The following is a 288,358-nucleotide window of genomic DNA, read 5'->3' as shown; positions in this document are numbered from 1 at the left end:
GGAAGGATTAATTCCTTGGATAGTTATGACATTAACATGGTTATATGTGAGCTCAATGCAACCTACTAAAGAGTCAAAGTCGGTTATGTGATTAGTATAGTCATAACTTATTGCATTAGATGATGAGCTTTTTTCTTTATCATTCTTTGGGAAGGGTTCCTGGTACATCTTAAGTTTGTCATTGTTATTACCAGGTTTTGCATTTGCTTCTTCAATCTCACCCCTATCAATGAGATCTTGTATGTAGATTTTAAGCTTCATGCATTTTCATGTATCATGCCCCTTGATACGATGATACTCACAATATTCGCTCATTGTACCACATAGGTTTGGGTTGATTGGGGTCAAATAGGTGAGTGATCAGAAAAACCACTGTGCCTGCTTGGACAAGTTTTTGAAACACCATTTCAATAGGCTCAACAAGAGGAGTGAAGTCTCTTGGAATCCTGTTATTTGATCGGGGTGGTCGTCCCTGGACTGAGACATTGTTGTGAGGATTTTGGGATTGATTTTGATTGTTGAATTGATGATTATTGGTGGTGGATTTTGGGGGAGCAGCCATGGTTTGGACCCGCTTTGCATCAGTTACACCATCGTTGACTACGTTTTTGTTTTTAGACCAGAACTTTGGTTTGTCATTATGGTAAGAGGAAGAAATTTGTGTCGATTTTTGGTAATGTTTCAAGGTTCCTTCCTCCAATAAGACACGTTTGAGGGAGAGGCCCTTATCAGTCAATTTTTGGAAGGATTTTATACATTGAGACGTCAGAGGTCTTGAAAGTTTGGGTACCAAGTTCTTTTGAAATAATTCAATTTGATGTCGTTCTGGCATGTCCCAATGGAATTTATTGATAAGATGTCACCACCTTTGCAAGAAGTTGGCAAAAGTCTCTCTGGGCCTTTGCTTTGTGTTGCACAGGTCCATCATCGAAACGTCATTAGCCATGTTGTAGGCATAGTGAGCTACAAATTTCTCTGCCAAATCTGGAAAGGAGACAATGGAGCCTCATGGTAGAGATGAGAACCATGCCAGGGAATCTCTTGTGAGACTCTTGGAAAAGAGTCTGCGAAGGTGTATGTCACTATAGGAGACTTCTTGACATAAGATGTGAAATTCTTGGACATGGTCGTGGGGGTCTCCTTTGCCTTCATACTTGGTGAATTTAGGGATCTCAAATCCTAGGGGGTAGGGTGCAATTGATATAAAAGGGTCGTAAGGACAAGGACAAATATACTCAAATGAGTAAGTTTTCCTCTTATCAGTCCCTTCTTTCATGTCCTTGATGATATTTTTCATGTCTTGAATTTCCTTGATGAGGTCTTGTTGTGAATTTTGATAATGATGAATTGTATTTTCCCCAAGAATTGGATGAGTCAAGGAAGGTGCACCACCACCAATGTATTGATATGATGAGGAGGTGGGAACATGAGATGTGATGACCAATGTTGCAGGGATTTGAGTGATGGTTGGTTGCAGTCTGCAAACTGTTGTGACGGGATTGAGTACGACCTGGATAAAATTTACGACATTGTTGACAGGAAGCGAAGATTGTGGAATAGAAATATGCTGGAGAAGATGAGATCGGATTTGATAGTGTTATAGATGGTAAGGAGGAAGGAGGTGGGATGGAGACCACGGGGGAGGTGTTGTAGGTGGCATTGATTGAGTTTGGATGTTTGATTCAGCTTCAATTGATTGAGTTTGAATAACAGGTGCAATAATCTGCGTGGGACCGAGGTCTCCTTGTGGTTTTTAGCCGAGCATGAATTTATCAAATTCAGGTGGAAGTTGAGCTCAATTTTCAAGGAGGATATTTAGAAGTGCAATGGGATTGTATTGGATGAACTTTTCAATCATCTCTTGGTTATAAGAGTCCACTAGGAAAGTTTGTACTTCCAGAGAAAGTTCATCTTGGCTAACCATATTAAGATTTTGGATTTGATCTTGGTTGGTAGGTTGCCCGCTTTGTGTAGGATCTTGTGTGGGATCTTCATATAAGACACTAATGTCTGGTATGCCATATTGTTGTTCAGCCATCTTTTTCTTTTGAGATTGAGTCGTGACCATACATGAATGACCTTAGAAAATCTTGGAGGGAGAATTTTTTTGATGAAAGGACTTAGCAAGATTTTTGTGGAATCTTAGGATTTTGTCTTTGATGACAAGGGATTTTTTTGATTGGTGAGGTTCTTGGATTAGAAACTAGATTTGATTAGGATTTGACATCTTAGTCCTTGGATGAGGATTTTAGGTGGTTGATGAAACCACAAGCAAGGTAATGACCAAGTTGGGTAGGATTTAGACCTTAGAATGATGATTAAAAAGCCTCTTTTCCACCAAGGGTTGACTAATGACCCTAAGAAAAGCAAAGGTGTAAGTTAAGAGTCTTGATCAACTCAAAAGGATGAGGCAAAAGATACTTGGAGAGGATTCTTCTTCAAGAACAAAAAGCCAATTTATTAATGATGAGGTCTAAATAGAACTTCACAAGGCATGCAACCTTAATGTGAGGTTAAATTGGATTAAAGGATGATTGGATTTGGATTTTAAGAATTGATTTGATAGTGGAGGGAGATTGATTTGATGTGTTAAGTCCTTAGGAAATTGAGGATGATTGATTGAGGAGGTATGATAATGATGACTAGAAGAAGTTTGATGACTAGGCTATTCTTGGCATGAACATGACTCAATAGATGATTGGTTCGGATGGCAAGTTGTATGAAGGGACACGACCACCCTGATTTTGACGATAGTTGGTGTTAAGGGACAAACCTGAACCTTGATGGAGAGCACAAACTCTTAGTTCATCACTAGCATCAAACTCATTGCTATGATCATATATGTAATCATGGTAATGATGCAAGAATGTCCTATGTTTGAGCAAGAGTTTACGGTTGCTATACCAAAATTTTCGACGCCTAAGGAGTTGTGCTTGTGTGAGCTTCTTCTTCTTGATAGGTCAGTAAATTGACTTCTTAGGATTTTTATACAACTTGGGGTTATGAAACATGAGACAGATGAATTTTTGACGCAATTTTGGACTTTGTGTGGGTAATGACTTGGATAATTGTTTGTGTTTGGACAAGTGTTTTTTGCAAACTGTTTGAGGATAATGATGTGTCTTTAGTCTACTCTTGGCAAGTATGTATCAAACAAAGAAAACACAATGATCAAATGCATTTTAACTCAAAGACACTCATGCTCATACAACACTCTTAAGGCTATCAAGGACAATAGTCATTGGATCCTAATTGGTTTCCCAGCTACACTTACCCAAATCAGACACTTAGATGCTTGACCCCACTGGCTCCCCTCCATGACACTCACTTCTCTGAGGTAGCCAAGCATCAATTCCCATGAAAAATCCTCATGGTGAACTTTGTGTCTCTACTAAGGGCCATAAAAATATGGGCGGCTTCAGAGCTCCGACCTCCTGCACCAATGACTAGAAGGTTTTTGGCCACTATGCACAAGGTGTTTAGTATGGCTTCCCATTAGGAGCTACCCTTTGTAGTTGCACAAAAGCAATAGCCCAATGAAGTACCAAGAACTTAGTAGTCACACAAGCATGATTGAGATCTCTAGGATCCTACTAAGCACCCAATGTGAGAGTGAACTCTCATATAGCCCCAACCATTGACCCTTTCGTAGTCAATGGCCTATTTATTATAGTGAGTTGGGAACTCCAAGTTTGGGTGTACTCACTTGGGTCATTCCCCTCTTACCTTCTCAAAGAGAAAGTTGGGAGGGAAAGCCCACTAAGGGTAAGCATGTAATCAAACAAGAAAAGGTTGGAGGGTCTGGATTTCTGATCGTCTAGCTAGAAGAAAGCATACTCTCCTACCTTTACGCTTTTATCAAAACACATAAAAAAATGATTCATTCACCCTTTAATGATTCATTGTATTGGACCATCCTTGAAAATAAGATCTTGACCCTAGACAACCTCAAGGGAAGAGGTTTTGCCTTCCCTAATAGATGTGCATTGTGTCTTCAGGAGGAAGAGTCTTTGGACCACCTGGCCATCCACTGTTCCTATTCTACCTCAGTCTGGGAAAGATTTCTTAAAAATTTTAGCATTGATTGGGTGTTTCCTAACACTATTAGTGAACTGCTCTCCTCTTGGAATTTTCATTGGACTAACTCCTTTTTGAGATCTTTGTGGCAGCTATCACTTCCTCGCATCCTGTGGGGATTATGGAAAGAAAGAAATAATCGTATCTTTAGGGACATATCCCTCAATCAGGATATTGTGTTCAAGAAAATACAATGGGCGATTGTGGAGAATATTGGGATCATTGAGGGTCCCTGTTTCTCGACCAACCCCCTGGAATCCAACATTTTAAGCTCCTGGAATTTTAAGATTACTGGTAGTCCTAACCCCAATCAAAATAAAAGACTTAAAGCTAGGTGGAAAACCCCCCCTCATGGCTGGTTCAAAGTCAATTTTGATGGTGCTGCAAAAGGTAACCCGAGCCCTGCAGGTTGTAGAGCTATTCTTAGAGATGATAAAGGTATTTGCAAGGAAATGGTTGTTGTCTCAATAGGGAGCCAAACAAACCATAAAGCAGAAGCAATGGCATCTCTCCAAGGTATTCTCCTTGCTAAAAAATGGAATTGCCCCTACATATGGATTGAAGGAGATTCAAACAACATCATCAAATGTCTCAAGGGGACCTCTAAGCCCTCATGGTCTATCAATAATATCATAAAAGCTGCTAGAGAACTTATCAACACTTTTCAAAAAAGTTACATATCCCATATCTACCATGAAGCCAATGGGTCTGCTGACTGGGCAGCCAATGCTACAGTTAATAAAGATGAAATGATTATGTGGACGAGAGAACAAGGAATCCTTGAGGATGTCAGACTAATCATTTTTAAGGACCGATATAGTAGCATTCCAAAGATTTTTTATGGATAGAATAATAATGAAAAGGATGAAATGGAGTACTTTGAGTTATTATAATAATGTTAGCCTCATTTATTATAATACTTATTTGATCACTTCCCATGCTTTCTGGGTTAAATTGATAGTTTTGATAAGCTTTCTGGCTAAAACTCTCTGCAAGTTTCAAAATTTAGCTCTGAATAGTGAAAATATGGGCAAAAATAGACGATGATACGAACCTAGCAGCTGCAAGGAATGGAAACAGAAGGAGGCGGTCTGGAGCATTTTGCAGAAGGGTGGATTTTTGAAATTCATGGAGAGACTCCACGAATGGGATGGCACGGTTACCAGTTTTTTTTGGAAAACTGGGAGAAAGGGTATTTTGAAAATGGGAGACCAGTCTGTTGTAATTGATGAAGACCTTATTGCCCAAGCCATGGGCCTCAGAAGGGAAGGTTGCAACTTCTATAGAGATAGAAAAGTCAGTAAGGAGGTCATTGACAGATATCCTAAAACCAAAAAGGAGAAAAAATGCCTGGTGAAGTTAAGTAAAACTTACTATCCCCCTAGGGCTTTTGTTAAACCATGGCGAGAGGTCCTCTTTGTTTTAATGCGCTACATTACATTGGATGGTAGGTTTACTAAAGTATACGGCTACCATTTTGTTTTGCTGAATCATTTGAGGCATGATGAGAAGGTTAATTTTCCTTATTTTCTATTATGCTCGATGAATGCCACTATTAAGGCCTACAAAAAGAACCCTATGGGGGCCACTACCATGCATCAAGGCTTAATGGTCCTTATTTATGACTATCTCAAGGCCAATCAAATAGCCCACCCATAACCCTCTATAGAGTCTGAGGATGATGGGTCTAACTCTATCTTTTCAGTGGATGAGGATTCTGACAGTGACCCATCGAGTGATTCTGAGGAGAACTTGGATGTTTCGGATTTTGAAATTGGTAAGAAGAGGAAATATATGAAAACAAGACCTTCTTCCTCAAAGGGTAAAAAAACTAAAGGTAGAATCCTCCAGATTAGCTCTTCCTCGAAGGAGGAGGTCTCTGAAGACTCAGAGAAGGAGAAACCTTAGGGTTCTCTGAAAAAGAAAACTAAAGTCCACACTCAGACTAGAAACAAGCATAAGAGGAAGGAGGAGAATGTGAAGGAGCTGGAGGCTTATAAGCAGGAAAGGACTTCAGAAGCTGAACAGAACCTGGAGTAGGTGACCACTAGCGAGGCTCTTAGGGTTGAAGACACATCTACTATTCATGACACTCCAAAAAAGGAACAAGATATCCCCGGTAAGATTGATCCTCCCCCTAACCCTCCTCTAGAGGGTATGCAAGGTTTTATGGACATTATGGAGTGGCTAATAACTGGTTACAAGAAAGTTGTGGATGACAACAAAAAGCTTAGCCACAGAAATCAGATTCTGAAAACTATCAACACTGGAGAAGGGAAGACTATGGCTGATTACATTGAGGACCTGAAAAATACCATTGCAAAAGCTGAAAACATAAGAGACTCCTTCAACCCCAAATTTGAGAAAATAGAGAAAGACCTGCTGGAAAGGAAAACTCTTGCTGACGCTATGGATCAAACTATTTTGGGCACTACCAGTAAAGTCAACAAAATTGAGGATTGCCTCAAGAGTATTGCAGAACAAAGTTTAAGCATCTTGAAGATTTCTTCTAGCAACACTAATACTCTCATCAACAAATTGGACGAGGAGAAGGAGACCCTGGATATTGACCCTGACACTGAAGGCACAAGAGATGCTCAAGGACCCAGAACTAGAACCAGAGACAAAAAGAAAGAAAAGAAACCTAACAAGGATCTGGACGATCTCAAAGCTGTTGGGGCCACCTATGACCAGTTGGTGAAAAAGGCGGAGGACCTTCTGAAGACTATAGTTGTGTAGTGCTTTCCTAGTTTCTTTGTTGTTTTTATCTTTTGCTGTCTTTTTGGTTTGCTAGCTTTTTTGCCAATCATTTTGTAAGTAGTTTATAAGCTCTAAAATTTTAGATGTCTTATCCTAATCTCCTATGTTAAAGGTTTCGGGTCTCGAAAACCTGTTTTTCTTAATTAATCAGAACATCTAGGTGCCTAGTTAAAAAAAAGCACAATGTTTGGTTGGGTCTCCTAGGCAACCTGCAAAAAAGTGGATTAGTAGTTTTTTTTTTTTTTTCTGTTTTTTTAAGGTCTTGGACGATTGACTAAAACTACAAAACTAAAAAAAAGAAATTAGTACCCACTGCACTGCACATACAACACACACGTTGAAGTGCAGTCAACTGCGTTGAAGTGCCTGCACAAGCGCTGAAAGGCCTGCATACATGCCACAGTAAATAAAAACAATTAAAAAAAGATAAAATCAACACAGAGTGCACATGAGTTTTATACCTATATGTCGCGCCGATCTAAACCATTTGCACTAAAACGCCGAAACGCCTGCGCTCGCGCCGAAATCCTAAAAAACAGAGACCGAACAAGTTAGCGGGTAAAATTTCAAAATTCAAATTTAAAAATTGAAATGGGGTTAAGAGAGGGAATTTTGTAAAAATGGTCACGCTGATTAGAAACCGCTCGCGCCGAAAAGACTGCGCTCGCGCTAATGCGCCTGCGTAGGCATCAAAAAGACAGACAGAAAGCAAAAAAAAAAAAATTAAACAAGGCGGGAAAAGATTTTGAATGTTTTAAAGCAGTCGCGCTAATGCGTTTGCGCTCACGCTGATGTGCTTACGAATGCTTCAAAACAGTTTTTCTCTCACGCTGAACTTGAGTCGCTCACGTTGATTTGTAGTCTCTCGTGCCATTCCGGAATCTGCATCTCACAACTCACAAAAACTCACAAAAAATGTTAGTTTTTAGGGACGTGGGTCCCACTGGGCGTGCCAAAATGAAGATGGTGAAAAGGAGAGTGAGGTGGATTAGATAGTAAACATGCAAATCAAACATGAAAACACATGAAATCAAAAGACATAACTCAAACCACATAAAAAAATGAATAAGATGCATATACCTCACAATCTTTTTACCTTCTCCTTCGAATGGAGCTTAGATGGAGTTGAAGTGCGTCCAATGTGCCTCCAACTTGATGTTGATTTTCTCCTTGCTTGCTTGATGTGGATGGCTCTTCAATATTGTGCACAAATGGATAAAATGGATCTTGAGGAATGATATAGATGAGATTACTAAGTGTGGATGAGGGATGATTTTGGCATGGTAAGGATGCAATGGTGATTTTTTAGGCTCAAACTAATAGCATAAGCTTACTAAACTTAGAGACTATGAATGAAGGGATGGAGTCCTCAATTTATAGGAAGAGGAGAGGAAAAATGGATGGCTAGGATGGACCCAAGATGGAGGGCTAGGATTTCTTGTGAGCTCACACAATGCCCAAGGGAGGGTGCGAAGACCAAGAGATATGCCTTAAAGGCATTTCTTGTCTCCACACTCCTCAAGGTACAATGTGCCTTGAGAAGAGAAAGGGATGGGACATTCCTTGAAGAACAGGGAGGAATAATTTAAAATTCTTCAAAAAGGGATGATCATGGGGATTGGAGGAATAAGAAGGAATTAAAAATTCCTTGGGAGATGAGATGCCTAGAGGAATGTGAGATTTCACCTAGGAAAAGAGCATTTAAGGATAGTAGTTGGATGGAAGGGACAAGGAGTTGACTTTGTGGCTAATCATGATGATTAGCCACTAGCAACTCATTAACAGGGGGATTAGAGGAAAGGTTAGGTGGGATAAGATTTGTAGGAGGATTTGACTAGGAGAGAGAATGAGTGGAGGGAATTAAAAATTAGAAGAATAAGGTTAAGTGAGTTTAGGGAGTTTCTAGAAGAATTTATTAGGTTAATGATGGATTAGGAAGTAGATTTGTAGGAATCATGTAGGTTAACTAATTAATTGAAATTAATTATCTAAGAGGAGGATTTGAGAAGATCTAATTTTTAGAAGAATAAAAAGAGGGTTTGATTTATTAAATAAATCAATCACATACTATAGTGACAATATTAATTATAATTAATTAATATTGAGGAGAATTAGAATTTGCATAATTAATTAATAAATTAATTATGTGAGGAATTAAAAATAATTAAAATAATTATTTTTAAGTGTCTACAGATGCACGTGTTGATGTGTTGGCACTTCACTTGGGCTTGCAAAGCCATGATGAAGTACAACAGGTTTGGAAATGTGTTGGCTGCCGCTGATTTATGTTGGTGCTTAATGCCTCGTTTCCAGCAAATCATTACTAAAAGTGACTTCTTGTTTTCCCATGCGCCCAACTGTATATCTTATTTTTTGAATCTGGGCTCGCTCATTCCCGATTTATTGAAGTTGGGCTCGTACATTCACCATTTTATCTATTGGGTTAGCTTCTCGAAGAATCCCTGCATTTTCCTTTGTTTCATGACTAAGGAAGCTTTGTTGGCGGACAAAATGGGGGGTGACAGAGTGAGATATGAACCAGATAATCCAGATGATTTTAAAAACAACCCTCTTGTTTGGAACTTCTATGTTGAAGGTGGAATTGTTGATTTTCTTGATTGCCTGAAGGGCCATGATGAGCAGCTCTCGGCTGCTTTCGCCTCCTCCTGGTCTGGAAGGTGGGTCTCGGTTGGTAGCATTACCTTTGATGTTTGTGAGGAGACTATTTCCCAAGCTACCAAGCTAACCTTGGATGGCCGCCGCTGGAAGTACACTAGTCACGTGGCTAACAGTGAGGGTTTGAAACGGTTCTTCTGTAACCGTGAGGAATCTGTCAAGTTGCAAGGTGGGTTTGTGCGGGAGGAGCTCACGCACCCATGGAACATGATCTGTCTCATGATCATGAAATACTTTACCATCAAAGGAAAGTTTAAGGTATTCTACTACTACCATTTGCCTCTCCTCAATCACTTCCACAATAATGATTTGCTTTGCTTGCCATTTTATTTACTGTACTCCTTGGAGAGCTTTGTTAAGGACACTATGGACCCCAAGCATGGGGATAAACCTCCTTTCCTCCTCCACCAGGGTCTTATATACAGGTTGTACAAATTCCATGAGGCCCTCTGCCCCCCTAGGAATCTCTCGCTCTCTAAGCCCCCAATATCGATTTCCCAGCAGCTCACAACCCTGTCTTTGGCTTTCCCTAGATTCTTCCAATTTCCCCAGGAGGGATTTGCAACAAGAAGCATGTCCCTGCCTCCCTACACCTCAACTATTTCTCTATCGACCTCCCCTAGTTTAACTTTCCCTGCCTCCCCCATTGTTTCTCGCTCCCTGGCCAAGGGCAAGAGTAAAACCCCTGCTAAATGCAAACGCATTGTCTATGATGACAATTCTTCCTCTGAAGATGCTAACAATGATAACCCCTCCCCAGATTCGGAGGTTAAGAGGAGATCCTCTAGACTTGCTTTCAAAGGTCGTGGGAAGAAGACCCCGATTATTGAAAATCTGGACTCCGAGGAGGACCCCATTGGGGACAATAAGGAGGAAGGCCCAAAACAATTGGGGGCCCCTGATGGGGGTGCTGACAATGTTAATATGACTAGGGACCCCATTGTCCTTGTTGGCATTATAGTAAGAAAGATTGTTGATATTCAATAAGGATATTGAGAAGGTTGTTGAAGATTATTGATATAAATCAAGAAGGATGATAACTATCTTTATAACATTATTTTGTCATTGATGTCAAGAAATTGATTATTTGATTCAGCATGATGTTGCCATATCTTGAGAATATTGATTAGAAGAGAATTAAGATGTCAGTAAAAGACACAGAAAGAATGTGATGAATAAAGGGAGGAATAAGTTATTCAATGGGCAACTATTACCGAGTTAGACAATGATGAGATCATGATGTTTAGATTGTTTTGATATCCTACATATGTTGTTGATTGTAAGGTTAATACTATACTATGCAACCGAGCAATGAACCTAGTCGGTAAACCCTAAGGAACCTAGTTGGTAAACCCTAAGGTTATCGATATCGGTTAATGAAGGTGAAATGTCTACTGAGTAAAGTTTAATATTTACCAAGTTGCAACCGAGTTATGACTGTGCGCATGGGATGGATAAAAGCATTATTTAATGAAGGACAATGATTAGATGGAGATGTACAAATGATTGGTATGTCATGTATGAAGTTTGTTAAGGATCTGTGGCAAAGGAAAATCGGCAGGAAGATCTACAACGCAGATTGAACCGCAATAACCTTATGCAAGTTCCAAGATAGGAATGCAAGTCCCGAGGTAAGGTAAAATGTTTTCAGATCGGAAGGATACATTAAACCTAGTCAAGTTTGAAGATCTGATGGCTAAGATTGATCATGGGAAATGTGATCAAGGAGATTTAGCGGTTAGCAATTGTTTATAAATAAGGAATTGTTAATAAACAAGGTATGCGGGCAAGTGTATGCATAGGGATGCTATATAGTGATTACCGAGCACAGAAGCTTGAAGACCTGTTTGAATAAAAGAGTAGAGAGCCCAGTAGAGGGACAAGATAAGTCCTATGACTAGATTGTTTTGAGAAAATAAGAATTTGCTTTAGCATTTTAGATGTGAAGTTGCAAATAGATTTTATTACTATTATTTTGTAAGTGACAGAAAATCTCTTAACTGAGTGGACTTAACAGTCTTATATGTAAACCCTCTAGCAAGGTAACATTCTAAGTGAGTGTTTGAAATCCTTTAATAAGGTCACTTCTAACAAAGTGAAGATCCTAACAAATCTGAGGGAAATCCCTTAACCGGTTCACATCTAGCAATGTGTTTGTAATCTTTAACAGGATTTTCTTTTAACCAAGCATACTCTAGAAGAGTATATTTCTTAGTGGGTCCGAAATCCCACAATGGGTTTTCCCTCTTTGGGTTTCCACGTTAAATTTGGTGTTATGAGTTTTATTATAATTTTGTGTTCATAAGTTTGCATGTTTAACAATTTTTTGTTAAGTTGCTGAAGTATAAGTTACCGAGGTTGAATCTGTTGATTTTATGGAAGTTTAAGTTTGTATGATTCACCCCCCCCCTCTCATCTTGTTAGCTATTGGCATCTGTACTTTACATTAAGTATCAGAACTAACAATTGGTATCAGAGCCAAGGACTTCGGAAGAAAAAGTTTAAAGGTACTTGAGGCAAAGATCCAAAGATGTATAAAAGGGATGCATCGAAGCTGAACAAGTGAAGTTTCTTCACATGGCAGAAAAGGATGAAGCTACATTTATTAGGAATTGGAGAATATGCAACATATTATTTGGAGAATGATTGCATTACACTGAGCACCAACCCTGTGACCTTGGAAGAGATTAAAGCAAAGCAAGAACATATTCAAGCTATGATTGAAATAACATCAACATTGACCAACTCAGAGTTTAATGATCTAGAAGGTTGCAATGATGCAAAAGCAATGTGGACTAAGCTCACATCTATATATGGAGGTGATGAACATGTTCAAAGAGCAAAAGTAGATAGTCTAAGAGGACAACTTGAATCCATGAGGATGAATGAAGGTGAGAACATAACCCAATACAGTACAAGACTAAAGGATATTTTGAATCAAATTAAAGGAGCAGGTGGAACTATTGAAGAAAATGATATAACAAGTAAGTTGTTGAGAACCCTTCTACTAGCTTATGATATTCGAGTCTCTACAATCAATGAATTGAGATCTGTACCTAACATGCCAGTTTCTTTGGATGCTACTATTGGTAAGCTACATGCATTTGAGTTAAGTAATTTTGATAACAGTGGGTCTTCGGTAAATAAAGAAGAATCTACATTCAGTTCTTTTCATATTGGTGAATCTGATGATTACAATGATAGAATGAGTAAGTACTCTAAAGGGGGTCACAATGGAGCAAGTGAAAGATTTCGCAAGAACATGGAAAAAGTGCACAAACTGTATGAGAAAATCAAGAAGCAAAAAGAATTTGAAGCATTATTAGCTAAAAGGTTACCGAGAGGAAAAGGTAAGTATAAAGGAAAGCTACCTTTAAAATGTTTCAATTGTGATAAAATAGGACATATGGCTTATAATTGCCCTGACAAAGAATCTAGTGAAAAGAGAGAATAGCGAGATAACAAGCAGAAAGATAACCAATATAGAGGACACCGAGACTTCAGAAAGAGAGATAGAAAGACATAAATAATAATAATTCTTGGATCATAGATAGTGGATGCTCACATCATATGACAGGTGATCAACACAAGTTTGTTAAATTAGAAGACTATGATCGAGGATATGTAAGATTTGGTAATGATGCACCATGTCCGGTAAAAGGTAAAGGATCTATAACACTTCTTGACAATGCTAAATGTGATGATGTATATTGGGTTGAAGGTTTGAAATACAATTTGTTGAGTGTAGCACAACTAAAAAATATAGGATACCGAATAGAATTTTAGAAAGGAATTGTCAAAGTTCATGACAAACATGGAAAGTTAGCTGCTACCGAGACACAAACAAAAGGTAATACATTTCATCTTGACTCAACTCGGAACAAGTGTCTTTATGCAAAGATAGATGATACCTAGTTATGGCATAAAAGGTTTTGTCATGTAAATTTTGATAATCTGATCAAAATAAGTAAGAAGTACTGAGTACGAGGTCTACCGAGTCTTGAAAAACCTGAGAATGCTATGTGTCGAGGATGCCAGATGGGTAAGATGGCAAGATCAAGCTTTACAAGTAAGTCCTACACTTCTAAAGGAATTTTAGATCTAGTACACACTAATCTTTGTGGTTCTATGAAAATTCAAAGTTATTACGGTGATAAATATTTCATATTATTTGTGGATGATTACTCAAGGATGATGTCAGTTATGTTTTTAAAAGAAAAATCAAAAGCTTTTCAAATGTTCAAACGGTACAAGACAAGAGTTGAAAATGAAACAGGAAGACAACTGAAATGTCTTAGATCTGATAGAGGAGGAGAATTCACTTCTGATGAATTTAACTTATACTGCAATGATCATGGTATAAAGAGGCAAGTATCTGCACCGAGAACACCTCAGCAAAATGGGATAGCCGAGAGAAGGAACAGATCAATTGTGGATTGTGCAAGAACCCTGATGATAGAAAAGAGGGTACCTCAAACATTTTGGATAGAAGCAATCAGCACTGCAGTTTACACCCTGAACCGAGTTCAACTGAAGAAAGGAACTATGAAGAAACCATATGAGATCTAGTATGACAAGAAACCTAATGTAAGTTACTTTAAAATCTTTGGAAGTAGATGCTATGTTCACAAAGATGACAGAAATGGAAAGTTTGATTAGAAAAGTGAAGAAGGAACATTTCTTGGTTATTCTTCTAGAAGTAAAGCATTTAAATGTCTGATCAAATAATCTAACAAAATAGTGGAAAGTGCAAATGTGACAATTGATGAATTTGCAGAAAGAAATGATGAAGGAAATTCCAAAGAACCAGAAGATTATGAAGAATTTGTTTATGTTCAACCGAGAAGTCCTACCAAGAAAGTTGCTGAAGAAAATGAAGATAATGTCCAGTTACCAAGTGATGAAGAAGATCATACAGAACCTACCGAGCCTATATTAGACAAGTATGTCAGAAGACACCATGCATCAAGTCAGATTATAGGAGATAAAGATGATCCAGTGATGACAAGAAAAAAACTGAGACAGAACACATGTCTAATTTCTGAATTTGAACTGAGAATAGTGAAAGAGGCATTTAACAGTGAAGATTGGGTAAATGCTATGACAGAAGAAATTGATCAAATCAAGAAGAATGACACATGGACACTAATCCCAAGACCAAAGGACAAAAATGTAATCGGTACTAAGTGGATTTTCAGAAACAAGCTAAATGAAAAAGGTGAGGTCATTTGCAACAAAGCAAGACTAGTTTACAAAGGTTATGCCCAAGAAGAAGGAATAGATTATGGTGAGACTTTTGCACCTGTGGCTAGACTTGAGGGAGTAAGAACATTGTTGGCATATGCTGCTTTCAAAAATTTCAAGGTATATCAAATGGATGTTAAATCTGCATTTTTGAATGGTATACTAGAAGAAGAAGTTTTCATTGAACAACCTCAAGGATTTGTTGAAGACAAGAGTAAAGATCAAGTATGTAAACTGAACAAAGCCTTATATGGTCTGAAACAAGCACCTAGAGCATGGTATGAAAGATTGCACTCTTATTTAATCAAGATTGGTTTTATAAGGACAAGTGAAAACAACAATATGTACATGAAGAAAGATGAGGACAATGGAATACTGATCTCAGCCATATTTGTTGATGACATTATATTTTGTGGAAATGACTCCTTATGCAAGAACTTTGGAAATGAAATGTGCAAAGAATTTGAGATGTCACTAATTGGTGAGATAAAGTATTTTATAGGTTTACAGATATTGCAAATGAAAGATGATATTTCAATTACTCAATCCAAGTATATAAAGGAAATCTTGAAGAAATTTGGAATGGAGAATTCTAAACCAGTAAGTACTTCTATGACTACTAACTGTAAATTATCAAAGAATGATGAATCTGCATATGTTGATGAGACACTTTACCGATCTATGATTGGAAAATTGCAATATGTTGTGCATAGTAGACTGGATATAGCACATGCAGTAGGTATTGTAGCAAGATTCTCTGTAGATCCCAAGGAAACTCATATGATAGCAATCAAGAGAATTTTCAGATACCTGAGAGGCACTGAAGATTATGGCTTAGTATATGAAAAGAGAAATAATTTTGATTTAAAAGTTTATACTGATGATGAGTGGGTAGGCAACATAGATGACAGGAAAAGCACAAGTGGTGGAGCTTTCTTTTTGGGAGAAAGACTAGTAAGTTGGCTTAATAAGAAACAAGGATGTATTTCTCAATCTACAGCAGAAGCTGAATATGTTGCTACAGCATTGAATTGTACCAATATAGCATGGATCAAACAACTGTTGGAAGGTATAAATGAGAAAGTTACCGAGCCAGTAACTATATTCTGTGATAATACTAGTGCCATTAACATTTCAAAGAATCCAGTGATGCACTCTAAGACAAAGCATATATCTATAAAGTATCATTATCTCAGAGAAGAAGTTCAAGAGAAGAAAGTTGTGCTGGAATATATCAATTCAAAGGAGCAATTAGCAGACATCTTCACAAAGCCACTGCCAAGGGACATTTTTGAGTATCTCACAAGCAAGTTAGGGGTCCTACCCCTATCTTCTACTCACTGACCGAGCTCGGTGAAAGCATCAATTCGATGAATCTACAGAATATTATGTGTGGATTGATGCTGATTTACGCACTTTAGGAGGTCACCTAAAGGTGTGTAGAAAAAAAATGAATAGAGACAAGTTGATCTGACCAAGACTGAGATGTTACACAGCAAGGCAAATCACTTCACAGAGGAAGAAATCATGATTTAGCTCTTTTACCTTTTGGCATTATTGTCAAAGGGGGAGAAGACTAAATGGTTGAAAGACTAAATGGTTGACTGCATGATAAAACCCTGAATGATGGGAATAACAGAAGACTAATGACAAGGGGAGTAGATTGCAAAAATGGAGAAGACTAAATGCAAGTCAACAGCTCAGGAGCCTAATGAAAAATGGAGAAGACTTTAGACTACAACAGATCAAGGATAATAGGAGAAGTCTAACAACAATCTGAATCTGAATCAATTTGAATATCTTGTTGCTTTTGCCATCAATGCCAAAGGGGGAGATTGTTGGCATTATAGTAAGAAAGATTGTTGATATTCAATAAGGATATTGAGAAGGTTGTTGAAGATTATTGATATAACTAAAGAAGGATGATAACTATCTTTATACCATTATTTTGTCATTGATGTCAAGAAATTGATTATCTGATTCAGTATGATGTTGCCATATCTTGAGAAGATTGATTAGAAGAGAATTAAGATGTCGGTAAAAGACACAGAAAGAATGTGATGAATAAAGGGAGGAATAAGTTATTCAATGGGCAACTATTACCAAGTTAGAAAATGATGAGATCATGATGTTTAGATTGTTTTGATATCCTACATATGTTGTTGATTGTAAGGTTAATACTATACTATGCAACTGAGCAATGAACCTAGTCAGTAAACCCTAAGGAACCTAGTCGGTAAACCCTAAGGTTATCGATATCGGTTAATGAAGGTGAAATATCTATCGAGTAAAGTTTAGTATTTACCGAGTTGCAACTGAGTTATGACAGTGTGCATGGGATGGATAAAAGCATTATTTAATGAAGGAAAATGATTAGCTGGAGATGTATAAATGATTGGTATGTCGTGTATGAAGTTTGTTAAGGATCTATGGCAAAGGAAAATCGACAGGAAGATCTACAGCGCAGATTGAACCCCAATAACCTTATGCAAGTTCCAGGATAGGAATGCAAGTCCCAAGGTAAGGTAAAACATTTTTAGATCGGAAGGATACATTGAACCTAGTCAAGTTTGAAGATCTGATGACTAAGATTGATCATGGAAAATGTGATCAAGGAGATTTAGAGGTTAGCAATTGTTTATAAATAAGGAATTGTTAATAAACAAGGTATGCGGGCAAGTGTATGCACAGGGATGCTACATAGTGATTACCAAGCACATAAGCTTGAAGACCTGTTTGAATAAAAGAGTAGAGAGCCCAGTAGAGGGACAAGATAAGTCCTATGACTAGATTGTTTTGAGAAAATAAGAATCTGCTTTAGCATTTTTGATGTAAAGTTGCAGATAGATTTTATTACTGTTATTTTGTAAGTGACAGAAAATCTCTTAACCGAGTGGACTTAACAGTCTTATATGTAAACCCTCTAGCAAGGTAACATTCTAAGTGAGTGTTTGAAATCCTTTAACAAGGTCACTTCTAACAAAGTGAAGATCCTAACAAATCTGAGGGAAATCCCTTAACTGGGTCACATCTAGCAATGTGTTTGTAATCTTTAACAAGATTTTCTTTTAACCGAGCATACTCTAGAAGAGTATATTTCTTAGTGGGTCCGAAATCCCACAGTGGTTTTTTCCTATTTGGGTTTCCACGTTAAATCTGGTGTTATGAGTGTTATTATGATTTTGTGTTCATAAGTTTGCATGTTTAACAATTTTTGGTTAAGTTGCTGAAGTATAAGTTACCGAGGTTGAATCTGTTGATTTTATGGAAGTTTAAGTTTGTATGATTCACCCCGCCCCCTCTCATCTTGTTAGCTATTGGCATCTGTACTTTACATTAAGTATCAGAACTAACAGTCTCAACCACTTTTGTTGTTGTTGACATTACTACTTCAGAAAGGAAAACCCAGGAACTCATTGATGATAAAGATATGGCCCCTGACACTCTAGGCCTTATGGATGTGGAAAACCCTGACAACAACGCTCTGGATCCCAGAAATTTAGAAGCGGATTTAACCTTGGCTGAGTAGGTGATGTATTCTATACCGTTGATGGACCTGATTAAAGACATTAATAACCCCATTGCTAGTGGCGAGTAGAAAGAGACTACTGAAACTGATCAGACTGTTGAGGTCCCCAAGGAGGCCCCCATGATACAACAAATGGAAAAGCTGAGCACAGAGGTTTCAGATATTACACAGAGAATTAAAAATCTAGGCCCTATCCTAGATCTGCAGTCTATCAAGTAGGAGATTAATCAGCTAAAGGACAAAATGGCGGCTTGGGAAGCCCAAATGGTGGGCCTGAACAAATTTTATATGCAGGTTCTCGCAGCTCTTCACTCACCCTCTCTCTGTTGAGGGAACACCATGCTAACACCGAGGAGGACAAGCTGGAGGCTGGGAGCTTCTACAAATTTCTGTCTAATGAATGGAGCAGTACTATGGAGGCCTCAAGGGTGCACATGGCACCTTTGTAGTTTGTTTTCCTTTCCTATTGTTGTTTTTGATTGCAAAAAAGACTTGGTTCCTTTTTTATAGTTGTTGTTATTTGTTGTTATAGTGTTGTCTCAGTGCTATTATTTTCGATAGTTCAGCTATGTAAAGGGTCAGTGCCCTTGTTCTCACTTATTTTTTAATCAAAAACATTTTTCTATTGAATTTTTCATTGAGAACAATGTTAAGAGTCCAATGTGAATAATATACAGGTCATATTAACCCAATTAGTAGCTTTTGAATCTCTTATTAGACTAGTAAAGATATTTAGAATGTGTTTTTATAATATTTTGTTTAACCAATATAATATATTGTGCATAAGAATACCATGAGAAATATCTGCCATGTCCTCATAACACCACTCAAATAACTCATTAAAATCATATAGAATTGAGGTATAACTTTGGTACTTTGTATGGGATAAACACTAACCAATTTTCAATATTTTACAATCACCTCACTCGTGGTAAAATCAATCTTATCTTTCATAAATAAACACATTGGCCAACAATTTAGAAATTCTTATCTTAATTTTGGTTCATTAGATGAAGATATGGTCTCTACAAAATAAAAAATAATCATTCAATGCACAAGCAATTTTCAATAATGGTGAAATAATTATACATTAATATAAACACCTAAAATATTTATCTAAAGGTTTAGAATTAGAAAAGTGATCAAGTTGAAGGGAATACACTATAGATTTAAATCAATCTATTTAGAACCAAAAAAAAAAAGAAATTGATTTTTTTTTCTCAAATAAACTAAGTGGTCCTTTACATTATGTTGTTTTACACCTCTACCAAATATGAGGAAAACTCTCTTAAAATTTATAATGTCAAATTATTTTAATATTACATATTATTAGTCTAAAAACAAAAGAATAATATCAAAACTATACACATTTATTTCATCTTTAATATCAAATGTAAAACACTGTAATATAATAATATGAAGGTAAGGTCCACCTTGAAGTTCAATTGATTGACATCAACACAATAATGTTTAAGTGCATATGCATATTTAAACGTAGGAGGAAACCAAGTACGTATGTGGTCTGCTGTATCATCCTCCATCTTCCATCAAACTTTTTTAACCATGCTTACAATTCCATCGATAGTTACTCAAGAAACTCTAATTTATTATAAGGAAACCCTTTTCAAAGATTAAAATGAATACTTTATTTAAACATAGTCAAACAGCAATAATAGTTTATACTTTATCTATACTAAAAATAAATAAATATTTATAGCACAATTCCAATTTGAGAATGTAAACAACGTGTTATGTGTGAAGTTTAATAGAAGAGGAAGCCAAGTTTTCATAGAATTGCGGAAATTTTCTGGAATGGACAAAGCCAACCGCAACAAAAATTGAAATAAATGAAAGGTGGAAAGATATTGTGGAGCATTTGCAATTAAAATAGGCCAACACAAGAATCAAATTCTAAATTAAATTCTTCTCAAGAAAAAGATTTGCAAGTCTAATATATGAGATTGAGATGGGCAGGGTATAATATTAATTTAAAGTTTTTTTAAGTAGTCTTTTTTTAAATTATTGGGTTCATTAAATGAAGTTAAATCAATTAATGTGCATTCAGTTTAAATCTAGTTGATTTTTTGGTTCATTGAATGAAGTTAAAGCAATTAATGTGCACTCAGTTTAGATATAGTTGTTGGATTTATAAAAAAATCTAAAAATAATATGTATATATAAATTGATAGAGATTGATAAAGGTATTTAATTCAAATTTTGACAAGAAGATATAGACATCTAAACATTTTTCTATTGTATTTAGTCTTAATCTACCAAACACATCACCTAGGCAAGTCTCCTTCATCTAAAGTCACTCATAATTGAATAATCTTATTAATTAAATATTTAATCCCCTTTTTCAATCTCACATCATAAAAATAAATAATAATTACCATTTTATACCTACTTGTCCACCTCACACATGACTAAATTAATTGAATATTATTATTTGATTATACCTATTTCCCTCAACCTATTCTAAGAATAAATGATGCCTAAGAACACTTCCCCTTATGGTTCCAATATTCTCGTTGCCAACCTCAAGAATAAAGGTGTCTTAGGTGTGCATGACCCTTAAATCCCTCATGATTACAACCTCTTATCAAATTCAATAAGTGTATCCTAATACTTTATATTGCAATAACATCCATCACAACCCTCCAATCTTAGGGAAGCCCTCTCAATCATTCTTCACCATTAGATCTCAACTGCCTATTGTCTTTTTCAAATTCTATAAATTTAAGCATATTCTCACTTCTTTTCAATGAGCTAAGTATATACTATTGAAATTGGTTTCTTGAAAAATGTTTGTTGTTATCTATTCTTTGTAAATTTTATCACAACTTGAAGAATTTTTATTTCTTCTTAATCTATTCTTGAATTCTTTTATTGAAAAATTTATCTCTAAATTTAGAATAGTTTAAACTACTTGCATTTAGTATATACATATATAGATATATATGCATATATACTTCTATAAACACACATATATAGATATATACATATACATGTATGTATGTATTTATAGGTATGTATATATGTATACATATATTCATACATACATGTGTGTGTGTGTGTAGGTGGTTCAAATCGTACAATGATTTTTCTTATAATAAAAGCATAGTATTTGAGGTTGTGGTGGTTTTCAATGGGGAAACCTCAACCCATTTATTAATATAATTAATTGTAGTTATGTTAAATTTATGTCCTTGTGCATGAAAGAGAATATCTCATATAAATTTTTAGAATAAAATTGATTAAATCTATATTTAATTAATCATATTATCCTATTATTGTCCCTAAATTAATTAAATCATATTTAATTAATAATATTTAATTAATAACCTCCTTCTCATTCTCTCCTAAAGTTTGATTTATTTTAATAAATCAAACTTAGCCTTAGAAAATATTCCAATTTTATTCCCAATCCTTAATTAGCTCAATTAATTCATGATTAATTAGGCTAATTATGTGATTCCTACAAACCACCTTCTAATCCCCTCATTAAGATAATTAAGCCAAATCCCAAACCATGTTAGTATTTATGCTATGTAGTGCCCCTCCCTGACTCATCCTTTGTGAGAGGATGTGATAGACACTTTTAGATTTACGCTTTGATAGTCTCTTTGACATTGGTCTCTCCTAGACTTGCATTTTGATTTATGCATCGATAGACATATATAGACTCTTATGTGATTCCTTGATTTCTATCTCAGATGATATTGATGATGCTAGATACTTTATATGGACATATTCTATTTGATGACTTATGAGGATGATTGATACATCTTGGACTATATTGATGATGAACCTATATTTGATGATTTACATGTGTTTGTTTGTAGTGCCCCTCCCTAATTCATCTTTCCTTTTTGAGCATTGATAGATTATACTAGCGAAGCTTAGACTATTTTGTGATGCTTTGACTAGGTGTTTATAGATTTATCTATGTTTTAGATGCTTCTCTATGGATATTAGACATATTATATTGTGTTTGACATCATGATTACATATGGATGATGACATTTCTACTATTGTGATGATGGATTACTCTTTGATGATTGTTATGTGTGCTCATCTCTATGTGTGTTTCATATTTTCTCTATGTTAAATTGATGAGATTGTACATGTACTAACCCTATCTTATGATGATGATGACTATGATAGTGCTTGTTGATTATGAGTGTCTTCTACTGCGTTCATGATAAGGGACGATGCCATATCACTCATTCGTGAGCATGATATGACGTTGCAATTTCCTTTCACTTCTCTATTTATTTCATGATATATTATCGTATAAGTTGTTGTATATGTTGGAATCCAAGAACACTAAGAGGGGGGTTGAATCAGTGTTCTACCAGAATGATCAATTTTAACCTTATTAAAACATGCATACACCAACCGGTATACCGGTACATATAGAATTGAAAGAAGTAAAGCAACCAATAAGACAATCACATAAATGAATACCATAACACACATAATTATATGTGGAAAACCTCTCAAAGAGGAAAAACCACGGTGGGATTTGTGACCCACAATATCAATCCACTAGCCATATGAAGAGATATTACCTGCACTTGCAGGAAGGCTTACAACCTAGAGAACACTACTCAATCACAAAAGGGGCCTCATTGACTACATACAAATCCAAACTACAATTTGGAGAAATGATTGAACTGCAAAGATAACATCTTCTATGCCTGAATACAGTTTCGGTTAAGCTCTATCTGTTCCGGTCTGAAACCTTTAACCCTATACCGAAATAACCCTTTACAAAAATATCCTCGCATACATAATCTCTCTCATATATTTCGCATCTCCCTCATTATTTCTTTCCTTATACATATTCTCATCTATCTCATATTTCAAAATGAACTAACCAACTGGCCTATATACCCTTTACAATTTATCATGCCTTATATCGACTTACAAAGATAATTACTATATGAATATACATGTCGGCTAGATAACATAAATATATGAATGTCAAAAACAATTTTCGATGTTGGATCCAAAAGATGTTGTCCTCCAATACCGATAACCTGATTCTAAACCATGTCATCTTGCATTTCTAGTAATCAAAGAATTCCTTCCAACCTGTCAGTGTCGGTGTTGGTGTAGTGTCTGTAAAGTGTCTATCGGTACACAACTAACCCAAAATATGAAGCCGGAATAAACTACCATGTTGCCATCAATGACAACATATTGAAACCAACCAATTGAGTGTCAATTGCCAAAAATCTCCCCCTTTGGCATTGATGGCAACACTCATGTGAAAAATGGTCATGGTTTCCAACTGTTGGTTTCATCCTGAACCTACTCCCCTTGACCTGAATATCCATCAATACAAAATACTCCATACTTTCATAATTTTCCACCTATACTCCCCCTAATGTATACAAATCCCTTTTCATTTTTACATCTATATCACACCCCCTTTGACATCAATGCCATAAAAAAAAACCAAAAAGCCAAAAATCGGGATGAAGAATGAAAGATTGTACAATGAATATGTCCCAAAATACTTTACCGGAGCTAAATGTATTTGAAAATATTTGGATAGGCCTTCTCCAATAGCTCTAGATAGGTATCCCAACCTGATTTGAAAGTGTCGGATATAGATACAAGTCCATTTAGCATATGGGCAAATGACACTTTCTCATAAGCTCTGGGGGTGTGTGCTTACCAACCAGATCTATACACTCCTTATTTACACTAAGTGAATCCAACCAGGGACTCACCAATCCTCTAAGACTTTTGGCTCTCCTTATGATTTTATCTTTTTCCTTCTCAAGAGCAAAAAATTGGGCTTCCAAAACCAAAATTTGACCATCTATAGATGTAGTTAATAAATTCATTCCATCAAAAGAATTGGCTATACCTGCAACCTCCTCCCAAATATCCTTAATCTTTTTATCTATCTCAATTGTGAGAAAACTTGTATTATAGCATACTCGGTAGATATTAGTACATTGCCTCAATGCATTATCTGTCAATTTCAACTTATCATTAATCTTCTTCCACTCAGACTCAATCACTTGATCAAATGTAGCTCTTTTACCCGTGTGAACCTCTCTAGTGCTTTCCGGTTTGATATCTGCTACAAGGATTGAAAATCCTTTGAAATGTTCTCAGTGATTGTCTTAAGGTTGTCGGATGGGCTTGTTTCTATGTCAAACTTACACTCTGGGACTAGTCTATGAAAAATAGTGATAGACTAATCAATAACCCCTTTATCTATAGATCCTTCCTTCAACATTTTTTTGTGCAACCATCATCATGAGTTTAGTAGAACTCATCTCGGTTATGCTTTTCTTTTCAACCTGCGAGGTGTCAATTGACAACAATGATGGACTCACTATCGGCTCCCTATTGGATTCTCTTTTCTTCTCCTCTGATGTTTTAACCTTTATATCTTCCTCACTTGCACCGATGGCTTTGCCACTTGGTGCAGTCACAGTAATTATCGGTTCCTCCCTCAGAATTGTAACCTCATCTTGTACATTTGTATCAGGAGGAGGATTATCCTCAACATTAGAAACCTGTACATTATCAACCTTTACACTCTCTGTAACTACCGGTATCTCAATATTTATCTATACATTTGTATCTACTGGGGGCTCAATATCCACTATCTTAATGTTTTTCAAAATTGAGGGTGAAGTACCCATGGTACCCTTTCCTTTTCCTTCAACCGGGATGTCTGTAGTATCTTTCTTTGGTTCTGGTGAAATATAAAAAACCACGGTTCTCTTCAAAGAACTTAACCCATGCCTTGTGGGTCTCCTTGATTATATCATTTACTCTACCCAACATAAGATTGATCATTCTATGCTTGTTGTTAAAGATTTTCCTATCTGCAACCTCAAGTGTCTTATCCATCTCCTCAGGAGAAATAGAAACCCAAATAGATAACAACTCTTGTATCTTTATATGCCTGTCTTCTTACATTATTCATAGTCTTCTAGCATCTAATATATCATACAACTGTGTCGGTATTTGGTTTTCAATTTCTATCAAGGCTTTCTTATAGATATCCAAATACAACAAAACTGATTCCTCTACCTCTCTTTGTTCATCGTTATCTAAATGTTCATAATAAAAATGTACATTCTTTAACATACCATCTTTAGTAATCTCATCAACTAACTCTGCACAAGTCTTTGGTGGAATGATAGTTACATTACTAGATTCAAGTGCAAGACCAATGCCATCCTTCTTCTTTCACCATCTAGTTTTGGATGGGGCTAAAGGTGTTTCTTTAGGTGTTCTTTTCTGTGTCGGTACCGTGAAAGTAACTTTCCTAACCAGTTGCTTCTTATCCTCTACCTTAGTTTCTTCAGTTTTCTTCCTTAATACCCTTTTGAATGCCAAGGGTGTGTCATCCTTAGATGGAGATTCAGCCGCAATAGGTTCAATGAACATTTATGGTTCTTTTCTCTTCCCGGCTTTCTCTGAGACAACATGAATCAATGCTTTGATGTCCTGTGAAACCTTTTCAACAAACTTCCTTGCCTTCCTTCCTGCTTCAACGTCTTGCATCTTCTGCTTAGCAGTGCCAAAGGTTTTTATAGTTTCATCTATCGATGTATCAATTATCATTTGTGCATAAACATCAAGAATTTGTGCATCAACTTCATAACCCATTTCCTCAATCCAAATCTTTCGAGGTGTAATAACTTCCATCAAAGTTTCATCTTTCTTGACCATGAAGCATATGTCAGTTGAATACTTCTCAACAATGTTCTTGGGAACCCTCATCCTAGAATTCATAGCCTTTTGAAATGCTTTAAAATAACCCCACACTTTTCCATCTCTTTGACTACCTAATGTAGCAATTGACTATTTTAGCTGCCTCCCTATCGGGATATCAAATGCCCATTTTCTCTTCCCAAAACCAGGAGTCTCATTGATGAAAAATAGCATTAAATAGACAATTAGGCTACCATACTGGAATGTTCTTTTCTTTTCTCCTTTAATCTTTCCTAGGTTTATCAATATTTCATCCAACATCCAACCACATAGATCCAACTTCTCATTCTCCCTCATCATTTTATGAGTTGCATAAATGCAGGAGATAGAAACAATTTAGTCGGTTTGATTGTGTTACCTTGTAACCAATGACCATGCTTTCGAATCTGATATCCATGTCGGTGATAATACTGATCCTCATTGACCACTTGTCTGCTGTTGGGCTGGTAATCTTGTTGACCTGATCATTTGAAACTTTCTTCTCCGAACGTTGTCCAACCTGCAGTAAACCAATGAAAAATCCTAAAGACCTCTTCCAATCACCAGTGAAATCTCTCAAGATGATATCAATCGCTCTGATTTGCCTTAGACTTCCTCTGAATTTCTTTGAATGCAAAGTGATCAGAAATGAATTGAATTCAACCTTTTATCCTCCAAGAAACCCTAATCTTTCATTGACATCGATGACTTATATATCAATCAAAAATCTCCATGCTGGATAAGCATCTCCAATGTCTGGAACATCTTCTAGAATCTCTTCTAGGGGCATATGCAACATCTTCATAAATTTTGCCTACCCCTAAGGCATCTGCCTTAGTAACTGGATGATCTTCTTGTCGGTGCAGGAGCAACCTCCTCTACCGGTTGAGAAACCAGTGCATTACCATCTACTGATTGTTCTTCAGTCTTCCTGATCCATCTCTGGGTATGATCTTGCCAGATTTCATTAACCTTCTCTTTTCCTTTCTCATTTGATCCTCTATTACCAACTGGTGGATTTCTTCTTCTACACAACTTAGCAATATGTCCAACCTCATTACATGCATAACATGTAACATTGTTCTTTTGAATTGCTTTGCTAAAATCGGTGTAATTGCTTGACCTGCACTGATTAGCCATATGTCCAAATTTTCCACATGCATAACACTTAACATTCATTCTGTAATCTTTTGTCTTATGACCATACTTATTACATTTAGAACATTGACCGGGAGCAAACCCAGGGTTCCGATTTGCTGTGTTTCTACATTGCCTAGCCATGTGACCAAATTTATTACAAATAAAGAATCTACCATTAAATTTATAAGCATTAAACTGCCTTGCCGGTGCCTTAAGGTTTTGATCTTCATTTTTCAGTACCGAAACTCTGTCCTTGTTCAAATCTAAGTCCACTGGAATCTCCATTCTGCCTTTGTCTCTTCAACAACTCATCTAGTTGTGCTGAACTAATCTTGAATTTTTATTTATACTCACTTGCAATAGTCAGATCATCTCTCAGAATTATCATTTGTCTTTCAATCTCTTGTTCATTACTCTGGGATTGTATTAGATCAGTTCTTAACATATCATTCTCATGAACCAACCTTACACATTCTTCAAATTTGTTCTTTAGAGATACAACAAAATTTTCTTCCTTTTTCTTCCAGTCCTCGATCTCTTTAGACATCCTCATAGTTATAGCTTGCATTTCATTCCTCATAACCATGTTCTCTTGACTCAGGTTCAGACATCTCTCATTAAGTGCATCTTTCTCATCATTATCCTTATTCTGCAAAAGTTCCTTCCTCCTAGCTTGAACAAATGACAGTCTCTCCTATAGGACAAGAATGAATTCCTGAGAATAATTTAATTCATCTTGTAGCTTCAATTTATTCATCCTTTCAACATCATAATCTTCAGGTACCACCTCAAGTTGCTTCTCCAAACTCATATCCATGGATTCTGGATTTGGGATCTTCCTCAAGCTGTTAAACTTCCTCTGAGGCACACGGCTCTGATACCAATTGTGGGGGGGGGGGGTGAATCAGTGTTCTACAGGAATGATCAATTTTAACCTTATTAAAACATGCATACACCAACCAGTATACCGGTACATATAGAATTGAAAGAAGTAAAGCAACCAATAGGCTAATCACATAAATGACTACCATAACATACAAAATTATACATGGAAAATCTCAAAGAGGAAAAACCATGGTGGGATTTGTTACCCACAATATCAATACACTGGCCATATGAAGAGATATTACAAAATATAGGGGCCTGCACTTGCAGGAAGGATTACAGCCTAGAGCACACTGCTCAATCACAAAAGGAGCCTCACTGACTACATACAAATCCAGACTACAATTCAGAGAAATGATTGAACTGCAAAGATAGAATCTTTTATGCCTGAATACAGTTTCAGTTAAACTCTGTCTGTTCTAGTCTGAAACCCTTAACCCTATACCAGAATAACCCTTTACAAAAATAACCTCACATACATAATCGCTCTCATATATTTTGCATCTCCCTTATTATTTCCTTCCTTATACATATTCTCATCTATCTCATATTTAAAAGTGATCTAACCAACTGACCTATATACCCTTTACAATTTATCATGCCTTATGTTGGCTTACAAAGATAATTACAATATAAATATACATGTCGGCTAGATAACATAAATACATGAATATAAAAAAAAATTACTGATGCCGGATCCAAAAGATGTCAGCCTCCAATACCGATAACCTAATTCTAAACCATGTCGGCCTGCATTGCTGGTAATCAAAGAATTCCTTTCAACTTGCCGGTGTTGGTGTAGTGTCTGTAAAGTGCCTACCGATACACAACTAACCCAAAATATGAAGCCGGAATAAATTACCATGTTGCCATCAATGACAACATATGGAAACCAACCAATAGAGTGTCAATTGCCAACAATATATGTGTTGGTATTGATAGGTTTGTAGGTACCAAACATTGACTCCACCTGGCTTCACAAGTATGAGCATGTCTTATCTTAATGACAAGTTGATCAGAGATGACATGAAAACCCATTCTATACTCTATGTTTAAGTTGATCACCCTTGTCAGTTTAGTGTCTTGGCATGAGTCGTTGTTTAGCGTCTATTGATTCCTTGGGTTATCCTATGTTGCATTTCTTTGTGCAGCGTTGTGATTATTGATTAGCTTAATTATTAATTAGTTGATTAAATTAATTTATATAATCTAATAATGTTAAATTAGATTAATGGATTAATATAGTTTATAATAATAAATTAAATAAATAGCTGATATAAATATCTAAGTGTTATAGCGTGATTATTATTTATTTGATTATTTGTGGGTATTTATTTATATACCTTTGATTATTTATTTATTGGAGCCTTTATTTAATTTGTGGATTTTGATTTATTATTAGCCATTGATTTATTTTATTGGGCTTGGTCTATTATTATTTCATTTGGTTTTAAATTAATTGCTTATGTTTCTTGTTACATGGGTAAATAGAAATAATATCTATTACTTACCTACCCTTTTATTACTATTGCTTATATTGTTTGGGGGGAAATAAAAATATAATATATGGTATGGTAAGTAGATTATATTGTATTTGGGGATATTTTGATTGGCCGATATTTGCTATGATTTTGAGTTTGATCTTATATTTAATTAGTTTCCCGTGTGTTCACCTAGGTTGGCTTTTGGGAAGGATTTCTGGGGTAGTCGGCTTTAGCTTCAGATTTCGTTTACTTCAAGATTGTTGAACCGCTCTTCATCAGATTGCTTGCCATAACTTTTTCATTTCAGGTTGGAGGAATTTCTCCCTATACATTCTATTTTCAAAGAAAGATTGTTTGTTCTGCGGATGCTCAGAAAGACTGTTCTCCGGTAGATTGGGGAAAATATTTTTTTTGTATAGTTTGTGGTTTAATTTATATCGTATATTTCATATTCTAAAGTTAAACCATATAATTTTGGGAAAAATATTATGGGTATTGGTCGTGCACAACTGTGAATGCAATACTGTCTGTTTACTCTTGATTTTAATCCTCTATGTGATCTTTGTTTTAAATCTGAGTTTTGGTTACCTTGAATTGTTTTTTGTATCTTGGAAGAGTCAGGAATGTTCTTGGTTGTCTTGATGAAATATCATGTGTCTCTATCTGAGACTAGCTTTTTCGGAACTGTGTTGTTGCTTTGAGGAATTCCTTCCTTATGATTTATGATTTGGAGTTTTGTTTTGGTATTTTACTTCCTTATGTCTGGGCGTTTCTATTGAGACCATTTCTTGGAGTTTCCATAGCCTAATCAATTTTATTTTCTTGCCATAAGTTTATCTGTTTCATGTCTAAGTTTTAGCAAATGCGTTATTTGAATACTATAACTATTAAAATATGCGAGATTACTTTTATTGTATGCCTGATTCTGAGTCTCAAATGCATTGCCAGGTTTGGTATATGCGCTATTAGTTTGTGAATGTGTTGTAACTTATGTCATATGTGTTGTAGAACTTAATAAAAGAGCTACATGGTTATCTATTTGCACTACAAGATTATGTATATGTGCTATTTTGCATACCAGATGCACTGTTATGTCTGTTTGTCATATTTTAGGTAATTTCTGAGATTTTGATTGTTTTATGGATACCGGAGGCTATTTTCAATACCTAAGATGTCCCAAGTTTGTTTATTGTTTGATTATTTGTTATTTTGACTATTTGTCTTACATATGAGTTTATCTCTTAGCTTTGGTTGTATTCCTTTATGTTGGATTTCTTGCTTTACCTAAGAGGCTTCCATGTTGTATGTGAAGATTGTTGGATTGGTTGATACCTTGGATTGACAGGTCTTGTATTATTGTGAGCCCATGGTCATGTGGATATATTTTATCTTATGGATTTCTTTTTTGTAACCCTAAGGTCTAGGTGCATGCTAGGGGGGAAGTGGGTTTCCAAGTGAGAGACTATGATTGCAAGGGGGTAGACATCCAGGTTACCCGAGTCTAGATCACTAGATACCTCATTGGAAGTTTGATTGTAATCAAGTGATAACTTAATATAATAAATATTTGGTTGGGTAGCATAGTTCATCTTAATAAGATAAGAAATGGATGGTGGCCCCTCTGCCTTTCCCAGTGGTGGTGAACGGGGATACGATTGGGAAGGCCTTGGTAAACCATGTAAGCTAATCTCCCTTACCCCATTAAGGTTGAGATGGCTCCACATGTACATTTAGGATGGTCGGGACATGTGCTTAGGTTCCCATTTGTCGCATGTAATGACACTCTTTTCCCTACATGTAGGTCCTAGTGCCTTGAGTCATGTTTTTATGCATTGCCTCTGGAGGTTTTATGATTTGGGATTTTATGCTTGCATCCTTATGTTATTATTGTGTTATCCTTTGGTTGTTAGGTGTCAGCCTAGATCTAGAGTGTGAATGGGATTTTGTGTCATCTCCTAGCACAGGGGGTGGTTCCTTATGGTTCCACATGGTCGGGTGGTTTGATGCCTTCTTCCATTGGGATATTCTTCGTTGGATGCTTTTGTGTGGTTGTAGATCTCTTTTCTTCTCAACTATGGATGGATACCAATAGAAGATTGATGTACACGATTTATCTGGCATATGTATATAATGGATTCTTGATGTAATTGTATTTTTAATTGAGAGCAATGATCATGGATGTAATCAAATATTGTGTAGTAGATGGTTTAGAAGTGGACATAATGATATATCATATGTACTATGGAAATTGATTCATTAATGGAAATAATGGTTTAGGATTTATTGTTATGCATTTGGTTTCTTGTATGGACTAGGAATATTTAGTGTTGGTATTTTAAAATGAACTTAAAAGGGGTTGGTTAATGCATACATAGTAAATGGATGTGTTCATGATAAGGATAGTAAATGATCATATGTGCATGGGAAGGATAAATAATGTTAGGCATTAGTATGCATTAGATCATGATGGTAAATGTGTTATCATGCTTATGTTGTTATGTTATTTCTTATGGTTAGGATTAGGTAATGATATTGAGATACCCTAGGAAATGATAATGATGTTTGTCTTTATTTCTGCTTGTGATATATGGTCTTGTGATTATGTTCATGAAGGTTAAATGTTAACTTGTTAATGATTGTATTATGCATATGAGTAGTTAGTTATATGTGTTGCATCAATAGGTGTAGATGATAAAAAAACTTATTATTATCTCTTTTGCATGTTATTTAGTGTATTTCTCTAGGGCATTTTTGGTAGGTATTAGATCTGGTATCATATCTCATGTTCATACGCTGGATACTCTGGTTTCATATGAGCCCATTGTACGTATTATCACTTCAGTGTGGGATTAGACACATGATTATCCTAGTGGTTATTTTATTGCATTTAGTTGCCCTAGATTTCATCTTATAGTACTTTGTGTCTTGGTTAGACAAGATGCTTGCTAGAGATAGAGGTCGTGGTTGTATTGGTACTTGATGAAACACACGTCCAGAGATTTCTAAAGGGTCACATCGTGAGCAGTAGCAACAGGATCAATGGAGTGGCGATGTTATTCTACAATTGGTTAATGTGCTTCAAGAGCTTCTTGAACATTTAGCACCGAGACATGAGGTGAATCAACAAGAGGGATCTCATCATGCTAGTCATCAAAATAGAGAGGAGTTTTAGGAGCGAGTGAGGGAACATTTGCATTCATCTCGAAGGAGAGTTGATACAACACCCAATTTGGGTGTGATTGTAGCAGGTCACATGAGGGATCTTCTTAGGACTCGTCCTCCTGCTTTTGATGGTTTTGGCAATGGCATGGAAGCAGAGAATTGGCTCTTGGATATGGGTAGGTGTTTTTCTATGCATCCATATAGCATTAACACCAAGGTGAGGTGTGTGATCATGCATCTTCATGATTTTGCATCAATATGGTGGCATATGGAGGAGAAAAAGTTGGATTTGGATATTGTGACAGTTTCATGGGAGTTATTTTTGGAGCGGTTTCATGCTCGGTTCCCGTCATACCACTAAAAATAGAGGAAGGATTATGAGTTTCATGATTTGAGGCAGTAGGATATGACAGTTGGGTAGTACAAGTGTAAGTTCTTTGAGCTTAAGCAGTACGCTGGGATAGTAGATGATGAGTCGACGTTGATTCAACATTTTGTGAGAGGTCTTAGTGATCTCATTAGTGGTGAGGTTCGGATGCATGAGCCTAAGGATATGGAGGCAGTTGTGGAGAAGGCATGACTAGCAGGGGATAATCTGACTTTGGCCTTAGGAGGTAAACATGGTGTGCAATCCATTAGTGCTCTAGTTTTAGGATCAGATGTGAGAGGTGCTTAGCCTCAGGCATTAGGACATGCTAGGAGTGATCCACCATCATTCAGAGGTGAGGATTTTCAGTAGAAGGATAGTTCTCATAATCATAATTTTACATGCAGACACAGATCATGAGGAGATAAAGAGCGTAGTAGGCAGTGTGTTATTCTCTTTCAGGATTCATAGGAAGCACAAAGTTCTCAACAAAACTCTAGTGGAGGTAGTTCTTAGCAACTGAGTGCACCTTCATTCATTCATGGTTTCACTAGAGGGAGTTGTTTCACTTGTGGTCAATAGGCACATTATGCAGCGAGTTGTCCTTAGTGATCTACTTAGGTATTAGTTCAGAGGCCAACAACTTTAGAGCCCAAAATTGGTGATGCGGGGAGGTCTCATCGTATATATACGACTGTGGATAACAATCAGGGTGAGCGTCAGAGAGCACTTGGAGAGTCTTCAAGTTATGGGTCAACAACTTACTTTGGTGACCATGCACATTTTGTAGCATCACGAGTTGATCCTCAAGGGTCATAACATGGAACATGAAAGGGTCCAATGGGACCCAAGTGATGATTTGCAATGATTTTGGAGAGGATGCAACATTTTGGGACAATTATTTTCCTACTTGTTTCAGGCTTCCAGGATTGCCTAGGACAAGGGGGGGAGGATGTAGTGCCCCTCCCTAATTCATCTTTCCTTTTTAAGCATTGATAGATTATACTGGCATAGCTCAGACTATTTTGTGATGCTTTGACTAGGCGTTTATGGATTTATCTATGTTTTAGATGCTTCTCTATGGATATTAGGCATATTATATTGTGCTTGACATCACGATTACATATGGATGATGACATTTTTAGACTACTATGATGATGGATTACTCTTTGATGATTGTTATGTGTGCTCATCTCTATGTATGTTTCATATTTTCTCTATGTTAAATTAATGAGATTGTATCATGTACTAACCCTTTCTTATGATTATGATGACTATGATAGTGCTTGTTGGTTGCGAGTGTCTTCTACTGCATTCGTGGTAAGGGACAATGTCATATCACTCATTCGTGAACATAATATGACATTGTGATTTCCTTTCATTTGTCTATTTATTTCATGATATATTATCATATGCGTTGTTGTATATGTATTGGTGTTGACAAGTTTGCGGGTACCAGACATTGACTCCACTCGGCTTCACAGGTCTGAGCGTTTCTTTTCCCAATGGCAAGTTGATAGGAGATGACATGAAAACCCATTCTATACTCTAGGTTTAAGTTGACCACCCTTGTCAGTTTAGTTTCTTGGCATGAGTTGTTATTTAGCGTCTAGTGATTCCTTGGGTTATCCTATGTTGGATTGCTTTGTGCAGGGTTGTGAATATTGATTGGCTTAATTATTAATTAATTGATTAAATTGATTTATATAGTTTAATAATGTTAAATTAAATTAATGGATTAATAAAGTTTATAATAATAAATTAAATAAATAGTTGATATAAATATCTGTGTTATAGCGTGATTATTATTTATTTAATTATTTGGCAGTTTTTTATATACCTTTGATTATTTATTTATTGGAGCCTTTATTTAATTTGTGGTTTCTGATTTATTTTATTGGGCTTGGTCTATTATTATTTAATTTGGTTTTAAATTAATAGATTATGTTTCTTGTTACATGGGTAAATGGAAATAATATATATTACTTACCTACCCTTTTATTACTATTGGTTGTATTATTTGAGGGAAATAAAAATATAATAAATGGTATGGTAGGTAGATTATATTGTATTTGGGGATGTTTTGATTGGTCGACATTTGATATGATTTTGGGTTTGATTTTCTATTTAATTAGTTTCATGTGCGTACACCCGGGTTGGCTTATGGGAAGGATTTTTGGGGTATTCGGCTTTAGCTTGGGATTTCGTTTGCTTCAGGATTGTTGAACTGCTCTTCCTTAGATTGCTTGCCATAACTTCTACATTTTAGGTTGGAGGAATTTCTCCCTGTGCATTTTATTTTCAAAGAAAGATTGTTTTCTCTGCGTATACTAAGAAAGACTATTCTCAGGTAGATTGGGGAAAATAAATTTATTGTATAGTTTGTGGTTTGATTTATATCATATATTTCATATTCTAAAGTTAAACTATATATTTTTGGGAAAAATATTATGGGTATTGGTTGCGCGCAACCGTGAATGCAATACTGTCTGTGTACTCTTGATTTCAATCTTGTATGTGATCTCTGTTTTAAATCTGAGTTTTTGTTACCTTGAATTACTTATTGTATCTTGGAAGAGTCAGGAATGTTCTTGGTTGTCTCTATGAATTATCCCGTGTCTCTGTCTGAGACTAGCTTTTATGGAACTGTGTTGTTGTTTTGAGGAATTCCTTCCTTATGATTTATGATTTGAAATTTTGTTTTGGTCTTTTACTTCCTTATGTTTGGGCATTTCTATTGAACCTATTTTTGGGAGTTTCCATAGCCTAATGGATTTTATTTTATTGTCATAAGTTTATTTGTTTCGTGTTTGAGTTTGAGAAAATGCGCTATTTAAATAAATGCGCTAAAACTATTAACATATAAGAGATTACTTTTATCATATGCGTGATTCTAAGTCTCAAATGCATTGCTAGGTTTGGTATATGTGCTATTAGTTTGTGAATGCACTGTAACTTATGTCATATGCACCGTAACTTAATAAAAGTGCTACAGGGTTTTGTATTTGCACTGCAGGATTATGTATATGCGCTATTCTACATAGCAGATGCATTGTTCTATCCGTTTGTTAGATTTTAGGTGATTTCTGATATTTTGATTTGGTTTTCCAGATACCAGAGGTTGTTTTTTGATATTTGAGATGTCCTAGGATTTTTTTATCGTTTGATTATTTATTATTTTGACTATTTGGATTGCATATGAGTTTATCTTGTAGCCAAGCTCTTTGATTGTATTCCTTTATGTTGGATTTCTTGCTTTTCCTAAGAGCCTGCCATGTTGTATGTGAAGATTGTTGAATTGGTTGATACCTTGGATTGCCAGGTCTTGTATTATTCGGAGCCCATGGTCATGTGGAGATATTTTATGTTATGGATTTCTTTGTTGTAACCCTAAGCTATAGGTGCATGTTGGGGGGAGTGGGCTTCCAAGTGAGAGACTGGGATTGCAAGGGGGTAGACAGCCAGTTTATCTGAGGTCTAGATCGCTGAATATCTCATTGGAAGTTTGATTGTAATCAAGTGATAACTCAATATAATAAATCTTGGGTTGGGTGTCATAGTTCATCTTAATAAGATAAGAAATGGATGGTGGACCCTATGCCTTTCCTAGTGTTGGTGAACCGGGATAGGATTGGGAAGGCCTTGGTAAACCAAGTAAGATAATCTCCCTTACCCATTAATTTTGAGATGGTTCTGCATGTGCATCTAGGATGGTCGAGACATGTTCCTAGGTTCCCATTTGTCGCATGTGATGACACTCTTTTCCCTACATGTAGGTCCTAGTGCCTTGAGTCATGTTTTGATGTGTGGCCTCTGGAGGATTTATTATTTTGGATTTTATGCTTGCATCATTTTGTTGGTATTGTGTTATCCTTTGGTTGTTAGGTGTCAACCTAGATCTAGAGTGTGAATGGGATTTTGTGTCATCTCCTAGCACAGGGGGTGGTTCCTTATGGTTGCACATGGTCGAGTCATTTGATGCCTTCTTCCATTAGGATATTCTTCGTTGGATGCTAATGTGTGGTTGTGGATCGCTTGTCTTCTCAGCTATAGATGGATACTAGTAGTAGATTGATGTACATGATTTATATGACACATGTATGTAATGGATTCTTGATGTAATTATATTTGTAATTGAGAGTGATGCTCTTGGATGTAATCAGATATTGTGTAGTAAATGGTTTAGAAGTGGACATAATGATGTATCATATGTACTATGGAAATTGATTCATTAATGGGAATAATGGTTTAGGATTTATTGTTATGCATTCGATTTCTTGTATGGACTAGGAATATTTAGTGTTGGTGTTTTAAAATGAACCTAAAAGGGGTTGGTTAATGCATGCATAGTAGATGGATATGTTCATGATAAAGAGAGTAAATGATCATATATGTATGGGAAGGACAAATGATATTAGGCATTAGTATGCATTAGATCGTGATGGTAAATGTGCTATCATGCTTATGTTGTTATGTTATTGCTTATGGTTAGGATTAGGCAATGATGTTGAGATACCTTAGGAAATGATAATGATGTTTGTGTTTATTTCTGATTGCGATATATGCTCTTGTTATTATGTTCATGAAGGTAAAATATTAAAGTTGTTAACAATTGTATTATGCATATGAGTGGTTGTTAGGATAATTGATGAACAACTAAGAGGGGGCCGGTGAATCAGTTGTTAATAGATTATGTAAATTAAAGCACTTAAAACCCTATACCAGAATAATTGATAAAGCATTAAAGCATAATTGAAAACTAGATAATTAATACCATATAACCATAATACATAACACCATTATTTGTACGTGGGAAACCCAATAAAGGAAAGAAACAGGATGGGAAACCCTACCCACAATCAGATGATACTTTTGCAACAAGTATATGATTACAATAGGGGTATGCACATGTAGGAAGGCACATTGCCTAGAGTGCACTTCTCATCACAATGGAGTCTCACTAACTACAGAGATGTCAACCACCTCAAAATATTTGGAAAACAATCTAGAAAGAAGAATTGTTGGTGATAGCATCAAACATGCCATATTACAGTTCTGGTTAAGCTCAATGTCAGAGGTCTAAAACCTCTTACATAAACCCAACTTGGTCACCTATGATCGACCAAATCCTTTGCACAAATAATTATTACATTATTCGCTTGCATCCATACCATATATCCATCCATACATGATCTATAGTGAGATCTTACATATATTTATACCAACCTGAGACCTAACCAATTAAGTCAGCCACCCAAATGATAATTCAATAGATCCATTAAATAATCCTAAAATAAAACATAAAGCATTTTGGCCCAAGGCCAAACAAACATTATCCAATCAATAAAATATCCTAGAAAAGCATTCAAGGATCCACCAACATGTTACATGAAAACTGGTCCATAGCCTAGATAGCACCGGACATAGATTAGATCCACACACGCCAAAGAAATGACACCAATCAGTTGAGGCACGAACATAATCACCATCAACATCCTGAATCCCTTCTAAAATCTACACCAACACCACTTATGCATTACAACAAAGATCTTCAATAAAGCTCTGCTGGTGAAACCCTTACCAGACCAATAAAGAAGGCTTACTAGAATATGAGATAGCATCTGATCATCAAGTCAATACCAACTGACTAAAGCATACTTTAGAATCATATGAACCAACCATACAAAATTATTCCATCATCCAGATCATACTGGTGACAATCAACTGATAATCTTCCCAATCTAATCCTTCTACTGGAAAAAGGTAAACAACCATAAAACAAGTGTTGAAATCAATGACAAAACATCAATGCAACACATAATCAATTCTATTATATGGCCAACAAACTCCCCCTTTGGCATTGATGGCAACACTAGATATGAAAAAAATCCAAGTGCCAAGAAAATGCCAAACAAGTCTCCCCCAATGGAAGACCGCTAACAATCTCCCATAAAATGATATATCAATGAAGCTCTAAACCAAATCTGAATCAAAAGACAAAATACCCGTAACTCCCCCAAAGGAGTGCAATCAATCTAAAAAAATAAATAGTAATGGTTTTTCACATATATTCCTCCCCCTTTGACAACAATGCCAAAGAATCAAACAAAAATAATAAATAAAAACTCTAAATCAAGGCTAACTACTCCCCCTAAGTAGTAGCATTATTTCATCAATCCAGAGCAGAAGATAGCTCTAATGATGCATACCAAATCGATGCACATCTGCATCATTTAAGTCTCCATCGAAGGGGTAGAAACCCCCAATCTATCTCTCAAGTACTCAAATGATTCCTGGGACAAAGGTTTAGTGAAGATGTCTGCTATCTATTCTTTAGTGTTCACATAAACCAATCTAAATTCTTTTTCTTCCACCTTTTCCTTCAAAAAAATATAATTGATTGATATGTGCTTAGTCTTGGAGTGAAATAACAGATTCTTAGATATGTCAATAGATGCAGAGTTATCACAATGGATAACAACAGGATCATTACAAATCACTTGTATATCCTTCAAAATCTGCTTCATCCATAGAACTTGAGTACAATTGGCTGTGGCTACAACAATAGATAAAGAAATGCATGACTGCTTCTTGCTGATCCATGAAACCAAATTTTCCATATCAAATTTCTTCAACAATTCCCTTAGATACTTAGTTTGACAGATAGAGATGCCTTTGTTAGTCTGAGTAATCTACAAACCTAGAAAAAAACTTATTTCTCCAGTCATAGACATTTCAAATTCACTTTGCATATTATCTAAAAATTCCATGCACATTTTTTCTTCACCTCCAAAAATGATATCATCAACAAATACTTCAATAATCAGAATATTATCATTAGTGATCTTATAATATAGGTTACTATCAGCATTGTTGGTATTTTGGTATGGTTTTGTCATTAATGTCAACACCTGCTAAATACACCTACTTTGGAGATCTAGCAACATTCACCGGCAAACAGTAAACTGTGCAAACAGTTACTGGTATATGATTAACCGATAGGATATAATGTTCACCGGTACCTGCATTGACATGGAAGACACTTGGTAATGTCGAAAACATCATGTGGACACTTTACTTTGAAGTAATAATCATTGGTATATTCTCATTTGCATATTTGATTTTACCGGCAAATAGGTCCAGGTTATCTAGGGTTACACCGGCAGGTTTATCTTTTCCAGATCAGAATGGCACGCTATGGAGATGATTTATTATTGTTGTAAATGCATTAAGCTAACATGTTCAATCAGTTATTGCATCGGATATTGTATTGTTTGTAAAATGTTTTTATTGTAATATCTTGTAGAGCTGACCTACTAAAATTGGTCTTAGGGTATGGTATAAATGTAAGATCTTATTTGTAAGATCAAGTGTGGAATGCGAAAAAGATCTAAGGAAAGGTATATGCGAGATCAAGCAGGGATATACACAAAGACATCATTTGAAGGTGAAGTTAGGTTTTTGTAGAAGCATATCAGCATTACACCGGTACTGAATCCAGCATATGAAGATGCTATTTTGTGCAGTACATTCTCATTGTATTTAACCATCCAACTGTAGTCAATGTGACTCCCATTTGTGATTGAGCAGTGAGCTCTAGGCTGTTGGCCTTTCTGCATGTGCAGACCCCTCTTGTACACTTACTATCTGCAGTAGTATCATCTGATTGTGGGTAAGGTTTCCCACCGTGGTTTTTCCCCTTACAGGGTTTCCACGTACAAATATTGGTGTCATGTGTTGTGGATGACTTTTTGCTTATGTTTCATGCATTAATTCTTACTGGTACAACAATTTTCTGTTAACATTGTCCACTGACATACTTAACTAATTTACCAGTATTAAGCATTAAGTTGGTTAATAAGTTTTTGGTTTGAATTTATTAGACAACTGATTCACCCCCCCCCCCCCCCCTCTCTCAGTTGTCTCTGGGACCTACAATTGGTATCAGAGCCTATTCCTCTTTTTGCAGAAGTTTAACAACTTGAGGAGATCCAATGTCTACTAATTATTTCAGAAAGGATAGTCCTAAACTTGATGGAACCAACTATGGGATATGGAAAATCAGAATGGAGACACATCTGAATTGCATTGGTAAAGACATCTGGGAAGTTACTAAGAATGTTTATACTACTACTGTAGCTGGTCAGACTGCTCCCATTACTTTAGCCAAAGATGAAGAAAATGATTGCAAAGCAAGAGAAGCACTTTTGAGCGCATTATCAGATCAACAAATCATGGGATTATCAGATAGATCCACTGCAAAAGCTATTTGGGATCATTTGGAAACACTAAATGAAGGGGATTCCACAGTCAAAATTGCAAAACTTGAAAGCTTCTGAGTCAGGTATGAACATCTGAAAATGGAAGAAGATGAAAGGATTTCTGCTTTTATGGAAAGAGTAAATGAAATTGTTTTGGGTATCAAATGTTGTGGAGGAACCTTGAGTGAAGATGAGATTGTTTCAAAAATCTTAAGAGGTTTACCACTAGCATACAAAATGAAGGTTACTACTATAAATGAGTTGAGAACAATGCCTAATACATCAGTAACTAGGGATACATTGATTGGAAAAATTTCAGCTTTTGAAATTGAGGAATTTGGTCTTCTTGCTACTATAAAAATTGATTTGGCCTTCAAAGGATCACCTTCATCTGCTCCATCCTTCGATAAATCAGACTGGAGAGCCTTTTATGCAAGAGAACTTGAAGAAACCAGGAAGGAGAATGAAGAGCTTGAAGAAATTGAAGCACTATTTGCAAGAAAAATGCCAAAAGGTCCAATTGGAAGTAAGTATGAAGGTAAAGCACCCTTTAAATGTTTCAACTACAATAAGATTGGTCATATGGCTTCAAGATGCTCTAATAGACATGATAGACTAAGAGAAGAAGCTAGAAGGACATACAAACCTAATCCTGAATATCATAGATACAGTTTTAAGAAAAACAAAGATAAATCTTGTTACATTGCTGATGAAGGTGTGACTGATGATTCTGATGAGGATCCAACAGACAACGGATGGGTCTTTGTTGCTATAACAGAAGATCAACCGGTACCTATTGCTCAACTGGTAGAACAAGCCCTAGCAGCTAAAGTTGAATCCAAGGATGAATGGATTATTGACTCAGGATGCTCACATCACATGATTGGAGACAAAGGTAAATTCTTGAACTTTCAAGAATACAGTGGAGGTTTAGTAAGATTTGGAGATGACAAAGCCTGTTCAATCAAAGGTAAGGGTTCAATATCTCTTGATGGTAAACATAACACTGACAATGTCTACTATGTTGAAGGATTAAAACACAATCTTTTAAGTGTTGGTCAATTAGTTGAGAAAGGTTTTCAGTTACAATTTAAAAATGGAAAATGCAAAATCATGAATAGAACTAGTTTGGAAATTGCAACCGGTAATCAGACTAGAGGTAATATCTTTCATTTGAATAACAGTGAAAAGGCATGCTTAATTGGACATATAGATGAAAGTTGGCTATGGCATAAAAGACTATGTCATGTAAATTTTGATTGCATGATAAAAATCAGTACTTCTAAGGCAGTTAGAGATCTACCTAAAATTGTGAAACCTTAGAATACAATTTGCAAGGAATGTCAATTTGGAAAACAAGTTAGAGCTAGTTTCAAAAGTATTCCAGAAAAATCCAATAATGCTCTTGATTTAATTCACACTGATTTATGTGGTCCAGCTAGAACTAAAAGCTTACAAGGTGATAGATATTTCATGCTAATTATTGATGATTATTCTAGAATGTGTTGGGTTACTTTTCTCAGAGAAAAATCAGAAGCACTTGGGAAGTTCAAGCTATTTAAAGCAATGGTTGAAAATGAAACCGGTAACAAAATTAAATGTTTAAGATCAGATCATGGAGGAGAATTCGCATCTAGAGATTTTAATACATTCTATGAAGTAAATTGAATCAAAAGACAATTATCAGCACCTCGGACACCACAACAGAATGGAGTTGTTGAAAGGAAAAATAGAACTATTTTGGATGCAGCAAGAAGTATGTTATCTGAAGAAAATCTACCACATGTGTACTGGAGAGAGGCAGTAAGCACTGCTATCTATAAATTCAACAAAGTTCACATCAAAGGTGAAACTGGTAAGACCCCTCATGAACTATGGTTTGGTAATACTCCTACTCTTAAGTATTTCAGAATTTTTGGAAGTAAATGTTATATTAGAAGAGATGAGTATATTGGCAAGTTTGATCCTAGAAGTGATGAAGGAATATTTCTTGGTTATTCATCTAAGAGTAAAGCTTATAGATGTTTTAATAAAAGATTACAGAAAATTGTTGAAAGTACAAATGTAAAGATTGATGCACAATTTAGAGGAACTTCAAGGTATATAGACTGTGAACTGGTAATAGAAATTATGACAAATGAACCAACAGTAAATCCACCGGTACAGAATGATGATCCAGTTACTCCGATATCATCAGAGGATTCCACAGTAATTGAAGAACAACAACAGACCAAGACACCTCGGTATGTAAGACTGAATCATTCTGAAGATCAGATAATTGGAAGCAAATTTAAAGGAGTCATGACAAGAGGAAGATTGGCGAATGAAGAGGTATGTCTTATTTCTCAAATTGAACCATTATCTATCAATGAGGCATGTGATGATAAATTTTGGATTAAAGCTATGGAAGAAGAATCAGGACAAATTGAGAAAAATAATACTTGGACATTAGTTCCCCGTCCTGAAAATAAAAATGTAATTGGAACCAAATGGGTATTTAGAAACAAACTCAATGAAGATGGTAAGGTTGTCAGAAATAAAGCAAGACTAGTGTGTAAGGGATATTCGCAGAAAGAAGGAGTTGATTACAATGAAACCTTTGCACCGGTAGCCAGAATTGAGGCAGTTAGATTATTCTTGGCCTTTGCAGCTCACAATGATTACAAAGTTTATCAAATGGATATTAAATGTGCATTCTTGAATGGAGATCTTGAAGAGGAAGTCTATATTGAACAACCTAATGGATTTTCCTTGACAGATGACAATGATATGGTTTGCAGATTAAGAAAAGCTCTGTATGGATTAAAACAAGCTCCAAGAGCTTGGTATGCAAGACTGGATAAGTATCTTTTAAAGATTGGTTTTACTAAAGGAAATGCAGATAGCAATTTATACTACAAAGTAACTAATGATGACATCTTGATTATGGAAGTATTTGTTGATGATATAATCTTTGGAGGAGAAGATGGATTATGCAAAGAATTTTCTCTTAAAATGCAGCATGAATTTGAAATGTCTATGATAGGAGAAATAAAATTCTTTTTAGGATTACAGATTTTACAGACTGATAAAGGCATATTTTTGAGTCAATCTAAGTACTTAAAAGAACTACTTAAGAAATTTGGGATGGAGAACTCTAAACCGATAAGCACACCTATGACTACAAATGACAAATTATCTCAAAGGGATGAATCTACACCTATTAATCCAACTAGATACAAATCTGTGATAGGAGGATTACTGTATTTGACACAAACCAGACCTGATATTATGAATGCAATATGTATAGTTTCTAGATTTCAGAGTAATCCTAGGGAAAATCATGAATCAACAGTAAAAAAGATTTTCCGGTACTTACAAGGCACACCAAATCTTGGATTATGTTATCCTAAAGATGAAAATTTTGATCTATATGCATACACAGATGCAAATTGGGCAGGAGATGTGGATGATAGAAAAAGCACCACTGGAGGAGCATTCTTTCTTGGAAAGAGATTAGTTTCTTGGTTAAGTAAGAAACAGAGTTGTACATCTTTATCAACAACAGAACCAGAATATGTTGTAGCAGCAACAAACTCTACACAGGTACTTTGGCTTAAGCAAATGTTGAAAGACATAAAGGTAAAATGCAAGGAACCTATTACTATATATTGTGATAACACTCCAGCAATTGATATATCTAAGAATCGAGTATTACATTCTAAAACAAAACATGTTTCTATCAAACTGAATTTTCTAAGGGAAAAAGTTGAAGAAAAAGAGATAAAACTGGTTTATGTGAATACTAAAGAACAACTTGCAGATATTTTCACAAAACCTTTGCCTAAGGAAACTTTTGAGTATCTCAAAGATCAGCTCAAAGTCTTACCTCCACCGGTAGAGACTTAGACAGTTGATGATTGTCATCAACCGACAGAAATAAATGGACAAATCTTTTATTCCGGTATTTGATGAGGAAGCTACCTCCCAAGGGGAGTAGTTGGTATATTGAATTGGTTGGTATTTTGTATGAACTTGACCTTTTGTGACTTTGGCATTTGATGTCAAAGGGGGAGAGATATATGGAAAAACATTAGGGAGAGATGTATGAAAAATGCATTATCTTTTTGAGGAGAAATTGGTATAAACACATATTACTCCCAGGGGGAGAATTGGTTTTTGTACTTGGCATTTCTGTTTTGGCACTTTGATGGTTTTTCCATCTTGTGTTGCCATCAATGCCAAAGGGGGAGATTGTTGGTATTTTGGTATGGTTTTGTCATTGATGTCAACACCTGCTAAATACACCTACTTTGGAGATCCAACAACATTCACTGGCAAACAGTAAACTATGCAAACAGTTACCACTATATGATTAACCGGCATGATATAATGTTCACCGGTACCTGCATTGACATGGAAGACACTTGGTAATGTCGAAAACATCATGTGGACACTTTACTTTGAAGTAATAATCATTGGTATATTCTCATTTGCATATTTGCTTTTACCGGCAAATAGGTCCAGGTTATCTAGGGTTACACCGACAGGTTTATCTTTTCCAGATCAGCATGGCACGCTATGGAGATGATTTATTATTGTTGTAAATGCATTAAGCCGACATGTTCAATCGGTTATTGCATTGGATATTGTATTGTTTGTAAAATGTTTTTATTGTAATATCTTGTAGAGTCGACCTACTAAAATTGGTCTTAGGGTATGGTATAAATGTAAGATCTTATTTGTAAGATCAAGTGTGGAATGCGAAAAAGATCTAAGGAAAGGTATATGCGAGATCAAGCAGGGATATACACGAAGACATCATTTGAAGGTGAAGTTAGGTTTTTGTAGAAGCATATTAACATTACACTAGTACTGAATCCAGCATATGAAGATGCTATTTTGTGTAGTACATTCTCATTGGATTTAACCATCCAATTGTAGTCAGTGTGACTCCCATTTGTGATTGAGCAGTGAGCTCTAGGTTGTTGGCCTTTCTGCATGTGCAGACCCCTCTTGTACACTTACTATCTGCAGTAGTATCATCTGATTGTGGGTAAGGTTTTCCACCATGGTTTTTCCCCTTATAGGGTTTCCACATACAAATATTGGTGTCATGTGTTGTGGATGACTTTGTGCTTATGTTTCGTGCATTAATTCTTACCGATATAGCAATTTTCTGTTAACATTGTCCACCGGCATACTTAACTAATTTACCGGTATTAAGCATTAAGTTGGTTAATAAGTTTTTGGTTTGAATTTATTAGACAACTGATTCACCCCCCCCCCCCCCCCCTCTCAGTTGTCTCCGGGACCTACAAGCATTACCTTTTATAAAATCAAGCTTCAAAAGATACTTATCCAACCTTGTATACCAAGCTCTAGGAGCTTGTTTTAATCCATATAGTTCTTTCCTTAATCTACAAACCATATTTTTGTCATTTGTCAGCAAAAATCCATCAATTTTCTCAATAAAGACTTCCTCTTAAAGTTATCCATTAAGAAATGCACACTTAACATCCATCTGATAGACCTTGTAGTTCTTATAGGCTGCATAAGCAAGAAATAGTCTAACAACTTCAATTCTAGCTACCAGTGAAAAAGTTTCACCATAATCAATTCCTTCCTTCTAAGAGTATCTTTTGCAGACCAATCTAGCCTTGTTTCTTACAACATGCCCATCCTCATTCAGTTTGTTTCTAAAAACCCATTTAGTTCCAATAACATTCTTATTTTTAGACTGGGAAACCAAAGTCCAAGTATTGTTCTTTTTTATCTAATCTAATTCATCTTCCATAGCTTTCATCCAACATTGATCTTTACAAGTTGTGTGTCGTAAATTGTACACTCTTGCTAGGGTGGTACAATTTCACACTTAGGTTAGCACCCGCCTTAGTGTGTTTGCATCTTGCATTATTATTTCCCTTAAGCATTTAATTAATTAATTTAATTAAATCTAAATTCATATTTCATCACTTCATACATCATAAAATTGGGCCCTTTACCCTAAGTGTGCCCCTTCTAATGTATTCCTCAAATAATTCATTTAATCATAAACCCTAATTATGTCCTATTTCGACCTTTAAGGCCTGAATTCGTATATCAAAACACTTCAAAATCAGCTGCAACTTTGGGATTCTCTCTAATATCATCATATCTAACAACCTTGAAAATTTGGTGAAAAGTTGGTCGGACTGTGGCCGGAATGCACATGGTCCTCGACTTTTTTCCCAAAATTTAGGGAGCACAATTCTATGATATTATAATGCTTAACCCCAAAATATTAGCGGTAAATTCAATTCCTAGGTCATCCTAAAGGTGGAATTAAGTCGAAATTAAGATCTAGGGTTTCATACATAAGAGCTCTCTTTCTTCATTTGAAGGCAACGAAGGACCATCTATTTACCAGATCTGAGAATCTAAGAGCATATTTTTGGACCACAAGGAGCCTTCTATTTAGTGAAAGAGAAGCCTATGTGGAGTCTTCAACAACATTCAACAACATTTCATCAAACATCCATCATCAATTAGGAGCCTAGATGACATTGAAGAGTAATAGGAGATCTAGTGGCAATATCTCTCCCTTGGGGATTGGTATGAATTCATGTTATTTTCATGTCTTTGTATGAGCTTCTTTACATTAATTTTTATATTTACATTCATGCTTTAGATCATTTAGAATTTTTGGTTTGAAGCATTGTTATTTACTTTCACATTTATATTTAGGGTTTACTCTCATGCATAGGGTAGCTCTAGTTTCTTTCATTTTAGGATCTTGCATACACACAAGGTTCTATCACACATATTTTTATTACATTATCATCTATTTGTGGAGGTGGAAATCACCAACACAAGGGTTTGACTAAGTAAAAACCCTATATAGCCACCCAAACCTTCCTTTTTCAGTTGCAAGTGCAGAAATAGGGATCCAAAGGCAGTCTCGGATCTGGAAAAGGCATCAAAACCACTCAGAAGTCTCATAAGTATAGAAATATGTCAAGGATAGTGGCATGGTGCCCTGGTCCCTCCATCTTGTAGTCAAGTTTGACAGGTTGCAGACTTAGGACCTCTAGTTTGTAGTGTCTCAGTTGCAGCCTTCTATCTACAGAAACAAAATAGTGGCATGACACCCTGGTCCAGGTCATTTTTGTTCAATTTGTAGCATCAGGTACACATCCAAAATCCTCTCCCTTTCATTCTTTCAATATCTTAGTTTCAGATATACAAATTTGTTCAATTCTGAGTTCATTTATGCTTCATTCTTTATCTCCTAGTCTAATTGATCATTCAAACCCTAGTTTTTCTCATCATTTGCAACAAGAGGAATAGAAACCCTAAGAGGTAATCCTTGGCTCTCTCTTTCTCACAATAAGTATCCAAATTTATCTATCTCCCTACGCTCTTTCGTATTCCCAATGTGTTGGCAAAAGTGGGATTAGGTCCTAGTCATCCGGTCTCGCTTTTTCTGCCCCCACATTTTGGTGAACCCAACATGAATCCAACCTTCTTTAATTCTGGTTTATGTTCTCAAATCTGAGTTATTTTTTCTATTTCAAATTCAAATTTACATTTACAAGTTTCAATTTCTTGCAAATTTGAAAAAAAATAGAGGTTAATTTTGTTAAAACCCCAATTTTTTAATTCAAAATTGAACTTGTGGATAGCTTAATTTGGATCATTAATTTCAAATCTGATTTAGGAATTCATTTCACTTATAAATTTCATTTTCTAAATCAACATTTAGAGTTCTTTCATTGTTTAAAATTGAACATTTCTCTTTATTTTGCATATGTTATCATTTGAAAGAGAATTTTTTTTGTCATGATGCATTCATTTCATAGATGTGATAATGGGTTAGCTTCCCTTGTTTCAATTTTTCCATCTATTAAAGAACCTCCTATCTATGAAAACATTTTAGTGCCTAAAATATTTGTTACCAATCCCTTCAAAACTCTCCCATGCTCCGAGGATAAAGATTTGAAGAGTGATCTTGACAATTCTCCTAAAATATGCCTTTCCCATCTAGCTATCTTAGAGGAAGAGGATGATATCGTAAACACCTTTCTTAATGTTATTTTACCTTCTTTACATGATGCATCTCTAAGTGAAAAGGTATTGATGGACACTGACTTATCTTCTCCTAAACTTGGTCTTACCAATGGGGGCATGTTATTACAACAAGAAGTTATGAACACTTCTTCCAAAGATCTCCTTCCTAAGCATGAATATTTGGAAAAAGATGTTCATCTCCCTCCTAAATAATACTCCCCTCACGAGGTTCATTTTGTGCAAGAAGATGGTATTGTCCCTACTTTTCCTATTGATTGCATTTTCTCTTTTGATTCCAACAAAATTCCCACTAGATATGATGCATTAATGAGAAATGCTTTCCCTTCTCCTAAAGCTTGTCTTATCCATAAAGATGTCTTGGAGAAATAAGATGAAATCATAATCAATTTCCTTAATTCTCTCTCCCCTAAAGATCCTATTGAAGACATTTTGAGGAAAGAGGATGATTTAAATACATTTAGTGATTCTCTCCTTCCTAAGGATGAATAATTAATGAACGATGTTATCCCTTCTCCCAAAATTGGCAATAGAAATAAGGACATCTTTGTGCAAGATATTTCTAATACTTTTCCTAATGACCTCACTATTTGGGATGAACCATTAGAATAAGGTGTTGATTATTCTCTCCCCCATGAGAGAACCCTATCCCAAGGGGATGAAATAATATTGATAACTCCCTTGATAGCATCTTACCTTCCGTGAATCTCAATCATTCTCCCTCTAAAGGTAAGGAATCTCCCTCTACTCGACTAGGTTCTACTCATAAGGATACCCTAGTTCAAGACAAGATGGTTAACATATTTTTCAAAGATCTCCCTCTCAAAGATGAGACTTTAAAGAGTAATGTTGATCCTTCTCCTAGAGAGTTTATTCCTCAAGTAGATCCTTTGATGATAGAGGATGATATGACCTTTCCTAGTAATACTCTTTCTTATAAAACATCAATGCCTACCCCTAGTCTCTCTCCTACAATTGGTCTTATCCATGATTATATTTTAGTGCAAGAAGAGACTATCAATAATTTTTCCAACAATATTTCTCATTCTTCTTCTAAGGACACCATTAATATTCCTAAACCATCCTCAATCAATTTAATACATATGAATGGAACACCTAATAAACCCCTCTGCACAGTTTAAGGTGCTTGTCCTTCTCAAAATTGCCCATGTAAGCCTATCTTAGTGGTTCAAGGTGGTTATGCTAATGATTATTTTTGCACTCCTAAGAAACCTATTATTACTGTGCAAGAAGGTTATCCTACTAAGAGCCCTTATGAGTATGACAAGAAAATTACTGGAGAGAGCTATCATACAGTTGCTCATACCTACAACACAAGAAACAATAGGCAACCTAGTCCTCCTCCGGTTATCCCAATTTATCTTCCTCTCTCTCAACCTTTTCTTCCACAAGTACCTCATATATAAAATCTTAGCAAGGAGTATGATCTCATTGAACAACTTAAAGCTACTCCTGCCAAGATTTCTATTTGGGATTTAGTTCAAACTCACCTTCTTATCATGGGATGTTACAAGACGCTTTGAGAAAATTAGATGTCCCACCTGCAATGACACCTAATAACATGTCCACTTTTATTGATCCTACAAAAAAATCCAAAGCTTAATTTGTATTCACACAAGATGAGTTACCTTCTCCTGAAATCCAAAATCAATATAATCCTCTTATGATTGTGGTTATTATGCATGATATTGCTATAAGACGAACCCTTGTCGACAATAGATCTAGTCTTAATTTTTATGGTGTGGACTTATTGGATAAGATTAAAGTGAATCATTCTCTCATCGAAGCTTCTTCTCTTACTATTTGAGGCTTTGATAATGTTGCTAAATAATGTCTATATGTCTTAACCTTGCCTGTTAGGGTAGGTCATGTTGTTTTACCTACACCTATTCATGTTATGCCTAGTACTTTGACATATAACCTTCTATTAGGGAGACCTTGGATTCATAGCATGCAAGTTGTCCCCTCAACTTTTCATAGGCAAGTCAAATTTATCTATAACAATACGATATATACCTTGTTAGCTACCAAACCTCAAGAACCATTAAAATCTGGATCTTCTTATTCAACTACTTCTCATTCTTCTTCCAATCCTTCTGCTTCTTCAAATACATCTATTTTCTTTAATGATGTTGTTCCTTATAGTACTTTTGATTGTTCTACTCAATCAGAATCTCCTCCCAAGGATATCTTTTCTCTTGAAGAAGTGCTTGCAAATGATGATTGGGGATCTCTAGACTTTAACCCTACTTTTGTAGGAGAATATAAAGTATCTTGGAAAAGATCTAAGATTGAGAAGGAGAAATCTAAGGAGGAACCTAAAGAGAAACCCACCTTGTCTAAGCATTTAAGTAACAACTTTGTGGCTGCTTCTAATTCAAATAATTCTTCAAATCCTTCCTCTAATTCATATAGCACTAAGACCTATGAGGCATCACCATCTCTTTCTGATTTGGCATCTCTTTATGGTCTTGGTTTTCACATTTTAGCTAAGAGTGGCTATGATGGCAATGGTTGTGGCACAAATGAACAAGGAATTAAAGTTCCTTTACAACATAATACACATGAACCTTCATTTGGACTTGGATATAATCCTTCTAAGCCCACCAAAGCATCTAAAAGACCATCTCTCAATGTGAATTCTATATTTAGTAGTGATGATAACATCACCTCAATTAAATCATCTTCTACTTCTTTCAACATTCATCCCCTTCATAAGGAAATCTTGGTGATGAATAAATCTCTTTGTGAATCTCCTCAAGAGATTTCTAATCCCACTTATGAGGCTTTATTTTCTACTTATTCTAAAATCCCTTCTTCTAGCAATAAGGCTCTAATGAATTATACTTATGCCTCTCCTAATATTTTTTTTGTGCAAGAGAAGTTTGACTTAGTGGCCTATTCTTCTCCTATAAATGTTTCTCTTTTTGAAGACTTTAACATTCATCATCTTATACATGTTTTTAATCTCACTTATAGTAGAGCATTTAATATGTCTTATTCACATACCTCATTCAATCTATAATGTATTTAAATAACATTAATGGTTGTTATGTTTCTCATCATTATGTGACATTGGTAGCTCACTTACTGGGGGCTCATTATCATTCATGATGGTACAATTTCATGTGTAATCATACTTTTTGAAGCAACATAATAGCCTATTTCTATCCCATCTCTTCTCTCTCTACATATAGGGGCAAGAGTGATTTCAAACATCTCTCCTTCTTAATATTAAATTTTCCCCTTTGTGAAGTAGTGTCTTCTATAAGGATTTCTTATTGATTGTAGAGGTGTATTCATAATTGAATTCCTTCTCTTGTATTGGAACAAGCATCCCTAATAGGTATCTTAATTACATATCCTTAATTGGGACCTCCTCCTAGGCGTTGGAAGTCTTTAATCATTCATAAATTTCTTTTCTTCATTGAGTAGTATCTTTTATAATAAACCCTTCTATTTTGTGCACATGCATATCCTTGATGAGGATCTCTTGCCTTCTTTTAGAAGAGTGTTGTTATAAATAATCTCTCTTTTATGTCATCTCAATCCTCTGCTCTTTTCAAATCTTTTGCATTAATTCATTATAGAAGATGTTATATTTGCCTAAGAGAACTCCTCTTGAAGGTAGATGTCTTTTGAAGAAAAATCTCTTCTCCTCCAAGGATCTCCTTTACACTTATATATCAAGATATCTCTTTTCAACTATCTTAACCTTTCTTGAAGAGTATTCCCTCTCTTGCTTGGATTTATGAAATTGTTGCATGATGGATATCTTCTTTGTGTCAAAGGTAGGTATGCTTGTTCTACTTGCACACACATGCACTAGGTTGAGTGGAACTAACGGTGTTCTCACTCTCCTCCCTTACATGGATCACCAGACAAACTCTTGGGGTTATTTTTCCATGTCCTTCTCTCCATGGATCACCTAGTTTTAGGGGCGAGATGTCCATGGTTCCTTTTATCTTATCATGGATCACCAAAGTGTGTATTTATACTTTTCTATCTCTTCTTCCTTCTCTTTGCATTTTTTTCCATTTAAATCTTTCATCTTGTGTTAGAGAGCTCTCAAATCCTCACACTCTTTGTTGTGTTGGAATTGAGGCTTAGTTCTCTTTCTTACCAAATGATTCTCCATTAATTTTTGATCTTGTATCAAATCTTCTTGTGAGTATTTGTCATCAATCTTATTTCACAATCCGATGTGGTAAACATGGTACCTTGTTTCAACTCACTAAAATTAGCAAGCCAAAATAGGGGGGGCATATAGCTACCGTCAAATTTTCAACACCTTCCTTAGTAAACATTTAGGTGATTTTGTGATTTTATCTAACATGTGTTTTTGTAGGGTGCGGATCCTAACTGTGTACTTTAGATACTGTTGGAGGCTTCATCCGACAAATTGTGGATATATCCCTTTTCATGAATGTTTACTTTTCTTTACTTTAGCTTGCATATACACGTAGTGTCATATTACCGCTAAAATGGTGGCTAAATATAGTGTCAAAAATTGTACACCCTTGCTAGGGTGGTACAATTTTATTATTATTTCATACTTAGGTTAGCACCCACCTTAGTGTGTTTGCATCTTGCATTATTGTTTCCATTCAAGCATTTAATTAATTAATTTAATTAAATTTAAAGTCATATTTCATCACTTCATACATCATAAAATTGGGCCCTTTACCCTAAGTGTGCCCCTTTTTATTTTATTCCTCCAATAAATCATTTAATCATAAACCCTAATTATGTCCTATTTCAACCTTTAAGGCCCAATTTCGCATATCAAAACACCTCAAAATCAGCTGAAACTTTGGGATTCACTCTAATATCATCATATCTAATGGACCTGAAAATTTGGTGAAAAGTTGGTCAAGCCATGGCAGGAATGCACATGGTCCTTGGCTTTTTTCCCAAAATTTTGGGAGCACAATTATATGATATTATAATGCTTAACCCCAAAATATTGGTGAGAAATTCAATTCCTAGGTTGGCCTAAAGATGGAATTAAGTCAAAATTAAGATCTAGAGTTTCATACATAAGAGCTCTCTTTCTTCATTTGAAGGCAACAAAGGACCATCTATCTATCGGATCTGAGAATCTAAGAGTAGGTTTTTGGAGCACAAGGAGCCTTCCATGTAGTGAAAGAGAAGCCTATGTGGATTCTTCAAAAACATTAAACAACATTCAACAACATTTCATCAAGCATTCGTCATCAATTAGGAGCCTTGAAGATATTGAAGAGTAATAGGAGATCTAGTGGCAATATCTCTCCCTTGGGGATTGGTATGATTTCATGTCTTTGTATGAGCTTCTTTACATCAATTTGTATATTTACATTCATGATTTAGATCATTTAGAATATTTGGTTTGAAGCATTGTTATTTAAATTCACATTTACATTTAGGGTTTACTCTCATGTGTAGATTAGCTCTAGTTTCTTGCATTTTAGGATCTTGCATACACACAAGGTTCTAGTACACACATTTTCACTACATTGTCAGCTATTTGTGGAGGTGGAAATCACCAACACAAGGGTTTGACTAAGGCAAAACCCTATATATCTACCCAAACCTTCCCTTTTCAGTTGCAGGTGCAGAAACAAGCATCCAGAGGCAGTCTCAGATATGGAAAAGGTATCAACACCACTTAGAAGTATCAGACATGTAGAAATATGTCAAGGAAAGGGGTGTGGAACCCTTTTCCTATGCAAGATAGGGGAGTGGCACCCTGGTCCCTCCATCTTGCTGTCAAGTTTGATAGGTTGCAAACTCAGGACCTCCAGTTTGCAATGTCTCAGTTGCAACCTCTTGTCTGCAAAAATAGGACAATGGCGTGGCATCCTAGTCTAGGTCAATTTTGTTCAATTTGCAGCATCAAGTACACATCCAGAATCCTCTCCCTTTCATTCTTTTAGTATCTCAGTTTGAAATCTGCATGTTTATTCAATTCTCAGTTCATTTATGCTTCATTATTTATCTCCTAGTCTAATTGATCATTCAAACCCTAGTTTTTCTCATCATTTGCAACAAGAGGAATAAAAACCCTAAGAGGTAATCCTTGGATCTCTCTTTCTCACAAGAAGTAGCCAAAGTGATCTATCTCCCTAGGCTCTTTCATATTCCCAATATGTTGGCAAAAGTGGGATTAGGTCCTAGTCATCCAGTCTCGCTTTTCCCACCACCACACAATCTTCAATTAATGATGCTAGTTCAATCTAAGAAATAAAGCATACCTCTTGATTTTCCAATCTTCTCCTTGTCATAACTCCCTTGTTTTTGTCTCCAATGATCTGATCTTCAGGAACAATTTAGCCTTACATACCGTGGTGTTTTCTGATTTTCAAATTCTCTGTGCTGCTCTTCAGTTATAGTTAATTTTTCTGATGATGCTGGGGTAATTGGTTCATTATTTTGTTCCTGTACAGGCACTACCAGATCCGTTTTGACCATTTTCACTGCTAGTTCATTGTCATAAGATTTAGCTTGGTCTTTGTACTACTCATCCACTTTCACATTAGTGCTCTCCACAATTTTTTGCAATCTTTTGTTATAACATCTATATGCTTTGTTTTTAGTTGAATAACCAAGAAATATTCCTTCATCACATCTAGGTTCAAACTTTCCATTAAAATCATCTCTTTTGATATAAGACTTACTTCCAAATATTCAGAAATACTTAAGAGTAGGAGAATGACCAAACCATAATTGATAAGGTGTCTTACCAGTATCTCCTTTGATATGAACTCTATTGAATGTATAAAATATTGTACTTACTACTTCTCTCCAATAGATATGAGGCAAATTAGCTTCCATCATCATGCTTCTAGCTGCATCCAAAATGGTTATGTTCTTTCTTTCTACAATGCCATTTTGCTGAGGTGCAAATAATTGTCTCTCGATGCCCTTTTTTCTCACAATAACTGTTGAACTCACTGGATGTGAATTCACCACCTTGATATGATCTCAGGCACTTGATTTTCATCCCTATCTCTATCTCAACCATATCTTTAAAGATCTTGAATTTCTCAAAGGCTTCAAATTTCTCCCTTAGAAAAGCAACCCACATCATTCTAGAATAGTCATCATTGATTAACATGAAATATTTATCTCCTTGAAAGCTTCTTGTATTAGCAGGACCACATAGGTCAGTATGAATCAAATCAAGAATATCATTTGATTTATCAGGTATGCTCTTAAAAGAAGTTTTGGTTTGCTTACCCATTTGACATTCCTTATATACTAGATTATGAGGCTTCACAATCTTAGGTAAATCTCTAACTGCCTTAGTTGAACTGATCTTTACAATGCAATCAAAATTTACATGACACAACCTCTTATGCCATAGCCAAATCTCATCAAAATTTCCAATCAAACATGTCTTTTCACCGAAGTTCAAATCAAAGATGTTACCTCTTGTCTGTGTACCAGTTGCAATCTCCAATCCCAATTTGCTAATAATTTTGCACTTTCCATCCTTGAATTGTAATTGAAATCCTCTGTCTACCAACTGTCATGCACTCAAAAGATTATGCTTCAGACCTTCAACATAATAGACATTATCAGTGTTATGCTTACCATCCAATGAAATAGTTCCTCTTTCTTTGATCATGCATGCCTTGTTATTACCAAATCTGACTTGACCACCATCAAATTCTTGTAGGGTTAGAAACTTTATTTTGTCACCTGTCATATGATGATAACATCCACTGCCTATTACCCATTCATCTTTGTCTTCAACTTTTTCTGCAAGGGCCTTTTCTTCATTTATGATAACTCGTTCTGGATCATCTTCCTTCATAGCATAAAATACCCAGTATTTTACATTGCCAAATCCACTAGCTCAATCTCTTGTCGGTTCTTCTTCTGAGTCATTAGTTACTCCTTCCTTATCAACATAGTAGCATGAATTTTTTTTGTTTCTCCTATAGTTATGCTTGATCTGATATTCAGGATTAGGCTTAAAATATCTTCTTTCTCTTTCTTCCAATTCAGAATTCCTTTCAAGACATCTAGATGTAAAATGACCTATCTTATTACATGCAAAACATTTGAAAGGATATTTTCCTTCATACTTACTTCCTGTCAGACCTCTAGGTATACTTCTAGCAAATAGGGCTTCAAGTTTCTCAAGATATTCATCTTCTTTCCTAATCGCTTCCAATTCCTTTGCACAAAACTTTCCAATCTTGCTTGCTGGCTGATGATGTAGATGCCTTAAATGTAGTATCAATATTTGCAGCTCCAGGAGGACCAAATTCCTCAAGCTCAAAAGCAAATATCTTCCCAACAAGAGTATCTCTATTGATAGAAGAATTAGGCATGGTTCTTAGCTCATTAATTGTGCAGTTACCTTCATCTTATAAGCCGGTGGAAAAACCCTTAACACTTTTGAAACAATATCTTCCTCACTCAGAGATCCACCACAACACTGAATTCCTAATACAATTTCATTTACCCTTTCCATGAATACAGAATTTCTTTCATCTTCCCCCATCTTCAAGCTTTCATACCTTAATCTGCAACATTCAAGTTTTGCAATTTTAACAGTGGGATCACCTTCATTCATAGTCTCCAACTTGTCCCATATAGTTTTTGCCGATGATTTATCTGATAGTCCCATGATTTTTTGATCTGATAAGGCACTTAAGAGGGCTTCTCTAGTTTTGTAGTCATTTTCAATGTTCTTCTCCAAGTTTGCTGGTGCAGGATTGCTAGATGTCGGATTATGAGGAGTGTAACCATTCTGGGTTATTTCCCGAATTTCCTTTCCAATGCATCTTAAATGAGTCTCCATTTGATCCAGAAGATAGTAATTGAACTATTAGTTGCCATAGGATCTTCCTCAAGCAGTTAAGCTTCTCCAAAAAGAGGACCAATCTCTTATACCAATTGTTAGGATAACCAATGAACAACTGAGAGGGGGGAGGTGAATCAATTGTTAATAGATTATGTGAATTAAAGCACTTAAAACCTTATACCAGAATAACTGATAAAGCATTGAAGCATAATTGAAAACTAGAGAATTAATACCATGCAACCATAACACATAACACTATGATTTGTACGTGGAAAACCCAGTAAAGGGAAAAACCACATTGGGAAACCCTACCCACAGTCAGATGATACTTATATAGCAAGTATATGATTATAATAGGGGCCTGCACATGCCAGAAGGCACACTTCCTAGAGCACACTGCTCATCACAATGGAGTCTTACTAACTACAAAGATGTCAACCACCTCATAATATTTGCACAACAATCCAGAAAGAAGAACTGTCGGTGATAGCAACAAACATGCTAGATTACAGTTCCGATTAAGCTCAATACTAGAGGTCTAAAACATCTTACATAAACCCAACTTGATCACCTATGATCGACCAAATCCTCTGCACAAATGATTATTACATTATTCGTTTGCATCCATACCATATATCCATCCATACATGATCTACAATGAGATCTTACATATATTTATACCAACCCGAGATCTAACCAATTAGGTCAGCCACCCAAATGATAATTCAATGGGTCCATTACATAATCCTGAAATAAAACATAAAGCATGTTTGTCCAAGGCCAAACAAACATTATCCAATCAATAAAACATCCTGGAAGTGCATCCAAGGATCCATCAACATGTTACATGAAAATAGGTCCATGCCTAAATTAGATCCACACATGCCAAAGCAAAGACACCAATCAGTCGAGGCACGAACACAATCACCATCAGCATCCTGAATCCCTTACTGGACCAATAAAGCAGGCTTACTAGAATATGAGATAGCATCTGATCATCAAGTCAATATCAACTTACTGAAATATACTTCAGAAGCATATGAACCAACCATACAAACTTATTCCATCATCCAGATCATACTGGTGACAATCAACTGATAATCTTCCAAATCCAATCCTTCTACCGGAAGCCGATAAACAACCATAACAACAAGTGTTGACATCAATGACAAAGAATCAATGCAACACATAATCAATTCCATCATATGACCAACAATAGTTAGTTATATGTGTTGCATCAATAGGTGTAGATGATTAAAAAAAATTATTATTATCTCTTTTGCATGTTAGTTAGTGTATTTCTCTAAGGTATTTTTGCGGGCATTACATTGTTATTCATGATGGATCATATTGCTTATGGGATTTTGATGATATTATGATTATGCTAACCCTACTCTATGTTTATGATGATTGAGTTGATGCTTCGATGATTTTGATTGTCTTTTAGTGTCTTCATGATTAGAGACGATGTCATACCACTCATTGCGAGCATGATATAATGTTGCAATTCTCTATCACTTGCCTAATCATTTATGATGTATATGTGGTGTATATATGTTGTATTGCATCTAGTAGTTGATGCAGGTTTGCAACTACTAGATATCGACTCCACCTGGTTCCACAGGTTTGAGCGTGTCTTATCCCAATTGAGAATTGTCAGAGATGGCATGTATTTCCTTCTCATACTCTAGGCTTAGTTGTTCACCTTGTCAGTTGTGTTGTGGTGCAATTTGGTGGTTAGAGCCTCATGTTGTTATTTCACCCTATGTCAAGTTGCTTGAGGTGTTGTGAGTATGTGGTTATTATTTAATTAATGATGGATTAGTATAATTTACTAATTTTTAGATTAATTTATTGTATAGTATGATTATTTAGTTATTTGGATAGTTTATTATTGAGATTTAATATTGGCTTGATTAATGTTGACTGAGCTTGATTTATTTAATTTATTGATTTATTGTTTAGTGGTTATTTATTTATGTATTTGGTTAATTTAGTGTTTAATTGATTATTCAATATTTAATTAGTGTTGAGAATTTATAATTATTTATTTGAGATTAATTTATTGATCTATTTGATCTATGACTTAATTGATTATCTAATTATTTATTTATTGTTTAATGGTTATTTATTTATTATTTATTGTGTATGCTTTATTGTTTTTTTTTTGATAAAAGTGGACAGGCCACTAAACTTATATTTTATTAAATTTGAGATTTGAAAATACAGAATGGGTTCAAAGGGCATACCGGTAGGAAAGAACCCACAAGAAAACCTCCGGTTGTGGCCCAAAAAAGAGAAAAAACTAAAATTTAGAACCCCATATACCCAATTACATATCTAATTTTGATCACCCTCCCATTACAAAGCTTATCAGGATATACCTGTCATTATCCAAAAAAACCCCATAAACCAATTACATACTTGATATTAACACCCTCCCATTACATGATTCTTTGAAGATGCGTATCATTCTCCATAAGACCCAAAAAAGAATTTTGAGGAGTAGATTGTAAAGGGGGAACACAGCCACAAGGCTTCCATGCTTGACAAAATTTTGTATCACCCGCTCAACACCATAATATCCAACAGGCGTGTAGGAAACCACCCACTATGTCCCACAAACAACAATTTTTCTTGCCAAAATGAGGAAAAAGCCAGATGAAAACATAACCTTGCTCAAAAAACCTGCGGACAAAAAACCTTCTGCACTCAAACAAAAAGCACAAGAGCATGATGTCAAGGAATTGAGAGCCATGAGCTAGGCCCTTCTAGTGGTGGAGAGGAAGGAGGCACCATCTGTATAGGAGGAATCCAGACTGGCGAAGCTTGAACATTAGACATTGATTCTATAAGAAAATGCAATCCTACAAAAACATTAACCGCTGCAGCCAGACAATCTGGTGATACATAGTCTAAAAGGGTTGCCAAATCAAATAATGTATCATCACATATGTTAGATATCAACCCATTCCTTAAAATTGAAAGGAGTTCCCCATGCCACCTGAAGGATAATAACTGAGAATGAGTAATAAAACCAGCATATTCGAAATCACCAAAATCAAAGCGGTAATTAGAGAGAGCATTGTCCAAATCAATCATAGAGTAGAAATGGGAGTTGAAATATGTATCAAAGATTGCCCTAACCATAGCAAAATCCAGAAGCACATCCATACATACAGTGAGAAACTGAGATGCAATATCAGCAAGGAAACAACCTGGGTTATCCACAAGCCATCGCTTTCCCAAAACTTTGCAAAAAGCCAGAGAAAAATCCACCGAATGAATTTGAAACAAATGCTCGAGCTTTTCACCGTCCAAGACAAAAGTGTCTTGAAAATCATAGTGTTTGCGAGGCATTAGAATGTGGTAACCCACTGGTTCCATCAAAAAAGAAAATGCAGAGCCAAGAGAGCCGAGGAGAATAAAAGAACCCAATGTCATCATAAGACAGTAAAAATAACCATGAGAGGACGACACACTAATAAAAATGATGATATTTCAAAAAACTCGGCACCAAGAATGCAAGACAGAAACAAATGCCGCCACCTAAATAAAAAATGATGACAATGTCCATGTGAAGCACAGAGCCAACCAAGCCAATTAATGACTCAAGATATCCACATGAACAAGATTACTCAAGAGATCACAAAATCTGCCACGTAATGGACATGAAGGAACCAAAACCGTGCAAACAACGAGGAAACAATAATGAATTTATGAGAAAAGATTACTCTCGTACAAAAAACCTCCCCCATACCCCAAAAACATGCAAACACAACTCTCAATAAAGACAGCCTGTATGGCAAAAAATAGAAGTGCATTCCTATAATTAATCTTCCAGCCACCGTACATACACAAGCTTTTTGCCAATAAGTAAGAATCGAAAACTCTTAAAGTGGCACCAAAGAATAAAGCAAGATAAAGTGTATGCTTTATTGTTGATTTGATTTTATATTTTATTATAAGTTTCTATTTACTAAGCTTTTATTTATTTATTATAGGGATTTGATTTGTTATTATCCCATTTATGTTTATACTACTACCTTATTATTATTATTTGCATAATTGGTTATAATATAAAGTTTACCCGCCCTCTATTCGGATTAGTTGTTTTCTGTGAGGGTAAGTAAATAATATAGTTTTATACTATCTATCTCGCATTCATGCATGGTAGGTATAATATATAGTTTTATGGATTTTTTTATTGGCCGGTGGATTTCTGTGGTTTGAATTTAATTTTTTATTTAATGGATTTTCTGTGCATTGCCAGGATTGACATTTTCTAGAAGGTTTTGGATTGAAGCTTTGGATTTTTTATTGAACTTTTGGATTGGAATGCTGGAAGTTAGACTGAAGATTTTGGATTGGAGTCACTAGATTTTTGGATTTCTCTTCACCAGTTTGATTCTTGCCTTGGATTGCGATTTTCCAGGTTGGAGCTTCATTTCCTTTTTGTAATTTATTTTGAAAGATTTTTTGCATCGTGTTTGTTGAAAGATTGTTTGGGGAATGGATTTTTGTGTTTAAGATTTTTCCATTTGGTTTGGGGAATAATTTAGGAATGTTTGAATAAGTATTATGAATATAGTAAAATCTGGATATGGTGTGTGTTGTAGGGAATGCATATTCTGTATTTTCACCTATTGTATCTTTGTTTCCTCTTCCCTCTATTCTTGTGTGAGTTTTAAAAGCTCTCAAATTTCTATTTGATTATCCCTTATGCATTTTCTACATCTCCGTAAGCTATTGTGTTTATTAGCAAGAATGGAGTCTGTGTATGGTTGTGAGTTGCATAAAGGAAGTCTTGGAAGTTGTCTTCTTCTGTCATAGCCTAACCTATGAATGTATTGAGTTATTTTTGAGAATTTGAGTGGCTTTGAAGTTTTTTTTTGAACCTCAGTTAATCTTATTGCATCTCCCTGAATTCCTGTGCAAGTTTGGTGAAGTTCTGTATACTTTTGAGTGCGGTTGTGGCAAGGTATTGATGTTGTATTCTTTTTGTATGTACATATTATTTCACTTATGTGTTTCCTTAATATTAATTTATCCTCACGCACCTTATGGGATTGTCTCTTGGTCAATTGAGAGTCCTTATGCAATTCTGGGTAAGTTTCATTACCTATTTTGTCTGTTTCCTTTGTTTTTTGCATTTTGAACCCATAACACTGTTGTTTGGCTCCAAAATGCTAAGAATGAACCCAAAACACTATGATGCCATGTAAATTCTAATCTATCTCTCATGAATTCTAAACATGGTTCTTGATGCACTAAACTTCTCCAGGGTACAAATTTTGTCAGTTTTGATCACTGTGATTGCTTTGTCTAATTTTGGGAATTTACGAGAGGCATTTTGTGATTGAATTGAGTTCCTCATACGTGTTTATGATGTTATATTGATCATTAAATTTATTTTTTTTCTTGGATAAGAGGATTTGTGCCTTACCATTGAGGATATTGTTCATATGTTGATTTGCTCCAACGAGAGGAAGAATGCTTCGCTGTTGAGGAATGTTTATGAAAGCTCTAGTGATGTTATTGCCTCATTGTTGAGGATTGGAATTTGTTTTGGATTATCCTTCAAACTCATGCTTATGCCTTGGTTCATTTTTCTATTGATTTGGTGAAGGCTCTTTCTTGTATTTGGGTGTATGCTTCATATTATGCTTCAGTTTGTATCAGTGATGTTGTGACTATATTCATGTCTTTGGTGAGCCTCCAAGATGTTGATGTGATGTTATTTTGATCATTTTTCACCCTAAGGTATTGGTCCATGGTTAGGGAGAGTGGTCTCTTGCATGTGTAGGATTGAGGTAATGAGCAATAGGCTCTAAGAGGTTCTTAAAGAGGATGCTTAGGTTCTAGAACTATCATAGAACCACATGAAGATTTTTCCAATGTAATTACAAAGTTATAACCATAATAATTTATTAGTGGGTTTGGGTAAATAGGAATTCACTTAATAAAGATAATAAATTTAGTTTTTGGTGCCCTGTCTCATAGCCCTTGAGTGGAGACTCGGGATGAGCTTGGGAAGACCATGGAGATGATAAGACAAACTCCCTTGATTTATCATAGGCTGAGATGAATCCACATGTATATCAAGGGTACAGGTGGAGATTTCGTAGTGCCAGGTGGAGATCCCGATATTTACATATTATGCCCTTCTTTATGAGGATAGCATGTGATGATACTCTTTCCTACATGTGTCTAATATCCTTATGCCTTGTTGTTGATTATGCCTCTGGGAGTTTATTGATTTATGATTATCCTTGTGATTTGATTTGATTCATTATTCTTGGTTGTTATCTTATGGATGTCTTGCTGAGTCCCTAAGTTCTTAGGTGTCAACCTAGGTCTTGTGTGTGAGTTGGCACCCCATGTCATCTCCTAGCATGGGGGGTGGTTGCTATTTGGTTCCACATGATTGGGTGGTTTGGTGCCTTCTTCCATTGGGATGTTCTTCATTGATTGCTTGCGTGTGTGGACATGGATTTCTATTATCTCATCACGTGGATGGATCTGGGAGCATAATCTATGTATAGGAATTGATATCTTGTGTTTCGTATCTCGAAAAAGATGTAATAGTAAAGAGACTATGTAATTAGTATCTTGTGGACATATGTATTAGGACTTGTAGTAGGTTGATTTCAAAATGGGATGTATTGGTTGAGATTGTTGTAAATGGATATTCTATGTGTATGTAATTCTAGATTATAAGGAAATCAAAAGATAGAGTCATAAAAATGGAATTATCTTATGTATATCTTGTGGACGGTAGTGGTTATGTTAATGATCTTGTATGCCTTGATTTGAAAGATGTTAATCCTAATTGCTAGTTATATTTGGAATATGGAAATGAACAAGTAGTTATAGATTTGTAAGGACACTGTGATTCTTCATTATGCAGAGTTGATTCCTAGGTGTTGAGATAGTATATTGTATCATGATGACATTGCAAATGTAAGAGAGAATATGTATTTTTATGCCATGTTTTCTTATGTAATATGACATGATGATGTAGAGACTATGATCTTGTAATGGAATAAGATGATGTATTCATTGTATGGTTCATGTTGTAAGAATGTTCATTATGTTAAGATTGAGATCTTACGTTGGATTAGGAAATTGAATAATTATATTATGTGCATACTTGTGGTATTATATGATTCTTGATTTGTTTAGTAGCACAAAATCTTATTTGAGAGTAGATAAGTTTTTGTTGTTATAATCCTCTATATGTGTGTGGATAGTATTCCTGATGAGATGTGTGATGGTCTTTCTTAAGGAAATAATCTAGTTCCATATGTAGGAGAATGATATATGTATATAGATTCATGATGTGATAGATGAAAAATAGAAAATTATGGGAATTAGGAACATTTGAGTTGGTATTTTAAAATGAACTTAGATAGTTGATGGAGATATGATGATTTGCAATGATATCTCATAATGTCATGATAGGAAAAAGTATTGAGAAGATCTTAAATGAGATGGATGTTAATGATTTCATGTTATGGATATATTATTGTGATGTTGCTAGTAAGTAGTGACATTAAAATACCCTAGGGAGAAAGTGAATGGATAAATGAAAGATTAGATGTAAGAATTGAGGTGATAATTGTTATGATATTATTTCCGCTTGTGTTATGTGTTGTTATGGGTATGGTTATGTTCATGATTTTTTATGAATTCTTGTGAAGTTAATCTATGAATTGAAGCTATGATAGTTCACTATGTTGCATTTGTAAATGATTTTTAAAAAAAATCTCTATATGTTAGTTAGTTTAGCTATTTTCTCTAGGGTATTTTGGCAGGCCTTACATGCCATTTTTAAATACTACACACCTAACCAATTCATCTCACCCATCCATCTCACCTTTGACCAAGGGGTGCTCACATATGTGTGGGAATTTCTCTTCCCCATGGAGCCACCCTACACCTTTCCATTTCGATCAATATGTCATAAACACCATTTTCCTGTCCCTTGAATGTTTCCACAAGTGTTTCCACTTGTCAACTTCATGGAATTCCCAAGGTTTTCTCACACATGTGTGAGCACACCTTCCCCTTTTCCCAAAGCCAGTTGTTCTTCCCAAGATGTTCTCACACATGTGTGAGCACACCTTTCTCTCTCCTTCAATCTCAAACATTGATCAACTTAAAATATTAACCATTTATTTCCAAGCCCCACTCTATAAATGTAAGCCTTCACACATCTCTAATCATCCACTTATCATTGCACTATCATAATTCTCTTTTGATTCAAATCCATCTCATCAAAAAGCTTATGCTCTTAGTTTTCTACCACATACATAATCCACATCCATACTTAGTTTGTTATGCAAATGTGAGAAATCCATACTTAACTCCACTATCTCTCCCACTCTTCATTTGTCAACCTGGGAGCACACGCAGTTCATGGAGACGAGGAGGACAAGGAAGAATCAAGTGACAATGGGAGCGTCTTGAAGGAAGTTTGGTTTATTCATTCATCTATCATATGTTTTATGTTATTCTTCTTTGATATACTTTAAAATTGTTTGGTTTACATTTATTAACTAATCCTTATTCTAGCCATTTTTTGTGTGTTACATTTGGCACACCCAATTTACCTAGAATGAACAAATAATTGTCCACTATGCAGCTACAATTGTGCATGTTTATGCTTTGTCACTGGATTTGTTGTTCATAGAGATATATTGCAACTAACTCTCATTATCTTCCATTGGCAGATATTTTTCTTGTAGCCTGTGTTTTATTTCTATTTTTGGGGAAACACATAATATTATCCCCCAACCCCTTTCACTTAAATGACGACTTTAATTTGATTATGCGATGTACTCATGTTTTGGTTTAAATCTGGTCTTCTCTAGTTTGCTTCATATGAGATATATATTATTTTAGAATTGTTTGGCATGTGGTTTTGTGGTGGTTGTCCATTATATTTGGTTTGTGCACATCGACTACTCGGTGCATTATATTTCTAACGCCATACCTCTATGTTTGTCCATAAATAGTTTGTGCATTATATTTAGTTTTTCTGTGTTTGTCCATTGTATTTGCACCAAATCTATTTTGTGAATATCTTGTACTCCCTGCCCTCCATCATGAATTGATCAACGTCCATACCTATTCTTGTTGGATTGTGAAGTTTGACTGTTCATTTCATATTTCGTTCTATGTCTCCTTGTCTTCTCTTGAAGGATATTTATAAATGAGAGAAAATCCCTATGTATGTAAGCTACCATAATAATAAAGATCATTTCTTTTTAGTCAAATTGGTGAACCACATTAAATTCTTGTGTTTGTTTATTATTTCTGGTTTCCCAATTTGTCTAATTATTTTACAATTGGTATTAGAGTGGTGATGAGATCCAATTAGAGTGGGCTTTAAAGAGAGGATGATTTAGGATAGAGAAGATGACAGTCATGCCCCTATGTTTGTCTAATTTGTAAATTCTCAATTTGAGTTTTCAGAATTGGATGCTATTAACTAGTTCTTGCCAAGATTGCCAAATTTATGGTGGCTGAGAAATTATCCCCAATTACTAGATATGGCCTTGTGATTCAACTTGTCATTATATTTGCAATTTGAGGGTATTATTGGATGTTGTCAAAAAGTTTGTGTGCTTAAAAATAAAATAAAAGATTATGAGGAGCTGCGTAAGGAATTACCGAGTAGTTTGTAGGCATGTGGAGACGAAGAGACCACGTGAGGGAAGATAGGAAAAAATTAGTGAAATGAAAGGAATGCATAGTGAAAGAAGAAACAAATTTGATAGGGAATACAAAAAGTGAAGAAGAGAAAATTTATACAGACATTGAATTGCAAAGTGGGCTAAAGAATTATGACCCTGAGAAGGATAAGCGCTTTAGCGGCTCTGTCAAGCTCTAGTACATCCCTCACCCCAAGATGAGGCTCTACATGCTTGGCGATATCCAAAGGCTAAAGAGGTCGAGATTCCCAAGGCAACACTTTCATCTCCATCAACAGTATTCCTATTGATGTAGATTATTAAGAAATATTGGCAAACATGACCTTGTCACCAAAATTTATGGATTATGAACCAGAAAGTCGTAAGTAGTAAGATATTCAATTGCACATGAACTATTTGAAAAAATTTCTTGAAGAAATAGTGGTAAGATCTTGACAGGAATCAAGGTCGAGGAGCACAAAATCAATATTAATTTTGAGGATACTGGGTGTAAGGAGACAATGATAATGACAAGGAGATGTATCAAGATATTCTTGAGGCTGATCGTGGAGATGCTAAAACAATTGTACCCCTAGCTGAAGATGATCAACATGTTTCTCAAAGTTGTCATGTGGTAGAAATCAGTCTAGTCAATTTTTTTTATTAAACTAATGGGTTGTGACATTTTCTCTGTGTGTACTTCTTGTATTGGTGAACTACTGTTAAGCTTCTGGATGGTGTTGGGGAAACTAGGGCATGCTGATTTGGTCAAAGAGGTTGCAGCTAGTGTTAGCAAGATTGTGAAGATTAAACAAATCAAGAACCTAGGGCAGACGACCACGGTGATGGTTCGAGGTTCCAATCAGCTTGTGCTAATTGAAGCAGAGAGGATTTTGCATGACGCCCTGTGTTGTAAGGTGTCTTATTAACAACTAGAGGTGGTTATTGCAATGGACAAGACATGAATACTAAGAAGTGTTAGATAATGAACATTTTAGGAGCTCTTCAAAGCCTATGGGTCTTGGAAAAGTTGGAATTGACTTGTACAATATGAAGCAATTGTAGCTATAATTATAATAACTGAGTGTGAAGTTGTTGGTATCAACTTACAAATTTTATTTATGATACCATGAATAGCTGGTGACACACTATAGTGGGAATTTTTGGTATGGATTTTTTTTTTATTGTCAAGAGGTCAAGGAAACCTTTAAGAAACCCCCCCCTTGGACAAGGTGTAAAAACCTAGCGAAAGCTGTATAATTCCCGAGGAAAACTTTAATTTTAATGGCAAATTTTTGCAGTTTACGGAGAAAAAATAATAATCTCCATTGGCGAATTAGCCATGATTGCTCAAAGTTTGTGAAAAATCCTGGCGAATTGCAATGTTTTTAAAACCCCAAAAATATTTGCATGGGCGAATTGTAATGTTTTTAAAACCAAAAAAATATTTGCATTGGCGATTTCAACCTATTTTCAAACCATAAAAATAAAATATTGGCTATTTCAAGCTATTTTTTGTGTGTGAAAAAGTGAAATAAGTCTGATAGCTGCAAGACATGACACTTCAATTAATTCATTACATGTATGGTTAGACAGATATAAGCATGAATAATAAAACCATAACAAATCGACTAATTGCCTTCTAAAAGATGTGAGTATAAGATTGCTCTCAGATTTTTATAAGCAATACCAGTGACTAGACTACACCAAGATGAAGGATTTAATCTATATCAGAATTGTTGGGTCTCAAATCAACAGATTGGATAGGTTCTAAGGAAATGCCAACTCCTATGATCAAACCCTCCAATTGACTTGGCCAACTTGTAGAGTGAACCTATTTGGTTACTAACTCTCTCACTTCAGGTTCTGTAGGACCTAGGCGGGTATACCTACTCACTAGCTATTCCTCCAACTAATGCTTTTTATAGCAGATCTAGTTTCTCAATCTGATATTTCCTAGTCTCAGAATGGCACAAGTTCCTAGAATGGAGATATAGCAAACGAGTTCAAGATTGTTGTTGTAGAAGCTATTCGATCTATGTTTCCTAACTACTTCTGTTTGCTTTTAAAATAACAAATGGTGAAATATAATGATGAGTGTAATCTGTTTTGACCAGTGCCTTCTTTGCTGTTTGGGCTACAGAGTCATTGTACTTTCTTCAGGACTTATTATGCGAGCCTGTGAGACAGTTTTTTAATCCACCCTTTTATAGACCTGTCGGTTATTATTTCTTTTGAGATCAATTTGAATGCTTATATCATATGTTGATTGAATGAATTTAACCCTACCTTTAAGGGACCAATCAATGAAGTACTGCAAGGAACAATTACAATTCGCAAGCAAAACTTTTTGTTTCAACGTTATAACATGAAGCACAGATTTGATTTCAAGAATATGAATAACCTTATCACTTTAGATAATATCACAGACGATTGCCAAAACAAAGTGAAATAATCCACAACACATACGTAAAGAAAAAAAATAGTTCATAGCATGTATTCCATCAAAGTTTTTAAAACTTGCAGGCTGTCATACCTCGCCATCTTCTTCCTATATGATCCCTCTCACCATATTACAAAAATCATTCTCATATATATATGAGGATGAAGGCTTTTCAGGAAGAGACACGACTTTTCGAAACACTAATCATTAGTTTGAGTGCTTCTAACAAATTTAAACAAAAAGAGATTTAGAAGTCCTAAATGATGAATGTAATCATCATCCTTGAAGGTTTTGATTCGAGCACTTTGTTTCTTTAATTCATCTCCCTGCGATAGATACTTGAATATCATCTGGTTGACAGTAGGGGCCATATCTTTACTTCGATCTATTTCTGACAAGGCCCAATCTTTGACGCTGACGAGCTCTTTTCGCAAATCCTCCAAGGATATCACTTCTCCTTCTTTGTAGACGGAGGGCATTCCAACACGTTTCTCATCATCCAAATCCTTCAGGTTTCTCCTCAGCGTATCCTCAAGTTTGACATGATTCTCCATATATGCAGTCCCCTCAGCTTTTTCCTCTGGTGTCATGGCATCGACATTATTTAGTACTTCATGCAGTCGTGCTTTTAGTCTCTCATGCTCTGTTAATGCCTTTATCATTCCATTATATACTTTCCAATATGGTTCAACCTGCAAGATCATGGTGTTAGACCGATGTCCTATGATGTCGTTGACCAGTTTGTCCATCCTTTGTTGGATACCTTCTGCGCGTTTATTGGCCTTTTCTGCTTGATACTTCCAGTACAGAGCATCAGAGACATCGTCCAAGCTACGTCCCGTGGGCTATGAGGTGTATTCACTGATAGGAGTCCCTATTTCTAGTTGCAATACTTTTGCCTGCAACTTTTGAGTCTCCTCTTTAGATTTTTCATATAACCCCTTATATGTGACGTTTTCTCTGACCAAAAATTCTGTCTGGTCTAGGTTCAATCTAGCAACATCCAAGTTGAGTTTAGCAGTGACCCTAGGGTCAATCTTACCAACCTCATGAACCATGAGGTGCCCAAAGGTTTCTTCAATGTCTACAATGATAGGCCTCTTCCCCTTTGGATATAATGCCCATTGTAGGAGAGCTTTCTTGTCTGGATCATATCTAGAGCCTAAGAACAATTTTTCTATCTCCTGAGGCAACACCTGTTGGTTTAAGTCTTGTTTCTTCAGGAAGCCGTCAAATAAAAGTGCTGAGTTTATATCCCAACCAGAGAAGATGATTACATCGGCCTCTTTCAGTAATTTCCTCCCTTTCTCAGGAGTCATATCTTTCATGAGGACATCAATCTCATCCTGCAATTTCTTCATCTGTTCCTCCTCTGGTCTTCCAGCCATGCTTCGTTTTACATGAGCTCCTTTGTATTGGTATAAAAATCAAAGAAATTCCCTAGAGGAGGTCAATCCATCATCAGCAACAAAATCTTCATGCTCAGTCATCCTTATATCGACGACATCCTTGATGTTAATTTCACCCGTGTCCATATTCATCTCTGCTTCGAAACCAGGAGGATAATCTGCTCTAGGAGAATCAGCTGGGATACTACTGGCGGTTGATTTTGGTGACATGTGGGCTAGGGGATGACTATCCTTCTCAGTATTAATCAAATGAAGGAATTGCAAAGGAACTCTATGCATGATTTCTGCTTCATGTTGAAGCAGCCTTTTAGCCACTTCCAAAGGATCTTGGAGATTTCCAATTAGATCTCCATCCATCATTCCTCTTGCCCTTTTCCATTTGTAAGCCTCCCAAAATAACTCACTCTTTCCTCTCAAAGCTTTGGCCTCTTCTCTCTCAAGATTCTTAATCAGGTCATCTGACATTTTGGCCACATGTATTCCAGCTTTGAGTTTTTGTGATACTCTGGCAGCTCTTATATATCCTTCAGGGTCGAAGTTCTCTCTAGGTTCACCCAGAGTCATGCCATAGTAGTCTAACTTGTTCTGCAGTAAATGATAACTTTTTGAACTTTTAACAATGAAATCAGAAAAAACCAATAAACCTGGAACAATGGATTGTTTACCGGAATCTGTAAGGTGTTTAGCACTGACAATAGACAATTGTCTTATAATCTCCAGGCTAGCCACCCTGTTTGGCACTGTAATTGGGAGCATGTGGGGTTTTCCTTCATATCCAAATACCTTGATTTCTGTGTGATTGTTATGGCAATATTAATCACCCCAATTATGACCAATCTGTGACTTTGGAGAGAAGTCCTTTGGTCTGAGGAATCTCTTGATTTCAGGGGACAAAGTGTAATCCCTGTGTTGCCCAAAAGCTGCGCTAAGAGGTTTCACAAAATATTCTTGAAAGTGCCAGTACTGGTTGTTCATGAACCTCTGGTCCCATGCAGATACCCATAACTGAACTGGCTTCTTCAAACCATTTTTATCATAGGATCGAATGCAGAAATCATCTGACCAGAAATTAATCTCTTGTCCACAATAAAGAATAATATGCATTAACAAGGAATACAATGAAAAATGAACATTCACAAGGTCCCCTTTCAACTTTTCCAGTCCATGATTTAAAGCATCTGCAACATAAGTGGCAAAATCAAATGACCTAGGGTCTTTTGACTGTAAATCAGCACACAGAACCATAACCCCAATATCCATGAGTGGATGGGCCTCTAGGCTTAATACTTGAGCTGCAGCATAGTAGGTATATTTAAAATAAGGATGGAAATGGTTGACATCAAACGACACCTTGTCATCTTTGCTGAATGGAACAAATGACCCACCCACTTTTGGCCTGTGAATAGGTAGCCTCCAAGTCCTGTAGATGTTTTCCAAACTAAAGAATTCTTGTGAAAGTTTCTTCATATCGATACTCTCCTCCACCTCCCAGTCCAAATCAAACACCATATCAATAGTCTGTTTGTTAATTACTACTAATGTATTCCCTCTGTAATCACATATGGTTTTGGTTCTTGGATTGTAACAATCTACCAGAGCTTTCATTAATTCCACATCTACAAACACATTTGGGACTACCAATTTGCCTAAGTTTTTCTTCCATAGATTACTTATGGGTTCAGGAGCGTCCCTTCTTTTGTAACTAAATAAGAATAACTCATGTCCTCTGATTTTAGTCCAAATATCTCCTAGATTTTCAAATCTATCCTCCAATCCTTCTTCTTCACTTTTGATCTTTTTGGACCTTACACTAGATGAGGGACATTGGTCTAATAAATCCTGAGTCAGAGCTCTTCCTTCCTTATTTTGTCTCTTGGGCTTCTCTTCAGGGTTTAACTCTTTTCCTTTCCTACTCTTTTTAGAAGAAGAAGACGAAGGTTCCATGATTACAGCAGATATGAGAAACAATACTTACTTGGAGAAATGCTCAGCTCTTCTGGTTATCGTTCGCAAGTTTCCACAAGTTCTTCGCAATTTTCAGTCTTTTAGCATTGATCTGGTTCTTATGAAAATTCAGTCAGTTCAACTGTAATCGTATGGGCAACTTGTGCACAGTTAATGTTCTGCGTCTACAATGGCTACTCAAGTGTTTAAACTTAATTGCAGATGTGACATTCTTCACTTGGGCCTTTAACTCTTTCGCAGGAAGTACAGTTCGCTCAAAGTGATCATTTTCCAAGTTATCGATGAAACCCTTGTCTTCGGCCGAGTGTTTAAATCTTTCATCGAAAGCCCGTTTTCTTCGATACTATTCTTTCAGTGAGTAGCCCATGTCGAGAAGCCACTTTCAAGACTCATCGAAATCGTTCTTTCATCGATAGACCTCCTTTTCGATAAGTCACTCGCGAGTTTCATCGAAATCATTCTTTCGATGAATTTCTTTCTTCGGTGAGGGCCCATGTATGTTCATCGACATTCCTTTTTCATCGATATCCTTTTTTATCGATGAAACACCTTTTCTTTTGTTCGACATTATGTCATCGATGAAAACTTGCATTTCGATGAATGCTTTATGAGTTTCTTCGGTAATGATATTCCTTCGAAATCACTTTTGCCTTTTGTTTTTCACCTTTTCGATGAAACTTAGAGTATCGATGAGTGATTCATCAAAAGTAACTTTTGCCGAAATACTTTTTCTTGGTGCTTTCTATACCTCGTTTCGATGAAAATACTCTTTCGATGAAACATCTTTTGCAGTGCTCGATACAATTTGCTGGCCGAAACATCTTTCAGTCTTCACGCCTATGGGAATATACATTTTTTCATATATTTTTTATTTTCAAATATAGTGTTCAACAGCGGCTCTGACTGAGGATGGAGGCATATTGAATATGTCTTCAAGAATTTAGAATCTCTGGTTAGCGTAGATTTATGATGGTATTTACAATGGAAATGGATCCTAATCTACTGTACATGTGATACAGAATGTTCAAGAAAAGAAGTTTTTTAAGAATTGCCCATGTACCGGCAATTCTTGGACCTCCCCTGTTGCGTTTTGAAGCACATAAGAATCCTCCCCCTTTTTATCTACGATCACATATGGGCCGATCCATAAGGCTACAAATTTACCATGCTTGCCTTTGTCTTGACTCCTGGCATTCCACATTAAAACCCAATCACCTACACAAAATTTTCTATTTGATGTCCTTTTGTCATATAACTTCTTCATCTGATTTTGAATCCTGACATTCTGCTTTTGAGCTTCTGCCCTGACTTCATCAAGTTCTACTAACTGCATTATCCTTTCTTGCGGTGGATCTTCAACATCTATCTCTTCTTGAGTCATGAATCTATATACAGGCAAGAGATTATCCAAAGGTAGTCTGGCCCTTTTGCCATAAACCAATTCAAATGGAGACTTTCCTGTAGATTTCTTCACAGTTATCCTATCTGCCCACAGTGCAAGATTCAACTTCGAATCCCATGCTTTTTATTTCTGTCCCAACATCTTTTTGATGATCTTTAGGATATTCTTGTTGCTAGATTCAGCTTGTCCATTCCCTTGAGGGTGGTAAGGAGAAGAATGTGATATCTTAATGCCATATTCTCCACAAAAAGTGTTGAATTATTCTGATCTAAAGGACATGCCATTGTTTGAGATGATCCTTGCAGGGACACCGAATCTAGAAATGATGTTTTCCATTAAGAATTTTATCACCACTTTGCTAGTGGCCTGTCTGGTGGGTACTGCCTCCACCCATTTGGTAAAATAGTCTGTAGCGACCAATATCCATCTGTGTCCTCCACTGGATTTTTCTGATATTTCCCCTATAAAGTCTATTCCCCATTGTTGAAATGGTTCCTCAGCCAACATTGGTCTCAATGGGAGTGGTCCTTGATACTTTGTTTTGTTTGAAAACTTTTGACAAGCTTCACACTTTCTGAGATGTCTATAAGAATCATTGAAGACACATGGCCAATAATATCCAGCTCTCAATATTTTATGTGCTGTAGTCTTGGCCGAGAAATGACCACCACAAACCCCATCATGCATTTCATGAAGAACTTTGTCTGCCTGGTAGTTGTCTAGACATAATAACAATATCCCATCTCTATTTTTCCAATATAAGTCCCCATTGATAATCACACATCTTGCTGATTTTAGCTTCAAAGCTCTCTTCTGACTATCGGTCATACCATCTGGACATTTCAAGTGCTTAAGGTAATACATGATATCAGTGTACCATGTTGTTTTCTCAATACTGAAGTTAGCTTCTTCCCATCCAACCTGATTCACACCAGATTCCTCAATTTTAGTTCCTGTCATGAGTTTGGCCAACCCTTGTCCTTTGATAATCTGTGAAATTTTAAGCTCAATGTTAAATTCTTGTATCTGATTGATCCATTTGCATCTTTTGCCCGTGACCTCAGTCTGTCTGAAGATATCTTTTACTGCTGCATTGGGGACATAAGCTATAACTTCAGCCCCTACTAAGTATGGTCTAAATTGTTTCACTGCTTTGACCAAAGCATAAGCTTGCTTTTCATTCAGTTCATATTTTACTTCTGAAGGGCTCAAAGACTTGCTAAAGTATGCAATGGGCTGCTCATACCCTTCTGAATTTTTCTGTAACAACACTGCTGCTATAGTGTGACAAGAGGCGAATGAGAATATTATAAAAGGTTTACCAAAATCTGGGGAAATTAGTACTGGTGCCTCGGAAATTGCCCTTTTGATTGCCACAAAGGAATCAATTGCTTCTTCAGTCCAATCTATCTGGGCCTCTTTTTTTAACATCCTTACTATAGGTTTCACTATGTCTGCGAAATTCAAAATAAATCTTCTCACAAAATTAATTTGTCCCAAGAATGATTGAATGGCTTTGATAGTTCAGGGGATGGGAACCTCATTAATAGCTGCTACCCTTTCAGGGTCAATTCTTACTCCCTCCTTGGATACTATGTGTCCAAGTAACTTTCCCTCTTCAACACCGAAGTGGCATTTTTTAGGATTCAAGGAAATCCCATATTCTAAGGCCCTTTTAAATATCTTTTCAAGGTGTTCACAGTGATCATCAGCTTTCTTTGAGTACGCAGTCAGATCATCTTGGTATACTACCATGATTACATCAATCAATTCTGCAAAAGCCACATCCATTGCCCTTTGAAAAGTAGCTCCAACATTGGTCAATCCAAATGGCATTCGTGCATAGACATAAGTGCCCCATGGAGTTGTGAAGGTTGTCTTATATTTTTCAGTTTCTCTAACTTTCACCTGATTGTAACCTAAAAATCCATCCATCATAGACCGCAACTCACACCCTGTTACCTTCTGCAGCATGTTATCCATATTTGGCAATGGATAGTTATCCTTTAGAGATGATATGTTTAAATTCCTAAAGTCTACACATAATCTAATATCCCCATTTTTCTTCCTGACTGGTACCAAGTTAGAAACCCACGTGGAATATCTGCATGGTTCAATTATTCCCGCGTCTTTCATCTTTATAATTTCTTCCCTCATTTTTGGTAACAATGTTGGATTAATAGGTCTTTGCTTTTGTCTGAATGGTTTAGCTTCTGGTTTAAGTGGTATCTCATGTTGAAAGAGATCTTCCCTGTAAGCTTTGAGATCCTCATAAGACCATGCAAACACATGTTTGTATCTTTTTAGCAACATTATCAGTTGTTGCCTCATAGCAGGAGTTAATTTTTTTTCCAATAAAAACATTTCTGGGGGCTCCTTCATTCCCTAGGTTGATTTGTTCAACATCACTCTCTTTAACAGCTGACCCTTTGGTTTCAATCACATCTTGAGCATTAAAATTTCTTTCTAATGCTACTAGGCCTCTTGGTAATTTATTTGACTTCAGTTGTATAATTTCATGTCCAAATAAAGTTTCCTTACCTTCAGTTTTTTCCACAAAGTCATTAAAATTTATAGCTTGAGCCTGATAATGATCAACACACTGTAAGAAGTTCAGCAGATCTGCATCATCTTGAAACACTTGCCAATTATACAAGTTGTCGGGAACAGATGGTCTTACTTTCATCTCTACTTCAGATATCCCAGTTAGCATTATATCATTGTCTTTTAATGCAATGTTTGCTAAAAAATCTGCCATGATGTTCTTCGACCTGTCTATCCAATTTATCTGAAAAGCATCAAAAAGCTCCATAGTATCCCAAACAGCATTCCTGTATTGTTTCAGTCTTAGGTGTCTTGAGGCATACTTTTCCTTCACCTGTGAAACTATCAATTCTGAATCACCAAAGACACTTAGCAATTTTATTCCATGTTTGACTGCTATGTTAAGACCAGTGAGTAGAGCTTCATATTCGGCAATGTTATTAGTGCATTCAAATAACAACTTGAAAGAATATTTATAAGTTTCCCCTGTGGGTGAAATGAATAGGATTCCAGCCCCACTTCCTTCCTTGCTACAAGACCCATCAAAGAACATTTTCCATATTTGATCATCCTTTTCATTTAGACATGACTCAATAGGGATCCACTCTTTACATTTAGGTTTTGTCAATTGTACTCGGAAGTTGTCCATATCAGTTTGTAAAAAACATATTTGATTCACTGTTTCTTCCATGTCTTCTATGATATATGTGGACCGGGGTTCTCTATCAATTTTCACTTCCTGTCCATTTATTGGAATCGTAGCATATGACAAATCCAGCTGCACATATCCACCAATCATATTTGACCATTGCCTAGACAACAACATTCCATAGTTTGGGGGAACATCTACCACTGTAATATCTATTTTATACGATGCTTCTGGACAAGCTGCTAATCTGAACTCTACATCCTTCATGATACCAACCACTGGGACTGATCTATTGTCCATGGCATAGCATTTCCCAAAGGTAGTATCAACTTCCAATCCAAGTTCTTTCATTACCCCAACAGGCATGACATTTATAGCTGCTCCTGAATCAATCATGCAATTCCTTATTTTCTTGTTATTTATCACCAAAGTGAGATAAAATGGGTCTACCTATGTTGGGTTCTTGGTTATAGTGGACCCTAAATATATAACTGGGGCCATCTGTTCATTACTGTCACCTGTTTGTTTCTGTTCGTTTACCTTCTCTTCCTGGATACCTGAAATCATCTCCAAAGTTTTTTCTCTGTACTCAGGAAACCTCATTATTTCCATCAATGGGACAGAAACTTTTAATTGCGTTAATGCAGTTGAAATATCAAATGAAGTGGAGTGTTGCGCTGAAGGAAGTTTTACCATTTCTTCCTTTTGAACATCAAGACCCTTCTTATTATTCTTTGGTACAACCTCCTTAGTCTTATCCCCTTTGTTTACTCGCTTGAGTGTTTCATCAGTTTCTTTCATAAAAAGACTAGTAGGTTTACCTTGCTCTGGATTCACTACCCTATTCCTTAAATCATAAGTCCTTTTTGCTTGTGCAACGGCATAAGCTGTAATTCTTCTTTTCTCTTCTTCAGTAGGGATTCTGAGCTTAACACTTTCATTTTTGCTGGTGGTCACAGGTAACACAGAGCATTGATCAATGTTCATGGGATCTGACCTTCCTTCCTGGGCAAAGGATATCATGTTAACAGTTGGGTCATCCATATGTTCTTCATAACCATCCTCCTCCTCCTGCAATCCTTTTGCTACTGTGCACAAAGAAGGAGCGTGTGGCATATTGCAAGCATAACACCACATGTCATCATCTTGAGTATAGTTTACTGTTCTTTTCAAAGGATCTGGAATTTGCTGATTATCTCTATGGTTTCTGTCTACTGGTTTTCCATCCTTCCATGTAGTGTTATAGGGCATGTCTTGCAATCTGGGTCTTTCAGGACGGTAGTATTGCTGTTTCTCTGTTTTGTTTACCCTTACAGATAAATCTTTTAGGGCGCTCAAAACTTTGTCAAGCTTATCTTCATCTCTATTAGCCTTGGGTGCTCTAGGATTGTACAACCTTGCATCCTCTCTTTTTCCCAATTTACCAGCAGCTTTTCTGTTGTTTTCTATAACAATGGCATCTTTCATTACATCCCGGAGGTCTCTAGGATTTCTGGTTCTCAGCTCATAATTTGTTTTACTGTCATAAGCATTGATATAATACATAATGCTCACCTCAGGCACTGGTTTCATCCTATTGGGGATTTTGTTTAGAACCCTGTTAAATCTTTTGTTAAAATCTATTACTGATTCATTTTGTTCCTTTTTTATGCTAATGATTTCATGCAAAGCAAACTCAGGGCTGTTATGGTCTCCATACTGCTCAAGGAACAAATCTTTGAATCCTGCAAGATTTCTAATGGATGCATCAGGCAACGTCCTAAACCAATCTCTTGCATCTTCTATTAATGATTGCATAAACAACCTGATCTTGACATCTTCATATGGTAACCCAAAATCCTCAATTACTGCATCAAAGGCTTTACAATGAGCCTCACCTGAAACTGCATTACTTCCTGTGAATCTTGGTATTGCTGTCCTGATTTCATTTGGGATAGGATATGGGTACACCATCATTCCTGAAAAATCAAACTGCCTCATTTGTTCCATATTTATTAGTCCATGCCCTCCATGAGGATTCCCAAAGTTTTGGTTCATATTGCCATATAAGGGTATTTGATTCCGATAAGGAAGAGGGTATTGATTCTGGTGTTGATATTGAAATTGATTAGGGGGGGGATGTTGGTTATGAAATTGACCAGGAGGTGGGTACTGATTATGAGTAGTGAAGTTTGTATGCGAACTTGGCTGTACTGGCGGTGCACTTGATTGCACATGATCATCCCTTTTGTTACCAAACAGGGGATTCTCATAAGCCTTAAAATCATTACTCCTTGTTTTACCCACTCCCTGAGCAAATTTTTTCTTGTAGTTGTTTACATCTTTATTAAAGTCATCCTCACCAACATTTATGCCTAATTTAGCACACAGTTCCAGACATTCTTGAGTCCTTCCTGAATCTCTCATCTCAGCAGCTGCCTCCATCATTTGTCTAGTTAAATCTGTAAATCTGTCGGCAGGATCCGCCATACCTGATCCTGATGAAAGCGGTGTGTTTTGTCTAGATCATGCTTCCTGACTTTTGAAACCAGGGGGAATTTGGCATCGCCCCTTCTGAGCTTTATATGCTGCAACCAAATCCTCATTCACTGGGCTTGAAGTAGTTGCTCCATCTTGTTCTCTTAAAGGTGAATGTTGGTTGCCTTCATATTTATACTGATTGTACCGTTCTCTCATGGATTCTTTGCTTTTGTTCTTCCGTTGAGAGAAGTCTAATTGGGATAAAAATTGTCCTTTCGTGATTGATCTTGTTCTGTGCATTGATATTTTTAATTCAGAGTCGCCACCTCTTTCTTAGAGGACATAAATTATTTCTTTCTTCTGAGTTCTATCCCACAACAGAGTCTTAATGATTGTCCCCAGCAGAGTCGCCAATCTGTTGGGTCTCAAATCAATAGATTGGATAGGTTCTAAGGAAATGCCAACTCCTATGATCAAACCCTCCAATTGACTTGGCCAACTTGTAGAGTGAACCTATTTGGTTACTAACTCTCTCACTTCAGGTTCTGCAGGACCTAGGCGGGTATACCTACTCACTAGCTGTTCCTCCAACTAATGCATTTTATAGCAGATCTAGTTTCTCAATCTGATATTTCCTAGTCTCCGAATGGCACAAGTTCCTAGAATGGAGATATAGCAGACGAGTTCAAGATTGTTGTTGTAGAAGCTATTCGATCTATGTTTCCTAACTACTTCTGTTTGCTTTTAAAATAACAAATGGTGAAATATAATGATGAGTGTAATCTGTTTTGACTAGTGCCTTCTTTGCTGTTTGGGCTACAGAGTCATTGTACTTTCTTCAGGACTTATTATGCGAGCCTGTGAGAGTTTTTTAATCCACCCTTTTATAGACCTATCGGTTATTATTTCTTTTGAGATCAATTTGAATGCTTATATCATATGTTGATTGAATGAATTTAACCCTACCTTTAAGGGACCAATCAATGAAGTACTGCAAGGAACAATTACAATTCGCAAGCAAAACTTTTTGTTTCAACGTTATAACATGAAGCACAGATTTGATTTCAAGAATATGAATAACCTTATCACTTTAGATAATATCACAGATGATTTCCAAAACAAAGTGAAATAATCCACAACACATACGCAAAGAAAAACAACAGTTCATAGCATGTATTCCATCGAAGTTTTTAAAACTTACAGGCTGTCATACCTCGCCATCTTCTTCCTATATGATCCCTCTCACCATATTACAAAAATCATTCTCATATATATATGAGGATGAAGGCTTTTCAGGAAGAGACACGACTTTTCGAAACACTAATCATTAGTTTGAGTGCTTCTAACAAATTTAAACAAAAAGAGATTTAGAAGTCCTAAATGATGAATGTAATCATCGTCCTTGAAGGTTTTGATTCGAGCACTTTGTTTCTTTAATTCATCTCACTGTGATAGATACTTGAATATCATCTGGTTGACAGTAGGGGCCATATCTTTACTTCGATCTATTTCTGACAAGGCCCAATCTTTGATGCTGACGAGCTCTTTTCGCAAATCCTCCAGGGATATCACTTCTCCTTCTTTGTAGACGGAGGGCATTCCAACAGGTTTCTCATCATCCAAATCCTTCAGGTCTCTCCTCAGCGTATCCTCAAGTTTGACATGATTCTCCATATACACAGTCCCCTCAGCTTTTTCCTCTGGTGTCATGGCATCGACATTATTCAGTACTTCATGCAGTCGTGCTTTTAGTCTCTCATGCTCTGTTAATGCCTTTATCATTCCATTATATACTTTCCAATATGGTTCAACCTGCAAGAGCATGGTGTTAGACCGATGTCCTATGATGTCGTTGACCAGTTTGTCCATCCTTTGTTGGATACCTTCTGCGCGTTTATTGGCCTTTTCTGCTTGATACTTCCAGTACAGAGCATCAGAGACATCGTCCAAGCTACGTCCCGTGGGCTATGAGGTGTATTCACTGATAGGAGTCCCTATTTCTAGTTGCAATACTTTTGCCTGCAACTTTTGAGTCTCCTCTTTAGATTTTTCATATAACCCCTTATATGTGACGTTTTCTCTGACCAAAAATTCTGTCTGGTCCAGGTTCAATCTAGCAACATCCAAGTTGAGTTTAGCAGTGACCCTAGGGTCAATCTTACCAACCTGATGAACCATGAGGTGCCCAAAGGTTTCTTCAATGTCTACAATGATAGGCCTCTTCCCCTTTGGATATAATGCCCATTGTAGGAGAGCTTTCTTGTCTGGATCATATCCAGAGCCTAAGAACAATTTGTCTATCTCCTGAGGCAACACCTGTTGGTTTAAGTCTTGTTTCTTCAGGAAGCCATCAAATAAAAGTGCTGAGTTTATATCCCAACCAGAGAAGATGATTACACCGGCCTCTTTCAGCAATTTCCTCCCTTTCTCAGGAGTCATATCTTTCATGAGGACATCAATCTCATCCTGCAATTTCTTCATCTGTTCCTCCTCTGGTCTTCCAGCCATGCTTCGTTTTACATGAGCTCCTTTGTATTGGTATAAAAATGAAAGAAATTCGCTAGAGGAGGCGAATCCATCATCAGCAACAAAATCTTCATGCTCAGTCATCCTTATATCGACGACATCCTTGATGTTAATTTCACCCGTGTCCATATTCATCTCTGCTTCGAAACCAGGAGGATAATCTTCTCTAGGAGAATCAGCTGGGATACTACTGGCGGTTGATTTTGGTGACATGTGGGCTAGGGGCTGACTATCCTTCTCAGTATTAATCAAATGAAGGAATTGCGAAGGCACTCTATGCATGATTTCTGCTTCATGTTGAAGCAGTCTTTTAGCCACTTCCAAAGGATCTTGGAGATTTCCAATTAGATCTCCATCCATCATTCCTCTTGCCCTTTTCCATTTGTAAGCCTCGCAAACTAACTCACTCTTTCCTCTCAAAGCTTTGGCCTCTTCTCTCTCAAGATTCTTAATCAGGTCATCTGACATTTTGGCCACATGTATTCTAGCTTTGAGTTTTTGTGATACTCTGGCAGCTCTTATATATCCTTCAGGGTCGAAGTTCTCTCTAGGTTCACCCAGAGTCATGCCATAGTAGTCTAACTTGTTCTGCAGTAAATGATAACTTTTTGAACTTTTAACAATGAAATCAGAAAAAACCAATAAACCTGGAACAATGGATTGTTTACCGGAATCTGTAAGGTGTTTAGCACTGACAATAGAAAATTGTCTTATAATCTCCAGGCTAGCCACCCTGTTTGGCACTGTAATTGGGAGCATGTGGGGTTTTCCTTCATATCCAAATACCCTGATTTCTGTGTGATTGTTATGGCAATATTAATCACCCCAATTATGACCAATCTGTGACTTTGGAGAGAAGTCCTTTGGTCTGAGGAATCTCTTGATTTCAGGGGACAAAGTGTAATCCCTGTGTTGCCCAAAAGCTGCGCTAAGAGGTTTCACAAAATATTCTTGAAAGTGCCAGTACTGGTTGTTCATGAACCTCTGGTCCCATGCAGATACCCATAACTGAACTGGCTTCTTCAAACCATTTTTATCATAGGATCGAATGCAGAAATCATCTGACCAGAAATTAATCTCTTGTCCACAATAAAGAATAATATGCATTAACAAGGAATACAATGAAAAATGAACATTCACAAGGTCCCCTTTCAACTTTTCCAGTCCATGATTTAAAGCATCTGCAACATAAGTGGCAAAATCAAATGACCTAGGGTCTTTTGACTGTAAATCAGCACACAGAACCATAACCCCAATATCCATGAGTGGATGGGCCTCTAGGCTTAATACTTGAGCTGCAGCATAGTAGGTATATTTAAAATAAGGATGGAAATGGTTGACATCAAACGACACCTTGTCATCTTTGCTGAATGGAACAAATGACCCACCCACTTTTGGCCTGTGAATAGGTAGCCTCCAAGTCCTGTAGATGTTTTCCAAACTAAAGAATTCTTGTGAAAGTTTCTTCATATCGATACTCTCCTCCACCTCCCAGTCCAAATCAAACACCATATCAATAGTCTGTTTGTTAATTACTACTAATGTATTCCCTCTGTAATCACATATGGTTTTGGTTCTTGGATTGTAACAATCTACCAGAGCTTTCATTAATTCCACATCTACAAACACATTTGGGACTACAAATTTGCCTAAGTTTTTCTTCCATAGATTACTTATGGGTTCAGGAGCGTCCCTTCTTTTGTAACTAAATAAGAATAACTCATGTCCTCTGATTTTAGTCCAAATATCTCCTAGATTTTCAAATCTATCCTCCAATCCTTCTTCTTCACTTTTGATCTTTTTGGACCTTACACTAGATGAGGGACATTGGTCTAATAAATCCTGAGTCAGAGCTCTTCCTTCCTTCTTTTGTCTCTTGGGCTTCTCTTCAGGGTTTAACTCTTTTCCTTTCCTACTCTTTTTAGAAGAAGAAGACGAAGGTTCCATGATTACAGCAGATATGAGAAACAATACTTACTTGGAGAAATGCTCAGCTCTTCTGGTTATCGTTCGCAAGTTTCCACAAGTTCTTCGCAATTTTCAGTCTTTTAGCATTGATCTGGTTCTTATGAAAATTCAGTCAGTTCAACTGTAATCGTATGGGCAACTTGTGCACAGTTAATGTTCTGCGTCTACAATGGCTACTCAAGTGTTTAAACTTAATTGCAGATGTGACATTCTTCACTTGGGCCTTTAACTCTTTCGTGGGAAGTACAGTTCGCTCAAAGTGATCATTTTCCAAGTTATCGATGAAACCCTTGTCTTCGGCCGAGTGTTTAAATCTTTCATCGAAAGCCCATTTTCTTCGATACTATTCTTTCGGTGAGTAGCCCATGTCGAGAAGCCACTTTCAAGACTCATCGAAATCGTTCTTTCATCGATAGACCTCCTTTTCGATAAGTCACTCGCGAGTTTCATCGAAATCATTCTTTCGATGAATTTCTTTCTTCGGTGAGGGCCCATGTATGTTCATCGACATTCCTTTTTCATCGATATCCTTTTTTATCGATGAAACACCTTTGCTTTTGTTTGACATTATGTCATCGATGAAAACTTGCGTTTCGATGAATGCTTTATGAGTTTCTTCGGTAATGATATTCCTTCGAAATCACTTTTGCCTTTTGTTTTTCACCTTTTCGATGAAACTTAGAGTATCGATGAGTGATTCATCGAAAGTAACTTTTGCCGAAATACTTTTGCTTGGTGCTTTCTATACCTCGTTTCGATGAAAATACTCTTTCGATGAAACATCTTTTGCAGTGCTCGATACAATTTGCTGGCCGAAACATCTTTCAGTCTTCACGCCTATGGGAATATACATTTTTTCATATATTTTTTATTTTCAAATATAGTGTTCAACAAGAATGATATGAAGCTGAATGGATGCAAGATGGATGAAAGATTCAAGCAATAACGAATTCAAGCAATATGGATTCAAGCAATCATGGATAAAATTAAACTAAGATGCAATAATCTCAAAAAGCAAGCACAATATATTCAATGACTCTAGAGCAAAATCAACATAATAATAATAAATCTCCAAGGTGTTTCTCAAAAATCTCTAGGATGATTTGAATGAGAGATGAAAGATGAATTTATAGATAATTACAAGAGAGATGAAGAAAAAGATCAATTTAGGATTAATTGAAATATTTGAGAAATCAGATTGACTTAACCTTGAGATAGATTCCAATTATAGTTTAATTGGAATGCATTTAAATAAGAAGTTCAAGTTGTATTGGAAATAAGATTTAATTAATTCCATGCATTTGTGATGAAAATAGATAATTCTTCGATTTATTCAAGAAAACAGTCTTTTCAATGCAACTAAACTTCTTTTTCTGAAAATTTTTGAGTTCCGATTTTAGAGAATGATTAATAATTCAATTAATTGCTTTTCTAATTTCAAGTTCTAAATTTAGAAGAAGAAATAATATCTCAAGTTTGATGTCTCTCTCAATTCAATTCTTTTATTTTATTTTCAATTTAACTCTTGTTTTGTGATTAATTCCTCTTTTGTAATAAATTAATTCCTTTTTTGTATGATTAAATGGAAAATTTATTAATTAATTAAATATGCTAAGATATTTAATAAATTAAAATAGGATAATTGATCAAAATGATTTTCTGAAATGATTTAATAATTAAAGAAATATTTAATTAATTTAGAATAATTAATTTGCCATGTGACATTTTAATGATTAAAGAATTAATTATGTGCTCAAGATTGATTTAATTGCCTTTGGTTAGAACCTTGGTGATGTTGTCGAGATTAGGGGTCCATGGTTTAGATGACCATTTTTAGGGTATTACATCTTCAAACCATAAAAAAATATATTAGCGATCTCAAGATATTAAGTCATTAAAACACATGGCACACAGTTGTCAACTCTCTGCCTGAAAGACTGCCCATTGGAAAATCCCGTGACCTAGCGACAAGCCCTTATGACTCTATCTCCAACTCGCAAGCTGAATATGCTAAGCCTTCATAACCTCGAGATCTAGCTAGTGACTAAGGGAAACTGAACTGCCACTCACCAATTCTCGACCACAAAATGTTAAGTCCTCGTCACCTCAACGACTTGGAGATAGTGGTAACATTAACCATTGTTGCGTACTCGCCAACATAAAATTGTTTATCTCTTAACCGCTAGCACTTCACTCTCAAGCTCGCGGCTTGATCAGGTCTTCAGACATTTAACTTCGTGAGCTAGCGATAACCATAAAACTTAACCACAAACTGTCTAGTCGCTAGCTTGCGACCTAAAAATGCTAACATTAAACAAACATGAGAGCTAGTGACAACTATATGAAATGAGTTACTCGCTAACTCTTGCGTCTATAATGTATGACATCAGACCAAATTGAAACCTCGCAACCAAAGCAATTTCATTAACAATCACCAGCTCGTTAACATAAAACGCTAACACCCAAAAAGCTAGAGACCTCATGATGTAAACCCAAACCAACTTGTTGCTAGCTCGCGGCTTGATCACGTCTTCAAACGTTTTACCTCATGAGCTAGAAATAACCATAAAACTTAACCACAAACTATCTGGTTGCTAGCTTGCAACCTAAAAATGCTAACATTAAACAAACATGAGAGCTAGCGACAACTGTGGTGGCAAGCTAATATGTACGAGGAATTTTTAAGGCTTGGATGTTGACTCATTCCTGAGGGACTAGTTTGAAGGTTTCTCCCAAGTCAAGGTTGACTAGACAAGTGAGGACGACAGTTTCAGAGGCATAAAAGGATTGGATAGCTTTTGAGTTAGAGATGGGAGATCACGGATTTCTCTGAGAAATCAGAGCTCAGGTTGCTTGTTGTCAGGGATTCTAAAGAAGAATTTGTCCAATCAAGGAGGAATAAAATCAGAACAAAATCATTCACAATAGATGAGCCTTAGCAAGATGCAGTGGATTTGATAGGCATAACTTCTAGAGTCTACGGTCATGTTGAAAAACACCAAAATGATGATTTTTCACATGAATGAGCATCACCAAATGAAGTGTTAAAAGGTTATAAATACAATGGAGTGGTGACTTAATTGGTAGAAGAGAAAAGAAACCTTTTTCATTTTCTAAGAGTGGTTTTTTCCTTAGAAAGGAAGATGATGTTTGCGAAGGATCGTGCATGGAGTTGTTGTGTTCTTTGTGATACTAGATGGGTGTTTTTTTGTTTTCTCCTATGTGAGTTTGTTTATTGTCAGAGGGGTTGTGAAAGTGAGAAGGATGTCCAGAGGGGGTGTAAAAGCCTTTTCTTATCAAGAAAGGCCAAGCATGGCACATCCTCTGCTTCTACTCTGCCACAGGATGGCAGGGGGTTTGAAGAAGGAGCCCGTGGAGGAATGAAAGAAGGATTTATTTGGGTGGGGAGTGGCAGCCAATCATCTTTGTGAGGACATGGAAGCTGCAACCCCTCCCCAACATATTACATTTACCCTAAAGCTCCTCTTTCCACTTTCCCTGATTGTGGGGATGAAGGCTCAAGCTCCTCTTTCCATTGTCTCTATTCCTGGGCATGGAAATGATCTGTTGGACAAAACGTAAAATCTCACATTCCATCCAAAGGCATCAGGGTGATAATGGCATAGCTCAAGGCTTAAGCAGTTTTGCAAGTTGTATAGTCATTGGGGTTCCTTTTCCGGTTCCAGTAGTGATTCTAGACTCTAGGTGAAGGGAGCAAGTTGTATAGTCATTTACAAAGAAAATGAAAAGCATTTAGTGTCAAGCTTTGCGTAAGTTCTTGAAGGAGTTATAAATAAATTTATTTTGTGACGATCGATGGAAGTAGTAATTTTATTCAATAGAAATTAAACTATGATCTATTTCTCTCCGGTGTATAATTCTATCTCTTTCAAATGATCAAAATCATGAGTTTTAACTTTTTTCATTTGTTGCATTGTTATGGTGTATGTAATTTTTCATTTAATGCTTCCTATTATGCCCAGGAATGCAAAATTTTTGTTAGTTTGGAATCATATTAAGGATTCACCTCATTGTAATTGGTGGGCAGATTATAGATATGAGTAAATACCAACTTTACGGAGGAGGGAAAACATGTACATGATAGTCATAGAACACCTCCATATATATTACATAAACATCCATAGCATATAAAATCATAAGAGTATTAAGAATGAAAGTATCAAACACCACAATAGATAGGAATACAACATAATTAGTTAAACATGCATGCAACTCAATTAAAGGGAATGTCTTTTGAGGATCCAATTCCATGATAGATATTATAGACAAATCACAATTTCATAATCAAAGGAAAACAAGAAAACATATTCACCCAAAATGAATCAACTATTATAATTGGAAGGTCACTTCACCAAGTCAACATCAAGACAACAGACCAGTGCCTTATCCTAGGGCATAGAGTCACTTACAATTCAAAGACAACTTGATAATAAACTTCAATAAGATTCATTTGCAGATAAATAGGAATGAATATGCCATTACATACACAACCCAGATTCATACGTAAACTGAAAAACCCTTGACCATTCAATTCACAGTGAAAACGTAAATTCAACACAAAGACAATTATGTGAAGATCTAAAACTGCAAATGATATTGATATTATATTCAGAATGATATCAAAAAGTAAATTCAAAATGTGATTCAGCTATGCACTTATCAAATTCTTGAACAGTTGAACTATTATAAATATATCAGAATTTTTAACATCAATAAAAGTGGCCAATTGGTCATCCCTCTCTACCGATCAAAAATAGAAAGTGACCATCCCTCTCAAATTAATCTTGGAATCCTTTTATAAGATGAGGATTCAACAAGCTTAGAATTACTGTGAGGAATCTTGGGTAGCAACCTGACATTTCTTCTTTTGCTTTAGCATGGCTTGCCACCTGTCCACCTCTTTGTCTGTTGGCCAACTTAATGCCTTTACCTCTTCCAAATTTGCAACTAAATCTATCCATTTGGCATCTGTAACTATCCTGGCCTCAACAATAAACTTTGCATGGTCAACCTCAACCTTGAACACTGAATCAAGCATACCGTTAAGGAAATCAACATCAACCTGTTCATCTATATGCTTGATTATTTATTCTTGCTCCATAATCAAATCAAATTCACTGGTCCAATCAGAAACTAATTTCAAATCTCCATTACTACCATAAATTGAAGGCACCAATTTACTATAACCTTCCCCAAAAGTCCACAATTTTTCATTTATAAGCACATCCATCCCTGTGAAAAATGCATAAGCTACATTCATTACCTCCACCATGTCTTTAGTGTCACTGATCTTGGGAGGGAACTCGTCACTATACATCATTGCAGTATCTAGCTTATCCATTAATCTGCTTCTTCATGACCAAACATTGAACAAAGGTCCAAGAAAAGCAACAACCTTAGAGGATGTTTTACTTGCCTCTTTCAAATAAATGTGTAAATCATGCACTACCATCAATTTTCCTTTCAATACATTAATCCTATGTTTTAGAATTCCTGACACAATAGAGATAGCCTTGACATTTTGTTCCTTTTAAAGATTTTCAATTTTCTCTGTGTATTCCTCCATTTTTGTCGTCACATCAGCTGGTATTTCTTGTACTTGTTCTATAATCTGTATTGGAGGGGGCTCATTTTCAATTTTTTATTTCAACTCCACTAACTCTTCCTCTAGAACACCCTTCTTCATCAGTGTCTCTTCATATTTTTTAGATAATGCAATCAATTGGCTATTTGATTCTATGTATCTTCTTGACAAATCCTCTGATTTTTGATAAATTCGTGAAAGAAACTTTAGTAAAAAATGAGGCAATCTCTGTGTCAGTTGTGTTCTACAAATTCCAGATCATTCTGTCAGCTTTCTTTTCTACTTGGATATTTAGAAGGTGGGTATTTTGAGTGGAAGGGGCCAAAGACCAAGCAGCAAATGTCTTTGACTTAGGATTAAATCTTGATCCTGTTATTACATCTCCATTTTAAAATTCAGTTTTAAACATTGGGTCCTCTTGCTTCCTAATCTGATCAATAATAAAAATAGACTGGATATCCTAGTCAGGCATCATAATCATACCAGTACTCTTAATCAATTGTCTTGCTTGTTCCACAGATATTTTCTCCCTATCAGGATCATATTCCTGCAGTGCCTTGATGATCTCCTCTTTCTTTTCTACATTTCCTTCCTCTATGATAAGATTTTGTCTTAATTGACTTTGTTTCAACCTTGTCAAAAAAAATTTAAATTCATCTGACTTAATGAAGTCATCATCTTTCATGAACTCATTTGACAACATCACACGCTCATCAAAGCCTTGAGAAAGGGCTTCATTTTTTTCTCCCTGTTCTTCATTTTGCCCTGCTTCTCTGAGATGTGTCCTTATTTGATGAAAGTAGTGTCTTTATTCTGTAACAATTGCTCTAGCAGGGTGTCTCACAATTGTACCAACCTCTTTGGTTTTTTGTTTCTTTGCAACTGGCACTTAGGTAGATTGAACTTCATCCCCACTCTCTGCATCATTAGCAGACACACTAAGTGGCCTCTTGCCATGTGAATAATGTCCATCTTGGGGGTCTTGCTACTGAGTAGCCACTTCTATAATTTGAGGCATTTGTTCCATCAGAGTTTCATATAAACTCAACATTCTATTAATCCTCTCCAGGTACGGGTTATTAGGGCAAAAACCTAAGAAACTAGGGTCAACAACCTTCAATTATGCTTCAACTCTCATCATTTTTTTCCATTTTCTTCTCTTTTCTTTTACTTCCTCTTTTCTCAACAAATTTCTAACCACATCTTCATCATCCACTGGTTTATGGTCCTTTATTGTGGCCCAAGGTATCATTTTTGGCAATGCACGTTTAATAAATTGTTCAAGATCACAGATTCTAGACACAACATTAACCAACCTATACTATTTAAGGAAATTGTTTACTTCATCAAAGGAACTCCTACCAATGGTAAAATAAAACACAACCCAAAGCCTAGGAAGAAGAGAACCCTTCTTATGTTTGTCAAGGTTTTTTTTTTCAACTAGGGTCAATTGCCAAATAAACTCCATAAAATCAATCCTAATTGGAACAAATTTTGGTAAAATATGGGGAGGCTGAGGACACCCATAGACTCTGATCACATTAAAGTTATCAAAAAATAAAAAGTCCCCCCAGTTATGTGAAATAGACCAGTTTGGAACATATTGGTAAGGTCTCAAAACTCTCCTAACATTAATTGACAATCATTCCCTATTTATTCCTAGCATTTCCATAATTGGCAAAACAATCCAATTTTCAAAGAAAGGGAAAAAAGAATGGGGAGAACTACTATCCCAAACCTGGGTCCATCTTGGTATTGGCATTAAGACACCTAATTCTTCTCTGAAAATCTCCAATTCTCTATCCATGAACTCAACATTATAGAACAAGATTAAATGCATCAGCAATGAATAATGCTTGAATGTAGGGATGGGTGCACCACTCTGAATTTCAACTAGAGCATTATGAATGTGTTCAACCACATAGCCCACATAATTGTAATCTTTGTTAACATCTGGGTGTTGAATGTCCATAGCCATCATTAGTAATTCAGCTGAAAATATTGAATCTCCATCAAAACCCAACACTCTTCATAATCTATAGATTGTACAATGCATATAATGGTGGAAAGGTGCGATGTCAAATGGTTGTTCGATACTATTTGAAATTATAACCGGTTTCCTATTCACCCTAGGCATGTATTTGGGCATTGCATGCTTCTTGATAACACCTTTTTATTTGTCATAATCCTCTGCAATCTGCTCCAAATCTATTTATGTACATGCAACACCAGTAATCTGGAAAGCTTCAACAAAGCTAGCTTTGTTAATTGAAACTAGGGTAGACTGGTTCTTTCTTCTGATTACCCTAGATACTGGGCAATAGCATTTTGCCAACTCTTTGTTCAAATCCACATCAACATACACATCTGGCACAATTAACTTTTCCATATCTAGATCCCAAGGGTTTGACATCAGGACACCCTTAACCCTATTATTCTAGAAATAATGAAATAGAGCTGAACTAGTCATATGAAGCGTGGTTGAGTTTCTGCATTGTCTCTATAAATCTTTCCATGCCAAATCATTTGTATTCAAAGCAACGGAAGTCCCTGGCAGCAAATCTACAAATTCTTCTTTGTATTTCTTAACCATCTTTTCCTCAGTGGCCTTGGGCTTGGAACCTCTAGTTCCACTCGTCGCCTTGCTCATTTTAACTGCAGGAGAAAAACTTAACCAATTTTCCAAAATTTCCCACACCCAACACTCTGAATTCTCCAATGTTGTTGCAGAGCTCAATTCACTGAATTACCTCAAAGATAGAATGCATTAATGCAATTATACAAAATCTCAACTTGATCATGCAATTTATGATACTTGGACACCGTCACTTCTCTCAAGTCTCATTAATTGCCACACTTGCATGAACTAGCTACTGTGGCATTGATTCAAAGCTGAAGTACTCGAGAAAAATTTGAATTCATGCCCTTCTATTTGATTGGCGATTTCCATTCAAAACTTTTACAGAACCCGACAAACAAGTCCACGTGTCAATCCCCATCTTTAATCGCACACTTGCAACCGGCAATAACAATTTGGAAAGTAACTGGTGAGTTAGCGACAATGCTACCAAATCCTCTTAATCGCAAGCTCGCAACCCCTTTTACGAATCCTCAAAGAATATCACGAGTGAGAGATAGCTGTTGATCTTCATCAAGCCCTTCAATCGCAACCTCACAACAACATTTGTAATATTCTTTCCTTACCTGTGAGCTGGCGACCACTGCAAATCTAACAAAACAACTTATTTCATCGCAAGCTCACAACATGAAACTTAACTTGACTTAAACCCTTGCAATCCTGCGACAAAAAGACACTTTACCACCATCGCATGCTCGCAACACTTTTTGACTTAAGACTTACAAACCTACGAGCATGCGATGACCACAAAATCAGACCAAAACTTACCTATCGCCAAATCGCGACATAAAATGCTAAACAACTTCAAAACCTGCAAGCAAGCAATGAAACCAACTAAGCTATGATTCCAAACACATCACATGATCACATATTAAAATGACTTAACCATAAACACCTCGCGACCTTGCGATAACATAAAATCACACCTAGTCTCAACCTCGCAACATAAAATGGTCAAGTGCAAAACATCTTGCGAGGTAGCAACAACTAAAATCTCCTAGTACTCACAAGCTCACGACTTAAACTGACTTGATGATAAAGGACCTATGAGCTAGCGATAACCATAAAATCTCAAAACTTTTTATCTCTTGACCGTAGCGACCCAGTGAGTACCAACAAAAATCGATGTTTTATGTTAATTACCGTCATAAACAGGCGTGAGCAGTGGCACACAGACCATTAATGACTTACTTGCTAACTCTCGTGTCTATAATGCATGGCATCAAACCAATTCGATACCTCGCGACCAAAGCAATTTCATTAACAATCTCCAACTCGCTAACATAAAATGCTAACACTTGAAAAACTAGAGACCTCATGATTTAAACCCATACCAACACTCGCTAACTCGCCACTTAAATTGTTAGACATGAAATTTATCTGCGAGTTAGAGATGAAACAATAAACATGTCTCATTGTTTGACCAACCGTTTGACCACACTTGAAGTTGACATGGACAAATAAAGAGAGGACAACTCAGATTTTCAATGCACGACAACTTTGGTTTACTAGCCAACTAAGACAAAAAACAAACATAAAACCCTAATTGCCATGAACATCATGTTAAGCATTTAATGTAGAATAGTAGAAAGGTTCTAACAGTTATGCAATATGAATAATTTTATGTATCTTATGACACAAATTGTTGCATTTCATGTTCAACATAATGTGGAACCAATTTACTAATAATTGAATTGTTTACTAATAATTCGGAAAATAAATTCTAATTGTTTACTAATAATTCAAATTCACAATTAAAAATATGAAATAATTATCCATTCTGATTGACAAATTCAAGGAATACAATATCAAAAATCATCAATGACAACTATAGTATTGCAAATTGAAATTGTAATATGACTCAAGAATTGTAGTATAATTATAAATACCTATAAACTGATTGTTAATTCACTTCAGTGACTCAGTCTAAGGCTTCTATATCCCAAATGGACTCAAGATCTGTAAACTGACTAGTACTAACAAGTTCATCTTCATTCCGAGTTGAGTATTCAAAAATTTCTTTGTCTTCATGTTGACTCTAAGTCTGCGATCCATCATTTGTCTCAGCACTAGCACTAGTAGTAGCACCACTAGCTTTTAAAGTGTTGCACAACCCTTGTCTTTCATGCATGGAATTCCAGATTGCCAGGTGCCCTATCATATGGAAAATCTCTAACATTATACTGAGTTACAAAAAACCTCAAGCAAGTTTCCAAATTTTTGTCTAATTTGTTTCTGATCTTTGATTTCAAAAGCCCTAATGCACTGAAAACTCTCTCATCTTCCACCGACCCCAATATCATTGTTTGACATAAATCAACAAGTTTCAAATATTCTGGTATTGGAATACACAATGCTTAACTTTGATCTATCCTTTTCCAAAGCCTTGTGATTGATCCAGGTTCAAATGGATTCTCCAAGTTAACCAGTTGTTGTTTCATAAACAATGCAAAGTGTTTACATTTATTTTTAAGATGATCTAAATTTAAAATTACTTCTATTGGTTGTCCATTGTAATGTGCATCTTTTGAAAATGTCAATATCAATTCCTCTAGTTTTTCTATGAAACATCTTTGCGTAATTTGGATTATCTCCAATTGAATGCCAAAATTGAGGATACACACAACCCATGGCTTCAAGTATTTCTTCCCGAGGGAATCTTTCACGAATCTCAGTTGAAAGTTCATATGCAATAGACTTGAAATTATCACTAACAGATTTAACAATCCTGTCAAAATCTTCCTTTTTAACTGGTAGTTCTCTGCCTCGCTTGCCTGTCTTAGATTGGTGCATTGGTATCTAAAATCCTTTTACAAAGACACATAACTCATTTTTTGTATTGAAATGTAAAAAAATTTCAGCATGATTCAAATCTGTAATTATCTGCCACCTAAAAAAATTTGGGCTTCGCCCTGTTAGATCTGAATATAGACCATCCAGGCTCAAGCATGTCATTTTACATAGAGTGCTATACTCATTGATATACATAGTTTTGTCTTGGGCTTTCTTAACAAGTTTGTTCATTGAATCTAGGATGGGGAGAAGACTAGCTAAAGTTAACAAAGTCTCTATATCACTTAACTTATGTAAGAGATCAGGAGCTTTGTCTACTGTGAGGCATTGCTCATACATTAGTCCGATCAAGGATTGATATTCTGTTAGAACTCATTCCATTGGTCCATGCAAGGAGATCCATCTGGTCTCAACATCCCTGAGAAGCTTGTTTCCTATTGTTACTCCCTCAGCAAAAATCTGAAATTCTGCAAAACATTTAGGACTTCGGTAGAAGTATAAGTGGAGCTCGTGGACTAGATCTTCAACTTTTGACACTATAGAGAAATTGCTTACAATTCTATATGCTAAATTCATTTGATAGGCCATGCAGTGAATGCCAACCATGTATGGTGCAATACTAGTTTGTAATCTTGTGCAAAGACTGGTCCTTTGACCTTGCATTACTATAACTCCATCAGCTCCAACATACACCAACTTCTTGGCAATTGTCAAGTCATCCATACCAGCAATTTCATTCAAAGCTTTCTTAACTTCCAAATATAAATTTTTTGTTGTTGAATTGCCCCTCATTTTACGAACACAGAGTAGATGAGCTCGGCGGACATGTTCTTTTATGGATAATGCAATGAAATTTGACTCTTTTACACTCTCTTGTAAATTTTTCTTTTCCACCTCAGTGAGATAGTTTGCCATTTCCCATGTAGCGTTTATTGACCAATGTGACATAAGATAGTGAGGAACATTCAAAAAAGATAATAAATTACTAAATTCTAGGAAATCTTTCATAGGATGCCCTCTCGACAGAATATGAAAAATAACACTCATCTGAACAGTCTTTGCCAGGTTTGCATCTTTCGTTGCATGTTCAAGCCCAACCTTGATTGTATTTCCAAATCTACTATTACCAATCAGTGTCATTTTGTGGTTATGCTCTTCATATTCCACGGCATACTTAACATGAAGACATTCTTCCTTTGATTTCCATCTTACTAATGGTGTTTCCTTTTCGTCTTTGATTTGTTTTTCATAAACCTTACCAATATGCTTTTCTATGGTTTCAAGCTTTAGCTGCATCTTCTTCTCTCTTTTAGTTTTCTAGCTACAAATCTTACACCTGCATTCTGTTGGTTTTCCATCATTGTTTGGGACTAGTTCAATGAATGGGTACTTTGCTACCCAATCAATCTTAAACCTCCTTGTCATCTCCCACTCTCGCCCCAGTTTTACTTTCCTTTTTCTTTTCTTCCTACCAACATCATCTTTAGTACTAGCATTTGCATCCGAGTGAATTATCTCATTATGTGTATCCCTTAGAACATCTTCTACTGTGTTGGAATTGTCATCCTCATTTGATGCATTTAACTCAATGACAATCCCACCTTGTGGTGGTGGTGAGCTACTATGAATGGCTTTTGCAATTACAGAAGTTGATGGACCAGAAACTTTGCCAATTCCAAAGAAAGACTTTATGGTAGTATCTTTAAGTTTAAGTTTTGGCCATTTTGATGGCCTCCCAATCCCTTCAGTTTCACCACCCTGAGGAGTCCTACCCTTGTCTGACATCCCAATCCCTTCACCACCCTGAGGAGTCTCAGTCTCACCCTTGTCTTACATCTCAATCCCTTCACCACCTTGAGGAGTCTCACCTATGTTTGATTGTGACATCTTGAGTCTTGACCTCTCACTACGAATTAAAAGTTAAAACTAATATTATCAAGTATGAAGAAATGATTACTCACCTTTATGCCTTCTCAATTATCTGAATCAGGAATAAGGAATGTTTGGGCCTATGTTATAGGATTGTAACTCTAGCCCTCCGCCCTACAATGAATTTTGATGTTCCAACTCAAATTGCAGAATGTGAATCGAGAGCTCCCAAATTTACTAATCAGACACGAACAAATTGTAAGAAAGAGTTTTTTTTTTATCAATCCATGATTACATTTTTGGTGAATTGTGTAGACGTGCAATGAACATTTAATTTAAGTGGGGCGAAATGGGTCCTCGAATGCTTATAATGTTTTAATTGATATTGGCGAATTTGGCCGGCACGTGCAATGAACATTTAATTTACCATTGGCGAATTAGGTCCTGGGTACGTGATCGTTTTACTATTGCTAGCAAATAACGGAGGTGATCTAATACCCACGTCCAAGTGATTCCAAGTGAATATTACAGGCGTGTACGTCAAATGGTGTGTGGTCAATGGTGAAGCCAGAATACAATGTACCGTTAACCCTAAAATTCCGAGCGATTTGACCATGATGTTGCCCCAGACTATTCGCCATTTCCTCCAAAAAAATATGCAAAAATACGCGGAATTCGCCAATTGGTGAAGATTAGCCACTAAAAAACTCTTTGCAAGAGGTGATTATCTTCATCTGATTGGATATGTTGACTCTTAGATGCCACGGTTGGCTTTTGATTCTATATAAGAGCGTTGGCATGAAACAAGTGCTCTTGGCCAGTTATGCTCTTTGGAGCATGTGGTATTCTTTTATGGAGATGTTAGATCATGTTGTCATGTTGTGTTCCTAGGTAATGTAGATGTGCAGTGGGATTTTGACATTGATCTTGGTAGTGCTCTTGGTATTGAGTACATTGGTCATTTGCTTGGAGAGCTTCATGATGGTGCATTGTTGTTTTGAAGCTTAGTAATGGATTGATCATGGAGGTGCTCTTGAATACTAAGAGGTTTGGGTGAGGCTGGAGTTCTCTTAGGCTTAGAGAACATTTGTTGAGATGGTTTCTCTTTGGAGGTTTCAACAAGAAGACCAAGGATCCTACACCTGGTGATGGACATGAATTCATTCTGGACCTAGAGAAGATTGTTCTTGGAGAGAGTCATTGTGAGTTGGTGTATCCTGGAGGAGCATTCTTAGTCCCCACTCTTGGTCTACTCGACTGATTTATCTTCTCGTTTGATTTTAGGAGATGTTTGAGATGGTTCCTAGTTTTTGGAATCATATTGAGTTTGATCTTCCTTATTTAAAAGAGCTTACATCCATTTTGGTTGGGTGTTATTAATGATTTCATTTGGGGAGGTAAAGGAGATCATACTTGACACAGCTGAGCACTTGGTGGTATTGGTACAAGCATGAGATATGGTTTGCAAGGATGTTTCTTCCTAAAGTTTTTTGAGGTCATCTATTGTTGTTGTACTTTATTTTATTTTTTTAACAACAACATGTGGTCTTTTTATTAGGACTTGGAGGATGTCATGTGAGATTTTTGTAGTAGGTTGGTTGTAGGTTACAGATCATTATGATTTCGTTATTGCCACACCTTTTATGTTAGTGTTGATTGGTAGATTTGAGTTGTTTTGGTTGACATTGCTCATGCAACATGTGGACTTCTCTATAAGGGTCTTCTAGTTTTTTTGCACATTGATGGTTTTTGGTGTGCTCTAGTGGAAGATAGTATTTTTTTGAGCAGGATAGTGGATTATACAGTGATAAGAGTTGTTGTATGGGTTGGATATGTTGGCATGATTTTGTTGATGTTGTATGGTTAGTTGGATGTGATTAGCAATTAGCTATGGTTGCTATTCTAACTATGGTGATTGATTCTCAGCCTATTTATTGCCATGAAATTGATGATTATATTTGTATATTAGTTGAGAATGGAAAGAATGGGATATACTTCAAGTGGGAGGTTGTTCAGATGTGAAGTTGTAGCTTGAGTCAAACTTCAAGTGGAAGATTGTTGGAGTCTGAAGTCTAACTGTTCATTTCATATTCCCTTATCTGTCTCCTCATCTTCTCTCGAAGGCTATTGTATAAATGAGGGAAAAGCCCTATGTATGTAAGCTGCCATAATAATAAAGATTCTTTCTCTTTTTTCTTGTGGATGTAGTCAAATTGGTGAGCCACGTTATTAAATTCTTGTGTTTGTGTATAATTTTTGGTTTCCCGATTTGTCTAAATTATTTTACAATTCTAAGCTCCCACTATGCACAGGCAAGGAATCTGCCAGCAAACACGCAATGTATTTACTTGAAAGTTTCTAAAGTCTTATAAAGCCCTTTCAATGCCTTGATAGCTTTCTATACCCTGGCCCAAAGCTCTTATTTTAGCGCAGGCAGTGAGAGGGCTTGCAAATTTGTTGAATTTGGCTTTATGATTACCTAATGCATTTACTCAAAAGTTTCTAAAGCCTTTCCAATGTTTGGTCTACTAAAAAATTGATGAATTTAGCTTAATGGCTACCAATTACCTCTGCTTACATGTTTTTAATCTGCTCCAAATCTTCCATTGCGCATAGGCAGGACATTGGCAAGCCTTACACCTACAAAATGCATTTTGCTTAAACATTTCTAAAGTCCTTTTTAAACAATTTTTTTTACGCTTCCATATTTTGCATACATACCTATGTTGGGAGGACACTAGGTAAGAATCTGGTTGCATTCCCACTATTTAGCCTAAGAACATATGCACACATTGAGTTCTCATAAATTTAAGCCTTTGTCATTCTATCTTGAATCCCTGTCAATTTAGATTTAAGTGCTTTGCAAAGTTGATCTCCTACATGAGAAGCTCATGATTCTCATAGTGCCTAGGATTAGTTGCGCTCTTAACAAATCACCTCTATCCAACATTGGAAATAGCAACACTTAATCAATTCATTTTCCTCTCAACTTCGAGATGCAAAGACCATTGCTCCATGTTGATCGACTTTGGATACTCAATAAAAAGCTTGTTTACCATAGAATTGTTTTCTATGAGAATGGATCTCTATAGATGCAAACTACATTAATAGAATTTGAAACATCAATCTTTTGTGTCATTTATGCTTGTTGAAAAAGTTTTCAAATCTTGTTAAACAGAATCAAGTTTCTTCAAGTGTAACCTACTTGGAAAGAAATCTGGTGACATTTGTTTGAAAGTTTATTCAACCTTTTGGACGTACCCTAGTTCTATGCATTGAAGTGAAAATGCTTGAAAGTTTCCAAGCCTTTCCATCAAATTTATTTTCTATAAAATCTGACAATCACTCAAGTCCATGAAGTTGACATCTCTTTGAAGCATTTTGGAAAACTGTGCATGTGCCCTCTTTCTTTGACTTTAGGCTCAAAATTTTTGCTTCCTCCAAGCTTTAAAATTGCATGAAATAGTAGAGTATTAAAAGATCTACTATTTTGTTGTGTTTTATGATTGACATTTAAATTGCCAACCCCACTTTATGGTAAGCTTGTGAGTGAAGAGAGGATAAAAAAATTTGTGTGCAAAATAAATTAGGAAATCTTTTAAACAACTACTCAATTAAGAGTATGGCCATTGTACAGGGATTTATTGCCTAAATTTTTTGACATGATGTAAGAACTCACTCATAATTTTTTTAATTTTCATTTAACATTGTACATGCACTATAATATAAAGTGTCAAGTTTACCCATCATTGTCTGATGCCTTGAGTATTTGATTTTTTTTCTCATTTTACGTTCCATAATTTCTCAAACTCAAGCGTGAAGGAGAAAAAAAATGGAAGAAGTAAGGACAATTGACAACCACACAACATAAACTTTTGTAAGTCATGAACTCATTTCTTTAAGGTCATTTTATTCATTTTGTTTGATTTTTGCTAATCAATTGTCTAACAAGCTGCAATTGCAGGGTATCAAAGGCGAAATCTAACAAATTATTTGCAGGTTTCTCAAGGTGGCAACATTTGCAATCTCTTAACACTCATTTAATGGTGCAAATTGATCAAACCTAGGATAGGAAATTTTATTTTTACAACACAAAGTGTCTAAAAACGAACAATCACACATTTCTATCTTGGCCTAAAATGAACAATCACTTTTCTATCTTGGCTAAAATGAACAAGCACACTTTGCTATCTTGGTCTAAAACGAACAATCACTTTGCTATCTTAGCTAAAATGAACGATTAAATTTTGCAATATCGGTTTAAAACGAACAAATCACTTTGTCATTTTTTACGTTTCTAAAATGAGCTCACATTTTACAATGAAGGATTAAAACGAACGTGTTTTTCATGTTTGGCATGCTTTCACATTTGTAGGGTGGACCCACAGTTACACCAAGTATCATCTCCCCTCACCTTCATGGACCCTAGGTGAAGAGAAAGGTGATTAACAATGCCTGAATTTTATTTTTGAGTAGCGAATCACCTCTTGGGGGTCTCATCACCTCAAGGGAGTGTTTCAAAATATAGGTACATCGGGGATATTGTCTCTCCCTACGGGATCTTGAGTGATGTTTTTTGAGCCTCTATATAAATACACTAGTCAGCCAGTTGGAGTGTTGAGAGAATTCCTCGTATGTGGAGGCCTTCTCTGCACCCATAAGCTCAATTAAAGCCTTAAGTGGCTCACTTTGAGAACCTGTCATTGGACTGGAACCTTCATAAAGTTACTAAACATTGTTCTAATGGCCCAAATTCCCTTTTCTTGTTGATGTAGGAGATTGGACCTCTGAAGAAGACCCATACGTATCATTCAAAGTAGAGATAGATGACCCCCAATTCATAAGATCTTCGAATCTTCAGGGTAAGAGATTCTGGAATGCTTGAGAAGTGAGTGTTGTAGAGGGGAGCCAATGCTACTAGACCTCTATCTATCCGCTATGTTTGAGTATATAGGAGAAATCTAGGTGGGGATCAATAATTAGAATCACCTTTCTAGCCTAAGTTGTATGTCTTCAAGTGTTTGCCATTTTTGAAACCTGTTATGTTCAAATCTAGGCTAATCTAGGCCCCCCTTTATCTCGTGCTTGCTCAAAATGTTGAAACTTGGCCAATGTGTTTCATTGTTTGATATCTCTTTCCAAGAGAAACATTTCAAAGTTTGACACAAACATACATCTTGCTACAACGAATTTTCCAAATGCATCATATCCTCAAGTCCCTCAAGCATATCAAGAAGTCCATTGACCATTGATTCAAAAAGAAGAAACCTAGCCAAAAAGAGATCTTAAAGAAGATAAGCTTTCTCTACACAAACCACAAACTCTTGTTGAAACAATGTACATTCCTACACCGTTTTCATGATTATCTACATGGTTATGGAAATGAGTTTGACAAAGAACCTTTGAGATCCTGTGTTTTTCAACAAAGATCAAGATTATCTCAATCCCTTAATAGGAGTGGTCGTATCTCATTGTCCAACCTGCCTATACAAGGAATCACCTATTGAGTCATTCCCTGTCTAGGGTAGCCTTTCATCCATTCTTAGTTGCCAAACCATCTTCTTCCAAAAGCCTACCTTTCATTGCTTCATGTGGACTTAGTGCAATCAACCAAAATCAACCTTATAATCCAAACCCATCAAATCACATCCAATAACCATTATCCCTACACCAAGATCAAAACTTCACAAAAGTTAATCTAGATCTTTTCATCCTTTGAAATCCCTAGTTAGCATAGGTTCTTGAGAAAGTATCTATCTCAAGTATTGTTCCTAATTATCTTTAATCCTTTGGGGTTGATCAAAACCCTTATCTACATTTGACCTTGCTTAGGAACATTAGTAGACCCTGAGTTAGCAAAGACCCAATAAATCCAATCTTAATCAAAGGATCTAGATTCAACCTAGCTAGGTTTTTCCCTTGCTTTATAACCAAATCATTGATCCCTACACCTAATCCAATCTTTATTGGAAACTTTTTCTGTCCCAAGTGAGAGAAGATTTTAATCCAACCTAATCATTATTAAATGATCAAGGTCCAAACCAATCCAACCTTGTCCTAATAAAAGGATTAAGATTCAATCCAAATCCAACATCCAATTCAGCCCTAAGGTTCGATTTGTTTCAATCAAAGCACTAAGTCCTAAGTCCAAGTCCCATATTCATTTATTTAGCATTTTCATCCAAAACCATCCTTCCACTCTCACCACTTTGAGGTCACCCTTGTATGGTCTTGACTTGCTCCCAAAAAGAGAAGATGGCCGCCAAAGGAAATGAGATGCCTGAATCTAGTCTCCTTATCAATCATGATCTCTATCAAGAAGAACACATAGTGGATCAACCTAAGCACTCCCCATATCTAAAAAACCTTTTTGGATGATCCTTAAAATCAACAAAAGATAGAAAAATTCTTTAAGGTAGATCCCAATGGGCTTGTAGCTTAGATTATTAGTCAAGGGGCGAGATTACCCCCTAGCTTTTACCGATCAATCCTTGACACTCCTGTAAAAGGTGACCTTGTAGATCACCCTATTCTTAACACCTTTCTCAATCCACAACTAATCACTTCTATTCCTATAAGCACTTCCATCCCTCCACCCACTACTAATCATCCCATCCCACCACCCGTGACATCCGCACCTTTGAGAAATACAATCCAATATGTCAACACAAACATTCCACCTGTTAGCATTGAGCCCATTTTGCAACCTCCAACCACATCTTCATACCAATACATTAGTTGTGGATTTCCACTAGTGTCTTCTCATATTCCATTCATCCCCAATTCAAACAATGGTTATTGTAGACACCTAAAATTGTCCAATCTAATTAAATAAATATCTTTATTTATTTAATTACTTTAGCCTAATTCATCTATTAATTAAATAAATCCTTATTTATTTAATTCATTCATTTATCCTCTTCTAAGCCTTTTCTCATTTAGATAAATACATTTATTTATTCAAATTTTCCTTTTTCTAAATTAAATAAATATCTTATTTATTTAATTGATCCCACTTCTTCTATTAATTAAATGAATCTTTATTTATTTAATTAATTCATTAACCTTTTCTACCCATGACACATGTCATCCATCTCTTAATTCATACACTACCTACCCTCTCATTATTTTATTATTTCTTTTACCTACCCTCTAATCATAGCCGACCTCTTTTTACACCTCTCAATCTTATCCCTCCATTTCTTATAGTGTCTTCTATATAAGGAGATGCTTCCTTCATTATCAACCCTAATCATTCTATGCATTCTATCAAGCATCCTAGCATTCAAACTTTCATAGGCGATCCTACTTGCAACCACATTCTGTTCTTTGTTGAGCTCTTGTGCACATAAAATCTGAGAGCAAATATATCAAGCAATATCAATGGAGATAGGAAGAATGGAGATCCAAACCCTATTGGACATGTGATGGTATAATCTTTGTGATTTCATTTGATTTGCATTGTCTTAGGTAATCTTCATATGTTATGGTGGATCTTTGTTGTTGTTAGGCTAGGGTTTTGTGGTTGAATTCATTTAGCATTTCAATATCGTTATTATTGTTATTCATTTTTACCATATACATTTTGGCATGCCCCGTGGGACATGGATTTTTGTTAGATATGTGTTTTTTGCAGATTTTTCTAACCCTATATTGTTGTTTTGTAAAACAATTTGGAGAATAACCTTGTGCAGCTAGGGTTTTGGACACAAAATCAAGATCTTGGAGAGATTTGATCATATCTCACAAACAGCTTGGAAATTTTGCACCAAATGTTTTTTACAGGTTGAAGAAAGTATCAGGAGCTCTCAATCCAAAATTTAGAATTTTTGGAGCATATTTTCATTTTCTATGAATTTTTTATGATTTTTCATAAAAAATTAATTTTGAGAGAAAATGAGAGAATTTTTTGGATTTTCTTACATTTTTGGAAATCTCTCATAATTATACACAGGATCTGTTCTTTGTGATTTTAATTTTGATGCAAAATATTTCCCTAAAAATCAGATCTTTAAAAATTAGGGTTTTTCCTTATTTTGATCAGATCTCACAAACGGCTTTCAATTTTGGCATAAATGTTTTGTGAAACTCAGGAAAAGTATCAGAAGGATTCAGTTAAAATTTCAGATTTTTTGGATCACTTGTTCAATTTATATGAATTTTTTATTATTTTTCATAAAAAATTAATTTTGAGAGAAAATTAGCGAATTTTTTGGATTTTCTTATATTTTTGGAAATCTCTCAGAATTATACACAGGATCTGTTCTTTTTGATTTTAAATTTGATGCAAAATCATTCATCAAAAATTAGATCTTTGAAAATTAGGGTTTTGCATTATTTTACTCATATCTTACAAACTACCTGGATTTGTTGTAGAAATTTTTTAATGCAAGTTTGGAAGACCATCGGGACTCTCCAGTAAAAAGTTCAGATTTTTTGGATCAATTTTGCATTTTATATGAATTTTTTATGATTTTTCATAAAAAAATAATTTTTGGAGCAAATTAGCAAATTTTTTGGATTTTCTTACATTTCTGGAAATCTCTTGAAATTTTACAGGTGGTATTTTTTTTATGATGAATCAGATCTTTGAATTGGTCAACAAAATGCATTGTTGAAGGCCCCTATTTCACAAAGTCTTTTGGATCTAAAATTTACTTAACTTGTGTGCTTGCAGGAAGGGGTGATTATTTCAAACAATCCAAACTACTAATAAATCTTTGTTGCAGGTCCTTGGAAAGGGTTTTTGGATTTTTATTGTGTGCCTTATTTTCATAGACTAGCAAACACTTCAATTGGTGCACTAAAATTGAATCATTGTCTTTTGTGTCTTGAGCAATAGGCTCTTTTTGTTTAATCTTTAGAGGGCCTGTCTTCCCATGTGGTCATTAGGACTACTAGTGAGAAGAGAACGACCCAAGTGGTAGCGAGGAAAACCCACCTCTTCTGAACCACTATAAACAACTGTATTCATGGTGAAAACTATGGATAACGTGTGCTGATTAGTTCATACCGACACTATGTCTCCCCATAAACCCGTTTGATCAAATTTATTTGATCAGTTGTAGGGCGTCACCCCTACCGGCTAGGAGCCTTCTATATTTACAGAACTGAAAGTGCCGCATGTATGGCCACATGAGCGGATGCCCTTACTAGCACCTTTTTGATTTAGAAGCCAAAATCCTTCTAGTTGTTGAGGCAGGAGGTCGGACCTCTGGTAGCGGCCCACACACATACGATTCTTAGTAGAGATACAAAGGTCGTCATGGGGAGTTTTTGTGGGGACTGATGCTTGGCTGACCCGAGAAGTGAGTGCCGAGGGTGGAGCCAATGAGGTCAAGCATCTAAGTATCCGCTCTGAATAGCATAGCCTCGGGGGTAAAACCTCATGTGGGATCAACAACTATTGTCTTGGCCAGCCATAAGAATTGTGCTTGACTTATTTTAAACATTCAAGACCAAATAGCAAAACATTGTGTCTTTTGTGTCTTCAAGTGTATGCAAAATATTTTTACATCAAACAACACACTTTTCTTGGAGTCATTTTGAGTCTAAACACTTGAAAAAATTGAGTCCTCATCAACATTGTGTCCTCTTGTCACGAAAAACAGTCAAACATTCAGATTTGGTCACAACCAACAACTTCACAAATTGGAAAAATTTTACAATCCAGCAAACAAGAGCAATCAGTTTCAGAATTCTTGAGCTTCCTAGGTTGTTTCTCTAGGTTTTCATCTAGCATTCAACTTGTCTTTGGGTCTCACAAAGTCCATCATTGCTTTACATCTTGCATTAAATTTACATTTGTCTAAACTTGAGTCAAAAGGTCACTTGCTTGTCCTCATCATACTTTGTCAACATACTACATACAACAACATTTTGCTAAGTGGTCCCTCATCAAGGTCTATCATCTTTGGGTCTCATTTGGTCTTACTTAGAGTCAAGGTCAACTTACCTCATCAAGAGAAACTATCCTCTCTTTGGAAGCCACACCTACTCTACTACATACATACTTGGTCTTACACTTTGGACATTGCAAGTACACCTTAGATTCATTTACATTCCATCCAACTCTTAGTCTTCCATACTCTTTCCATTTTCATCTAGTCTCACACATCTCGGTCAATACCTAGTTCATGGTTGAAACCCGTCTTCAAAAATCTAGGAGAGAAACTAAAGAGGCTCAAGAGTCTGCAAACATGAGTTCTTATGAGTATGACAATGATATCTTTTTCAATTCTGATCATACTACATTACCTAACATGGATGCCTATAGAAACATTCCAAATGTTGAGAACATGGATACTACAAACAACAATGATACACACAATGATGATATGGACAACTTTTCAATACATTTAGCAGATGTGGTAGAATCCATTATGGATCCCCGTTTCAATCGATTGGTTGAGGAAATAATGAGGAGGGATAGACAATACTTCTTACAAATGATGGCACAAAGTGGAGCCAAGATACCTCATGATTTTGACATGTCTCAAATAATGGAAAATCGACCTTTGCAACAACCTCACTCCAACATGGATCAAAGGAGGCCTAATAGTGGAGGCAATAGAAGACCACATCTTGTGCCTGAATCACCATCATCTTTGTTTCAAAAACTAGAGGTCCCACATACACATGGTCAAGCATATGATACTCACCTTCGCAGACCATTATGGAAGTCTTATGCAGAGAAATACGCTCAATCACATATCAATGCTAAGGATCAACCACCAAAGCAATTGGATATTCAAAGGCATGCTCAAAATTTGGACACAAGGAAACCCCGTGTCAAATTTGGGGGCAACACATTAGAACATGACATGCCTATAGAGTATGGTATACATGGACAAAATAGATATTTCGTTCCTCAACATGAATCTATACCAAGTGGTCCATATATGCAGCATCACTATAGACCTCCTCCATATGAACATGTGTATGATTCCATATATGCAACATGCTTCTCCTCCAATTGGTCCCTCAAGCATGGGGTATGGTCCAAGAAGTCGATCTCCACCTAAGAGCAATTTGGAGCAACAAATCAGGGACTTACAAAAGAAAATGGAGGACATAAATACACTGAAGCCAACATACACAATGAGAGACATATGTCCTTATCCATTTGACAAGAGCATTTCAATGCCTCCTTTTCCTACACACTTTGTGATGCCTAAATTTGATAAGTATAGAGGAAAAGGGGATCCTAAGGCACACATAAGATAGTTTTTCATAGCTTGCATTGAGATAGCAGCAGAAGAGACATATTTGATGAGATTATTCCCATAGAGCCTAGGCGATCAAGCTATGGAATGGTTCTCCCAACTTCCACTTGGAATTAAGTCATGGGGTGACTTAGCAGAGGCATTTACTCAACATTTCTCCTACAATATAGAGACAGACATATCAGTCACTACTTTGTGCGACACCAAGCAAAAAGAGGGAGAGTCTTTTGCATCATTTTTACAAAGATGGAGGAATCTAGCCAGCGGATGCTCTTGTGAAATTCCACAAAAACAAATGGTAGAAATGTTCACCCAAAATGTTAACAAAGAGATTGGTTATGACTTAAGGAAAGCTTGCTTGTCCACCTTCAAGGACGTCATTGAAAAAGGCTTAGCGATAGAGAAGGTCCTAATTGAACAAGGAGTCATTAAGATATTCAAGGAAAACAAAGATGACTTTAAAGGAAAAGACAAGCCAAGATTTTGGAATAAAAACAAGAACACAGTCAATGATGGTGTTGTTGATGCCAATACGGTACGACCAAAAATCTTTTTTTCTAGATCAAGTTCTACAAACAATCAGGTGAATACTCAAACAACTTCAAAGTCATGAAGGAAGTACACCCCATTGGGAGAACCACTTGAGTCAGTTTTCAAAAAGCTAGTGGCAAACAAGATAATAAAAATTCCAGATCTACCTCCATATGAGCCAAAGGTCAAACCAAATTGGTGGAATGATGATGAGTATTGTGAATTTCATAAAAGCAAGGGACATAAAACAAGAAATTGTCATCGACTGAAGAACATCATACAAGATCTCATTGATAGAGGTGACATTGAGATTGAAGGACATTCCTCCAATCAAGAACATGAGATGTTTAAGGAACCATTCCCAAAGCATGACAAGGGAAAATTTAAAGCCACAGATGATCAAACCAACTATACCAGAGCATCCTACAACTATGATTCAACTATCAATCACATCTCGATGGACAATTGCATCTCTACCATTATCATCAAGGACAAAAACCCTGAGAATTCTACCTAGAGACCCAAGATTGTCTTAAAAGGCATTGGATCTTCTTCCGAACCTACCTCTGAATGTCATGTTACAACCTGTCGAGGTAAAATCACTTTGCAAGGTGCTCCAGCCAAGAACACTGATTCCTCATCAACCAAACCTGAGTATGACCTCATAGAACAATTAGGGAAGACACCCACGCTCATCTCCATTCTTGAGCTCCTACGCATATCCCCCACACATAAAGCCATTCTTGACAAAATCTTGAGAGACACTTCTGTCCCTACTAATCTGAACATGGACTATTTTCAAGCCATGGTGGGATACCTTTCCATTCCACACTCCCTTACATTCACAAAAGCTGATGACGCCTCCATAAGTCAGCCACATAATGCACCTTTACACATTGAAGCCTTCCTACACAAACATCGAATAAAACGAGTCCTGATAGATGGAGGAGCAGGTTTAAACATTTGTACATTGAGTACTATTAAACAATTGGGATATTCAGACAAAGTTGTGAATTCTACAAACAAAATTACCATTAAGGAATATGATGATGAAGAGCACTCATCCAAGGGCACAATCACCTTACCTCTCAGAGTTGGGCCAGTTACAAAAGATGTGGTTTGTCAAGTCCTAGACCTTGATCTCACATACAACATATTGCTAGGACATCCATGGATTCATGAGATGGGAGCAGTCCCATCTACATATCATCAATGTATCAAGTTTCCACATAATGGAGTTGAAGTGACCATCAAAGCTGATCCTAACCCATTCATATATTGCAATAACCTGCAACATAGATCAGAAATAACAATGCCAGTCAATCGAGAAGCTATTCCTTCATCAGCATATGTGGATCCGGAATCCTTGAAATCTTCTACATCAAAACAAACAGAGCTCAAAGAAAAATTCAAGGTTAAAGACCTGGGATGTGGTGAGTATATCTTTCATGTTGATCAAATCCCACTATCTCCTAACACATTTTGTCAACAGGAACAATCTACAAACAATTGGCAATATCAAGGAATTGGATGTGAAACACCTAGTTTTGTGGCTACTAAGTTTGAATGAAAATCTCCTCTAGTGGTGCAAGCATCTCTTGATATCAGTAGTCCTAAGAGTGGTTCCAACGAAGAATCTACTAAGCATATCGCCAGCCCTCTTGAGAAATCATATAGCTTTACCATATCATCCGCTCATTCCATTTCCACTCCTCTCCCAGACTTGGATCAACAAGAATTACAAAGGCCCTTACTCCTTTAGTCCAAATCAAAATCAAAAGCTACTAGACTCTGCAAAAATCAAAGTCAAGGATAAAAATCCTATGAAGCAAAAAGAACAAGAGTTGATCTCCCCTAATACCAAAATAACTGGGGGCAAAAGTTCTACAATTTCAAGCCAAAAAGCATACTTGTTGATCCTAAGTCTCCATCATGCTATCCTACTCTCACTTCTTTTCACAATCATAAGCCTTCATCACTCATCCACTTGTTCTACAGATCCATCCCCTTATAGCGATACATCATGGACCTTTAATGGAGCTTCCTCAAGGGACTTTGTTATCAGGGATGCCCAAACTTCTTTAGGTGACACGCATATGGGCCTATGTAGTCCACACATTAGTAATTCTATCTTAGTTCCTTTATCAAGGAAGACAGTCACTCAAGCTACACATCATTCAGTCAAGGAACAACGCAACTGCAATCACAAAGTCAAGCCTCGTACATTTGAGGTAGGTGATTTGGTTCTCAAAGAAAATCCCAAAAATCAGCAAAACAAAGAGAAGAAGGGCAAGTTAGAACCAAATTGGCTTGGTCCTTACATCATTACAATAGCATATGGATCTGGGGCATATCAACTCTCAACTACAGAAGGTGAACCTTTGGAGGATCCTATCAACAACATGCACCTTTGCAGGTTTTACACATAGCTCTTCAGAGTATCCTAATTCAAAAAATACAAAAAAAATTCAAAATTTTCAAAAATACAAAAAAAAAAAAACATAAAAATCGTTACTTGGTGAAAACCTGGCAAACAGGCGCCTTGTGACAACAAAAAAATCAAAAAAATCAAAAAAAGTGAAGCGAAATAAATCCGTCCAACGGTGAAAACCACTTCGGTGGTGCCCTGGGCAAGTACCATGGTGAAAACTGGGTCACCAGCGCCATGCGTAGAGACATTGCTCCTCCCTCCTTTAGGATTCACTTTCATCCTTTCACTTTGCACACACTCACAACCTATTCGTTCATAATAAACTTACCCATTCCCATCATGGCTTGTTATTGATCTACCCAAGATTGGTTCACCATTCATAATAAACCTCCCTTTTCACTCCTTTCCATCCATAATAAATCAGCTCCTATTTGTGGCTAAGGAAAATCCTACATCTATTGATGGGTGTGGAACTAAGAACATCACATGTTTTGAGGAGTACAGTTTCTTCCAGCTTCCTTCAGTCTATCTGTGCACAATCTGCAATAAAGCAACATTTGCATCATAGATCCACAATAAAGTTTCATCTTCTCCGCAATAAAGTATCAGTTTCATGGATTCAGTCAGTTTTAGATGAGACACAGCAGCAACAATGGGCTTCAACAAATCAAATATTTCAACAGACTCAGACAACATATGATTCAGTGCTATCTATCCTTTTGGTGAAAGTAAACATTGTGACCACAATCAAATAAGACTTATACGAGTGACAAGAGACACTAAATTTGAGGACTACAGTGGATGTTGGTGTCGAGTCTTGGTTTTCTTTTGATTTTATCTTTTGGTGACATGTCTTTTAGCTTTTCCAAGATGTCTCTGACTAGAGATTCTATCTCTAGGATGTCTTTGACTAGAAAGGTGAGGATGGGGTATCGTCACCTATTTATATTTGTTGTTTGTGGATTGTCTTTTAGTAATGCTATGACTTGTCCATGGATATGAGGACACTGAGAGTCTAGTGTGAACTGGGGCATTCCTTGTTTGCAACTGTCTTATCTCCATGCAAACGGGTACAATGACTTTCTAGGTCGAACATATGCCTTGATTGTCATAACCTACTTGCCATAATAAAGCTCAATGATGATAAAGCACAAGAAGCTCTTTCACTTTCATATCTTCTATCTTTCATCCCCCTTTCTTGATTGACTTCCATCATCCTTCTCGAGTCCGCGTAGCCTGCTATCACATGACTGAGTCTAATGACACACCAAAAACATTTGCATTTCATGTAATTGCACCTGCATTACCACATATAAGCATTTCATACATACATATAGATATCACAATCACATCACATCCTGCACACAACACATGTTAGCACATTTTACATTTTCATCATGTAAATAGTCATTTGGATTCTCATATTCATCTGCATTTCATACATTCACATTTGCATAGCATAAAAAACATAAAAGAACAAAAATATTGCGTTTCATCATGTATATATTTGCATCCATAACATAAGAATCACATAGAAACATACATCATGAAACATCTCATCACATAGGTACACAAGCATATAGCTGCCGCAAAGATGAATCATCTCATATATATATCAAAAATCATAAGTGTCATGATACAATGATGTCAAAATCATATGGCTACAATCACCCGAAGGTGTCATCATACAAAACAGTACAAGACTGATACACAGGAACCCACTGATCACTCCTACCAGTACTATTGGTAGCGCCAATCCGGTCTATGTCATGGTGTCCCATGCCACATGTCCCACCCTCATCTCCAGTCCTGGATCCTAGAACACTCATCTCAGTGCATCCCTGTCTCCATCTCGATCGTAGGGTACTAACTCCCCATCGATCGTTATCCTCAGTATCCTGTATACATCCTCTAAGGTGACTGTCATCTCACCCATCGGCAAATGAAAAGTGCAAGTCACAGAGTGCCACCTCTCAGCAAGCGTAGTCAGCAATCCCATGTTCACTCGAAAATCAGGCACATATAGAATATGTCTCAATCCCATAGCCTCAATTGCAGCTCGGTCCTCGGCTGTCAACTCAGGTCGCAACCTCTGAGTGGATGGGAATCTCTCCCGTGACTCTAGCATAGACAAATACTCCTGCAATCACACAAATCAATCATCTCAGTCCTAGTGACACTCATTGTTCATCACAAAGTGTTGCTTCTATCCTAGTGGTACGCCTTGTTCATCACAAAGTACTACGTGTTTTGCACTCACTGTTCATCACAAAGTGCTGCTCACATTTGCACTCACTATTCATCACAAAGTGCTGCTCATATTTTAGTACTCCCTATTCATCACAAAGTGCCTTGATCTATCTTATCCTAGGGCCTATGCTTGAGTGAATCCTCTTGAGTAGTTTCCTAATTGGCAACATATGTTCTATCACAGAATTGTCAATCCTAGCCCTATTTGCTATCCTAGTTTTCCCTAGAGGACCTGCTTGAGTGTATCCTCTCAGCAGCTTATCCAATCGACAGCGTATGTTCATCACAGAACTGCCGATTTGACCTAGAAGACACAAATTCACATTTTTGGACACAAACATGTTTTCCTGACATAAACACACATTTATTACATTACCTAGCATGCATTAATGACAACAATAAATGCATCAAAGTACAAGGAGGTTTTGTGGTACTTACTGGCTCTCCTGCCTCTGCTGGCCTCTGGAATCGGCGAACGCGGTCGAATCTGTGAACCAAAGCCATCGCTACTGACTGCTGCTGCTCTTTTTCTGCACTCTAATCTCTTGGAGGTGTAGATGACAATGAGGTTTTATTTCTCTCATGGTCTATCTTATAGACTGCCCTAGACCTCATTTCCCGAGTCAGTCTTCATTATCCCGTGACTTTGTCACTTTATCCGGTCAGTCCATTCTATCCCATCTTTCTTATCGAGAGATTGTCTGCGATCTTTTCAGAAATTTTTTCATCCAATCTCTCAAGGGGGCATATCGTTCCCATCTTGGGGCAACTTTGTATCAGTTCATATTATCTTCTTTGAAACAATGCGACAAGCTGCATTGTCTCAAAGAGGGGCAAAATGTAGACACCTAAAATTGTCCAATCTAATTAAATAAATATCTTTATTTATTTAATTACTTTAGCCTAATTCATCCATTAATTAAATAAATCCTTATTTATTTAATTCATTCATTTATCCTCTTCTAAGCCTTTTCTCATTTAGATAAATACATTTATTTATTTAAATTTTCCTTTTTCTAAATTAAATAAATATCTTATTTATTTAATTGATCCCACTTCTTCTATTAATTAAATGAATCTTTATTTATTTAATTAATTCATTAACCTTTTCTACCCATGACACATGTCATCCATCTCTTAATTCATACACTACCTACCCTCTCATTATTTTATTATTTCTTTTACCTACCCTCTAATCATAGTCGGCCTCTTTTTACACCTCTCAATCTTATCCCTCCATTTCTTATAGTGTCTTCTATTTAAGGAGATGCTTCCTTCATTATCAACCCTAATCATTCTATGCATTCTATCAAGCATCCTAGCATTCGAACTTTCATAGGCGATCCTACTTGCAACTACATTCCGTTATTTGTTGAGCTCTTGTGCACATAAAATCTGAGAGCAAATATATCAAGCAAGATCAATGGAGATAGGAAGAATGGAGATCCAAACCCTATTGGACATGTGATGGTATAATCTTTGTGATTTCATTTGATTTGCATTGTCTTAGGTAATCTTCATATGTTATGGTGGATCTTTGTTGTTGTTAGGCTAGGGTTTTGTGGTTGAATTCATTTAGCCTTTCAATATCGTTATTATTGTTATTCATTTTCACCATATACAGTTATTACCACATTCCATATCAAAACATTGACACATCCCCAACATCCGATCTAGCAAAAGAGAATCAAGACATGAGAAATGATGAGCTGAAATAATAGATCTTTTATTCCTATAACTGATAAGTTTTTTCCATGTTTAAAGTTGCATATTGGGATAGTATTTGAGTAATTTGATGTATTAAAGTTTGACTATGTGCATTCTGGATGATAAATAAAACCATTATATCCTATATTATTTTGACCTATTATTCTTATTGCCATGTGGATTATCATAGGTAATATCATGTGTGAATGTATAAGTGTTATGATTAATGAAAATAGATATATATGTGTGCTTGTATGTTCTATCTTTTAATTGTAGGAATAAATGAGATGTTGCAGAAGCGGTTATTGCAAGCCAAATGTTGAATCATGTCATAAAAGTAGTTGGAGACATTCAAGGGCAGTTAAATATTCAAAACAACAGAGAGGATGGCGTGCGTAAGAATCAGAAAAGGAATAGCAAGGCACTACCAAATTCATTTATGTTTGTCTTTAGCAAACGTCAATCTTGTAACACCGCCATGCTATATTCTTAGTTGCGGTTTAGATGAGTTCCACATTTTCTGTGGATTAACTTCTTTTGTTAGCAGTCATAAATATTGTCTGCCTCATTTCATTGGCATGATCTAGATAGTAGGAAGTTGTTATAGTTTTCTTATAAATAAAATCCTGCACCTCTTCTCAGAGGTTAGACAAGGGTTAGATACATGATTAGATAGCATTTTGGAACTTGAAGCGTTTCTTTTATTTCATGTGTTGTATCAACTTTTAAAAATAATGAATAAAAGTGATGTTATTATGAGTATATAGAATTATCTTTGAAGTCTGGATACACTCATCCAAGGGGGCCCACTTGGTGAGTATTCATGTGCATTTGTTAGATTAAGTTTTCCTTTTGCTGCAGTAGATGTTCTAGTGATTGACTGTTCCTACAACCACTAGAACCAGATCTAGTGACTGTTCTTGCAACCAAAGCAGATAGTAATTCCTGTTTGCTAGCTCTAAACCTAGTTAACAGTTATTTAATTAGAATCTTATATTAATGTTAATCTTTCCTGCAACCATTCAATTGTTATGTTCTCGCTTGTTTATTTTGAATAGATTTAGTTGTTGCAGTAGTGTAGAATAACTATCACAGGAACTTAGTGCATATATAGTGCATACCCATTTCAAGTAATACGTCCCTGGGTTGACAAGTAAATGAACTTCAATCATGGAGATAATAAATGCACAAAATGAATGACCAATCCTTGGGTTGAGACTTTAGCTCTAGTTATTGTTCCTATTGGCGAGGAAAACATTTTTGGCGTTGTTTCTGGGGATGGTGTCAAACTAAGGACCTGTTACAGTTATGAATTTTCAAGTTTTTAGTATAGTTTATTTTGATAACGCGGTTTGTTTTAAGTAAATATCATGAATCTGTATGCATAGATGAAGAAGAGATGCTCAAGGTAGATTCCTTCCTAACTGTCCTTATCATAGAAGACTCAGTCGATATGAAGCACCAGATGTAAATCCTTTTGCTGCACTTTACCAAGCCCTAGATACTTTGAACCCACTTGAATTTGAACTTTCTGAGAACAACCTTTATTTCCTCTTTGGACCTCCTGAAGAGGAACTTTGTTCAGTAACTCCTCCTCAAAGACCAATGCAAGGAAATCCATCCCCTAGTGGGAATAACCCGCCTCCACCTGTGAACCCAACATTTGAGTTCCCCATTTTTTATTTGCATGATAATGCTAATCTCAAGAACATTCCAACTTCTTCCCTTCCTAAATTCTATGGATTAGTGATAGAGGATCCTGACACTTTCTTGTTTGAATTTGATGTCCTCTGTAGGAGTTATGATTATGCTACAGATGCCCATAGACTCGAAATATTCCCTACCACTTTAAAAGAATCATCTTTGAGATGGTTTATGAGTCTAGGGAGTAGTACAATCACTACATGGGATGAGATGAAATAGTTGTTTCTTGTGAAATATAAAGATTATTGTAGAGGGACTGACAACCATGGGGATGATATGTTTAGAATGACACAAAAGGAAGATGAGAGTCTAGAAGATTATCTGGAGAGATTTTTATTCAGTGTCAAGAAGTCCAAGCATAGTACTCTAAATGAAGATTCTCTTAAGTTAATATTTTTAAGGGGAATCAGTGATGAGTGCACAGATGCTTTGGACCTTATGGGAGGTGGCGATATAACAAAAGAAACATGGAATGGCATTGGCCAAATCTGTCAGAAGTATTCCAAATCTTCTTCTAAGAAGAGTAGGCGTTTCAAGCTGGGAACTTCCTCATCAACATCCAACAATAGAGTTTCTCGAATGGAGCTTAGCCACCTTTTGAAGGATTTTAAGGAGGATATCATAAAAAATATGGCTACTTAGTTAGATACACTTCAAACTAAGAAGAAGCATGAGGAAGCTGATGCAATCCTTGCAGAATTTTGCCCACATTGTAGACAAAAGAAAAGAGACTGCAGATGTAAGATGGTTGTAAATCTTGAAGTTCCTGATTTCAAGACTGTACAAGGAGATGATAAACAAGTTTTCTATGTTGCTCAAAGGAGGCCAAATTTTCCAAGACAAGGTATGCCTCCTGATCCAATTTCTTTTTCTAGTTATATTGTAAATTACTATGCACAAAATAATCAATGGCAATCTCCATATGCTCAAAATTTTGGAAATTATCAAAATTGGTATAATCCTCAAGGCTAAGGGTAGAATTTTGCCCTATCAAATTCCACAATGGCAACAACCACAAGGAAATTGGTCTTAGCCTTAGGGACCATGGCAACAATTCCAAAGGAATTGGTAACCTACCCCTCAATGGAGAGGAGGTCAACCATGAACAAATCAATCATCTAGTTATCAACAACCTCAGCAGTAGCCACAATAGCCTACTATAATGCCTCCTCCTGCTGCCAATATTGTTCCACCTAAACCTACACAGCTGCTCACTCAACCCATGCCAAATCCTGATAGCAAGCCACAACAACAACAAAAAGTTTATTCAGCTGATCCTAATTAATATCCAACTTATTCTCTTTTTATAAGTGATATTCACCTTAGATCCGAGACAACTTTGCCTAACCCGTCCCCTCTAGTTATAACTGAGATACAAAAGGAAAAGGAAATATCTAACCCACAACCCAAATACCTCAAAATCAGAAAATACCCCCATTTCTTCAGAGGTTGCAAGCTAAAGAGATTCCTCAGGAAGAGGATATAAATTTTGATATTATAGATCATCTGAAACACATCTGTGTTAAAATTCCATTATTTCAAGCTATTAAGGATGTCCCTATTTATGGTAAAGCAATTAAAGAGGCATGTTTAAAGAAACCTGGCAGAAAGAAATAGTATCTGCAAACAGTGCATGTAATGGGTCAATTGGCTAATATTAAGTTGGGAAAAGTTTCAATTCTTAAATATTCTGACCCTAGTAGTCCTATTATGAAAAGAGTCGTCAATGGTACTAAGATAAAGAATTCCTTCATAGATTTGGGAGCAGACATCAATGTAATGACAAGAGATATTATGCAAAAAATTGACATAACCAGTCTCAGGCCTACACCTACAGTCCTGCAACTTGCTGATAGTTCCACGGTTCGGCCTGATGGTATTATTGAAGATGTTATCATTACTTTAGACTCCTAGGAATATCCAGCAGATTTTATGATCCTGTCTCCTAAAGCTACAGTGGGGGGATATCCTATTATTTTAGGGAGACCTTGGCTTGCTACAACCGATGCATATATTGGATGTCGATCAGGGGATATGACTATTTCTGATGGAAGTACTACTAAAACTCTGGCTCTGTATTCACCTTCTCGGCCCCAACTTCATCAAGAACAAGTTGTTTGGCCTAACGTGGGAGAAGAATTTGATGAGGAAGTCAACTATGTCAATCATCTTATGATGATTAACAAAGAATAATTCATATGACTCTAGGATGATGATTCTTTTGGCCATTTGGTGGAATTGATTATGTGTTGTATTGATGTTTTGTCATTGATGTCAACACTAGCTGATTGAATGCTTTATCGACACCCTTCTGGTCTCGGTTGGTTGAGTGGTTTTTGGTTAACTTGGATCCGGCATGATCTGGTTGACTCTAGTATAATCTGGTGATGGAATTAGATTGTTCATAATGCTTATACTCATATTTGGTCAATTGGTTTTGGTCTGGTGATTGGATGCTATCCTTCTTGCTATTAAGATTGGTTTTTGGTTCCGGCGAGGGGTTCACCGATAGAGCTTTTGGTGGAGATCTTTGATGCATTGCATAATTGGTGTTGGTGTAGCTTCTGATAGAGTTTTAGGATGCTATTGGTGATTATGTTCGAGACTTGGCGTTTGGAGATCATTGTTGAAGTGTGTGGACCTATACTTGGTCCTGGTTGATCTAGGTTATGGACCGACATTGATGTAACGTGTGGATAAAATCTATTGTTATATTTCCAGGATGTCTTATGTGTTGGATATTATTTATTTCGGTCTAAGGCCAACATGGTTTGTAATTATGTAATTGGTTTATTGTCTGGTATCCGACCTGATTGTTTATGGTCGAGGGCTTGTATAAATAAGATGTAAGATCTCATTGTAGATCATCATGGTTATTGTATGAGGTCATGGTCAAGGAATGTAATATGAAAATAATGTAATATTATTTAGGCAGAGGAGTTGGTCGATCATTGGAGATCAAATTAGGTTTGTGTAAGATGATTTAGTCCTCCAGTATTGAGCTTAACTGGAACAATACTCAGGCATAGGAGATGTTATCTTTTGTAGTTCAACACTTCTCCGGATTGTAGTTTGGATTTGTATGTAGTCAGTGAGGCTCCTTTTGTGATGAGTAGTGTGCTCTAGGCTATTGGCCTTCCTGCAAGTGCAGGCCCCTTCATTATAAATTCACATACTTGCTGTAGAAGTTTAATTTGACTATGGGTAGGCTTCCCATCGTGGTTTTTCCTTTTACCAAGTTTTCCACATAAAAATCTTGGTGTTGTGTGAATGGTATTTATTCTGTGTTTATTGTTTATACTTAATTGGATTAACTTCTATTCTGGTATTATTGTTTTGGGTTCCGATATTAAAGTTTAAATTGCTAATGCTTCTGATAATCTGTGACAACTAATTCACCCCCCCCCCCTCTCAGTTGTCTTCTGATTATTTGAACTGTCTAACAATTGGTATCAGAGCTTTGGTCCTCTCTACAGAAAGCTTAACTGCTTGAGGAAAATCCTATGGTGACTAACTATTCAAGTTCATCCAGTTCTTTTGGAGCTATTTTTGAAGGGATATACCGAGGCTTGAATGAAAAAATTATACAATATGGAAGATTCAGATGGAGACTCATCTGAGATGTCTTGGCAAGGAGATTTGGGAGATCACACAGAATGGTGTCACACCCTTTAATCCGGGCTCTGGAAATCCTCCTTCGACTAACCTGGACAAGGAGCTTGAGAATGATTGTAGAGAAAGAGAAGCCCTCTTGTGTGAACTTTTTGATCAGCAAATAATGGGATTAACAGACAAATCATCTGGAAAGGCTATATGGGATAAGTTGCAGACTCTTAATGAAGGTGACCCTACAGTGAAGATTGCTAAACTTGATGGTTACCGAGTGAGATATGAGAACCTGAAGATGGAAGAAGGTGAAAGGATTATTGTATTCATGGAAAGGGTAAATGAGATTGTTATGGGAATTCAATGTTGCGGTGGAACTTTGAGCGAAGATGAGATTGTTTCTAAAGTCCTGAGAGCCCTACCACCGACTTACAAAATGAAGGCTACTTCTATTAATGAATTGAGAACTATGGCTAATAAATTTGTCAACAGAGATACTTTGGTTGGGAAACTATCTTCTTTTGAGCTTGAGGAATTTGGATCTTCTGGAGCTATGAAGACTGAACCTGCTTTTCATGCATCTACATCTACAATTGGTAAGCAAGATTGGAGAGATTTATATGCAAAAGAATTAGAAGATATGAATAGAGAATATGATGAATTTGAGCAACTTGAAGCACTATTTGCTAGAAGAGTACCGAAAGGACCGGTAGGAAGTAAGTATGAAGGAAAAGAACCTTTAAAATGTTTTGCATGCAATAAGATTGGTCATTTTGTATCTAGATGTCTTGAAATGAATTCAAGATTTGAAGAAAGAGTTAAGAGATCATTTAAACCTAACCCTAGATATCGAAACAAGTATAGATTCAAGAAAAACAAAGACAAATAATGCTACATAGTGGATGAAGAAGGAATTACTGATTTAGATGATGAACCGACAGAAGACTCTGCTAGTGGATCCGACAATGGGAAGGAATGGGTATTCTTGGATATCAAGGAAGATGGTCTGGCACTGGAAGAGAATGTACCTGAGGAGAAGGCACTTGCTGCTAAAATTGAGGATAAGGATGAATGGTTAATTGACAATGGTTGTTCACATCATATGACTAGAGATAAAGGGAAGTTTCTTTTTTTGCAAGAAATTGATGGTCGACTAGTTAGATTTAGAGATGACAAAGCATGTATGATTAAAAGAAAATGAACTATATCATTGGATGGTAAGAACAATACTAACAATGTTTATTATGTTGAAGGTTTGAAGCATAATATTTTGAGTGTAGGACAATTGGTAGATAAGGGAGTTCAATTATAGTTCAAGGATGGAAAATGCAAAATCATTAACAAATCTGGCTTGGAGATTGAAACCGGTACACAAGTAAAAGGTAACATATTTTATTTGAACTCTGGTGAGAAGACATGTTTGATTACACAGATTGACGAGAGTTGGTTATGGCATAAAAGGCTGTGTCATGTGAATTTTGATTGTATTGTGAAGATCAGTTCAACTAAGGTTGTTAGAGATAGACCTAAGATTATGAAGCCCTATAATCCGGTATGTAAAGAATGTCAAATGGGTAAACAGGCTAGAACCTCTTTTAGGAGTATACAAGATAAATCAAATCATGTTCTTGATCTTATTCATACTGATTTGTGTGGCCCTTCTAGAGTTAAAAGTGTTCATGGTGATAGATATTTCATGCTAATCATTGATGATTATTCTAGAATGATGTGGGTTACTTTTTTGAGAGAAAAATCTGAAGCATTTGAAAAATTTAAAATATTTAAGACTAAAGTGGAAACTGAGAAAGGATTGAAGATTAAATGTTTGAAATCAGATCATGGTGGAGAATTTTTTGCTCCCCGGACACCTCAGTGGAATGGAGTTGTGGAAAGGAAAAACATAACTATCTTGGATGTTGCTAGAACAATGATGATGGAAGCTAATCTACCTCATATCTATTGGAGAGAAGAAGTGAGTACATCAGTTTACACATTCAATAGAGTACATATCAAAGGAGAAACTAGTAAGACGCCTTATGAATTATGGTTTGACAATACACCTACAATTAAGTATTTCAGAATTTTTGGTAGTAAATGTTATATTAGGAGAGATGCTACTATTGGGAAATTTGATCCTAGAAGTGATGAAGGAATATTTCTTGGTTATACTAATAAAGAAAAGCTTATAGATGTTATAACAAGAGATTGCGGAGAATAGTGGAGAGTGCTAATGTCAAAGTAGATGAGCTAAGAAAAAGTCAAATCAGAATTTATGAGAAGGAACTGGTAATGGAAATGATTATATCTAAACCAATAGCACCTTTACTAGAACAAAGAGTTGAACCAATTACTCTAAAAACATCAGAGAATTCTACAGTAACTGAAGAACAAGGAAGAGGAACAGAGAGTTAGAAGACTCCTAGGTATGTGAGATTGAATCATTTTGAAGATCAAATCATTGGGGATAAAAGCAACAGAGTGATGACAAGAAGAGTACTAGAAACTAATGAGGTATGTTTAATTTCAAAAGTTGAACCAGTATCAATAATTGAGGCATGTAAAGATGAATTTTGGTTAAAAACTATGGAAGAAGAATTAGGTCAAATTGAGAAAAATAACACATGGACTTTGGTTCCCCGGCCTAAAAATAAAAATGTTATCTAAACTAAATGGGTTTTTAGGAATAAATTGAATGAGGATGGTCAAGTTATAAGGAATAAGGCTAGATTGGTTTGTAAAGGATATTCCTAGAAGGAAGGAATTGATTATGGAGAAAATTTTGCACTGGTAGCTAGGATTGAAGATGTAAGATTATTTCTTGCCTATGCTACTTATAAAAACTACAAGGTTTATCAGATGGATGTTAAATGTGCATTATTGAATGGGGATCTTGATGAGGAAGTTTATATTGAGAAATCTAATGTTTTTTCACTATCAAATGATACTGATATGGTTTGCAAGTTAAGGAAAGCTTTATATGGATTGAAACAAGTACCTAGAGCTTGGTATGTAAGGTTGGATAAATATCTTTTGAAGCTTGGTTTTACTAAGGGAAGTGCTGATAGTAATTTATATTATAAAATCATGTATGATGATATACTGATTGTTGGACGTGAAGATAAATTATGCATAGAATTTTCTAAGAATATGGAGAAAGAACTTGAGATGTCTATGATTGGTGAGATTAAATTTTTCTTAGGTTTGCAGATTACTCAGACTGACAAAGGTATTTTTATCTATCAAACTAAATATGCTAAGGAATTGTTGAAGAGATTTGGTATGGGAGATTCTAAACCGGTATGTACACCTATGGCTACAAGTGAGAAATTGATAAGGAAAGATGTTTCTGCATCGATAAATCCTACAAGATACAAATCTATGATTGGAGGTATACTTTATTTGACTTAGACTAGACTTGACATTATGAATGTTGTTTGTTTTGTTTCAAGATTTCAAAGTGATCCTAGAGAAAATCATGAGATGGCGGTGAAAAGGATTTTTAGATACTTGCAAGGTACATCAGAATATGGTTTGTGGTATCCTAAGGATGATAACTTTACTTTATGTGCATATACAAATGTTGATTGGACTGGATATGTTGACGACTGGAAAAGTACTTCCGGTGGAGCTTTCTTTCTTGGAAAGAAGTTGGTTTCATGGATTGGCAAGAAACAGTCATGTACTAATTTATCTACTGCTGAAGCTGAGTATGTTGTTGCTGGTACTAATTGTACACAAGTTTTATGGATGAAACAAATGTTGAAGGATATAAAGGTGGATTGTGATGCACCAGTAGTTATTCATTGTGATAACTCTGCTGCTATTGATATATCAAAGAATCTGGTATTTCACTCTAAGACAAAGCACATATCTATCAAGTATAACTTTTTGAAGGAGAAGGTGGAAGAAAATGAAGTTAAACTGGTTTATGTGAACACTAAAGAACAAATCGTAGATATTTTCACTAAACCTCTATCCAAGGAAACATTTGATTACCTGAGAGACAAATTGGGGGTTTCTGCCCCTTCGACAGAGACTCGATTGATGCAGTTTGGCATCAGTCTGGTATGCATTATCAGAGATACTATTCATTCTGACACTGACGTGGGATGCTACTGCTCAGGGGGAGTAGTCAGCTTTGAGATTAAGAGGCTTATGTTTTTGCTTTGATATTTTTGGCATTGATTTCAAAGGGGGAGAGATAGTGATGTGAAAAATAACTTCAAAACCTTACAGAGATATTCACAGGGGGAGAGATATTGATATTCAGAGCTATATGCAGGAGATTGTTGGTTGTCTTCGATAGGGGGAGACTTGTTTGTCATTTCTTGGTACTTAGATGTTTTTCATATCTAATGTTTCCATCAATTCCAAAGGGGGATATTGTAGGCCATTTGGTAGAATTGATTTGTGTTGCATTGATGTTTTGTCATTGAAGTCAACACTAGTTGACTGGATGCTTTACCGTCACCCTTTTGTTCTCGGTTGGTTCAGTGGTTTTTGGTTAACTTGGATCCGGCATGATCCGATTGACTTCGGTATAATCTAGTGATGGAATTAGCTTGTTCATAATGCTTATACTCATATTTGGTCAGTTGGTTTTGGTCTAGTGATTGGATGCTATCCTTCTTTCTATGAAGATTGGTTTATGGTTTTGGCGAGGGTTTCATCAGCAGAGCTTTTGGTGGAGATCTTTTATGTATTGCAAAATTGGTGTTGGTGCAACTTCTAATAGAGTTTCAGGATGTTGTTGGTGATCATGTTCAAGACTTGGCATTTGGAGATCATTGTTGAAGATTGTGGACCTATACTTGGTCTCGATTGATCTAGGTTATAGACCGACATTGATGTAACATGTGGATAGCACCTATTGATGTATTTTTGAGATGTCTAATGTGTTGGATATTATTTATTTCGATCTAAGGCCGACATGGTTTGTAATTATGTAATTGGTTTATTGTCTAGTAGCCAACCTGATTGTTTATGGTCAATGGTTTGTATAAATGAGATGTAAGATCTCATTATAGATCATCATGGCTATTGTATGAGGTCATGGTCAAGGAATGCAATGTGCGGATAATGTAATATCATTTAGGCAGAGGAGTTGGTTGATCATTGGAGATCGAATTGGGCTTGTGTAAGAGGATTTAGTCCTCTGATATTGAGCCTAACCGGAACTATACTCAAGCATAGGAGATGCTATCTTTTGTAGTTCAACACTTCTCCGGATTGTAGTCTAGATTTGTATGTAGTCAGTGAGGCTCCTTTTGTGATGAACAGTGTGCTCTAGGCTATTGGCCTTCCTACAAGTGCAAGGCCCTTCATTGTAAATTCATATACTTACTGCAAAAGTATATCTGATTGTGGGTAGACTTCCCACCATGGTTTTTCCCTTTACCAGGTTTTCCACGTACAAATCTTGGTGTTGTGTGGATGGTATTTATTCTATGTTTATTATTTATACTCAATTGGATTAACTACTATTCCAGTATTATTGTTTTGGGTTCTGAGATTAAAGTTTAAATTGCTAATGCTTCCGGTAATCTGTGATAACTGATTCACCCACCCCCCACTCTCAGTTATCTTTCAGTTATTTGAACTGTCTAATAGATTCGATCCTCTATAAAATTTTGGAAAATCTATTTAATCTAGAGCAGCACTCGCAGGAGTTAACATCAAATATTACAGCATTAAATTTTCCTGTAGCCACTGATATATTGCTTACCCTGTTGCCGTAGGAAGTCTGCACTTCTCATCTTCTTGAGGTATCTTAGGTTGATCTTACTGTCAAAGTGGAAGTTGATCCAAATAAATATTTTAATATCAACAATCAACTCATAGAGACTCAAAGGATAACACTGGTTGAATTGCTCAAATGTCATCAACACGCTTTTGTGTGGGATTACAAAGATATGCATGGAATTGATCCTATAGTTTGTACCCACCATATTTATATCAAAGAGGACTTTAGACCGCTTAGACAACCAAAAATTAAAATTAATCCCTCATTAAGGGAGATATTTAAAAAGGAACTACATAAATTATTAAATGTTGGATTTATCTATCCTATATGTCATGCCCAAAATTTAGGGCAAAAATGGAATGATTTTTTTTTTTAAAATACTATTTAATTAACAAGTTCGCTCACATGACAAGCGTTAATGTATTGCCATATCTATAATCGAGCTAATTCTGAAACGAACCAAGCATCGATTATTGATTAATTTAATTTGCATAAATCTAATTGGTTTAATTTTATCTTCACGAGATACCTAGCCATTAAATTTTATTAAATCAATCACGTTGAAGATTTAGGGGGGAAAGATTTATTCAATCTCCAATAGGACTATATAGTCTAAACATCTATTTTAATTTATAAAATAATAATAATCGTATTCGTTGACATTTAATTTGGATAATGAAATCCACAAGGGTAAGATTAATTACGAGTAGCTATTACTCGTCTCTAAATATGTCAATTAAAAATTAACCATTCTAACCTCAAATGGAAGGTGTTTAAATTTCTCCAATTATATTCCATTTTAAAATTTAATGTCCAATAAGTATTTATTACCCTTAATATATTTAAAATTAAAGGACTAGGCTTTACTTTAAATTTTATTTTTTTCTTTCTATTAATAACTCAATTAAACTTCTTTAAATACATACTCCAAAACATATAACCTATATATATATATATATATATATATATATATATATATATATATATATATATATATATATATATATATATATATATATATATATATATATATATATATATATATATATACACACACACACACACACACACATATATATATATACACATATATATATATATTAATCCTTTAAAACATATTCTTCCAAAATCAAGATCAATTATGTTCCCCAACCCTAATTAGGGATTCTTTTTTTTTTAATTTAAATCTAAACTTATTGACCTTTCCTCTTACCCTAGCTCTTAACTGAGCTAGGGTTTTCTCTTCTTAAAATTTATTATATTTTTTTTTTAACTAACCGCATTACCCCGCAGGGCGGCCATGGCGGTGGTCGGATTTGGGCACATGCAGGAGGAAATGGTGACGAGTGGAGGTCGGCGCCGCCGGAGACACCACTGTGCAAGACACAGTGGGCTCGGCCGCCGGCCACTGTGCACCGCACAATGAGCACGGTCGCCGGCCACTGTGCATTGCACAGTGAGTTCGGCTCGCCGGCCACTGTGTAACACACAGTGCGCTCGGCCCGCCGGCCACTGTGCCATGCACAGTGCGCTCGGTTGTCGGCCACTGTGCGTTTCACAGTGTGCTCGGCTCGGCCGATACCCACCGCAAGCAAGTTTTTTTTTTTGCAACTATCATTTTCGAGGATCCAAAAACACAAAAATCTTACAATAGGAAATCTATACTACAATATATGCCTTAAAACGACATGCATACAACCATTTAAATATTAACAATAAATATTATTCATATTTCTTTTTCTGCAAATAGAATGAAGATATGATTAATGTAAAAGCTGATTTTTCCATATTTCAATAAAGCAACTTTTGCATGCAAATCAAGCAATCTTTTTTCTCAAAATAGAAAATAGAAGCAATACTAGCTTTTTACAACTTTTTTCAATATTCTACAACTTTACAAGATGTTTCTTTGTTTAACTATAATGCTAAATCTCATGTCTTATTTCGAAATTACAACTTGCCTCTCATTCATCGAATGAGGTATATTTCTACTAACAAATTTAAACAAATATCTGCAAATGGATTTAAGTATCTTCAACAATAATCTTCTGCATCTTATCACTGTTCCTATTCTCTTCTCCTGACTTTCCTGCATAATAAAACACAATATGACCACGGAGTGCTCACCTCCCAGCCTAGGCTAACTGGTAGCCACCCCCGAGCTTGGAGAATCAAGTCCTAGATGGGTAACAAATAGGGAACACATAGAAGGCAAAATACATACAGATTTTTAGACACACTCCCAACTTGGCTTCACAGCACCACACTTTGGTGATGACCTTTTTATGGGTAGTAGTGGACCAATACCCTAAGGAGATCTGCAAGTATGGAAAAACAAGTAGCCACCTCATGGCAAAATTGAATATATCAAGAATCTCAACCCCTTATTCCTTATGCCCCCCAAAGGCATTCTAGCCTTATATCCCTCCTTATGACCCCCATTTCACAAACAGGCCATGCAGCAAGGGTCACACAAAGATCCCTTGTGATCGCTCTCAAACAAGAGTCTCTCACTCGAGGGTTGTCACTGCTACCACCCAGAAGATCCTCTTCTCTCCCAAGAGTAAGAGGTCTTGAGAAAACTCCCAAAACACATCAAGCAAAATGCAAAATTTCAATGAATATCTAAAACAAGCCATTCAAGAAACTCAGATTTCTTCACCAATCAAACACTCAAACACATGCAAGATAATAACCATTTTAATGAATAATCAGACCAACCTTAATCTGCCCAATGGTAGTTTGATATTTGAGGAAGAGCTGCCCAATCCACGATTCTTCTTCTTCTACCCTTAGTTAAAATTTTTATTCCAAATCTATTCTTTTCTTTTCAAAATTTCTCTTGTCTCCAAAAATGGAGAGTGGGTGATTACCCTCCAATTCCCAAAAATCTTGCTTAAGAAGCTCATTCCCTGATTTCTCACAAGTTTCTAAAAACCAAAAAAAAAAAAAAGAAAGAAAAGTAGAATGCAAAAAGACACTCATTCCAAAGGAAAAATCTCAATTAGATTTAAACTTCTAATTTTCAATTTTCTCACAACTCAAAAAAGCCAATTTTTAAAGCGTTAAAAAGATCATTAAAAAGTAGAAACTTGCCTAAAATTACCCCTAACCCCTAGGTATACCTTATGGGCTTTAGGAAACCCTATTAAACTACCCCAAGGTGTTCATTTAACCCATTTTAAACCCCTCTGAAGTTTATTTTCGGGTCAAACATATGTTGATCACTCCAAAGATTTTATTCCCAAAGTATTTATGACAACACATTATTTTATTTAAGAAAAACTATAATTAAACATTTTCTCACCAAGAGACAAAATAAAACATTTAAATTTTAAATCCACGCATGTGTCAAGTGACACAAATAAAACACTTCTTCAAAATAAAACATGAAGTTGTCTCTTGTGGTTTTTACACATTAAATTTAAATAACACTAAACACTCATGCAGCATATACTGTTACGAATAAAATACAACACAAACGGGGTGTTGTCTCTCCAAATAGACAACCCTTGGCTCACGAACATACATAAGTCTAGGTTTGATTCTCCGTAATTTCCATGGTCACATGGTAAATTTCCTGCGCATCTCAATTTACACATTAGTACTTTCAGATATCCACATATAATGTAAATCAAAGGAAATAACAATACACATCATCACTTGCATACCATTTTCATCTCCACAGATTAAATACATCTTTTATCAAGCAAATTCACATAAGCAATTTCATCCCAATTCACATAAACTAACCATACATCATAGTTCTATATTCATAGTAAAGTCCTGCAAATTCAATAACGACATCTATCATTGCAATATCATCCTATCTAACAATCATGTAGTGTTCTACCTCATAAAGCATATAAGTAAATCATCAAATCATAGCAATGTTATCCAAATCTTGAAATCATATAAGTTCTAAGTCTCAAAATGCATCAAAATAAAGTATCCATAATAGTCTAAATATAAAATCCACTGAATGTCAGACTGAGTCGAGGTGAGGCCTCACATCCTCCCCCTCTAGGCATGAACTTCCTCCTGGAGTTCATCAAAGAGGTGGGGGTACTCTGATCTCATACATGTTGCGTCCTCCCATGAAGCCGTAACCTCATCATAACAATCCCACTGGACCCTAACCTGGTCCAGCTCTCGACCTCGAAGGGCCAATGTCCGGCGTGCCAAAATGCGAATGGGCTCCAAAGCTAGCTGCCCGTTTGACTCCACCTGCAAGGCATCCCTATCTAAAATGTGAGACTCATCATAGATATATTTTCTCAAAACTAAAACATGAAACACATCGTGGATGTGTGACAGGCTAGGTGGCAATGCTAAACGGTAGGCAACTGGGCCTATCCTCTCAAGAATCTCAAAAGGTCCTACAAAGCGAGGTGTTAGCTTAGAACCCTTTCCATAACGGATTGGACTCTTATGCGGTCGCACTCTCAAGAAAAATCTGTCTCCAACCAAGTAGCTACGATCTATCCTCTTTGCATCAACATATTTCTTCTGTCTATCCTAAGCCTCTCTAAGACGTTGCCTAATCAAATCCACCTGCTGTTCCATATCCCGAACTAACTCAGGACCAATAGCAACTCTATCCTCTATTCGATCCCAACTCAAGGGCGTCCTGCAAGGTCTGTCGTATAAAGCCTGATAGGGTGGCATCCCCAAAGAAGTATGATGCCCATTGTTATAGGCAAACTCTACTAAAGGAAGATACTCCTCTCACCGGGTCTGATGATCCATGACGTACATGCAAAACATATCCTCTAACACCTGATTGACCCTCTCTGTCTGACCATCTGTCTCCAGGTGATAGGCTGTACTGAAATTGAGCTTAGTGCCCATAGCTGTCTGTAATGACTTCCAAAAGGAAGAAGTGAAAAGAGAATCCCTGTCAGAAATAATCTTGTAGGGCACACCATGAAGTCTAACAATGTCTCGCAAGAACACCCGTGCTACTGCTGGAGCTGTGAATGTAGTATGAACTGGTGAAAAGTGAGCTACTTTGGTCAACTTGTCAGCTGTCACCAAGATAGCATCATGGCGATGAGAAGACATAGGAAGACCAATGATGAAATCCATGGATATAGTATCCCACTTCCACTCTGGTATAGCATGAGACTGAAGCAACCAACCTGGATGGCGGTGCTCCGCCTTTACCCTCTGACACTCGAGACATCGAGCTACTATCTCAGCAATGAGCTGCCGCATTCCCGGCCAATGATACAACTGTCTCAAGTCAGCATGCAACTTCTTAACCCTGGGATGCGCTGCATAAGGAGCTCTATGAGCCTCCGTGACAATGAACTCTCGCAACCCTCCGAAGGAAGGTACATAAATGCGCCCTCTGTGGCGTAACAGTCCATCAGACTCCAAAGAATAATCCACATATTTCCCTTCTAGAGTAACCTGAGAATGTAATACCTGACAAACCTCTGCATACCATCCATCCTCTAACAAGTGTCGAAGTATACGGTCTTTCAAGTCCATGCCCATGGATATGGTGTAAACCTCGTGACGTCTCCTACTCAAGGCATCAGCAACTACATTTTCCTTACCTTTGATGTAGTGAACGTCAAAATCATATTCGCACAAGAACTCCATCCATCTCCTCTGACGGGCATTAAGTTTCGGCTGAGTGAAGATGTACTGAAGACTCTGATGATCTGAATGCAACTCAAAGTGATGCCCTAAAAGGAAGTGTCTCCACCTCACAAGTGCATGCACTACTGCTACAAGCTCAAGGTCATGAGTGGGATAATTAAGTTCATGAGTCTTAAGTTTCCTAGACTCGAAAGCTATGGCCCTACCATCCTGCATAAGAACTGCCCCTAAACCCTCTAGGGAAGCATCTGTACAAATCATGAAGTCAGCTGAAGGATCTGGTACAACAAGGATAGGAGCGCTAGTAAGTGCCTTCTTGAGTTCCTGAAAGGACTTCTCGCACTTCTCTGTCCACTCAAATTTCTTCCCTTTACGCTGGAGAGAAGTAATAGGGTGTGCGACTCTGGAGAATCCCTTGACAAAACGTCGGTAATATCCTGCTAAGCCCATGAAACTCCTGACCTCTGTCACACTGGTAGGCGCTAGCCAATCCATAATAGCCCTAATCTTTGATGGGTCAACTGAGATCCCATCACCGGAAATAACATGCCCAAGGTACTTGACCTCAGACCGAAAGAAAGCACACTTTGACAAACTGCCAAACAACTGATTATCCCGCAAACACTGCAATACCTGTTTCAGGTGCTCCTCATGTTCCTTCTCGTTCCGAGAATATATCAATATATCATCGAGGAACACAATAACAAAACGGTCCAGAAAGGTGCGGAACACCCCATTCATGAGGCTCATAAAAACTGCTGGGGCATTCGTAAGTCCAAAGGGGACTACGGTAAACTCATAGTGTCCATATCTAGTGCGAAATGCGGTCTTGTGGATATCACTTTCCACTATTCTCAACTGATGGTATCCTGACTTCAGATCTATTTTGGAAAAGACTTTGGCACCCTGAAGTTGGTCGAATAAATCATCAATTCTGGGCAAAGGATATCGGTTCTTGATGGTTACTTTATTTAGCTGTCGATAATCCATACACAAACAGAGAGATCCATCCTTCTTCTTAATGAAGATGACTGGTGCACCCCAAGGGGACATGCTAGGACGAATATGACCCTTCTCAAGGAGTTCCTCAAGCTGAATTTTAAGTTCATTAAGCTCATTTGTGGTCATTCTATAAGGTGCTCTAGAAACTGGCTCGGCTCCTGGTACTAGGTCTATATGAAAATCAATCTCTCTATGGGGAGGCATTCCCGGTAACTCTGAAGGAAAAACATCTGAATATCTCTTAAGGATAGGATGGTCATCGAGCGATGTTTCTTTTTCCTCCTCTTCTCCTCTGTCACTGATAGTGATAGCAAAAAGCTGACATCCCTTCCGCATGCTCCGCTTAAGCTACATTGCGGAGATCATGCGAAGAGACACGAGCCTCTGAATACCAGTAATAACTATGGGCGAACCATGATCATCCTCACACTCGATCTTTTTGAGGCGGCAATCCATCTTGGCCTATGAGCATAAAGTCAATCCATGCCAAGTACGATTTCGTAAGATCCAAGTGGAGTCACTCTAAGGTCTACTAAAGTGGTGGTCTTGCCAATCTACAGCTGACATGCCCTAACCTCTGATTCCACTGACACTCTAGCTCCTGAAGCTAATTCCACTTCCCAACTGACACCCTATCTAGTTGCCACTAGCCCGCAATGCTCCACAACCAATGGAGATATAAAGGAGTCAGTAGCTCCTGAATCAAACAAAATAGATACATTGTTACCTTTGATTATACCTGTAGATTCGATGACCGTGGCCTGATGCTCAGCCTGGCGGTTGTCAACCGCTACGAATACTCTATGGGACCTGCCCATATCACCAACTGTCGGCTCTGAAGCGGCCATCCGCTGACTCCTTGCTACCTGTCCCTGAGGGCAATCTCTCGCCATATGCCCCATGGCTCCACATGTAAAGCAAGCACCCCGTGCCTGGAACTGGGCACCCTGAGGCCTAGAGAATGCCTGACCTCCTGTCCTATTGGATCCGCTGTACCCACCCCTGGAGGACTGCTGAGTACCTGCCGGCTGTGTGTACTGCCCCTGTGCTCTCTGATCAGGTTTCTGTCCCTGAGTCTGCCACTGTTTGGGCTTGGAGCCCTGCTGATACTATGGAGGCTTCTATCTTTGGTTTTGTGGTGTCTATTGTGAAGGAGGGGGTTTGGAGAACCCTTGAGAATTTTGGTTGTTTCCTTTCCAATGTGGTTTCTGGAATCCATAAGTCTGAGGTGCGGGATTTCGGTTCTGAAACCGATCCCTATTGTCCTGTGGTCTGACCTGAATTTCCTCGGTAATCAGTGCCTTCTCCACAGCAACCCGAAGGCTCTCTGGAGCAGACATCCTAACAAGCCCGGCTATACCAGCATTTAATCCCCTGATGAAGCGGTTTACAAGAAGTTTCTCATCCTTTAGATAATCTACATAAGGCAACAACTCAAAGAATTTACTCTCATACTGGGTTACTGACAAGCCTTTTTGTTGGAGATCATGAAATTCGTCTATACGATGCTGCCTGAAGTGTTCTGATAGGTACCTTTCACGGAACCTCTCTGTGAATATCTCCCAAGTGAGTGGATCAGGAACTAATCCGCATTTGTACTTTTCCTGTCTCCACCAAGTGGAGGTTGTCCCTCTCAAAAGATGAACTGCAACATGTGCTTTCAAGTTGCTCTCATAAGAACGCAACACAAAGCACCTCTCAAGACTCAAAAGCCATGCCTCGGCCTCTACTCCATCTGTAGACCCTCTGAAGGATGGTGGTTGGAGGTGCATGACCTCCCTGATGAGATCCCCTGGATCTCGATGAGCTCTCTCAAAATAAACTGGTTCCACCGCTGGAGGTGGTCATGGCATATGCACAGACTCTGGCTCGTTACCACCCTGACTCTCTACAGGAATCGGGGCTAGGCTCCTGCTTCGTTCTCTATCAACAGATCTATGACTCCCAGAGTCATGACTCCTAACCTAAGGGTTCTCTGCTGGGATCCTTTCCTGAACTATGCCAATAAGATTCTGAATGGCTGCTAAGAGGTCTTGGTTAGGTTCATTTGGCTATTCAGGAGGTGCTCCTGGGTTCTCCTCTGGAACCGATGCCTCCCTCTCTACCTCTTCACGTGCTATGCGCACACGTCTAGGACCCCGTCCGCGCTTGTGAGCTTGTCGCGTCGTCGGAGGCATCCTAAGAGGAAAATAAGGCAAAACAATTAATTAATTAATTTCTTTTAGAATAATATTTAATTCAATTAAAATCACAAGTCTGATAAAATCAATTTAACAAAATAATTTTTTTTTTTTAAATGTTCTAAGGCGAAACGTAAGTGGAGTAAGGTTACAAAATGGGGATTGGATTTTTTTGGACCAACTGATCCTCCTTCAAATGGTAAATCTTATATTCTAGTATGCATTGATTAGGTTACAAAATGGGTGGAAGCACGGGCCATGACACATGCAAGAGATAATAAGGTAGCTGAATTCCTCTATGAAGAAATATTTACCAGATATGGAGTTCCAAGAGAGATTGTTTCAGATCAAGGACCACAATTTACTTCCACATTAATTGCAACATTGGTTAATGAATATAATATCAGACACATGAAGTCTACTCCATATCATCCACAAGCAAATGGTCAAGTGGAAGTTACAAACAGGTATTTAGAAGCTATGCTTACCAAGACAATAGCTCTTCATAAGAAAGATTAGTCAAATAGACTTCCTGAAGTTGTTTGGGCATACAGAACAACATGGAAGACAAAAATTGGTTTTACACCTTTTGAAATGTTGTATGGAAAAACAACAATGATGCCCATTGAGTTTGTGCATAAAACTCTCAAGACAACTCTGCAGTTGACTAGGACTCTCTTAGAAGCACAAAAAGACCGCATCATGCAATTGAATGCTTTGAATGAGCTAAGAAAGATGGTTGTATAGCATATAGAGTCTATTCAACATCAATGAGCTAAATGGCATGATAAGTATATAAAGGAGAGAAAATTTAAATCTGGCGATTGTGCACTGCTATATGATTCCAGATATAAGGATACTAGGGGGAAGTTGTTGACAAGATGGTTGGGCCCATATGAAATATATGAAGTTTTTACAAATAGATCAGTTCAGTTGGAAACAATAGACCTAGTCTAATTCAAACTTATGGTGAATGGTCATCTATGCCTTTATCATAAGCCTGCAACCAAAGAACAGTTCCTGCAGCAATTTGCCAACCAAGTACAGACAACAGTTTCTGCAACAACTAAAGAAGTTCTTGCAGCATCTTAAAAAAACCCTCTTGCCACTGTTCCTACAAAATCTACGTAAGTTCCTATAGCATCTAGAGAGGACATTATGAACGTAGTTCCTACAGCTTCTGTAGGGAGCCTTCTTGGTCCTTAGTCTTAAATTCTTCAAGCATGCTTTCATAATAACCATTTCCATGCTTTATGGAAATATCATTCTTCGATAATAATTTTTCTCATCCGCCTCATCCCATTTCATATCTTTGTCTATCACATCATTCATTTCACGTCATCTCATATCATTGTGAATAACTATTTGTTTCATGCAGCACTAATTAGTACTACTACAGGAAATGTATTAATTATTTTTCTTAATTATGCATTTACTATTTCATTATGATTATTACCTATTTTGATTCACATAATCTGCATACCCTTGCCTCTGTCCTTTTTGACATGCGTGGACACATGTCATCTTAAAATGGGGGGTTTTTTATGGTCCAATTTACAAGTTGCCTAATTATCTATCCTTGTCAATAATATGTTTTAATTTGCCTGATATCATTTTTGAATGAGACATACAGTGGCGTGAGTGAGAATTTCATCCTGCCTCCATAGTCGATGAAAGGTACTGAAAAAGAAGTAAAGTATTTCGGAGCATGAATTTTCAATTCTGCAGGTTATTTCAGTCTTTCATTTTGTTGTGGCAATTGTTTTGAAAGCCAAGTTATCCATGGGAGGAGCCCCTATTCGTCATGAACCAGTAGTTCATGATGCTTTGTTGTAGGATGTCCAGTGTGAACATTACTTCTGTATGTATGGGTGGATTGACTATATTCTAAAATTGATGGATTTCAATAAAAAAATTGCTCATGAATTCATGCGCACATATAGCGATGGAGAGGCCTCTATCAAAGGGTTAAGGGTAATCACCATAAAACAATGGATAGGCAAGTCACTAGGTTGCCGCAGGAGGGAGAACTATTCCCTGAGGCGAAAGATGCAAGAAGTGCTAGGGCAGAGTTTACTCACCCAATAGATGGACCCCTAAGTGTGGACAAGCAGGGAACCAAATAGACATCTCTCCCAGCAAAATTGCCCAGGATTGGATTTTATGTGATGAAATATATTACCTGTGATGGTAGGTACTCAAATTTGCATTTGGTTCATTTTAAATTACTGAGTTATCTACAGCATGGCTGAAGGATGAATGTTCTAAATTTCTTGTATCATCTTATTTCCATAAGTGCAAAGGAAACATAGAAGGGTGGAAATCGTTATGTTAGTTATCATGAATTGATTAAATTATTGGTAGAACATTCTCTCAGAGATGTCTCGCAGATGGCAGAGGGAGAGTTCGAAGATATCCTGCAATTTGGGGAGGAAAATCTTCCTGCTATAGAGGAAATTTCTACTCAAGAGGAATATATCGAAGAACCCTCATCTCCTACGGTTTCTGTAGTGAACGAACCTCTTGTTGCCAAAGAAGCCTTTCCTGTTGTAGAGGAAATAGTAATTGAACCAAATATTAAGTAGCCATCCATTCATTCTCAAAGTGGAGCAACATCTTCTAGAAGGAAAGGGAAAGAAATGGAAACAATTGATGTAAAGGAAGAAATCGTAGAAAGGCCTCAAGCAACGCAGGTTTCTCCTGTAGCTAAAAGGTGCAAGGTAAAGAGAAATTCTCCTATAGAAACACCTCCTATAGCCATGTCTCCTACAGCCACTCAGGAAATGCATTTGAGAAGGAGTTGAAGGGGTAAACGAAAAAATCAAGCAGCAGGAGATGTGATTGATGTCATTTATGTGGAAACGTGGGAAGTAGGGCACGAAAGTCAGACATAGATTCAACCACAGGAAGAACATGGGGCTGACAAACTATCAAATTTGACACATGTAGCAAAACAGTTTGTAGAACTAGTTGAAGAGATCTCACGCCCTCAGGTAACAACTCACAAGATCCCTTCATCTCTCACTAGTTTATCCATTGCACTTACATTTTATAGACAGTGGGAGATAGAAAGGGATAGGTTACGAGAAATTATTGATAAACAATAGAAAGAGATTAAAAAGAGGGACAATAAGATTGTGGAATTGCAAACCAAAGTAGACACAGTTGAAAACATTGTTCCTGAATTGATGCAGTGCAAGGCTCCTCCGAGGGTTTATGCTTTATATTTGAAGGAGCAGTATTTATGTTTCAAGATAAATCACATTGTTAGAGATCTTAGTCCTTCTCTAGATACTCCTCAAGAATTTTATAATGTTTATCAAAACTCTCCTATAGCTGTTAAGAATTTGTTATGTGAATTTTATTTACATAATTATGTTGTGCCTTCTAACAACGAATGGAATCCCTTACTATATATTGGTGATATTCAACTAAAATCATTGATGTCATGGATACAAAATGAAATCAGTATGGGAACATTGGCTAGAACATACAAAAATTTTGAGTTTAATTTCCCACTACCACTCAGAGCTAAAGCCAAAAACCCACGGCATATGTACTATGAATGGCATAAGTTATTGACTAGACCTGATGTCAGAAGCCAGGTTTTACTGTTGAGAGAGGAAGCATTTCAGGAATATGAGCATTTGGTTGAAAATGAAAATCACATTGCAGTTGAATGCTTGGTTCAGTGTTGGAATAATCTCTTAGAAGACCTAAAGCAGGGTGAACCCCATTCACTTCCTAATTATCATACAACCACACAAAGAGCGCCCAAGTATATCCACTTAGGTAGGAAAAAAAGCAATAATTAGATACCCTTGATATTTTAGCCACCTATCCATATGTGGCCATTGATGGGATGCAGGGTTACAAACAAACCATATGAAGAGGCCACAGAGGAAGCCAAATGGACTAGACTGGAAAAAATGAAGGGGTTTTATTGGAACTTGGCTACAAGAGGAACAAGATAAGGAACCATAAGCGATTTACGAGTTAGTGCTCGGATAAGAAATTTTCCTCTTGTTGGAGGATCAACAAGACATTAAGTTGGGGGACATGATGAAATGAATTAATAGCTCTTTTATTCCTATAACTGATAATTTTTTGCCATTTTTTAAGTTGCATATTGGGATAGTGTTTGATTCATGTCATGTATTAAAGTTTGACTATGTGCATTCTGGATGATAACTAAACCCATTAAATCCTATATTGTTTTGACCTATTATTCCTATTGCCATGCAGATTATCATAGGTAATATCATATGTGAATGTATAAGTGTTATGATTAATGAAAATAGATATATATATATGTGTGTGTGTGTGTGTGTGTGTGTGTGTGTGTGTGTGTGTGTGTGTGTGTGTACTTCTATATTCTATCTTTTAATTGCAGGAATAAATGAGATGTTGCAAAAGCAGTTATTGCAAGCCAGATGTTGAATCACATCATAAAAGTAGTTGGAGACATTCAAAAGAGGTTAAATTTATTCAAAATAGAAGAGAGGATGGTGTGCGTAAGAATCGACAAAGGAATAGCAAGGCGCTGCCAAATTCATTTATGTTTGTCTTCACCAGACATCAATCTTGTAACACCGCCATGATATATTCTTGGCTGCGGTTTAGCTGAGTTCCACATTTTTTGTGGCTTAACTTCTTCTGTTAGCAGTCATAAATATTCTCCACCTCATTTCATTGGCATGATCTAGATAGTAGGAAGTTGTTATAGTTTTCTTATAAATAAAAGACTACACCTCTTCTTAGAGGTTAGACAGGGGTTAGATACATGATTAGATAGCATTTTTAGAACTTGAAGCATTTCTTTCATTTCATGTGTTGTATCGACTTTTGAAAATAATGAATAAAAGTGATGTTATTCTAAGTATATAGAATTATCTTTGAAGTTTGGATACACTCATCCAAGGGGGCCCACTTGGTGAGTATTCCTGTGTGTTTGTTAGATTAAGTTTTCTTTTTGTTGTCGTAGATGTTCTAATGATTGACTATTCCTGCAGCCACTAGAACCAGATCTTGTGACTATTCTTGCAGCCAAAACCAACTCTAAACTTAGTTAGCAGTTATTTAATTAGAATCTTTTATTAATGTTAAGCTTTCCTATAGCCATTCAGTTGTTATGTTCTTGCTTGTTTATTTTGAATATATTTAGTTATCGCAGTAGTGTAGAATAACTATCGCAGGAAATTAGTGCATATATAGTGCAGACCCATTTCAAGTAATACGTCCCTGGGTTGAAAAGTAAATGAACTTCAGTCATGGAGATAATAACTACACAAAATGAATGACCAATCCTTGGGTTGAGACTTTAGCTCTAGTTATTGTTCTTATTGGCGAGGCAAACATGGAATACAATCAAAACCATGAAAGAAGGGAATTGCAAGAAGACATATACCTTCGAAGAAATTTTTCCTTTCCCCTTTGATCCATCAATCTCATTTACCCCTTACCCACTAGGTTTTGAGATGCCCAAATTCAACAAGTATAAGGGTAAGGGAGATCCTAGAGATCACGTTAGGGAATTTCACATAGCCTGATAGGAGGTCTCATATAGTGATGTTTATGTTGAAAAGAGACACTATATTGGTAAAGATTAGTACATGAGGAATATTTCAGGGTTGTCATTGATGGAAACTCATATCAAAATCACATGAGGTATAGGTGAATTGTTCTACTGGAAGTTTGATATTCATTTTGCTTAAGTCTGGAAGGTGGAATATAGAGTATGGGTACATTGAGCATAACTCAATTTTCGTTGCATAGTTTTGGTTATGGTGGAAGAGGTAGTTAATTGGATGTTTGAAACATCTTATTTCGTAATCCTATCCTTTGGTATAGATTCTCATGCAAGATAGAAGATCCGGTATCTGGTATTTCAGGAAGAACAGGGTTATTTTGGTAATTAGTGATGAAGTGCATTATGTGGAATCTTTGGGATGATTTCAGTAATTGGTTTTGAGTTTGAGGTGGTCAAGCCGACATGTGTGAAGAATATTATCAATTTTTTTTAGATCTGCATATGGATTTGTAATTGGATTGAGCCGACTTACCATTACACATTTCATGTTTTGCAAATATTTTGAAGTCGACATGTTAGTGATCAAACCAAGTGATGCGGATATATAAGACCGAATTATATGATCATTTTATGGATTGAAATGAGTGTGTGAAGATTGTATGAGCGTTGGTGTGCAGTTTCACATGCGCTATCCTTGGATTGATGCTTCGGTATATGATAGAGCATAACATAATAGAGTAGTGAGACAAAATAGTGAAAGAAGACTTTTTGTGCTTAACCAAAACTACATTTTGGTATTTGTAGATGCTCTTCGTCAATTCAAACAATTTGTTGTCATTTGTAAACACTTGTAGGACAGTGAGTCCTCTGAGGGTTGTATCCCTCTTCTTTGTGATTGAGCAGTAAGCTCTAGGAATTGTGCCTGAATGCATGTGCATTCCTCTTGTAATATTATTATAATCCTGATTATAGTATTATAATATTGTGGGTCTCAATCCCATTGTGGTTTTTCCTTTTCTGGGTTTCCACAAAAAAATTCCAGTATTATGGTTTTGTTCTTTTTTGTATTTAGCTTTTGCATTTTGCTTTTATTCATTTGCATCTGGTGGTTTAAGAATCAGTTTAAAAAATTTGTTAATTGCATAATGTTGATTCACCCCCCTTCTTAGTGTTCATTGATTCTAACCATTGGTATCAGATATTAGTTCCTTGGAGGAAGCCTAATAGCTTGAGGAAGATCTAGAATAGTGAATCAATGGACTCTGGTTTGCAGAAACAACTTATTGTGGCACTTGAAGACCTAGATTTAGCAAGGAAAGAAGCAAGTAGCCTAAGAAGAAATATGAGTGATGCTGAAAATTTCATTGAGTCATTGAAAGAACAAGTGAACACATCCAGAGAGAAGAGAAAGGAGATGATGGACAAACTCAAGGAGAAAGAAGAGCAAATCATTGATAATCAAGTCCTAAAAGACAAGACAAATCAATACGAAAAACTTGCTAGAGATAATGCAATCCTGAAGAATGAAATGTAATCCATTACGATGAAACTGACAAAGGAGATTGAAGACAAGAAGAAGAATGGAGAAAGTATGACTCAGTCATTGAAGGATAGATATGATGAATTTTGCAAACTTAATCATGAAAATGGCCCGCTAAAGCTTGAATTGATGCAATTCAAAAATAATGAGCAAGAGCTTGAAAGACAAATCATAATTCCTGAGAGATGAATTTACCACTGCTAATGAGTACAAAGAAAAATTCAAAGCTATCTGAGCTAGGTTAGATGAAATGTTACAAAGTCAAAAGAATAAAGGTGATATGGGAGGACCTGGATTTGAGAAAGGAGAGATCTCTGGATCTGTCAAAGAAATCATCAGAAGAATAAGAGATCTCCGATAAGACAACCTAATGCTTATAAATTCAATGGTAAGTTATTTGTTTTCAATAAATTCGGTCATATGGTAAGTCAATGTAGAAATAGAGCTAATCAAAATAATTCATCATCTTTGGACAATATTTCAATTGCAATTAATATGGTTAGAAGTTAATTGAATGCAGAAGTATGGTAAATAGGAGAAATGTGAGATTCTATGCTTGTGGAAGATTTGGACATATTGCTAGCCAGTGCAGATCAAGGGGAAATTAAGGTAATTCCACACCTAATCAGAGAAACAACATTGTTTGTTATGGTTGCAACAAATCCAGTTACATTACAAAATTTTGTAGAAGTAAGAATATGAGCAAGAATGCTACAGAAGACAAGAAAAAAGTAGATGATAAAGGAAAAGCTAAGGTTGAAGAGATTAAAGAGAAGCACAAGAAGATGTTGGTTAAAAAGGATGATTCAAATATAGTAAATGGGTCCACACCTGATTTCAATGTTGCAACCTCATCTGGTAACTAAGACACTTGGCTTTAGGGGGAAGCTTTTCATGCATATCCTTAAAAACCCCTTTCAGAGATCTGTAAGCAGCTACAGAAGGTTGCAGATGATTTTAGATGGTTGAGCAGATGATACTGAGAGATATCCAAAAGATTTCATGCCAATTTGATTCTCTGGTACAATATTCATGAGATTCAGAGCATCCAAAAAACTTCAAGGTTGAGCATTTATTGTACCATAAAGTTAGGTATTCAAAAAATAAAAAAGCTTTTTAACATTCATTTCGCACATTGTGTTCTAAGAGAAAGAGAAGAAGAGTGTGGTGAAGAATATTATGTAGCTAAACTAGAGCTTGAAAGGATTTGATGAAGATTTCTTGCATCTGGTTGAAGACAAAAAGGTATTTTTTGAGTTTGAGCTATTTGTTCATAACCTAGAATTCGATAATAGCATCATCTGGTGTGGCAACTCTATTGGTTGTTGAGGTAACTAATAGGGTAAGGCACAAGTTCAAGAAACACCCATTCAAATCAATGGAAGATGATCTAAATGGAGCATTTTCATCTATTTTGTTTGGTCTGTTGCATGTTGAAGACATTAGGGCATACATCCACTACAATTTTGAGGAGCTTGGAAACACCAAAATGCTATCACTATATACACAAAACATGATGTATGGTATGGGAAACCTTAAACCCGATTTAAAATCTCTGTAGGACAAGGGTTTCATTCAGTTTGTAAAAGTTTTGATGTTTGATGAACTTGAATGGGTTAGGTGCATTTTGAGTAGGGTCCATGATGAATTTATGTGGCTTGATAAACCACACAAGATCACCAAGGAAGCAATCCAAGTGGTAACTTGTTTGAATACAACTTATGATATTCCTACCCTAAGGCATGTGATGAATCAGATAGTAACAAATGTAATTGGTTCCTAGTATGCTAGTAGATTGATGCCAATCAGTGACATTATTGAATATGATGTCAGAATAGGGTATAAGTTCTATCAATCTAGTAGAGAAAACTTGGTATCTGGTATGACAATTTATGCAGCTTATCAAATTATCAAAGAGGATAAGTTGTATGATCTGTGTGGGGTACTTTTGAGTGAGCTAATGAGCAATCCGAAGAAGATAAAGCAAGACAAGAAGCATGTTTTTAAGTTTGGTACTTTGATTATCTATTTAGCCTTGTATTTCATGAGAGAGATCCCCAATGTAGGCAAAGTTCAATGGGCATATGACAAACTGGTTGTGGTGCAGATCAAAGAAGCCTTACAAGGATTAGGAGATGCTCAAGCATAGAAAGCTATTTTGTGGGGTTACTTTAAATCCTTCCAAGGCATGATGCAGAGCAGGAAAAGGATCTTGAAGGAAGTTGTGGAGAAGTATGAGGACAACATATGCTTCATGGTTGGAAAGCAGTCAAAACAGTGTCTAGGTTTTTGCTGAAACTATGTCTACCATGGATAGCAAAATGGAGAAAACTCATATAGAAAGGACTGCGGTGGACATGGACAAGGATATGGTTGCTGGTATGAAAGATTTGGGTCCTCCAGGAAAGCATACTCGGACTATATTGAAGAATAAATTCACTGAAGTGCCCTAGGACATCTTGGAATTGAAGAATGTTGCCAAGAATATGCATCAACTTAGTGTTGATGTTGCAGAGAACCTTAAAAATTTGGGTTGATTTTTTGTTTCTATTGTTGGGTTTGTGCTGGTATAAGTTTGCTAGTTTTTTGCTATCTTTGTGGACTAAGCAGTCTTTTTTGTTTATTTATGCTATTTCTCAGCCTTGTGGAGTTTTTTCTGTCGATTTTGTTCTAGTAGGGCTTTAATTGATTTATCTTTTGTAATCTGATGTAAAGGGTTTCAGGGTCCCTTCAAAACCTTCTTTTTTGGTAATAAAAAACATATGCTTCATGGTGGACATTGACCAAGCCTAATGGAGGTTGTTGAGCTAAGGAAAGTGTGGATCATGTCCATGGGGTATGAGATTGGTGCTAATACCCTTGATGCGTATGCTTAATGTCTTTTGAGTAAATCAATGGATGAATCAAAGGAAAGATTTGGGATGTACAAGGAGAAAATTTTAAGCTTGCACACCCAATTCACCAAGCCTAGTAGGCAGAGGAAAATATAGAAGGAAGTGGAGCAACTTGTAGAGGAGATGGGCATTACAAAGGAAGCAGTCCGCAGAGCCCAGGAGAAGAACATCTTAAGAGAGGAGGACATGGTCAAACCCAAGAAGACTAAATTGGCTACCCTCCTAAGCCAAGGAAAACAAGGTCAACACCTTCCTTTGGTACTTAAAATCCTATTCCCATGCCAAAGCCTCAATCCAAATCATTTGATGGAGCTAAGAAGAGGAAGGAAGAGAAGCCAAAAAGAGTCTATGTGGCACCCACTACAAAAGAAGAGACTGAATCAGATGAAGCAGTGAGGGAAGTGAAGAAGACTGCCACTTTTGTTAGGGTAGTCAAGAAGCAACCATCCGAGAAAAGGTCAGGCAAGAAAAAAGCCAAGAGTTGAAGGTGACCGATCCAGAAGACCTCAATCAAGAAAGACGCCCAAGTCTGAGCTTGATGAAGCATTGCAGTCTAGGAAAATTGAAGGTAACTACACTATTGTGCTTCCCATCACACTAAGTCAGATAGTTGATACAATAGTATAGGAAGGGAATTTGAAGCATGTATCAAAATGGTATGGGAAGTGTGATGAGAATGGTAAAAGAACATTAGAAGAAGCCATTGTATAATATATGAATGTATATAGAAAAAGCCTGGATAGAATTATAATCAATGATTCCAAAGGGTCTATATGAAATTTTGGATGCCAAAAGGCATATGAATAGTCTAGAAGATGAGAGAATGAAAGAGTATGTATTGGTTAATTTGAGCTCAGTAATTTCTAAGAGTGAAGTAGACAAAATTCTTAAGATTGCAAAGAGTAAATTTAGAAACAAAACCGGTTAATAGGATCATGTTTGGAAAGGTTGATAAAGTATCTAAGGAAACAAAAGCAATTTTGAAGCAAGTTTTGAAAGAGAACAAGTATGAGATAGATCCGGTCAAAGATGACACCCATCCAGAAGTGCATACACAGGATGATACTTTCGTTCTGAAAGTACAGACCAAAGTTAGAGATGAGAAAACAAATGAACAAGCTACATTTCCAGATGACACTGTTGATAATTAGCAAGTTGCAGACTCCGGTGAAGCTGATCAAAATCCTTCGGTAACAACTATTGAATTAGAGAAGGCAACTAAGGAAGTTGGTGATGAAAAGAGAGAGGATGCAGAGAAGTTAGAGAAGGAGAAGGATGAAGATAAGATTTAACAAGATCTAGTGGCAAGAGATACTCTGGAATTAGACAAGGTCAAGCAGATTATCAATGACACAGATCTCACCAAAAGGCCTATTGATCTTGCAAGGTCCAAGTACTCAAGCTTGCAGCACTCGCCTAGGCTAAAGCTAGTGAAGACTTGCTAAAGTCACATACTAAGGATAAAGAGCTCATATCCATGGCTACAATCATGTTGGAGAAAGTTCTGCCATCTTTCAAACAAGACTCAGTTGAATCACCCTCCGGTAAGCTGAGAAATATGCTAAAATCAGTGGATTCTCATTTTGTATCTTTAGAGAAAGTTGTCGAAGGAAAGGTTATTAGCCAATTCAATGTCATGAGGTTAAGGATAATTTTGAGAATTATTTGAGGTGATATGGCTAGTTTGATAACTGATATGAAGGGCATTCAGGATGCACTGGACGAAGGAATGTGCAAGTTCACTATTGACCTTGATAAGAAGATTAAGGAATGCGAAGGGAAATTAGTTGGCATATCTCAATCCTATTCCCCCCAATCAGTTTTTTCTAGCAATTTTGTATCTTAGGTGATGGATTTAATTGATAAAATCCAAAGCCTTAATCAAGAAAAATATAGAGTAGTTTGTAGAGTGGGAGAACTAAGGAGCTTAATCACTCCCCGGTTGGATACTTTGCTTAGCAGTCAGTAGGATGTTATGAATGCTCAAAATAAGATTATTCCATCATATCTTAGAGGAACAAAGATGCATGCCTATCTATTTAGTGCTCTTATAAACATTTTGGAGAACCTTAAGAAAGGTTGGGATGATCACCTCCAATCCCTGAAGACCATTTTACAAACATCTTTAAATTCTTGTAAGTTGTTACCCTTGTACATAAATTTTGACAGATACCTACCTTTACCATTGATGTCAAAGGGGGGCAGAGAGGAATGAAAAATGGTGTATATTCTCAAGGGGAGATTGTTGAGTTGTTGAGTGGTTACATTTTTGTAGTTTTGAAGTTTTGCAGTGTATGTCAATTTTGATCTAACAATGTCATTTTTCATCAAGTGTTGCCATCAATGCCAAAGGGGGAGATTGTTGGAAAGAGACACTATATCGGTAGACATTTGTACATAAGGAATTTTTTGGGGTTGTCATTTATGGCAACTCAGATTAGAAATCACATCCGGTATATGCTGAATTATTCTACCAAAATTTTGATATTTATTTTTCTTAAGTCTGGAAGGTGGAATAAAGAGTATGGGTACATTGATCATAACTCAATTTGGATTGCACAATTTTGGTTGTGGTGGAAGAGGTAATTAATTGGATGTTTTAAATAGATTATTTCACAATCCTAGCCTCCAGTATAGATTCTCGTGCAAGATAGAAGACCTAGTATCTAGTATTTCAGGAAGAACGGGGTTATCTTGGTAATTAGTGATCAAGTATGTTATACATAATATTTGGGATGATTTTGGTGATTGGTTTTGAGTTTAAGGTGGTCGAGCTGACATGTGTGAAGCATGTTATCAATTTGTTTAGGTCCGCATATGGATTTTTTAATCAGATTGAGCTGACTTATTTTACACATTTCATATTTTACAAATATTTTGAAGCCGACATGTTAGTGACCAAATCAAGTGATGCAGATATATAGACCAATTTGTATGAGCATTTTGTGGATCAAGGTGAGTGTGAAAAGATTGTATGAGCATTGGCTCACAGTTTCACATGTGCTATCCTTGGATTGATGCTCAGGTATAGGATAGAGCAGAGTGGAATAGAGAAGTGAGACAAAATAGTGGAAGAAGAATTTTTGTGCTTAAGTAGAACTACATTTTGGCATTTGTAGATGCTATTCATCAGTTCAAACAATCTATTGTTATTTGTAAAAACTTGTAGGATAATGAGTCCTCTAGGGGTTGTAGCCCTCTCTTTTGTAATTGAGTAGTGAGCTCTAGGCAGTGTGCCTGAATGCATGTGCATTCCCCTTGTAATATTATTATACTCCTTATCACAGTATTGTAATATTGTGGGTCTCAATCCCACCATGGTTTTTCCCTTTCTAGGTTTCCACATAAAATTTTTGGTGATATAGTTTTGTGTTTATTTGCATTTAGCTTCTGCACTTTTCTTTTATTCATTTGCATCTGGTGGTTTAAGAATCAGTTTAAAAAAATTATTAATTGCAAAACACTTATTTACCCCACCCTCTCAGTGTTCATTGATTCCAATAGTTTATCTAAGATGACTCTTCCCAGAGAGTTTGAGTGGCCTTCCTCGTACTTGGTTTGCTAGATTACCCCATGGCTCCATTACATCGTTTCCTGATCTTATAAAAAAAATTATGGCTCATTATGAGTACAATATCGAGAATGGTGCATCCATGGTTGACCTATGTAACACTAAATAGAGGAACGAAGAGACCTTAACTAATTTTTTGCGAAGGTGGAGATATATTAAGATAAAAAAATTCCCTTGGGATATCCCTGAATCCTATCAACTAGAGTTGTTTCAATGCATCATGAGCTTCAAAAAGGTAACCAAAAAAGGCCTAACCCTAGAAAAGGTTCTCCTTGAGAAAGGGCTCCTTAAAACATACCAAAAATATTCCTAGGGGTCTTCATCATATGAAAAACCTAAATTTTGGTCAAAAAATAAAATATCATCAATGATGGTGTGACTGATGCCAAACATGTTCAAGTTGTTACCATTCAATATAATCCATCAAACAATAACAACTCATCAAATCCCCAACATCATAACAATCCCCATAATACCATCTTCTTTCCTAGTTGACCATCCCGTCCTAACAACCAATCTCAATGAGAGTAAACCCCACTTGTCGACCCTAGAGAGGTGGTCTTTAAACAACTTGTCCAAACCAATGTAGTGGTATTTCCTATGACCCATCCATTTGATGAAAATACACCTGAAACCACCTCTAATACACTGAAAATGAATATTCTGACTATCATAGAGTCCAGGTTCATGCCACTCAAAAATTGAAGAGGCTAAAAAATTACATTCAAGACTTCATTGACAAGGGCGATATTGAAATAGCAACCAAAAACACTAACACCAATGACAAGTTAAAAATATACAAAGATCCATTCCCCAAGCATGAAAAAGACAAAGGTTCATCATCTCATATGGTTCCTTATGACTATGCCAACAACATCATAGGATTTGACTCCCTCATAGGTCATATTGAACCCTCAGAATACCATGTAAACACCATCACCAATCAGTGAGCCGATTCCACACCTACACCCTGTCGAGGAAGAATCACTATGCAAGGTGTAATTTACCTCTTCATTATCCTACAATCCACCTCCTAGAAATATATCTATTCAAGTAGCCTCTCCTTCGAATCCACCCCCTTTGAACAACTATAATATAACCACCAAAAAACTAAGGGTAACTATCCAAGGCGCTTCACCCCCATCTTCATCCTCCACACCATCCACCTCATGATATAATGCTCTTGATCACCTTGGTAAGATGCCTACACAAATATCCATCTTGGAGCTCCTCAAAACATCACCCATCCATAAGGAAGTCCTTGAGCAGGGATTATTAGCATCACATGTACCAGATAATATCAATGCAGCATAGTTTCAATCCTTAATCGGTAACCTCACATCGTAGCATCACCTCGTCTTTGCCTCCAAAGATGTTCCATCTAATGACTCCTTACACAACAAACCTCTTTATATTGAGGCTATCATCCAAAAACACAAAATCAAGAGTGTCCTTATTGATAGTGGATCCGGTTTGAACCTTTGTACATACAAGTTGAATAAGCAATTGGGATTCTCTAAAGACCTTGTTGATCCTATAGGAAAAATTACTATCAAGGCATATGATGATGCTGAAAGAGTTTCTAAAGGCATCATTAAAATCCCACTATAGGTTGGCTCAATAATAGTGGATACAATTTGTCAACTATTGGACCTTGATCTCCCATACAACATACTTCTCAGTCGTCCATGGATCCATTCCATCCAATCCATCTTCTCCACCAATGCTTCAAGTTCCCCTACAATCATTAAGAGGTCACCATCTCCGTAGATTCTCAACCTTTCCAGTATTGAAAGATTCTAGAGGGGAAACACATCCACCATTGCCAACTAAATTCCCCCGCTTTCACATCATCCACCACTCCTCCTAATGATCCTTCCACATCAAATCCTACTCCACCCAAGGTCAAAGCCCAGATAATTGACAAAGGTTATGGCGAGTATAGTCTACAAAAGGCACTCTATGTGGGGCACCTTCCTGCATCTCCTAAATCATATGGTAGACCTAAGTGTCATGTCCCCATTCAAGACCTCGGAACAATAAGATTATATATATGATTAAATATGTTTTAATTAAAGATTGAAACTTATTGTTAAAAAAATAAGCATGATATCACAAAACCATCAAGACCGTTACCAGTCCATCATCCATATTCTCAAGATTAGACATGAACATTGTTATGTTGATAGATAGATTACTTATGAGGGAAGACTAAATATATACCTGAATGGAGATGATTACAAGTTGATCCAATTTGTATTCACAATCAACAAGGCATCGATGGAGATAATCCTATAGAACATTAAGCTGAGAGCCAAGATGCCATCCCATGGGACACCAATCGTACACACAAGACATATGTTATCCGTTAAGATAATAAACATTATTCATAAAGGTCTCATTTTAATATTGGTTATGGTTTAGTAACACTCATTATCATATCAATTATGAAAACATAACAAATCGACCTCTTATGTGAAAAGATATGATCATAGTTAAGATCATGATTAAATAAGTAATAGAATTGCAACGGACTTGTCAAAAAGAAGCATGAAATTATATTAATACATCTGGAATCCATTTGCAAAGGAAGGGGGGAAAATTTATTGGACAATATTATTCTAGTTTGGAGGTGTGAGAGTAACTTAGGTCGAAGGCCTAAAATTGAGAGCATTCACTAATCGGAGTATATCTGAAATAGCCCATCATTATTGCATGTTAATAGCGTCAAGATCAGAAAAAGGATATTCCACTTTGTTGGAAATATATATTTCTAAATCTAAAAACAACAATCTATTACTTTGAGTAATATCGTCATATTCATTCATTGCATGTTTAATCGATAGATTAAAAAAAAACATTCCAGACCATCATTACTGGTCAACCATAGCATATAAGTTAGAGCATATCCTCAATGATTCTAAGGAAGTCATCTTTGTAAGTTTATCATCAATCTTCCTGGTGATCAGTACAAGTGATGTTGAGCGTATATTATTAAATATCAGAGCCACCCACTGTCTAATGGTCATAATTATATAAAGAATCCATCATCACTTTCTAGTCTTACTATTAAGATCAACTGAGTATACTTGAATAATAATATCATCATTGTTGCGTTAAGCATTGATATATATATATATATATATATATATATATATATATATATATATATATATATATATATATATATATATATATAGAATAAGTCCTCTTGCATATATTTACTTGATTGAATCAGATACAATAGTGATCTTGTCTAAAACATTATATCCATTGCATTAACACCAACATTATAAGTGGTATCATAGAGTAACATCCATTGCAATATTTGAGGTTTTGAAGAGAAGAATTCTCTTGCAATTGGTTCTTATAAGTGAAATATCCCTATTTCATAAATCATCAGAGAAGGGGACATTACACTAAGAAAATTGAGCTTCCAAAGAAACCTACCATGCATTGCAAAAGACAACTTTCCAGCAATGGGGACCTTTAGATGTAGAAAATATGAAAACTGAAGTAACCTCTTGGTTATATCACAAAGAAGATTCAGTAGAGATTCCTAGAGATAATTACCCTAAATATTTTGCAATGTTAAACAAGATGGGCTATAAAGGACTATTGGCAGTGGGCCAGCGTACCTCGTGGGGATTCACGACATGGTTTAATAGCCTCCTATGGATTATATAAGTCTAGTGGTTGTATCGAGCATTGACAGGTCGATCTTTTGGTGCAACGGCAACCCTAGCTTGTAACAAGTGGTATGAGAGCTTGGGTCACAGGTTTGAATCACGCAGGCCGCGGTGAGTGATGCTAGGAGGGGGATTGTTGGCAGTGGGCTAGTGTCCCTCATAGAGATTCATGACATGGTTTAACAGCCTCCTGTGGATTCTATAAGTCTACTGGTTGTATCGGGCATTGACAGGTCGATCTTTTGGTGCAACGACAACCCTAGCTTGTAACAAGGACATGGCGTTGGACCTCAAGAGCGAGGCAGAAAAGAACTCATTGCAACTATTTCATATAAAAACAAGAGAGGCTTGGGTTACTCTCATGTACCTAAGATTACTATCATTGGTGTTCTGGCTACCCAACCTTCTGATGTCGACAACTCTGATGAAGAGGAGTTCTACGAAGTGCCTTATGAGTACCTTGATGAATTTTTCTCCAAAACTCATATCATGACCATCATCTCATACATCCTTGATGACCTCCCTCTTGTTTACCATAAACTAATAGATTGAGACCAACAAGGACCTTCGACTATTGACCTATGCATAGATGATAATGTCATCTTTGCACTTTTAGAGATGAAAAACCTAGAATATCATACTAAGGTGTGCAACATACACCTACATCCAAATGTGTACTTCAGCAGTCAAGTCAACTCCCTTAGTCATAAAAGTGACAATAAAGGGTAAAATCAAGACTCCCTTGGTGAAAACCTTCACGAGGCACCTTTGGACCACAAAAAAGTACAAAGAAAAGGTGTATCCTCTAGTGAAAACCTGCAAAAGGCACTAAAGGATGAGGGAATTGACTTGTTTCTCATGGTACTTCCTCCTGATACATCATCCATGTTGATTGAAGAGACTGAAGAAGTCAACCTGAGAACTCCTGAAAAATCCCAAGAACACATTCATGGCAAAAACATTGAATGATCAAGAATGATAAAACACCATATCCTTTCATCAAAACACAAAGCAGAACTTTGCGTGCTCCTATGCAGACATGCCAAGATTTGACCCCGAGCTAGTAGTCCATCACCTTGTTGTTTTCCCGGCTAAGCCTGTTAAGAAAAAATTATGAAAGATGCATACTCAAATCGCTCTATTGGTCAAAGAAGAGCTGAAGAAAATGCTCAATGTAGGATTCATATTCCCTATTGATTATCCATAATGGGTCTCCAATATAGTGCCAATTGGAAAGCCAACTGGGGGCATCCACATATGGAATGATTTCAGAGACCCCAACAAGGCATGTCCATGTTCAGTAAGGTACTGAGAACCCTGCCCCCAATCTACGCTTAAGTCCATTGACAAAACTAAGGTAACTCTTGACTCCATCATGGCAAGCTTACTGCTTTTGAATTAAATGGTTATGATGGTAGTGTACAGAAATCTGAGTTTGCATTTAGAGCTTTTGTTTCTAACCCATCTATGAGGAAAAGTATATATGCCCATCACATTTATGAATCCAGATCTAGTAGAGAAGTTGATGATGAAGACAGTTTAGTTGAGCTTGAAGCATTGTTGGCCAAGCGGTTGCCTAGAGGTAAATTACCTTTGAAATGTTTTCGGTGAAATATAGTTTATCTCACAATAGGACATCAGATCCTCTCCTTAATGGATTAATTTTCAAGATACAATTAGATCAAGATCATGGTTGAAGACCAACATAAAACTACCTTTACTTCTCCATGGGGCACCTTCTGCTACCAAGTGACGCCTTTTGGGTTGAAGAATATTGGAAAACTTATCAAAGTGCTATGACAATAATATTTCATGACCTCCTTCATGAAATTATGGAGGACCATGTGGATGATCTCCTAGGAAAATCTAAAACAAGAGAAAGACACATTGCAGTGTTGACACAAATATTTGAGCACCTTGAAAAGTACAAACTCGGATTAAACCCTAAGAAGTGTGTCTTCGGGGTCACGTCCAAAAATCTCCTTGGTTTCATCGTGTCTAGATGAGGCATCAAAGTAGATCTTGCAAAAGTGAAGGCCGTCATGGAAATGCCTCCTCCCAAGACTCTCAAGTAGCTATGTAGTCTACATGGTAGACTTCAATCCATTTGGTGATTCATTGCCCAACTTGTTGACAAATGCCACCCGTTTGCTCACTTACTTCACAAGGACACAAGATTTCAGTGGGACTGTTTATCCCAAAAAGGATTTGATATACTCAAAGAATATCTTGATTCTCCACTAGTGCTCATGCCTCTTGTTCTAGATAGACCACTCTTGTTGTACATCTCAACAACAAAATTCGCACTGGGGGCACTCTTAGCACATGCATATGATCAAGGTAAATAACATGTGGTCTACTACATAAGCCACACCCTAGTCAGTTATGAGTTGAACTACACAAATATTGAATGAGTTTTACTCACCGTAGTCTTTAGCACACATAAGCTTAGACACTATATGCTCAATCAAAAAACCAAGCTCATTTGCAATATTGACCCATTGAAGTACCTCCTATCAAAGGCAACTCTTACAAGTAGAATGGAAAAAAGGTTTATGATACTCAATGAGTTTGACATTGAGTACATAGATAGAAAAGTAATCAAGGGAAAATTCATTAAATATTAGCTAGAAAAAGCACCCATTGAAGCAAACCATCCTCTCATCACAGACTTACCTGATGATACAATAATGACAATTGCACAAACCACTCCTTGGAAGCTATATTTTGATGGTTCCTACACACAACAACGATCAGGGGCACGCATCTTGTTTGTCACCCTGCATGGAGATTGTATTCCTAAGTCCTATTAATTGGCTTTTCCATTCACCAACAATATCACTGATTATGAGGCCCTCATCACAGGAATTTGCATGGTTGTCACATGGAAAATTACAGACTTATATGTCTATGGAGATTATGAAGGATGACAAGTTGCTCCCATATCGTCGCATGGTTGAAGACCTTAAACAATATTTTACTTTAATTAATTTTGACAAAATTCCTCGAGCAACAAACAGTGTTGCAGACATCATGTCTACCATTGGATCCTTGTTGCAAATGCCAAAGAACAATACCAAATGCGAATTTCTAGTTAAACATCTCTTAGCTCCCGCATACAATATGCCAGAATCTGAAATGGTCTGCGAACTTGTTGGTCCCAACTCTCCCTAGTATCAAGACACATATGCCTACCTAGACAATCAAACCATCTCCCCCCCATCTCACTAAAAACCAATAGCAAACATTCATCCATTGATCCTCTCACTACACTATCCTTGGAGAAACCCTATTTTGAAAGAACTTTGATGAAACCCTCCTAAGGTGTTTAGACAATGAAGAAGTTGAATGAGCATTGTGAGAAGTATACAAAGGTATCTACAGAGAACACTCAAGTGGCATCACATTGGCTAAAAAGCCCCTTTTAATGGGTTACTATTGTCCTACTATGGAACACGAGGCCTATAATTCTGTCAATAAATGCATACCATGTCAGAAGGATGGAGACAAGATAAATGTTCCATCTCAAGAATTACAATCATTTGTCACACCTTTTCCCTTTTCACACTAGGGGATCATTCTCATTGGAAAAATCCAGCCCACTTCCACATATGGCCACAAGTTCATCATTACCACAACCAAATATTTCACTAAGTGGGTGGAAGTGATTCCACTTACTTATACCCCAAGCACCCAAATAGAAAAGTTTATCCTGAACTACCTAATCTGTCGATATGACATTCCAAAGTTCTTTATCACAGACAATGGAAGACATTTCAAAAATTAGAATTTCAAATAATTGTGTCACAAATTCGGTATCCAACATCACTTCTCCACCCCGTACTACCCACCAGGCAACAATCAAGCTGAGGCTTCAAATGAAACCCTTATCAAAATCCTAAAAAGTACAGTCAATGAAGTTGGTCATGATTGGTACTTGCATATTCATCCCACCCTTTCGGCCTACCGCACCAACATCCGTACACCCATCAGAGCCGCTCCATATTCCCTCACCTTTGGTTCCAAATTTGTCCTACCACTTGATATCAAGCTTCCTTCACTAAGGATATCATTGCAGAACATTCTTCTTGATGAAGAATACAATGTAGTAAGACTTCAAGAACTAGAACTGCTAGATGAATGGCGCATTAGTGCTTTGAATAATCTCAGGGTTTATCAGAATCGGCTCCATCTTAGTTACAACAAGAAAGTCAAGGCACAAGAGTTTGAAGTTGGTGACATTGTGCTTAAGGAAAATCAGAGAAACCTCTAATATCGAGAAAAGAAAGACAAGTTTGAGCCTAATTGTCTTGGACCCTATGTTATCACTACCAAATATGGCTCTGGAGCCTATTAGTTGGCTACACTTGAAGGAGACCCATTGGATGAACCAATGAATATCATCCATATAAAGAAATTCTATGCTTAAATCTTCAAAGAATCCCAACTTTCAAAGGTCCAAAAAACCCCCCATAAAATCAAAAAGCATGAAAATACAAAAAAATGAAAATAGAAAAAAGTAAAGAAAACACATTTTTCCCATCAGTGAAAACCACTCTATGGTGGTATGGGCAAGTACCTTGGTGAAAACCTATTTTCAAGCATCAAAGTAAATAAAATAGAATCCACCATCTATTCGCTTATCACATCCACACTCACTCATTCATTCCATTTGCATGCATTCCATTTTATCTAGTCATCCCATCTTCCATTTCAATTCTAGTTCTCCCATTTGTATAGGCACTCTTCGCCTTGGTCACATACTTTCAACACCTAGTATCATCCTATTTCCACCTCTTTGTGCATGAGATGATGAACTAATCCACTGTTGTGAATAAGGACATCCCCATCAAACTGAGCTTTCCCCTAGTACACTGAGCTTTCCCATCAAATCTGACCTTCCCATTCACCTCAGCCTGCCTTCACTCATGCACAATCCAAACACCCATACACAATGTCTTAACCAAATCCAAGCAAAGATCCTCTTGACTAGCGTCTCTCCTATCTAACTTAATATATTTCCTCCCATTGATTTATCCTGTCATCATGCCCATCGGGATGAATCCTTCCCATGACTGGCAATGGTATCCAAATCCATGTCCTACTCTTGGAAAGAGATGTTTGTTGGCCAAACGAGTCATTTTCTTGAGTGATATTTTCACTTTGATTTTATTTTGTGTCCTAGGACTATATCTATTCATGGTTGTTTTGATCTTTCTATATCTTGGTGTGTCTGGGTTGGTGTACATTGGGGCATAGTTTTTGTCGTATGATATGTTTGATGGCTTCTCATGTTTGATCCAACAAGTCTTGAATTCACTTTGTGTATGTTGGTATAGTTATGTGGCCTATTATTTTCATATTCCAATCAAGTCCTTGTAAACGACTTGAATGCACAAGAATACCATCCAACTCATATACCTCATCTATCCGGTCATAGTGACATGTACACTTGCATACATTGAGATAACCTATTGTCTGACAGTCTAGTCCATGCATCAGATATTCATTACATCCTGATTCCTATAACCAGTGGTGTCAATAATCCATTGCAACATCAAACCTAGGATTTCTCTCTACATAATGCATAACAACAATCCCATCATCTTTATTCATAATCCTTCCATTCAATCCATCATATCCTTTTTTCATTCTATCTCCCATTTTCCCATGAGGCTTCAATTTATTCACCTTCCTTATCCCTCCCCTTTTCCCTTTCATCCTATAGTCCTATTCATTTTGAGGTCACACCTGTGTTCTTGTAGACTGCATGTCCTCTTGAGGGGGCATACCACAGATTCCTTGTCATCCTTCCCCAACCAACCAATGACTAGGGCATCATGCTACTTGTCCTTATCTTTTTCTATCCAATATTTTTAAATCTTCTTTGATAAACATCACTTCATGTTGCTATATCAAAGAGGGTCAAAATGTAGAGACATAAAATTAATTAAATCAGTATATAATTAATTATCCTTTGATTAATTTAATTAATCATATTATCCTATTATTACCCCTAAATTAATTAAATCATATTTAATTAATGATCTCCTTCTCATTTTCTCCTAAAGTTTGATTTATTTTAATAAATCAAACTCAACCTTAGAGAATATTCCAATTTTATCCCTAATCCTAATTAGCTAAATTAGTTCATGATTAATTAGGCTAATTCTATGATTCCTACAAACCACCTTCTAATCCTCTCATTAAGCTAATTAACCCAAATCCTAAACCATGTTATTATTCATGCTATTTTTAAATACTACACACCTACCCAAGTCATCTCACCCATCCACCTCACCTTTGACCAAGGGGCACTCACACATGTGAGAATTTATCTTCCCCATGGAGCCACCCTACACCTTTCCATTTCGATCAATATGTCATAAACCCCCTTTTTCTAGCCCTTAAACTTTGTCACAAGTGTTTCCACTTGTCAACTTCATGGACTTCCCAAGATTTTCTCACACATGTGTGAGCACACCTTCCCCTTTTCCCTAGGACAAGTGAGCTTCCCAAGGTTTATTCACACATGTGTGAGCACACCTTCCCCTTTTCCCAATGCCATTTGTTCTTCCCAAGATGTGCTCACACTTATGTGAGCACACCTTGCTCTCTCCTTCAATCTCAACCATTGATCAACTTCAAATCTTAACCGTTCATTTCCAAGCCCCAAACTCTATAAATATAATCCTTCACCCATCTCCAATCATCCACTTATCATTGCACTATCATAATGCTCTAGTGATTCCAAATCCATCTCATTAGCAGGCCTATGTTCTTAGTTTTCTACCACATACATAATCCACATCCATACTTAGTTTTTTATGCAAGTGTGAGAAATCCACACTTAACTCCACCTATCTCTCCCACTATCCATTTTTCAACATTGGAGCACACGCAATTCATATAGATGAGGAGGATAAGTAAAAATCAAGTGACAATGGGAGCATCTTGATGGAAATTTTGTTTATTCATTCCTCTCTCATATGTTTTATGTTATTCTTCTTTGATATAATTTAAAATCATTTGGTTTACATTTATTGACTAACCATTGATCTAACCATTTTGTTGTCTTAAAATAATAATTGTATTTGAAATTGTAATACCCTAAAATTGGTCATCTAAACCATGGACCCCTAATCTCGACAACATCACCAAGGTCCTAACCAAAGGCAATTAAATAAATCTTGAGCACATTATTAATTCTTTAATCATTAAATATCACATGGAAAATCAACTACTCAATATTAATTAAATATTTATTTAATTAATCAAATCATTTCCAATAATATCATTTTGATCAATTATCCCATTTTAATTTATTAAATATCCTTGCATATTTAATTAATTAATAAATTTGCCATTCAATCATGCAAAAAGGATTAATTTATTACAAAAGGATTAATTTATTACAAAGAGTTGAATTGAAAATAAAACAAAAAGAATTGAATTGAGAGAGAAATCAAACTTGAGATATTATTTCTTTTCTATATTTAGAACTTGAAATCAGAAAAGCAATTTAATTGAATTATTGAATTATTCTCTAAAAATTAGAACTCAAAGCTTTTCACAAAAAGAAGTTCAGTTGCATTGAAAAGACTTTTTTCTTGAATAAATTAAAGAATTATCTATTTTTATCAAATATGCATGGAATTAATTTATTATTATTTTCCAATGCAACTTGGACTTCTAATTTGAATGCATTTCAATTAAACTATAATTGGAATCTATCTCAAGGTTAACCGAACATGATTTCTCAATTATTTCAATTAATCCTAGATTAAGCTTTTTCATCATCTCTCTTGTGATTCTCTATAAATTCAGTCTTCAGCTCTCATTCCAATTCACCCCAGAGATTTTTGAGAACATGCTTGGAGATTATTATCACTCTAATTTCACTCTGGAGTCATTGAAAATTATTGCGCTTTTTAGATTGTTTGCATCCATTTTCCATCCATTATTGCTTGCATCCATTGTTGCTTGAATTGATTATTTGCTTGAATTATTCATCCATCTTGCATCCATATAGCTTAATATCATATAGATTAAATCCTTAATCTTGGTGTAGTCTAGTCACTGGTATTGCTTATAAAAATCTGAGAGCAATCTTATACTCGCATCTTTTAGAAGGCAATTGGTCGCTTTGCTATGGTTTATTACTTATTGATTATTGATTACTAACCATGCATATAATGACTTAATTGAAGTGTTGTGCTTGCAGTTACAGGTTCACTTTTGCACACACACAGAAATGAGAGGTGAGATTTATAATTTTTAAAAATGTTTTTGAGTCCCTAAAATATGTGTAACATTTCTTTATTGAGTTTTTCATTGAGAATAATGTTAATAGTCCAATGTGAATAATCTATAGGTCATATTAACTAAAATTAGTAGCATTTTAATCTCTTATTAGATTAGTAAAGCTATCTCAAATGTATTTTATAATATTTTGTTTAATCAATATAATTTGAGGATCTATAATAATATTATGCATAAGAATGGCATGATCCAAACCTATCATGTCCTCATAACACCACTCCAATAGCTCATTAAAATCATATATAATTTGGGAATAACTTCTCTACTCCTTATGGGATAAAAACTCACCAATTTTCAATATTTTACAATCAACTTTCACAAATTTGTTAGTGTTGGTATGAGATGTGCTTTGATGATCAGTTGTTATCATTGATGGCAACTAGCATCTGGTGAATCAGATATCCAATCCGCAGTTCGTGATTCCTTCATTCTAGAAGATTGATTGAGGTTCAGTGAAGTCTGGTAAGAAGAACAATATATCCGACAGAGTGTATAGTTTCATCGATAACAGATAATTTTGGTTAAGCGTTTTGCCTTTTTCACACACACATCTCTGGCACCCACCGTTCGGCCCGAAGACTACATTTTTTTTTTTGCCTCCAAGACTGACCACTTTTTTTTTTTTGTTATTTTCCAGATTTCAGATTTTTTGGTTTTTCATCCATACATCTCGTACGACAATTTTTACAGGCTGAAACGACAAACTGTAGGTGTCGCACGAATTGCAAATATCCTATCGTATGAGCAGAAATCCTCTGTCGTACGAGCAAACATCATCAGAAATCTTCTTTCATATGATACTACATCCTGTCTCATACAAGTCAAGTGTCTGTCGTACGATTCTGTATTTTCTGGTAAAAGAGGCAAATTTCATAATTTTCTCACTTCTGATTAATTATTCTGACGACTGACCCTGACTATTTATCTGTCTATCTCAGAATTTTTCACAACCTAACTAGTTTTGCAGAACGCTTGTCGAAGAATATGCTTGTCGCACAAAGACAATATGACTACTGATTCGTTGTCTTTGCAGGTTGCCTAAGGAGAATCGACTAAACATCATGTATTCTTTAAATTTATTTTTAGGAACCTAACTTGCTATCTGGTTAAAGAACAAATTTGTCTTTCATTCTTTTAGAAGATTCTGAAAGGTAGGAGAGTATGCTCTTGTCCTTTTCTAGACAATCAAAAATCCAGACCCTTGAAGCTTTTTCTTTGTTTGAGATTTGTACATCTTTAGCAAGCCTGCCCTCCCGAGGGGTTGAAAAACTCTTAAAGCCGTTACGGTTGGTGTGAGGGGAACAACCTAAATGGGAATGACTAGATGCCTAGTACTCCAACCCACTATAAAATAAATGTGATTTTGATGAAAATCAAGTCAACGATAGTGATCGGGAATAACTCTCCTTCGTACCTTCGGGTATATTAAACCTTGGTTTTCAAGGCTGGGAGACCTCTTAATTGAGTTTATACCTCGACGCACTGAACGGATCCCTGACTAAATCCAATTTAAAATTAGAAGCTACCCAATTCACCTTTGAAAGGGGGGTAATCTTTGTGCAAGAAAGATAGTAACTCTCCCAAGATACTTGTCATTTCATGCCCCCATTAGTGTTTGGAGTCGGATAATACGACGTTGAGAGTCCATTCCGTGAGACTTAGTGGTTGTATTCTGATTAGCTATTGGGTGTGTACCTGAGTCTACAAGCAAAGTTTTTCTTTCCTCGCCAAATTCCTTAGGGTTTGCATGCTATGATTGGAGTCACTATACATACTACTTGTTTTTCTGTGTTTTCATCCTTGAAACAAAAACTGAAATACCAAAAAATGGTGAAGACCAGAAACAACTCAGTGAGTCGAAACTCTATCCGTGTCAGAAACTAGTCCATCCTAAGTCAAAACTTTGTCTGTGTCAGAAACTAGTCCATCCTAAGTCAAAACTCTGTCCGTGTCAAAAACTAGTCCATTTTAAGTCGGGATTCTATCCGTGTCAGAAACTAGTTTATCCTAGTCAAAAATCAGTCCATCTCAAAATTAGTCCTACTCAGTTATCATACTTAGCAATCGGAAAAACTCAAAATTTCTATGCTCTGTCCTATGAACAATCATACGAGTCTGATAATCCATCATGTTGCACCAAGTCCTATGTCATACGAGTCTACTGGTTTGTCATCCTATACCATATCATCTGTCGTACGAGTCTGAGTCATCTATTGTCCAACATTGTATCATGTCTCATACGAGACAGAATTGCCCTCAGTCTTTTGTTGTCCTGCACATGCCCATTTGTCATATGGTAAAAGGAAGCAACTCGTACAAAACAGAACTATTGTCATCCTGTAGCTGCTAAATTATTGTCCGGTCCAGAAAATACTATCGTACGAGTCTCTGGTTTTGTCAGAACAGAACAGTCAAACTTGCCTAAAATAGCTTACAGTAAACATAATACTGGTTATCATTTTCCTTAGCATAAACAGATCAAGATAGTGTACCTCTGCCATTTGTGTTGCACAATTTGGTCAATCACCTTTCAGCTAGTTCAATCAACTACCTATCAAATTTTAGTCACTTAGATAACATCTTATATAGGATAGATTGTTCCTGAAACCAGACTAAATCTTACACTACACTTAGAATCAACTTAGATAATGTCTTAGAAAGGATAGATCATTCCTAAAATCAGACTAAATCTCGATTGTTTCTCCTAAACAATACTCTAAACAGAACAACTAGCTCTGAAATTGATCTTGACCTCTACATCACAAACAACTCTAGGTCACACAAATCCATAAAGATGCCTATTCAAACTAGGAGTTCTTGTAAGAAACAAGCCAAAGGCAAAGAAAAAACCTACACCTATCAAGGTAATCCATTCTACATAAGGATCCACTCACTGACATGTCGTCGTCATCAGTGAAACAATTTTTGATGAACCGAAATCTCCCACTATACATGAGACAAAATACAATGATGGAAACAAAAACGACCGTAATATTCCCAAAAATCATAATGACTCCACATCATCAAGTGAGATTGACGAAGACAATGAACCTCCAGAAAAAGAAATCCTTGACTGTCAAAAAGACAAAGACTTCAGAAAAATGATGAAAACTATCATGACCCGAGAGAATGAAGACTATTTCTTAGAACTAGCAAAACAAGGTGCCAAACTTCCTATTGGATATGATGTCTAGACACTTCTTACTAAAATGGAAGACTCACCTATACTCATGGTACACAAACAATTACTAGCTTTGCGGATGGAGGTCATAGAATTGAAGAATAAGGACAAGTCCCCAAAACAATATTCTCTGGAAATAATATGTCCCTTTCCATTTGACAAGAATCTACACATGCCTACATTTCCTCCAGGAGTGGAAATCCCAAAATTTGACAAATATGATGGTACCTCAGATCCTCAAGATCATGTTAGGGAATTTAGTGTTGCTTGTATGGAGTTCATGCACGATCAAACGTACCTCATGCGTCTCTTCCCAAGGAGTTTAGGGGGTCAAGCAATGGAATGGTTCTCAAGTCTACCCAAAGGAATAAAAACATTTGAAGAATAATAAAAACATTTGAAGAACTAATCCAACTATTTTTACAACAATACTCATACAACATTCGACATCCTGTGACTATGATCGATCTTTGTAATACTCAACAGAAAACAGGGGAACCTCTTCTTACTTTTCTCCAACGCTAGAGAAAGATGTTCTATAGGTACCCACGACCTATTCCAGACTCTGAGAAAATGGATATATTTGTCAATAACTTGGTCCCTGAACTGAAATATAGCGTACAAATGCAAGTAAACCCATCATTTAACAAAATGGTAGATAATGCCATTCGAATGGAAGATGTGCTCATAAAAAAGGGGGATATCACAATTTGGAAAGAAACACAAACAGGATCTAGCTCTAAAGAGAAGAACAAGTATTGGAAATTTGCCAAAGACAACAACAAGGATGTTGTTAATGTTGGAGTAGTAGACACTGTCAAAACCAACTCAAAATCCACAATATTCAACTTGGCTAGTGGTACACAAGCACTTAAAGCTGCTGAGATTGCAGCAGAGAATCCGCCAAAGAAAACAAAGGAATGGTTCAAAGAAATGCCTTGGCTTTCCAAACCTAAGTGTGATTTTACTCCTCTTGAAGAATCATATGAATCCGCTTTCAAAACTCTATTGGCAAACAACTTGATAACACTACTAGATAACTCCAGACCATATGATCCAGATGTCAAACCAAGATGGTGGAGAGAAAATGAATATTGTGACTTCCATCAGAATAAGGGTCATAACATAAACAATTGCATGAAGTTAAAACATGATATTCAAGATCTCATAGACGCTGGTAAAGTTCTTGTTGGGAATCATCCAACCAATGCCGATCATAAAGCATTTAAAGACCCTTTGCCTACTTATGAACAAGGTGATTCCTCAAAGACCAAAGGAGGTGCCAAGGTAAATTATACTTATGCCAACCAAGACAACGTTATCAACATGATTGAGCCTTCACACTCAGAATATTGCAATGTGATTATAGTTCAAGATAAACCAAATGAATCATGATATGCAAGAGCTCTGACCCGATCTCAAAAGAAAGTCACTCTCCAAGGAGCTAGTTCTTCCACTTCAGCTCAAGAAACATCAAATCCAACGGCCTTGCCAAACAAACAAAAGGAATCAACCTTGGACAAATTTAAAAGGTTAACTTCATCATCATCCTCTGGATACAGCGTAGTTGAACAGTTAAAAAGGACAAATGGTCAAATTTCAATTTTTGAATTGCTACAACTCTCATCTGCTCACAAGGAAATCCTAGACAAAGCATTGCTCACTACCAACATTCCAAAAGATTTAGACATTGATCGGTTTCAGTCTATGGTGGGTCATCTGACTTCACCTCACTATTTGACCCTCTCTAAAGAAGATGACAATTCATTAAATCATCCACATAACCAGCCATTGCATATTGAAGCTATGATCCACAAACACAGAGTTAAACGTGTTTTGATAGATGGAGGTGCAAGGTTGAATATTTGTACTTATCATCTGCTTACACAACTAGAATTCTCTAAAAATGTCATTGATCCAGGCAAGAAAATAACAATTAAAGCCTATGATGAGGAAGAGAGGACCTCCAAAGGTTTGGTATCATTACCAATCAGAGTGGGACCGGTAGAGAGAGATGTCCTTTTCCAGGTTCTCGATATTCCATTATCATACAATATATTACTGGGCAGGTCGTGGATTCATGAAATGAAGGCAGTACCGTCAACGTATCACCAATGCTTAAAGTTTCCTTATAACGAAGCTGAAGTCAGTATTCCTGCTGATACAAATATCATCTTTAATGCATTGAAAAAAGTTGTACATAATTTTGTGCCTCATAATAGGGCAGCCTCTCCAAATGAAGATCCAGAAACATTGATGAAAGACTTAGAAAAGAGATTGAAGATTACAGATACCGGCATGGATGGCTACAAGATATAACCGGTACTATCATTAGTTTCTCTCTCTCCATCACCAAAACAGTTGGGCAAACCATCAGAGGCTATGAGAACACAAACTTCAGCTCTAAATACTATATATGATGGTCTCTTTGTACAGTCTTCTACCTCCTTGGAGGATGAAATAGAAGAGGATGTTGTTCTTAACTGGCTCTTTAAGGAGGATAGTCAAAATGAGGAGGTACGATATTGTGAGATTTCCTCAAACCAATATGGTCGTGGTTATAAAATAATTCAACGTATGGGATACTCAGGTACTGGTCCTCTGGGCAAACAAAAAGAAGGTATTACTGAACCAATTCAGCTACAAACCAAATCCACACATGATAAGGCTGGACTGGGATACAATCCGAAAAAGACATCAGACCAAAAACATGTTTCTAAGTCTAAGTGCCCGAAAAGGATATCACCTTTAACATTACATGAAGCAGATCATAAACAAACAAAAGTAGAGTGTATAAAAAAGAGAGAAGAATCAACAGTCAAGAAAGAAGAAATAGCCAGTGATCAAGCTTCGATGGTATCAGCTACGATAATACAAGAAGTTGAGGTTCCTGAGGATATAAGAGATGAAATGGTAAGAATCTGAGAATTGTTTGCACCATTAAAAGTTCCAGTCACATATATTGGCAGGCAACAAGTAGATGATTCAGAGACTGATTCAAATGAGTATGAATGGGATCCTGACTATCTTTCAGACACATCCACTACAGAAACTCTAGAAGAATCTAGTGGTGTCATAGATGATACTCAAGAGCTGATGCGCATAAAACTAGAGAATGAAATACAAGAAATTAGACAAAAGAGGCAAGCAAATTATGAACAAGGATTGAAAGAAGGAAGAATACCAAAAAGCTTCTCATCTATGTGCCCTTATCCTAAAACAAAACAAATAAGTTATAGCACTACACAGGAAGAGTTAGAAGCTACAGAACAAGAACTAGTCATCAGTCCAAAAGAAGCTGAATGGAGTAGACGACAACAAATCATAGAAATAATGAGATCATGTCAACAGGTGTGCCAGATACAAATGACAAATGAACCACAACATGAAGGAACTTGTAGCATTAAAGATGTTGGTATTGATACCATACATATGCTTACTAAATCACCTAAAAGAGCCTTGGAAACTTCATCTGATGACTCTAATGACAGTCCTATTCATGATGATATCCACTCAGCCTCAAATTCTGAATCATCTGATACAAACAATGAAAAGTTGCCTACTAGTCTTATTGATGTTAAAGCACGATATGACATCCAGTCTGGCATAGTAAATGACATTACAAGTATGTCTATTGGATTAGATCGATTAAATATTAATGTGAACTTTAATAATCATGATCTGATTCTTCCTGGTCTTGAGACACTTACGCAAGGTATCATTCTGGAACTCAACTTTTTGATCCGCAGCTATGATAACAATACCATGAACGCTCTTGAACCTATCCAACATTTGTCCATAGTACATCCCGAATTGATTGACTATACTTTACAGAACCAACCCATGGATATACCTACTTTTGCTAATGACTATACATTATCCTATTATCTCAATGCGGTCGAACCTATAAACTCTTCCACCAGTGAACAGAGTGAAAATATGACTGAAGCGAATATCAAGTATCTTAGTCGCAAAGACAAGAAAAATAAAAATAAAAGATCTGATGGTGAAAACCATATTATGGCGGTGTCAGAATCTAAGAAAGAGAAAATAAAGGACGTACCTAAAGGTGAAAACCTCTTTGAGGCGCTTGAAGGTGAGATACTTGGTATACTACCCAGTCATTTCTAGGAGCGGTCTTCCATATTGATCGAGCCAACTCAGCCAGTGAATATCAAGAATCAAGAGACACCACAAATCATTCACGTAGCTCAATCACTATCAGCAGAAGAATTGAAGGAGTTCACTCAACTATTCTTAGAAAAGAAAATAAACTTTGCATGGGCGTACTCTGATATACCATGCTTGGATCCTGATCTCATTATGCACCATCTGTCAATCATGCCAGGAGTAAAACCACTTAAACAAAAACTCCGTAAGATGCACCCACATGTAGCGTTATTGGTCAAAGCTGAACTAGAGAAACTACCCAAAGCTGGATTTATCAAAGCAATAGATTATGCTGAATGGATTTCCAACATAGTGCCTATGTTGAAGGCAGATAAATCTATCAGAGTTTGTACAGATTTTAGAGATCTCAACAAAGCATGTCCAAAAGATGACTTTCCATTGCCAAATATTGATATGATAGTCGACACGACAGTTGGGTATGAAATGTACTCACTAATGGATGGATTTTCTGGCTACAATCAGATTAAAATCGCTCCTGGAGATCAAGAAAAGACAGCTTTCACATGTGCATGGGGAACCTTTTGTTGGAACATTATGCCATTTGGGTTAAAGAACACAGGGGCGACCTATCAAAGAGCAGTTACAACTATCTTTCATGACATGATGCATAAGAATATGGAAGATTATGTTGATGACACCTTAGTGAAGACTATGAAAATATCAACGCATATTCAAGAGTTAGGTCCTATACTTGATAGAATGGAAAAGTTCAAGCTCCGATTAAATCCAAAGAAGTGTGCATTCAGAGTGACATCTGGTAAACTACTTGGCTACATCATTTCAAAGAAGGGAATTGAGGTTGATCTTGAGAAGGTCCAAGCTATAATGGAAATGCCGCCTCCAAAGAACATCAGTCAAATGAGAAATCTACAGGGACGTCTCCAATCCATTAGAAGATTCATTTCTCAACTAGCAGACAAAGCTCAACCTTTTACAAAAGTATTGAGAAAAGGAATAATATACAACTAGGATCAGCAGTGTGAACAACATCTTCAGTAGATAAAAGAGTACCTATCTAATCCACCAGTATTGATGCCACCTATTCAGGGTAAACCACTCATCTTATATATATCAGCAATTGATTCATCACTGGGGGCACTTCTGGTGCAATAGGATGACAATAAAAAGGAAAGAGCTATTTATTACATCGACAGGACATTGGTGTCTTATGAAATGAACTACAGTATAATAGAAAAAGCATGCTTGGCATTAGTCTTTGCATCACAGAAACTAAGGCACTATATGCTAGCACATTCAGTCAAGTTGGTGGCCAAAATCGATCCACTCAAGTATCTTCTTAATAAAGCAACACTCACCGGAAGATTGGCGAAATGGGTTATGATCCTTAAAGAGTTTGACATTGAATATGTGGAATGCAAAGCCATAAAAGGATAGGTAATTGTTGATCAACTTGTTGAAGCTCCACTTGAGGATACTCAACCACTACACATCGAGTTCCCAGATGAATCAATAATGCATCTTACTCAACAACCCTAGAAGATGTTCTTCGATGGTTCCTTTACTCAAAATGGTTCAGGTGTTGGCATATTATTTATTACTCCTTAGAAGTATTCAATCCCAAAGTGTTAAAAAATTATGTTTCCCTGCACAAACAACATTGCAGAATATGAAGCTTTGGTGAATGGGATAAAACTAGCCATTGAATGGAAGGTTGCTGAATTACATATCTATGGAGATTCTCAGTTGGTTATCAATCAGATCAACAATACATATCAGACTTGAGATGAGAAAATGATGCCTTACAAGAGGATGGTGGACAATCTCAAGAAGTACTTTGCTTTTGTATCATTCCAATAGATTCCTAGATCAGCGAACAGAGCAACAGATGATATGGCCACCTTGGCATCTATACCTGAGTTACAGGAGTCCAATTTTTGCTTTGATTTCCTAGTGGAAGAGTTATATTACCCCACTTATGATTCTCCTGAGACCCAAATAGTCTATTCTATTATTGGACATGACTCATCCTGATACAGCCGCGATCAAATTATCCCTAAAAAACTTACTCGTAACGAGAAAAGAAACCTAACTCGAAATGCTTCACGGTATGTTATCATAGCTAACGATTTATTTAGACAAGGTTTGGATGGTACATTGCTTAGATGTCTAGAAACTAAAGAATCTAAACGTGCATTATTGGAAGTCCATGAAGGTATTTGTGGATCTCATTCGAATGGTTTTACTTTAGCTCAGAAACTATTACGAGCTAGCTACTATTGGCCAAACATGGAAAAAGATGCCATTAAATTTACTAAGACTTGTGAGAAATGTCAGCTTCATGGAAATCTCATACATGCCCTAGAAAGGGACCTCATACCATTTATAACACACTGGCCTTTTCAGCAATGGGCCTTTGATCTCATTGGTCAGATATATCCGACTTCATCCAATGGACATAAATTCATCATAACTGCCACTGAGTATTTCACCAAGTGGGTAGAGGCAGTTCCACTCATCAAAGCAACTAGTAAACAAGTCGCCTTGTTCATCCTAAACTATATCATTTGCAGGTATGGGATACCTTTGTCCATCGTGACTGATAATGGAGGACAATTCAAGAATAAAGATCTAGACGAGCTTTGTGAGAAATTCAAAATAAAGTAACACTAGTCATAAGTATATTACCCTCAAGGTAATGGACAAGCTGAGGCGTCTAACAAAAACCTACTGACTATCTTGCACAGAGCAGTGAACAAGTCTAAGAAGGATTGGCATCTGCAGCTCAATCCTGTACTATGGGCTTACAAAACAAGTATCAGAACACCTACTGGGACTACACCTTTCTCTTTGGTGTATGGGTCCAAAGTAGTATTACCTATTGAAGTAGAAATACCATCTCTAAGAGTTTCATTGCAAGGTCTTGTTACTGATGAAGATCATAGAATATCTAGATTGCAAGAACTCAAATTGTTGGATGAGTGTCGGCAAGTGGCGTTTGATCATCTCGGAGTGTATCAGAAGAGAATGTCCAAAGGATATAACAAGAAGGTTTGACAAAGAGAATTTCAAGTTGGTGAGCTAGTTCTGAGAGAAAATCCAAAAAATCAATAGTTTTGCGACAATAAAGGGAAGTTTGAACCCAACTGGTTGGATCCCTACATTGTTACTGCATCATACAGCTCTGGTGCCTATCAAATCTCAAACTCAGAAGGAGAACAACTCCGTGAACCGATTAACACCATCTACTTGAAGAAATTCTTCGCTTAGCATTCTCTGCTCCAGCAAACATGTACAGCTGAAAAAAAGTCCTGAAAAAAATCCTAAAAATCAGAAAAAGTCCTGAAGAAATCAAAAAAAAAAAAATATAAATATATATATATATATATATATTTATAAAGAGAGAAATTACCCTGGTGAAAACCTGGTAAACAGGCACCTTGGTAAAAAAAAAAATGAATCTCTGCCAAGTAGGTGAAAACCTGGCAAACAAGCGCCTCTTGTACTCAAGCGCTCCATCTATCAACGCAACGTTGGCATTTCTCGCTTTCATGCATCTTTTGCTTTCGCTTGTACATATTTTCAGTCACTTTTGTGACATCCTGGTTCGTTGGAACCCTCATGACTTGAAACTGATCAATGTCCTAGTCTTAGGTTACTCGACAAAGCACATTACATATCCTAAGCAGTGTCAACCAAGTCATTTTCCATCAGTGAAACCTGGTCATCCATTCTGAGTCAGTCACCTGTCTCCTAACTACCAAAGAGTTTATCACTGAGTTCACAAGAAAAACAACATAACGGAAAATAATCACTAAATAGTTTGAGTTATGAATGAAAATTTTCTTTGTATGTTGTCTTTTATATTGATTTTCGATTATTGTCCCTCTGAGTAACTCGAGGAAGTCTATTGTGACTAAGAGGAGAAAGGATTGGGGGTATAATATTTTCTTTGTTTTCTGCTTGTAGGAATGATCCCAATGATCTGGAAACATATAAATTAGCTGGGTGTCTATGATAAGAGCCTTCACATCAAGGTGAAATCGCCTCACATACCTCAACTCCGCTTATTTGTATGCTATAGGGAGGTCCATATCATTTCTTTGTTTGTTTTGAGGGAATTTCTTTATGATGCAATTCAGGTCCCTGCGAAATATGTCCAAGGATATGAACGAAAAAAGGGTCATTGCAGACAAGATAATTAATATTGCACATTGAAAAAGAAAGGAACTCTAACCTGCCTGTTGTGTTCGTTATGCTCAGTGATGAATCTTAAGTATTTTAAATCCAGTGACTAGGTTTAGGTTGCATTTTGCACATCATTTTGCATATCATTTTGCATTTCATTCTGCATTTTTGTGAATCTAGAGTAATTTCGGTATGGTAATAATTTATTTATCTTCTGAAGGAGAGCTGAAAGCATCATCATTTCTTACGCTAAGTGGTCTATTTATCATTATTTCTCCAATCGAGTACTTGTGTTTTGAGATGTTTAGTTGCATACATAACATTTCATATAGCTTCATACATTTCATTATTACTCATTTGCATTATCATTTATTTGCATGTAAAAGAAACAAAAATATACATTCATAATTATCTGTATTACATACATTCATATGGAAAAGAAATGCATACATATAGAATAAAGCATATAAGAGACATCTCATAAACGAATCAACACAAGTACGATAAAGTCAAATAAGATCTCGTATATATATAATGTCAAGTATAAGAGTACAAAATGATGTCCAATGACATATACAAACTCCCATCGGAGCAAGAATTGTATAGGCTACAAAAAATGGGTGTGTCTACAAAAAAAAAAAATATCTGAACTACAAATGAATCATCTAGCTAGCGCCCTCTCCCTCATCACCTGGTGGAGGAGGAGGAGCCTAATGTCTGGGATCCTATCAAGGTGCTCGTACTCCCTCTAATCTAGCCATATACCACGAATAGGGTTGCACCTGCTATGCAACAGGAACTGCAACACTATATGCCGCCACATAATATGCTGCCCTACTGCTCTGGAGAAGAACCTCCTGTCGTAGAGACTCTATCTCTGCTCTTGACTCTACTCTCAATGCTATGATCTAGTGATCACGCTCGGCCCTCACCTTGACCAACTGTCATTCTTGCTCCACTAGCTAAGTCTGAGCCATTGTCAACTGTGACTGCAGCTTTGCAAGACGTGCTCTCATCGACCATCCCGTGTCAGCCCCCTGCTCTCTCGCAGGCTCTTTGCCACCATCTCCACCACCATCTCCACTTGTGCTTCCACCCTGCTCATCCCACCGTTGTCAGACCTACCTTAGAGCTGCTCGCTCCTCCTCTCCGCCACCCAACCTCACGCCTACTCTCCCAAGGGATCCACCCTCACCCCTTTGCTATCCAACATCAGCTAGCACCCTGCTGCTGCTAGCAACGGGATCACCACCAGTCCGTCATGGAGCCTTCGATCTCTATGCCTGTCCCTACCTATGGCCCTACCTCTGACCCTGTCCCTATGCCAGTGCGGGGGCATCATCCTCCACATCCTCAATATGAGGAGCCTACTCTCCTGGATCTATAAATCAAGGGAACAGATGTTGCTGAAAGTAATCCCTATATTGGAGCAATACCCCCACATCCGCTATGTCCTCCAGGTAATCTCATTTCAGGTGATGTAAACCTATCAGCTCTTGCATAGCCAAAGCATACGACAACTGTGGAGACCATCCCTGCCTCTCCTCATCAGCATAGCGAGCATACGTTGTATACTCCTGCAAGATCCCTTGAGGCTGGTCGTACTGCCTCATCACTCGTGAAATGATGAATCACTCCACAATAGTCTGTGATCTTTCGATCAGTGGGCGTGTCACAAAAAGGTCCCTACAAACTCTCTGCCAGTCATCCCACAGCTCCAATCCTCTGTATGGTCTCCAGACAACTGTTATAAGGTCGTCGAGCTGTCGTTTCCAAAAATCTGTCTTGCCCAGATGGGGCTGTGTGATATATCCGGCATACCTGTAAATGATCAGTTGCCCAAGCTCTCTACTATCATCTACAATCGACCGACAAACGGGAAGGTTCTCCCAAGCCCACACCTGTAAAATGTATACACCCTCGGCCATGCTCCGCCCATCTCTATAAACAATCTCATGCATCTCTCGATACATGTGGGCCAGTAAACAAGAGCCCTAGCCAAGTCTCTAAGGAGTCTATATCAATCTCTCTAGCATCCGGCACCATCTGCTCTGGAAACCCTGTTGCCCTCTATCTGGCATCAAGAAGCAACCAATGAACCCTGGTAGAACACATGCTAGGGGATACTCCTCACTATACCTGCTCATAAGTATGTCCCAACTCATGGAATGAGTCAAAATGTCTGGGTCCCTGAATATGTTCCTAAGAGCCTGTAGTCCAAGTAACAATGCAGTATCATAATCCACCTTATCCCCAGCAAAAGGGATACGAAGGATCCTATACACATCCTCGGGAGTGATAGTCAACTCCCCAACTGGCAAATGAAATGTATTCTACTCTAAATGAAAATGCTCAACCAATGTCGTGAGCATTCTGTGGTTCACACGGATATCAGGTAATTGCAATAGATGAGTCAAGCTGCATAAATCAACATGAGCCTGCTCAACCTCAGATAAATGATGAACTAATGCCATCGTAGGTAGATATACACATCTGAAGAGCACAAGAGGTAATTGAACTTACAAAAAACCCAACAACGATCATCAAAAAACATTCCAAATGAGCCTACAAGAGAAGTTAAACATCATGCAAATCCAAATAAGTCAAATGCAAAACCAAAATTTCATGTTTACACTTTCAAAAATGATCACTGTCTTTCAAACAACAAAACACAGTCAAGCAGCATCTCGTACGAGTCAGGAATGACTTTCGTATGAGAAAACAGCCTCAAACGATAAACTTTTACACATCGCACGACAAAATGGTCTTTTAACAGACCTGTCGTATGACACGAGGGTGGACCCCATATGACAAAACTAGTAGGCTCAAACGAAAAAAGATTTTTTACCAGTTTCTCATACGAGACAGGATCCTGTCTTGCACGATAAACTGAGACACCTGACCCAAAACCCATGAAAAACTTCAAAAAAGCATAAAAAAATTCAAAATTGGAAACATAAAGAGGCTTAAGATCGATCACTTATCGATGGCTCATAGTTTCGGGGTCGATTATGTCTTCTCTGGCGCTCAAATTGATGCTGACGAGTAGGGACCACCATTTTCTTCGCAGAAAGCTTTTTGAATTTTCAAACTTGGAGGGTTAAAATGATTTGAAAATGACACTTTCGTCACATATATAGCCTAAAACCTAATTTTTCAACTTGCTCTGATGGTTATGAAAATTGTACCCTTAGCTAATTTTCCTTCTCTGATTCCATTTTCAAAATCGAAATCGAAATTTGAGATCATTTTGCTAGTCAATTTCAAAATTTTGACCACTTAGCGCTCTTTTCATCAAATGCTCATTCTTTCTTCAAATTGCGCTCAAATTTCAACGTTGAATCTTAATTCAATTTCATCCTACACATCAACATTACAATCAACTCTATGCTCAATTTCTCATCAATCATCGCCAAAATTTTTCAAAAAATCCTCAGAATCAATTTGTGCTCAAATAACTTATTTTCGCCAAACAATTGCCTATAATCAATCTCTCGCTATCTTTCGATTTCGCTCCCGAGGGGGCATACTCACGACCTTATGACTTCACATCTCACAAGTCAAGAAAATTTTTCAAATCTTCATCAAAATTTGAGCAAAATCTTTTCAATTAAAGAAAATCAATTCTTATTGCTAAGGGGCATCTCAACTTCATCGCTTCACATCAAGTTGAGATCTCTCGATCATCTGAATCAAATCAATCGCTAGGGTCATATCAGTTTCATCGCTTTAAATCAAGATGATATTTGTCTTTCATCTGAATTAATCTCTTAACGTTAATCAGTTTCATCGCTTCAAATCAAGTTGATTATTCGTTTAAACTCAATCAAAAGTTTCAAGAGTATCTTTGATCACACTAAATCTAAGCAAGTGTTCAGTATTTGTTTCTTGATCAAGCTGAATGGTTCATTCTTCACTCATCGTGTCTTGATCAATCAAGTTCAAGATCAATTTTTATCATCACTCACTGTATCTAAGTTCAATAAAATTCTAGATCAGTAAGATCTGCTTCTTGATCAATCAAGTTCAAGTTCGGTATCTTTGTTTCCTATCATTCCTCAGTTCAATCAAGTTCGGGATCGGTATCACTTTAATCAGCCTTCATTCAGCTTTGTCGCTTCGAATCAAGCTAAACACCTTTCTTTTCATCTAGTTCGTGATCAATCAAGTTCAGAACTGGCATCTCCTAGACATCACACATTCTTTGAACCAACACGCTGCTCGCACAATAATTCAAAGAGGGGTAAATATAATACCCTAAAATTGATCATCTAAACCATGGGCCCCTAATCTCGACAACATCACCAAGGTCCTAACCAAAGGCAATTAAATCAATCTTGAGCACATTATTAATTCTTTAATCATCAAATATCACATGGCAAATCAACTACTCAATATTAATTAAATATTTATTTAATTAATCAAATCATTTCCAATAATATCATTTTGATCAATTATCCCATTTTAATTTATTAAATATCCTTGCATATTTAATTAATTAATTAATTTGCCATTCAATCATGCAAAAAGGATTAATTTATTACAAAAGGATTAATTTATTACAAAGAGTTGAATTGAAAATAAAACAAAAAGAATTGAATTGAGAGAGAAATCAAACTTGAGATATTATTTCTTTTCTAAATTTAGAACTTGAAATCAGAAAAGCAATTTAATTGAATTATTGAATTATTCTCTAAAAATTAGAACTCAAAGCTTTTCACAAAAAGAAGTTCAGTTGCATTGAAAAGACCTTTTTCTTGAATAAATTAAAGAATTATCTATTTTTATCAAATATGCATGGAATTAATTTATTATTATTTTCCAATGCAACTTGGACTTCTAATTTGAATGCATTTCAATTAAACCATAATTGGAATCTATCTCAAGGTTAACTGAACATGATTTCTCAATTATTTCAATTAATCCTAAATTAAGCTTTTTCATCATCTCTCTTGTGATTCTCTATAAATTCAGTCTTCAGCTCTCATTCCAATTCACCCCAGAGATTTTTGAGAACATGCTTGGAGATTATTATCACGCTAATTTCGCTCTGGAGTCATTGAAGATTATTACGCTTTTTAGATTGTTTGCATCCATTTTACATTCATTATTTCTTGCATCCATTGTTGCTTGAATTGATTATTTGCTTGAATTATTCATCCATCTTGCATCCATATAGCTTAATATCATATAGATTAAATCCTTAATCTTGGTGTAGTCTAGTCACTGGTATTGCTTATAAAAATCTGAGAGCAATCTTATACTTGCATCTTTTAGAAGGCAATTGGTCGCTTTGCTATGGTTTATTACTTATTGATTATTGATTACTAACCATGCATATAATGACTTAATTGAAGTGTTGTGCTTGCAGTTACAGGTTCACTTTTGCACACACACAGAAATGAGAGGTGAGATTTATAATTTTTAAAAATGTTTTTGAGTCCCTAAAATATGTGTAACATTTCTTTATTGAGTTTTTCATTGAGAATAATGTTAATAGTCCAATGTGAATAATCTATAGGTCATATTAACTAAAATTAGTAGCATTTTAATCTCTTATTAGATTAGTAAAGCTATCTCAAATGTATTTTATAATATTTTGTTTAATCAATATAATTTGAGGATCTATAATAATATTATGCATAAGAATGGCATGATCCAAACCTATCATGTCCTCATAACACCACTCAAATAGCTCATTAAAATCATATATAATTTGGGAATAACTTCTCTACTCCTTATGGGATAAAAACTCACCAATTTTCAATATTTTACAATCAACTTTCACAAATTTGTTAGTGTTGGTCTAAGATGTTGCTTTGATGATCAGTTGTTATCATTGATGGCAACTAGCATCTGGTGAATCAGATATCCAATCCGCAGCTCGTGATTCCTTCATTCTAGAAGATTGATTGAGGTTCAGTGAAGTCTGGTAAGAAGAACAATATATCCGACAGAGTGTATAGTTTCATTGATAATGGATAATTTTGGTTAAGAGTTTTCCCTTGTGGATCTAGGAGATGTGTTGTGGATATGCAATTCACCTTATTCCAGGTTTGTGCCCTCTAGTGTTAAGTTTGTTGTTGGTTAGGAGATCGGATAGACTGTTTTTCTAGCATAACAGTGTTTTGGTGTAGTAACATGTAAAGATTTGTTGTGCAAATTGTGCAGAGTCATTTTAATGATCATTTATATGTTCGAGGTTAATGAGCTGACATATAGGAAGTGTGTGGAAATCTTGTTTTGGTGTGGATATTTTTTTTGGATCAGATTGAGCTGACTTGGATTTCATGTTTCATGTTGCATGTTATGTGGTTTTTAGGCCAACATGGAATTGATCTAATTTGATGGTACAGATATATTAGTCCAATTGACATGATCATTTGGGATGTTGTTCATGTTAGAGGAAGCATGCATGAGAGATTGGGCATGGTTTCACTTGCATAGTTGAGAGATTTGTGCTCTAGTATGTGATAGAGTAACATAACAAAGCAAAGAGACAAAACAATGACAAAAGACTAATTAAGATTAACCAAAACTGATTTTTGGCATTTGTAGATGCTACTATTCAGTTCAGACATTCTTGTTCTTATTTTTAATCACTTGTAAGGTAGTGAGTCTTCCTCCAGGTTGTAGCCTTGTTTTGTAATTGAGCAGTGAGCTCTAGGCAGTGTGCCTATATGCATGTGCATTCCCCTCTTGTAATATTATTATAGTCTTGATCACAGTATTATAATATTGTGGGTCTCAATCTCACCGTGGTTTTTCCCTTAACTAGGTTTCCATGAAAAAATATTGGTGTTATGGTGTTGATGATCTTGGCTTTGTGTTTTTGCATTTACTTTACTTTATTTGCATAATATGGTTGTATGATCTGATTATTGAAGTCAATTTTGTTGAGCACTGATTCACCTCCCCCTCTCATTGTTCCCTTGATTCCAATAGTTAGAATTTCAATTGTATCTCCCATGGTAAAATAAATCCTATCTTTAATATAACATACTTCTTATTGGTGTTTTCCACCTAGTAGTCAGAACAGAAATATTCAGGGCCTCACTAGATTGATTGTTTTGAGCTAAATGGCCAACTGACAAGAATTCCAAGGATAAGGAATTCTCTTGCTCTTTGGTCTCTGCAAAACCCAAGCGAGTGAACCTACAAGACATTCATAGATATGAATCAATTGACATAGAACATCCTTCATAAGTAGATAACTCTTAAAATTTCACGTCAATGCAAAGATATGTTAGGTTATACCATTTCATACCCAATATCTGAAAAATAGTATTGACTTATGATAAAGTAGGAACACAAAACACACTAAATAAAAAATGAAAGGAGGATATAATGATTTCAAATGATGATGTCTAAAAAATCATAACAAAATACAAATCAGTGCCTATCCTAGGGCAACAAAGGCAATATTTTCTGAATTCTAACAACCCAACAATCAATCATGAATACAGATGCCTTACACCAATATTCAATGATTCACATCATGAATCATACTTATGAGATCTTTGCCATTTTATCACCTACTACAACCTGCAGAAAGTATTTAATCTTTTCCTTGAAAAGAACCCTAACTATGCACTTACACATTCACATAAATGTGAAGACAACATCCATTTATCCTTGATAAATAGGAATCATGATAGATAATAAGATAAAAAAAGAGACAAAACATGATATGATTTCTCTTAACTGAAAAATCATGGGCATGCAATTTAGAATATTTTCAAACTCAGTATTTAGAGAAAGTACATGAAAGATAAGTCTATTATGAATTTTTAGAACCCCTTGTCACTCAGCTCTGATTTCCTTTCATAGAACAAGTGGCGAACAAGCTTCAAATTGTGACACGTGTCAAAATTACATTGCATTATAAGAGAATATGCTAAAGTATCTTTTAAATTTGAAAACCAAAGATGCCCTGCCCTAGAGAAACAAGAATTCAACTTCTACAAGATATGTAACCACCTGCTCTAAATATTCTCCAATCCTAACCAGAAACCAACTTCTCAAATGTCCTTAACCAAGCAATGCTTCTCATGCCAACCATGATCTGCAAAACTAGTTGGCCACTCAACATTTTGTTAGTCCCAACCGGTGCTGAGAGGGGAGGGGTGAATCAACACTTGACCAGTTTTACTCAATTAAAACTTTTAACTCAAGTTTTTACTAACTTAACATTCATCAATATAAATAACCACTGCAGTAGAATAAGCATGCATGAAAATATACACAGTGACACCAAGATTTATCTCATGGAAACCCAAATGGGAGAAAACCATAGCATGAGTAGGAACTCATAAAATTTGTACTCTTCTGGAGTACGTTCGGTGAGGAGACATCCCTGTTAGGTGCCACCCAGTTAAGGGATTTTGTTTAAGGTCGGTTAGTGCCTTTACCCTATTAAAGGTATCCTTTTCAAAGGTATTAAGATCATCAATTAAGATGACACCCTGTTAAGGGATTTATACAATGGGACTTGTTAAAGTCCACCCTAATAAGGGATTTTAGTTGCAATGGTTAGAAAGCAACAAAATGATGATCTATTGGAGTAGCTACCAATAGCTTGATCATATCACACTAAAAACAAACTCTATCTGCACCGGTTGTATGTTCTCTGTACAACACCGGTTTCCTTCTTGTACATTCAGCTCTGCACTCTGTCGGTTCTCTGACCTTCGGCTCTGCACTCTTTCGATCCTCTGTCACTTGGATGTACACTCTGTTATACTCCCCCTGTGTTCACTTTCACATTATCACTCTTCGCATGAACAACAACCTCATCAAAATGAATTAAGTGAATTTATTACCCTTTGGATTTGTGGCCAACTTTCCCTCCAAAACATTCTATTCAAAATTTTGTTACCGCACCATAAATCACTCTCCAGAAATTATTCCAGGAATCTCTGCCAAAATAGTCATTCATGTCGACAAGTTCGTTGGTTGAATGGAGAAGACTATTGATTTATCTAGATGTTAACTGAATGTTACCAATCTATCGGTTACAGACTCTACCAGTGTACCAATCAAAATCTACTTACTAATTACCTTTTGTATACTGATGTGTCTGTCTACTCACTGCTTGCCAGTTGACCTATTCTATGTCATTCTACTCATTGCTTGTTGGTTGTCCACTTGTGTGCCGGTCTACTCATTGCTTAGCCTATCTACACACTACTTAGCCCGTTAACCATTGTATACTAGTCAACTTACTGTCGATAGACTTCGAGGACTTGGGAAATGATGTTGCCAACAATGACAACCATATCATTCACCCATCATGCAAAATGCACCAGAATGCCAACAAACACCCCCTTTGGTATTGGTGGCAAATACTAGAAAATAGTACAAAATTGTGTTGATTCTGGCCCCTATAACTCACACTGTACAAGACTCCAACATTCCCCCTTTTTCCATCAATGGAAAAGACTACAAAAGGACTTTTCTTTTTTTAAAGTAAAGCAAAAAGATCCTTGAAATTTTCTTTAGCTACTTTCAAGGAGTATTCCCATGAATATTTTACCTATTTCATGGTGGTGAAGTGGAAATGCATCACTGCAATAAAAACCTCCATATCATCAATTGTTTTGCAGTTATGTTCATTTATGAGGCGGTTGGCTTCTTTAATGTCCATTTGTATGAAGTCAATAATTGGTGCCAGGTAGCACTGTAACTCTAACAAACTAAGACCTCGTTTGTCCTCTTCTTCTTTCAACCTTTTGATTTCCTTATTGATTTGTTTGACCTTGCCAGTGAAAGTTGATGTTGAACTGGTGAGAGGATCAAAAGAACTTATCAGATCTTGAATTTTTTTTTGATTCTGATTTCTTTTGTCTTCAAGATCTCTAATGAAATCGGTAAAACTTGAAGATTTGACAAGTAATTGGCCAACTTCCTCAAGAATATTTATGACTTCTTCTATTAAGGTAGAGAGGGAAACTTTTCCAACTGATATTTGTTCCATTAAATTATCTTCTCTCTTTGATTCATATTGCCTTACTGCAACCTTCTCTAGATCGGTTGCCTCTGAACTGATTATTGTAACAAGATTATTTAATTGAAAAATGATGGGGGCAGTATTATCAAATCAAGTAAATCATTAGATTTATCATGTATGCTCTTAAAAGAAGTTCTAAAGGTAGTATTATCAAATCAAATAAATCATTAGATTTATCATGTATGCTCTTAAAAGTTCTAAATTGCTTTCCCAATTGACATTCCTTACATACTGGATTATGAGGCTTCACAATATTAGGTATATCTCTAACTGCCTTAGTTGAACTAATCTTAACAATACAATCAAAATTAACCTGACACATATGATCAGTGGGCTTCAAATGAGGAGGTATCTTATTGTGCAACTTAATGAACCTATTGTTGAAACATGACACTTCTTCGTTCTTCCCTTTTCTGATATTGGTTAACTCACATAGGGAGAACTTAGGATCTAAGTGATCACAATATTGATCCATAAACATCCTCTTAAAATATTGAAAAGATCTAATGGATAAATCAGGAAAACCCTTGTACCATTCCCTAGCATCATCAATAAGAGACTGCATGAACAAATTCATGAACACATCCTCATGCTCTACTTCAAAATTGTCCATCACATTTTGAAAAATCTCTAATATGATCTTCACCAGTGATTGCATCATTCCTGAAGAATTTAGGCAATGTATTTCTTACTTCGTTACTAACAACGTTTGGAAACCCTAAGATCCCTGTGAAGTCAATCTTCCTATACCTATCTAATTGCATGGGTCTCCGAGTAAACTGATGATAGTTTTGATGTTGTTGTGCATTCCCTTGATTAGGGATTTGTTTCAACTGATTTTGTTGTTGATTTTGATGTTGAAACTGACTTGCTACTTGTTGTTGATATTGCAAAAATTGAAGGTACTATTGATAGGCATTGTTTCCTTCCATTTGATTAATTTGTGGATAAAATGGTGGGGGGGTGATAGGGAGCTTGGTAGGGAAGTGCTCACAAGGATAACTTGCTCAAAAGGGTCAATGTATTAGCCAAAACCTTGTAGGATCTGATGTGTATGTTTACTCAACCTATCTTGTTATTGTAATGCCAAGGATTCCATGGTCTACTTGCCTAGAAAACTCCCTTTATGGTGATGGCTTACTCCCATGCTCCAAAACTACTCAAATTGCTTGTTCCTCCCATCTTCAACTGCTTGTGCTTGGTTCTTGGGGCTTCCTTCCTTAGATTTTTAGAGTGAGCTAGGAGTCTTTCACAAGGAAATGCAGGAGCAGCAAGGTACTGCTCATCTTTGGGTGCTCAACATCTGGTTTGAGGTCTAAACCCTCTACCTACTCAAGTTCATTAGCAAGACTCACCTACCCCCAAAGGAGGCTGCACTCTATCTAGGAGCCCCAAGGGACACTTGTTGGACTACTTGGATTTCTCTCCACATTTTTCCTAAGTTCCCATGTTTCATTTTCCCATTGGCTTCATGCATTTGTCAGAAACCAGTCTTTTGTGTGTTATGCAGTAGGGCTACTAGCCCGTGGAGGCCTAATTGGCCCTTTTTTGCTCCCACTGGTCAACGATGGCCATTTTAACCACAAAGAAAGTTTGGGATGATTTTTTAGGGATGTAATCTCAAGGATTTTTGAGGTTTAGCCCACTATTAGAGTGGTTTTAAGTCTGTCCATCTTTTATGGCATAATTTGAGGGTTTTGTAGGGTTTGGAGCAAGTAATGTTTGAAGGACACTCCAACTCCCCTCTTCAAGCCTCCACCAAAGTTTGGAACCTCTGCCACATCTTTAAGAATCATTCCCTACCTTTTCCCTGCAAGAAATATGTCAAACACTTGGCAAGCAAGTGGTAAAACAACAAACTGTCACTGTCACTACCCCTTTTCTCTGCCTTTTACAAGTCAGCAGCATTTGCCCTTTGGACCCTGCAAGTATGAAGAGTTTTGGAAATGGAAGTACCTCTATGAGGTCTTTAAACATTTTTCACTTCTCCTATTACATTTCCTTCAAGATACAAGGCATGGTTAATGCTTTTAGAAGCATCCCAACAAGCATGTACAAATTGTCTTTTACAAAAACAATGAGCACACTGTTTGCTTACAAAAATAGAAATGTTTAACAAAATAAGATTAAGCCAACCAACCAAGGTGATGATCAACTCTCTATCCATACTTCCATTTCATTTCCTCATTGATTTGTTCATTCCAAATTTCTTTTGGATGACAATCTTGAATTTTGAAACATGAACTAGTCTAGTTGCTCCAACTTGCCTAGTTCACCCCCAAATGCATCTTTAAATTGTTCTTCTGACACAAAAATAAAGTAATGTATATTATATACACAAGGATAAACTTGGTAGAATCCATTGGAGGGATCCTAGACCTGGATCAACCAAGTTGACACATTTTACAACCCCAAACCCTTGGCAAGGCAGCAGATACCTAGTTTCCAATTATTTTTTGTACAAACACCAAAAACAATGAAATAATTACATAGGAATCTTTGTTACATCAACATCACAACTTCCAAGAAGGTACAGTATGGACTATACAGCTACAGTATGGACCACCCCTCAAAAAGGAAGAAAAACGGTCATAAAATCCAAAAAAACACTTGATTTCTATTAAGTTCCACTTGTAAGTACAATCACCAACCCTTTCCAAGGAAAAGGGAGGCCTTATATAGTTTCTCAAGTTGGTTTCCTCATCTAAAGCTTGCTTGTAACTCCCTTTTGTAGCCTTTCCTTATTCAAATGAACCATTACATAATCACCTATGGCAAACTGAACATCTCTCTTTGTAGCATCCACTCTTGCCTTGACTTTTTGAGAGGTGTCTTGGAGAGCTTGTCTCACTTGCTCATGAACATCCTTCATGGAATGAGCCATGACATCTACTATCCCACTCTTATGCTGCAAGTTAGTGATATCCCTTAACTCCAATATACCCCTTGGATGCATACCATAAACAACTTCAAATGGACTTTTACCTGTAGACTGGTTAACACTATAATTGTAGGCATATTTTGCTTGATGAATGAGCTGATCCCAACTCTACCCATATTCCTTTTTCAAACACCTAAGCATGTTTCCAAGAGACCTATTCACAACTTCAATTTGGCCATCTTTTTGTGGATGATAAGTTGAACCAAAAGAGAGATTAGTACCCAATCTCTTCCACAATGTTTTCCAGAAATGACCAAGAAACTTCACATCCCTATCCGAAACAATGCTAGTAGGCAAGCCATGAATTCTAACAATGTCTTTGAAAAACAAATAGGCAATATGACTTGCATCATGTGTTGTTTTGCAAGGAATAAAGTGAGCCATCTTACTAAATCTATCAACTACTACAAAGATGCTATCAAATCCTACTTGAGTTCTAGGCAGTCCTACTACAAAATCCATGCTAATGCAATCCCAAGGCCTATGTGGAACGGGAAGAGGCTGATATAAACCAGCATTAGAGGAGTTACCTTTTTCTTTCTGGCATACCAAGCACTACTCAACATACCTCCTGATGTCTCTCTACATTTTAGGCCAATAATAGAACCTTTGAACCAGTTCTAAGGTCTTGTTAAGACCGAAATGTCCACTTAAGCACCCATTGTGCTTCTCTTGAATGAGGTTCTCTCTCATAGAACCCTGTGGAACACACAACTACTCACCCCTAAATAAAAAACCATCCTGCAAAGTGAAATCAGCATAGGCACCATGGAAGTTATTCTCAAAATCTTTACAAACTTTATGAGCTTTTGCAAAATCATTATCAGTAGGATACATGTCCCTGAAACTATCAATACCAATACTCTGAACTTGAATCTCATGAATAGTTAACAATCTTCTACTCAAAGCATCCGCTACTTTATTCAACTAACCCTTCTTATGCTTAAGAGTAAAAGTGTAAGCTTGTAAATATTCTACCCATTTAACATGCCTATGATTCAGTTTATCCTGTGAGTTCAAGAAACTAAGTGCCTGATTATCTATGTATACAACAAATTCTTTAGGAAGAAGATAGTGTCTCCATTTCCTAAGTGCTTGTACCAATGCATAAAGTTCTAAATCATAGGATGAGTACTTTTTCTTTGCATCATTTAACTTTTCACTAAAGAATGCTACTGGTCTATTTTCTTGACTTAAAACAACTCCTACAACAATATTACTAGCATCACATTCAATAGTAAAAAGCTTATCAAAACTAGGCAAAATGAGCACTGGTTGAGTAGCTACTTTAGTTTTCAATAATTCAAACCCCTTATTTTCTGCACTTGTCCATTGAAACTTTACCTTGACACCCCCTTTGATGGTGTCCAACATTGGAGCACAAATCTCACTGAATCCCTTGATAAATTTTCTGTAAAACTGAGCCAAACCACGGAAGCTTCTGACATCACTGGCTGCCTTAGGAGTTGGCCAACTGGTTATTGATGCAACCTTTGAGTGATCCATTTTTAGATTGTCTCCTGATACAACAAAGCCAAGATAGACTAATTCTTGCTACATGAAATCACATTTTTCTAGATTTATGGTTAGTTGTTCATCAGATAACTGTTTCAAAACAATAGCTAAATGTTGTAAGTGTTCTTCCTTAGTCTTGCTGAAAATAAGAATGTCATCTAAATACACTACAACAAATTTTCCAATGAAATCATGTAATACTTCATTCATGGGTCTCATGAATGTTCTGGGAGCATTAGAGAGTCCAAAAGGCATGACTAGCCACTCATAGAGACCCTCATTCATTTTGAAAGTTGTCTTCCACTCATCCCCCTCTTTGATCCTTATCTGATGGTAACCACTCTTCAAATCAATCTTACTGAAATACTGTGCACCCCCCAAACAATCCATCAAATCTTCTATCCTGGGTATGGTAAATCTGTATTCGATGGTGATCTTGTTTATGGCTCTGGAATCTGTACAAAGTCTCCATGTTCTACCCTTCTTGGGTGCTAACACTGTAGGTACTGCACGAGGACTAATACTCTTCCTAATCAGCCCTTGGTCTAGGAGTTTTTGTATTTGTCTTGCTACCTCTTTGTTTTGTTCAGGGGTCATCTTGTAGGCTGCCTTATTGGGCAAAGAGGCTCCAGGAATGAAGTCAATTTGATGGCTAATGGCTCTAGGAGGTGGTAAGGTTGTAGGTGTACCATCACTGATTATTTGTTTGAAGTCATCAAGGATTTTCTGCACTTCATATGGTATCTCAACTTTCTTTTCTACCTTTTCTTCCTTAGGCTTCACTATGAGTGCAAATCCTACTCCTTCACCCTCTTCTAGTGTTTGTATGAACTCTTTCTCATTCACTAACAATATGTTAGGCACTTTGTTGCTGCTCTCTCCTTCTTCAATGAGGAATTGGATCTGATATGCTACTCCATCATTCTGAAATGAATAGGAGTTTCTTTCCCCATCATGTTGTGCTTTTCAGTCAAATTTCCATGGTCTACCCAATAGCAAGTGGCAAGCATCCATAGGAAGGATGTCACATAGGATTCTATCTACATATCCCCCAATGTGGAAATCTACCCAAGCTTGCTCATTTACCAACACATGTTGTCCCTTATTCAACCAGGTGACTTTGTATGGCTCCTTGTGTTGTATCCTAGATAGTTTCAATTTTCTTACTACTTCTTTTGATATGATGTTATCTATGGACCTTGAATCTATGATCACCTTACACACCTTTCCCATGATTTTACACTTAATCCTGAACAATTCTCTTCTCTATGAGGCCTTTGTACTATGTGGCTTTTTCATTAACACTCTCTTGATCATCAAACTCTCACCATTTTCTGAAGCTAGGTGATTCAATGCTGAAGTTCTGGTACTACATCCATCTTCCTGAACATAATTTACCCTCTTTTCACCTCCATAGGATGAACTAGTCTTTTCTGGGCATCTATAGGCAGGGTGGCCTAAATTTTGGTAGTTGTAGTATTTCATGGTTGAGAAGTAGGACCCTCTCCCTGGTCCATTAGATCTACCCCTACTCGGGTTGCTTGATCCCCTACCCCTATAGTTGGGTTTTCTCTAAGAATCCCCACTTTGCTCAATAAGCTTAGATTCTCCCTAGGACCATTGATCTATGTTTCTTCCCCCAAAACTACCTCTGTGGCCTCTACTATCTCTTCCCCTACCTCTTCCTCTATTGTTTTGTTCTTGCTTTCTTCTACCTTTCTCTTCCACCTTAAGTGCCAATTGATAGCACTTGTGTATGGTTTGTGGGCATAACAAGCTCATCTCTTCCTGGATGTTCCATCTTAATGCATTCAAATACCTTGCCACTTTTATGCTCTCATCCTCCACTACTCTAGATCTCATGCACAGTTTCTGAAACTCTTCAGTGTAGCTACTAACATCTAGGTCTTTCTATCTCAAGTTTTGTCTTTTCTTGTGAAGTTGTATCTCATAGTCTTCAGGAAGGTAGGTCTCTTTGATTTTGGCTACCATTGCCTTCCAGGTGGCTAGTGGTTGCTTACCTACTTTCACCCTTTCCTCTTGGATGAACTTCCACCATGTTAAGGTTGCCCCTCTCAGCCTTGACTTTGCCACCTTGACCTTTTTTGCTTCAGTCACTCCATCACACTCAAAATGGTTTTCTAACCCTTCAATCCACTCTATTAGAGCATCTGGATCCATCTTCCCACTGAAAAGAGCCACTCCTTCTAAGGTCTTACCACTCATAGCTCTCAAGGCTTTCAAGAATGGTTCTTTCTCAATGACAGGGTCAGGTATGGGGACTTCATCCTCTATTGCCATCATTTTACCCTGATCTCCAACCTTATCCTGGACTTCTTCAGTTCTAACTGCTGCTTCAGCTAGTTTCATTGCTAGTTGATCTAGTCTTTCTTTGAGTGCCCTATTTTCCTCTTCTTGGTCCTCTACATTCTTATCCAATTCTACATTGGTCACCATGTTTGCCTAATGTGTCTTTCCCTTAAATCTTTTGTTGGCTCTAATACCACTATGATAGGGAGCTTGGTAGGGAAGTGCTCACAAGGCTAACTTGCTAAAAAGGGTCAATGTATTAGCCAAAACCTTGTAGGATCTGATGTGTATGTTTACTCAACCTATCTTGTTATTTTAATGCCAAGGATTCCATGGTCTACTTGCCTCAAAAACTCCCTTTATGGTGATGGCTTACTCCCATGCTCCAAAACTACTCAAATTGCTTGTTCCTCCCATCTTCAACTGCTTGTTCTTGGTTCTTGGGGCTTCCTTCCTTAGGTTTTTAGAGTGAGATAGGAGTCTTTCACAAGGAAATGAAAGGGTAGTAAGGTACTGCTCATCTTTGGGTGCTCAACATCTGGTTTGAGGTCTAAACCCTCTACCTACTCAAGTTCATTAGCAAGACTTACCTACCCCCAAAGGAGGCTGCACTCTGTCTAGGAGCCCCAAGGGACACTTGTTGGACTGCTTGGATTTCTCTCCACATGTTTCCTAAGTTCCCATGTTTCATTTTCCCATCGGCTTCATGCATTTGTCAAAAACCAGTCTTTTGTGTGTTATGCAGCAGGGCTACTAGCTCATGGAGGCCTAATTGGCCCTTTTTTGCTCCCACTGGTCAACAATGGCCATTTTAACCACAAAGAAAGTTTGGGATGATTTTTTAGGGATGTAATCTCAAGGATTTTTGAGGTTTAGCCCACTATTAGAGTGGTTTTAAGTCTGTCCATCTTTTATGGCTTAATTTGAGGGTTTTGTAGGGTTTGGAGCAAGTAATGTTTGAAGGACACTCCAACTCCCCTCTTCAAGCCTCCACCAAAGTTTGGAACCTCTGCCACATCTTTAAGAATCTTTCCCTGCCTTTTCCCTGCAAGAAATATGTCAAACACTTGTCAAGCAAGTGGTAAAACAACAAACTGTCACTGTCACTGCCCATTTTCTCTGCCTTTCACCAATCAGCAGCATTTGCCCTTTGGACCCTGCAAGTATGAAGAGTTTTGGAAATGGAAGTACCTCTATGAGGTCTTTAAACATTTTTCACTTCTCGTATTGCATTTCCTTCAAGATACAAGGCATGGTTAATGCTTTTAGAAGCATCCCAACAAGCATGTACAAATTGTCTTTTACAAAAACAGTGAGCACATTGTTTGCTTACAAAAATAGAAATATTTAACAAAACAAGCTTAAGCCAACCAACCAAGGTGATGATCAATTCTCTGTCCATACTTCCATTTCACTGCCTCATTGATTTGATCATTCCAAATTGCTTTTGGATGACAATCTTGAATTTTGAAACATGAACTAGCCTAGTTGCTCCAACTTGCCTAGTTCACACCCAAATGCATCTTCAAACCATTCTTCTGACACAAAAAGAAAGTAATGTACATTATATACACAAGGATCAACTTGGTAGAATCCATTGGAGGGATCCTAGACCTGGATCAACCAAGTTGACACATTTTACAACCCCAAACCCTTGGCAGGGCAGCAGATACCTAGTTTCCAATTATTTTTTGTACAAACACCTTGCAAATGAAAAACAATGAAATAATTACATAGGAAGATTTTTTACATCAACATCCCAACTTCCAAGAAGGTATAGTACAGATTGTACAGCTATAGTACAGACTCCCCCTCAAAAAGGAAGAAAAACAATCATAAAAGCCAAAAAAACACTTGATTTCTATTAAGTTCCACTTGTAAGTACAATCACCCACCCTTTCCAAGGAAAAGGGAGGCCTTATATAGTTTCTCAATTTGGTTTCCACACCCTTGTATGGACAAGAGGCTGCAAAAATTACATTTTTCAAGAAAATGACAATTTTGACAACTTTCTTAAGCCTAATGACAACTTTTCTTGCTCCAAGATGCATTTTTCACAACCTAACCTCAACAACTTGTCTAAACCACTTAGAAATTCTTAAAAACACTAAACAAACATGTTTCAATTCTCTTGAAGCCATTAGGAGACCTTTTTGGCCATTTTCACATTTTGGCCAAAAATTGTCAACTCAAAGCCTGAAATGCAAGATTTGATCTCTCAAGCCCAAAATGAGATCAAAACCACTACAAATGACTCAAAACAACCTAAAACAACAAAAACAACCTAGCACAAGACTTTAGAAACATAAAAGCATAAAATACCCAAAAATGGATTTCTGACTCAACTAGGTGCTCCTGCACTAGGGGGGATACTGAGATAAAAGCTCATGTGGCGGAGGCAAAGGGAACTGTGGATGATAGGTATTGTGTCCAAGGCTTGGTCTGTTAAATTAGTTTAATGCCTCAAACTATTGTTCATAGTGATTGTGTTGTTGGCTTGTCCCTTCTTGGTTGGTATTACCATATTAAGGAGTAGCATGGGATTGGTTCATATTTGTAGAAACAGAGGACATATTAGGCATCCACGTTGTCCAAGGAAGAGAGATATGTATAGAACTCATGGAAGCACTTGAGGTATTTTTTTGAGAATTAATACTAGCTTGGGTATGGCCTACAAATTGTGATACTACAATACTTGCTATAGTGCTCTGAGTGCTAGCACATACATTTGCAGAGAGAGATGAACTACTAACAACTATCACATATGACATGAGTAGGAGAGATGCACTAACCAATACTCCCAATCACAAACACAATAGTCATTTGCCTTGTACTATTTACACACTGACCCATCATAGGGGGAACATGCAGGGTTGATTGAGAAGCTAAGTTAATAATTTCTTGGGCCATAAATTCTATCTCCCGTATGAGTCTCATCTTATTTGCTCTCATTTGATGAACTTGTCATTGTAGGTCTTCTATTGACTCACCAGATAAGTTTCCAGAGGTAGAACACACATTTTCATCAATAAAATGGGCCTGAAATTGGGCTTGAAGTGGAGGATAACTCATGGATATAGGAGTAAAATTCATTGTTTTAGGATTGTACATACTCTGACTAAATGCAACATGAGTGTTAGCTGCTTGTTCAACATGTTTGGCCTCATTGTCTCTCTGAAGTCTAACCCTTTCAATTTTAGCATAAATTTTATCTTTCTTAGCTTTAGCTTGAACGTGGTCCTCATAATAGGGGTTAGAGGGATTTCTATCCATTCTAGGGAAAGTGTAACCAAAGAAACGGTTTTCTCTAGTAGGATAATCGTCACTACTAGTGTCCTCTGGGTCTAGCAGAATAGTACCCTTTAGAAATGTTTTTTCCTTTATCTATAGTTTGCAACTGATGGATATTTTCTACTCTACTTAAAGGAACTCCGGAGCTTTTGTCTATCAAATTTTCAGTAGATGAAGTTTTAGTGTTACCTCTTCTTTTGACAATCCACCTTCTATTTGTTGTTGCTTTATTTGAATGACCTCCTTGTCCCCCTCGTCCAACTTCTTGATCTGCACAGTGCTTGTTATTTGATTCCTTTTTTCCTTGTAATGCATTCACTCCTCTGTGGTGTAGTACTAGTAATCTTCTCACTACTCATATAAAATTTATAAGTTCTAAATGATCTTACTATCTTTCTAGAGTCACCACCCAAAAATGGGAATAATCGTTTAACATTTTTTTATGAACAATGACTCTGACCTTATGGACAAGCTATTAGATTATTACATAAGAGTGACTCAACTATCCCCAATAGAGTCACCAATTTGTTGGTTCCCAAATAAACAGATTCTAAGTTCTATAGCCATTGACTTGTCAACAAACTCAGAATGGGACTTGGTCAACAAAAAGACTCAATTGAAAACTAATGTCTCCTACACTTTAGGCTCTGCAAAACCTAGGTGGGTTCCCCTTTACAATATCCAAGTAATTCCCCTATATAGTATCCAAGTAATTCTCAGTCTTCTAGGCTTATGACCTTGTATAATAAAGAAGATTTCTCAATGAAAATATACCAAGGAAATACAAATAAACATCTAGTTATGGCTCTAACCTCGGTTCATGTCATTCTTGCATGCATTGAGAATGATTCTAAACTAACTACTACTCCTAATGAAGAAAAGTAAAAGGAAAAAAATATAAAAGGTGAAATAAGAATGATTCTAGATGGGTAATATGATCAATGTTTATCCTATGGGAAACAAAGTCTATCTACAACTTAATACCAAACAACATTGTGACATCTCATCATTACAATAATATTTCAAATATCTCATTCCTGACATAAAATATTTAAGTGATTACTCTGAATTTCCTCGCCCCTCCTAATAGATATGTTGTAATGCTCTTTGAACATAATTTAATCCATTCACTTAAAATGAAACTAATCAAGAAAACATACATTCCCTCCTTAAGAGAAGATAAATCATAGCATTATTAACACTACAATTCATACAACATGAACACAAGAAAGTGGGAGCAAACTGAAAGTGATCTCTTTTATTGATCTTCAAAAGATATGAGATATATCACAAGAGAGATGTTTTGCAAAACTTACAGGAAGAAACACTTTCTTCTATTACTTCAACTCCCAATATATATTACCACCGATTTTAGAATCCTTCCTACTTAACCCTGATTTCCCTTTTATAGAATAAGGGAGCAAAAGCAAGCTTCAGGCCTAGTAGGACACTTGTCAAAATTCTATTGCGTATAAGCTAAATCATGCCCTGGAGCATCTTTACATTGCATTAATTAAAAAAATTTAGGCATCATAAATGAAGGTAGTAGATATGACAACTTCTAGAGGCTGAGATTGCAGGCTTGATGTGACTGCTACAAGGATGCTCAACGACAATATTTTTTGTTGAAGTCAATTTGTACTTCAACTCTAGCTTTGTTAGGTATGTTGGGGGTTGATGAGTGAAGAATGAGTGCTCCAATATCCCTGTTCAAAATTGGAAACCTATCCAAAAATATAGGAGGTGCAAATATGGAAAGGACAATGACTAATCCTCCTCCTCTAGTTGATCCTCTTCCAGAGAAATATACTTTTTTATGCCATACATCTATCTCATCAACTGGCTAGGCAAATGTCTTCAAGCCTTACAACTTACTCATTGCCTTTTTCGCCCTATGAGTTGGCACAGTTGCAGCCTCCAAGGTGAAATTATAATACATAGAATCAACCTCCATGATTTTGTCAATAATAAAGTGATACGTGTCACCTTGGAAAGAATCCTTAGCTAATGAATCCAGAATTGTATTGATTGCATCCTGGAATCCTTGTTTCCATGTATCTATATCTTTGATTTGTCCTTCCCCTATCTAAATAGTGGGAATATAACACTCTTGAAGGCCTTTGAATAATTCCATCTTTCCACCTAATGTTTTCTTCTTCTCCTCAATGTAGGGTAGCTCCTTATTCAATAAATTGTAGTTCCTCCACGTTGTCCCCACAATTTGGGGTGCATTTTGCACATTTTTTACTGCCAAAAGAATTTATTTTGATGTTTGACCCTTGGGCATCCATGTAATCCTAATATGCTAAAAGAACAAAATAATTTCATCCAATTGGATAAGTAGTTGTGACATCAAAGAATAAGAGGCATGCACCTCACTTAATTTTTGTATGACCTTATTAGAGACCAACAAAATTGTAGACCTTCTTATTTCAAAATAAAAAATTTTTGCTTCCTCCTTTGCCTTTTGAAGGTCTTCCTTTAATTTCTTAAAATATTATGGCTTGGGCCCTACCAGGGTTCCAATATCTCTTTAGGCCAGCTCCTTTGTTAGCCTCACATTCTCAATGAATAATTTACTGTGGTCATTGTGAGGGCCATATGCCTACTTCTCAAAACTTCATGTTTTTTCTCATCTTCCTCTACTGCTAGCTTTGCAAAATGTGCAACATGATAATTAATTGTTGTTGCCTCAATAGATGAGGTATCCACCAGGGTCCTGATTATTGTATCCCCAACCTTCTACTCAACCCCATATAATTACAATTAGGCTTGTTAGTTCTAGGAGCCCTTGACCAAAGTGGAAAATCCTTTACACTTGGATTAACCTCTGACCCATGCTCACCAAATATTTGAGTATAGATTGGGTCCTTCTGCTTCATAACTGATCCAGTAAGAAAAAAAAAATTAAGTCCCACCCCAGGATAAGCATTATATCACATTTTCCTACCGATTCCCTTCCTTCTTGAGGGGTGCACTTAATGTTATCCTTGTCAAAATTATAGAGCTCTTCCTCAGATACATCCTTTAATTTCTCCCTCATCCAAAATAATTTGAATTTGGGGGTATTGACAAAAGCATCATCTGACATGAATTGCATTGAAGCAATTATTCTTTCATCTACTGTCTCCTCTAGTTGAATGGTGCTTGGGATGAGAGATCTGTCAAGGTCTACAAGAACCTCTACTACTTCATCATCTTGGAAAGTGTCTCTTGGTGGAGAGGGTGGCCTGACATTATCATCAAATTTAGGCTCAATGACTTCCACAAAGTCAAAGAGATTTGATGTTTCCTTTTCCACCTTCCTTGCAAGTGGTTCATGTTGTGGAGAGGGTTGTGATGGGACATCATGAGAAGAATCCTCAGTGAAGGGTGCCTTTCCTTTTGATTCTAAGGGCTCATATGCCAGCCTCTCTAATTTCTCCTCAACTTGCCCACCCTCTCTCCTCTTCTATTTTGAAGTAAGAATGACATTATAGTGCATCACCTTTCTCATCATCCTAGCAAGGTCATTTTGAATATTAGAACAAAACCCTTGGAAGCTAGGGTCTTTCTCTTTTCTTTCCCTCTCCAGACTTTGAATATAATTCCATTTTCCTCTTCTCTTTATAGCCTCTGCAGGGCTAACATTTTTTATTAAGTCCTCCCTTTCATGGAATTGATGAGAGTAACCTCTCACCTTCAGCCTTTGAGTCCTTAAATCATGAATGTATCCTTCTGGATCAAAATTTATTGCCTATCCAACCTTGATCATGTAGTTTCTCACCAAGAAACTCTACACCTTCTCAAGTGTGTTGGAACCTACAATGAATTGTTCAAAAGTTGTATCTCTTGGGAGGTGTTGCCCCTTTCTCTCTATCCTGACTATTTCCTTTTCCATCCACATTAGCTACCACATAAGCTCTATGAATACAAGTTGTGGAAGGATTGTTATTGGTAAAATGTGTGGTGATTGAGAGCATCCATAAACCCTAATTATTATGTAATCTGCATAGAAGAAAAAATCACCAAAATTGTGGGAGAAAGCCCCATTCGGGTATTCAGTATTATTTTCCCTCGCATCCTTCACTCCTAGAACTTTGATAATATGCATAGGGAGCCTTGGTATACTAACCACCATCATACCTCAGACTTTCATCACAAAATGATCACATAAATCTCTGTAAAATGCAAATCTAGACCCCTTTGTCCCAGACTTGGGTCCACCTTTGAACTGACCATCTCTCACTTGTTCTGAGATCAAACTTCTTTATTTGCAGTGCATCATCCCATTCCATCCTATTCTGAAAAAGAATCATATGGCATATCAAAGAATAATGTTTGAATTTTAAATTTTTTTGTAAATCTTTGGCAACTAGTAAGCTCTCATGCAGCTTATCTTCAATATATGTAATGATATCATAGAGCTGACTTGTTTCAAAGAATTGAATTTTGAATTCACATTGCCATAACCATAAATTCTATGTTGGTATTTGCATGAGGATTACATTAATGAATGTTATGTTGTCATTGATTTTAGTTATAACTGGTAATGATCTTGTAATAATGTTGTTTTGCTACCGGTAAGTGAGCATGTGAAGGAAACCGGTATTACTAGAGAAGGAGTGAGATCAACCGGTAAACCCTACCTGTTGATATGCTAAATCCTAACCGATGAATTTTGGTGAATTGGTTGTATTAGTTTATGATCAAATAATGAGCGGTAATGATTATGACATGTATGCATGTTGTATGAGAAGAGTTTCAAATGGTTTTTGGCACATAGAGATAATGGTTTTTGTCTTGGGAATGAGAAAGTTCATTGCATGTAATGTAAACCACGTGATGAGTTAAAGAGTTCGATGAAGCAGTGATCAAGGAGCATTCAAGGATATCTTGAATGATGTGCAGTGATTGTTATGTAATCCAATGGTCATACTTGAACCAATTTGTTTGTAATCTCTATGAGATGTTTAGGTTTGTAATGTGTTACTGACCTATTGATTTGTTTATAAGGTCGATGAGTTGTTTTTGTTTTGTGAAAGTTTATATCAGTTTTGTATCTACTGATTCACTCCCCCCTCTCAGTAGTTTATTGGATCCTTATTCTTTCATCATACCATCAATTGGTATCAGAGCTTTTCAGGTCCTCTAAGGTCTAAGCCTAACAACTTGAGGTAAATATCTTGAACATGATGAAGAAAGAAGGTCCAAAGTTTAATAGAGAAAACTACAGGATATGGAGTGATAGAATGAAAATATACATCAAGAGTCTAGGAAGTCAATACTGGGAACATGTTGGTACTCAATATGTTGCACCTAGTAGGATTATGACTGATGATCAGAAGAAAGAGCAACAAGAAAACAATCAAGCACTAGAGGCCATTATCAGTTCTTTACCTGATGTAGAGTATGTAGATGGCCATGGTCTGGAGACTTCTTATGAGGTATGGAAGAAACTTGAGGAAATATATAGCAGTGATGAGCATGTGAATATTGTCAAAGAAGAGATTCTAATAGGAAAATTTGATGACATGCGGATGGCTAAAGGTGAGAATATACAACAGTATGGTTAGAGGATCAAAGAGATAGTTGGTGAGATCAAGAGTGCTAGCGGTAAAGTGGAGGATGCCAAAGTAATTAGTAAGGTGTTGAGAACCCTTCTATTGGTCTACATTGTCCGAGTTGCAGCCATTAAGGAGCTAAAGTAAATTGACAAAACTAAGGCAACTCTTGATTCCACCATTGGTAAGCTTACTACTTTTTAATTAAATGGTTATGATGGTAGTGTTCAGAAATTTGAATTTGCATTTAGAGCTTCAGTTTCTAACCCATCTATGAGGAAAAGTAGAGATGCCAGTCATAGTTTTGAATCTAGATCCACCAGAGAAGTTGATGATGAAGATAGTTTGGTTGAGCTTGAAGCATTGTTGGCCAAGCGGTTGCCCAGAGGTACCGATAAATACAAAGGTAAATTACCTTTGAAATTTTTTGCATGCAACAAGATTGGACACATTGTAGATAAATGTCCTAATGGTGACAATGAGCACAAGCGTGAGAAGTTCAAGAAGTAAAAAGGAAAAGGAAAAAGAGATTGTCTCAATGCAATTGATGGTGGTATCACTGATGAGGAATCTGAGGGAGATGTTAATGAAGACATTTGTTGTGTATCCATTAAAGAGGAGACATCTGACTAGAAAGAATTAGTTTCTCGCATGGATAATTATGATGATTAGATTATTGATAGTGTTTGTTCACACCACATGACCGATGATCGGAGAAAATTTCTTACCTTGAAGGAATTTCATGGAGGAGTTGTGAGATTTGGTAATCACTCACCCTGCATGGTGAAAGGTAAGGGAACAATTTCTCTTAATGGAAAGAGTAGTGCAGATGATGTCTACTGGGTTGAAGGATTAAAACACAATCTTTTAAGTGTAGCCCAACTCAATGACAAAGGTTATCCATTGGAATTTAAGAATGGAATGTGCGAAATCTATGGGAGCAAAGGTGAACTGATTGCAACCGGAAAGAAGACTAAAGGTAACCTATTTCACCTAAATTCTAAAGTCAATAATTGTTTAAATGCTAGTATTTGATAGTTGGCTTTGGCATAGGAGATTTTTTCATATAAATTTTGATAACATTATCAAAGTGAGTAAGTCCAAGTCAGTGAGAGGTTTGCCTTAGTTGGACAAACCGGTTAATTCTCTATGTAAGGAATATCAGTTGGGAAAGATGGCATCCTCAACTTTTAAGAGAAAATATTTTTTAGCAGAACATTTGTTAGATCTGGTTCATACAAATCTCTGTGGACCCATAAGGACTAAAAGTATTCAAGGTGGCAGATATTTTATGATCTTCACATATGATTGCTCAAGAATGATGTGGGTCACATTATTGAAGGATAAAACAAAATATTTTGGTAAGTTCAAGGCATTCAAGGCCTTAGCTAAAAAGGAAAGTGGTAAGAAGATAAAGTGTATGAGGACTGATCAAGGTGGTGAATTCACTTCTATGGAATTCACTAGATATTTTGAAGAAAATGGTATCAAAAGGAAGTTTTTTGCACCGAGGACATCACAACAAAATGGTATTGCAGAGAGAAACAACCGGTCAGTTGATGAAGCTATAAAACAATGTTGATACATGGAGGTGTAGAAAAAATTTCTAGAGAGAAGTTGTCAGCACAACTGTCTACACTATGAACCAGATATTGGTAAATAGAGGTAAGGATAAAACTCCTTATGAATACTATTATGGTAGTTCACCTAATGTTAGGTATTTTAAGATATTTGGCAGTAAATTTTTTATTAAGAGAGGTGACTATGTTAACAAGTTTGAGGCTAAAAGTGATGAAGGCATATTTCTTGGTTACTCCACTAGGAGTAAGGCCTACAAATGTTACAACAACCAAACATAGAGAATCATTGAAAGTTATGATGTTTGAGTGGATGAGTATGTTGAAGTCTTAGGGGAAACTAGTGTGGAGAAAAATGAAGAAGACCCTTGCATTTTGTTTTTGGAACCAAAACCGGTAAAACCCGAAATTGGTAAAGAGAATGTTGATGTACTAGTTCAATGGAAATAGGTAGATTCAGAAGAAGATGATGATAATGAAGAAGAAGAACCTGAAGATAGTGATCATTTCATTCTGATGCATGTGAGACTCAATCATAATCCCAACCAGATTATTGGAGATAAAGATGTTGGAGTGTTAACCAGAAGAAGAACTAGAGAGAATTCTTGCATGGTCTCCACTATTGAGCCTAGATCTACTAAGGAAGCACTTGGAGATGTTCACTGGATCAAATCTATGGAGGAGGATCTTGATCAAATTGAGAAGAAAAAAACATGGACCCTAGTACCCAGACTAGCGAATAAAAATGTGATGGGTACTAAGTGGGTATTTAGGAACAAACTGAATGAAGATGGAGCAGTAGTCCGAAACAAAGCTATATTGGTATGCAAAGGTTATGCACAGGAAGAAGGAGAAGACTATGATGAGACTTTTGCACCAGTTACTAGACTAGAAGGTGTCAGTACTTTACTTGCATTTGCAACACATAAGGGATTCAAAGTAGATCAGATGGATGTGAAGTCAACATTTCTAAATGGAATACTAGAAGAAGAAGTATACATTGAACAACCAGAGGGTTATGCTTTGACTGATGCAAAAGACATGGTATGCAAATTTCACAAGACACTATATAGTTTAAATCAAGCACCGAGAGCATGGTATAAAATATTACATTCACACTTGATGAAGATAGGTTTTTAGAGAACCAATGAAGACAACAACATATATCTCAAATATGAAGGAGATAAGATACTGGTTAGTGAAGAGTTTGTGGATGATATTATTGGCAATATGAAGGAATTGGTTATGTGGTGCATTGATGTTTTATCATTGATGTCAACACTAGCTGTTATGATTGGTTACTGGTAGATAGATTTTGGTTACCGGTAGAAGAATTAGTGTTACCGACAGAAGGGACTATCAGTTGGATACTACGGACATGTTTGGATCAATAGAATATGTTTGGTTTGATGTTTTTGGAGTATGTTTTGGTCAATTGGTATTGACTTGATGATTGGATTCTATCATACACTCTAGTAAGCCTATACCAGTAAGGGTTTAAGGTTTTACCGATAGAGCTTTTACTGATAATCTTTGACAGGATGCATAAGTGGTGTTGGTGCGGCTTCTAGATGGAATTCAGGATGCAAAAGGTGATCTTTGTTCATGCCTTGACTGATTGGAGACATTGCTTCGGCAAAGCCAATCTATTTGGGTCTAGGTTATAGATCGGTATCATGTTACATGTTATCTACACGTTACTGGGATGATTTATGGATTGGTTAATGTTGTTTTTGTCTAAAGTCGACATGGTATATCATTGTAATGTGGATGTATGTAATGATCTTATTGTAATATCTTTTAGGTGGCCAACCTAATTGGTTTAGGCCTTAGGGTTTGTATAAATTGATGTGAGATCTCATTGTAGATCAGTGGTGGTGTCAATGGTCATGGAATTAAATACCATATGCGAAGGAGATTTGATAGATCATAGGTGATCGAATTGGGTTTATGTAAGAGGTCAAAGGCCTCCAATATTTAGCTTAATCGGGACTATAATCAGGCATAGTAGATGTTATCATTGGCAGATCATTCTTCTGGATTGTTGTCCAACTATACTGAGGTGGTTATAACCTCTCTCTAGTCAGTGAGACTCCTTTGTAATGGGCAGTACGCTCTAGGCAGTGTGCCTTCCTGCATGTGCAGGCCCCTTATTGTATCACATACTTTCTGCAAAAGTATTATCTGGTTGTGGGTAGGCTTCTCACTGTGGTTTTTCCCTTTACCGGGTATTCCACGTACAAATCATGGTGTTATGTGGTATGGTTGCATTGTGTTAATTCTATGTTTCATTCTTAAGTTTTATTGCTTACCAGTATCTATTTCTGCTATTTCGATATTCAATGTGTTATGTGCTCCGGTTAAAGGTTATAAAGTGGTTTGATTAATATAATCTATTGACAACTGATTCACCCCCACCTCTCAGTTTTCCACTGGTTATTTGAACAATTGGTATTAGAGCTTTGGTCCTCTTTTATAGAAGCTTAACCGCTTGAGGTAGATCCTATGGCAACTAATACTTCAAATCCACCGGGAGCTATTTTCAGAAGAGAAATCCCTAAGCTTGATGGAACAAACTATGGGATATGGAAAATACGAATGGAGACTCATCTTAGATGTCTTGGCAAGGATATTTGGGAGATCGCTGAGAAAGGATATACACCTTATGATCCGACATCTGGCAATCCTACTCCTACAGACTTGGACAAAAATATTGAAAATGATTTCAGAGCTACAGAAGCCCTCTTGTGTGCACTCGTTGATCAACGAATCATGGGATTGACTGATAAATAATTTGAAAAGGTAATGTGGGATAAATTGCTAACTCTGAATGAAGGTGACCCTACTGTCAAAAGTGCTAAACTTGATGGTTATCAGGTAAGATATGAGAACTTGAAGATGGAAGATAATGAAAGAATTGTTACATTTATTGAAAGAGTAAATGAGATTGTTATGGGAATTCAATGTTGTGGAGGATCTTTGAGTGAAGATGAAATAGTTTCTAATGTTTTGAGAGCCCTACCACCGGCTTACAATATGAAGGCTACTGTAATTAATGAATTGAGAACAATGAAAAACACTTCAGTTAACAGAGACATTCTGATTGGAAAATTATCTGCTTTTGAGCTTGAATAATTTAGACCCTATGGAGCCGCAAAGTTTGAACCTTCTTTTCATGCATCATCATCTACCAGTAAAAGTGATTGGAAAGTCATGTATACAAAAGAATTGGAAGATATGAGGAAAGAGGATGAAGAATTTGAGCAACTTGAAGCCTTATTTGCTAGAAGAGTACCTAAAGGACTGATAGGAAGTAAGTATGAAAGAAAAGCACCTTTTAAATGTTTTACATGTAATAAGATTGGTCACTTTGCATCTAGATGTCCTGAAAGGAATGAAAGATTTGAAGAAAGAGTTAAGAAATAATTTAAGCCTAATCAAAACAAATATAGATTCAAGAAAAACAAACTATGCTACATAGCGGATGAGGAAGGACTAAGTGATGACTCAGAGGATGACCCGTCAGGAGACTCTACTAGTGGATCCACCAGTGGAAAGGAACGGGTGTTCTATGCTTTAAAGGAAGATGAACCAAAACCGGTTATCAAGAATGAAGAAAAGGCCATGGCAGCAAAAGTTGAAGACAAGGATGAATGGGTAATTGATAGTGGATGCTCACATCATATGTCTAGAGATAAAAGAATATTTTTGTCCCTACAAGAATACAATGGTGGTCAAGTCAAATTTGGGGATGACAAAGCATGTATGATCAAAGGTAGAGGTATTATTTCTCTGGATGGCAAGCATAATACTGATAATGTCTACTATGTAGAAGGTTTAAAGCATGATCTTTTAAGTGTTGGTCAATTGGTGGATAAGGGATTCCAACTTCAGTTCAAAGATAGAAAATGCAAAATCATTAACAGAACTAGCTTGGAGATTGCAACTGGTACTCAGACTAGAGGTAATATCTTTCAATTGAACACTGATAATAAGACATGTTTGATTTCTCATATTGATGAGAGTTGGTTATGGCATAAGAGGTTGTGTCATGTTAATTTTGATTGTATTGTTAAGATCAATTCAACAAAAATAGTTAGAGATATACCTAAGATTATAAAGCCTCATAATCCAGTATGGAAATAATTTCAATGGGAAAGCAAGTTAGAACTTATTTTAAGAGCATACATGATAAATATAATGATGTGCTTGATTTGATTCATACTGGCTTATGTGGTCCAGCAAGGACTAGAAGCTTTCAAGGGGATAGGTACTTCATGCTAATAATTGATGATTATTCTAGAATGATGTGGGAGAATTTTCTAAGGGAGAAGTCTGAAGCTTTTGAGAAATTCAAGATCTTCAAAGAAAAGGTGGAAACAAAAACTGAATTCAAAATCAAATGTCTGAGATCTAATCAAGGCAGTCAGTTCACATCTCATGAATTTAACAGTTACTGTGAGATAAATGGAATTAGGAGACAGTTATCTACACCTCAGACTCCTTAGCAAAATGGAGTAGTGGAAAGGAAGAATAGAACCATTTTGGATGAAGCAAGAGCCATGATGATGGAAGCCAAACTGCCTCACATCTACTAGAGAGAAGCAGCGAGTACAACATTCTACACATTCAACAGAGTTCATATCAAAGGTGAAAACGGTAAGACTCCATATAAATTATAGTTTGGACATACACCTACTCTTAAATATTTCAAGATTTTTGGAAGTAAATTTTATATCAAAAGGGATGATTAAATTGGTAAGTTCGATCCTAGATGTAATGAAGGGATATTTCTTGGATATTCAATTTAGAGAAAATCATATAGATGTTATAACAAAAGAATGCAGAAAATTGTGGAGAGCGCAAATGTGAAAGTGAATGAGAAACACATAGATCAATCTATTTCATATGATAGAGAACCAGAAGTGGAAGTGATCATAACTGATCCAACAATGCCTCAACTAGTACAAGACACTAAGACAGTTACACTAGTACAATCATAAAATTCAACTGTGACTGATGATCAGAATAGTGAATCTAAAGTTCAGAAGACACCAAGGTATGTAAGATTAAATCATTTTGAAGATCAAATCATTGGAGACAGGAACAAGGGAGTTATGACAAGAAGAAGATTGGCAAATGAAGAGGTATGTCTTATTTCTCAAATTTATCTGGCATCTGTTATTGAAGCTTGTAAAGATAAACATTGGTTGAAAGCTATGGAAGATGAATTAGATCAGATAGAGAAGAATAAGACTTGGAATTTAGTTCCCTGACCTAAAAATAAGAATGTTATTGGAACTAAATGGGTTTTTAGAAATAAATTAAATGACGATGGTCAAGTTGTAAGAAACAAGGCTAGACTATTTTGTAAAGGATATTCTCAAATGGAAGGAATTGATTATGGTGAGACATTTGCACCAGTAGCTAGAATTGGAGTTGTTAGACTATTTCTTGCCTATGCAGCATACAAGAACTATAAGGTCTATCAAATGGATGTTAAATGTGCATTTTTTAATAGTGAACTTGAGGAAGAAGTATACATTGAGAATCCTAATGGATTTTCACTAACAGATGACAAAGATATGGTTTGCAGGTTAAGGAAAGCATTATATGGATTGAAACAAGCTCTTAGAGCCTAGTATGCAAGGTTGGATAAATATCTTTTGAAGCTTGGTTTTACAAAAGGCAGTGCTAACAGTAATTTATATTACAAGATCACTAACATGATGATATTATGATTATTAAAGTATTTTTTGATGATATCATTTTTGGAGGTGAAGATAAATTGTGCATGGAATTCTCTAATAAAATGAAGAATGAATTTGAAATGTCTATGATTGGTGAGATGAGATTTTTCTTAGGTTTGTAGATTACTCAAACTAACAAAGGCATTTTTATCTGTCAAACTAAGTATCTAAGGGAATTGTTGAAGAAGTTTGGTATGGATAATTCCAAACCAATAAGTACTCCTATGGTGACAAGTGAGAAATTATCTATCAAAGACACATCTGCACTGGTAAATTCAACAAGGTATAAGTCTATAATTGGTGGCTTGTTATATCTAACTCACACTAGACCAGATATTATGAATGCAGTAAGTATTGTTTCAAGATATCAAAATAATCCTAAAGAAAATTATGAATGTGCAGTAAAGAGAATATTTCAGTATTTGCAAGGAACAACAAAATATGGCCTATGGTACTCTAGAGATGATAACTTCACTTTATGTGCATATATAGATGTATATTGGGCAGGAGATACTGATGACCAAAAGAGAACTTCTGGTGGAGCTTTCGTTCTTGGAAATAAATTGGTTTCATCGATCAACAAAAAATAGTCATGCATTTCTTTATCTACTGCAGAAGTTGAATATGTTGCAACAACAACTAATTGCACTCAAGTCTTGTGAAGAAGCAAATGTTGAAGGATATCAAGGTAAATTGCATTGAACCGGTAGTTATCTATTGTGATAACTCTGTAGCTGTTGACATATCTAATAATCCAGTATTTCACTCTAAGACTAAGCACATTTCAATAAAATATAAATTTCTGAAGGAAAAGGTGGAAGAAAAGGAAGTCAAATTATTTTATGTGAACACTAAAGAGCAGATTGCAGATATATTCACTAAACTGTTGTCTAAGGAATTATTTGAATATTTGAGAGATAGTTTAGGGGTATCTACCCCTCCAACAAAAAATTAATTGATGGAGCAAAGCATCAGTTCGGTATGTATCATCAGCTTTATCCTTTTCTCCTGATTGATATAGTGGTGCTACTACTCAGGGGGAGTAGTCGGCTTTGAGATTCATAGGATTTTGATATCTATGTCATATCTTTGGCATTGATGTCAAAGGGGGAGAGTTATATGTAAAAAATAATGTCATAATATGTCATATGGGAGAGATTCCGGTTAGTTTCAAATTGGACTACACTCCTCAGGGGGATTTGCTGGGATTTTTTCAGTTTTTCACATCTAGTGTTTCCATCAATGCCAAAGGGGGAGATTGTTGGCAATATGAAGGAATTGATTGTGTTGCATTGATGTTTTGTCATTGATGTCAACACTAGCTGTTATGATTGGTTACTGGTAGACAAATTTTGGTTACTGGTAGAAGAACTAGTGTTACTAGCAGAAGGGACTATCAGTTGGATACTACCGACATGTTTGGATCAATGGAATATGTTTGGTTTGATGTTTCTGGAGTATGTTTTGGTTAGTTGGTATTGACTTAATGATCACATGCTATCATACACTCTAGTAAGCCTATACCGGTAAGGGTTTAAGGTTTTATCGACAAAGCTTTTACCAGAGAATCTTTGACAGGATGCATAAGTGGTGTTGGTGTGGCTTCTAGATGGAATTCAGGATGCAGAAGGTGATCTTTGTTTGTGCCTTGATTGATTGGAGACATCGCTTTGGTGTGGTGAATCTATTTGGGTCCAGGTTATGGACCGGTATCATATTACGTGTTCTCTACACATTATTGGGATTATTTATGGATTGGTTAATGTTGTTTTGTTCTAAAGCCGACATGGTATATCATTGTAATGTGGATGTATATAATGATCTTATTGTAATATCTTTTAGGTGGCTGACCTAATTGGTTTATGCCTTAGGGTTTGCATAAATTGATGTAAGATCTCATTGTAGATTAGTGGTGGTGTCAATGGTCATGGAATGAAATATCATATGCGAAGGATATTTGGTCGATCATAGGTGATCGAATTGGGTTTATGTAAGAGGTCAAAGGCCTCCAGTATTGAGCTTAATCGGGACTGCAATTAGGCATAGTAGATGCTATCATTGGAAGTTCATTCTTCTAGATTGTTGTCCAATTATATTGAGGTGGTTATAACCTCTCTGTAGTCAGTGAGACTCCTTTGTAATGAGCAGTACGCTCTAGGCAGTGTGCCTTTCTGCATGTGGAGGCCCCTTATTGTATCACATACTTTCTATAGAAGTATTATCTGACTATGGGTAGGCTTCCCACTGTGGTTTTTCCCTTTACCGAGTTTTCCATGTACAAATCATGGTATTATTTGGTATGGTTAAATTGTGTTAATTCTTTGTTTCAATCTTAAGTTTTATTGCTTACCGGTTTCTGTTACTGCTATTCTGGTATTCAATGTTTATGTGCTCTGGTTAAAGGTTATAAAGTGGTTTGATTAATATAATTTGTTGACAACTGATTCACCCCCCCCCTCTCAATTGTCCATCAGTTATTATAACAATTGGTATAAGAGCTTTGGTCCTATTTTGCAGAAGCTTAACCGCTTGAGGTATATCCCATGGCAACTAATACTTCAAATCCACTGGCAGCTATTTTCAGAAGAGAAATCCCTAAGCTTGATGGAACAAACTATGGGATATGGAAAATCCAAATGGAGACTCATCTTAGATGTCTTGGCAAGGATATTTGGGAGATCATTGAGAAAGGATATACACCTTATGTTCCAGTATCTATAGCCAGTTACCAGCTGAAGACATGGAGACTCAGTTGAAGGTGAATGCATGGTAAAATTTAAACCAGGATTGCTATTCACAATCATTGTATTGCCATCAATGCCAAAGGGGGAGATTTTTGAAATTTGCATGAAGATTGCATTAATGAAATGTTATGTTATCATTGATGTCAATTATAACTGGTAATGATGTTGTAATAATGTTGTTTTGCTACCGGTAAGTGATCCTATGAAGGAAACCAGTATTACTAGAGAAGGAGTGAGGTCAACCAGTAAACCCTACTTGTTGATATGCTAAACCCTAACCGATGAATTTTGGTGAATCGGTTGTATTGGTTTATGATCAAATGATGAGCGGTAATGATTATAACACATATGCGTGTTATATGAGAAGTGTTTCAAATGGTTTTTGGCACGTAGAGATAACAGTTTTTGTCTTGGGAATGAGCAAGTTCATTGCATGTAATGTAAACCATGTGATGAGTTACAGAGTTCGATGAAGTGGTGATCAAGGAGCAGTCAAGGACATCTTGAATGATGTGCAGTGATTGTTATGTAATCCAACGGTCATACTTGAACCGATTTGTTTGTAAACTCTATGAGATGTTTAGGTTTGTGATGTGTTACCGACCTATTGATTTGTTTATAAGGTTGATGAGTTATTTTTATTTGGTGAAAGTTTATATCAGTTTTCTATCTACTGATTCAACCCCCTCCCCCCTCTCAGTAGTTTACCGGATCCTTATTACTTCATCATACCATCAGTCTACTGGCATCCTAGTCAACCCAGAATCATCCCCTAACACTTGGCATAAAGCATAACAAGTTCTCACAAAATAATCTTCAAAAATTTGCACCTTAAAGGGCTCCCTCGTAGAGTCAAAAAGATAAATTTTTGATCCCTTGAACATCCTTTTCATATATAGGGGGAAATATTTCCCCTATAGAGATTCTTCTTAGAAGTATACTCTACTTCCAACCCGTTCTTATTGATCTTGGTGAGGGTAGTTTTGTCTAGATTAGAATATTCAGCTATAACATCTGTGGAGATATTCAAAAGAATGTGGCCACTAGCTGTCCTCACAGTCATGCTCTCATGGTGATAATGTTTTGCCAATTCCTTGATCTATAGTGGCTCAACAAAAAGATTGGGAACTACTAACTTTCCCAAATTAAGGTTCCAAGGATTGGATATAGGAGAAGTCTTGTCTCTATTCCCATAGAAAAATTGGAAAATATCCCACCCCCTTTCAGTTGTGTGGGCATCCCTACATTGAGAACTCTTGTCTCCATAATTTTATTTTAAATTTTCCATCATAAAGGGATCAATTCTAAAAGATATTGGCTTAGACTTTGGGGTTCCTTCTTCCTTTTCTGCTCTTAAACTTCCAATTTCTCTGCCAATTCCTTGGAAATCTCCTCAGGAATCTTAGCTAGGACTGATGAGGATGGGGCCTCTTATGTTTTCTCTCATTGAGACTTTGATGGGCTTTTAGTGGCAGAACAAGCTCTGCCTCGATGGTCTGTCCTGATGTTGATGCTAAGGGTGCGACTTTCTTTGTGGGAGCCCTCTTCCTTTTGGGCTTGGGAGCCTCTCCTTGAGGATTAGACCTCTCTTGCTATATATTTTTTGTAGTTGGGGCAGCCGGTGCAAATGATTGTGCATATGATTCTTTGGGATAAATCCTCCTTCTCTTGGATGTGGGCTTTATAGCTTTTGGAGAAAGGTTGGTCTCAATAGAATATTCACTGTCAGAAGGAACTACAGTGACATTATTGATTTCTCTCTTTCTCTTTGGTTTAACAACCTCCTACCATGGTGGTACGCTTGACTCACCAGCTTGGGAATTTTGGGCAGTGACTGGAGGGTTTTCCCTTCTGTGGGTTTGTTTGCAATGGCTTGGATAGGAAAAACAAATAATAAGGGGATTGCATAGATGACTTCAGGCTAGGTGAAGCTTGTTTTTGTTTGGGGAGCCCCTTGGGAAGTAGCGGGGGTAGTATTTTCAATTGGGGAGGTCGTTGTTTCATCTAGAACAACAAACTTTAATAGAAACCCTACACAGACAAACACTCCCTCTAAACCTAGGGCAGAAATATCGAATTTGCACACAAACACTTCTAAATTTTCCTACAAAAGCACAGAGAAGGACTTAGGAATTTGACTTACTCATTTGGATGCAAATGGGTGTTGTTGAAAACTCTGGAGAAGCTTTGGTTGCTCTGGTTCGCCTTTTCTCTCTATGCTTCGCTCTTCAATTGCAAGGTGAGGAACTAATGCTTCGAATTCTACTTTTATTTCTCACAGATGGAATGCCATTACTTCATATGTGCAAGCTTTGGTTGGATGGTGGCCTTTGAGATTCAAATGCTACCATTGATTCTCAATTGAACAGTATAGATCTCATGTTGACACCCCTAGCTTCTGACATGGCTCTCCTAATTACTTTGCCACCTTTGAAAACATATTGATTATTTAAAAATTTAATTTTGTCGTCCTTATGAAAATATGACCCATGCGGGATAGCAAGGCCCTTGTATTTCTTTGTCACTCAATTTCCTGCATGGTCCTCAATGTGCCCTCTGCCTTACCTCGGGATAGCGGGAAACATTATTTCTTTGCTACACACTCATCCCGCACCACTATCTTATTATCATTGTTTACCCCGCGGGATAGCGGGGCCTCATTGTTTCTTATTACTTCACTACCCCACAATGTCCCCTCTTTGCTACTAAGGCACCCGCAAGATGACAGGGAAAGCAAAAACCTTGCCCCGCTACCCTGCACAACTTTCCTTAATGATCCTTTGTCTCTATGGGAAAACCCTTTCTAATACTTTGACCCCTTCCTGCTATCCCACACTCATGTCCTCTTTGTTTATTTTCTTCATTGTGCTTATGCATTCATCCCTGTGAGATAGCAGGGCCCTATGGTTCCTCGATCTCCTTGTTACCTTGCAACATCCTTTCCTTGCTATTATTTCACCCATGGGATAACGGGCACAACAAAATACTTATCCTGCTATCTCGTACAACTTTTACGTTATCTTTTATTGTCTTTGTCGCGTGCCTGCCCATTGTTTTTCCTCTTAAGGGATAGCGGGGTCCTATTTCTTCATGTGCTAGGGTCATCTCGCAAGGTCCTAATTCTATTGCTTTCAACACAGCGGGATCGCAAGGTTCTTATTTTGTTCCTTCAATGCCTCTTCCAATTGTTCCATGATATATTTCCTTTGTCCACCAAGTCTTCATGGGGAAGGCTTCATCTTCTCTTTGATTTCTCCCACTATCCCGCACTAGCCTTAGCGTAACTCAAATGCTCATGTCGGGTAGCACTTACCTTGCTTCTTCTTTAGTTCTCGCTATCTTGCGAGGATCATTACTTTATTTCCACAAGGTTCTCCACTCATTATTGTACCCCACAGTGGAATTTTCCTTCTTGATAGCACATCACAGGGTAGTGGGGCTTCATATTACTTGGTTCCCGCTATCTCATGCGATCACTTCTTGCCTCTTGTACTGCCTATGGGATTTTGTTTTCTTAGCTTCAATGCTCATCTCGTTGTCTTACATGCCAAAGCTAACTATATTAAACACTTTGCAGGATAAAAATTCCTTTGTTAAATGTATCTCCCACCATCCCGCACCTGCTGAAGACTCCTAACAAATGATCTACGAGGTAAGAACAAAGGGTTCCGAAACAACAATCCCGCTATCTCACAGTGACCTGGAGTATAAAGGCGGACTTAAGTGAAATCATTCAGCACATGATCACTTACTGAGGGTAAAGGGGGTCATAGCGTGGGTATACCTAGGACACATAGACCTTATAACATGATATTTTGATGCAAGACTTAGGATCATTTGAAAAATTAAATGTGACCACTACAAAAGGTGAATCCTAGCGCACGGGGCCGGTAAACATATGATTAACAACCCTCCTGAAGATAACTTAAGATGCAAAGGCTGGCTACACATGGTTAATGATTAGAACAAAGATGAGAACAAAACACAAGCTACTTAGAATAATTAAAACCCTCCTAAAACCCTAGTAATGAAGACATTTCAGGGGCACAGAAGGCATATTTACAATAAAATTTAGCACTCCCAACAACTACAATTAATAGTCTAGCCCAAACAATGTCTTCCTTATAACAACAAATAGCTTCTATGAATGAATCCAAGTATAATGTGCCCATATTTGATGTAGTGATCCCATTATCCAATGACATTGTTAGAGTCATCCCTCCTAAATGTGTAGAAGTCCCTCAATTCGAACTTTATGATGGAAAAGGTGATCCCTTAACTCGTGTTAAAACATTTCAAACTTTGTGTAGTGACTTTGCTCATGATCAAAGTTTGTTAGCAAAATTGTTTACTAGAATACTAACGGATAGAGCTTTGCAATGGTATTGTTCTTTGCCTCCTTGATCATCCATCATGTTTTCCTTCGACCTCAAAAAATCCATTACTTTGGCTGGAACTTTGCTCATTGTCACACCCAACCATGACTTGATCCTCATAACAAAATGTTGATGATACATCACAAAATCAATAGCCTCACACGTCCTGCCCTAAATGTGGCACCATCTTTGTATCGGAAAGGCCATAGCATTCTTATCATAGAATTTGAGTTCAAGGACTGGGCTCCACTCATACTTGTGCTGAAAAAGAATCAAATGAGACAACAGAGAAGAATACATCAATTCTATCTCCAAGGGTTTATCTGCTGCTCTAACTAATCCTTCTTTGATATTCCTAGAAATATATGCAGCATAGTCATATTCCAAATTCACATACTTGTGGTGTATTTTCATCCCCATCATCATTATCCCTAGGGGTATATTCCCTTTTGCATCTTCTCCCAGAACTTGACATAAAGCATAATATGTTTTAACAAAATATTTCTCAAATGATTCAACAACAAAAGTCTCTTTGTCAATTGGAATGATTGGTGCTATATCACCACACCGATCCCTCTTTCTAAATAGTTGAACCTCCTTCTCCTAAACTGATATTTGTTCTCAAACTTCTTGACATCAATATCAACACTTGCACACCTTGTAAGACCAAAGCAATTGAAAATCTCCATAGGGTTTATGTCAACCAAGAATGTTCCTTCAGTTGTCCTTATTGTCTTTGAAGCGAGATCATACATTTATGCCAAGGCTCTAAGTAAATCCACTTCCATAAAAATATCTGTCACTATCAATTTATCCATGTCAAAATATAAGAGGGATTGGACCTAGGAATTGACTCATATTTATTGTTGTAAAAATATTGGAACAAATTCTAGCCTCTCTCTAAGATACGAGCATCTCTACACAACACACAACTATCCATTAGATCATCAACATCGCTAGTTCTCATGGTGGATGCAGGAAGAACGCCCAACACATCTTGACACAATGAATGATCTTCTTTGTTAGCAGGCCTCACTAGAGCTACAATAGGGGCCTCAATGGTGGCCTGGATTGATTGTGTGTGCTCCTCAAGTCACTCCTTAGGGATTTCATGCCTCTCTGTTAAAATCACCTCGATTGCTTGAGCTTCTCGTTTCTTTCTTGGAGCCCTAGGTTTCCTCTCTTTTGGCTCTGAGGCTTCTCCTTCCCTTTTTAAAAAGATCTACCTCTGATTGGGAAGCTTCTTGTTCCGCTTAAGCACTTTCCAACTGCTCAGGTTCATTATCTTGAATTGTAATGGCGGGAGGGTTTTGTATGACCCTATCCATCTCATTCTTATTTCCTTTAGAAGAACTAGCCACTTTCTTTGACATTGTGACAATTCACAGTAAATCAAGACAAAACAATGCAAACTATTGCAATTTGAACAAACCCTAGGGCCTACCTGGGCACACTACTTCTAATTTGAAACTACAATTCAACCCTACAATCTCGAGTAAGTTCAAGAATACTGATTATTTTCAACTTGCTTCAACATTGGGGCACCTTCAATCTTCATTCTTGTTGTAAATTTCTCCACAATCCTTTCTCGTCCAAGCACTTGACTTTCACAGAATCACAATTCCGATAATAGAGTTTCAATTGTGAATCAATTTGGCACAAGTGATCATTAAAAAAATACCTTGGGCAATAAATCTAGCGAGAAAATTGAATGCACAGGTAGCCATATGTAATTTGAATTTCAATCATTGATATCTCCCACACAATCAGATCAAATGGCTAGGCTAACTTTGAAAAACACATGGAATTCCACTAGCGAGTTCGAAAAGCCATGTTCTTACTTTGAAAAGTCATCAAAGCTCACCTCACACCCGCAAACTTCATTTTCCCTTTTGAAATTCACATGCGGGACAACGAAGTACTCATTTCATCCTTCCCGCGAGTTTGCAACCTTCAGTAACCATCCTTTAACATTCCCACAGGAGTGCGGGATACACACTTGGCAACTGAGATACCTCCCGTAGGTCCGCCAACCCATCTGATCTTTATATAATACACTTGCAAGAATTTAGGGTGCCACACTCTTATTAAGTTTTAAACATTACAATTGTTTCACAAGCTCGCAAGCGTTTACTTCTTATGCCCTATCATTTTGCGAGGACGCGGGAAACCACCTTTCACACTGTCCTTTTCCGCAAGCCTACAAATATCATTACCCAAAAAGAAAGCACCACCAGAGGTAATCCTTTGGTCATCAACATCACCTACCCAATCAGCATCAGTGTAAGCACATAACATGAAATCATCATTCTTTGGATACCACAAACCATAATCCATAGTTCCCTTCAAATATCTGAATATACTCTTTACAATAGTGACATGACTCTCTTTTGGATCAATTTGATATCTAGCAACCATGCACACAACATACATAATGTTTGGCCTAGTCTGAGTAAGATATAACAGTCCACCAACCATAGATCTATACAAACTTTGATTAGCTTTTGGAGATTCATCATTCTTAGACAATTTGCAGCCAGTCACCATAGGAGTTCCAACCAATTTGGAGTCATATAACCCAAACTTCTTCAACAATTCCTTCACATATTTAGTTTGAGATCTAAAAATACTTTTTCCAGTCTATGAAATTTGCAAACCTAAGAAAAATTTCATCTCACCTATCATAGACATCTCGAATTCTTTATGTATCTCACCAACAAACTTCATGCTCAAGTTATAATCTTATCCAAATGTAATATCATCAACAAAGACTTCAAAAATCAAGATGTTATCATTCTCAATCTTAAAATACAGATTACAATCAGCAGTCCCTTTATTAAATCCTAATTTCAGCAAATACTTATACAATCTAGCATACCAGGCTCTAGGGGCTTGTTTCAATCCATAAAGAGATTTCTTCAGTTTGCATACCATGTCTCCATCATCTGATAATGAAAATCCATCAGTTTTCTCAATCTAGACTTCTTCCTCAAGACCACCATTCAGAAAAGTTGACTTAGCATCCCTTTGATACACCTTGAAGTCTTTATAGGCAGCATATGCAAGCAATAGTCTAACAACTTCAAGTCTGGCTATTGGAGCAAAAGTCTCCTCATAATCAATTCCTTCTTTCTGTGAATATCCTTTGCATACCAATCTTGCTTTATTCCTGACAACATCACCGACTTCATTCAATTTATTCCTGAATACCCATTTAGTACCAATAACATTCTTATTTTTAGTTCTAGGCACAAGCTCCCATGTGTTATTCTTTTTAATATGATCTAATTCTTCCTCCATAGCTCTCATCCTATTTTCATCTTTGCAAGCCTCAACAACATCTTTAGGTTCAATTTTAGAAATCAAACATACTTCTTCAATAGCTAAGCTTCTTGTAGTTATCACACCTTTATTTTTATCTCCGATAATCTGATTTTCAGAATGATTCGATCTTACATTCGTCGAAGTCTTCTGATTGTTCTGATTTTTCAGGTTCCTGCACCTCTCCATCGACAACAACAACATCCGGATTAACTGTTTGTATACTATAAATATTCTTAAAATTCTAAACTTGATGAAGATGAGGAGAAGTCATAAAAGCAAAGAACAAAGTATTATTTTAATTAAGTTTCTAAATTTGACAAGATAAGGAAGCATAATCTCATGAAAGAATAAAATGGCATGTATTCAATTATCCCATTGTACACAGGTAATAAAAATAAAACATAAATAAAATTATCCCATTGTACATAAATAAAATTAAAGAATAAGTTGAAATTAATAATTACATCAATAGTTTAAACATTATAAAGCTCAAACTATGTATGTTTAACCTAAGAACATAGAGTTCCAACCAGTTTGGAGTCATCTAACCCAAAATTCTTCAACAATTCCTTCACATATTTAGTTTGAGATATAAAAATACTTTTTCCAGTCTATGAAATCTGCAAACCTAAGAAAAATGTCATCTCACCTATCATAGACATCTCAAATTCTTTATGCATCTCACCAGCAAACTTCATGCTCAAGTTATCATCTCATCCAAATGTAATATCATCAACAAAGACTTCAAAAATCAAGATGTTATCATTCTCAATCTTAAAATACAGATTACTCTTAGCAGACCCTTTATTAAATCCCAATTTCAGTAAATACTTATCCAATCTAGCATAACAGGCTCTGGGGGCTAGTTTCAATCCATAAAGAGATTTCTTCAGTTTGCATACCATGTCTCCATCATCTGATAATGAAAATCCATCAGTTTTCTCAATGTAGACTTCTTCGTCAAGATCACCATTCAGAAAAGTTGACTTAACATCCCTTTGATACACCTTGAAGTCTTTATAGGCAGCATATGCAAGCAACGGTCTAATAGCTTCAAGTCTGGATACTGAAGCAAAAGTCTCCTCATAATCAATTCCTTCTTTTTGTGAATATCCTTTGCATACCAATCTTTCTTTATTCCTGACAACATCACCGACTTCATTCAATTTATTCCTCAGTACCCATTTAGTACCAATAACATTCTTATTTTTAGGTCTAGGCACAAGCTTCCATGTGTTATTATTTTTAATCTGATCTAATTCTTCTTCCATAGCTCTCATCCAATTTTCATCTTTGCAAGCCTCAACAACATCTTTAGGTTCAATTTTAGAACTCAAACATACTTCTTCAGCAACTAACCTTCTTGTAGTTATCACACCTTTATTTTTATCTCCAATAATCTGATTATCAGAATGATTCAATCTTACATATGTTGGAGTCTTTTGATTGTTCTGATTTTCAGGTTCCTGCACCTCTCCACGGACAACAGCAACATCCGGATTAATTGTCTCTATACTATAAATAGTCTTAAAATTCTAAAGTTGATGAAGATGAGGAGAAGGCATAAAAGGAAAGAACAAAGTATTATTTTAATTAAGTTTCTAAATTTGACAAGATAAGGAAGCATAATCTCATGAAATAATAAAATGGCATGTATTCAATTATCCCATTGTACATAGGTAATAAAAATAAATTACATAAATAAAATTAAGTAATAAGTTGAAATTAATAATTACATCAATAGTTTAAACATTATAAAGCTCAAACTATGTATGTTTACCCTATGAACATAGAGATGTAATAATTTTCTATCATAATTATTAAGAGACAAATACGATTAATCATAAGTAAATAAAATAGTTGAAGCTCATGAAACTTAGACCTACTATAAAATTAGAATATAAAAAAATGATAAAAATTCAAATGGAAAATTAGAAAAATAAATCTCAAGGCCACGCCCCAAGAGGTGTAAGATCAAACACATTTACTAAAGTGAAAGAAATAAAATGATTCCTTTTATGTTAATCTAGGTTAATTAATTAAGTAATCAACCATCCCCGGATGAGGACATCATTAGATGGCGTGGCTCTTCTGATGGCAAGTATAAGGTATATTTTGGCTATAAATTGAAAGAAGCTGCTGTAGACAAGAAGGATTATCTGGTTAGTCAGTTTTGACATAGACATCTACTTCCTAAAGCAGGATCCTTTGCTTAGCTTGCTTTTCAGAGGAAAATATTAACCAGTGAAAGACTCCTTCAACCGGTTATTAATGGACCTAGTAGATGTGTATTATGTCAGAATCATGAGGAAACAATTGATCACCTTTTTCTTCACTACAAATTCTCCAGCAACTGTTGGTGGCATTTTATGGGAAAACTAAATCTGGTATGCCATTTTCTGAAAGGTTTGGATGATTGGTTTCTACTATGGCATAAATCAATATACAAGGCATTATTTGGGGACTTATTTGTTATCCTACCCTCACTGATGATTTGGTAAATTTGGAAAGAAAGAAATCGAAGAATCTTCCAGGATAAAGAGATGGGCCAGTTATCCCTCTGTGGGAAAATTGGAACCACCTGGTTGAGCTCCTGAATGAATCGGCCAAATCTAAATCGCTGAAAAAGAATCTCTACACTGACTAGGATTGGAAGTTAAATCTTGCATTCCTAAATTTGATCATCCCCTTGCTTTTTGGTAGTAGCAATTATGAAATACTGGCTAATGCAAGGTTGGATGTTAAATGGGTAGTCCCAGAACCAGGGTGGCATAAGATTAACTCTGATAGTGCCTCTGCAGGGAATCTAGGGTGAAGTGGAATTGGTTGTATTATTAGAGATTCTGAAGGCATCTGTATTAAGGAATTTTCCGAAGACATTGGGTTGGCCACTAATAATGAGGCTAAATTCTGAGCGACACTAAGAGGTTTGCAATTAGGGTCTAAGTTGGGGTTAAAAAGAATCCATTTGGAGAGTGATTCATTAAATGTTGTCAATGTTGTTCATAGTAACCATACCCCCAGTTGGCGTCTCAACTTATGGCTTTGACCTATAGTGGGGTTGCTTGAGTCCTTTGAAAGTTTTTAGATTAGCCATATCTATAGAGAAGGCAACATGGATGTAGACAGACTATCTAAGATGGCAATTGCAGATGGAGGCCTTGATCCGAGTATTTGGTGAGGTCATATATAAATTTTGATTATAATAATTATTATGTTTTAATGTTGCATCCTTTGGCAGATGAATGAACCGCTTTGGTTCCCCGATGTATTGGTTTCGACCGGTCGGTAGTTCATATCGGGGGAGGAACTCTTACCGGGTATGGGTCTCTCTTTGATTGTGGTATTCTGGCTCCTACCGGTAGGGGTATCCATCTCGACTGCTCGGTTTCTTCCGGTTTGTGTTACTGTCGTTTACATAGGTCCCCAACTAGTATTTTACTTCGTTCCAGTTTAGGACCTCATCAGGGTTACTACAGTCCCATTGCAGTTGTTGCTACAACGATAATCTAGCAAAATTTCCGATAAGCGGTTGCAACCACTCCTCTCCTCAGATACCCTGTTCGGCTTGAGGCACAACTTCATTTGATTATGATGATTAATATGGCTTGAGTGATGCAATCGACCTTGTTCTAAACATGAAATGATTGTTTCCCTGATGTATTGGGCCCTACCGGTTGGTAGTACTTACCAGGAGACGTATTGGTATTCTTTATGGTTTCGGTAATATGATCTTATCGGGGTTACTAACTACTACTAGGTATGATAAATTCGTACGATAGCTGACATCAGTGAGGTAATTAATTGCGATTAAAGATGGCATGCTTAAGATGTGTCTTGTTTGTGCGAAGTAATTTGGATTGATTAGCTTAGTCCCCAAGCTTCTCAACCTTTATGAGTTGTCGAGATAAATAAAGGAAGACCTGCATATTTTTATCATATCAAACTCTTCCACTTTCTTGCTCTGTTGTTTTACAATGGAAACACCGATTTTGCTGGAGGCAACCTGCCGTCAGATGGCATTCCTAGGCAAAATCTCTGATAAGTGCCTGCAATCGGTTCTTTCCTCAAACCACCTTTTGATTCTGCACTGTGTTAAAAGAATTTTGGGGGAGGAATTCCTTAATGCATACAACAGATACAGAGCCAATGCAAACATCCCGACTTTCTTCCTAGCTATGCTGCTCTATATGAGGATTAGCAAACAAAAGGCGAAGCTTCTCACTCAAATGGTGTTCAAACACCACTTTCTTGGGGAAATTGATGTAGTTTTGGACAATGTCGACGACAATCTCGAATTGCCCTTCCCCCAAAATTATTATATGAGTTTGGGTAATGGTGTGGAGGTACAAAAAAAGGTGATTGTGAACTCTCTAGACTTCAATGCCTTGGAGGCCTCCTGGCCTATTATTAACAGAAATATTGAGTTCCTCTACAAGATTGCCAGTATACTGCTAGGCTTCACGGTTGCCGGGAGAAGCACCTTTATCCAGGAGGAAGGGCTTTCGGGTAGAGAAGACATTGGCATTATGGCCAACAGTGACATAGTTGAAGGCAACTCTTGGGGTCTTGGCCGCGGTGAAGAGTGGATTCCAGATGATGTATGCCACCCCTGGGAAAAAGTGGAAGCATTGGCTCATGCTTCTTGCAGGAATGACTTCCCAGTAATTTTGGATGCAGTCGCTGCTCCTGCTCCCGGTGACGAGGACCTAGGCTCAAGTCATGAAGAATCCTGAATATATCGACCTCCTCAGCCCGTGCTATGTTCCTCTTTGGTTTCCATATCTCATTTTCTTAAATTATTTAGATAATTGTAGGCTTTTGGTTTCAACCGACATTTTGTTCTTCTTCGGTTGTTTCTTTTTTCTAGCTTGTTAGGATCTTTGTCATCTTGGCTAGCCTTTTTGTTCATTGTTGAGCAATGGTAGGGGGTTTTCTTCCTGGTTCTTTCCCTCTATGAATCTTCCTGAACCAGGTATGTATTTCTCAGTTTTGATTAATACAAGGGTGTTTCCCCTCTGCAACTATTAATCTATTAAAAAAAAAATCTAGGTTAATTAATGAAGTAATCAACATATAGCCCCCCTAGATATATGAGCTAATAAACACTACACAATTTTACATAAATAATTGATAAAGTGACAAAGAGGGATAAGTGCACTTAGTTCTATGAATAATGATAGAAATTATGATATAGATCATATTCCATAATTTGTCTCATCGTTGAACAATTTGATCTATGACAATTAACTCTTGACAAACTGTAAATTGACTATTCCATTTTTTATTCATTGAAAGCATTTATTTCTCCCCATAAACAATTACAATTTGCGATCATCTTGGCATCAAATTTTTTCATATCTACACAATTAGGTCAATAGGTAGATTTAACACAAATCTCACGCATTCAACACTTTGACATAAGATATATTATAGAGCAATATTAGGGGATACCTTTTAATACAATACATAGACACCAACAAGAAACTATAAAAAATAAGGGTATAAATTTGATTACAATTCTCTTAAATCTTTATAGATTCTTCTTTCCCTATAGAATAATAGTTGGGAATAATGATTATCAACAAGTTACTAAAAAAATAAAGAGAATTGTGATGATCATAGGGGTAATTTTAAGAAGGATATTTAAGGAAAGGTAACTAGAAACTATGAAGGCAAAATATGTTGCAATTGATACATAGTTGATGATAGGCCAACACTAGGGTAAGAAATAAACTAGTTTCAGCTTGGTCTAAATATGAATCTAGGAATCGTAAGCTTGTGAAAGGTGTCAAGGCTATATGAAATCTAGGTTAAAATATGGTGTAAAATGGAACCATAATGGCTCTCATCAGTTGAATGTTGGATTGGCAACATGGAGGGGACATGTGTAACACAAATGCATCAAATTAGGATTGTTTTGTTTGATTAACCTCTACTAAAGCCTTAAATATTTAAATAGATAGTGCGGAGAGCCAAATGCTACAACCATCCAGCTTGTATGATGCTAGGAAGGACTTAGAGGGAGCATTCAGGGAATAGATTACGAATATCGAGAAAAAGAACCAAAAATTATCTCAAACGAAATAATTGAGGGAAGTGGCTTGTTTGTGGTTAGCTTCAACCACAAGCCTCTTGATTGATGCACAAAAAATGGTAGACTTTGTAGAGATTTCTTCTTCTATCAATGATGGTGAAGTATTATTGATTAAATTTTAGGGATAAAATTATCAATTACTAAATAAATAATTATCTGTAAATTATTTATAAGAGTTTCCTACCTTAATATGGATTTTGGTATAGTTTTGGGCATATTTTAATAACAATACAATTTTGGGATATTATCATGTAATAGCCTTAGATTTTCTTTTTGGGTTCATCAAATGACTACAAAATAAAAATAATCATTCAATGCACAAATGATTCCCAATCATGGTGAAATAATGGTACATTAATATAAACACCTAAAATATTATTCTCAAGATTTATTGTTAGAAAAATGACCAAGTCAAGGAGAATGCACTAAAATAGATGAATCTATTTTGAACAAATTAGATAAATTGGAAAATCTTTATCAAATAAAGCTACATAAAGTAAGTGATCCTTTGAATTGTGTTGTTTTACACCTCTACCAAATGTGAGGGGAAATCTCTTGTAAAGTTTATAGTTTTAAATTATTTTAATTTAATGTATTGTATGCTTTATTCATTTATATCCATTTTTTTTTCCCTTTTTGATCATTTTTTTTTGGAGGATTCAAAATCTTGGCTATTATGTTTTTGGAGTGATAGAATGTAAAATAAAGAATTAACATCACTTTCATCTTAACATTATTAGTTTTCGACATTTTCTTTTGTGATCATATTTTCGAAGGAGAAGGAGAAGGAGAAGGAGAAGGCGTCGCACTCTAAAATGAAGTGTTTTTCAGTTTCAACTTTTCCATATGTGCAAAAAATACACTCTTTCCTCCAGAGTCTCTTTTGGTCTTTTCCAACGACCAGTTTCACTACGAAGCTTATGAGAGTTAGTTCTTGATTGAGCAATAATACACTTAGCTTTCCACAAAACAGTAGCCCTTATATAAGCTTTTTGATGATGATCATCGCTTGTGAAACTTATCCATAACAAAAACTTTTATCTCTTTACTATTTGTGGGGCACGAATTTAAATAGATATTCCATTTACTCAACCATTTGATATTTTGTTGCATCCAAGTCTTCTTTCTTCTGCACAAAGTATCATTGATAATAATATTTTCTAAAAAATAGATATAAAGAGGAAGGAGTAAAAGGAGTGCATATGCATATTTAGACGTAGGAGGGAATCAAGTAACTATTTGCTCTGTTCCATCAACTTTTCTTTACCATTGTAATTCATTATTTGGAAATCCTTTTCCTAAAACACGTGACCTATTCAACAATTCTAAAATTCAGGCGTCATCAATATTAAAATAAAGATAATTTAGACATAATCAAACAGCAATAATATTTAATACTTGAAAATAATAATAAATATTTGTAGTACAAATCCAATTTCAGAAAACAACCCACGAAAGAAGAGAAAGAGGCGTAATGTATGAAATTTTGTGGAATTGACCTGCGCTTTCGTTGTCTGGGCTAATCTCAGCCTTTCTGAGAGATATTTACAGACATGTTGGGACCCCCTATTGTTTTAACTTTTTCTAATGTAGGCCAAAAATTGAAACAAATGAAACGTGGAAAGATATTCCGGAGCATTTGCAATCAAATTCTATATTAAATTCTCCTCAAGATAAAGATGTGTAGAATCTAATATATGCAGATTAAGATGGGCAAGGTACGATATTAAATTAAAATTAGTCATTGGGTTCATTGAATGAAGTTAAAGCAATTAATGCGGAGTCTGTTTAGATATAGTAGTTGATATAAATAGATAAGGATATTTGATTCAAATTTTGACAAGATGTAGATGTCTAAATAAATATTTTTCTATTGTATCTAGTTTTAATCATCATCTAGGCAAGTCCCCCCTTCACTTAAAGTCTTTCATAATTAAATAATTTTATTATTTAGTTAATCCTCTTTTTCAATCTCATATCACATAAATAAGTAATAATTATCATTTTACGCCTACTTTCCACCTCATGCAAGACTAAAATAATTGAATATTATTATTTAATTATACCTATTTCCCTCAACCTATCCTAATTTTTGAATCAACATTTCAGATCACACTTCGTTTCAGATTAGTTATTTTAGTATGATGAATGTTTCAAACCCTAAATTGATAAAGAGAATGATGTAGAAGGATCTCAAGCTCCATGAGTTTGATCTCAATTATCATGAACTTCATCTAATGCATAAAATTGATCTATGTTGTGTAGGAATGGTGTTAAGATCATTGATTTATGTGTATTTGAACATACTTATTTTCTATTGAATTTTGAAAGTTGTGAAATGGATATTTGAACATTAATCTTCTTTCAATTGGAGGATACTTGTTTGTTTGAATATTTATTAATTGAAACTAAGTTTGTAGTACTTTTGGTCAATATTAGCCCACAAACATTAAAAGTGTACCATAGTAAATATAAATTAATGGTTAATATTATTATTAAATTTATTAACTTTTTTAAAGATTGATTTTGGAGATATTTTTTATTTTTTATTTTTCAAAGTAATTATTGTCTTAAATCTTTGGTATAAAATTCTAAACTTGATATCTTACTAATTCATATGAAAGCACAAAAAATAAAACATTAAAAACCACTAAATAGTGCATTATAAACATGAATTTTGGAAACTTTATTTTAATATAGAATAAATTAACATAAATATTTTAAATATATTAATTTTAAAAATATTAAAAAATTAAATTTATAATTATTTATAATAAAATATTTCTTTAAAAAATGATTTTAAATTCACATAATTAAAAAAAATCCACCAATCTATCAACTGTTTTTTAATTAAATCTTTGTTTTCATAGCAATTACACTCTCCTTTTTACTTTTATGTTATTGCAAATTTTTATGGTGCAATTAGAACTGTGAAAATTTCTAGTAAGTTTTGTCATATCAAATATTCCCAATAATAATGTTTAATACTACAAAAACCTTACTCAACTAAACTGCTCACGTTAAATTTATTTATTTTTTTGTATTAAAGATCGAGAGTTCAGAAAAATAGCACCAAAAAGAGGGGAGGCTAGGCCTCAACCCACCAATCAGAGAGTATCAGGAAGAGAACAACTAAGCGTTTAATACATAATTACAGAATGTAACAGTACGGAGGATCATTCAAAAAGGAAAATAGAACTCTAATGAAGTACATCATCAAGATTATCTATCCATGTGGTCCAGCCAAGCGAGCCCTCCATCCAAACCACCTTTTCTTGTTCCAAAATCTGGGAGTACATATGCAGCTTATCAAAACTGGGGCCATTGTTGTCTTTAATGTCTTTCATCAGCTTCCCAAGCGCAGCATCAAAAGCCGTCTGGTTGTCCACAATGCTAACACACTCGAAACCATCCTTCATCTCATAGATGAACATAGAAGCATGACCATCGCTGAGAAATCTCAAAAGTTTCCTCCGCTCCAGATTCATCACACAACAAACCTGAGAAGCAATTTTGAAACGGGTGAGTTTTCTAAAAAACCTAGTAAGAGTCCTATCAATGCCTTGAAATTTAGATTCGTTTCTTAATTTCCAAATATACCAAAGGATGAAAGATGAGAGAATTTGCCAAAACAGGTTAGCATCTTTGCGGAGCCCATCAATAAATCTAGTAATGATATCAAGAGTGTAAACATGCTTAGTAATAGAAACACCAAACATAAGCCAAATCTCTCTAGCAAAGCTATAGTCAAAGAAAATGTGCCTCATAGTCTCAGGCATTCTGCAAATAAGATAGGTATCAAGGGCGGCTTGGTGATTACTAATAGGTAATCTATCCAGCAGAAGCTGCCACTTGAAGCATTTAATCTTAGGCAGGATGGGGGACTTCCACAATTTATCAAAGGTTTTCTGCCAATCAGTAGAATTGGTGGTACTATACCATATAGTGTTAATATGATCAGTGACAGAGGTATCATGATTGAGGAATTTGTAAATATCTTTAGCTTTAATGCTGGTAAGGAGGGATCCATCTTTTCATCTAAAGGTGAGGAAGCGATGAGAGTCAACATCGATGTTCCTAGGAAGCTTAAGGGTAGCACAGGCCAATTTGATCAGATTGTAAGTTCTTTTGTGAGAAACAGGGAGATCATAATCCCTGGCAAGGCTTTCCCAGCTGATAAGATTGTTATGTTCCATGATATCCATGATGCATTTGATGCCTTTATTAGCCCAGATTCTGGCAGAGCATCCCTTGGTAAGGGCAAGGGGCTTACCCTGGTGGAAAAGATTCCACCAAATAGAGCGTTCTCCATGTAAGGTATGATTGTAGTCAAAACTGGAATTGTCAATGAAACTACGCACATTCTCCCAAGCCTTCCAAATGGATCTAAAGACCCAAGTGCCCCGCACAGTCATGGGAAACCTACCAGCAATCAGGTCACAAAAGGGGAGGGCTTTCCAAGACTTGGCAGCTTTAGGGGCACCATTTTGAATATTGTTTCTGATAAGCACCTTCCAGGGCTCATTTCCTTCAAGAGCTTGGAAAATCCACTTGGAGGCAAGGGACATTCCCTGAAGTCTAAGATCCTTCAGGCCAAGACCACCAAGTCTTTTCTCTAAGTGGCACCAACTCCATTTAACTGCATGGGCTTTATTATTACCTTTACCATCTGACCATAGGAATTGATAGATAGCCTTTTGAATTTCAAAAATTTGATAGTTACTAAACATCCAAGCAGAAGAGTAATAAATGCTGTAGGAAGAGAGGATTTTCTGACAAACTTGGACTCTCCCTGCAAGGGAAAGAAATCTATTATTCCATTTGTTAAGCTTTTTGACAATCTTTTCCTTAACCCAGAGCCACATATCTTTGAGTGAAGTGGCCACAAAAAAGGGGATACCAAGGTATCTAACAATCTTATTAGGTCCCCCCCAAGCATACCCAAAATGAGTAAGCCAATCAGGAGGCTTCTCTTTCCACCCCAGCATGACGGATTTGGAACTGGAGATACGAGCCCCTAAGGCCTTACCGAAGAGATCAAGTTTTTGATTGAGACACTGAATGTTATTCTGCGAGAGCTCCAAAAAAAGGGAGGTATCATCAGCGAATTGAATGTTAAGAAGCTCAGAGTCATCAGGCAGAGTAATGCCCCAGACTCTAAGAGAGATGGTATCGTCTCTAAGGAGGTAAAATAAAGCATCCGAGGCAATGACAAATAGGGCAGGAGCCAGAGGACAACCCTGTCTAATGGACCTAGATAGCAGGAAGGGTTGGGAAAGAGCCCCATTGACTTCAATCATGGCAGAGGCATCCTTAAGGAGGACTTGGACATACTTGCAGAATATGTTCGAGAAGCCAAAAGCCTTAAGCATCATAAGGATAAAGTCCCATTCAACCCTGTCATGCGCCTTCTTGAAATCAAGAAGAAGCATGGCAACGTCCTGTTTAGAAGTGTTGGCCCATTCCATGGCCTCCCAGCTAGTAACAAGGTTTTCAAGAATATATCTTCCTTTAATAAATCCGGTTTGGGTAGAACAAATGAATTTGGGGAGAATTTTTTCCAAGCGGGAGGCTAGGATCTTGGCGAGGATCTTGTAAGAAATGTTGAGGAGAGTAATAGGACGCCAATTTTTAACAAGAGCTCTATCACCGTCTTTAGGAATCAGTTTGATAATGCTGGTGTTAATAGAGTTCCCCAAAGTACCATTAGTAAAGGCTTCCGTGTAGAGATCATGAAGATCATTAGTAATCCAGTCAATATTAGCTTTGTAAAATTCAGCAGGGAGCCCATCCGGGCCAGGGGCTTTATTATCCTTGAGCTTACGAATGGCGTCAGAAATTTCTTGATGGGAGACCTTATTTTGGAGGAGAAGGAGATCACTGTCAGAAATCATCTTGGGGATGAGGTCAATGCATATGTTCCTAGTGGCTTTCGAGGTTTCAGTATCCTCAATGGTAAAAAGGGTTTTGTAGAAAATCTCAAAGGCATTGGTAATGTCATGTAGGGTGAGGAGTTCCTTATCATTCATAATAATTATGTCAATCCTTTCTTTGCTCTGCTTGTGTTTAAGGAGGTTAAAGAAAATGTATTTATTCAAATTGTGTGACAAGTTTAATACTAATTATAATATTTATTATTTATTATCAAATATTATTATTTTATTATTAAAAATATTTGTCCTTACAAAATTATATTTTATTCCATTAACTTATATCACTTTCTATTTTTTTGTTATTTTAATTTATTTTTATTTTATAATCAACAATGTAATAATATATTTGAGTTAGTCATATTAAAAATAAGACTCAATCTAGCAAAGGCAACATATATATATTTTTAGAATATGTGTACACTAGTGTAATATAGATGAAATGATTTGAAATAAATAATATAAAAAGAAGAAAATTGAATTTTACCATTTATGTTTATTGTCTGAACCAATAAAAAGAAAGTAAAATGATATTTTAACAATTATATAAAATAAAAAATAAAAAATAAATATTGACATTAGAAGTTTCATTCAATTTTTTTATTTTTTTTAATGATATGACTGGTTAGACTAATAAGATGTATATTTATTTCCCTTGTTAATGAATATAAAAACACAAAAAAAAAAGATATAAAATGAGTCACATTATCTACCTCTATTGAAATTTATATTTTGAATATAATTTACTAATAAATAGAATCAGTAAATACAATATACAAACTATTTAATATTCTCCCCCCTATTTATTTTGCTTGTTAATGAATGTATATTTGTACTTTTAATATAACTTTTATATAACATTTACAGGTTCTTATGTGTTCAAGTATAGGTCTATTTTAACCAACATTTGATTATTTTTTTATTTACATGTGACCTATTTATTTATAATACATAGTATAAATTTATGATAAGATTGAACATTATGAGCACAATTTACTATAACTACTATTAGACCTCATTCAACTACTGATCCCTCACCCCTAATGCTGGTAATTTCATGTGCATTTATATTTTTCAAGATTTCATTTTTTTTCCCTTTATATTCGATTATCCTTGATGGCTGTATTAAATTTGAAATTGATTAATAGGAAAAACACAGTGTACAATGGTCAAAGTGGAAGTGCATTGATGAAGGTAGTGAGCAAATACATATCTGAATGAGTAATTTCAACATCTTTGCAGCTTTGGCAGGCAACGTAATAATGATATGATCTACTATCGAATTCATTTCAGAATAGGTGTTTGAATGATTTGAAATTTGCATGGGTAGGGTGAGGGTCACGAGGTGTATGCCTTGCACAGATAATCAAATCATCCTCTCTCGGTGCTGCATTTGTTATCACATGAGGTAATGTCCACCTAGTCTTCGTACTCGTATTGTAGCCTGCGTTAACCGACTGTGAGTGGACAGTATCAAGTTTGCTTCTTTAAACAACAATCTTTAGTCATCAGTATTGTCGTTTTAGAGTCAGAATAGATCCGTCCTAGCCTAGTAAGCTCTACTGCTGCAGCGTCCACAAAATTTAAATATATTTTATTTAATATATTTCATTTTTTTAATAAGTTTTTAATTATATGGTTTTATATATTTAAATATATTTAAATTATTTTTTTATTTAATAATAATTTATTTATTATTTATTATTTATTTATTTATTTTTTAATTATTTTATTTATATATTTATATTATTTTTTAATTTTTAAATATATTTTAAATTTTATATATTTTATTTAATAAGTCTTAATTATATTTTTCCTAAATTTTTGTTGTGATAGAAATTGTTGATTTAATATCTATATTTATTGATTTAATACTCAATTTTTTTTTGTCAACATTGTAACAAAAGTTGTGATCCTTTAAGGGCCTCCAACCCTCTTCTGCTGACCTTATTTGTTCACACCAGCAGTTTGTTGATGATACAATAATTATGGAGGAATCAAGCATCTCAGAAGCTAAAGTTCTGAAGAGTACCTTGTGTAAATATGCTTCTGCTACAGGGCAGCTTATTAACTGGGCCAAAAGTGATGTCTTTTTCATTAATACCCCTGAGAGAAGACAACAAAGGATCAACAGAATTCTGGAGTGTAAGATTGCTAACCTTCCTGCTACCTACCTTGGTCTCCCCATGGGGATTGCCCCTCCTGATTCCTTTTGGAGTTCTCTAGTTGATAAATTTCACAAAAAACTTGTAGGTTGAAAAGGGGCTCTCTTAAGTCAAGCTGGTAAGCTCCTTCTCCTTAAGGCTACTCTTCAAAGCATTCCCATTTATGCTCTTAGCCTATTCAAAATTCCAGTCAAGTATGCTGAAGCTATTGAGAAAATTCAAAGAAGATTCCTATGGTCTGGGGTTGAGGAAAAGCAAAGAATGTCCTTGGTGGCATGGGATCAGGTCTGTAAGCCGAAAAGCAAAGGTGGTCTGGGGCTCAGGAGGATTCACACTTTAAATGAAGCTCTCTTGTCTAAACAAGCTTGGAGATGGTTTCATTCTGATTCTGAATGGTGCAAAATTTGGAGAAGTAAGTATTCTCTTCTATCTTCTTCTCTTTCTCTTTTCTTAATTTGGATCTCAGCATAAATGGATCCCATATCTGGAACCATGTTTCTAAATGTAAAGATGTGATAGCTAAAGGAGTGACATGGAAACTCGGAAATGGCAGAAAAGTCAGATTCTGGGAGGATCCCTGGCTTTTTGACAAACCCCTTATGGATTCCTATGAGTGGGCTTCCCATGCCCCCTCCTGTATTGGCTCTTTTGGTACCTTAGTGGCAGATTACTAGGATGGGAACATCTGGCAGAACATTGATAGTATTCATCCCAGTCTCTCTAAGCTCAAAACCCAATTGTCTGCTATTTGGCTGAATAAGGAAGAGGATTCCCTGATTTGGAAACATGACCCCAAAGGCATTTTTACTGTGTCTTTGATGTATTGTATCCTTCCCCCCTCCCCCCCTATGAATCCCTTCTAGTCTAAAGCTTGGTTAAAAGGTCTCACTCCCAAAATCAATTTGTTCTTTTGGACTATTCTCCAAAATAAGATCCTTACTGTTGACAACCTAAAATGCAGAGGTTTTGCCCTTCCAAATAGGTGTGTGTTGTGCTTTCAAGAGGAAGAGTCAGTGGACCATCTTGCCCTCCACTGTTCTTTCTCAGCCTCTGTTTGGGAAAGCTTCCTCAAGAGCTTTAGTCTAGCTTGGGTGTTTCCCAGTAACATCAGAGATTTGTTCTCCTCCTGGCAAATTCAATGGACTAACTCTTTCCTGAGATGTATGTGGTAGCTCTCTCTTCCACACATTTTGTGGGGTCTTTGGAAGGAAAGAAACAACCGAATATTCAGGGATGTGTCCCTAAATCAAGACATTGTTTTTCAGAAAATTCAAAGGGCTATTCAGGAAAATATGGGAACCATAGAGGTTTCTTGTTACTCAAATAACTCCCTGGAGTCAAATATCTTAAGAGCTTGGAATATGAAGATCACTGATGGTCCTAATCTCAGCTACAATAAAAGGCTTGAAGCTAAATGGCAAACCCCTCCCCAAGGCTAGCTCAAAATCAATTTCGATGGTGCAGCCAAAGGAAACCCAGGTCCTTCAGGCTGTGGAGCTATTCTTAGAGACTACAGAGGCATTTGCACAGGTATGATTGCTATCCCTATTGGTACTCAAACCAATCATAAAGCAGAAGCTATGGCAGCCCTTCAAGGCATTTTCCTAGCCAAAAAATGGAACTGTCCCTATCTTTGGATAAAAGGGGACTCTAATAATATAATAAAGTGCCTTAATGGGACTTCAAAGCCCTCTTGGTCGATTCACAATATAATTTTTTCTGCTATTGAAATCATTAGAACCTTCAAAAAATGCCATATATCCCATATCTATCGGGAGGCCAACTGTTCTGCTGATTGGGCTGCAAATGTGGCGGTTAAGAATGAGACTATTACCACGTGGATAGGTGAGAGCGGTCTCCCTGAAGATGTCAGACAAATCATAATTGATGAAAGATATCAAAGTACCGCAAAGACTCTTGATTGACAGGGCAATTATGATAAGTACTGAAGTAAGCACTTCGAGTTACTTCTATAATGACGTAATTACTCATTATAACATCAAAGCCAACAAAATGTGTTTTATAATCTATTAGATCATTAATGCCACACACGCTTTCTGGGTATTTGTTTTAGCTCCGAAAAGCTCTTTGTTTTACCAGTTCTGTAATTTTCAAAATTTGGATGTGAGAAACGACACCATGGGCGGAAATAGGAGACGATATGAGCCAAGTAGTTGCAAGGAGTGGAAACAGAAAGAAGAGGTGTGGGAAATTTTGCAGAAGGGTGGTCTTTCGAGCTTCATAGAGAGACTCCACGGCCGTGATGGAATGATAACTAGCTTCTTCTGCAAAAATTGGAAGAAGGGTATGCTTAAAATGGGCGACCAACTGGTGGAAATTGACGAAGATTTAATAGCTAAAGCTACGGGTCTCAATAGGGAGGGCTGCAACTTCTACAAAGACAGGAAGGTCAGCAGGGAAGCCATTGAAAGGTACCCGGTCACAGAGAAAGAGAAGAAAAGACTAGTAAAGTTGAGTAAAACCTATTACCCGCCTAGGGCTTTTGCAAAACCCTGGCGAGAAATTCTCTTTGTTTTAATGTGGTATATAAATCTAGATGGTAGGTTTACGAAAGTCTATGGGTATCATTTTGTCCTGTTAAACCATTTTAGGCATAATGATAAGGTGAATTTCCCTTACTTCTTTCTCTGCTTTATGAATGCCTCCCTAAAAGCCTACAAAGAAAATCCTCAGGGTGATACTGCAATGCACCAGGGACTTATGGTCCTCATTTATGACCATTTAAAGGCCAGTCAAATCAATCGGATGCAGCTCTCTGTGGACTCGGAAGAAGATATGTCTGATTCTGATTTCTCGGAGGAAAAGGAATCAGACAATGATTCCTCGACTGATAATGAGGATAGCTCTGATGACTCAGAGTATGAGAGTAGTAAGAAGAGGAAATCAAGACCCTCTTCTTCTAAGAGCAAAAAACCTCAAAGCAAACCCTTGATTAGTATCTCTTCAGAAGAAGAGTACTCTGATTTTTCCTGAAGAGAAAAAGAACCCTAAGGGGTTGCTGAAGAAAAAAAGCAAGAACCAAGCCCAGACCCGGAAGAAGCATAAGAAAATAGAGGAGACTGGAAAAGATCTAGAGGAGACTGGCAAGGAACCAGAAGATGACAAGAAAACTAGGACCCTGGAAGCTGAGCACAGCCTGGATATGGAGACAATGGAGGAGACTCTTAGGGCCGTCGACACTATTTCCGCCCTCCATATCTCTAAAAACGAACAGATAACCCCTGGAAAAGTGACTCCCTCTTCTGGCCCTCCTCCCGAGGCCTTGAATGGTTTTATGAAAACTATAAAATGGCTTATTGATGGGTATAAGAAAACTGCGGATGAGTACAAAAAACTTTGCAATAGAGTCTTGATCCTAGAGACCATTAACATTGGAGAGGGGAACACTATGGCCGATTATATTGAGGATCTGAAGAACACTATTGCTAAAGCGGAAGACATCAGAGATGCCTTTAATCCCAAGTTTGAGAAGATTGAAAAGGAGATATAGGACAGAAAAACCCTAGCGGAAACTAGTGAAAAAACGCTCTCGGACATAGTCGCCAAAGTGGAAAAGATCGAGGAGTGCCTTAAGAACATTGCAGAGCAGAGCCTCAACATTCTGAAAATATCGGCCAACAACACCCATACCCTCATCAGCAAGCTTGATGACGAAAAGGAAATCCAAGAAATTGACTTGGACGCTGAAGGAACAGGGGAAGCCCAAGGTCCCAGAACCCGCACCCATGGGAAGAGGAAGGAAAAGAAAGTGAATAAGGACCTGGAGGAGCTGAAAGCAGTCGAGGCGACCTATGATGAGCTGGTGATAAAGGCAGAGGATCTGCTAAATAAAATTGCTATGTAGTGTCTCCTTGGTTTCTTTGATGTTTTTTGTTGTTTAGCTATTCTTTCTGTTTGCTGGTCTTTTGGCTAGTCGCTCTGTATGTGGACTCTTATTTTCTCTACTTTCTCTCTTACTATGATGTAATGGTTTCGGGTCCTTAAAACCGGTTTTTCAATCAATCAGAACAAAAGTTGTGATTTGAATATCCATAATTGAATGAAATGTACGCCTAGTTGTAAAAACCAACCAATCATGTGATGCCACATCAGCTGCACAAGTATGGATGCCTCTTTCTACATAACTATTGGTCTCTCCTTTTTTTGGACACCTTGACTTTTTTGGAAATTTGTTGGATTATCTACTCACCTAATTTTACAAGGGGCTTCTCCATATTGGACAAAGGAAATAGATAAATTCTTTGTTTGGGTTGCTACAAATATTCTTGGGGAAATAAATGTGTGTGGGTGATAATAAATCTATTATTCTAGATAAAATTTGCAAGGAATGATTCCTAGGTTAGGTTTTAAATTAAAATAAAATAATAATAAAAAATTATATTTTCGAAGTGAAGATTTATTAGATTGTGATGGGTTATTGTTTTTTCATTTTTGAAATTAGATATGAGATAAACAAATCAAGATAATCATATTATGTAAAAGTGGTGCTTGTATGAATCTAGGTAAATCTTGTATCTATTTCTTATTAGTTTGCACTGATTATTATTTAGTTTGCACCAATCAAAAGTGATTATTATTTTTGTTTTAAAAAAAAACTTGATTTTTGTAAAGTTGAGATTTATATATTTAAATTTCTCACAATCATTTTTATATATATTAGAATTTTGTTGGCATATTTGTCTATGTTATTGAAAGAGATTTCCAAGTGTGTGGAGTAGACTTTGAGCTAACAATAGATTTGGGAAATTTCCTGATGTTAAGTGATTAGTGGTAGGCTTTGTATTGATCCTATTACTTGTTGTTTTAAGAATTGGGAAATTACACTTGAAGACTTTGAGTTGCAAGTTTAATTTCTTAGCATTTGTGATCATTTGTGATAATTATTTATCTACACTATGATTGGTTTAAAAAAATGGTGTTATAGGAGCAAATTTTTATGAATAATAGATATTTTAGGTTTTTTTTAGATTTCTTTTTATTTTAAAAACTAAACCATTTTTTATAGATATTACAATTATAATTATATAATTTTTTAAAATTAAATTAAGATTATGCTTCTAAGAAAAATATATATATTTATTATAAAATTTGTATTATATTATAATTGTAGTCACATAAATCTGTCCACTTAATTAAATGAATACTTAGTATTTATTTGATTATTTAACCATCAATTAATAATTAATTAAATTAATATTTAATTAATTCATCTTAACCCTATTCTCCTATTAATTAAATAAATTATTCAATTTATTTGATTTAATTCACTTAACCAAATTCAGACCAATAATTAAATAAATAAATCATATTTATTTAATTAAATCTTCTCTCACATTTAAATAAATTAATATTTATTTAAATCCCCCAAAATCCCACCTCTCACATTTAAATAAATTAACATTTATTTAAATCACCTTTATCCTCTACCCACTTGTATTTTCCCACAAAAGCAAGTTGCACAATTATTTTAAATAAATAATTTATTTAAATCACCTTTATCCTCCACCCACTTGTATTTTCCTACAAAAGCAAGTTGCACAACTATTTTAAATAAATTATTTATTTAAAATCCTATTTATCCTCACCCACTTGAAACCTTTAATGGTTTCCCTTAAAGTCTTCAAAACTTGATGGCTTTAAAGTTTTCAAACTTGATGGCTTTAAAGTCTTCAAACTTGATGGCTTCCTTCTATAGTCTTCTTAAGACTTTAATGGTTTTCCTTAAAGTCTTCAAGCTTTTAATGGTTTCCCTCAAAGTCTTCAAGCATTTTAATGCTTTATCTTCATTTTTCTCATTTAAATAAATTAATATTTATTTGAATATTTATCCAAATGCAAATTACACCATTTAATTGAAATAAATGATTTTATTTTAATTGAAAATACCAAAATTTCTCCCACTTGCATTTTCCTACAAAATCCACTTGTATGCCTAAACCCCTTCTAGATTCTTCTAAACCCTTCCTAATTAGCCTAATCCATCCCCTAAATATTGTCACATTCCTAAGCAAATTGGAGTCACTTCTCAAAGACTCCAAAGTCTTTGAAAAGCAATTAATGCTTTGTGTGTTCAACAAATTAACCCTCAAAGTCTTTGATAACCATTGAAGGCTTTCAACCTTCAACCACTAAATGGCTCAAAGTCTTTGATAACCATTGAAGGCTTTCAACCTTCAACCACTTAATCCCCAAAGTCTCCAATAACCATTAATGGTTACCTCAAACCCTCCCACATGGTTAAAACATTTGTTTTGACTCAACCTCTACCCAACCCAAGGGTCTCATCAAGTCTTTAATGCTTTGACCATGATTATCTCTTAATCATTTGCACAAAGGTTTATCCTTGCATTAACTCCTAATCCAGTGGGTAATCTTAATTTAGGCTTGACCCTTACCTTCTAGATAACCATGAGGTCTCCTCAGGCATTTAATGCCTCCAACCTCTTCTCTCAACCCAATCTTATGTTGACACTTGTCACCATTTCATTGGTGCAAATTGTGCACATGGATCCCCAACTTTCAAGCTTGACCCTTGATTAAACCTTTCAATCCTGGCCATCCATTGCTCCATTTTTCCTATAAATAGAGCCCATTCCTTCATAATCCAGATCCTGAAAACTTGTATGCATTTAGGCTATAGACATTTTTAGAGAGTATTTAGCATAAGCAATCTAACATCTTATCATTTTTTGTTAAAATATATCATTTTAGCATCAATAGCATAGTATTTAGCTTTTCATTTCATATTTGAAGCTTAATATTAAATCTCAATCCTCCATAAGCATCCATAGTGCAAAAAGCTGCTGAGAGCTACACTATTTTGGAACTTGGAGAGGAGAGGAACAAGGGAGAAGGAACTAAGAGTATGTTAGGAGGTATTTGGAGATGCCTCATCATGTTTGCTTTGATAGTTAAATATGCTTGCATGCTTGTAGTCTCTCTTTTGGTATGCCTTCTTAGATTAGTTTTCGATTGACTAAATGTTTTGTGTGTTTTTGTGTTATTTGATCATAGACTAATCTTGTGCCATTTAGGAGGGCATCATTTGGTGAACCCGACGTGAATCCAAACACCAAAAAGATCAACTTTTTTTTTTAACCAATAACATGTTTGAATGTTGAAAATGTCATACAGGTTGCGCTTTTGACACTGTTTTGGTGCATTTGACATTATTTTGGCGCTATTCACATGCCTGTTTAGGATAATCTTTTGTTGCTAACACTAACGTTTGTTTCTTGTGCTCTTGTGTGTGTTGCTATCAAACAGATTTTCTAATCCTTTTTGCAAAGCATCAATAATCATTATACCAAAGCCATTCCCGATATGAAGTGAACCACCTACTTATTAAAATCAATGGTTCAAAATTGAGAAGAATGCAATACTATAGAAATAGAAATAAGTAGGTCGTTCACTTCATATAGGAATGCCTTCGGCATAAAAACATGCATTTTAATATTATTTATTAGAAAAAGAATATGCATAAAAAAATTCTATATTTTATTATTATCTACTTTTAGTCAAAATATCTCTTAATATTATTTCTTTTATTAGAAGATTATATCTTATTTAAGTTCCTTAAAAAATAAAAGAAAAAATATTGAAAAAGAAAGAACCAGTTTTATTTAATTCTAATTTTTATTCTTCTTTTCTTTTTTCTTTTTTCATTAAGTTTTAAATTTTTTTTCTATTAAAGATAATCCACAGATTATATCACTCCAATAGGTCTGCTAGGTTACCCACCCAAAACCCAAAAAGCAGCAATATCAAAATATTACATTAAATTGTCCATATGCAACGAAGTATATACAGATTAGAGAATCAAGTATTAAACAAAAAGGTGCCCCTCAGTCATCAACTGCTCAAGAACTCTACAACACTATGTCCACTTCAATCCACATAGTCCACCCTAATAGCCCTTCCATCCAGATTTGCTTCTTGGGTACATGCTTAGCAAGAGGAATGATTTAGGGATCTCAATACAGGCACTCGGTGTGGCAGCGGCCAATGGAAAAGTAGATATAGGTCTGGGCTGCATTTTCCTTTCCTTATCCAACTCAACCATAAAGTTGTTGAGCCCAATCTCGAACTGGGACCAAACTTATGTCGTACTTTTCCATGTGAATCCATGGGATATCTCCCATGTGAACATTATTGCATCCTCGTCACCCAGTAACCTTTCAAACTTTTTCTTTGAAATCCTCATCATGATAGATATCTGCATGAAAACATTTAGAGTTATGAGTCTCCTGAGAGACTTAGTAAGTAATCTTTCAATGCCATTAAAAACATCATTATTTCTAATTTTCCAAATCAACCATATGATCTCTGAGGAGAGCATAGACCAAAAGAAATTGGCATACTTTGGGAGAATGAACACATTACCAATATCACACTCCCAACTAATAACATTGCAATTGATATGAATACCAATGAGTTTCCACACTTCCTTTGCAAAAAAATAGTCAAAGAAGATATGCATCACAGTTTCAGGGACCCTGCAACACTTGCACAGGCTGGGAGAGCCATCATAGCATGGAATAGGGAGTCTATGTAAAAGCAGGCACCAAAGAAAACACTTTTTTTTTTAGGCTTAGCAAGATTGTTCCAAAGGAGACCTAAGAGTTTGCTTTAAGTAGAATCATTGTGAGTAGTATTCCAACATTTATTCAAGTGTTCAAAATTATCATTATTTTCCACCAGTTGTGAGTAGACCTCTTTTTCTTTGATTCTGGTAATAAGTGCCCCATTGGCCCATTTGTATTGGGTGTATCTCGACTCATTGCAGTCCTGCTCCCTGGGAAGGTCGAGAGAGGAACATACTTGTGTAAGCATGGTGTATGTCCTCCATTGGGACTGAGGGATATTAAACTTCTCACAAAGCATAAACCATGAGATCAGGTGCCCATCTCTGATAATATCACTAAAGAAATTGATTCCTCTTGTTGAACATCCCTGGATGAGGGCCAAGGGCCTATCCTTATGAAAGAGATTCCACCAAACCGACCGTTCCCCACATATTTTTCCATACTTGCTTATACTGCTATTATCAGAGATTAGGTGTCTAACATCTTCCCATGTCTTCCATATGGTCTTGAAGATCACTGATCCCCTGGGTTTCACAACAAAGCTTCCCGCAACTAGGTCATTGACAGGTAGATGCCTCCAAGTTGGGCCCTATTTAGGAACAGATTGAGCAATATTGTGCCTGATGCAAACTTTCCAAGGCTCCATTCCTTCCAAGGCCCTAAAGATCCATTTGGCGACCAAGGAAAACCCTTGCAATCTAAGGTCTTTAAGGCTCAACCCACCTTTGGTCTTACTCATTGTGCACCATCTCCACTTTACCACATGCATCTTCTTTTTCCCTTTTCCATCGGACCACAAGAAGTTCCTGACTTGTTTCTGGATGTGGTTCCATTGATAATTGTTGAATAACCAGGTCAAGGCATATTAGATGTTATATGATGATAAAATATTTTGGCATACGTGTATCCTGCCTGCCAATGTGACGTAGTGTTTATCCCATTTCCTGAGTTTCTTGCCAATTCTTTCTATAATTCACTACCACATCTCCTTGAGGTTAGGGATGACAAAGAAGGGGACCCTCAAGCACTTGGTTTGGAACTCGTCCCCCCCCATATCAGAGAATATTTACTGAATCAAGCAGGGGGGTTAGCATCCCAGCCAAGCATGGTAGATTTGGACAGAGAAATCTTACTCCTAGAAGCACTGCAAAAGATATCCAATTTGTCCATTAGGGCTAAGAGGTTGTTATCCTCCATTTTTAATAGTATAGCAGTATCATAAGCAAATTGAATATTAGAGAGTTCCTCTTGATTAGGCAAGGATACCCCGATAGCCCTTATGGATAAGGAGTCATCCCTTAAGAGATAGTGAAGTGCATCTGTTGCAATAAAAAATAGGGTAGGGGCCAATGGGCAACCCTATCAGATGGACCTGGAGAGATAAATATTTTCTGATTTAATTCCATTAACTTCAATACAGACATTGACCCTAGTCAACTGGGTCTCAACCATTTTGCACAAGGTTCCGGGAAACCCCAACCCTTCTAGCATCATAAAAACAAATCTCCACTCAAAATCCTATCATAAGCCTTTTCGAAATCAAGGAGTAACATGGCATAATGTTGATTGGATCTTTGGCCCAAAACATAGCTTCCCAAAAAGTAAGAAGATTTTCCAATATGTACCTCCCCTTGATGAAGCCCATTTGGGTTTGTGTTACAACCTTAGCAAGAATGTCCTCCAGTCTTTTGGTCAGTAGTTTGGCGAGAATTTCATATGAGATATTGAGGAGGGTGATTGGCCTTCATTTTTTTACCAAGGTTCTATCACCCTCTTTGGGGAGAAGTTTGATGATCCCACTATTGATATCCTCCCCCAAAGTTCTAGCATCTATAGCTTCCATGTAGACTTTCCATAAGTCCTCACTAATCCATTCTTAGCTCTTCTTCAAAAATTCCACTGTAAGCCTATCCGGACTTGGGGCCCTGTCATTGTTGAGATCAGAGATAGCATTCTTAATCTCCTACACTGTGATTTCTTTGCTGACATTGTCAGCATCCTCCTTTCACACCTTATTCAGTATAATGGACTTGATGTTATCCCTTAATTTAGCCTTGTTGGAGTCTCCGTCCTCGGACTTGAATAGGGCAGAATAAAACTTCACAAATGATTTGAGGATACCTTCAAAATCTTCAATGAAGTCACCCCCATCCCAAATGCCACCAATCCTCTCTTTATCCTCCTTGTTCTTCAAGAGATTAAAAAATAATTTGGTTTCCTTGTCCCCTTGATCTAACCAGTTCATTCTAGCCCTGGTTTTGAGACCTTGGATTTTGTGATTTTGAACCCTCCTGAGAGCATCTTTAGCTTGCCATAAGGTCTCGCAGGCATTGTCACTACGATTTCCTTGGATTTCTAGTTCAATTGCAATGAACTTATCATGAAAGGTAGATTCCACCATCCTTGAATCCTTGGCTTTCTTTTTCCCTACTATCTGGAAGAGGGTTCTCCAACTAGCCACTTTCTGATTCCATCTCTCCATCTCTCTCTCTCTCTCTCTCTCTCTCTCACTCTCTCTCTCTCTCTCTCTCTCTCTCACACACACACACACACACACACACACACACACAAAAACAATAGGGACACATTGCAGTCACTAAATAATTTGATGACGAGTACAACTTGGTTGACATCCTCATCCAACAAAAGATTAGAGTTCAGGTAGAAATTATAACTCCTAGAAGTGGAATCAACAGATGGGTTGCCCAGGAAAATTGTAACTTGCACCGGGTTATGGTCAGAGAGGGAATATGGAATTACCCTCACACTACTCCCAACTCTATTCATCTTGAATTGCATCACCTCTCTATTAGCATAAAACCTATCCAGCCTACTGAATATCCTCTTGTGCCCTTGTTGGAAGTTCCACCAAGAAAACCATGTTGAACACAAGATGCCACTGAGAGGGGGGGTGAATCAGTGGTTTCTAAACTTTTCCCTTTTCTGTCCTATGTGTGTATACCAGTTAACAGATCTAACATAAATTAGACATACCGGTTAGATGGGAGAATGATACAAATGCAACTACACATAAATGGGACATCACACAACACCAGATGTATGAGGAAAACCCAAGATGGGAAAAACCTTAGTGAGAAATATTGTTGGAGACTACTACTCCAATCCAGCCTCACAATGAAACACTTGATTACAACATTTAGGGCACCAACTCAAGGATTACCACTCCTACTTTAGGGCACCAACCCAAGGAGCATCAACCCCTGATTTTAGGGTGCCAACCCCTGCACCAAGCTCCAACTCGATGATTACAAGATCATACAATAAATACAAAAGTAATCTCCTTGTTACAAAAGAACTGTGTAACTCTCATACAAGTCTCTCCACCAGTTCACCTCTATCCAATTTTCTATCGGTTCTTTGCTCACCTTCTCACTGCTGCAACCTTATCTCCTGTTGCAACTTTCCTCTCTGTTGCAACCTTACCGGTCCAGCATCTGCTTCTTGTTTGTCTGTCCTTTTCTCTTTTTCGGTTCTCTTCTATCACATTGTTGTTGACCACCATCGGTCTTCCTCACTTTGTTAGATATCTTCTATATGATCACTGTTGCTTCTTAGCTTACCGGTTCTTCACAGATTCTGACTTTACTCTTCTCTTCTCTACAATCTTCTATGCTGGTTCAATCATTGTCGGTGCACTTCACTATCTGAATCAATGATAGTTTGTCGATTACCTCACCCTCACTGGTTGATCTCTTCTATCCGGTTCGCTCCAACACACTCAGTCTCTTGTGTTTGACACTAGACTAGTTAACTTACAGGTTTTGACCCTTCACTGGCTTTATTCTCTTATGCAGCAACATCATTTATATATTTGGTTCACATACTTATAACCAGACTTTTCCACCTAAACGTGAGTTCAAACATTTCCGTGCTAGGGTTTCCACCATGCACTAAATTTGCATCCCATCCGATCTCTGATCATCTTGGCACATCATATCCGATTAGATCCCATGTCCTTGATTGATGAAATACAACTCATCAATCAACATCGCCACTCTTTACCTTTCAATGTACGTCTTCTATCTTTAGTTGTCTGTAGCATGATTTTCGGCCTCATGTCTGGTCAATCACATGCGTGATGCGGTTTCCTTCACCCACTTTGATCTGCCAGATCAGTTTATACTGGATATATATTGTTTTCTTGATCTCAAGCCGTAATCTTCTGCCATCATTCCTCAAGCTTCGTAGTCGTCTTTAAATGTTGGACCAACCGCCAACAACCTCACCAACACACCACACCAACCTGTGCATGCATGCCACTTCACCTTCATGTGGCACCTTTGTTGGCATCCATCTTTGCTCACTATGTTGGTCTTACTTGGTCACCGACCAATAGCACACAACCAAGTCCATCTACCGGTTCACAAACCTTGCCGATTATACCCTAACCAGTTTGTCTTTGACCTTGCACTTTGCTTCTCTTCCGGTGAAACACCTAAACCGGTCAACACTATTGCCAACCTACCTCATGCACATATTCAATAGATGGGAGCCTTCCACTTCTGCACCTTGTTAGTTTTACCGGTGGACATACTTACCGGTAGCCACCTTGATGACACCATGTCATCAACCTTCAACAATCTCCATCTGTCTACATTTGTGGAAACACCTTTCTCCATTTTCAATCCGGTTGATCTCTTTGTCTGCAACTGCTTCAACTTTGCCTTCTTTATCACTAGACCAGTTCTCCTATCAACTAGTTTGTCAAAGTGAAAAACATATCCTTCCTTCTCTGTATCGGCAACTCATCATGTCTACCTGGCTGATCTGGTGCATATCTCTGATCTCATGCACCTAAGACAACTTAGTGTTTCACCGGTTGATCCAGTGTGAGCCTTCAATCACCTGCCATCTACTCTTATGTCTTATCTCATAGGACTATTATTCATTCCATGCATAATAGGAGATAAGCTCCACTTATCGGGGGGAGTGGATCCTTGTCAATTGCATCTGACATTGCACCAATATGGCTTCCATGTTTGAGCTGGCATATCTTCAAACAAGCACATACGATCTAGTTGGGCACAATAACTATCAATCATCTCTTCATTTGGTGACTGCATCTTTATCTGGTGGGAGTCTCGTTGTTTCACATCCACACATCATACTGGTTGGCACTTCTGCATTAGCTCACCCTGCAAATCCACATGTTGGTTGGCAACAATGCACTACCAACAAAACACATACTAGTTATTATACCATACCAGTCTCCAGTCCATGTCTTCAACACAAGTCAACACTAACTTGTGTACCGATGACTCCAATGATCATTATGTTGGATGACACTCTCTTCCTTACCAGTGACCTGCTAATCTAGTTGACATCAAAGACACCACTTCGGTATGCATAAATGACAATATTAAACATACATCTCCCATACTGGTTGCCACCTTATACCAGTTGACATCAATGACAACACAATGCCAACAGTCTCCCCCTTTGGCATTGATGTCAACATATGTAGTATCCGACATACTACAAATTCTCTCTCCCCCCCTTGGTGTGTTCCTTGGATTCTCACACATGTAGTATGCGACATACTACAAAATCTCTCTCCCCCTTTAACAACAATGGCAAAGGGTACTAACAGGGTTTCTCTCCTCCTTGTCACTACCATGTGCTGATAGATTTTTCTCTCTCCCTTTTTCTTTACTGGATGCTTCTCCTCCTTTGACCATCATATATTGCATTCTCTCAATTCACAATACTTGAGATGGAGGGCTCAACCACCAACTGACACCAATTTCCCAACAACCAAGTGTATATACAAATTGGAACCCTATTGCATATACAAGTCTGAAACCAATTGAAGGCACATGTGTCAGTGAATACAATATACCTATCGGTCAAACTACATCATCTCCCCTTGATATGCAGAAGCCATTCTGACCCTGAATTGTTGATACCAAGTGTTGGAGCTAACACTAATACCAATTGTATCTCTTCTGATACCAAATGCATGTTCTCTTGTGCAGGTAACTCTCCCTCTTTGCAAGAAACACTCCTGGTGGTCCAGTTGTGATTTCAATACCTATCATTGAAATACCTCACAACCCCAGACCGATGAGCACATCGCAAGGTCTCAATCATATCGGTACAACCATAGACACTTGCACACCCTCTGTGTCCAGCAAGTCTGATACAAGTCAGAAGACATGGTTGTCAACTCCCCTGAGTCATACATCTCAGGTCTTCATTTGTCTATTAGGTTCTAAGACGAAGCTAACCTACCCCTTATACCAGTTGATTTGTGCATATGTGATCAATTTGATGATCTATCATTTCCACAATTTCCACCACAACATAAGACATGATCCTAGGTATACACAATTCCATAAATCAAACCGGTTAGCCCAGAAAGATGCATGCATACATGATCAACAATTGAGCCAACATATGTCATTCAGGTCTTTTTCAGTACCACCTTAGACATAAAAACCTCAATCCATGCTACTATAGTTAATGCAATGATCTCGAAACTCATTAACTTACATAACCTGCACTACCTGTTAGTATCCATACCTGTACCATACTACACATATCGGTTTCCTGCACCAGTCCATCATCTCTACCGAAGCACCTTCCTCTAATTCCAGTCTTCTTGTGTCAATTGTCTCTGATTCCAAATGCAATTTAGCCATCCATTGACACATGGAGTAACAATCTATTTCTCATATGTAGATGTATAGCCAAGGCAACCACTACACACACTTGCCATCTCATTTCCTTCCTTCATACCGACAGCAGCCAATTCTTCCTTTTGTCCTTTTCACTAAGGGGGTGAATAATATTGTCAATGCGTTACCCCCCTAAGGTCCTACATCTTCTTTAAACCTTAGGAGATATCACCTGTGCATTGAATGCACAATGTCGATCCATGATCCTACTCTCTTCCTTCTTCTTCCAAACTTGCTTGGCCTCATTCTTCTTCCCATTTTCTATGTTGGGAGCAGGTCTTACTTTCTTTTGCTAACTGGTGGAGCATTTACCGACACCACTTCCTAATCCTCCAGTGTCCTTGGAGTGCTTTTGCTTCTTCAACATTTTGTCCAAGGCATCACTGCTACCATCAAACTAGATTCTCACCTTGAGCTCATCTTGACATTTCTCAAGGTCATTTTGGAGATTCTCCATTTCTCCTTCTAGCTGCTGATACTTTTTATCCTTGGCCTCTAGCTCAGATTCTATATCATTACATTGGCACTCATTGGTGTCTTCTTGTTGAGTCTTCAACTCTGAGATACATTTCTCAGACTCTTCAAGGCATCTGATCAACCGGTTTTGTTCCACAATTGCAGCATTATTGAATAACTTGTATTCATTCCTCATTCTACTAAGTTCTTTGAGTGCACTTACAAGTTCTCCTTCAAGATCAACTTCTACTCCATCTTATTCTTCACCTTCACTATCACTGCCAAACACATCTTGCCGATAGGAATGATCTGCATGATCACTCATAGATGTGTGCTTCTCATCATCTGACTCTTGAGCCATGAAGAGGTGGATTCCTTCTTCATCACTATTGTTGTTTCTGCTCACTAATCTATCTTTATCCGCTGACCAATGTGATCCATTTATTTTCTCTATCTCATAAACCAGTTCTGCAGTACAAGGTTCATTGCCATAAAGTTTCTTCAATCTGTCCCATAGGCTCTTTGCCAATTTGCATCTGTCCACCTATGAGGAAACATAATCCAATAACCCACAAAGTATAGCCTTCATTGCTATATCATTACACCAATATCTTCTTTCTTCTTCTGAATCGGTGGGAAGACTCACTTTGCTAGGGCAGCCATTTATAACTTGTGTGCGGGAAATGTGGGCGACATAAATGTAAAAGTCTGATTTCAAAGTGTCCACACACCAATGGGACTCTTGGTGCAAGTTATAGGAGCTATATTGAATATCTCAACTTCCCAAGGGGTGTTCCATTGTTCTCTATCTCACAGGATCCCTGAAGTCAATATCTTTGCTCTCAGATCACTGAGGAAAGTGACTTAGGAATGACAAATCCAAGAACAAGTGATGTTTACTTATAAGTATGAATGCATTCCTATAACATGTATAATATTGAAACTAGAACGATTTAAACTAGTATGAATATGATGCTATGATACAGATTAGTAATCCTATCCTAACAATATATACTAGTCTAACACGGATATGCTATGATATTAAAAATGCTTCTAAATGTTTAATGTGTTTTAACAAAGAGAGGCTTGATGCTTAGTAAAATGATTATAAGTTAGATGCATGAAACTTGGATTATATCAAAATGAGATAATGAGAGATCTATTTATAGGGAAAATAGGGCAATGAATGGTCAAGATTGGATAATCTTAACAAGGGCCAGGATTGAAAGTTAATCAATCCATGTTTACAATTATCACCAATGAAATGGTGACAATTGTCAACAAGAGGTTGCTTGAGAGGAGATGAAATAAGAATTTAATGCTTGAGGAGACACAAAGGTTACCTTAGGAGGTAAGGGTTAAGGCTAGGTTAGGGTCATCCATTGGATAAATCTTTTATCCAAGGGATAAACTCTTGTGCAAGGGTTAAAGGGATAACCTAGGTTAAAGCCATCAATGCTTGATGAGACCCTTGGGTTAGATGAGGATTGAGTTAGAGAGAAAGTCTCTAATCATGCAAGAAGGATGAGTTAACCATTAATGGTTATGTAAGAGCCTTTAATAGTTTGGAAGACTTTGAGGGTTAACCTGTTGAGGACATAAAGCCTTTAATGGTTTTCAAAGACTTTGGAGGCTTTGAGAAGTGACTTATCTTTGCTTAGGGATGTGACAATATTTAGGAGATGGATTAGGCTAATTTAGAAGTGATTAGAAGAATCTAGAAGAGGTTTAGGAGGCAAGTGGGAGATGTAAGAAAATGCAAGTGGAGGGAAAAGGAATTTTATTAAAATAAAATTACTTTATTTCAATCAAATAGATGCAACTTGCATAAATACAAGTGGGGGATTTAAATAAATAAATTAGATTTATTTATTTGCAAGGATCAATTTTATTTAATTAAAGGTTAAAAAAGGTTTAGGTGAACTTAATTAAATAAATTGAGTAATTCATTTAATTAAATAGAGGAATGAGGTTAAAATGAATATTAAATATTCACTTAGGAAAGTGGTTAGATTTATACGTCTACATTTTGCCCCTCTTTGAAGTGACGTGTGTGCACATGTTTATTCAAAGAAAATTTGCTAGATATGATGTCAAAATTTGATCTGTATGATGTTGTGTGTTGAAATGTCGATATGATGCCCTAGATTTGATAAATGATATTGATGATGCCCCCTCGGGAGATGAATCAAGGATATGAAAAATTTGTTGATTTGATGAGCGATTTTAAATTAATTACATTTTGAATGTTTTGACTGTATTGAAGGCATTTTAATTTATTCATCTCCCAAAAATGATGTTGATAATGTAAAAAACTAAAAAAGTGAGGAAAATACATGCCCCACTTATTAACCTGGTTGACTTTTACCCTATAAAAAGGTAAAAAGTGATTTGATTCTTATCATTTGCACATTTGTCTCCTTGTGATTGTGACACTTGAGCTCTGACGAAAATGTCGGTTCCATATGCTTTGCACCGATTTGAGCGCATTTGTCGATACCGTAGGGTCGCTGCGTATGGCCGACCTGTAAGTGATCCAAAACTTGCCGTGTTTTTTATTGATTTTGTCTATTTTGATCACGTTTTTTATTTTTTTGTTTAAAATTTATCGTTTTAGCACGTAGGGGTTTTTGCATAGAACATACGATAGGAAAGATAGCGCATAGGGTAAACCTAGGTAGGTTAGTGTCCAAGAATCTTTCTGAAGCACGTCAATAGGCTAGGTTAGTGCGTATATCATTTTAGCGCATGGGGTTGATAGGTTAGCGCACAGGGTAGATAGAGTAGTGTGTCTAGTAGATTAGTGCATAGGGTTAACAGGGTAGCGCAATGGCGAAACCAGTTAGTGCGTCGGGGGATTTAGCGCATAGGTTAAATATTTTAGTGCATTGGAAGAAAAGGATAGTGCATAAGTAGCAGCTTAGCGCGTAGGGTCCAAAAAAGGGTGAAAAAGGCTTGGAAGAATGCATCGCGGGTCAAATAGATTAGGTAGATGGCTTAGGGGTTGATAGGTGCCTGCTGAGTGTTTTGAGATGGGTTTTGAGCCAATATTTTTCCTATTGTGATGATGTCCAATTTTTGATATGATGATTTGGAGTCTATTGAAATTTTCTTTCGATATGGAGTGCCAAGCTGATTGATTGTGTTGATAAGGATCCTAATTTTCTTTTAAGGTGGATCTGTGATTTTTTCCTTGCGATATGAATTTGATGTCCGATATGAGTTCCAATTCTTGATTTCTGATATGATTCCTAATTTGATGCTTCCGATATGGGTCTTTGGTATTGCTTTCTATATGACGCTTGCATTATGGATCTTTTGATTTTCAATATGGGTCTTTGATGTTGCTTTCGATATGGATCTTTGATTTTCGATATGGGTCTTTGATTTGTGAATGGGTCTTTGATATTGCTTTCGATATGTTTCTTGCATTATGGATCTTTGATTGTCGATATGGTTCTTGATTGTTGATTTGGTTCTTGATTTGATGCTTGCATTATGGGTCTTGATTTTCGATATGGGTCTTTGATTTGATGCTTCATTGTTTCAAGTTGATTTTGTTTTGATTGGATATATCAGATAGATGTGGGAACTGATGATGGACATTTTTTGTTTTCCAGGCACAACTTGGCGTACTTCAATCGTGAGAGAAATTTTTGAGACCATGGTCATTGATTCCGCATTTATCATAGGCTGATAGAGATGTGATTGAGATATGTGGTTTATCATCCTTACTAGATATGCCTCGGTATATCATTAACCGAGGTTTGTTGATAGCTTTAGCGGAGAGGTGGCACAGTGACACGAACACCTTCCACTTGGCTATGGGCGAGATAACAGTCACACCAGAGGACTGTTATCGCATTTTGTGGATTCCTATAGTTGGGGCCTTGTTTCCATATGAGAATACTAAGGAGGGTGGGACAGAGGCTCTCTATCGCATCTTTCAGGATGATCACATCTGTGGATATAAGATCCCTTGGCAAGAGTTTGTGGATCTTTATTATGCTCTATTGCCCTCGATACTAGCATGTTTTATTGGTGGATTTATGTGTCCCGACCGTAGGTCAAAGGGACTAGTTGTGGGATGGGGATTAGTTTTAGAGGATATGTTGACACATGGGCACAGGTTCGCATGGGGTTCATGTATGTTAGCCCACCTTTACAGAGAGCTTCACCAGGTGGTGTATCTAGGATACAACAGTTTATCTGTGAGGGTAACATTAATACAAGTGTGGGCTTGGGAGCACATTCCTGTGTCGAAACCACTTGCAGATAGGGATAGGCCAGTTGGTTGAGCATATGCTTATGGGTATACATGTATAGTTGTCCAACGTAAGTTGGGCAAACTAGAGCACTGGCGGAGAGCATTGGATGATATCGATACGGTCATTTGGAGACCGTATATGGATTGTGAGGTGTGGGCTGAGGACTGGCTAGAGATGCCCTATGTGTATATATTGAGATATTTGATTGGGCGGATGCCCTTTATCATTGAGAAATTTTTGCACAACCGTGTTCAATGACACTATGGGAGACAACAAGGGATGCCACAAGGAGCATTTTTATATGCTCGCTGGAGACAGGATGTGCCAGAGTGGGGACCCACTATGGATAGTGTAGCGACAATAGAGGAGTATATGACATTGGTAGGCCAGATATGGGATTATACAACTGGGGTTGTTGATGCTGGGATGACAGAGGAGTTTGCAGCATACTTCGTGGCACATGCAATGGCACAAATATCTGATCCCATAGAGATGATACCTTCCTTTGACGATGATGAGGACGAGCAGCGAGAGAGATGAGGGGGAGTGAGACAGAGAGATGAGGAGGGAGAGGAGGTAGGAGATGGAGGTGGAGAGGAGGGAGGTGGTGGTGGAGGAGGTGGTGGAGGTTCGAGAGGAGGAGATAGAGGGAGAGATAGAGGACGAGGGGGAGATGGTGGGAGAGGAGAAGAGGATAGAGGAGGAGATAGAGGATGAGGGGGAGATGGTGGGAGAGGAGGAGGGGGAGATGGAGGGAGAGGAGGAGGGCTCATTCTTGGTGTTTGTGGGGTTGATAGGGTAGGTGCAGTACTAGCTACGGTGGGTGGTATAGAGGATGTTAGGTGACCCACTTAGAGGAGGAGATCTGATGTTCTACCTCTATCGGTTCCTCAGACAGAGATAGGTATGGGTGGGACCACGACACAGGTACTTGTTTAGATTAGGGTACCCACCCATCAACAAGATTCACAGATTAGAGCCCTAAAGGTCACAGTGTAGGAGCTACAGGCATAGGTGCTAGCACAACAGTGCCAGATTACACAGATTATGGCAGAGCGGGATACAGAGAGAGAGCATCGGGGTCAGGCAGAGGATCTTGCTGAGAGATTGGACAGAGCGATAGGTGGTGCTCCGATGCGAGACACGTTGAGGGAGATATGGTACACGACCAAGGAGCCCGAGTACTATAGGCGTCTATATGAGGAGGCGGTCCCTAGAGATCACAGAGATCTTAGCTATGCAGCTAGTCGATCTGCTCATAGTCATACGGGGACAGAGAGTAGAGGTGTTATGGGGCTGACCCGATGTGATCCACTTGGTGGAGATCTAGGGGTTGGGACATCTGCTGCGAGACCGTCAGCCTCAGGAGATAGTCATACCTGAGAGACTTGTCTCTGTCGTATTTTGATCATTTTTGTTGTATTTTGATAGACATGATATTCCTTGTACATTATGACCTTTTTTGAGATATATATATGGCACTGTTTTTCTCTGATCCACATTTGTTTTTGATGATGATTGATGATATGCATTGATATGATGATTCTATGATGATGATGTGATGCTTAGATAATGATGCTCTTGTTTTTTATGATGATGTATGATTCATGCTGAGATGAGAATGTGATGATATATTTGCATTGATTACTTTGATTTATGAGATGTATGATAATGATAATGATGTGAGATGTATCTTGAAAATGAGATGTATGATAATGATAATGATGTGAGATGTATCTTGAAAATGAGATGTATGATATACAACTAAATGAAAAATTTACAATGATGTTTAAAATGATATGCAACTAAATGCAAGATTAAAATGATATGCAACTAATGATCACTTTTATTATGTCATTGTCATTCCTGTTTAGTCACTTGTTGGTGCTCTATTTTTGTTTGTCATCATTGAGCTTTTGATATGTTGAAAGTTTATACAAGAATAATAGTATAATTGAACCACAATGACCTGAGTGTAACTTACATGGATGTTTGATATTGCAAGATGACACAAGCATCGAGGTATAATTGAACCAAGATGACCTGAGTGTTGCTTGCGTAAACCGACAAGAGTTAACCATTTATATGCATAAAGTGGAACAATATCTTCAATGATATCTTTCCAATCATGCCTCGAGACAATATTTGCATCGTACGAAGGATCGCCTCACAGACAAAAAACTAAAAAAAAATATCAGATTCCTTCGTTGCTTTCTCTAGCCCGATGCATCCTCGAGAAACTTAGGATATCTAAAGTGCAAAAAATGTTAAGATACAAAATAGTCAAAAATTTATGCCAGATGTAAACAATTTATAATTCAGAAAATCATCCATCATGTGTGTGTTAAAGTTGTAGTTGGATAATGGACTTGATTTCTATCCTGATGAGCAGTTGTTGACATGGTTTCCTTAGCATGTTGTGATCCTTGTTGTTTGTTGTCGGAATGGTTAGAGAGAGAAGAATTCTACCCCTAGCCACAAATATCTATTGATGAAAATACATACGGTGATCACCAAGCCATGGTGGATATGAGGTGGAGAACTATTTCTCAGATAATCAAGGATAGTGACTACATTAAGTATGTCCAAGATAAGGCTACATGAATAAGTGTTTGGGCGATGGCCATTAGCTGAGACTTGGATGGATGTATGAGCACTGATAGATAGAGGATCCGGACACTCGCAAATAGTGCCTGTAGCTAGGTTTTCACTACTTGGTTTTTATTGCACTTTTTTGTTTTGTTTTTGATTTTTTTGTATTTTTTTGCATTTTTTTCTTTTTTTGTACATCGGACGACTCAAGTGTAGAATTTATTTGGATGGTTGTTGTTGGTTGGCTCATCGAGAATGTCTCCTTCTGAGGTTGTTAGCTGATAGGTGCCTGATCCATAGGCTGATATGATGACAAAAGGACCCAACCAGTTAGGTTCAAACTTCCCCTTCTTTTTACGATCCTGTTGATTTATGGGATTTTCTATGAGTACAAGATCACCAATTTTGAAAGCCCTAGGGATGACTCTGTGGTTGTAGCTTCTGCACATTTGCTGCTAGTATGCTTTGAGATGATCATAGGCATGTTGTCATTTTTCATCCAAAAGCTCTAGTTCATGCAATCTGTTTACCCAATCTGGTATGAAGCCTTTCAAAAATACTCTAAGTGACGGAATTTCTACCTCAAGCGGTAGAATTGCTTCTAATTCATTTACCAATGAATATGGCATAGCCCCTGCAGGTGTCTGAATCCTAGTCCTATAAGCCCAGAGTGTCGGATTGAGTTGTACATGCCAATCCTTATCCACATCATTTATTGTTTTCTTGAGGATTTTCAAGATTGTTTTATTTGATGCTTCTCCTTGACCATTCCCCCATGGGTAGTAAGGTGTAGAGTGTTGGATTTTGAATCTTTCACATATCTCTCATACATCTTGTTTTTTGAAAGGATGCCCAATGTATGTGATGATGGAACTTGGAATTTCATATCTGCAAATTAGATAATTGAGAATAAATGAGGCAATCTATTTTCCAGTTACTGTGGTCATCGAGACTGCTTCAATCCACTTTGTGAAATACTCTATTGCAGTGATAATGAACTTGTGTCCATTCAAAGAGGAAGGATGGATTTTCCCTACTAAATCAAGTCCCTACTGACAAAAAGGCCAAGATGTTGTAAACGGCTACAACTCCTGTGCTGGTGCATGGATAAGATTGCCATGAATTTGGCACTTAGGACATTTCTTTGCAAATTGATAAGAGTCTTTCTCCATTGTCGGCCAGTAATATCCCATTCTCAGAAGTTTCTTGGTGAGAGTAGGACCACTTGAATGCGTGCCATAGATACCCTCGTGAAGCTCATGTAAGGAAGAGTCAGATTCATTACGATCAAGGCAATGAAGAAGAGTGCCATCTAGACCTTGACGATAAAGTGTGTCAACAGTTAACATGTAATGGACAGCTTGCCGGATAAATGTGCATTTTTGGTTATGAGATAGGTCGAGTGGTAGGGTATTGTTTTTAAGATATTCATATATTATCCCATATAGAGGGGAGTCTGGATTGGTTAAGGCATAGATGACATGGGATGTGGAATTGTCATAGGATGGGAAAATAGTTGCTCTACCAGGAACTCATAACGACTCTGTTTCTCTGGAATTTGCAGCAGTGAAGTGATAGTGGTCATTGCATCGGTCGCTCTGTTGTCCAACCTTTGTATTTGCTCGAAGGTGATGTGTATAAAGCACTGTTTGAAATCATCCACCATTATCTTATAGGGAATTAGTTTATCATCCTTTGTCTGATATTCATCGTTGATTTAATTGATGATTAATTGATAATCCCCATAGACTCTCAATTCTGTGATTCTGCATTCCATAGCCATTTTGATTCCTGTGACCAGGGCTTCATATTCAATGATGTTTTTGGTGCATGGAAACATCAGTCTATAAGATCATGGAATTGTGTGCCCTTCTGAAGTGATGAATAAGATGCCAACACCCGATCCATGTTGGGTATAAGAACCATCAAAGTACAGGGTCCATTGCTTGGGTGTGACAGTAAGGATATCCATGTCTGGAAATTCCACCTGTATTGGTTGTTTATCTGGTAGTGGTGCTTCCACCAATTGATTTGCAATTACCTATCCTTTGATAGCCTAATGCTCTGTGTACTGGATATCAAACTCACTGAGAATCGTGACCCATTTAGCTAGTCGGCCTGTAAGAGCTGCTCTACTGAGTAAATACTTGAGAGGATCAATTTTTGCTACCAGCTTGATTGTGTGAGCTAGCATGTAGTGGTGGAATTTTTGAGAGGCGAACACCATAGCTAAACAAGCCTTCTCAATGAATGTATAATTTAGCTCATATCTATTTAATGTTCTACTGATGTAGTATATAGCCCATTCCTTGCCTTCCTAATCTTCTTGTGCTAGCAATGCCCCTAATGATACTTTCATTGTTGAGATGTAGAGAATGAGCGGCTTCCCTGCTATTGGTGGTACCGGAACTGGTGGATTCATTAGATATTTCTTGAGTTGGTAGAATGATTCTGCACACTTGGCTTCTCATCTGAAAGGTATGTTCTTATGTAATAGATGATTGAATGGTAGGCATTTATCTGCTAGTTGGGATATGAATCGCCGAATGGACTGTAGCTCTCCTTGTAGAGATTTGAGTTGGCTAATGTTCCTGGGAGGTGGCATCTCCATGATGGTCTGTACCTTCGCTGGATCTACTTCAATGCCCTTTGTAGACATAATGTAGCCTAATAATTTGTCTGATGTGACCCCAAAGACACAGTTCTAAGGGTTGAGTCTAACCTTAAACTATTCCAATCTTTGAAAGATTTTATCTAATATGCCCAGATGTTCTGCCCAGGTGTATGATTTAGCCAGTAAATCATCCACATAGTCCTCCATGAAGGTATGCATCATATCATGGAAGATTATCGTCATGGCCCCTTGATAAGTTTCCCCAACACTCTTTAAGCCAAAAGGCATGACGTTCCATCAAGGACAGGTGAACGCAGTTTTATCTTGATCCTTTGGGGCAATTTTGATTTGATTATAGCTACAGAAACCATCCATTAATGATAACATTGTGTGGCCTACTATTAGATCCACAATTATGTCAATGCTAGGCAAATGAAAGTCATCCTTTGGACAGGCTTTGTTGACATCTCTAAAATCTATGCATATTCTGATGCTTCCATCAAGTTTTGAAACTGGTACAATGTTTGAAATCCATTCAGCATAGTCTATAGGTTGTATGAATTTGATGTCTAATAACTTCTTTAGTTTAGCTTTGACCAACAATGCCACATGCAGGTTCATCTTTCTTAACTTCTGTTTGACTGTCTTAGCTCCTGGAGCGATGGATAAATGATGCATGATCAGGTTCAGATCTATTCCAAGCATATCTACATAGGACAAAGCAAAATTGATTTGCCTTTCTTTAAAGAATTTGATAAAGTCTGGTTACTCTTCTTCTGTCAGTGATTCTACTAGGTGTATGGCTTTGACTATTGTTTCTGTACTGATGTTTACTAATTGAGTGGGCTCGATCAATATGGGTGACCTCTCTTGGTAGTGTTCAGGAAGAGTGTCAAGTCTCCCATCTTTAGGTGCCTCAAAAATGTTTTCACCTCAGATGCGTCCTTTATTTTTACTTTTTTGTAATCTAATATTGCCATTGACTGGTTTTCAGTATTAGGCCCTTGGTTTCTTTCATTTTTGTGACTGAGAGACTTGGCACTCCCCTGATTGTAAATATCATTATTTGTTTGTTGGTAGAGCATGTTTCCGGATTGGTTGTACATAGATAATGGACAATGGATTCATCATCTGGGAAAATGGGTATATCATGGTGTTTAGGTTCTTCCCACTCTATCAAATCAAGAAATACGAGCAGTAGAGAGTCATTTGGTGGGTTGAGATCAACTACGGTAAGTGTCATGATAGAGGTATTGTTATAGTTGTTTGGGATGCTGGTTAGGTCAATGATATTGTCAAGGTCTTCAATGGTATCATCTTCGATATAGACTTGTTTGTATTGCTACTGCTCATTCTCTTTAGCCTCGTAGATATGTCCTGGTCCAAATTCAAGTGATCGAGACTCTACGCCTTGTCCCTCCTGAGAAAGGGGTGTGGGTGAATGGATAATACCTACCTCGATATCCTTAGTAATATTTGAACAACTACCCCATTCATAGTCATTAGAATCAAATTCAGAAGTACTATCCCAGAGTCTCTCACTGTTGCTAACAGGTACGTTGTAGGGTGAGAAAAGATCTCTGATAATTGATACCAGTCTTGTAATTTTTTCTGATTCAGAATCAGAGCCTGCTTGTACCCTTTGCATTTGTTCATACATTGTTTCTCCTTGGGGAGTAGTGATTTCTTTGGGTGGTGACTCTGTCTTGTTTTGAATAGGTTCTTGCACATGATGCACTTTCTTATAAGATGCTTCTTCCCTTTGAATGGCCAGTTCCTCTTGTCGTTTCTCTTTTTCCTGGTGTTCTCGATCTTTCCTTGTTGTTTCGATTGCTTGGTGTAGTGCCTCTTGCCATGAGTTTTCATTGTATTTCTTCTTTGCTTTCCATTGAGGTCTCTGATATTTATTTTGTTTTTGCCTAGGTGGTATGCTGTATCCATATCCTAGTCCCATTTTGTCTCGTAAAAATTATGAAGGAGGTTCTAGTGGTTTTGTAATACCTTCTTGACGCTTGCGTATAGGTCCTTTTTAATTGTATCCCATATGTTACATGATTTAGAATCCTTTTCCATATTGTTGTGCTGGTATGGCCACCTCCAAAGTAGCAACTCTAACCTCTTCCTCATCCTTGTATAGCCAACTAAGGATGTCTTTCTCTTCTGATTCATTTTCTAGTGTGCCCAATTGGATAAAATTTTCATCAAACTTGGTGATGGGCTGGGTTACTTGATGTGTTGATGCAGAAGGTTGTCCATGAGATTTTGGCGATGTTGGCAATTTTGATAGACACATGGGTTCGAAAGAGTATTCTCCCATGCCTTGATCTTTGATTTTCATCTTTTGTTTGAAGTCCAGGGATAAAGACTTGAGTTTTTCTTGATGATGATCGAATGCTGAAGAAGCTGGAGCCTCCTTATTGTGTGGAACTAGGTTGTCTTGAGCTTCCCCAATAGCATTGCAATGCTGAAAAGGGTTATTATCAGCAGATATGGAAATTTCCTATCCATTATACAAGAACTTGACACACTAATGGTATGTTGAAGGCACTGCTTGCATTTCATGTATCCAAGGACAACCCAATAGAATAATGTATGTTAAGTCTATGTCCAAGACTTGGCACATAGTGTCCTTTTGTATTGGTCCTACCTGAATAGGTAGTATCATTGTTCCTTTGGATGACCTTTCTTCATCATCATAGGCCTTGATGGTGATCTTCTTGTTTGGATCAATAGACTGCTCAGAGAAGCCCAATGCACAAATAAGCTTTAAAGTACAGATATTGGGACCAGCTCCTCCATCTATTAACACTCTTTTAACTCAATGTTTATAGACTAAGACTTCGATATGGAGCAGAGTGTTATGCAGATGATTCAAGGAGACATCATCGTGTTCGGAAAAGGTGAGGTTATGAAGCCTTGTCATATGAGCCACCATGGCTTGGAATCTATCAATGTCCAGATCTTTAGGAACATTTGTTTCGACCAGTGCTTTCTCTAAGATGTCCTTGTGTTTTGGCGAGAGTTGAAGTAATTCAAGTATGGATATTTGAGTAGGAGTTCTCCATAGTTGATCAACCAAATTATATTGAGTCTTGGGGATAGTGGTGGATATTGATGTATGCCCTTTCAAGACGTATTTTTGAGCTCTGGTTGTCACATTGATTGACACATGATCTTGTTTGTCCTTGATTTTTATGACATTTATTTGGTTGTCATCTTTCGATATTGGATTGATGGTGTTATTGTACAGGTGATTTATACGAGCTCCTCCGGTATCATTTGATGATGAAGCTCCTCTCTTGTTGTAATTTGGAAGAGGATTTTTAAAGGCATCATGGTCACTATTTGTTTTAAGACCATCAACTGTTAAATCACCTCTATCAATCATGTCCTGAATGATGTTTTTAAGCCTCATGCAATCATTTGTGTGATGTCCTTTGTTTCGATGAAAATCACAGAAATGAGAGTCATTCCACCAGGGTGGTTTGACCTGGGGTTTAAACTTGTTTATGGCTGGCAATGTGATAATTTTGTTTGCCAGGAGTTCTCAAAACACTGATTCTAAGGTTTGCCCTAATGGTGTGTAGGTACATCTATTCAGGAAGTGCTGGTGTTACCTCTCTGGTTTGTATTATTCCCTTGGTTAGCGTTGTTGGCTTGGTTATTGTTGTTGGTGTTTGAAATTGAAGGTCCTTGATTGGTATTTTGTGGATAAGTGTTAGTGCCTTGATTAACACTTTTTTTTATTTTTGTTAGATTGTGGGTTACCTAATAAAGCCAAAACTGGTTGTTTAGACTTCACATCATTAGTATCAACTACCCCATCATTAACAATGTTTTTGTTTCTTGTCCAAAATCTGGATTTGTCTAAAGTGTTGTTGTTGTTTTGATTGTTGAAGGGGTCAATGTTTGATGAGTTAGTTCCTTCCTTAAAGAACTTCAATGTTCCTTTCTTGATGTAGGCTTCCTCTACTTGGATTCTGTTTTCTATCAGCTTGGCAAAAGATGGTATACATTGGAGCTTGAGTTGATAACTCATCTCACTATTTAGATTATCGATAAAGATCTCCATCTTTTCCTTTTTAGGCACATCTTGAGAATATCTTGAAACCATGTGTCTCCAACGCTGAAGAAAAACCATGAATGTTTCATTGTTCTTTTATTTGGTGTTACAGACATCCAACATGGTGATTGTGTGTTGAATATTATAGGAGTATTGGGTGATAAATTTTTTTTACCAACTCATCAAATGATCTGATGGGAAGCGTGAGTTTAGATAACCACTCCATTGTTGTCCCTCCCAAACTACGTGGGAATAACCTCATTAAGTAAGTGTCATCATGAGAAAACTCTAGGCTTATGGTACAAAATTCCCGAATATGATCATGGGGATCACTTTTACCATCGTACTTGTCATACTTTGGTATATCTGAATTTAGGGGAAAAGGTACCATGTTTAATCTCCTGTCAAAAGGATAAGGACAGATCTCATCCAAAGAGTATCGTACCATGGTTCCTTGTTGCATATCTTGCATTTGCCTTTGCAACATTTGGATTTGTTTTGTAAGAGCGACCATAGGTGCATTTATACGTTGAGGGAGGGCTTCCTCCCTTTCATTAAGATTGTCCTGATTTTGGGCATGGTTGTGTTCAAGGGTGTTATTTTGTTCATGTATGATTTCTGGGTCATGTGTTTCTTCTTCTCTTTGTTGGTCTTGATAGGCGTAATTTCTAGACCTTGTTCTAAAAATTCTTTCGTCTACATTCCTTATGTTTTTGATATCAAAATCTTCAAGAAGTTTGACTCCTTTCCTAGTTAGCATGAGTATATATTTTTCCTTGTCTGCTTCAATAAGTCTTTCCATGAGCCTTTGGAATGATGGGTTTTCTTGAAACTCTTGGAGAAGTTCCTCGGTGATTTTTGTATCTCCCATATTAGCATACTCATCAAAAGGGTTAGATAATCTATGACCCATACTTGATTCTTGTTGTGATTCTCATTGTTTGTTTCTCTGAGATCAAGTGACAGTAGACATTTAGTAAATTTCCATTGTGATGAATTATTCATTTTCTATGGGAGTTCTAGGTGGTGTTGGTGGTTCGGGTTGAGCTTCATTATATGTGATACATAATTATGGGAATAAAGTAGGGTTGATTCTTCCTCCATGATTTAAGCGTTGGTTGAATGCCGCTTTTTGAATATAAGCTCTACTTCTCAAAGGTTCTTTGTCAAACTTGTTTATTTTGCCTTGGATATACATGTTGGCAAATGCACACTCCAATGAGAAATTGTAGGTGATTGAAGGTATTGTCATTGATGGCAACCTTACAATCATGTGATATCGGCATACAGACATAGACACCGACATACAAAACATTGACACCAAAAAGGAAGAATCCTGACATCTTGGCCGACAACAATTTTGTATAAACATATTTTGTAATTAATTGTAAAATCTTTGTAAGCCAACATGGCGGATTGTAATATGACTCATATATGTATGAGATCATTGTAGATCATTTACAGGGCGATTGATGAAAGGAATATAGCAGACCTAATGTGTGAATTATTAGGTTAAGGGTTTATGTATGTAGCAGAGCTTAAACCAGTATTGAATCTGGCATAGCAGATGCTAATTTGAAGCAGTACAAGACATTGGATTAGTATAATCCATTTTTGTAAGTCAGTGTGACTTCTTTTGTAACTGGGCAGTGAGCTCTAGGCACTTGGCCTTCCTACATGTGCAGGACCCTATTGTAAGTAGTAATATTCTCTTATTGGCCAGTAAGTGAATATTGTGGGTCACAAATACCACCGAGGTTTTTCCCACATCGGGTTTCCTCGTTAAATATTGTGTTATGGTGTGCTTTTCATATTGTGGTTGTTATTCTTATTTGCTGCATTATTTTTGGTTTATCTGTACACAGTTTTAATATGTTTTTCATGTTATAATTTGAGAAAAGTATATAACCGGTTAGATACTGATTCACCCCCCCCTCTCAGTATCTTTGGGAATCCTAACAATTGGTATCAGAGCTTGGTCCTCTATTTTCAAAAGCCTAACAACTTAAGGAAGATCTTGTCACCGGTAGAGATGGAAAACTTGAGAAAGCAATTGGAAACAGCTCTTTCAGACTATGATGCAGAAAAAGTGAAGAATATCAAACTTGAAGATGATCTGAAGGCTGCTCAGGATATTATTCGAGGACTTCAAGAAAATTTCACTATAGCAAGGAAAAAAAGAAGAGAAAATTGTGAGAAGATGCAGAATGAGGAAGATGAAAAGGAAACTCTTAATGATCTGGTGAACCAACTGAGACAAGATAACTGTACAATGAAGAATGAGATGCAAGATATGACTATGAGATTTAGTAAAGAAATTGAAGATAGAAAGAAGAATGAAGATGATTTGACTAGAAGACTAAATGATGCTGGAAATGAAAACACAAGACTCAGTCATGAAAATGATATGTTGAAGATAGATCTGATGCATACACAAACTAATAGAACTGAACTCATGAGACAAAAAGGAATCTTGGAGAATGAACTGACTGCTACAAATCAACACAAGGAGAAATTCAAGAAAAGTTTAGAAGAACTTGTTGACATGCTGAAGAATCAGAAACCTAATGGTGATACAAATGGCATTGTCTTTGAAACTGGTGAAAGCTCTAGTACTGCAAACAATCATGATCATAGCAAACCGGTAAGACAACCTAATGCTTACAAATTCAATGGGAAATGCTTTAACTATAACAAGTATGGTCATAGAGAAAATCAGTGTAGATCTAGAAATTATCAGAACACTAATACACCCATCAGTCAATGTTCTAAATGCAACAAAATTGGTCATAATTTAGAAAATTGCAGAATGAATGTGAGATGTTATGTTTGTGGAAGATTTGGACACTTATCTAATCAATGCAGAACACATACTGACATAGGATATGGGAAAGCTATTCAGAAAACAATGTGACTTCTTATTCTTATAACAAAATCGAACATATTACAAAATTTTATAGAAGCAAGACCCCACCGACAAATAACAAAGGTCCTAGTTTGAAGGGTAAAGAAAAGGTTGAAGAGGTAAAACAAGAATTCTCAAAACAATGGATCAGAAAGTCAGATCAAAATGTTGATGGAAATACTCCTCCACCGGTAGAACAGAGTAACACTCCATCGACAGGAGACTCTTCATCTAACTGAAGGAAAATCCTTTGGGGGTCTAGCAACAAATTCAAAAACATGCTATTATACCCTCGGTTGATGGTAAGAAGTCGAATTACTTCTATACCGGTAGATAAGTTAAGTTGTGACTTAATCGACAAACATTAAATGTGGTAGTTGGAGAAAATAACATTATAAAGCAAGTGTTTTGGCTCCTTTTTCATTCACTGAGCATTCAAATCTTCAAGAGCGCAAAAATTTTCGGGTGAAGACATCCTTAGCAAAAAAGTGAAGCAATTCATCCAAGCATTCATCCTTAAGGAAAATTGAGGTATTTATAACTATGGCTTCTTCATCCACTCCTGAATTTATTGTAAACCCTACTGTGATTGAGGTTATTAAGCGCCCTAGACATGTATTCAAACTGGTTCCCGAAATTGTGAAGAAAGATGATAGCATAGGTGCATTCTCTCAAATTCCTAAGGGATTAGTATATGTTGAAGACCCTAGGATATACATACATTGTCAGATAGAGGAATTAGGTGATGATGAGATCAAAAACATGTATAGGACTATGATTTGTGATGTAGATGGTAATGTCAAGCCGAAACATAACGTAGGAGAAACCCTAGGCTTTGTGGATATTCTCTTAGCATTCCTGATTTTCTCGAAGATGTAATAAGAATAGTTCTAAGTAGAGTCCATGGGGAATTATTTTGGTTGGACTCGATTCATAGAATCACAAAAGAAGCAGTAAAAGAAGTAATAGGGTTACCTTCCACCGGTAGCAGGCCTAGCAGAACAAAGAAGGTCCCAAATGACACAGTGATGAAACTAACCGGTGCAACTTTTGACAAAAGATCTCTATGGGTAAATGATGTAAAGGACATCAATGTCAGATTTATCAGTATGATCGTAGGTTACAAAGCCACACATGCTAATAGGTTGAACTCAATTTCTAGCCTATGTATCAAAAGTACATATGACATGGTAAATGATAATGCTAGAATAGATGTGTGTGAATGGCTCAAAGATGAATTGATAAACAATCTAAAGAAGATTAAAGGAGATAAGAAAGGGACCTTTAGATTTGGAAATTTGGTTGTTTGCCTAATGTTGTACATTACTAAGCAAGTACCCGGTATTGGTAGAAGAGATTTTGGCTTTGATATACCAGTAGGAAAGCAACTATTGGATTTATTAAACAATATGGGAGAAGACAAAGAGAAAAACACAAATGAGCATTTTCAAGCATTGAAGGCTCAAATGAAAACAAGAGTAAGACTGTTACAGGAAATTGTAGATAAATATCAGAAGGAAATATGTTTTTTAATCAAGAAAGATGAAATCTGGATGGAGGCAGTTGTCCCTAGAACTATCTGGGTAACTGAAATGGGCTATGAAATAGATGATAATATCATAGAAACTTATGCAAAAGCCCTCCTTGAAGCACCAAAGGAACCCATTGAAAAAGTCTTTGGAAATGCAAAAATAATTGAAAGTGGAATTCAGTTAAGAAAAAGGGTTAAGAAGGTTGAAGAAACAGTAAGGAAAGGAACCCGACAGGAAAAGGCAATTAAGGAAGATGTTTTGAAACAAACTGGTATAAAATAAAGTGAGTTGGAAGGACTTCAACCAGAAGCTCATCTTTCACCGATTGGAACTTCCTTTGAGAGTGATATGCCAGCGGTATTCAAAAGGGTAGAAAGGAAAAGAAAACCCTCACCGGTACCCTCACCCACTCTTAGAAAAACAAGACAAAAGCAATAGGCAGTGAGGCCTCTAGTGAAGAAGTTAACTCCTAAAAAGAAGAAGAAGGTAAAACAAGATATTGCTCCACTGGATAAACTCTTAAGTGAAATAACTGAAGATGGGAAGTTGAAAAACATTAGCAAACTATACAACACACTATCTGCTGATGACAAAGAAAGCATAGAGAACAGTGTAATTTTACACTTGGACATTTACAAGAAATTCTTGATGGAAATTGTTGATGAAATACCAAACAATTTGTATAGAAGATTAGAAGCCAGAAGGGTAGCCATTGTTGAGTTGGATAAGAAAATAAAAATTGAAAAATTACTTGCAGTACATCCAATTAACTCACCTGATGAAATAGACAAATTAATCAGTGAAGCTAACCGGATAGTATTTTCAATTGCTCGCCGACATGTACACTGATGGCAGGTAGAGTGAATGAAGTCTCCAAGGAAACAACAGATGCATGGGACATATTCTTTGTAGAAAAAGAGAAACAGGAAGAGTTACTAAGACCCAAGACTATCAGAGTATACCAAAAGGACAGAGATAAGGGAAAAGGTAAGGTAGGTCGACCTCCAAGCCTTAAAATAATTGATAATGTGCTCCCACCTTCTTCGGATACTCCACTGGTTGATACTACAGACAATCAACTGGCCACTGAGAGTATGGAGACTCCACTAGAGGATACTAATCCCGAGTCTGAAATTTTGTACACTGTAAATATAGACACACATGAAGTAAATGTTATGGTAGATAGAGAAACCACTGAGTTAAGTGACTACTGAGTCACCAGCTGCAAATGTTGAGGTTGAGGCTAATAACACTGTAAACATAAGCACAGAAAAACCTACTCAAATAGAGCAACCAACAGAGGACACCATTGGTAAAAAAATAGAAGAACCGGTAGATAAAATTGAAAAACAATTAGGAGAACCAGAAATGGACAGTGCAGAGGTACAAACTAAGAAACCGGAAGTGCATACAAAGACTACATCTGAGAAACCGGCTGTTGAGAGCTCAGAGAAACCCTTTGAGACATAGATGGAGAAACCGGAACAAAAACAGGTTGATACACAAGTTTAGACAGAGACAGTGCCACCGGCTAAAAGTGAAAAGCCTAAACCTTTGCTAGTAGAAATGAAAACACAGACTGACCTACTAGAGGTTGAATCAAGCAAGGTGATTACTACAATCGGCAGCATGGATATTATGAAAGTAGTTGGGCAGACATCTGTTACTTCAATGTCAGAATTCCGACCTACAAATGTAACATAGGTCTTATTGGATTCAATAAATAAGATCACAGAGTGCAATGCACAAGCCTATAAGGCTATAGATGATATAATCCCTATTCTTAAATTGATAGCACCTAAATGCATTGTGAATAATAAGGACTCTTTAGGTCAACTAGACACATTGTCTAAATTCATCACCGACAACATTTTGACAGGTGATCAAATAAATGAGCACAGATTTAAGGAGCGAATGATTAAGGAAAAAGAGAAATTCTTTGAGGAAATTGTGAAGAAGAACAAAGAGAAAATGGACACTGATTACCGGATCTAGGAAAAACAATTTTGGATTTTAAGATAATGTACAGGGATACTTGCAAAATAGACATCTTGACACAGGATATAGATTCAGAGATCAGCATAACTCAAATTGAAATAAACAATGTTGCTGACAATTTGATAGGTACATCTGATTCATTTTTGGAGATAGAAAAGAAAATTGCAGATCTAGAAGAGAAAATTGAGAAGTTAGAGAAGGACAAAGAGAAAGTCAAGCATAAGGCAAAGAGCTTAAAATGTAAACTTACTCCAAAACTAGACTACCTCATTTCTTTGAGAAAAGAAATTTCCGAGGCTCTGGCTCTCAGACTTAGGATACCGGAAGAGAAAATGCACATACTCATCAATACAGTTTAGAGAACACAAGAGGCAATACAGGAAAGCAAAATATTCAATGACAGTTTAAAACTGGTTTTGATAGATATATTCCAGATTGTAACCCACCGGTTACAAAAATCTAGGCAGGAACCACACTCCACTGACAGCGAATGACAACCTTTGTCATTGATGTCAAAGGGGGAGTAGTGTGATGAGAAAAATGATCAGAACAGGACATCATCAGCTCAAGGGGAGCATACATTTTTGGGCACACAGTTTTGGTAAGACAAATCTTGGCAGATTCTTTTTGGACATCTTTTTTGGACACTTTTGGATTTCTCATGAGTGTTGCCATCAATGCCAAAGGGGGAGATTGTTGGCAAATGCACACTCCAATGAGAAATTGTAGGTGATTGAAGGTATTGTCATTGATGGAAACCTTACAATCATGTGATACCAGCGGGAAGACATAGGAACCGACATTGACAGACTCTTCACCGGCATACAGAACATCGACACGGAAAAGGAAGAATGCAGACATCTTGACCGACAACAATTTTGTATAAACATATTTTGTAATTAATTGTAAAATCTTTTGTAAGCCGACATGGCGGATTGTAATATGACGCATATATGTATGAGATCATTGTAGATCATTTACAGGGCGATTGATGAAAGGAATATAATAGACCTAATGTGCGAATTATTAGGTTAAAGGTTTATGTATGTAGCAGAGCTCAAACCGGTACTGAATCTGGCATAGCAGATGCTAATTTGAAGCAATACAAGACATTGGATTAGTATAATCCATTTTTGTAAGTCAGTGTGACTTCTTTTGTAATTGAACAGTGAGCTCTAGGCACTTGGCCTTCCTGCATGTGCAAGCCCTTATTGTAAGTAGTAATATTCTTTTATTGGCTAGTAAGTGAATATTGTGGGTCACAAATCCCACCGAGATTTTTCCCACACCGGGTTTCCTCGTTAAATATTGTGTTATGGTGTGCTCTTCATGTTGTGGTTGTTATTCTTATTTGTTGCATTATTTCTGCTTTACCGGTACACAGTTTTAATATGTTTTTCATGTTATAATTTGAGAAAAGTATATAACTGGTCAGATACTGGTTCACCCCCCCTCTCAGTATCTTTGGGAATCCTAACAATACAATTGCATGTGATGTAAGAATGGATGATGTGATGCAAAGAGTTGACGATTGATGTAGAGAAATTTATTCCTTTTTGAAGGTGCCTTAGAACTAGGTTGTCTCTTCTTCAACTTAGTTTTGTGATGAAGACTTGTTCTTCTCAAAATATGAGGAGTGGTCATACACGAATGATCAATTGTTTCTATTGATGTTGGATTGGGATACTTTATTTGAATACTCAAGTTTACTTTTGCATGTAGAGGTTTAGTTAGATTCGCCTCCACGACAAAGTGTGTCAAATGATATGCATAAAAGTTTCCTGATATGGAAACTTGATTTAACGACTTAAGGATTAAACTAGGTATGTTATTTTTGATAGAATCCGTTAGATGGTGGAACTTTGATCAATGTTATGATACTACTTGATTTTGATGGATGAAGTCTTATCTCAAGCTAGTTTAAGATTTTAAAAAAATTATTCTAAGGATGCTTGTTTGATATTGGAATTGTTTTCTCTGATAATTTGATTTGGATTTTGACCGTTGAGTTTGACAAAAGACCAAAAAGGGTACTTAGGACTGTTGATGAAATTTTTCTAAAAGGTCTGATTAGCTCTCTATTTTTCTGGGTTTTTGAATATGCGCTAAGATAGAGACTGGATGCACTAACAAATGTTCTATATGTACCACGGAAAGTTCTCTATGCACTAAGCTGCCTCTTCTACGCGTTGACTCAAATTGTTTGAAATTGACTTGGCTGGACAAGTCACGCGCTAATATGTCCAAATTACACGCTACTATTTGAGTTGAAAGTGCTAATATATGACTCCTATGCGCTAAGCTAATGTGCGAATACGCTAAACTGGTGCCGAAAAGTGCTATTGAATGTTTTACCAGTAGGATAGTGGTTATGTGCTAATGTGATTTCTTAAAGTGTTATGTTTTGGTTGAAATGCGCTACAAAATGGTTGATACAAGCTAGGAAGTTGCTCCTATGCGCTAAGTTGCCTTGATTTCTTTGCTTCTTCTATTTTGGGGTATTTTTAACTTGTGTTTTGGATGGATGATTTTCTAAAAAATAAATTGCAAACAAAACATGAAAGAGAACAAATTTTGCCTATGCTAGATAGTTAGTGTATATTCTATGAGGATGTGCTCAAATCCTCGATGTTTTCATTGGATTAGATAACAAGTAATACAAATCAGGTAGACTCTTTATTCAAGGGTCATTAACAACATCATATCCCACTAGTCTCGATACTCCATCAGCTTAAACAACCATGTCACCCCCTAGAGGGCACCCATTTTTTTGCCTTTTGCCAGAAATTAACTCAAAGTGAATTGCTTCACAATTGAGTAGTTATCTTGGGAGATATATGGTGAGTGATCTTGGGGGTGGATTCTTCCCCACCCTTGCACTATGATGTTGAAAATATTTGGAAATTGACTCGGCTCAAGGCTTCTAGTGCTAAGGCTTTTAATTAGGCTTCATTCGGTCTTCAGTGATAAACTCCCTCGGGAGGCTTCCCAACCTTTAGAACATAGGCTTTACATATCTTAAATATACTGGGGGAAGGCTAATCATTGAGAAAAACCATTGAAGGGGACTTTCATCAGCCTCCACATTTGATTATAGTGGGTTGGAATACTTGGCGATAAAGTTGTTTCCCACTTAGGTTGTTCCCCTCTCACCGGCTATTAATGACACTCTAAGAGAAACTCGGGAGGGCAGGCCTACTAAAGGATTTAAATGCTTGAAAAAAGAAATCATAAGAGTGGTTTGGCTTTTTGGTCACCCAATTAAGGGGAGAGCATATACCTTCCACTTTCGAGACAAAGAAAACAACTTCTTTTTAGCTTTCAAAGAAATGGTTTGCTAACTTCTACTTGGAGATTTTGCTCCAAAAATCATGGTGTTCTTTTTAACTTTGCATAACAATTATTTTCTATCTAAAAATGGAAATCCTGGTCAACAAAAGAAATTGCGATATTGGTCAACAAAAGTAAAGCCGATAAGTGAAAATTTTCCTTTTGCCTCGTATAAAAAATAAAGATGAGGTTCTTTTATTCCTTGCAAAAAAATCAAAATGAATCCTTTTATGCACCAAAGGAAGGTGCAGTTCTTTTTACCTTTGCAAACTGAAGTTCTTTTTACCTTTGCAAGCTGAAAAGTAAATTTGTTTTGTTCTTTTAAAACCCAAATTGAAGTGTTTTCCTAACTTGAAAGAATGAAAAATTTGCTTTGTTGTTCTTTTTATCCATGCAATAAAGGAAAGATTGAGTTTTGTTTTAAAAATTAAAAGGAAAGCATGAAGTTCATTTTATGCATCCCAAAGAAATCATGAGGTTCATTTTAAGCTTTTGCAAAAAAGAAAGGTGAGTTCTTTTTACTATCTTTGAAAGAAAGTAAAGAAAACTAAACTAACTCCTTATGTTCCTGCATAAAAACGTTAGCAACTACACATAATCAGTTAGCAAGAAAAATCAAAATCATGATGGTGGGCTTCACAAGCCTAAATTCTGATCTTGGTTACAATTTTGTCTTTTTCTCTATCAGAGCTATGTGCTAGCTTGCTACATAGATGCACTACAGAAAAGTATAGATGCGCTACACTGGCTATCGAATGCACTATTCTGGTTACCGGATGTGCTACACTATTGTTCCAAGGCACATAATAAAACAAAAATGTTATGCACTATCTTAGAGTCTATATGCGCTAGGGAATGGTCTAATGCACTAAATAGTGCACTGAAAGCACTAGAAAAAGGTTCGAATGCACTAATGAAGGTTTTCAATGCACTAAAACAGTTTTTCCACGTGCCTGCAATATTTCTCTTGCATAAAAAATGATATGATTAATGGGGTTGGGCCCCACAGTGGGCGCCAGAAATGTGTGTAGGAAATGTGGGCGACATAAACGTAAAAGTCTGATTTCAAAGTGTCCACACACCAATGGGAATCTTGGTGCAGTTATAGGAGCTATATTGAATAGCTCAACTTCCCAAGAGGTGTTCCATTGTTCTCTATCTCACAGGATCCCTGAAGTCAATATCTTTGCTCTTAGATCCCTGAGCAAAGTGACTTAGGAATGACAACTCCAAGAACGAGTGATGTTTGCTTATAAGTATGAATGCATTCCTATAACATGTATAATTTTGAAACTACAATGATTTAAAATAGTATGAATATGATACTATGATAAAGATTAGTAATCCTATCGTAACAATATATACTAGTCTAACATGGATATGCTATGACATTAAAAATGCTTCTAAAGGTTTAATGTATTTTAACAAAGAGAGGCTTGATGCTTTGTAAAATGTGGACACCTAAAATTAATATTTAATTAATTTAAGCCTATCAACATAATTAATTAACTTAATTGTGTTATCCTTATTCCTCTTAGAATCAATTAAATCTAATTTAATTAATCCTGTCACTGTAGTCCAATAATTAATTTATCAAATAAATTAATTTCCCCTATTCTTCTAAAGTCCCCTCCAATAATTATTTCCTCTAAAATCCACTCAGTTAATTAATTCTAATTAATTAACCTAGTCATGTGATTCCTACAAATCACTTTTCCTAATCCCACTCAACCTAATTAATCCTCCTTGAATCTCTCATAACCATGCTTATCATTATTCTCCAATTTTTAATTCCCACTCATGTCACATCAAACTTTGAATCTCTCAAAGAAATTCAAATTTCTTTGAATCCCTTAATGCATCCTTATTTTGGAATTTTTAATTCCTCAAGTTTGAAATTCAAATTTCTCCCCCCTTTTTCCAAAGGAACTTTATATTCCTGTTTATTTTCCCAAGGCACCCTTGATCCATGCCTTCTATCCAAAATCAATCTTGGCCCTCCATTGGCCTTCTCCAATCTATAAATTGGAGCCAATCCTCCTCACAAAATAAGACCAACTTCTCATAACATCCTCATGCTGCCATTTCTTCTCTTCTTTCTCTAATCTTCTAATCCAAATCCTCATATCCATTACTCAAATCCAATAATCCAATAATCCATCAATCTATCTTGTTGAGCACAAAGGAGAGCATTCCATATCCAAATCAATCAAAGGAGCACAACAAGTGGAGCATCATCAAAGGGCGCCTTCACTTCATCAAGCTCAATCCGAGGGAGAGGTAAAGATAGCAAGGTATAAGCATTATTTTCATATTTTTATGTGGTTTTATGCATGCTTCATGTTCTTATGCTTTTAGTGTTTGATTTGTATGCTAACCGCCACTAATCCACCTTGCTTCATTTTCCCCTCTTCATTTTGGCACGCTCAGTGGGACCCACGTCCCAAATTTAATAGTTTTTTGAGTTTTTTGTGAAGTTTTTTTCGTAAGTTCACGCTTCAGCGTGAGCGCACGTGCATCAGTGCGACCGTTTATGAATCAGCACGAGCGCCTCGGGTTCGGCACGACCGCAGGAAAAAATTCAAAAAATAAAATAAAATTGGTGGCTCTGTGTTTTAGCGCAACCGCCTTAGCTTCAGCACGACCGCTTTGCGCATTCTTCTATCTTCTCATTTTTCTTCCTCTTCTATCTTCTTCTATCCTCATTTCTGTTTCTTTTTTGTTTCTGCTTCAGCGCGACTGCTCTGCGATTAGCGCGAGCGTTTTTTTGTAAAAATTCAAATTTGAAATTTTTAGGCGCCAACTCTAGTTATATTAGCGTGAGCGCCCGCGTATCAGCACGTGCTCCCACGTTTCAGTGCTTGCGCCTGCTAATCAGCGCGTCTATATTTTTTTTTCATTTCCTATTATCTGCTCTGTTTAATTTAATAATCTGTCTGTGTTTTTTTTTCATTTCCTATTATTTGCTAATCAGCGCGTCCGTAGGAATTTCCTATTTTTTAGTCATATCTTCTTTATCTTAATTCTGTTTTCTTCCAAACTCCACTAGATCCCTCGCAATTTCATTTTGCACATTTCCTTTCTTGGGGACCTTATCCCAAAATCCACTTTTTGAAGCCCAAAATCCCACATTCCTCTATTTTTAGGGTTTTCTATAACTCCTTCCACTTTCATCCAATCACCTCCAAATTTTCCCACATTGTCTATCTCCAACTTTTGCTTCTTTGTCTCTCTTGGACAAATTTTTCCATTCCTTCACCTCTCCTCCAAACTCCCCATTTTATGCTTGCCTATCCCTTGGAAAGTGGCAAAAACCTAGTCAAACCCCATTTACCCATCAAATCTTCCTCCAAATCCACATTTGTCATTAGTAGAAAAGTTTTTGTTCTTGTTTTTCTACTCATTCCCAAAAAATTAAAAAAAAAAAATATTTTTGTCATTTTGTTGTCTTTTGCAGGATGCTTGTTGAAGGCTTCATTTTCAAACTACTAATCCACTTTTTTTGCAGGTTGCCTAAAGAAATCTGACCAAACATTGTGGTTTTCTTAATCATTTATTCTAAGTACCTAGATCTTAATTAGGGGTAAAAGAACTCTTTCTTTTTGTGTTTGAGAAAAGTGTAGAGGTAGGAGAGTATGCTCTTGTCTACATAGACAATCAGAAATCCCGACCCTCGAACCTTTTCTTGTTTGATTGCATGCTTACCCTTAGCGGGCCTGCCCTCCCAACTTGCTCTTTGAGAAGGTAATATGGGAACGACCCAAGTGAGTACACCCAGACCTGGGGTTCCCAACTCACTATAATAAATAGGCCATTGACTATGAAAGGGTCAATGGTTGGGGCTATATGAGAGTTCACTCTCACATTGGGTGCTTAGTAGGATCCTAGAGATCTCAATCATGCTTGCGTGACAACTAAGTTCTTGATGCTTCATTGGGATATAGGCCTCAATTGTGCTTGCACAACTTTGAAGGGTAGCTCCTAATGGGAAGACTTACTAAACACCTTGTTCATAGTGGCCAAAAACCTTCTAGTCATTGGTGCAGGAGGTCGGACTTCCGAAGACGCTCATATTTTTACGGCCCTTAGTAGAGACACAAAGTTTGCCATGAGGAGTTTTCATGGGAATTGATGCTTGGCTGCCCTAAGAAGTGAGTGTCATGGAGGGGAGTTAGTGGGGTCAAGCATCTAAGTGTCCGCTCTGGGTAAGCGTAGCTGGGAAACCAATTGGGATCCATTGACTATTGTCTTTTCTCGTCATAGGATATGTTGTGAAGGAGCATGAGTGTCTTTTGAGTCTACCTTATTTTGACCATTGTGTTTTCTTTACTTGACATCTCTTGCCAAGTCCATCCCCCACAACCAATAAATCATCCCTCTTTCCAAATCCCATCTATCCATCATCAAATCTTTAATCCATTTCTTTCTATCCAAGAAATTCTCCAATTCCCAATCCACTTTCATCCATTCAAACAATCATCCTTCCTCAACTAATATTCATTCTTCCTCTAATCCAATCAAATCCCCAAAATTCCAATCCAAATCCAAATCCAAATTTCAAATCCAAATCCAAATCCAAATCCAATCAAGTCCTAATACAAGGACTAATCCAAATCCAAATATAATCCAAATCCAATCAAGTCCTAATCCAAGGACTAATCCAATCCAATCAAATCAAACCAAATCCAATCAAATCCAACCTAATCCAACCCAATTCAATTCAATCCAATCAAATCCAATCAAATCCAATCAAATCAAATCAAATCAAATCAAAACTAACTCAATCCAATCCATTCAATCAATCAACTAATCCAATCAAATCAATTCCTAATCCAAGGACCAATCCAATTGAATCAAATCAATCCAAATCAAACCCAATCAAAATCTAATCAAATCTAATTCATCATCATTCCAAGCCAATTCCTAATCTAAGTCCTAATCCATCATCATTCCAAGCCAAGTCATAATCCTCATCTTCATTTAACATCATCTTCTAATCCTTCACTCTCAACATGACTACCCATAATTTCAAAGCTTGGTATGATAAGATGCTCACGGAAATTCATGAACCTGCCTACCAAGTTAATCCCATAATCTCCCACTCGCCTATCATACCTTCATCCATCCCATCTCAACACATTGCACCCAATCCCAATCTATACCATATCTCTTATCCTTCCTCTACCTTCGACAAGGAAAATCCATCTTATTCCTCATCCATAAATCCATCTTATCCCCCATCCATAAATCCATCTTATCCCCCATCCATATCTCCATCTTATTCCTCATCCATATCTCCATATTATCCCTCATCCACATACTCCTCTAATCCAATATGTATACCACCATCTCCCCCCCCCATCTACATCCCAATCCCCATCCTTCTACAATGCATTCATTACCTCTACTCCCCATCCAAATCCTTTACTCCATAGTACTCCAATCATTAATCCTAATTCCCCAATCCATTATTTTAATCCTCCATCCAATTGCAATCCCAATCCTAATCCCACATCTAATCCCAATTTTCCATCTAATCCCAATCCTCCAAAATCCATATTGTCCACATCCTCCAAATCCATCATCCATAATCTTATCCAAGACATGCTAGCAAAGGAGACAAAATCCTCACCTCAAAGCAAAGTGGCCAAGTCTCCTCAAGTACTCCATCCACCCCAATCACCTCCACCTCAAAACAAATCCCAATCCCCCACACTTGATGATACCCCCATTTCTCTATCTACTCACATCAAAGCTTTCATATCTTCCTCCATCACACAATCCCCACAACTCCAAACATGCCAAAAGCTTGTTCCAAAGCATGGTAGTATAGAATACTCTCCATCTCACGATGCATCTCCCTCCACTCCATCTAATGATCCCATCCCCTCCACTTCCTCTCATAATCATATGACTCCTCTATCCAACCCTCTTCCTCCATCACATGATCCTCCTCCATCGCATGATACAATCATCCCTCCCACTCCATCTCGTGATACCCTCCCTAGTCAAGATCAAAGTATCTCTTCATCCCCATGTCACGATCCCAATCCATCTAAAGATCCTAATCTTCCTTCCACATCTCATCCCCCTCAAAATGGACTTGCATCTTGTTTCCCAAATAATAAGGGTCCTCAAGATAATGCTCAAGATGCTAGTACATCCTCTATTCCTCCTAAATCCAAATTTCCCTCCTACAAATCAAAATCCCATTATCCCTCATCTTCCTCATCTATTTTGTGACCCTATGTTCCAAAGTTAAACCCTTCATTCCTTCCATCCATTTTGGGCCCCTATGTTCCAATGCTCAATCCTCCACATCTTCCATCCACATTGGGTCCTTACATCCCTCCATCCACCACTCCATCACCTCAAATAACCCCTCAGCAAGATCAACAAAGGCACACATCCTTGAGTTCCTCCCAACACTCTTTTTCCACCATCCCATCCATAAAATCCATCAATCCTTCATCCTCATGCACCCATCCCATTGCTATTGGAAGCAATTTGGATGCCCAATCTAAAAAGCATATAGCTCAAAATCCACAAAAATCAAATGATCAACATGTCCCCTCAAAATTACATGCTCAAAAGAAAAATGTGATCCAAAAGAAAGAAAAATAAAAAAGGCCACAAAGGCCCCAAAAGAAAAAATAAAAAACTATGTGGATTCCCAAAGAAGCAATGTATCCCAAAGAAAAATCAAAATTGGCATCCAAAATTGTTAACCCAAAAGCACCATCCATTCATAAGTCTCCCAATCCTCCATCTAACACTCCATCTTCAAAATCCATTTTGGGTCCTTATGTCCCAAAATCCACCATCCCAACTCCATCACTCCCTTCCTCTATTTTGGGTTCTCATTTCCCAAAATCTACATATAATCCAAAATACTCTCCTCCACTACTCCAACACCCTTCAAGGTGTGTTCCAATGTTGATCTTCCACAAATTCTTCAAAACTCCATCCATTATCCACCATCAAATTTTCACAATCTCATTCCACTAGTCCAATCCTTTCCAAATCCTTATCTTTCATCCCCTATCCATTTTATCTCCCCAATTATTGTTACCAACATCTATGAGCATACCTCGGATTCAAAGCAATGGTAAATGATACCATCTATGGAACTAGATGCTTGAGTCCTCCCTTCCTCTTTCACGCATCCACTATCTTCCATATCCACTCATCCTCATCCTTATCCATCCAAACTATTCCAAAAATTCAAAAAATCAAGAAAAATTCAAATAATAAAATAAAAAAAAAGTAAAGAAAAATCATTTCATCCAATGGTGAAAACCACTTCTTGTGGCTCCTTGGGTAAGTACCATGATGAAAACTTGGCAAACAAGCATCATGTGTAATCCCCTCATCCCCTTGCACTCTACACTTGGGGGCAACCTTCATCCACACAATCCTCCCATCAATCTGCATCATATCTAAGTCCATTCTCCTTTCCTATCTTTGATCTTTACTATCCTATCCATATCCTCCATCTCATATCCCTCATCCTATCAAAATAAATCATCCATTCCTATCCCTCATCTTGATCATATAAGAGGCAAAACAATGTATATGCATGCATGCTTTGGAGCATTTAAGCCTTAATCCTCTACCATCCATATCCATTACACATTATCCTCCCACCTCATACATTATCCTTAATTCCACTACCTCTAGTATGGGGCATTGTACTCCTTTGCAACATAGTCCTTGGGTCTCCATCACCCTACCCTTCATCATTCATTCACTTGATCCATCTATCCAAACAATAACTCCCTCCTTTTATCCATCCATCCTTTTACCAAACCTTGGTTCTCCCTTGTCATTGGTTCTATTCAATCAAATCCTATCCACCAATCCACCCCATCCAATCCAATTTCCAATCCAATTTCTAATCCAATCCTATCTCATCCAATCATATTCTCCATCTCTTCAAATTTAATCAATAATCCCATCCCCAATCCAATCATATTCAACAATCCATCCACCTTTTCATCAATCATTTATCCTTCTTCTAATCCTCTCCAATCCATCTAACTTAGCTCACACTGACTTGTGCCTAATCCAAGCACCCATCCATACTACGCTAATAAAATCCAAGTGACAATCCTCTCATCTATAGATCTTGCACATCCAACTTGTCTTTTATCATCCATTAATCAATCCGTCACCCTGCCCATCAGGATGCATCCTTCCCTAGTTCGACAGCTTATCCAAATCCATATCCTACTCTTGGCAAGAGATATCAGTTGGTCATGTGCATGTTGTTTGTATGCTTGAACTTTTCGCTTTGTTTTCATCTTGTGTCCTAGGACTATACTTGTTTAGGACTGCCTTGATCATCCTATATCTTGGTATGTTTTGGCTGGTGTATAATGGGGCATAGTTTTCATGGCATGGTGTGTTTGAAGGTCTTCCTTGTATGAACTGACAATCCTACATTAGTGTTTATCAACACTTGCATGATTGTGTGCAAGGCATTCCTGTTTGACTGAGCGTCAGTCCACACCTCGGATCTTCATATCATCCTAGTTCTTATAATCAGTGGTGTAGACTATCCATGGCAATATCAAATCTAGGTTTGCTCTCTATACTTGCTCAACAAGAAATCCAATCCATTTATCATTTCTTCATCTCATTTCATTCACAACACTCCAACTCATCCTACTTCCCTCTTTTATTATCTTCATCCTTCCATCACTTATTCTTCTAATTCCTTTTCGAGAGAACACCCATGTTCTTCAAACCCGCATGTCCTCTCGAGGGGGCATACCACTGCTTCCTCATTATCCTTCCTTCTTATCATTATTTCTCATCCCATGACTGGGGCATTATGCTACTAGTCCTTATCCTTTTTCTTCATCTCATGACTAGAGCATCATGCTACTAGTCTTTATCCTTTTCTTCCACTATGTTTTATTCTTCTTTGATATAACATCATTTCACGACACTATATCAAAGAGGGGCAAAATGTAGAAACCTAAAATTAATATTTAATTAATTTAAGCCTATCAACATAATTAATTAACTTAATTATGTTATCCTTATTCCTCTCAGAATCAATTAAATCTAATTTAATTAATCCTGTCACTATACTCCAATAATTAATTTATCAAATAAATTAATTTCCCCTATTCTTCTAAAGTCCCTTCCAATTATTATTTCCTCTAAAATCCACTCAGTTAATTAATTCTAATTAATTAACCTAGTCATGTGATTCCTACAAATCACTTTTCCTAATCCCACTCAGCCTAATTAATCCTCCTTGAATCTCTCATAATCATGCTTATCATTATTCTCCAATTTTTAATTCCCACTCATGTCACATCAAACTTTGAATCTCTCAAAGAAATTCAAATTTCTTTGAATCCCTCAATGCATCCTTATTTTGGAATTTTTAATTCCTCAAGTTTGAAATTCAAATTTCTCCCCCCTTTTTCCAAAGGAATTTTATATTCCTGTTTATTTTCCCAAGGCACCCTTGATCCATGCCTTCTATCCAAAATCAATCTTGGCCCTCCATTGGCATTCTCCAATCTATAAATTGGAGCCAATCCTCCTCACAAAATAAGACCAACTTCTCATAGCATCCTCATGCTGCCATTTCTTATCTTCTTTCTCTAATCTTCTAATCCAAATCCTCATATCTATTACTCAAATCCAATAATCCAATAATCCATAAATCTATCTTGTTGATCACAAAGGAGAGCATTCCACATCCAAATCAATCAAAGGAGCACATCAAGTGGAGCATCATCAAAGGGCGCCTTCACTTCATCAATCTCAATCCGAGGGAGAGGTAAAGATAGCAAGGTATAAGCATTATTTTCATATTTTTATGTGGTTTTATGCATGCTTCATGTTCTTATGCTTTTAGTGTTTGATTTTTATGCTAACCGCCACTAATCCACCTTGCTTCATTTTCCCCTCTTCAAAATGACTATAAGTTAATGCACGAAACTTGGATTATATCAAAATGAGAGAATGAGAGCTCTATTTATAGGGAAAATAGGGCAATGGATGGTCAAGATTGGATAATATTAACAAGGGCCAGGATTGAAAGTTAATCAATCCATGTTTACAATTCTCACCAATGAAATGGTGACAATTGTCAACAAGAGGTTGCTTGAGAGGAGATGAAAGAAGCATTTAATGCTTGAGGAGACATGAAGGTTACCTTAGGAGGTAAGGGTTAAGGTTAGGTTAAGGTCATCCATTGGATAAAGCTTTTATCCAAGGGATAAACTCTTGTGCAAGGGTTAAAGGGATAACCTAGGTTAAAGCCATCAATTCTTGATGAGACCCTTAGGTTAGATGAGGGTTGAGTTAGAGAGAAAGTCTCTAATTATGTAAGAAGGATGAGTTAACCATTAATGGTTATGTAAGAGCCTTTAATAGTTTGGAAGACTTTGAGGGTTAACTTGTTGAGGACATAAAGCCTTTAATGGTTTTCAAAGACTTTGGAGGCTTTGAGAAGCAATTTATCTTTTCTTAGGGATGTGACAATATTTAGGAGATGGATTAGGCTAATTTAGAAGTAATTAGAAGAATCTAGAAGGGGTTTAGGAGGCAAGTGGGAGATGTAGGAAAATACAAGTGGAGGGAAAAGGAATTTTATTAAAATAAAATTACTTTATTTCAATCAAATAGATGCAACTTGCATAAATACAAGTGGGGGATTTAAATAAATAAATTAGATTTATTTATTTGCAAGGATCAATTTAATTAAATGATTAATTAAAAAGGGAGAAAGGGGAATGAATTAAATAAAGTGATTTATTTAATTAAAGGTTTAAAAGGTTTAGGTGAACTTAATTAAATAAATTGAGTAATTCATTTAATTAAATAGAGGAATGAGGTTAAAATGAATATTAAATATTCACTTAGGAAAGTGGTCAGATTTATACGTCTACACAACTAACATCCATACATCAAACCCAAGGGAGGACATGTAGACTTCCATCCTACGACTCCAAATAGAAAAGTTTGAACCATCAAACACTGGAGTAGGGGGTGACACTAAGTAGACCATTGTGTTCAAATACCAGAATCTACCCAAGCTAGAGAAATCTTATCAACCGGGAACCTAGGTTTTGATACCAGTTGTTGAACACAAGATGCCATTGAGAGGGGGGGTGAATCAATAGTTTCTAAGCTTTTCCCTTTTCTGTCCTATGTGTGTATACCGGTTAATAGATCTAACATAAAGAAGACATACCGGTTAGATGGGAGAAAGATACAAATGCAACCACACATAAAAAGGGACATCACACAACACCAGATGTACGAGGAAAACCCAAGATGGGAAAAACCGTGCTGAAAAATGTTGTTGGAGACTACTGCTCCAATATAGCCTCACAATGAAACACTCAGTTACAAAATTTAGGGCACCAACCCAAGGAGTACCACTCCTGCTTTAGGGCACCAACCCAAGGAGCATCAACCCTTGATTTTAGGGCACCAACCCAAGGAGCACCAACCCCTACACCGAGCTCCAACTCAGTGATTACAAGATCATATAATAAATACAAAAGTAATCTCCTTGTTACAAAATAACTTTGAAACTCTCATGCAAGTCTCTCCACCGGTTCACCTCTATCCAATTCTTTGTCGGTTCTCTTTTCACCTTCTCACTGCTGCAACCTTATCTCCTGCTGAAACTTTCCTCTTTGCTACAACCTTACTGGTTCAGCATCTTCTTATTCTCTGCCAGTCCTTTTCTCTTTACCGGTTCTCTTCTATCACACTGCTGCTGACCACCACCGATCTTCCTCACTTTGTCAGATATTTTCTATCTGATCACTGCTGGTTCTTAGCTTACTAGTTCTTCACATATTCTGACTTTACTCTTGTCTTCTCTACAATCTTCTATGCCAGTTCAACCACTACCGGTGCACTTCTCTATCTGAATCAATGATAGTTTTCCGGTTACCTCACCCTCGCCATTTGAGCTCTTTTATCTATTTCTCTGCAACACACTCAGTCTCTTCTGTGATTTGCATTTGACACTAGACTGGTTAACTTACTAGTTTTCACCCTTCAATGGCTTTACTCTCTTCTACAACAACATCATTTACATCTTTGGTTTGCATACTATAACCAAAATTTCCTGCCTAAACATGCGTTCAAACATTTGCATGCTAGGGTTTCCGCCATGAACTAAATCTGCATCCCATCTAATCTCTGATCATCATGGCACATCATATTCGATCAAATCCCATGTCCTTGATTGAAGACATACAACTCATCAATCAACATATCCATACTCTTTACCTTTCAACGCATGTCTTCTATCTTTTTCCATTTGTAGCATGATTTTCTGCCTTATGTCTAGTCAATCACGTGCGTATGCGGTTTCCTTCACCCACTTTGATTTGCAAGATCAGTTTGTACTAGATCTCTACTGTTCCCTTGATCTTGAGCCACAATCTTCTGCCATCATTCCTCAAACTTCGTAGTCATCTTTAAATGTTCGACCAACTGCCAACAACCTTACTAATACACTACATCGACCTGTGCATGCATACCACTTCACCTTCACGTGGCACCTTTGTCAGCATCCACCTTGGCTCACTATGTCAATCTGACTTGGTCACCGACCAATAGCACACAACCGGGTCCATCTACCAGTTCACAAACCCTATCGGTTATACCCTAACCGGTCTGTCTTCAACCTTGCACTTTGCTTCTCTTCTGGTGGAACACCTAAACCAGTCAAAACTCTTGCCAACCTACCTCATGCATATCTTCAATAGATGGGAGCCTTCCACTTCTGCACCTTTTCAGCTTTACCGGTGGACATACTTACCGGTAGCCACCTTGATGACACCATGTCATCAACCTTCAACAATCTCCATCTATCTGTATTTGTGGCAACACCTTTATCCATTTTCAATTTGGTTGCTCTCTCTGTCTACAATTGCTTCAACTTTTCCTTCTTCATCACTATACTGGTTCTCCTATCAACTAGTTTGTCAAAGTGAAAAACATATCCTTCCTTCTCTGTACTGACAACTCATCATGTCTACTTGGCTGATCCAGTGCATATCTCCGATCTCATGCACCTAAGGCAACTTAGTGTTTCATCGGTTGATTCGGTATGAGCCTTCAATCACTTGCCATCTACTCTTTTGTCTTATCTTAGAGGACTATGATGCATTCCATGTATAAGAGGAGATAAGATCCACTTACCGATGGGAGTGGATCCTTGTCAACTGCATCCGACATTGCGCCAATATGGCTTCCCTATTTGAGTTGGCATATCTTCAAACAGGCACATATGATTCGGTTGGGCACACTCATTATCAATCATCTCTTCATTTGGTGACTACATATTTATCTTGTGAGAGTCTTGTTGTTTCACATCCACACATAATACCAGTTGGCACTTCTGCATTAGCTCACCCTACAGATCCACATGTCGGTTGGCGACAATGCACTGCCAACAAAACATACCATTTTTTATACCATACCGGTCTCCAGTCCATGTCTTCAACACAAGTCAACACTAACTTGTGTACTGGTGACTCTAATGATCATTATGCTGGATGACACTCTCTTCCTTATCGGTGACCTACTAAGCTATTTAACATCAAAGACACCACTTCGGTATGCATCAATGACAATACTGCACATACATCTCTCATACCGATTGCCACCTTATACTGGTTGACATCAATGACAATACAATGCCAACAAACTAAATGTCCTTGTTCTCATCTCTCTTACCAGCCAGGGGGTCCAGAAGCTTTAGTTTGTTCATCATCCTATACCAATATAATCTTTCATCCCCTTTCCACTCAAATTTTCCCCCTCCAAGTTTGTCAGAAGGCCTCTCAACCATGTTAAAGTCACCACCAAACACCCAGGGAATATCTTCCAACTGCGTGATCCATTTCCAAAGCTCTATCCTTTCTCTATAGTTGATGGAGGCATAGATGGAACCAATCCCCAACTCTGATTCCTGAACCTTGAGTACCACCCAAACCATTCTATTACAGGGGGAGGAACCCTATCTCTGGATGGACCCTCTCCATTTTCTGCTTATCAAGATGGCCACTCCCCCTAGCTCTTGAGTGATTGGTAGCAAAGGAAATGGCATCCCTCCAAATGAATTTAAGATTAATATCCAGGGTGAACTAAACTACCTTTATTTCCTGCAACATGAGCACATCCACATCCTTGTAGAGTCTAAGGAACCTTTTAACAATGTACTTCCTATCAGGGGATTCTAGTCCTTTGACATTCCATGAGACACAATTAAGTTTCATCCAACCTAAGGGGAGATGTCCATTGGTACCCTAAATGAATTATAACATTTAGGATAGTGCTTGCTATTTCCAGATGAGCCAGATGCATTCACACTTGACCCCTTAGGTCTGCCTCTTGGTCTTTTAAACTCAAAGATTTTCTCTACACCCAGGGAAGAGGGGGCTATCTTATTTCTTTTATCTTTCTTCTTCTTATGTGGTTTAGATTTGGATTTGTTTTCACCATATGCTTTCATGGCTTCCTCAAGAACAATCTTCTCTAGGGTTCCTGAGTATGGGACAATGGCTCATGAAATACTCTTGTCCTCTTCTACCTTAGGGAATCCCAAGTCAATATTCCCTTGTTTGTCACAGTCCAAGTTCAACTCATCCACTCCCAAGCTTGCCTCAACACATTCACTAACACCTACCTCTTCCCTAACTAGTGCTTGGATAGGGGTGCTGAGAGGAGGAGAGGAAAAAACATCTTTCTTTTTAGGGATCAGGCTAGAGGCCGACTCATAAGAAATGGGTCCTTCTCCTTCATGGATTCCTCTGAAATCCCCTTTTCAACATCCAAAGATTGCACCACTCTAGGGCTAGGGGAATTACTAGTCAAGGTGTCATTCAGAAGCTTGGTAGGGATAACAACCACCTCAAAATTATTAATTTGTGCCTCAATCCTCTTTCTAGTGTCCCTTAGTTTTTTAAGTTTCTCTAGGACAATCTATTGCGCATTCAAAGATCTAGGCATAGACTAAGGAAACTGTCATTCCTTCACCATGGCATCCTTGCAAAGAGAGGGGGGCCGATAACTTCTTGAGTAGCAGCTTTAACTGCAGCATGGAGAGAATCAAGTTTGGAGATAATTTTCTTCCTTGGGGATCCATCTGGAGCCCCATTCTTAATGCCACACAGCTTATCCCCTTTTTGGGTAGACACAATTGTTGGGGGTGGTTTGCTAGGGGGATGAAGTCTGGAGTCTTGGTGACCTGTGTGGACCCTAGAGTAGCATGATTTGTGTTAGAATTTTTAGGAGACTTAGGGTTGGCCTGAGTATTGGAGAAACCCTCATTACTGGTCTTAAGAGACCTATTATTCAACAGATGGCAATTCTTACGAATATGCCCTTCCTTTTTGCATAGAAAGCAAGCATTGATTCTGCCTAGGATTTCTATAGGGCATACAAACACCTCTTCTTCCTGTTCAAATTTGATTTCATTAGGGATACCCTTACTTGGTTTGATGGAAACCAAAAGTCTAGCATCCATATGAGGGAGCAGAGCGGAAGAATTATCCATTCTAACAATATTGCCAATTGATTCAAGGGCTTTGGGAAGGCATTTCCACATGATAGGGGGCACATTCTTAATCGTGACCCATCTAGGGCATGACAGGGCAAGGATTTTCTCCTGAACAACCTTGGGCTCCCACCCGATGGCTCTAAAACATCCTTTGCCTATATACCAAAATTCTTTTTTAAGCACTTCTTTTTAGCTCTTAGAATCTCTGAAAATAATAATAAAGAGACCCTTTTGGACCATGTGACAAAAATGAAACTGAAACCCTAGCTTATTTACCCAAATAGTTTGCAACCAATTATTCATGTAGCTTCTAGAAGGGAGTTTAGAAGGGTCAAGAACAACAAAGAATATGGTAACATCCCTAATCCCGTGACTCTCCTCAGACAAAACTGCATTCTTTTTTGAATTAGGCGTAATGACAAGAGTTGTATTGGAAGACGGATTACCTCCTCTGGTTCCTCCTGAATCACATCCATTTGTAGAAGGTAGCACAACCTCAAAGAAGGCACCTTTAGGGATGAAACAAGCACCCACAATTGCTTGCAGGAACGAACTGCCTTGCTTCTCGTCCAACGCCGAAGAGGAATTGTGAGAGATAATAGTGTTACCATCTCCCATAAATGGCTACAACCCATGTGCGAAGTAAGTCACAATAAATGCAAAGAAATGACAGCCTCAAAAGGTCGCCTCCGCATGGGCCGAGGCTCGTGCAAATTTTGGCCTTCAATCAAACGCACAGGTTGCAGACCAAAAAACCGAGCAACTTTTTAAAATTATTTCAGTTATTTATGTCTTTTTATAATAATTAAAAATTATTATAATTAATTTAATCTATAATTATTTGTCTTATTAAAATTTTAATTATGATAGAATAATTATATTTTATATTAAAATGTTTCTTTTATTACTATTTTCTTTTGATAAGAATGTCATTTAATATTATCTTTTTTATTAGATAGTCTATTTTTATTATTTATTCTAATTCTTCCACTTTTTTTTCAAGGATTAATTGTTTTATTAAGTTAAAATTGTATTTTAATTATTCGTGTTTTTTTATGGAATTACAAATAATAATTAAAAGATATTAGAATTTATACATTTTGTCTTATTAAAAAATTATTATTATAGAATAATTATATTTGAATTTTATTCTAATTTATATAATAAAATAAATTTCAACTTAACACTTAAATTAAATGTTTAGAGAAAGAGAGGAAGAAAAAGAAATTAATTTTTTATTACTCATTTCATGCCAATAATTAAAGGATAACATATGTCCTTGGGGAGTTATGCCAATGTTAGCATGTCATTTGATTATCTCCATCTCCATCTCTCTCTCTCTCTCTCTCTCTCTCTCTCTCTCTCTCTCTCTCTCTCTCTCTCTCTCTCTCTCTCTCCCGCCTCTCTATCTATTCGTATATCTTTCTCCCTCTTTATATCTATCTCTATATCTATTTTACTCACACACCCATTCCCTCTTTCTCCCTCCTTATCTCTATATCTATATCTCTCTCACTCACACAAACACACACTCTATCCTATTTCCCCCTCCCTATCTCTATTCTATCTTACTATCTCTAGATCTTATACACTCCTATTTCTTCATCTCTCTCACTCTCTCTATATCCTTCTCTACCTCTCCGTATGTCACTTCCTATATCTTTATATTTCTATCTCTCTATCTTCCCCTCTCCAATTCTCACCCCCCCACTATCAACCCCCTAGCCCACACACCTCTGCTGGAGCATTTGGAAGGAGAGAAATAATAGGGTCTTCAAGGATAAGGAAGCCTCTTTGGAAAATTTCTTCGCTAGTTTCTGCAAACTCATCGAGGAAAACATCTCTATCACCAAGGTTAGGAAGCCTCCTAATTCTCCCTCCAATAGGGATTAGGAGATTTCTCTTCACTGGAATCTCCCTCATTCCTTTTGTCTCACTGATAACTAAAAGCATCTCCTCAGACTGAATACTAAGTGGTCCCCCTGATTCCTGGTTGCTTGAAACTCAATTTTGATGGTGTTGGTAGACATGGTCTGGTTGAGGGGGGTGGTGTTATTAAAACTCATAGCAGGGCTCTTGTTGCTACCTATATGGGGAATCTAAATGGTCACTCCAGCAATCAAGTTGAAGCTATGGCCTTGGCTTGGGGGATCCATTATGCCCTCTCCATGGGCATCAGGGCTATTGACATTGAGGGAGACTCTAAACTTATAATTGATGTTGTCAAAGGGCAAAACAGACTCAACTAGTTGATTGATGGTATCATCAGAGATATTCTCAGGCTTATTTTTGGGCTTGACTCCTTCCGCATCATGTATGTCTATAAAGAAGGGAATGGATTGGTTGATGCTCTTGCAACCATTGGGTTAACGGTCCAGGGTTTGAGATGCTGGCAGAATCTCAACTCCTTGCCTCTCAGTGTTACCTCCCTCTTGCAGAGAGAGTGTACTAAGCTTATTCCTTGTGATTAAGCTCTTTGTTAGTTCTTCCCGCCCATTCCTCTCGGCTCATAGGAGTCACACGAGGAAAGAATTTAAAAATTTGAAATTTTTTAACCCTTTGATGACTGGCTTCAATGATCATGTGAGGTGGACTGCCAACAAAGCTAGTAAGTATGATGTGTGCACCGTAATCATTTTTTGGTACATCTTCCTATGTTATTTTCTCATCATGAAGTTAGTGTGTGATAACACTCATATCAATTAGCCTAGATGGATGTAGTTTATTGGTTGTTACATGCAAATTGCTACATGTGGTCCTTCCATTTATGATCACCATTCTTGCTCTGAGTTCGAGATGGCCTTTTGTATTCTCAAAGTCATTTCTCAAGGTGTGATTAATACTTCACACGATTTTTCTAGCCTGAAGGACAATTATGGCAATTATTTCACATCATGGCTTCTTGATTGCCAAATCCATATCAAAAGCACCGACTTTTACGATGAAATAGTTGCTATTTT

The sequence above is a fragment of the Cryptomeria japonica genome, chromosome 10, assembly GCF_030272615.1.
Source record: "Cryptomeria japonica chromosome 10, Sugi_1.0, whole genome shotgun sequence".
Classification (NCBI taxonomy): domain Eukaryota; kingdom Viridiplantae; phylum Streptophyta; class Pinopsida; order Cupressales; family Cupressaceae; genus Cryptomeria; species Cryptomeria japonica.
Note: the sequence above shows the minus strand (reverse complement) of the source record.